At 42.5% G+C, this 288,358-nt stretch overlaps 7 protein-coding genes across 20 annotated transcripts in view; 4 read left to right on the plus strand and 3 right to left on the minus strand.

The window, feature by feature from the left end:
* gnpat (glyceronephosphate O-acyltransferase) overlaps nucleotides 1–11,704 on the minus strand; it is a 36,510-nt gene extending 24,806 nt beyond the window's left edge. The window contains exons 1-6 of the mRNA XM_041187951.1: nucleotides 11,494–11,704; nucleotides 9,751–9,942; nucleotides 7,766–7,942; nucleotides 6,823–6,952; nucleotides 6,553–6,680; nucleotides 3,743–3,818 (exon numbers count right to left, since the gene is read on the minus strand). Of these exons, the coding sequence (XP_041043885.1) occupies nucleotides 3,743–3,818; nucleotides 6,553–6,680; nucleotides 6,823–6,952; nucleotides 7,766–7,942; nucleotides 9,751–9,942; nucleotides 11,494–11,550 (760 nt within the window). The 5' untranslated portion in view covers nucleotides 11,551–11,704. The remainder of the gene's footprint in view (nucleotides 1–3,742; nucleotides 3,819–6,552; nucleotides 6,681–6,822; nucleotides 6,953–7,765; nucleotides 7,943–9,750; nucleotides 9,943–11,493) is intronic.
* Nucleotides 11,705–11,756: 52 nt separating this feature from the next.
* Nucleotides 11,757–21,060, plus strand: c5h1orf131 (chromosome 5 C1orf131 homolog). 2 transcript variants are annotated; one of them, XM_041187954.1, is made up of 7 exons: nucleotides 11,757–11,891; nucleotides 12,887–13,263; nucleotides 14,199–14,255; nucleotides 15,278–15,373; nucleotides 16,302–16,382; nucleotides 16,589–16,629; nucleotides 20,876–21,060. In XM_041187954.1, exons 1-7 carry the CDS (start codon nucleotides 11,876–11,878, stop codon nucleotides 20,997–20,999), a joined length of 792 nt encoding a protein of 263 aa, XP_041043888.1. In that variant the 5' UTR covers nucleotides 11,757–11,875; the 3' UTR covers nucleotides 21,000–21,060. The 2 variants fall into 2 exon arrangements, with proteins under 2 accessions (XP_041043888.1, XP_041043887.1); XM_041187953.1 differs by having other exon boundaries at nucleotides 11,810–11,945.
* Nucleotides 21,061–31,581: 10,521 nt separating this feature from the next.
* Nucleotides 31,582–79,777, minus strand: LOC121278108 (E3 ubiquitin-protein ligase TRIM9). Of its 11 annotated transcripts, XM_041188187.1 has the most exons (12): nucleotides 78,898–79,777; nucleotides 73,606–73,701; nucleotides 69,930–70,052; nucleotides 66,588–66,698; nucleotides 63,343–63,496; nucleotides 52,500–52,657; nucleotides 49,885–50,023; nucleotides 49,677–49,688; nucleotides 40,696–40,707; nucleotides 38,416–38,719; nucleotides 36,945–37,107; nucleotides 31,582–31,680 (listed from the first exon to the last, which is right to left on the minus strand). In XM_041188187.1, the coding sequence occupies exons 1-12, from the start codon at nucleotides 79,711–79,713 to the stop codon at nucleotides 31,588–31,590; spliced, it is 2,181 nt and encodes a 726-aa protein (XP_041044121.1). In that variant the 5' UTR covers nucleotides 79,714–79,777; the 3' UTR covers nucleotides 31,582–31,587. The 11 variants fall into 11 exon arrangements, with proteins under 11 accessions (XP_041044121.1, XP_041044120.1, XP_041044119.1 ...); XM_041188186.1 differs by lacking the exons at nucleotides 40,696–40,707; nucleotides 49,677–49,688 and adding an exon at nucleotides 61,157–61,162 and having other exon boundaries at nucleotides 52,500–52,645; XM_041188185.1 differs by lacking the exons at nucleotides 40,696–40,707; nucleotides 49,677–49,688 and having other exon boundaries at nucleotides 69,930–70,049.
* Nucleotides 79,778–87,561: 7,784 nt separating this feature from the next.
* On the plus strand, nucleotides 87,562–103,680 carry fam89a (family with sequence similarity 89 member A). Its single transcript, XM_041188866.1, has 2 exons — nucleotides 87,562–87,993; nucleotides 100,868–103,680. Exons 1-2 carry the CDS (start codon nucleotides 87,736–87,738, stop codon nucleotides 101,150–101,152), a joined length of 543 nt encoding a protein of 180 aa, XP_041044800.1. The 5' UTR covers nucleotides 87,562–87,735; the 3' UTR covers nucleotides 101,153–103,680.
* A 7,330-nt stretch (nucleotides 103,681–111,010) lies between these two features.
* On the plus strand, nucleotides 111,011–140,797 carry psen2 (presenilin 2). 2 transcript variants are annotated; one of them, XM_041187721.1, is made up of 11 exons: nucleotides 111,011–111,125; nucleotides 118,864–119,051; nucleotides 119,826–120,061; nucleotides 122,172–122,313; nucleotides 129,464–129,531; nucleotides 129,625–129,845; nucleotides 130,676–130,774; nucleotides 131,591–131,668; nucleotides 136,428–136,562; nucleotides 139,877–139,995; nucleotides 140,399–140,797. In XM_041187721.1, the coding sequence occupies exons 2-11, from the start codon at nucleotides 118,920–118,922 to the stop codon at nucleotides 140,552–140,554; spliced, it is 1,386 nt and encodes a 461-aa protein (XP_041043655.1). In that variant the 5' UTR covers nucleotides 111,011–111,125; nucleotides 118,864–118,919; the 3' UTR covers nucleotides 140,555–140,797. The 2 variants fall into 2 exon arrangements, with proteins under 2 accessions (XP_041043655.1, XP_041043654.1); XM_041187720.1 differs by lacking the exon at nucleotides 111,011–111,125 and adding an exon at nucleotides 111,507–111,685.
* Nucleotides 140,798–144,011: 3,214 nt separating this feature from the next.
* On the minus strand, nucleotides 144,012–158,494 carry dpy30 (dpy-30 histone methyltransferase complex regulatory subunit). The gene is made up of 5 exons (XM_041187722.1): nucleotides 158,398–158,494; nucleotides 150,594–150,640; nucleotides 150,440–150,487; nucleotides 148,914–149,056; nucleotides 144,012–144,323 (listed from the first exon to the last, which is right to left on the minus strand). Exons 1-5 carry the CDS (start codon nucleotides 158,405–158,407, stop codon nucleotides 144,251–144,253), a joined length of 321 nt encoding a protein of 106 aa, XP_041043656.1. The 5' UTR covers nucleotides 158,408–158,494; the 3' UTR covers nucleotides 144,012–144,250.
* Nucleotides 158,495–166,826: 8,332 nt separating this feature from the next.
* On the plus strand, nucleotides 166,827–229,017 carry spast (spastin). 2 transcript variants are annotated; one of them, XM_041188383.1, is made up of 17 exons: nucleotides 166,827–167,188; nucleotides 172,300–172,383; nucleotides 185,480–185,563; nucleotides 190,919–191,014; nucleotides 195,752–195,939; nucleotides 198,247–198,386; nucleotides 200,082–200,175; nucleotides 205,169–205,243; nucleotides 214,294–214,365; nucleotides 214,802–214,877; nucleotides 215,029–215,120; nucleotides 217,939–218,018; nucleotides 219,190–219,232; nucleotides 220,042–220,121; nucleotides 223,062–223,132; nucleotides 225,841–225,881; nucleotides 226,180–229,017. In XM_041188383.1, the coding sequence occupies exons 1-17, from the start codon at nucleotides 166,867–166,869 to the stop codon at nucleotides 226,306–226,308; spliced, it is 1,767 nt and encodes a 588-aa protein (XP_041044317.1). In that variant the 5' UTR covers nucleotides 166,827–166,866; the 3' UTR covers nucleotides 226,309–229,017. The 2 variants fall into 2 exon arrangements, with proteins under 2 accessions (XP_041044317.1, XP_041044318.1); XM_041188384.1 differs by lacking the exon at nucleotides 190,919–191,014.
* Nucleotides 229,018–288,358: the final 59,341 nt, after the last annotated feature.

The raw sequence follows: 288,358 nt of genomic DNA on the forward strand, positions 1-288,358 counted from the left end.
TGGATAATGGGGATCCTGTAGATGTAGTATGTTGGACTTTCAGAAGGCCTTTAATAAGGTGCCGCACAAAAGATTAATACACAAGATAAGACCACATGGAGTTAGGGGTAATATATTAGCTTGGATAGAGGATAGGCTAACCAACAGAAAGCAGAGAGTTGGGATAAATGGGTCTTTTTCTGGATGGCAAGCTGTAACTAGTGGGGTACCACAGTGTTCAGTCCTTGGGCCCCAACTATTTACAATCTACATTAATGACTTGGATTCAGGGGTAGAAGGTACTATAGCTAAATTTGCCGATGACACCAAAATAGATGAGAAGATAAGTTGCAATAAAGAAATAAGAAATTTACAAATGAATATGGAGAGGTTAGGTAAATAGGCCAAAATTTGACAGATGGAGTTTAACATAGATAAGTGAGAGGTTATCCGTTTTGGTCGGAAGAATAAAAAGGCGACTTATTATTTAAATGGAGAGAAACTTCAGAACGCTTCAGTGCAGAGGGATCTGGGTGTCCTCATGCATGAATCGCTGAAAGCTAGTATGCAGGTACAGCAGGTAATAAGGAAGGCAAATGAAATTTTGGCATTTATTGCTGTAAAGGAATAGAGTATAAAAATAGGGAAGTGTTGTTGCAACTGTACAAGGCATAGGTGAGACTGCACCTGGAGTACTGGGCACAGTTTTGGTCCCCTTGAGGAAGGATGTAGTTGCATTGGAGGTGGTTCAGAGGAGGTTCACTAGATTGATTCCAGAGCTGCGGGGCTTGTCTTATGAGGAGAGATTGAGCAGTTTAGGCCTATACTCACTAGAGTTTAGAAGGATGAGACGAGATCGAATTGACGTATATAAGATGCTAAAGGGGATAGACAAAGTAGACATGGAACGGATGTTTCCCCTTGTGGGGCATTCTAGAATGAGAGGCCATAGTTTTAGGCTAAGCTGTGGTTGATTTAAATCAGAGATGAGGAGGACTTAATTTTCTCAAAGGGTCGTGAATCTGTGGAATTCACTACCTCAGAGTGCAGTGGATGCCGGGACACTGAATAAATTTAAGGAGGAGATAGACAGATTTTTAATTAAGAACGGGTTGAAAGGTTATGGGGAGAGGGTGGGAAATTGGGGGAGAGGGTGGGAAATTGGAGTTGAGGCCTAAATGAGATCAGCCATGATCGTATTGAATGGCGGGACAGGCTGAAGGGGCTGAATTGCCTGCTCCTGCTCCTAGTTCTTATCACTGAGTTCTGCATGCATGCAAGCAATTGCAATAGAAAACATTCACCTCCTGACCATGTATGTGAAATTAAAAGAAATTCTGTAGCTAGAGGGATTCAAAGAGCTTATGCGTGAGCAGACTCAGCCAGCACACACATGACACAGATATTAAGAAAATGATTCCTCAGGGCATTAAGGGCTGGGTAGTCAGAGTTTGTGGGTACACAGATCTAAAGGTTGTAGTTGACACACCCCAGTTGCAGAGTATCTAATTCTATTGGTTAAATTAAGTCACAGGACTTGAAGATCCTCAAATCCAGAGACGTAGGCCGGGATTTTCCGGCCCTGAATGGCAGGATCTGCCACGGATCCATTGACTTCCTGCGGGACCAGACAATCCTAACGGCAGGCAGGGCCGGAAAATCCTGCCCACAGCCTCAATTTACACCTCAACAGTAATACATAAAGCACTTTGACTGTGTAATTGTAGACAACATATTACATCATTCACTACTGGTACAAATACCAGTAATAACTGATTTAAATACCCTTGCCAAATTGAATGCTGCTAATATTCTCAACAAAATTGTTAAGATTTGTGATTTTCAACAGCTGTAAATGCGGTGACTGTTTTTGAAAACGAGTAATTTTCTCTCTTTGAACAAATGGGAGGTTATATGTCTTTTACATTACAATTTCAATTTGAAAATTATATACCATTAGCTTTTAATAGAGCAGAATTTTCAAACGTTCATTCTGTAACGCTACTTTTCGTATCAAAATGGCATTAGCAGAACTAACTGAATATCACTGTTGGTTCATAAGGAATGAGCTATTGCGTTAACTTCACTTGTGGAGAGAGTAGTAATTTATCATTGGTGATCCTGTTCCATCTTCAACTTAATTTTATGCATTTTGTGTTCCATCAATATTGTTATTTAGGTTCTTCATGCAGTTGTATACATTTTTAAACAGGGTGCTCAGCCTTTTGCTCTGCAGTTTGTAAATGATTGAGTTTATTGTACAGTCCAGATTTACAGTGCAAGTTTAGCAGTTTCCACTTTCATCAATTATAGATTTTGCAAATCTGGAGTAAAGTGAAGCCAGACTCTCTGGGGAACACAATAACACATGCTTTAGTTTGACTCTGCCAGGAATATAAATCCAATGTCAAACTTCATCTACCTAGGCAAGTACCTGGGATTCTCGTGTAAACCTAGCTGACAATTTATATATTTACAGAGTGGATATTGTTCTCCAAATATTTAGCTTTGTTAGTTGGTATATTCAAGAACAGTTGGCAAAGAAAATTCAAATTGGGCAGACAGCAGTAGCTTAAACAGGGCTTTGAAGCTGGAATCCAAAGTGCAACCATTAGCCTCAAACTAGCAGCTGCAGTACAACTGTACTCGAGTGCTACATTGGAGATTACCAGCTCTCCCTATATTTGGATGATGTGAATATAGGTTTATTATCTGTTTGCAGCAGATAGTTTGATACTTTAAATTTCAGATTATATTTCTGGTTGCTGGCAGTGCAATATTTAGGATAGTAGCAACTGAATTTACTTATTGGTTCTTGTTTCAATCCTTTTACCTAATTGGGCTACAGAGAATGAAGAGTCTGCAATCTGTGATTTCTGCACATACTGGAGTGGTCTCTGGCAGAATTCTGTGCTGTAACGTGGAGCTTAAAGCAAAGTACATACATTTTGCTTCTCTTTCCTCTTCCTGGTCTGTTTTTCATTTCTCATTACACTAGTTATATATGAATAAATTGTCCATATATTTATGACTACTTAACATTCTACATCGAACAACAGCTCTACTCCAATATAATTTTAAAATAGAACTTTAAAATCTCTTTCCACTAAATAACTTGGAGACAACTTAAAAATATGGGAAATGTAAGAAATTTTAGCAACCGGGATGCACAGCCAGGATTGTGACTGGCTGATGACCTGTTGTGTGAAACAAGAATCTTATTCGATAGATCATAAAACAGGAAGTATCTGTTAGCCATAACTCAGGGTGAGTTTTTGTTTATCCCCATAAAAGTTTCAGTGTTGTGCCTGAGGGTCTGCTAGCAACATTTGTTTTGCCTCGCCATCTCAAACATATAGCTTTTATAAAGATACATTAGAACATTAGAAGAGTGGTTCTAGCTTAGGACTAGTAACCCAGAGGTCATGAATTCAAAGACAACCATAGCATGTTGTTAAATTGAATTCAATAGTTTTTGGTCTTGGTTTCACATCAATTTATAACTCATCTGTTGTGGGTGACTAGCCATCTCTGCAATGCTGGATTGTAATGGTGGCTGGCACGCACACTGTAGCAGGGCTCTTGGGGAACATGGAAGAGGGCTGCACATGGTCCTAGGCCTTTCTTGTTTGTACCATGAAGACAACAGATTAAAATAACTGCGAAGGTCACATTTTGAACCTGTATGGTTTAGGACTGCATGATCAGAGACTTTGTGACACAGGAGCCCCTCAACCCAACAAAAACATACCCTCAAGCTCACCTAATTTGGGAATCAGAGATTTTCCAGTACGACTTCTAGTACCCTCCAAAAAAAATTCAACAGGAGCGTCACCATTCTGAAAAATGAGTTTACAGTTAACACATATGTTTTCACTGATACATAAAAATGCAGCCCACTTAGCAGCAAATAGTTAATTTCCCTGCAGAAAAAAGACTCCATAGAACTTTCCTCTCCAATGCAGTAAGCAGAGGATAATAAGGCAGTTTGAACCAGATGTTTATTTCAGCTGGACTTTTCACACTGTAAACCAAGCAATGTACACCACAGGGATGTTTCAGTGATTCTGCACTTCCAGAAGAACCAAAACACTCTTGTGATGATTCGAAGCCAGTGTTCCCATTGAGCAAGGCTTTATGATGATAGTGCAGGATTGCTGAATATTGGCTTTAATGAATAAAAATGCTATATTGCCTCAGTTCCATAACCATTATGCCTTTCTGTCACAGGGGAAAGGACCAGCTGAGACTTATAGGGCAGAGGTAAACAGACATATACAAGTAAAGTGAAGAGTTTTCTATTGGTAGTGAGAAAGAGCTCAGAAACACAGATGAACAGATTACTCACCCAACTTTAATTATCACTTCTATTTAAATTCATTTTTAAAAGCAGTTCGATTGTTACTTAATCTGACTTGCATTGAACCTGTGATAGGCAGCTGACTATGGTACATGGTTAGAAAGATTGTACTTTAAATTCCATCAAAATAATGTCACTGATAAAATTATTTAATTCCATCTGCTGTTCATAAACTCTTTCTGTAGCCAAGTTCTCGTACTGCTCTGAGAATGTTAGAGAAGGAAAAGCTCCAAACTCGCTTTGCCACGACAAATTGTCTTTCCTCCCAATGCACTCTCCATCTTCACTTCAGACATCAAATGTGAGAAGCCTAACGTTTTACTGCCTCTGCCTCCTCCAGGCACCTGACCCTCCTTAATACATAGTTTCTCCTCCACCTCCCCCAGTATCCTTAATCAATCTCTGTCCATGACCACTTCCTGTCCTAGTTCCTGACCAGTCACCTTCCCCTTCTCAGTGGTCTAATCACTGGCATCAATTACCTGTCCATATTCATCAGCTCCGTCACTATAACTTTAAAAACTGCTAAACCCCCATCCTCAAATGGCCTGCTCTGAACATTCCCAGCTACACTCCATCCTCAACACTCCAAATCTTTCTGAAGTTCAGGAATGCATCATTCCTTCAATTACTCACCCACCGCTTCATGTATAAAACATTGCAATCAGGCTTCTGCCCTGCCCTACCCATACCACTGGGACTCCACAAACACCACCCTATTGGACTGCAGCCAGTGACTTTAATCTACATCTCTATCACTTACTGACCACACTCCTCCAACATTCTCACTTCTGGCCTCCCCAGTCTATCCTCTATAAATTACAACTCATCCAAAATGCTGTGGCTTGTGCCCCCCCCCCCCCACCCTGCACTTCTAATCTTGTCTTTGACAAGCTCCAATGTCTGTATTTGTACAGGGAATCAAATTCAAGATTCTCACAACACATTCAAATCTCTCCACGAATCCCTCCCCCCACCTACTCTTTACATGTACCCCCATACCTCTAACAAAACTCAGGCCCTAGGCTCTGGAATACCCTCCCTATACCACTCTGCCTTCTCACCTCGCTTTCTTCCTTTAAGACAATCCTTAAAATGTACCTCTTTGACCAAGCTTTTGGTCATCTGATCTAATATCTCATGTGGCTCAATGTCACACGTTGTTTTATAATGCTCCTGTGAAATGCCTTGGGACATCCCATTACATTAAAGGTGCTAGATAAGTTGTTGCTATTTCTCATTCTCTGCTCACCATTTGGCAGCCAGATCTTCATGTACCTTAGTCCCAGCCTCTACAACCTCCTTCATAAGCATTTCCATCTTACCATTTGTCTCACTGTCATTGAAAGACTCTTTTCTTCAACCATGATCTTGACCCCCACCTTGCCCCTCTTCCTTTTCTCCCTTCTCTATCTATTGCCTGTAACACAACCAGAGACATCTGTATTTAATGTAAGCTGTAGCTGAAATAATTTCCTCAACTATTACTGTTGCTAGTGAGAACACTTCTAATATGTTACAACAGTTGTTTCTGTGCTGGTTAGTGGTGGACAAATGCAAATGAACTTGCATTTACAATCACTGATGCATGCAGAAATGGCACGTTAAACAAAGCAATGCTCTGTTCATTCTGTGGAATAAGCAGAGTACTGCACTGTTTAGGGTGCTATTTAAATAATTCAATTAAATTTAAGTAATATAATATCGATTTTTTTTTAAATTCCAAAGGGTTTTGATGTGGTGAATAAGGAAATGATTTGCTCAGGTTGGAGGCTCATTGAAGAGCAATAATCGGTTGAAACTGCTGAATTGGTTAGGGAAAAATGTATTTGCATAGAGGGTTTATGGAGCATGGAATGCTTTACTATAGTGAGGAGTTGAAACTGAGGCTATTGCATCTTTTAAGGAAAAAAATGGTTAAAATTTGAAGCTGAAGCAAGGTACAAGATTATGTGAAGTCAACAGACAGTGGGATTAATTTTAGATTGCTCTAGCAAAGATCTAGCACAGACACAGCGGGCGAAATGGCTTCCTACTGTGCTGCAATCAATGCTTTAAGTTAACACAGGAGGTTAAGATCACTGAACAGCCTCAACAGTGTTACAATTACATGGAAACTTCAGGACCGTATTGACAAGGTGGTAACCTGTCAGTAATTCCAATGGAATACCAATTCATCTCTTTAGTGCATCAGTAGTAAACAGAACACTGACCCGCAGAATTGTTTTCACATACTCAGAGAAAACCGCCCAATATAGCTTGTCTCCTCCAAAGGAACGCCGAATGAAAAAAGCACCTGACATTCGCAGCATCTCTCCCACTATTTTCATTCCCAGAAAATCTGTGGATGAAGCAAAATTATAGTTCATGTAAAAGTTAAGATCAGAAAGAAAACAGATTTTGTTATTAAGCTGAGCCAGATTCCAGTGTATACAGTAATTAAACTAATTATGCCTAGCTTCTGCATTAAAACTGATACTTGCCCATTCCAGCAGCAATGACTGGCAAGCAAAGGTCATAGGTGTACATAATATATGATAACATGAGGAAGTCTATGTAGCTGCGATGGCTTGGCAGCAGAACAACTGGGTATTCTTGAATAGCCTGATGTAGCTGAAATAAGAAAACACATTCACAGATCCTTATTTAATACAGATTCCATTTTAAAAAAAAATATCTGTCCTTGCAAAAGCTGTGCACCATTTAACGAAATGTAACAAGCTTAACAAACTTTGTAAGCAAGTGTTGTTTTTATTAGCTACTCTATAGGATTTACTATTAAAGCTGTATTGGTGGATCTCTTGCATCAGGGAACACAGCACAGGAGGGGAGATCTTCAGGTCAGAGACTTTTGTCTATGGAGCAGTAGTGGGGAAGCTGACCATTACTTTCAGGATCAGAGGCTATTGCATTTTTAAGGAAAAAATGGTTAAAATTTGAAGCTGAGGCAAGAGACTTGTCCAGCAAGCCAAAGAAAGGAGGTAACATTCAGAGGAGAGGGGAGGAGCGAGATGATTTTTCATCACCAGCATTTATATAGTCCTATTAAGATTGAAAATAGGAAAAAAAATGGAAACTGAGCCAAGCACAGACAGATTAAAAATGGGTGACCAAAGTTCTGTCAAAGGTGAGTTTTAGGGAGCAATGAGGAGGATGGATTTAGGGAGTGAATTCTAGAGGGTAGGGCCTGGGCAGCAGAAGGTATGCCACCCATAAAAATATACCCAGCACATGATCATCTTCAGCAGAAAAGCAGAGGGAATAGAAACATAGGTGTGTTCAGGGAATTTTAAAACTAAAGCTTATTTCCAAAGTGCAGCACCACACTTAGTGCATTTGTACAGTGATACATATCATCCAAATTATTTTTCAGTAGTGTGAACAAAACATTAGTACAAGGCAAGATCATAAAAGATAGAAACTAACCTTGTGAATTCCTTCTTCGTTTACACGCACTTTCTGGAATAGGGCTTTAAAGATTTTGCTTAGGGTAAATGCAAAGAATCGGACTACACTTAACCGAAGACCATGTCCCATCTTCTCCAAAATGTCAGCTGCTTCATCGCTAATGATATCTGGAGATTCGCCAGTTTCTTTTGACAACTGATAAAATACAACATTAAAGTGCAATTACAGAGCTTAATGCAAGTAATTTTCCACAGTCCCTTTAAACAGTGTTGCTTGAAACAAGCAACAAACCATTTAGCATAGCAAGTTCTAAGGACCAAGCTTCAAAGTCACAAAACATATGGCTTTGTATCTGATAAAACAATGCTGCTGATGCTTTCATGTATGCAGATATCTTTCTAATTGATTTGAGGACCAGTATATTCACAGTAGTTGTTCCAGAAAGATTGATATATCAACTCTACCACATTCAGTGGAAGATCTACTGCCCTAGAGTCAGTTTTACACATATACACACTGTTCCTGATTCTTAACTACTCTCTCCAATGAATGAAAGCAAAAGGATGGTGTGGTGGCAGGAATATCCCAACTTCTACTGCAGCATTGACAGTTCTTTCTGGGTGTAATGAACTATGACTGCAGCATTAATCCAAAAAGTGGCTTTACTTTACACTAATGCCACAGTTTTAGTATAAATACAACCCAAATCCAGAGATAGGGCCAAAGTCCAACAATGGAGGAAGTTTTGTGAGAAAGTTCAGTGCATAGCTAATTCACAAATTGAAAATTTGTGTAAAAATGCACACTGTAAATACCATGCGAGAAATTAAAGAAAAGTGTAAAAAGAGAGGATAAAAACGAGGAGGAAAAATATCTGTTCATGTCATATTTATATTGCACTGAAGGGTGCAGCACTGGAAATTGTAAAATTTGTCAAAATGGGACACTTGCATGCTGAGGCACAACTCCACACAAGTGCACACTCTCAGACACAACCTCCACATACACACGCACTGACTCCCAACTGTCAGTGTGATTTTTATTTAATTCCAGAAAGAAAGGGATTATTTTGGATAGGTGAACAGATGGAAATGCTGTTTTTTAAAGACCATAGTTTTTAAAAAAAATGATCACTGGGGATTTGAGTGCCACTGGCAAAGGCTGTATTATTGCCCATTTCTAGATACCCTTGAGGTGGTGGTGAGTCATCTTTTGAACCGCTGTAGTCAGTGTGGTGAAGGTACTTCAACAGTACCATTTGATAGGAAGTTCCAGGATTTTGACCCTAATCAGGATGGTGTTTGACTTGGAAGGAAACTTGAAAGTGTTATTGTTCCCATGTTAAAGATATTAAGATGTGAGAAGAACATGCGGACTTGAATTGAAACAGACAAAGGTCATTCCATGACCCAGCTAATGAGTGCAACTTTCTGCTTTTAACCAGACTGATAACTTGAAGTGGCTGACTCATTGCTAAAATGTCACATCAAGGGTTTGCCCAGTGTTGGTAGCCTCGCAAATCACTGATAACGAATTTCAAACAGTAGGATGGCATTTAACGATACAGCTTATCATATCTGTGGAATTAAAATTGTTCAATCTATGTTTCCACTTAACAGGTCTCAGCCAAACTGTTGCCAAGCCTCTTTTCACCTTCTTTGTAGAGAAGATGGTAGTTCTAATTAGATAGTACTTTTGGAGAGCTGGCAAAGGCATAATGGGCCGAATGACATCCTTCTGTGCTGTAAGATTTTATGATGTAAAATTGCTTGGGGTGACTTATGATTTTTCCCTGCTCCTCTCTGTGGAAGCATCATTGCTTCTCTCACCACCTCCAGAGGAGCCCAGAACCTAAGCTGGGAATTCTCAGCACAAATCTACATAATATCAATCAAAACAGCTGGATTTTGGAAAACCAAACAGAAATGCTGCTGCAATCTTATTTAATATTCTACATTTTTAAATGCAAGTAGACCCATTCAAATTCTAACATGGACCCTTACCTGTTTGATGACATATTGCACTTGGTCAGATTTCAGTACAATGCTCCTGAGAGCACTAGGGGTACGGGGCACAAGATCCTTGTAAACTACTGGAGTGTAGCATCGCATGGCATATCTCAGATCGCTGCTGTGTCTGCGCTCTTCCATCAAGTCTTCAAATCCATCTCTTTTATTCAGTGTCATATCCTTCTGCTATCATGCAAGAAATATGATTTTGAATTAAAAAGGTAAAATAAACATGTGGATCCAGTCAATGATTTAAGTTCTAACTAGACTGAAGTAGTTAGCACTGTTTTCCTTGGAGAAGAGAAGGTCAAGGGAGATTTGTTTAAGGTATTTAAAATGATGAGGAGTCTGGACAGAGTAGACAGGGAGAAACTTTTCCCGCTCTTGAGGACAAGAGGGCACAGATATAAAGTAATTCGCAAAAGAAGCAAAAGCAATATTAGAAATACCTTTCTCATGCAGTAAATGTTTGAAGAGGAAAAATGCAGAATTATAGGAAGAAGATGGGAGAATTGCACTAAGTGAATGGCTTATTCAAACAGTCGGTGCAGACATGATGGGCCAAATGGCCTCCTTCTGCACTGTAACAATTCTGAGATTCCATGAATTAAGAGTTCAGACAATCATATATTCGTAGAACAAATATTCTGTAATTGTTGCACTGTATGGTTCTAAAAAATGAAGGGTAAAATTACAGAAGAGCACTCTACTGCACTATTAGTTCATTCTGGACTGGTGATCTAAAGGAGGTAAATTTCTTAAATAAATAGAAATCACAGAGTCCCATGATGCTGTCAGACTACACTGATGCAGCCTGTTCTCATATCCTTCTTGTAAATTACACTTCACACAAGTACACACCACAAAACTGTTGGCATCTTGCTAATGGTAAAGAAACACTGCACAGTAGTGTCTCAAACACAATGTCTTGGGATGTTTTACATCCACCTAAGAGAGTGATGGGTTCTCGGTTTAACGTCTCATCCAAAGGACAGCACAGCACTCCTCTGTAGAGTGCCAGCCCAGATTTTGTGCTCATGTCTTTAGAGTGGGGTTTGAATCTACAACCTTCTAACTCAGAGGAGACAGTATTATCACTGAGGGGTAACTGACTTAAGTTATAATATCGCAAAGACAATCTTGAAATTCAATTCTGAAAACAGATTCCATATTTAGCCTCATTATTGATCCAAGACTAATAGGTATATCATTTCCAAGATTAGGTTTGTCACTACTGAACCAGATTAGCTGGTTCCCAATCTAGCAGAACTTCAGTGACTCTCTCATGATGACAGTCAGCACTAAACAAATCTAAGTAGTTGTCTTTTTAGTACCTTGGGATAAGTACTTCTTGTCCCTCTGGGGGATGTTTGTTCTCAGCCCTTTAAAGACAGTGCAGATTCTCCAGCTCTTATGTTAAAGTTTGAAATCTCCCACCCCCTCCCTCTTCTCAACTCCCCCATCTCCTTTCTCCCCTTCACTGTGGGAAAGGCGTTTATCATCTCCTGTCACAAGCTCCCTCCTAACCTCTGCCTCCCTGAAGTCAGAGCCCAGGAGTTACTTCACCGACCAATGCACTCACACACCCCGGTGCAATCCTCTCTTCACACCATACAAGGTGCAGAGAGTGGGCCTGACACCATCCAGGGGTATAAATAAACCCCACTCTCAGTCAGCCCGGAACCCCACCATCGCCATGACTGGTGTCAACACCACCCGGAAACGATCAGCACTCACCGGGTACAGAGACTCCACAGCCGGGCTCGCCATGCTGACTGTGGCCAAGTGAGACATCGGCGTCTCATAATAGCTGCCCTTGCCTGAGGTCTCGACTAGGAAGAGAGGCTGAAGTGGCCGGCACCCCACCAGGGCCCGACACAACTCAGCACCTCCATGCGACACCAGGCCCAAGCAGGCGAACAAGAGAGCACCTCACCCACCACTCAACCGGCGCTGAGGGAGCACCGCCCACCCGGGAGCCCCGCCTACCCGCCACTGAGGGAGCCCAACCTCTCCGGGAGCCCCGCCCATTCGACTTTTGGGGAGCCCCGCCCATCCAACGCCCTGCGATCAAGCTCCCGACGTCTGACGCAAAGACGTGGTGGTGTGAGTCTGGCCTATGGCTGCCGCAATGGGTGAGAGTGAGCGGATGATGTTGGATGACTTTTTCAACCGGCTTTACCAGTGCGGTATGTGTGACCTGTTGCTGCGTATGAGGGAGCGCAGAGGGGGAATAGGGGGAAAAAATTCCCCCACTTCAGGTTCCGTCACCCCTCCCCCACCCATTCCACTGATCCCCACGCTTTAGGAAGGAGGTGAGGCTCCTGGAGAAGGTGCAGAGGAGATTTAGCATCTTGCAGGGATGGGGGGTTTAGTTAGGATGGAGAAAGCCGGCTTTGTACCCTTAGAGTAAAGAAGATTGAGGGGAGATTTGATAGTAGTGTACCAGAATTTGACAGGTTTGGAGAAAAGCTACAGATGGTACAAGGACCAGATTTATGGTTCGGTGCAGAGAGATAAAGAACCTTTTTTACTCAAAGAGTGGTAATGAGCTGGAACTCACTGCCTGTGAGAGTGAGGCAGAGATGATGAATGATTTCAAAAGGAAATTGGTTGGGTGCTTGGGGGAAATAAGCTTACAGAGCTACTGGAATAGAGTGGGGGAATGGGACTGATTGGATTGATTTACAGAGAGGCCAACATGGATTGGATTTGATGGGCCAAATGGTTGTACCATGGTGGCTCTGTGACCCATTGCCAGGGCTCTTGGCTCCATCAACAGGTTGCCATTAAGATCTTTTACATCCACTGGTGAAGACAGAAGAGGCCTCATCTGAAAGACACCACCTCTGATGGTGCAACATTCCCTCAGTATGTGTACTGCACTCGAAGTGTTAGCCTGGAATATGTGATTTGGTGTCTGGAGTGAGACTTGAACTCATGGCCTTTGACCAAAGGGGAGGGGCAGGTTGGGAGGAGAGAGCTGCTGCTGATCCACGACCAAGTAGCAAAGTGCTTCACTGCCAATGGGTGACTTTGTGAAGCTTTGCCCCTATGTGCATGTGGGGAACTGCACAGCTGTTTTGCTTCATGCCTCTTTGAATGGTATATTCCAAATTGACTATTACAGGAGAAGCTGCAGTGAGTGAAACGAAGAACAAGAGAGGAAAAGCAAAGCTGAAAGGGAGAAAATGCAAGCAACACAAAACTGAAGAGCAAACACTCTGCTCAGAGGCCCAGTCTGTGCCTTGCAGCACTGCACTACCCAGAACAAGTGACTCGCTTGTAAAGAAAGCAGCAGGCTCACCACGCAGGGCTCCAAAGTGCCTTGTCAAGCTGCGTGCCGAGCTTCTCGATTCTGTGGGTGACTCTGCAGTGCAGGTAAAAGCAAAGGGAGACATGGTCCCCAACAATGAGATTGTCACTGTCGGCGAAAAGAAGCCAGTAGAAGTCATAACCTTTACTGGTTCTCACAAGAAAAGGAAGCTGGTTACGGATGAAGACAAAGTAAGCTTCTGAATTTATTTAATTCCAATAACATATCCCTTAAAAAATACTGGGCAAACCTATTGTCCTCTGATCTAACTTAGTAATTACACTGGAAGCTTTCATAGCCACGTTACACAGGTTGTCTTGTACTGTTAACCTGTTCTTGTTTTTTCTTTCTCTGTGTCTTGAGTGCCAATTGTTTCCTGTCTGTCTTTTGCTATTTCTGTCTGCTTTAAATAGTAAATCTTCACCAGTACAGAAGAGATTCCTAACCTGCATTCTTGTTTACAGAAGGGGATTTGAAGGAGTGTGAGATCTCTCTCATATTTTCTGGACAAGTCCACTTGTTAACACATGTCTTGTCTAATCTTAGCCACTGCTTCCTGGCGTTGTGGATTTCCAGGTTGTGTTGCTGATTGCAGCATGATACAGACCATTACTGTATGGCACCAGGTGCCAAAAAAGCTAGGCCTGGATCCATAAAATTCCTTTTGGTTTGTGTTTTAAAGGATTCTTATGCTGACAGAAATGAGAGAATGAATAGAAATGACACCTGGCAGGCCATCTCTCCCACCAGCAAGGAACGACCCCTTGGATCATGTTGGTGCTTCTCTAAGTCAACCTTCTTCAGTTACTTATTCAACAACCTTGTTAGTGGCTGGTTCCTCTTGAGGGTAGAATGATTGACATTGACAAAGTTTCTGGGACCCAGTAAATACCTTATCTAACTTTCACTCACCATCCTGCCACCCCTCACTCTGTTGTTTCCCCCCAACATCCCCTCACTCTCCTCCCTTCTCTTACTGTCTCTGTCACTTGTTTTTGTTTACAGGTTTTGAGGGGGAGAAGGTTTACTCTACTTTCAAAGCTGATGTGATTACTATTGTAATGATGGATTTCTGCTTTGGTGCACTTCAATTTTGAATTAATTAGTTAAATTTTCATATGTTCAGGTGGAAGAAACTGTTGAGCAGAACAAGGTGAAAGAAAAAGTATTTAATTTGGAGAGGGTAAGTCTTGTATCAGCTCCTTTATTCTAGAATACAGACTATTAGAAATATGTTCTCTGCAGAAACACCGTGAAACCTCGCAGACGTACCCTAGTTGTTGTGTGCCCCCTGATGGTCCACAGGCATGGGATGATAGTACCAACATTGCTGGCCTTTGGGTGGGCTGAGTGGTCTAAATGAAATGCCCTCCATGATGAGCAGCTCTGTGTTCTGACCCATGTGCTGTATTAAACTTAATAATTGGCAAAAAGAACAAAGGTGAAATGAGAATTTATTTTTACACAATGAGTTTTTATGATCTGGAATTCACTACTTGAAAGGGTGTTGGAAGCAGATTCAATTACTTCAAAAGGGACTTTGAAAAAGAAAAAACTTGCAGAACTATGGGAAAGAGCAGAGGAGTGGGACTACACTGGTATGGTGGGCTTAACAGCATCCCTTTGTGCTGTATGATTCTATAATGGCTAGCTGGCAAAGGGATGGAAGAAACTGTACAGCTTTCTGAAGACTGGTTTAGTAAAGGCATGTACATAATTGTACCAGGGTGTCAGGTTCAGTTTTAGGCCTGTGATGGATTTGCTGCTCTCAACCATAGAGAGTTGCTGCAATTTACTTCTTAGTTTGGTGGTGTACATATGGTTGTTGTGGAGGAGTAATTTTGGACATGCACCCACTCCTAATCACTCCCAGTTACTTTGGTTGCAAAACTTGCTTGTATTGTGCTCTCATATGGATGGCATTGTGCTTGCTTGGTTTTGCACCCCATGGTTGATTAGTTCACCCAGGCTCGCATGAGAATGATGACCATTTGGGTAAAAGTATGCCCAAATTCTAAGTTGTGCATGATCAAGAATGAATATCAAGGTGTCTGTCAAGTAAAAAAGACAACTATCGTTTATGACATACTACTCAACATTATCAGAGATCATCATCCCAGTGGGAGTCGCTGTCTCTCAGCAGGGAAGACAACGTTCAAAATAAGCAAACCAGAGGCTCATTGTTTGTGCCTTTTTTCTTTACAGGCCCGCCTGGAAGTGCACAGATTTGGCATCACAGGATACAGAAAAGAACAGCAAAGAGTGTTTGAACAACAGCGAGCTGTTATGCTTGGTGCTAGGGTATGTCACGTTGATTACACTTTCTGAACAAATATTTGTAAATAATCTGCTGCAGTTCCCAAAATGACTCTTTCTTCCTATATACAGTTTGCCTCAGAGATAAATGTATTTAATATGTTCAATAATATTCAATAAAACAGTAGAATAGAGCATATGTGCCCTTTACGCTGGCACTCTGGTCTGTCAAGCTCAGGCAGCTCTTTCCATTTATATTTCCTATTTGCTGCTTTGTCCTCTTTCAATTTCATGGAGGTTTGGAAAGAGCTGTGGCCTCATTAGCAGATGAATCACAAATTAAAGAGTCATATATTTTAGCAACGACAACTTAGAATATGGGCAAATGAGGACATGGATTTGAACTCTTTGTCACTACCTCCAGCCCTAAGGTTCTATAGTGGTGGCCCATAGAGTCAGAAAGCTTGCACAGCCCCTTGCCTCCACCACCCCACCCCCCCATTAGCCCTAGGAGTTGTTTATGTATGCAGGCCTTGTGTCAGCTTATTCTGTTCGCTATGTTCAAGCCCCATGACAGACAGTTGAACACACAATCCAGGCTGACACTCCAGTGCAATGCTGAGGGAATGCTGCACTGTCAGTGGTGTCATATTTTGGAAACATTAAACAGACGCCCCATCTGCTCTCTGATGGATCCCACAATATTATTCAGAGAAGGGGAGGAAAGTTCTCCCCGCTGTCCTGTATAAAATTATCCTTGATATAATGTACTCACTGTTATTCATGCATATAGAACCTTCACATAGTACCCGTATGTAAGAAATTTACAAGTGGGGGACATGTAAATGACACATTAAAATTTGCGCATTGTACTTGTATATAGGGAGTTCATACATTACAACTGTAGTAACTGTTTGAATTTGAAAATCACAGCCTAATGTTTCCATTCTTTTACCATTTGTTTCTTTTTCAGCCCCCAAAACGTGAATATGTAAATTACAAAAGTTACCAGGAAATAATGAAAAATAAAACCCCAGTGAAACCTATGGCAACGGTTAGTGCTGTTTTATCTAGCAACATGTTTTCAGCTGAGTGTTTTTATGTTGAGCATTTGTCAGACATTGCTCTACACAAGCTTCTGAGTATGGTTAAATAACAGCCCTTAGGGTCTTGCTGATTTGTGCTGATTATTGGTTAAGAGACGTCTTGCAACACATTTATTCACTCCTGTGTTTCTAAATCTTTCCTTTTTCACTTTAGAACTCAAAATCCACACTTCCAAAGAGAAAGAAAGAAGAAAGGTCAGTTAGTTATATTAGCAGCGGGGTATGGGAGAGAATGAATCTTCAGTGCTCTTATATAAAACTGTCTACTTCGGTCTCATGGTTTTTTTCCAAAATTTAATGTTTGTTGTCTGTGTCTCTTTCATTTTCTCCCATGCTGTCACACACCCTCTCAATGTTAATCTCGTCTCATCCAAGAGATTCATTTCATGTTGCCTCAATTCCCATTTAACTTTTGACCACTCAACTTTTCTCCCTCATTTGAATGCTAGCTGATATTGTAAATGGCTCACTGTCCTCAGGCAGTATTGCTTCTCTTTCATAACCACCATTATCGACATGCTAACACAGATGCACTGATAACAGCCAGCTCTGCCTCTACATTATTAAACTCCAATTTCTTCCAGCTAAATGTTTGGATGACCGAAATTCTTGTAAAATTGCCACCGATTCCATTCCTCTTCCCGACTAGCAGCAGGTGAACTAGATTGTTTGCAGACTCAGCATCCAGTTCAACCCTTACCTGAGCTGTAAATCCCATGCCGTCTTCATGTGTTGCCTTTTTTAAAAAAATTATTTGTGGGATGTAAGCGACGCTGGCAAGGCCAGCATTTGTTGCCCATTCCTAATTCCCCTTAAGATGGTTGTGAGCTGCCACCTTGAACCACTGCAGTTCATTAGGGTGTAGGTACACCCACAGTGCTATTGGGGAGTTCCAGGATTTTGACCCAGTGATAGTGAAGGAGAGGCGATTATAGCTTCAAGTCGGAATGGTGTATGACTCAGAGGGGAACTTGCAAGGGGAACTTCTTCTTCTAGGTGGTAAAGGTTGTGGGTTTGTAAGGTAATGTGGCAGGACCCTTGGTGAATGGTTGAAGTACATCTTGTAGATGGTACACACTGCTACCCTGTGGACTGGTTGTAAGGGGAGTAAATGTTTAAATTGGTGAATGGAGTGTTGATCAAGCAGGCTGCTTTGCCCTGGATGGTTTCAACCTTCTTGAGTTCAATCACACTCCTGACTTGTGCCTTGTAGGTGGACAGACTTTGGGAAGTCAGGAAGTGAATGATTCGTCCCAGCCTCTGACCTCTTGTGGATACAATGTTTAAATGTTTTTTACTCGTTCATGGGATGTGGGCATCGCTGGCAGTATTTATTGCCCATCCCTAATTGCTCTTGTTTTTCATTTGGCCTTTTTAAGGGTCAACCACATTGCTATGGGTCTGGATTTACATGTAGGCCAGACCAGGTGAGGATGGCAGATATCCTTCCCTAAAGGGCATTAGTGAACCAGATGGGTTTTTATGACAATCGATAATGGTTTCATGGTCATCATTAGACTTTTTAATTCCAGATATTTATTGAATTCAAATTCCACCATATGTTGTAGTAGGATTTGAACCTGGGTCCCCAGAGCAACCCTGGGTCTCTGGAACTCTAGTCCAGTGACAATACCACTACCCCATCACCTCCCCAGTTCAGTTTCTTATCGATGACCCCAGCATGTTAATAGCAGGTGTTTCACAATAGTAATGCTGTTATTTGTTAGGGAGAGATGGTAATTGCATGCATGTTACCTGTCGCTTATCAGCCTAAGCCTAAATGTTGTCCAAGTCTTGCTGCATGCGGATAGCTTTGGTATCTGAGGAGTAGCGAATTGTACTGAATACTCTGAAATCATCAGTGAACACCCCTATTTCTGACCTTATAATGAAGAAAAGGTCTTTAATGAAGTAGCTGAAGATGGTTGGGCCTAGGACACTATCCTGAGGAACTCCTGCGGTGATATCCTGGGATTGAGATGATTGACCTCTAACAACCACAACCATCTTCCTTTTGTGTTAGGTATGGCACCAACCAGTGGAGTGCTTTCCCTCTGATTCCCATTGATTTCAGTTTTGCTAGGGCTCCTTGATGCCTGCTCCTACTCCTGCTCCTAATTCGTATGTTCATATGCCAAACCTAGTCAAATGCTGCCTTAATGTCAAGGGCAGTCATTCTTATCTCATTTCTAAAATTCAGCTCATCCATGTTTAGACCAAAGTTGTAATGAGGACAGGAGCTGAGTGGTCCTGGCAGAACTCAGACTGAGCATCAGTGACAGGTTATTTCTGTGTAAGTGCTTCTTGATAGTACTATCAACAACTCCGGCCATTACTTTGCTGAAGATAGGGAGAGACAACTGATGGGTGGCAGTTGGCCGGGTTGGATTTGTCCTGCTTTTTTTGGCAGAACGCATCTGGGCAATTTTTCATTTTGTTGGGTAAATGCCAGTGTTATAGATGTACTGGAACAGCTTGGCTAGGAGTGTGGCTAGTTCTGAAGCACAAATCTTCAATACTACAGCCAGGATGCTGCCTGGGCTCTGTAGCCTTTGCAGGATCCAGTGCCTTAGGTCATGTTTTGATTTGAATTGGAATTGATCAAATTGGCTGAAGACTGGCATCTGTGATGCTGAGGACATGAGGAGGCTGAGATAGATCATCCACTCAGCACTCCTGGCTGAAGGTGGTTGAAAATGCCTCAGCTTTCTCTTTTGTACTGATGCGCTGAGCTCCGCCGTAATTGAGGATCGGGAGATTTGTGGAACACCCTCTTCCAGTAGATAGTTTTACTGTCCATCACTATGAAGGACTTAAGAGTTTTGATTGGATCTGTTGGTTGTGGGATCATTTAGCGCTCTCTGTAGCACACTGTTTCCACTGTTTAGCATGCATGTAATTCTGTGTCATAGGTTTTTGGGTATGCTTGATGCTGCTCCTGGCATGTTCTCCTACACTCCTGTTTGAAACATGGTTGATCACCTAATAATGGTAGAATGAAGGACATGCCAAGCTATGAGGTTAGATTGTGGTTGAATTCAATTCTGCTGCTGATGGCCTGCAGTGTCTCATGGATACCCAGTTTCAAGTTGCTAGGCCCGTTCTGAATCTATCCCATTTAGTATGTGGCAATGCCACACAAAATAATGGTATGTGTCCTCAGTTTGAAGATGGAACTTTGTTTCCAGAAAGTCTGTAGTGGTCATTCCAATACTGTTATGGACAGAGGCATCTGCCAGGTAGGTTCATGAGGATGAGGTCAAGTAGTTTTTTCCCTCCTGTTGGTTCTCTCACTAGCTGCTGCAGGCTCAGTTCAGTAGATATGTCCTTTAGGACTCAGCTCCCTTAAAATGTCACCCTTGGTTCAGTGGGTAGCACTCTTGCTTCTTAATCAGAAGCCCCACTCCAGAATCTTGAGCACATAATCACGATTGAGACTGCAATGCAATACTGAGGGATACTGCACAGGTAGAGGTGCTGCCTTTTGGATGAGACATTAAATCAATGACTGGTCTGCTCTGAGGAGCAGTGGAATGCTTTCTCATGTCCTGGCCGATACTTACCCCTCCGTCAATCAAGAAAACAGATAATCTGGTCACTTATAACATTGCTATTAAGTGGGATCTTGCTGTGCACAAAATGGCTGCCATGTTTCCTACATTATAATAGTGATTACATATAATGGATTGTAAAGCATTTTGGGATGTCCTGAGGCCATGAAAAGGCATTATATAAGTGCAAATTATTTCATATGCTGAATGCCTACTTCTGCGTCGCTAACTTTTCTCAGCTCAGCCCATTTAAAACTTTCATCAGTATGTTCATGGGCTCCAACCCCATTGCTGTTCTGACCAGCATCCCATTTTCTACCTTCCTAAGTATAAGAACACAAGAATTAGGAGCAGGAAGATGCTCACCCAAAGCTCTGCTGCACCAAGTCTTGCTCATCCATCATTTTTGTCTTCTTTGACATACATTGGCTCCTAATCTCCCAAGGCCTCATATCTCATCCTTGTGTCTGCCCTTTTGACCTTTCTCTGAAACGTGCTTTATCCCTACTGCCCCTTGAAACCTTTATTCCTCACCATTGGTGACTATGCCTTCAACTTTCTCAGCCGCATAACCTGGAATTTTCTTCCAAAAACACAGTCTCCCCACCTCACTGTCCTCAAAAAAACCAACACGTCGACCAAGTTGATGGCCACCTTTCTGATCTCTCCTCCTTTGGCAGATTTTATTTTCCTCTTGCACCTTCATGAAGTGCCTTGGGGATGCTCTTCTACATTAAAGTCACTCTAGAAATCAAGTTGCTCTTAATTCAAGATAATTAATCTGAGTTGATGAGACAATTCACAAATATCCTTTGCTGCATAGGAGTGTCAAGTTGTGTGAAGAATTGACTTTAACCTCTCCAAAATTAACTGGGATTTGGTTTCTACAGGAGGAACAAGAAGTCTGAAATAGTCCCTACTGGACAAGTGGGACGATTTAAAAATGGAGCGCTGATTCTCAGTGACAGTGACATCAAGAGAATCAAAACCAGAGCCAAGTCAAAACATATGTAAATTTTGTACAACTTTCAAAAATAAGTTTGATTTTAGTCACAAAATAAATGTTTTATTTTCAGAATGCAGCTTTCAGATGTGCTTAATTGTGTCTGTTTTTGTTGCACTGTTTGGTTGTGGGGATACCTCAACTAATTTTGGTGATTTAAGTATCAAAGTTGCTACATTTATGATTTAATTTTTGTTTCAGCTCTGTAGTAAACGTGATCAAACTGCACAATGCAGGTTCATCCGATCATCCAAATGGAATGTAATTGCCAGGAACTGTAAGCTTAAAATCTGCCCATTCTTTCATTACTGGAGGGAATGTAGACTTCAATACCTCAAAATAACCCCCTGGAGTAAGTTGAGAGTTTAGGCCCTTTCTGCTAAGAGTTTCAAGTGAAGGACATTGAAGTGCAGAAAAGAACAACCAAACCTAAGGCACTGAGCTAGGAGGAGAGGTTGAAGAATCTAGGATTGTTTAATGTGGAACTAGTTTGCCTTTAACTGCTTTTCAGAGGATGGTGACTACCCAAGAAGACAGAAAACAACTGAATTGCAGGGGGTGGAGGGCAGTTGAGAATTATTAATCTTTGGGATAAGACAATGATCTTTTTACTACTGTTTTCCTAGGTTTCCCTCTCCCTGATATATTGCATCACTGGAAATGTCCTACTTTGTAAATCTGACGGCAAGTTTATTGTAAAATCTCAGATTAATTTTATAATGAAACTTGAGTCAATGTAAATTGTAACAATAAAGATTTATTCAATTAACATTTATACAGAATACACAACACACTATTTTTGGCACATCACAATTTATGAACATGCAACTATAAGTGTACAGGACAGATATTCACTGTGTTTATGCAATACGTAGTTTGAGCGCATTGAGTAGACAGTAACAGAATATTATGTATAAAAACAAAAAAACCCAAACTATCCAGCATAGATAAAAAAGTTTGAGTTCTGAGGAAATACCTGCTAGTCATAACAAAAAGAATCAGCGGACCAGCCGCTAAAGTTCCTGATGACTGGATTCTCATTTAAAGAGATTTTGATACAATAGATGGAACCCTTAGTGGAGAGAGCTCATCAGTTTCTAACCTCAGTGTGACCTGGACCATTCCCAAGTCAATGAAGGTAAAATACAAAACACAGTACTGAATTGTACTTTCTTACAAAAACGTATTGTGCTCTCACAGTTTTAGGAATTTCCATCTATGTACAGGAGGTTATTTCATGAACTTCCTAGCTGTCTCAGACGTTATTTGTGCATGAGGCTTTTTACTCCATATGGGAGCACCTCTAAACCCCTAGTTTCTATGGCGCAGAGTTGAAATTTAAAGTTGCGCAAAACAATATATTTTCATGAATATTTTGTTTAATAAAAGCACATTCCAGTTAAGAAATGGCAAAAAATATATTGAATTTGATTGTGCTTAACTTACTGACCATTTCAATGAAAAAAAGCAAAAATGGTACATCCAGATAGTTAAGTTGATTGAGAGAAGCATGGGTCCATGTTGGTATATGACCCTCACACAGGTACTAAGCTTAACCAGCTCCCAAGTTGAGAGCAATGTGTACAGTTTCACTTTGTCAAGATGAGCATAGTCAAATCAACAAGTAAATATTATTCTGAAAAGTAAATATGCAGGAAGTAGCTTCACTGTACAGGGGCACATGATTACAGAAAACAAACATCAAATATTCGAGTTAACACGGTCCAGTACTTTTAATTGGGAACAAGATATGCACTTTTTAAGAACAGTCTTCTCTATCATTGCATTTAACTGTTAACAAAGAGGATCATTTGTCGTTACACTCTATCTAAGTTATTTCATTAGGAATATTGGGACTTCTCCAAAAGGAAGCATATGGTCAGAGTTTCAGCAAAGTGCCTGTGTGAGTTCAGCATCCAACAGATAAACTGCTGATTTCATTTGGGGGAAATTCTGAGTGGCGACTTTATTGCATCCAATCTAATTTTCCAGACTGGAGCAATTTTGAGCTCTTTAATCAACATTTCTAAATGTAAAACAAATTGTGTCTTGTAGTTTTAACAGCTAATTGAGACAGGTTCTCTTACACTCAAGGCCAATAAGCAAGGGCAGGGAAACAAGTTGCCAAAATTTCCACTCTATCTGAAACCTAGTATTGTTAAGCCTGCCAGTGAATAGATACTTTCCTACTCCACAAGTCTGCTATCAAACCTAGTTTTAAAATTGTAACATTTAAACAACCATACATTAATAACCAGCACAGGTATCAGATGCAATATTTTTGTAATAATTAACAGTTAACATGTTGACAAAATAAATTAAACATGTACCTTACTAAAATCTGACATTTTAAACAAGTACCAATAACCAACCAGCTCTAAGCATTTCATTATAGGCATTTAAGGTGCACATCACAAGAAAAGGAAAAGGACAAATGATGAGTGAAAGTTCTGAGTCAGTTACAGTTACTAAATTTTCACAAATGAGAATGAATAAGATTGTTGAATTATCTTCCGCTCATTTGAGCTGTACCCAGAACTGGGTGACTGAAAAAAATCAACAACAATAATAACTAAAAGCTTAAGAAATCCACAAAGATTCCAGATGTATTTGTTTAATACTGTTTCATTAACATATTGTACTATTATATAAAACTTTGTATTACAATCTTTATAATTTGTGTTTAGCAAACTCCATTATTTAGTAAACATATTCAGAGAAGAATATTCGTCACCATAATAAAGGTTGGCAGTGGTTCAGCTGGTAAACAATGCCACTGTACCTGTTAGTGCTGTCTATCCTGCTGCATAGTGAGCCTATTTTCTTTAAAACCATTAATACTGATTACAAATAGTTTGTAAATGCATAAAATGATCTGCTCAATTTATGATAATACATTCAAAACAGACTTTGTTACAAAATAACTTGTGATATTAAAAAATTGACAATTTTACTGGTTTAAAAAATCGAAGTTTATATACTCATCAATAAAGAGTTTAGCAGCCCTGCTTTAAGGAAATTGCATTTAAAATAGATTCACAGAAAATGAACTCACTTCATGAATAATTAAATTTAAAAACCTACCATATTGTTATTTGAGCATTAATCTGCATTCAGAGTTTGTCAGAGATTTATTTTGTGTAAGTGGGAAGGGTTTCTTGTGAGGAGCTAGTATCAAATGCTTTGGATTGCTAGCCCATCACAACACTTCTCAGGTAACTAATACTTAACCAGTTTGAAAATCGCAGTTTAACCACACCAAAATTTTTTTAAAAGCTGAGGGGAAAAAAATTTTCCAAAAAAATGATTAAAATAACCAATTGGGGAGAATTATCCTGGTGTTTAACTGATGCATTTTACATCAATTAATCATTGTCTACTTTATTCACACAATATCCACTGATGTTGAACACATTCTCAAGGTATGGCCAAAATGGTTGGAGAAAATATAACATAAAGGGTTCTGAACATCACAGGAACTTCATTTTTCAAATTATGGAATTGTACAATAAAATGTTATAGCACAGGAGGCTATTCTGCCCATCGTGCATATGCTGATTCTCTGAAAGAGCTCTCCACTTAGTATTGTTCTCCTCACCTTTCAAATTTTATTTTTAAAATTTTATCCATTTTGTTTTTAAAAACTTTCATGGATTCTGCTTCAGATAGGGTATTCCTTGTTCTAACAATTTACTGCATAGAGAAATTAATCCTACCCTTTGTTCTATCAGTCAAATATTTTACTTTTTTATTCATTCATGGGATGTGGGCTTTGCTGGCTGGACCAGCATTTATTGCCCATCTTTAGTTGCCCTTGAGTTGGTGGTGGTGAGCTGCCTTCTTGAACCGCTGCACTCCATGTGGTGTAGGTACACCCACAGCATTGTCAGGAAGGGAGTTCCAGAATTTTGACCTAGTGACAGTGAAGGAACGGCGATATATTTCCAAGTCAGGATGGTGAGTGACTTGAAGGGGAACTTCCAGGTGGTGACCTTCCTTCCCATATATTTGCAGCCCTTGTCCTTCTAGATGATAGTGGTCATGGGGTTGCAAAGTGCTGTCAAAGGAGCCTTGGTGAATTCCTGCAGTGTATGGTGTAGATGGTACACACTGCTGCTACTGTGTGTTGGTATTGGAGGGAGTGAATGTTTGTAGATGTGGTGCCAATCAAACAGGCTGCTTTGTCCTGGATGGTGTTGAGACTTTTGAGTGTTGTAGGAGCTGCACTCAAGTGGGGGTTATTCCATCACACTCCTGACTTGTGCTTTGTAGATTGTGGACAGGCTTTGGGGAATCAGGAGGTGGGTTACTCATCGCAGGATTCCTAGCCTCTAACCTGCTCTTGTAGTCACAGTATTTATATGGCTAGTCCAGTTTAGTTTCTGGTCAATGGTAACCCCCAGGATGTTGATAGTGGGGGATTCAGTGATGGTAAAGCCATTGAACATCAAGGGGTGGTTGGATTCTCTCTTGTTGGAGGTGGTCATTGCCTGACATTTGTGTGGCGTGAATGTTACTTGCCATTTGTCAGTTCAAGCCTGGATATTGTTCAGGTCTTGCTGCATTTGGACATGGACTGCTTCAGAATCTGAGGAGTTGCGAATGATGCTGAACATTGTGCAATCATCAGTGAACATCCTCACTTCTGACATTATGATGGAAGGAAGGTTATTGATGAAGCAGCTCTTCCTTTGTTCTATCACTCAACCTTTTATCCTCTAGTTGCCTACATGGGATTGGGGGTAGTGCATTGAGATGGATAGAAAACTAGTTGGCAGACAGGAAACAGAGAGTAGGAATAAACAGGTCTTTTTCCGAATGGCAGGCAGTGACTAATGGAGTACCGCAGGGATCATTGCTGGACCCCAGCCATTCACAATATGTATTAATGATTTAGATGAGGGAACTAAATGTAATATCTCCAAATTTGCAGATGACACAAAGCTTCAGTTGGGAGGGTGAGCTGTGAGGAGGATGCAGAGATGCTTCAGTTGATTTGGACAAGCTGAGTGGGCAAATGCATGGCAGATGCAGTATAATGTGGATAAATGTAAGGTTATCCATTTTGGTATCAAAAACAGGAAGGCAGATTATTATTTGAATGGCTATAAATTGAGAGAGGGGAATGTGCAATGAGACCTGGGTGTCCTTGTACACCAGTCGCTGAAGGTAAACATGCAGGTGCAACAGGTGGTAAAGGCGGCAAATAGTTTGTTGGCCTTCATAGTGAGAGGATTCGAGTTCAGGAACAGGGCTGTCTTGCTGCAATTATACAGGGCCTTGGTGAGACCACACCTGGAATATTGGGTGCATTTTTGGTCTCCTTATCTGAGGAAGGATGTTCTTGCTATAGAGCGAGTGCAGCGAAAGTTTACCAGACTGATTCCTGGGATGGTGGGACTGACATATGAGGAGACATTGAGTTGATTAGGATAATATTCACTGGAGTTCAGGAGAATGAGGTGGTGGTGGGGGGGGGGGGGGGGCGGTCTCATAGAAACATATAAAATTCTAACAGGACTTGACAGGGTAGATGCAGGAAGGATGTTCCCAATGGTAGGGGAGTCCAGAACCAGGGGTCACAGTCTGAGGATATGGGGTAGACCATTTAGGACTGAGATGAGGAGAAATTTCTTCACCCAGAGAGTGGTGAGCCTGTGGAATTCACTACCACAGAAAGTAGTTGAGGCCAAAACAATGTATGTTTTCAAAAAGGAGTTAGATATAGCTCTTGGGGCGAAAGGGATCAAAGGATATGGGGAGAAAGCGGGAGCAGGTTATTGAGTTGGATGATCAGCCATGATCATAATGAATGGCAGAGCAGGCTCGAAGGGCCGAATGGCCTACTCCTGCTCCTATTTTCTATGATTCTACTCACAGACCATTGGAATAGCTTTTCCTATTAACTTAGCCTTTCCTAATTTTAAACTCCTCCCAGATCTCGTCTTAACTTCTTTTGTTCTAATGAAACAGAAACCTCTTGCATTCCTCCCACCCAATGCCTATAATCCCTGGTAAGATTCCAATGAATCTTTAAGGCACGAAAATTGGACACAATGTTCCAGCTGTGGCCTAAGCAATGATTTGTATAGGTTTAGTGCTACACCTTTTATTTTTAATACTCTATAATCCCTATTTATAAAAACTAGGATCCTGTATACTACGTTTTCAGTTTTATCCTAGTCAACATTTATACTTCAACTGACACCTAAAACACATGATCTGGTCATTTAGGTCGTGGGAACTTGCTGTGCACAAATTGACTATTAAGAGAAAGGGGAATATCTGACTGCAGCTGATGGGATTTGTCTGCTAAAGTGTCTGTGGCTGCTAGGTCCAAACACATGCAGCCACACTTATAAAATCACAGTGTCTAGTGCAGGCAGGGAGGTGTTTGTCACTACCCAGGTTCATGCTATTATTTAATTGATATTGGGCAGTAAAGGAATACTCCAGATTGCAGGAGCTATGTGGTTCACTTGTGAGACTGACCAGTGAATTTGAGGGAAACTCTGGAGCAGACATGTGAAATTGTAATTTAAGATAGCAGATACATCAAAGAGTGGGGCAGGAGGAGTGGGGGTGGAGGAGGGGGGGGTGGAGGTAGTCGAACATGCTGTGAAAACCATCGCTGTTCGGATATTCTCCATTTCACGTTATAGGACTAATCAGTGGAATGCTCGTGAAATGCCCAGTGGACATTCATCAAATTTGGGGGAAGATCCTGATCTAAGAATATTTAATAATTAGTTCAATAATTAGGTTATCAGAAATCTGGCTGGGTTGAAGTAGAGCAACTGACCCAATAATCAATCCCCTTCCTTCAGGGAGGCAAGATTAAATGGATATTACTCAATTCTAGAATGCATGTGAGCTTCCACTTCCGGAGCCATGTGATCTTTGCTCTTTCTGTCTGATCCTACAAGGTATCCTGGAGATCAGAGGAATAATTTGTTCCTGATGAAAGAAACAAAAATGACCCCTTCTGCTAATTTGTCTCCTGAATTGTTGAGCATGTGAAACAACAAAAAAAGATTATTGTAATCAGACAAAAAACAGAAAAATGATACAAAAGGTGATACATGGCTTTGAGGTCATTCCTAAAAGCAATTCTATATTATAAGACCACCATTAGTGAACTGAAATAAGATGAGATGATTGATGCTTTGTAGCAAGTCTAAGCTCAGCTTCATGATGAATCATAGCATTCTACATTCTATGTGAAATGCCACTGAGATTACAGCTCAGGACACTCTTTGGAATCAATTTTCTTTCTGACAAACAAGGAGACTTGCATTTTTGTAACATTTTATCACATATCAAAACACTTCAAAATCATCGAATTACAGTGGTGGGTGAACAGCCGCCTTGCACAGCAAGATCCCACAAACAGCAATGAAACCAATGACTGACCAGTCATTCTGTTCTTATAGTGGTATTGGGTTAAGTGAGGAGTGTTGACCTTTCTGCAATGGGTTCATCATCTCATCCATGGCACCTCCAAGTACTGGACTGAAATGTTAGCCTGGGTTGTCCCCTCAACATGGAGATTGAACTCACCACTTACTAACTCACAGATAAAGCTGTAGCTCACTGTGCAAGCTAACACACATACACAATAGCTCTTCATTAACTTATAAGCAGAATTACTCCAATAAGAAGAATGTACACTTCAAACTTTTAGCACAAAGCTATTCATAAATTGATTTACAAGTGCAGTCAGTTGGCAGAAAAAGTAAACCATAAAGAATAAAGTGCAGTAAACATTTCCACTTTTTTTTGCACATCTCCAAGAAACCAGTTTTAAAATAGTCAATCAACTCATATCGACAGAATTTTGCAGGTTAACCTTAAAGCGATTAGAATTTGCACTGTCCGCCAAAGGTATGAAATTTCCCACACTCAAAGAAGGTCTTCCAAGTATAGGGTTCACTAAGCACATACAAAATTTCAAGGTTAAGGCAGTTGACTAGCTGCCATTCCCAAGGACTTGAAAATTCACCACGTTGGGGAAATCCAAGTTTTGGCTGCATCACTTGGCAAAGGGATGGTAGGCAAACCTTTTGGTTGGGGTGGGAGAATGGGTTGTGGAGTGAATGTTGCTTCTTGGAAGCTGACTAAGGATTAGAATACGCCACAGAGGTTTCCTGATCTCCTGCCTCAACCTTGGCATAAGTGACTGTCTCTGCTCTTTTTCCAGGATGTCCATTGATGCAGGAGATGGCAAGAACTCCTGTGGAAAATCTGCCCCTTGGATGCAGACCTATTGCAGAAGTAAGAGTTGGCAGTGCCAATACTGTAATGTGATCGGCCGTCATCAGTATTATTATTTACACAAAGGTCTGATCATCTTGGTGAATGTTAACATTTTTAAATTTAAAATTTAATGTAATTCTATCTGAAACTTTTTTTCTAAATTTTGAACATCACTAACTTAAATAATGCCAGCAAAGTGCATAATCAAGGAAATACCCACAAACATTGGCAAATTCTGTTCAACTACACATGCAAAGCAGCAATCTTCCACAGCACTTTAAACACTTCTGGTGTCCGCCACTGACACCACTTTACCTTTGAAACCAAACCAAGTTTTACATTAGCAAAATGGACACTAGGACTATCACAGAACATATCTATTAAATTTACAACCTTCAACATTTAGTTTGTATCATACAGATTTGCAAGAGTTTTCTTGCATATTGTTTTCCATAAACTCTCTTCCCATATTGTAAATATTTTATATATCAAACTGAAAAAGAAACAAATGCATTGATTTTGGTGCTAAAATGTTTCTATATGAATTTTTAATTTTATAAAGGTCCTTCAGATCACTTGCAGACCAAGATTGGGCAGTCAGGTGTTTGGTCACCCTGTTGTGCACCAGTCACTAGAAGATGATCAGCAGCAGCAACACAGGTCAATTTGCCCTTTCACATGTCTCTTCCCCTCTGCTCCGGGAGAACCTGAACCAAGTTTGGGACTTTTCCCATTCAGCTGCATTAGCACAAATGTCCCCCATCAATGAGAATACTTATATTGGCAAAGGCAAACAAGAGGTTACCACCAGAAAAATGAATTAAGATTACATAGGTCAATAATTGTAGAGATATCAGTACAGACTAGCATAAAGCTAGGTCATTAATTTAATAACCAGGTACCTCTTTGCATTGGAAAATGTCGAACTAACTATGTCATAGTTTGCACTGGAGAAGTGAAGGCTGCTTATCTTTAGAAACAATAATCCTGGTGCTGCAAACTGAATCAACTTTTTAAATATTTGCTTTGTATTAAAGAGATAATGAGAACACAATATTATTTGATTATTTATAGTTCTTAATCATCAAAGGAAAATTGGGAGCAGCACATCACAGGCTGCCTGCTGAAATTGAATTTTACCCCAAACATGTTTGGAAAAAATAATTTCCCCTCTTATTTGCTCCACCACTGTCCCCATCCTCCTATCCCATGCACCTGTTAACCTGTCTATACATGTACTTCACACTGGTCTCTGGCAGACATCTCCCCAACTCCTCTCCTTGGGTCAGCTGCTTGGAGGCTAAGTTATGAGAGTCAGGAAGGGATGTGTACACTGACAGTTCTCCCTTTCTTTTCTAGACTGACTGTTTGCTCTATTTCTCCTATATAGACCTTTGCTGTAGGACTCTTATCCTTTTTTCCACAACTCCATTCTAAAATAAGTGATTTTTCTGTCTGGTTTTTACTGAAGGAAGAGGGCAGGGGCAGAAGGAGGGCAGGTTGGCAATCACTTGCTGAGAAAGCACCACTGGCCTGACATATATTTGTCAGGAAGTGATTCCAAGTAATCACTGGGGATATCACTAGTTGTCAATCAGATGCATTCAGCAAGTCCCAGATGCACTGGTTGCTATGGCAAACTGGTTAATCACCTGCTTCATGCATAACATGCAGCATGCTATTTTGCAGAATGGCGGGACTCCCCAAAGTACACAGAATCTCTCCATTCCTAACCAGTTTAAATACTAGTGTCCCAGGTCTGTCCATCAACCTATAACTTGATTCATTTGGTTGACATTTGTCAATTGTCAGTGAGGAAAGCAGGAAGCAGATGAATTGACCAAGGAATGGGGATAGCTTTCCATTCAAATAATGTCTCTTGCTGCTAAAAGGAAGCTAATTCCCTTTTGGATATGAAAACTTTATCCAAATATATCCAAATTGTTTTTATGCTGCACACCAGAAAAATATTATGGTCTCACAATCTGAGATACATTTTTCAAAAAGGTAACAGTGAGCGATTGCTGCACAACTGCTACTTACAAAGTTTTTTGCTATGAAACTGGAGTTCCTGTTTGGCTATAACTCCTTCAGCTTTTCTAACACATCAGTTAGAATACCCATCATTAAAAACTGTTAGTAGTGAAAACAGTTCTGAATGTTATATTACTGAAAGATGTTCTTGGGTGTCATGTCTCAATAGTGTGATGTAACTGAGGTTTAGTTGCAACTACAGGAATTATAGTTTTTATTTTATGGTTTTCTGGTCTATTTTCTGTTTATGGGGTTGGGAGTTTTGGAACAAATATTTCATATGTGTATAGACAGCCAGTTTGTTGGTAGTCAATACTTAGACTTGCTGCTGGGACTACAGGATAATGAGGATTTTCCTTGTTTGATATGATTTGGAACTTCCAGTCCTGTATGAAGAGTCACCTGTTGGAAGAAGTACACATGTTAAAACATGACTCCAGTAAATGCAAATTACAATACACTTTAGTTTGAATGAAGCAGCACCTCAGTTAGGAGCTTGTTTGGGATGTTCAGTCAGGTCTCGAACTATGAAACCAAACTTCCCTATTCATTACTGGAATAAAAGTGATGAAAGTGCATGTGCAGCACAGATCGGGGTGCAGGCAGGCATGCGAGAGCATGGCCGCGAGAGACGGAACGCGGGCAGGGGCGAGAGATGGAGCGTGGGCGGGGGCGAGAGAGAGAGAGAGAGAGAGACAGACAGAGTGCATGAGAAATCATGTTTAACCAATTTATTGGAGTTCTTTGAAGCAGTAACATGTGCTGTGGATAAAGGGGAGCCTGTACTTTATTTGGATTTCCAGAAGGCATTTGATAAGGTGCCATATTAAAGGTTATTGTGGAAAATAAAAGCACATGGTGTAGGGAGTAACATATTAGCATGGATAGAAGATTGGTTGGCTGGCAGAAAACAGAGAGTCTGCATAAATGGGTCTTTGTCTGATTGGCAGGATGTGACTAGTGGAGTCTCACAGGGGTTTGTGCTGGTGCCTCAACTTTTTCCAATTTATATCAATGACTTAGACGAGGGGAGTGAAGGCATGGTAGCTAAATTTGATGGCACAAAAATAGGTATATTGTGAAGAGGACAAAAGGAGGTTGTAGACGGATACGGATAGATTGAGTGAGCAGTCAAAAATCTGGCAGATGGTGTATAATGTGGGAAAATGTGAAGTTGTTGACTTTGGCAGAAAGAATAAAGAAGCAGAGTATTACTTAAACTAAGAAGGACTACAGGATTCTGAAGTGCAGAGGGATCTAGGTGTTCTAGTTACAAGTCACAAAACGTTAGTATGCAGGTACAGCAAGTAATTAAGAAGGCTAATGGAATGCTATTCTTTATTATGAGAGGAACTGAATATAAAATTAAGGATGTTATGCTTCAGTTATGCAGGGCATTAGTGAGGCCACATCACGAATACTGTGTGCAGTTTTGGTCTCCTTATTTAAGAAAGGATGTAAATGCATTGAAGGCAGTTCAGAAGAGGTTTACTACATTGATACCTGGAATGAGTGGGTTGTCTTATGAGGAAAAGTTGGACAGACAGAGCTTGTTTCTGGAGTTTAGAAGAGTGAGGGGTGACTTGAAGTATACGAGATCCTGAACGGCCTTGACAAGGTGGACGTGGAAAGGATGTTTCCTCTTTTGGGTGAGTCCAGAACTAGGGGCCACTGTTATAAAATTAGGGGCCACCGTTATAGGGCAGAGATGGGGAGAATTTTTTTCTCTGAGGGTTGTGTGACTTTGGAACTTTCTGCTTCAGAAGACAGTGGAGGTGGGGTCACTGAATATTTTTAAGGCCAAGGTAGATTCTTTTTAGGCATGGAAATCAAAGGTTATCGGGATAGATGGGAATGTGGAATTTTAAACACAAACAGATCAACCATGATCTTATCGAATGGTGGAGCAGGCTCAATGGGCCGAAAGGCCTACTCTGGTCCTATTTCATGTGTTTGTATGATTTGTATGAGAGACAGGCAGACAGATAAACAGAGCATGCATTAGAGACAGATAGACAGGGCATGTGTGCGCGAGAGAGAGACAGTCAGAGCGAGCGCGCGAGAGGGAGAAACAGGTGGACAGCGTGCGCGAGAGAGGGGGAGAGAAACAGGTGGACAGCGCGCGCGAGAGAGGGGGAGAGAAACAGGCGGACAGCCCGCACGAGAGAGGGGGAGAGAAACAGGCGGACAGCGCGCGCGAGAGAGGGGGAGAGAAACAGGCGGACAGCACGCGAGAGAGAGGGGGAGAGAAACAGGCGGACAGCGCGAGAGAGAGAGGGGGAGAGAAACAGGCGGACAACGCACATGAGAGAGAGGGAGAGAAACAGCCGGAAAGCGCGCAAGACGGAGGGCGAGACAGAGCCCGAGAGAGGGAGGGCGAGACAGAGCCCGAGAGAGGGAGAGCGAGACAGGGCCCGAGAGAGGGAGGGCGAGACAGAGCCCGAGAGAGGGAGGGCGAGACAGAGCCCGAGAGAGGGTGGGCGAGACAGAGCCCGAGAGAGGGAGAGACCGAGCATGCGTGAGAGAGGGCAAGACAGAGCATGCGTAAGAGACAGAGGGCAAGACAGAGCCTGGGAGAGAGAGAGAGACTGAGCCCGAGACAGAAGGAGAGACAGAGCCCGAGAGAGAGAGAAACAGGGTGTGTGAGAGAGAGAAACAGTGTGCAAGAGAATGAAAGAGTGCGAAGGAGAGTACAAGAGACAGAGCACAAGAGAGAGAAAAACAGACAGTGAGATCATGAAAAAGAGAGGCAGACAGACAGACCACAGCAGGATCTCTCAAAAGACAAAGTTGTTTTTACTTGCTAAGCAAAAATGTCTATCATAATAGTAAGATTGCCCCGGAGAGGGGGACACACTTGTTGACAATGAATACAATGCAGGATTTGTGATGGGACCTAAAAGAAATTGTAAAGAAAGCAGCAGTAATGAAAACATTAATTTTACTACCATCATGGATACCCTTCAGGTTGGTCTCCCTTCTGTTAAGCTGATTTGGTAACATTTGTGCGTGTCTGAGTGAGCCCAGAGGAAACAATAGGCTGTGCCTTCAGACTGACTGAAGAACTGCCTGAACCTCTGCTTCCCTGTTAGCAGGTAAAGGTGCATATTTCCCAGCCAATGATGTAGTTACCTAGGGTCCAGTGTACCTGGAACACATCTCGTCAACAAGTCCATGGAAGGGTCTTGTTGTGAGAGTCTTCATGTTAATAAGAAAACTGACATCAATAAAATTTCTTCCCAGTCCAAGATTTTTCCTTTATAAAATGAGTGGGTTCTTTAAATAAAAAGTATTTACCTGCATTTCCACAAAATTTTCATATATGATTTGCTAAGCTAGAATCAAGTGAACTAATTGTAACTCTGAGCCTGTTTTCAATGGTTACTAACAAATTATTGGGTAATTGATCCTATTCATATATAGTACTGAAGACTTGTGTTCCAGAACTTGCCACGTACCTAGCCAAACTGTTCCAGTACAGCTACAACACTGGCATCTACCTGACAATGTGGGAAATTGCCCAGGTATGTCCTGTACACAAAATGCAGGACAAATCCAAGCCGGCCAATTAGCGCCCCATCAGTCTACTCTCCATCATCAGTAAAGTGATGGAAGGGGTCATCAACGGTGCTATCAAGCAATAACCTGTTCACTGATGCTCAGTTTGGGCTCTGCCATCATCACTCATCTCCTGACCTCATTATAGCCTTGGCTCAAACATGGGCAAAAGAGCATGGGAGCAGAAGTAGGCCATTTGGCCCATCGAGTCTGCTCTGCCATTCATTAAGATCATGGCTGATCTGATAATCCTCAACTCCACTTTCCTGCCTTGTCCCTATAGCCCTTGATTCCCTTACTGATTAAAAATCTGTCTGTATCAGTCTTGAATATAGTTAACGACCCGGCTTCTACCACTCTCTGTGGTAAAGAATTCCACAGATTGCCTACCCTCTGAGAGAAGAAATTCCTCCTCGTTTCTGTTTTAAATGGGCACCCCTTACTCAGATTATGCCCTCTGGTACTAGACTCTCCCACAAGGGGAAACAACCTCTCAGCATCTACTCTGTCAAGCCTCCTAAGAATGTTTCAATAAGGTCGCCTCTCATTCTTCTAAACTCCAATGAGTGCAGGCCTAGCCTACTCAACCCTCTTCTCATAAGAAAATCCCTCCATACCTGGGATCAACCTAAGAGGTGAGGTGGGAATGACTGCCCTTAACATCAAGGCAGCATTTGACTGAGTATGGCAATAAGGAGCCCTAGCAAAACTGGAGTCAACGGGAATCAGGGGGTAAACTCTCTACTGGTTGAAAAATGGTTGTGGTTGTTGGAGGTCAATCATCTCAGTCCCAAGCCATCACTGCAGGAGTTCCTCAGGATAGTGTCCTAGACCCAACCATCTTCAGCTGCTTCATCAATGACCTTCCTTCCATAATAAGGCCAGAAGTGGGGATGTTCACTGGTGATTGCACAAACTTCAGCACCATTTGCGACTCCTTAGATACTGAAGCAGTCCATGTCCAAATGCAGCAAGACCTGGACAATATCTAAGCTTGAGCTGACAAGTGGCAAGTAACATTCACGCCACACAAGTGTCAGGCAATGACCATCACCAACAAGAGAAAATCTAACCATCGTCCCTTGACATTCATTGGCATTATCATCGCTGAATCCCCCACTATCAACATCCTGGGGGTTATAATTCACCAGAAACTGAACTGGACTAACCTTATAAATAGTGTGGTTACAAGACCGGGTAAGAGGCTAGGAATCCTCCCATGAGTAACTCACCTCCTGACTCCCCAAAGCTTGTCCACCATCTACAAGGCACAAGTCAGGAGTGTGACGGAATACTCCCCACTTTCCTGGATGAGTGCAGCTCCCACAACACTTGAGAAGCTTGACACCATCCAGGAGAAGCAGCCCACTTGATTGGCATCACATTCACAAACATTCACTCTCTCCACCACCGACGCACAGTAGCAGCAGTGTGTACCACCTATAAGATGCACTGCAGGAATTCACCAAGGCTTCTGAGACAGCACCTTCCAAGCACATAATTCGCCACAGTCCCAGCACCACTAATCCAAGACCAATTCTGAGTTTCAAAGTTCCTTCTCGCACTCATTAGCTACTTCAACAAAAGGTCAGTAACAGGGTCACTATGGAAACTTGAAATCCTGTTTCAGTTCCTGTACATTTGGCTGGCTGTAAAACTTCTGACCTTCATGGGTTCTTAGTTGGTATGTATAAAATATAAATCTATACTGATATTAATCTGCATACATACCAAATCCCAGTACTGGCACATCTTGGTATTAGATTTGGGATTCAATCACCAAAGAGGCAACCACACTAAGAACCTCCCATTCCTAAGACCCAGGTTCACAGAATTCAAACAGGACAGAGCAGCGAGTAAGAAATTGAAGCTATAATCAGATTGAGTTACTTGGGTATTGTGGCCTGGATTTCCAGGGTTTGACAACCACATACCATCCAAGAATTGCAGTCAGGGCAGCCCAAGAGTTATTTACCAAGACTTGGGTGCCAGATGTGGCCCAAGGATCACTGGTTGGGCACAGTAGGTAATAAGGTATTATGGGTATTTTCCTTCCTGTTTGAAAAGAGTCCAATAAAGACACATCTTGTACTGTGGTCCAATCTTACCTGGACATTCCTATTAATGCTGATAGCAGGAACAAAGATGCCTTCCAAATTGTCAAAGGCTACAGGGCCTTGCTGCATGTTGTTGATGTAAAATGACAGCATATGCTTGCTTAAGTCCAGGAGAACTCCAATTGTTGTACCTTTACAAATCCCACCTTCTGTCCTAGAGTATATAAAAACAATAATCTATTCAAGCCAACATCACTGTTTTGATTGAATTAAACAACTTTCTTGTCTGATATTTCCATTGCTACACCATATTGAGATTATAGTGTCATTCAATTGAAAGAGAAAAATGTGTTTTAAATGTGCCAATTATAAAAAGGACAAACATTGTACAAGCAGGGATTCTCAATCTACTGTCCGTGAAGGGGTTTCAAAGGGTCTACCAAAAATAAGAGACTTTTTGATACTGCCCTCCTCCCAGTACCACCTCTTATCATTAACTGGCAGCGATGCCCTTTGCGACATTGGCAGGAAAGCAGCTCAATGCAACCAACAAGGATTAAAAAGCGCACAGACTATCAGAAATTAGGAATATGTCAACCTGTTACAGTGTGGATCATGTGCAAACCCGCACAGCCTGAGCTCAGGTTTCTCTCAATGTCCACAGACATGCACAGAGCATTCGGGACCCCCCGCCCTGACCGAGGTGGACGAGAAGCCAGTGCAGCCCAACCATGTTAAATATGACAATGTGGATTTAGATGTGCTGGGTAAAGTGCTGATCTAGCCCAAGATACTCACTGGAGCTAAGATTCTGATTAAAGGCTATGGTCATGTAGTGATTATGGCACTGGACTAGCAATTCAGAAGTTTTGACTTCAAGTCCCACCATAGCAAGCTGTGAAATTGAATTCAATAAAGCTGGTCATAAGAGCATAAGAAATAGGAACAAGAGTAGACCATTCGGCCCCTCGAACCTGCTTCACCATTCAATAAGATCTTGGCTGATCCTCTTGTGTTTCAATTTCCACATTCCCTTCTAACCCCGATAACCTTTGACTCCTTTGCCTAACAAGAATTTATCTACCTCTGCCTTGAAACTATTCAATGACCCCGCCTCCGCCACCTTCTGAGGCAGGGAATTCCAAAGTCGTACAACCCTCTGAGAAAAAAAATTTTGCGTTGTCTCATCAGGAATAGAAAATGACAATAAAACTTCAAAATTGTTGAAAAAAAAACACTAACTAGTTCATTAGTGACCTTCAAGGAAGGAATCCTGCCAGCATTACTCAATTTAGTCTACATACATAGTCCACCATGTGGTTGGGCAACAACAGCTGAGCATATCCCAAAAATAAATAATTTAAAACTTCCAAAAAATGCCGTTTGCCATTTTTCTTAAGTAATTTAGTTATTAAACCACAGTTGAAAATTTTCTTTAGCCCAGCTGAAAGGGGTAATTACCAGGGGTAATTTGGTTACTGAAGGTTTGGGAAATATTGTAGTCATAAAATGAACCACTTACCTGTTTGTGTGGGAATTGCTGTGCATAAACCAACTACGGTTATTGTCAACATACATGGCCCAGGCCTTATCATCCTTGCCTAACATCATATCTTTTACTAAATTAATTCTTGCCACTCCAAAAGCAGGGTCAGGGTGGTTATCATAGCGATCAACAGACAGTTCCCAGTAATGGACTCCTTTGGAAAGCGCGACGGATCCCAGCACAACACGATCATCGTAGCTATTACATGTAACCGTCAGGTTATCATTGGACAAAAGGATATCCGGATGGGCAGAAGTGGGATCGAAGGTGAACCAAGCCACTGAAATGGAATAATAGAACAGCAATTTCAAAACAATGAGCAGCATATTCTGACAGAATCTCCTCCATCCCAGTCCCTTCTCTCCTGAAGAATTGTGCAAGGTTGTGAAAGTTCTTCAGTATCTTGACAAGATGGCCACTATTCATCTGAACCTAACTAGTGAGCATGGCAAGCTAGCCTGGAGGGCTAGGGATGGAATTGGGGGTCAGCATAGCCAAGCTCTAAACTGACCTTCAGGCACCCAGACTTTCCAGCAAGGTGTCACTGGATAGAGCGCAGGAGTGGAAAGCCTGACTGATTATATTCTTCCCCAGCACAGGGATGCCAAGGTCAACTGTAACCCCCAAATAAAACAGTTAAAAAAATACAAATTCTAACCTTCTGACAGGTAAGGCTAGTTCTACGCTGGGTGGTGTTTTACTCACTATGCAATGAGGGAACTAGCAGAAAATTGCTTTAGTCATCCTTTAAGGATGTCACTGCTCCAGTAATCAATTATAAAGCAACATCGGCAGTGTCCTGTGATTAGGCTAAGATGAACAGAGGGGAGCAAAGAAATAAAGGTATATAAAGCTTAATTGTGAGAGGTTGAAAGGAGTAAGAGGGAAGTCTATGCACTCAAAGTGTAGCAATCTTTGTTCTTCACATGATCCTCTATGAGAAGAAACTGATGTGAATTGGTGTCCATAGTTGGTCACGTTCAAAGCAAACTTTCAAATTTGAAATAAAAGATCCAAAATGTACACAAATCTATTCCTCTAAAACTTTACTTTATGAAAATTCTGCTTCATTATATCTCTGCTCTTTCACATTGGCCTCAAATCATTTGAGCAGTAGGAGGAAGGATGCAATAAAGGATGAAATATATAGAGGAATTACTAGGACAACAAAAGTTACTCTAACTTCAGTAAGCACCTTCTCTTTCTCCTTAACCTCATCTTTGCACAAATTTCAAGGACAGTAATTAGCTAACTCTCTATTTGAACTTCTGAAAGGGCTATAATTCCTCAGGCCAGCTTCCTGTGAAGCTTCATTGCTGCTATTCCAAGATGACTTTTCAGATTCATATTGAATGCTGAGAAGCAGTAACAATAGCATTAACAACTCTTGTAATATTGCGTTGGCCAAGGTCTTTTGAACTACTGATTATCCAAAATTTAGAAGATGGAATCTGGCATGGAGCAAACACTCTTCATTATCTCGATGATCTGCATAGCATTAGACTATACTGACTTTTCAGGGGTAATGAGTTTTCTCTGAATCTTGCCAAACAGGAAAACAATATTCCAGTAGTAGTGTCAGGAAGATGTAATAATTTTCATGTTATTGAAATTTATTGTAAAGTAGACTAACAGTGGGGTCAGTGTCTATGGGTGTGTGTGTGGGGGGGGAGGGGGATACTTAATTGAATTAGAGACAGTTGTTCTGAAGACTTTGATATGTCAAGAAGAGAAGCTAGGTTTAAAATGTTAAATAGGTAAACATGGCCGGAGTTTTATAATGTGAGATGTAAAGGGAGCATTTACATTTTAAGATAAATTAGAGTAGTGAATTTCAACAGAGGCTAGCCAAACAGTGTGTTTATTTTTCCCAAAGCTTACTGATAAAGTTAGTACTATGATAGATTTTTATTATTAGAAAAGTAGAGTTGAAAAGATGTATCAAAACAATGGGATTTACATTGAAAAGGGAGAAACGTATAAAAGAGATGAAGTTATGTGTAAGGGGCAGGCATCTTAAGACCTAGCACAAGTGTGAAAAGCCTCAAGTTGCTATCTACAAGGAACTGAAGCTGGGGGAAACTCTCTTTGAATTTGTAAAGAATATATCTTTTTATTTTTCTCTACTTCTTTTGGACTGGGGATTTAAAACAACAATGGCTGCAATTTGAAAGACAAGTCTACTGAAACAGGGTGAGAAATATATACAATGTTGGGGTCCTGGAACAGAGTGTGCCATGAAAGACAAGATGGTACCAGAAAGGACTCCTGGACCAAGGGAACTGCCTGACAACAGCATTTTAATTGGCTCCTGACCAGGTGACCAGGATTTGTGTTGTAACAGTGCAGAAGAAAGCTCCTGGCCTGCAAAGAGAAAACATCTAAAATCTCTTTTCCTCATATTTCTATAACTTGCTCTCTCTCTCTCTCAGAAAACCCCTTTAAAAACAAAAAGGGGAAAATCACTGTTAGAGACATTGAAAAGCAAGTGCCCAACCAGTGAGCTAAATACTGAAAGTGCTAGAAGACCACCTCGTGTCATCAACAAAGAACTGAAAGGAATTTGGAACACATCGATCAAAAACAACCCATCAAATCCTGTACTCTGGAATTGGTGTGATTTGAGCTGTTTTATCCCACCCTTAAAATCCATAGGCAGAATCTTCTGGCTGGCATGCGAGTGGCGGAGTCCGCACGTCAGCGCTTAAAATGTCATATGCTGACGTCGCGCAAGCGTCCTGACGTCAGCGCGTGGCATCGCGATATTTCAGTTGGCGGGCGCACTATGCAGCGGGACACACGCCCACCATTAATAAAAGCCTTGTTAAGGCCATTAACTCTCCAATCGACCAGGATTTTGAAGGGCCTGTGCGAACCTCGGGCCCAACGGGCAGGCGGGTAAGTGATTTTTTTACAGCGGCGGAATGAGGTTTGATATCGGGTGTAAAAGCTCTTAATAAAGTGTTTGTGTTCTTCACTAACATGTCGCATCTCATGTTACATTTTCACATGAGGGGGACATGTTAATGATTTTTAAATTTTTCTATTTTTACAGTTTCACAGAGTTTCAGTGATCTCCCTGAGGCAGCACTTTGCCTCAGGGAGATGTGCGCTCTTTTGCACACATGCGCAAAAGAGCACACTCTGGCAGTTGGGGAATCCCCCCCCCAACCCAGGAAGTGCGCTTCCTGTTGGGCGACACGCTGGGCAGGCCTTAATTGGCCTGCCCACTTAAAATGGTGGCAGGGCCCGTTTCGGCAGCGGTGATAGGCTGCGCCCGCCCGCCCATCAAGGGCAAAATTTTGCCCCATGTTTTGTGTGTCTTGTGTGCATGTGTATGAGAATTTAAGAAGGAGGTAGAGTTTAAGTTATAGTGTTAGCAGTTCATATTTCTTTTTTTTGCATCTAGTTAAAGACAATTTGTTCAATAAACAGTTATTTACTTATTAAGTTTACAAACCTTGTGCTCGTATTCTGTTAACCTAAATTAAACAGTGAGGTGGAATTGGGGCAATCTGGTGGTTTGGTCAAACTTTCCACATTGTCATGGCTTGGGGAACAGTGGGGCTTGATATTACAGCATTATCCCCAGTCAGTTGTGACAAATTCAACTGTCCAGGGTGTGTGCTTTGCCTGGGTCTGTTTAAATCTATGGGCAAAATTTTTAGCTTGGCGGGCGGGCATGCGCCTGACCCGCTCGAGCATGAAATGATGCCGAGCATGCCAACATCAACACGCAGTTGTGCAATTAAAGGCCTGTTAAACAATCAATTATCTTAAATTTTTCGCTGCCTGTCCAACCTAACCTTACATTTGGTGGGCAGGCGGAAAGGCCAAGTGGCCTTTGCATTTTTTTGGAAACCTCATCCACGGACGGAATGATGCTTCCAGAAGCAAATAAAAATACAAGTTTTAAAATTTAATTAAATACATTAATGCTCCTGTGACAGACTCACACATGGGGACATGTTTTCTTACATTTTTCAAATCTATTTTTTTATAAAAACACTTCATCTTCCTGGGGCATCTCTGTGCCTCAAGGAGATTTTTTATGCGCTCACTCGTGCTTATGCGCGAAGTTCACACTCGCCCCACTCACCCTCCTCCTACCTCCCGCACAGTCAGCATTGAGCGCTGCCATTCACGTTTCACACTGGGTGGGCCTTAATTGGCCCGCCAGCGTGAAATCGAGGTTCGACCCCGATTGCGAGTGGTGGTCGGCTTTCCCCCCTCCCCCCACCCCACCAAGCCCACCCGCCAAGGGCGGAATTCTGCCCTATTTGTTTTACTGTTGCCTTAATGGAGGTGTAACTGGGAATCAGATTAATTAGCAAATTTAGCAGTTATTATAGTAACAATTCATAGACATATGTATGTGCTTAAAATATTTTTCTTTTATTAATAAATGTTTTATTTAGTGTTGTAAAAAAGCTAAGCCTCGGTGGCTTTCTTTTTACTGAATTCAAAGCCCACATCTCAAAATAAATACAATAGTTGTGGCAGCTGCTTCAAATTTTCCTCTGGGATTTGAGCAGCTTGACATTTACCATCTGCCTGCCATAACAAATAGATAGATGATATAAGCTTTGAAGCTGCCAGCTGTGATGAGTAATTTCTATTCCCATATTTGCCATCTTTTTTGCCTATTTTGTAAACATAGTTCTATTATGATTATCAAACCAACAGACTAAAATCTCAGGGAACCTGCACTAACAGATGAATTCCACAAAATGTAGAACTGCTGGGACCAAGCTTTTAAACTCCAGCCCAGATTGATAGACATCTCCATTCCCTGCTGCCTGTAAAAGCTGTATGTGAAATGAGTTTGGCAGTTTCAATCTACCATTCAACACAAAATTGTTGACAATTTGGTACAAATAAGCAAAATCAGTCATGGAGGTCATTCTTCTAGGATCCCATTGGGTGGTTTCTTGATGTGACGTTTAAGCCATGTTGTTATGGCAGAACAAAGACAGTTTTATTTATTTAATTTTTTATTTCATGTCTAGCTATGTTCTCACTGACTAGCACTCCTTAATCAAGTTGACAATAGGTGACAAAAATAGAAAAAGATTCCAAACCCTTGTCTTGAGATCAGAAAATGCCAGAAAAACTCAGCAGGTCAGGTAGCATCTGCTGGAAAAAGAAACAGACTTAATGACTCAGGTTGATGTCTTTTTATCAGAACTGGAAGAAGTTAGAGATGTAACAGGTTCAAGGAAGTAGAGAGGGTGGAAAAGGGGTTTGCAAGGAAAGAAAGAAAGTGAGGGTCTGTGATAAGGTAAAAGGCAGGTGAGATTAAATGACAAAAGGATGATAGTGCAAGGCAAAAAGAGATATAAAGGGACAAAGAATTAAAGAAACAAAAGATGGGTATAGAGGAAGTGTAAATGAGAATAGCAGAATCATCACAAACAGCTGCTATCCAACAAATAAATGCAGGCAGATGTTATGATCTGAAATTGATTAAATCAATGTTGGTTCCAGGCAGCCTTTTCGAAAGATGAAGTGCTGTTCCTCAAACTTGTTAGAGCTTCATTGGAACAGTATTAGGAGGCCCAGGACAGAGAGATATAAATGGGAGTGGGGTGAAGAATTAACATGTCAGGAAACTGTAAGTGTTTACCCAATCTGTGTTTGCCCTCCCCAAGGTAGAGGAGACCACATCATGAGCAACAAATGCAGCAGACTAAATTGAATGTACAACTAATTTGCTGTTTTACCTGAAAGGAGTATTCAGGACCTTGGATGGTAGGAAGAAAGGAAGCAAAAGAACAGGTGTTGCATCTCTTGCATGAGAAGCCGATCTGGGAAGGGGACAGGATGTTGTCGGTGATGAAAGGAGTGAATCAGCATGTCGCAGATGGAACAGTCCCTTCAGAATGGAAGGGGAAAAGAAGATGTGTTTGGTGATGACATCGTACTGGTAGAAATGGTGGAGGATGATCATTGAACGTGAAGGCTGATGGTGTGGAAAGTGAGGTCAAGGGGAAACATTGTGCTTCTGGATGGAAGGGAAGATGTGAGAGCAAAGTGCAGGAAATGGAACAGGCATAGTCAGGCGCCCTGTCAAAATGGTGGGGGGATCCTCGGTTGAGGAAAAAACAAAGGCATAACAGAAGCATTGGCAGGGAAGATGGCATTGTTATAACAGATACAACAGAGGCAAAGAAACCAGGAGAATGGATTACAGTCCTTACAGGAAGCGTGGCAGGAGGAATCTAGCCAGGTACGTGGGGAACCAGTGAGCTGTTGATGAACATTGGCCCATAGCCTATCCTCAGAAATGGAGACAGAAATCAAGGAAGGGAAGGGAAAAGTTGAAGATGGAGCATGTGAAGGCGAAGAAAGGGTAGAAATTGGAAACAAAGTTAAAAATTTCCAGTTCGGGTGAAAGCAGGAAATGGCACCAATACAGTCATCAGTGTAACAGTAAAATAGGTGAGAGAGGGGGCCTGAATAGACAGGGACAAGGAATGTTCCATGTATCCAACAAAAAGGCAGGTAAAGCGAGGTCCCATATGGGTTCCCATAGCAACACCTTTCACTTGGAAGAATTGCATATAGCCAAAGGCAAAGTTTTTCAACGTGAAAACAAGTTCAGTCTGGAGGAGGAGAATGACGACTAGTTGGACCTCTGTTCAAGGAAGAAATGGACAGCCCTCAGATCATCTTGGTGGGAGATGAAAGTGTAGGGAGATTGGAAGTCCATAGCAAAAAGGCGATGGTTAGGGCTTGGAAACTGTTAAAGCAGCAAAGGGTATCAAAGAGTCATTGATGTAGGAAAAGGTATGACAAGGGGAGAAAAGATAGGTAAGAAGAAATCAGTTCTGTGGGTCAAGAACAAGCTAAAATGATGGATATCCCTCTGCTACTTCAACAGTTTCTAGTTTCTTGGCCCTAGCTGTTTCCTTTTCATCTCTGGCAGCATCTGTGGAGAGGGAAACAGAGTTAACATTTCAGATGATGACCTTTTATCAGAACTTTCTTTGACCACTGGTTTTGCCAGACCTCCTGGAGTGTTTCTAACATTCTCTGTTTTTATTTCAGATTTCCAGCAGTATTTTGCTTCTGTCTCCTTTTCATCATGGGCATCCAATTGGTATTGTTTCACATTCTCCATTTGAACTGGAAAACTTAATTGATTTTGCTTCTAATTTCCACCTTTCTCTTGCCTTCTATGATTCTATAATTCATACGGGCAACGTCCAACTCTTCCATTCCTTTCCTTGACATCTCAATTTCCATTTCTGGGGATTGGCTATCGACCAATATCCACTATAAGTTCACTGGCTCTGAAAACTACTTTGTCTACACTTTCTCCCAACCCACATCCTGCAAAGACTATTCCATTCTCCCAGTTCCTTCAATTCCAATGCATCTGAGGTAACGACGTCACCTTCCATACCAGTGCTTCCAATATGTCTTCCATTTTTGGATGGCAGCTATTGGTGATGATTCTGCTTTTCCCACTTACTATGCTAGATCCATTTTTTGTTTCTTTACTTGTCCCATTACCAACATCATTTTTATTACTTAATCTCTCCTGCCTTCTACCCTGCCACACTTCCCCTTTTGTTCTTTTCACCGTCACCTTGCCACCCTTTCACAGACTCTGTACTTGCTTAAAACCCATTGCATCTCTAACTTTTTCCAGTTCTGATGAAAGGTCAGTGATCTGAATCATTAACTTTGTTTCTCTCTCCACACGTGCTGCCTGACCTGTTGAGTATTTCCATCATTTTCTGTTTTTACTTCAGATTTCCATCATCCACAGTATTTTGCTTTTGTATATGTCTTGACATTCCATAATCTTGATTAGAAAAACATGTTAACTGAGAATAGGGGCCAAATAAGAGTGAAATGCTGTGCCTTAATAATAGTTAAATTCATGCCTTCCTTAGCAGTTACACTTATTCATTTCTTTAACCACCATCCATACGAAATAATCTCAGCCTTTGGTACATAGTCCTGAAAGCCTTCTGAATTGGAATACTTGTAGCAATAAAATGATTCCCTTGGGGTTCTGAGACCGTTCATGTTAACTGGGACACTGGGGCTATTGAACTGTACAAAGAATCTCAAAGTTATAAAGACCATTGATGTAATGATCAAACTATTTGCTAGCATTACTGCACCAGCTTTGGGCAGTTGTGGTTCTGCTTTCAAGTCCATTTGATCCATTTACAATCTCAATATCTTTTATATCCATTCTTTACAGATCTTTAATTCTAACTACCCCATAGTGGAGGTGACTGGTAATATCAAGCACCAGGAGTATAGGGACGGGACTGGTGATCAGGGAGTCTGCTTCACAAATGATGAGTTCACTGTGGAAAGTGTTTGATAAGTAGTTCTTTTTTGTTTATCCTTGGAGTTTTTGAAGCTAAAACACAAACTATTCCTCCAATGGAAATTTCATAATCCTATGAGACAATAATGATCTCAGCCTTCCCAAAGGCTGAAGCAGAACTCTGGCAGAGAGGTTCTTTCCTTGGGTTCAATTCCAGTACTTCCAGCTGTAGAGCTCTGAATCTTCCATCATATGTTCGTCATATTTTCATCATATATTTTTATATCATATTAGCTGCATATATTTCATTATTTACATTTAATTTGCTTGTTTAAAGGCATGAGTAAATTGTCATTTTAGGATCTTTCACTTAATGCTACATCCTCTCTGCTCTTGCTTTACTTCACTAAAATACACTACTTTTTGACCATTTATGAAGTTTTCAACTTATTGTTCAGATTTGACACAACCAGAGATTGTGCACATGAAGAAAATAGTGAACGCTTGCGCAATTTGTGCCAAACTCATTAGATCAGCAAGCATGTTAAAAATAGCACAATCATAGATCTTCATTTTTAAAAATCTGTTAAAATGAATTGGACAAGCATCGTACACTTTAAGAATCTGACTTTAATTTTTGACAATTGGCATCTTAAGGTAAAGAATGAAAGTGATAGCTGTTTATTGCTTTGCTAAGTCATAGAGAGGGGACATACTTTGACCACCACATAATAATTTAATTGGAAAAAATTGATGCACACTTTACAATACATTAGCTTGGTGAGCTAGTAGCAACAAGAAACAAAATTAGGTTGGTACTAAATTCACTTAGCAAATACAATGGGAGACTATGGGAAAGAAAGCCCTAGTTAGTTGGAATAATTGGATAAAAGAGCCAACACAGGCAAGATGAAACAAGTGACCTTCTTCCATACTGTATGATTCTATTTAAGATTATTTTTTTCTTTGACAAATACAAATTGATTTCAAGTACACTCAATCATACTTGTATCTATCTTTTTATTTTATTTTTCATTAACATTAATTTTCCTTTAATTTACTTTGGCAGGCTACTTCAAGGACATAGATGAAAGGGAGATGAAAGAACATTAACACTCGAGAACCAAGATGTAAATTGAGGTAGTTTTTGACTCAAGACATAAAACCAGGCTATCTTCCAACAAAGATAAAACAATTCAGAGATAATACTCAGCAGGTCTGGCAGCATCGGCAGAGAAGAAAAGAGTTGATGTTTCGAGTCCTCATGACCCTTCGACAGAACTTGAGTGAGTCCAAGAAAGGGGTGAAATATAAGCTGGTTTAAGGTGTGTGTGTGTGTATGTGGGGAGGGGGGGAGGAGAGAGAAGTGGAGGGGGTTGGTGTGGTTGTAGGGACAAACAAGCAGTAATAGAAGCAGATCATCAAAAGATGTCACAAACAACAGAACAAAAGAACACATAGGTGTTAAAGTTAGTGATATTATCTAAACGAATGTGCTAATTAAGAATGGATGGTAGGGCACTCAAGGTATAGCTCTAGTGGGGGTGGGGGGAGCATAAAAGATTTAAAAATATTTAAAAATAATGGAAATAGGTGGGAAAAGAAAAATCTAAATAATTTATTGGAAAAAACAAAAGGAAGGGGGAAACAGAAAGGGGGTGGGGATGGAGGAGGGTGCTCAAGACCTAAAGTTGTTGAATTCAATATTCAGTCCGGAAGGCTGTAAAGTGCCTATTCGGAAGATGAGGTGTTGTTCCTCCAGTTTGCGTTGGGCTTCACTGGAACAATGCAGCAAGCCAAGGACAGACATGTGGGCAAGAGAGCAGGGTGGAGTGTTAAAATGGCAAGCGACAGGGAGGTTTGGGTCATTCTTGCGGACAGACCGCAGGTGTTCTGCAAAGCGGTCGCCCTGTTTACATTTGGTCTCTCCAATGTAGAGGAGACCACATTGGGAGCAACGAATGCAGTAGACTAAGTTGGGGGAAATGCAAGTGAAATGCTGCTTCACTTGAAAGGAGTGTTTGGGCCCTTGGACGGTGAGGAGAGAGGAAGTGAAGGGGCAGATGTTGCATCTTTTGCGTGGGCATCCTCAACCCCCTCCTATGGCACCACCCCATGCCCACGCAAAAGATGCAACATCTGCCCCTTCACTTCCTCTCTCCTCACCGTCCAAGGGCCCAAACACTCCTTTCAAGTGAAGCAGCATTTCACTTGCATTTCCCCCAACTTAGTCTACTGCATTCGTTGCTCCCAATGTGGTCTCCTCTACATTGGTGAGACCAAACGTAAACTGGGCGACCGCTTTGCAGAACACCTGTGGTCTGTCCGCAAGAATGACCCAAACCTCCCTGTCGCTTGCCATTTTAACACTCCACCCTGCTCTCTTGCCCACATGTCTGTCCTTGGCTTGCTGCATTGTTCCAGTGAAGCCCAACGCAAACTGGAGGAACAACACCTCATCTTCCGACTCGGCACTTTACAGCTTTCTGGACTGAATATTGAATTCAACAATCTTAGGTCTTGAGCTCCCTCCTCCATCCCCATCCCCTTTCTGTTTCCCCCTTCCTTTTGATTTTTCCAATAAATTATATAGATTTTTCTTTTCCCACCTATTTCCATTATTTTAAAATATTTTTAAACCTTTTATGCTTCCCCCAACCCCATTAGAGCTATACCTAGAGTGCCCTACCATCCATTCTTAATTAGCACATTCGTTTAGATAATATCACCAACTTTAACACCTATGTGTTCTTTTGTTCTGTTGTTTGTGACATCTTTTGATGATCTGCTTCTATTACTGCTTGTTTGTCCCTACAACCACACCAACCCCCTCCACTTCTCTCTCCTCCCCCCCTCCCCACATACACACACACACACCTTAAACCAGCTTATATTTCACCCCTTTCTTGGACTCACTCAAGTTCAGTCGAAGGGTCATGAGGACTCGAAACGTCAACTCTTTTCTTCTCCGCCGATGCTGCCAGACCTGCTGAGTTTTTCCAGGTAATTCTGTTTTTGTTTTGGATTTCCAGCATCCGCAGTTTTTTTGTTTTTATAAGAGATAATACTGCCAATTTTGATAGATGCAACAAACACAATTGCACAGAAGTTGTTAACTTTGTAATATTAAATTGATATTGGCTATCCCTCACCCTCAGATGTCTGCAACACAACTGTTTTACTGTAAGGTCCAACTCCTGCTGAGTTAAAGGCTTTTACTCTTGCATTGTAGGCACTGTTGAACTGAAGTCCATCTACCGTGCACACAGTTTCTTTGCCAACATACACCTCCTGAAATTCCAAGTATATTAGTAGTTAGTTAGGAATGTCAATGCAGGATCAGAACTACAGTACTTCAGGCTTTTAGCTTCCTTGCACAAGTGGCACAGACATACAAATTACAATCATCATATATTAGAGCATCATCCATGTCGCAAGCCAAGAAATTAATTGGAAAATTAGCATTCAAATGCTTAAAGTGTTCATTCATATGATATTTCTATCTACTGGTTTAAAATGGAGGTGTTAGCCAGTTTTCTTTCAGCATTAAGTGGTTATCAATATTGCCTGAGGCTCACCTGGGTCTTGAGCCTTGTTTTAATGAGGAGGCAAGAGACTGCTCCCGATAATGGGCAAGCAGAAATTGGGACTGCTGCTGGCCAGACACGACACTGTTAAATCCTGGGGTAAACGGAAGCATGCAGGGATAGGGAGCAAGCAGGGTCTAACAGCAAAATGATGCCAGGAGGAGGTGCTCCTGATGCTCTCGATGTCAGAGTGGAGAAAACAAACAACTTCCCCTACTGCTGGTTAAGATGCTATATTACAGGAAAAGTTAGTCTGAGAATGGACGACAGATGTTCAACCTCGCTTTTCACACATTTTGCAGAAAGGTTCCGAAACAAGCACGGGGTCCTGTTTTACATATCTAGATTTATCCAATGGTGATTTAATAGCCATCTAGAAACAGCAAGCACCATTAAGGCTGGTTGTACAGATCAAACACAAGTCCCCACACCCAAATATTGGTATACATTGTGCCTGTTTTACACCCAAGAGTCAGAAGAATATTGAATTTTAGCCATTAGCGTTTCTAGTACTCGATTATCTGTTTAATAAGATATTCTCTAGAGGCCCTGTACCTAATTTATCTTTCCATCGGACAGCAGCCAGTTCAAGTTGATAAATCTAAATGCTAATTACAGATTACAGTAACACATCCACGTGGAAGTCCAATACATTACCACGGATTTCAGTGGATTTGCTTTATTTTAAGGGTTTATTTGCAGGTAGTCTGTGCAGTTGCTGACAGTCAATATGCTAAAATCTATCTTGAATGATTAATAATTGTGACATTCATGTCAAGCTTATTGAGTTGGTTACTAGAAATAATTATACGGAAGGGCTAAGTTCCATTCATTCATGGTCATTGGACTAGTATTACACGTAGAACATTATACAGGCTAAAGTGTGTTATTTGGCTGCAACACAGATGTGTTGATATGACAACAAACTGCAAGAGTAATTCATTAACACCTCACCACAGAAGTGTTTCACAGCCTTGAAATGCAACCTAGCTTTTGTTACCAACCTGGAGTTCTAAGGGAAAGTTTAATCTGTTTTTAATAAGTTTTGTTTGCCTATAGTGGGTTTGATAATATGTAGTGACAACCAATTTTGCAATCAAACCATGTAATTAGAATTGAAATGACTAAAGATTTAATTTTGCTGATATTATAGGGGCATGTAACCTTGAATACATTGCTCATAATAAACATTGAAACGAGTGCAATTTTCAAACATTTTCAGCTCATAACCTGAAATATTACTATCCAATTAACAGTAGTATGTATAGAGCTATGATCATTTTATAACTTTGTGGGATAAAGGTAGCAAAATTATATTACGGTCAACATTAACTGGCCTCAAATTTGCTCTGTCTTCTGGTACAGAATATACTGTTGTTTTATAACAGCAAGAGCTCATGGTGAATGGAAATTAATTAATTAGTAATATGAAATAGAAATCAGCCCGGGGCAAGGTCTGAGCTATTGAAAATCCTGTAATTCCGAAAGATTATAATTGGATATTTAAAAGAGAATAAAGTTGATAGCACTATGATCACCATGACTCGGTGAACCTGTCAAACAGGGGAAGGTTTCCTTGGTGCACTGTTTGAGTGAATTCAAATGCGTTTTTAAAGAACACATTTACAATTTCTCTCTAAACTGCAACTAGGGAGAATCTTCCCTTAGGGAGCAGCTGAGCCAGGCGGATTCCAGATTCAATCACCAGTCCATATTCTGATCTGAGCCGACTTGGTGCCCTTGAGTTAGGCATGGGAGAAAAAGCAAAATATCAGACAGGCTTTTCTCTCCCCATAGTTATCCAGTTATTCCGCTTGGGTGAGGACAGGATCAGGCTCAGCTGTGTTGATTCTGTGGCAGATCAGCCAGCTGATACTCTTTCTGTCAAGACTCACACATGGATGATGACCAATAAGAACCAAACTACCCAAGAATATGTCAGCCCATGGAACCATACTCCAACAAGGAGTCAACACCTTCAGGAAAGGAGAGAAAGGAGAAAATTGGTGAGCATAAAAAAAATTCATAGTTTCTTTCAAACATCATTATAAAAAGATGATTTTGCTAACTTTCAAAGGAAGCTTTGCACAAATTTAACATCAATGTTAGCAATTCTGAAAATCAATTTGTTCTTTTCAGTTGCAAATATATTGTGACAATATGAAAGGTGAAATGCTTACCTGAAATTGTCCACCATTTCCATCATCGAGTTCTAAGATGTAGCCTTCGATTTGTGTCTGGTTGAGTGGAGGTGCCTTCCATGCAAGTGTGGCATTGTTGTTGTGAGTTAAACATTTCTCCAGTTGTAGTATTGGCGCAGGTGGCACTGCAGAAGGAACTAAGCAAACCTCAGTCTAATTCTGTCTTTGTACAATAGCATTAATAAACCTAAAATCAGTTCCCCATTCCATACAACCTATGGGCAGAATTTTTCATCCCACAGGCGGGAGCGAAATAGTGGGCGATGATGTCGGGTGAACATCCCAGGGTCATCGTGCACTCATGCGATCTCTTGGTTGTCGGATGTGTGCGAGAAGTAGCAATGCGCCCGCCGACAATTAAGAGGCCTGTTAAGGCCCTTAAGTAATTAATTAAGTAGCATTTTTGCTGCTCACTCAACTGTTCGGTTGGTGGGTGGGCAATTAGGTCAAGCGGCCTTTGCATTTTTAACGAAACCTTATTCGCAGGTGGGATGAGATTTCCAACAGTTACTAAAAAAAAGTTTTTTAACATCCTTTTTTACATGTCCCTCTTCATGTGACTGAATCACATGTGGGGACATGTTTATATAATATGTAAAAAGTTTCCTTTTCATGTTAAAATCTTTCAGCTCCCTGAGGCAGCTCTGTGCCTTCAGAGAGTTTGTAGTGCGCACTCCCCTGCACATGCACACACTTCAATTGCTCATGCTCCTCCCACTCCCACCCCAGTGGCACTAAGGCTCTTAGCGTACTTCTCACACTGGCTGGCCAGCCAGTGTGAAATCATGGTCAGGGCCCAATCGCTGTCTTGCAGCCATTCCTAGGCCTGCCCACTGAGCCTGCCCAATAAGGGGAAAATCCTGCCCTATATTTTCAGGAATGGAGATTCAAAATTAAATGAAGGAGATAGTGGTTCAAATAATTTACACTGAGTTTCAACTTTATCCATCTATTAACCATATTAACAAGATGGATAAAGCAAAAACTATACCCTAATTCTTTTAGAAACTAAATCTCCCAAGGCCTCAGACAAGTAACTTAGCTATTTTTATACCTTATATCTATAAGCATGAGAAAGCTGGTAATAATGATAACATGAAGATGAATGCATTAAAGCTTAAACAGTTTGCGTTCTGTAAAGCATCACTATGATAAAATCACAATAAATCAATTGGATAATATGTGTTTCTTTGCTGAAGTAATAGGAATTCAGCCAAGAAATTCAAATGTTTCTTTCTCTGCAAGGATTAAATGGTTCAGTAACTTTCAGAAGGCTAAGCAACAGTCGGAAGAGTTGAGGGACAATCGGTGCATTAGATTAAGCACTCTGCTCTTTTCCTTCTGATTTGAGCATCACATTTATACAAAATCCTGGAACTCCCTCCCTAATAGCACTGTGAGTGTACCTTCAACACAGGGACTGGAGCAGACCAAGAAGGCAGCTCACCACCACTTTTTCAAGCATAGTTAGATCTGAACAATAATTGCTGGCTTTGCCAGTGATACTCACATCCCATGAACCAATATATAAAAAACAAAAAAAAAGTGTTGTCACATCTCAAGAAATGTCTAAAAGCATTCACCATTTTGTAAGGAAAGAAGGCACCCAACTTGTAACAGCAAGATTCCTCAAGCAGTACTGAAATTCACAACAGGTTAATTTCCCAAATTGTAGTGCTTGAGGGATGAATGTTAGTAAAGGCATTCCCTGTTCTTCTTTCAATAGAGTGATGGAATCTAGCCCAACAGGCAGACAGAGGCTCAGCTGAAAGACCGCAGCTCCAACAACGCAGCATATCCTCAATCTATTGCACTAAATTGTCAGCCTAGATCATGTGCTCAAATCCTGGAGGGGATTTTCAACAAAACAACCTTCTGGCACAGAGGAGAGGGTAACACCAAATAAGCCCCAATGACACCCGAATGATCAGACAATCAATCAAACGTCTGACATGCGAAAACCCCATCACCATGCATAAGTCTCCAAAACAAGCTACTGAGAAACCCATACATATGCAGTATACTCTCTCTCAATAGAGACTTTAATCATCTACCCGAGTCTAGGCTTAGATTAGCAAGAGTCAAAGTTCAGGGGCCCCAAAAGCGCATAGAGATATTGCTGGACTTTAAACGACTGAAATCCTGCAGCTTACTAGCAAAGATCTATTCAATTCTGCCTGATTTTCCAAGAATGATCTGGCTTGAAGAATTACTGGAGTCAAGTCATATAACTCTCAGGTCCCAATAATGGCCAAACTGGTTGGTCAATGATCAGCAGTGTGCTGGAGAACTGAGAATCTAACTAGTCCAGGTATCAGAACACTGAATCTGTCATTTACAGTTAGCTTGGTTCCAATCTAACATCGCTGGGCATGTCATCATGGAACTAACGAGTCATTGCTCAGTCCTTCTCCAAGGTGGAAAGGCAAGACATGACATGTACAAGAAAGTTGAGCTCCTTCTGAAGTGCTCAAGCCTCAACATTCAATTTGCCCTGATGATGGGACAGACAGTTGAGTATTAAGCTTTAAAGATCTAGCTGCTTCCTGTCTTGCACATTTGCCTCTGCCAATAAGGGTCCTTTCATCCAAAAGAAAAGCAACAAATGTCATACCAATCAGCAAAAAGGAACAGAATTTAGACCACAGCACAAAGGGATTAGAGAGAGGCAGTGGCATAGTGGTAATGTCACTTGGACTCGGATTTTAGAGGCCGAGGCTAATGCTCTGGGGACACAGGTTCAAATCCCACCACGGCAGCTGGTAGAATTTAAATTCAATTAATTAATAAATCTGGAATAAAAGCTAGTCTCAGTAATGGTGACCATAAAACCATTGTCAATTATTGTAAAAACCCATCTGGGTCACTAATGTGGACTAATGGGAAGGAAATCTGCCATCCTTACCTGGTCTGGCCTACATGTGACTCCAAATCCACAGTGATGTTGTTGACTCTTAAATGCCCTCTGAATTGGCAGAGCAAGTCACTCAGTTGTACCAAACCACTACAAAGTCAAAAAAGAAATGAAACCGGACAAACCACCCGGCATTGATCTGGACACCAGAAATGACAATGGCACGTCCACCCCGTCGATCCTGCGAAGTTCTCCTTACTAACATCCGGGGACTGGTGCCAAAATTGGGAGTGACGTCCCACAGACTAGTCAAGCAACATCCTGAGATAGTCATGCTCACCAAATCATTGTTACAAACAATGGTCCAGGCAACACAATCACCATCACCAGATGTGGTGGCACAGTCGGGAGGGAGATGCCCTGGGCTTCAATATTGACTCCAGAGTCAATCAAGTCAAACATAGGCAAGGAAACTGCCTGCTGATTTCTAACTACAGTGCACCCACCCTCCCCCACCACACACATGATGAATCAGTACTCCTCCATGTTGAACACCACTAGGAAGAAGCACTGAGGGTGGCAAGAACACAGAAATCACCAAGAGTGGCTCGGTAGCACCACTACTCACCAAGCTGGCCGAGTCCTGAAGGACATAACTGCTAGACTGGGTCTATGGCAGGCGGTGAGGGAACCAACAAGAGGGAAAAACCTACATGATCTCATCCTCGCCAATCTGCCTGTCACAGATGCTTCTGTCCATGACGGTATTAGTATGAATGACCACCTCATAGTCCTTGTGGAGACAAAATCCTGTCTTCACATTGGGGATACCCTCCATTGTGTTGTGTGACAATACCATCGTGCTGAGATAAGTTTTGAACAGATCCAGCTACTCAAAACTGGACATCAGCAGCAGCAGAATTGTATTCAATCACAATCTGTAACCTCAAGGCCTGACACATCCCACACTCTACCATTACAATCAAACAGGGGATCACCCTGGTTCAATGAAGCGTGCAGGAGACCATGCCAGGCATACCTAAAAATGAGGCATCAACCTGGTGAAGGGACAACACAGGACTAATTGCGTGCCTAACAGCAGAAGCAGCATGCGATAGACAGAGATAAATGTTCCCAGAACCGATGAATCAGATGTAAGCTCTGCAGTCCTGCCACATCCAGTTGTGAATGGTGGTGGACAATTAAACAACTCACTGGAGGAGGAGGCTCCACAAATATCCCCATCGTCAATGATGGGGCCAAGCACATCATGCAAAAGATACAGCTGAAGCATTTACAACCACCTTCTGCCAGAAGTGCCAAGTGGATGATCCATCTTGGCCTCCTTCTGAGGTCTCCAGTATCATAGATGCCAGTTTTCAGAAACTCGGTTCGTTCCATGTGATGTGAAGAAATGATTGAAGATACTGGACCCGTGCAAAGGCTATGGGTGCTAACAACATTCTGGCAGTAGTACTGATGACTTGTGCTCCAGAACTAGCCACACCACTATCCAAGCTGTTCCAATACAACTACACCAATGACATTACCCGACAATGTGGAGATTGCTCAGGTATGTTCTGTCCACAAAAAGGACAAATCCAACCCAGCCAATTACTACCCCATCAGACCACTCTTGATCATCAGCAAAGTGATGGAAGGTGTCATCGACCATGCTATCAAGCAGCACTTACTCAGCAGTAACCTGCTCACTGACACCCAGGTTAGGTTCCACAAGGGCCATTCAGATCCTGACCTCAATAGAACTTTGGTCCAAACATGGACAAAATAGCTGAACTCAAGAAGTGAGTGAGAGTGACTGCCCTTGACACCAAGGGAGCATTTGATCGAGTTTGGCATCAAGGAGCCCTAGCAAAACTGAAGTCAATGGGAATCAGGGGAAAACTCTCCATTGATTGGAGTTAAATGAGCACAAAGAAAGATGGTTGCAGTTATTGGTGATCAACCATCTCAGTCACAGGACATCGAGGCAGGAAGGCATAGAAAAGTTACAGTGCAGGAAGAGGCCATTCAGCCCATCATGTTTGTGCCAGCCAGAAAAAGATGAAAAAGAAACTAGCCGCTCATTTTAATCCCACTTTCCAGCACCGGGTCTATAGTCTTGCAGATTACAGCGTTTCAGGTGTAGTTCCAAGTACTTTTTAAATGAGTTGAGCATTTTAATGTCAACCACCGATCTAAGCAGTGAATTCCAGATGCCCACCACCTTCTGCATGAAAAGATTTTTCCTCATGTCCCCTCTAAAACCTCTATCAATCACCTTAAATCTATGCCCCCTGGTAACTGACCCCTCAGCTAGGGGAAACAAGTCTTTACTGTCTACCCCATCTAGGCCGCTCATAATTTTATACATCTCAATTAGATAACCCCTCAGCCTCCCCTGTTCTAAGGAAAACCCTAGACTATCCAATTTTTCCTCATAGCTGCAATTTTCAAACCCTGGCAGCATCTTGTAAATCTCCTCTTTACTCTCTCCAGGGCAATTATGTCCTTCCTGTAATGTGGTGACCAAAACTGTACACAAAATTCCAGCTGTGGCCTAACCAGCATTTTATTCAGTTCCATCATTACATCCCTGTTTTTGTATTCAATACATCGTCCAATAAAGGAAAGCATTCCACATGCTTTCTTTACCATCTTATCCACCTGTCCTGCTGTGGTGGCCTAGGCAACTGCAGGGAACCCATTTGGTGCTGAAAGGGTTAATGGAGAAGTTGAATCGTATGCCTAGGCCTAAGAGAAAAATACTACAGCCTTAAGAACAATACCATCTTGTCTGACCACAGTTGTAGGATGAGCCCTGAGACATTCCATTTTGTTCCTTCCCAGGCCAAATGTAATCAGGGTTGTGATAAGTATTTGCGTAACCACAACATCTGTTGTGAGGGAAATGGAAATTTACTGGAGCATGAATTGGTCAGTTAACTTATGCAAATAAGCGGACAGGTTTGTGCAAAATTTACTGATTGGCTGTAAAAATGCTTTTAACAGGTCTGTGTGTATTCTGCTACGAGATGGTACAGTAGCTCTCGTTGTATTGTTTCCCTTGTGCACAAGTAATAAATGGGGCTTCTACATACGAAATGATGCCTCGGTGTGATTAATCTCCAACACTGCCACCTTTAAGGACCTGTGGACATGCACTCCAAGGTCTCTCACTTACACAGCCCTCTCAATAACTTCCTGTTTATTGAGTATTCCCTTGCTTTGTTTGACCTCCCCAAATGTATTCCCTCACACTTTTCTGGATTGAATTCCATTTGCCACTTTTCTGCCCACTCAACCAAACCATTGATATCATTCTGGAGACAAGTTATCCTCCTCATTATCAACTACATGGCCAATTTTTGTGTCATCTGCAAATTTCCCAATCATACCTCCCACATTTATGTCCAAATCATTAACATATACAATAAACAGCAGGGCCCAATACTGAGCCCTGTGGAACACCACTGAAAATTGCTTTCCATCTGCAAAAATAACATCAGCCATTACCCTTTGTTTCCTGTCACTGAGCCAGTTTTGGATACAACTTGCCACCTTCCCCGTATCCCATGGGATCTCAATTTTCTGACCAGTCTGCCACGTGGGACCTTGTCAAATGCCTTACTGAAATCCATGTAGACAACATCCACTGCACTACCATCATCAATCCTGCTTGTTACTTCCTCAAAAAATTCTATTAAGTTAGTAAGACACGATCTTCCCCTAACAAAACCGTGCTGACTGTCCCTGATCAACCCATCCCTTTCTGATTGACAGTTTATCCTGTCTCTCAGAATTGATTCCAATAATATGCCCATCACTGAAGTCAGACTGACCTATAATTTTCTGGCTTATCCCTTGCACCCTTTTTAAATAATAGTACAACATTTGCAGACCTCCAATCCTCTGGGATCTTGCCTGTATCTAGTGAGGATTGGAAAATTATCCTCAAAGCATCTGCTATTTCCTCCCTGGCTTCCTTTAACAGCCTGGGATACAATCCATCCGGCCCTGGTGACTTAATCCACCTTCAAGGATGTCAGTCACTCCAGTGCTTCCTCTCTCACTATGCTTATTGTACCTAATGTTTCACACTCTTCCTCATTAACCAGGATGTCTGCATCATCCCTCTCCTTAGTGAAGACAGAGACAAAGTACTCATTGAGAACCCTGCCCACATCTTCAGCATCAACACACAAGTTACCATGCACATCTCTGATAGGCCCTAGCCTTTCCTTAGTTATTCTCTTGCTCTTAATATACTGGTAAAACATCTTTGGGTTTTCTTTGATTTTACCTGCCAATATTTTTTTGTATCCTCTCTTTACTTTCCATTTTTACTTCACCCCTGTACTTTCTATATTCCTCTAGGCTTTCTACAGTATTAAGTATTTTGTGACTGTCATAAGCTTTCTTTTTCTGCTTTATTTTGCCTGTATGCTTCTGGATAACCAGGGGGTTCTAGCTTTAGCAGTACCACCCTTTTTTTGTGGGGACATGTCTACATTGTGCCCGTAGAGCCCCCCACTAATTTGACACTGTTTTCCTTTCTAATAGCTGTATCCAGTCCGCTCTCGCCAGCTCAGCTCTGAGCTTTGTAAAATTTGTCTTCCCCCAATTTAGATCTTTCACTCCTGTTCTATCTCTGTCCCTTTTCATAATTATGCTAAATCTAACCGCATTATGGTCACTATCTCCAAAGTGGTCCCCCACTGCTACTTCATCCACTTGCCCAGCTTCATTTCCTAAGACTAAATCTAGAATTGCAACCCTTCTCGCTGGGCTTGTTACGTGTTAGCTAACAAAGTTCTTTTGAATGAAATTCAAGAATTTTGTGCCCACTGTGCCCTTCACACTGTTTGCATCCCAACTGATTTTGGGGTAGTTGAAGTCCCCAACTATTGCTGCTCTATTGTTTTTGCACTCAGTAATCTGCCTACATATTTGCTCTTCTAACTTTCTTCCACTATCTGGAGGTCTATAGTACCCTCCTAGCAGCGTGGCTGCCCCTATTTTATTTCTGAGCTGAACCCATATGACCTCTTTTGATTCCTCATTTAGCATATCATCCAACCTCACAGCTGTAATTGATTCTTTAACCAATAATGTTACACCCCCGCCTTTTTTTTATCCCTCCCACCCACAACCCTGTCTGAAAACTCCATATCCAGGGATGTTGACCTGCCACTTTTGCCCCTCTTTAAGCCAAATTTCCATTATAGTGATGATATCATGTTGCCATGAGTCTATGTGTGCCCTCCGTTAATCGGCTTTATTTGCTATACTCCTTGCGTTTACATATATACCTTTTAACATTGCCAGATTCCTGTGCTGTACACTTTTTAACCTGTGCTTTTTCTGTCTTTCAGAGTCACTCACTAATTCTCCATTTCCCATTCCCTACTCTGACTTTGGCCTCACGTTCCCATCCCCCTGCCAATCTAGTTTAAACCCCCCAAACAGCACGAGCAAATCTTGTGAGGATACTCATCCCAGTCCTGTTCATGTGTAGACTGTCCAGCTTGTACAGGTCCCACCTTTCCCAGAACTGGTCCCAATGCCCCAGAAATCTGATGCCCTCCCTCGTATAACAGCTTTCCAGCCAGATGTTTAATCGCTCAATTCTCCTATTTTTATACTCACTTGCAGGTGGGACTGGGAGTAATTCTGAGATTACTGCTTAAGAGGTCCTGCTTTTCAATCTCATTCCTAGCTCCCTAAAGGGGACCTCATCCTCTTTCCTACATAAGTCATTGGCACCAGCATGGACCACGACCTCTGGCTGATCACCCTCCCCCAGAAGGATGTCCTGCAGCCGCTCTGTGACATCCTTGATCCTGGCACCAGGGAGGCAACGTACCATCCTGGAGTCATGTCTACAGCCACAGAAACACCTGTCTGTTCCCCTAACTAACAAATCGACTATCACAATAGCTCTTCCTTTCTTCTTCCTCCCCTCCTGTACAGTTAAGCCACTCGTGGTACCAGGGAAGTGTCCTAGGCCCAACCATCTTCAGCTGCTTCATCAATTCCCTTCCCTCCATCAGAAGGTCCCAGAAGTGGGGATGTTCACTGATGATTGCACAATGTTCAACACCATTTGCGACTCCTCTGATACTGAAGCAGTCTATGTCCATATGCAGCAAGACCTGGACAATATTCAGGCTTGGGCCAATAAGTGGCAAGGAACATACATGCCACACAAGTGCCAGGCAATCACCATCTCCAACAAGAGAGAATCTAACCATCTCCCCTTGACATTCAATGGCATTACCATTGCTGAATCCACCACTATCAACATCCTGGGGGTTACCATTGACCAGAAACTGAACTAGACCAGCCAAATATATACTGTGGCTATGGGAGCAGGTCACTAGCTGGGAATTCTGAGGCGAGTAACTCAAAAGTTCAACACCATCCAGGACAAAGGAGCCCACTTGATTGGCACCCCATCCACTAATTTCAACATTCATTCTCTTCACCACCAACGCACAGTGGCAGATCTGTGTACCATCTACAAGATGGCACTGCAGAAATTCAGCAAGGCTCCTTTGACAGAACCTTCCAAACCCACGTCCTCTACCGCCTAGAAGGAGAAGAGCAGCAGATGCATGGGAACACCACCACCAGCAAATTCACCTCCGAACTACACACTATCCTGACTTGGCACTATATTCCTGTTCCTTCACTATTGCTGGATCAAAATCCTGGAACTCCCTTCCTAACAGCACTTTGGGTGTACCTATACCACATGGACTTCAGTAGTTCAAGAAGACAGCTCACCACCACTTTCTCAAGGGCAGTTAGGGATGGGCAACAAATGCTGGCCTAGCCAGCAATACCCACATCCTGTGTAATAAGAAAAAAAGTATTCCTATTGACAATTAAGACATTGCAAATGGCTATCAACAGTTTCAGAGAAAATGATTTAATATGGGATATTGCTCATGTGATTGTTCTGTAATAGAATCTCTTTAATGGCTTGCACAAAACCAAAGCTGTAGCTCCATATTACTAGTGCTTTCAATAGGTCCCTGACATAGACCTCTCAACATAGGCTCTTGTGCCTTCCTCCACCACCCCACTCCATAGTCAGTGCGAGATGCACGGAGAATACTTCAGGTACATAGGAACCTGAAACTGTCAGTATTTACAGGTTTGGTTCATTACCATGATCCCTAATGTTTCTTCCAAGCAGGACACCACAACCCCATCCCTGGAACATCATTGGAATGATCTTGAAGCTTGCAGCCAAACGGGGTTGCAGGAGTAACTCCTGCTTCAGACAGACTGGGCAAGGTTCCTTGCACTCCCTGTCTGGAAGCAGCAAAAGGTGTTTACAGCCTACTGGCTTCAGTCTGTCTATCAGGCAGAAACCTAGAAAAATTAGGAAAGGGGCATATCAACATCACTCCTACCTTATTGCCACACCTCTCCATGGTTTGGCCCCACCCTTCAGTAACATCCAAAAGTGGACATGAAGCATGTAAATGGGACATACCTAGTATCTGCCCCTTTCTCCTCTGCTTTGAGATGTGTGTAGAGGAATAATGGCCCTTATTAGTCTGTGTAATATCACAACCAAAGCACCACAAGTATCCCTGGCCCTTCACATTCTAAATCATTCCAAAAGCTTTACATTAAACACCAGGGAAATGCTTCTTCCGTTGCTTTTTTTTTCATGATTTTCTTCAATTTGTGCCCTCTTGCTACCATTATTACAGGACACATTGACTGGAGGAACCATAAAACTCCAACTTTATCTTTAATAGAAATACTTCAGAAAAAGTATTTGAATCAGGCATGATGTGATAACTCAAACCTGGTGTGTAACAAAACTTCTTACAGCCACAACAGCTTGTGAATTTGAGTGTATGTAAAGTTCTTTACATAAACTAGAAGACCCCCTTGCAAATTTTAATCTAAAGCCATAATACATTGTTGCTTCACACATTTACTTACTTTTCATTTGAATAAAATCAAGTTGGTGAATTGACTGCAGTAATGGGCCATTGTCAAGCGTCAGATCAAATTCAGGATTTATTTTGGGTTCCAAAGCTCCTTTAACCCACTGCTCCTGAGACACTTGTACACGCTTGATTAAAGCATCTGAAATCTAGAACCACAACACTTAATATAATGCATTGTCAACTTTTACAGTGAATTTCTTAATTCAAATTTGTTTCAGATAAATGCTCAAATATGGAATTTGTACAACATGCAGCAATTCAGATAATAGTTAAAGAATAATTGGTTTATAAACAGAATAATGGTGTTAATGGGAGGGTGCCATTTAGCCCATCATGCATGTTGCAGCTCTTTGAAAGAGCCATCCGGTCATGGTTAGGGTTTCCCATAGCCCTATAATTTTTTCCATCAAATATTTATCCAATTTTCTTTGAATGTTACTACTGAACCTGCTTTTTCTACCCTTTCAGGCAGTGTATTGCAGATCATAACAACTCACGGTATAAAAATATGTTTCCTCATGTCATCTCTGGCTCTTTTACCAATCACCTTAAATCTGTGTCCTCTGGTTACCTAGCCTTGGACCATTCAAAACAATTTCTCTATTTACTCTATCAAAACCATTCATGCTTTTGAACACCTCTATCAAATCTGTTCAACCTTCTGTGCTCTAAGAATGACACCAATCTCTCAGTCTGGCCACATAAGTGAAGCTCCTCATTCCTGGCAGCATTCTCATAAATCTCTTCTGCACACTCTGCAACACGTTGGCATCCATCCTAAAGTGCAGTGTCCAGAACTGAACGCAGTACTCCAACTCAGACCTAACCAGAGTTTTTTTTTAAAAAGAGGTTTAGCATAACTTCCTTTTTTGTTTTCCTCTATTCCTCCAGTAATAAAGGCAAGGATCCCACATGCAATTTTAAACAGCCTCTCAAATTGTTCTGCCCCCCTTCAAAGATCTCTACGTATATCCCTAGTTCTCTCTATTCACGCACCCACTTTAAACTTCCATCACTTAGATCACATTGCCTCTCATATTTACCATTCAAGTGCACAATGTCTCTTAACATTAAACAATTGAATAACAGTACAAACATTGTACAAGCACGTCATGCATTCTGACTAGTAACAAGGGTTTGAAACCCGAACATAACCAGTGAATGCTGCAAAAGCAAAAATAATGCAGATGTTAGAAATCTGAAATGAAAATAGAAAATGCTGGAAATATTGAGCAGGTCTGGCAGCATCTTTGCAGAGAGAAACAGAATTAATGTTTCAGATCGATGATTTTCAATAAAACTAGAAAGTGTCAGCAATGTAATAGTTTTTAAGCACCTCATTCCAGTGACTATTACAGTTTGGTGACCATGAAAATGCATTGAAAAATAAGTCCATCTTCAGGGCATTGACGGGAGTTGATCGAATTTGCTTAAAAATCTATGGGAGAATAAAAGCAAAAATAATCAATGTGGAATTAGATAGCCAGAAGAAACTGGCAAGAGGAAGGATCACAAGTCCAAAAATAATTTAAAATTTTCAAATTGGCATCTCCCCAGATGACACATCTGAGACTGGGAATGCACCAAGCGATTAAAAAGTAACTGTGGACATATAAGCTTTCCGTCTTAATCAGTATTTATATCACAGAAAGGGGCCATTAAACTTTGGATATAATTGCTTTAGAAGCAGTTCAGAGAAGGTTCACTCAACTCATTACTGGGATGAGGGCTTATCTTATGAAAAAAGGGTGAACAGGTTAGGCCTAGACCCACAGGAGTTTAGATGAATGAGAGGTTATCTTATTTGCTCTTGTGGGAGAAACTACAACTCGGAAACATAATCTAAGAATAAGAGGAATCCCTTTTAAGACAGGAATGGGGAGAAATTTTTTCTCTTGGAGGGTCATTAGTGTGTGGAATTCTCTTCCCCAGAAGGGAATGCCGGCTGGGTCTTTAAATTTATTCAAGGCTGAGTTAGACAGATTTTTGTTAGACAAGGGAGTCAAGAGTTATGGGGGGTAGACAGGAAAGTTTGGTTGAGACCACAACCAGATCAGCCATGATCTTATTGAATGGTGGAGCAGGCACAAAGGGCCAAATGGTGAACTCCCGTTCCTATGTTCCTATGGACAATGTTGTAGAATGGGCAATATCGAACTGACTGTCCATTATACACTCTGCTCGATTTTTTCTCCCAGTGACTTTATCACAAAGTAATATGGACATGGTATTCAACGGACAGTTAATTTGTTATCACTTATTTCACATCATTGCACAAAGTTAAACTGACCCCCATTGTGTCTGCCAGCTCATTGCAAGAGAGATGCAAAATGAACCCCATTGCTTCTGCTCCCTCCCTTTAGCCTCACTCTCCCTGCTTCAAATATTTACCGAACTTGATGAAATGGCCTTTGCTTCAACACACCATGTTCAGAAAGAAATTTCCCTAACCCATATCATTCTTTCAATGGCAATTTTAAATTGATTACCCTTCACTGACCACTCAAAAACTGAGGCAACTCTCAGTTTACTGTACCAAAGTGCTTCATAAAGTTTCAAAATTATTAAAATCTCTGCGCTTTCTCTGCTCCTGTAAGAAATAGTCTGAAGGTTATCAACCTCACTTCATAGATAATATCTGATCCCTAACATCATCCTGGTGAATCCACATGATACACTCTGTGCCATTAACATTCTCTCCAAACAGAGCACCAAATCCACACAGTAGTCCTGTGGCCCAACCAATGCTTTGTACAAATTCAGCATTTTTTTTACTATTGTTCTTTATGCCATTTTTACAAGACTCATTCATACACTGCAAAACCATGCTGTTTCTCCTTTGTGATTCAAGTGGAGGATTAGTGCTACAAGCTATGTTCAATTAAAAATCCCTTTTGAGCTGCAAATAGATTAAGCTTTAAAATAAGGTACTAATTTATTAGATGTGAACAAATACCAAAGTACTGGAAGAGTGCACCTGCGAGAAATATATTATGCTCTTTCTTATTGTTTTCCAATGGAGAAAGATACTTTGAGATTGCTGCTACATAGAAATTGAAATCATTTGTCTTGCACTGAAATATGTTTCTACTTTCTCCATGTGTGACTTTAAAATAAATGTTAATGTTGGTAATTTGTTCTTGTTAACATATTTCTAATAGGCCGCTCCACTTAAATATTGATTGCTGAAAGCAGGATTTTCTACCATATAATTATAAACAGATGCACACTACACACCTGTAGGAATCCACTGGGATCGTTGTCTTTTAATACCTCTAGACAATATTCCATGAGACCCGTTGTCTGGCGAAGTTTCAATGTACAGTGGCTTATCTGTTCCCGAACGACCTGAAAAGCATAGGTACAACGTTTATAGTCTAAGTCAACACATTAGAAGTACACATGATTGGAAAAAGAGAAATTTGCACATCATAATGTTTTCTTGTTCTAAAATGAGCCTTGTGCAGACAGATCCATTTCTCAGTATTTACTTGGGGAGTGAAAGAACAAAAGCATGTGCATGAAACCATGTCAGCTGTGTGAACACCTCTGTCATATAGATCTCGTTTGCAACATTTAGTATTCACTCAGGTCTATGGGAGAATTTTTTTTTTGATCATTCATGGGATGTGGACTTTGCTGGCTAGGACAGCATTTATTGCCCATCCCTAGTTGCCATGAGAAGATTGTGGTGAACTGCCTTCTTCAACCACTGCAGTCCATGTGGTGTGTGTACACCCCACTGTGCTGTTAGGAAGGAGTTCCAGGATTTTGACTCAGCGCCAGTGAACGAACAGCAATATACTTCAAAGTCAGGATGATGAGTGACTTGGAGGGGAACTTCCAGGTGGCAGTGTTCCCAGCTATCTGCTGCCCTTGTCCTTCTAGATAGTGGTGGTCGTGGGTTTGGAAGGTGCTGTCGAAAGAGCCTTGGTGAATTCTTGCAATGCATTTTGTAGATGGTACACACTGCTGCTACTGTGCGTCGATGGTGGAGGGAGTGAATGTTGTGGATGTGTTGCCAATCAAGCGGGCTACTTTGTCCTGGACCATTTCAAGCTCCTTGTATGTTGTGGGAGCTGCACTCATCCAGGCAAGTTGGCAGTATTCCATCACACTCCTGACTTGTGCCTTGTAGATGTGGACAGGTTTTGGGGAGTCAGGAGGAGGTTTACTCATCGCAGGATTCCTAGCTTCTGACCTGCTCCTGTAGCCACAGTATTTATATGACTAGTTCAGTTCAGTTTATGGTCAATGGTAACCCCCAGGATGTTAATAGTGGGGGATCCAGTGATGGTAATGTTATAAACGTAAAAGCAAAATAAAAGCAAAATACTGCAGATGCTGGAAATCTGAAACAAAAAGAAAAGTTGCTGGAAAGACTCAGGTCTGACAGCATCTGTGGAAAGGAAGACAGAGTTAACGTTTCAAGTCCATATGACTCTTCATCAGAACTAAAGAGGAATAAGAAATGTGGTGAAATATGGGCTGTTTAAGGGGGGTGGGACAGGTGGAGCTGGATAGATGGAGCTGGCCCTCTATCCAGCTCCACCTATCCATCCCCCTTAAACAGCTTATATTTCACCATATTTCTTATTCCTTTTTAGTTCTAACATTATAAATGTGTTGGACACACTCCCTGCAGAACCAAGACTGCAATGCTGCTCACAGTGAAGCAATGGGATGTAGTGCGCTGTACGAAAAAAAGGATCTTGCTTTTGTGTCTTGTTTCCCCTTAACATTCACACAAACATATGTTTGTATGGATGTATAAAACTAGGAATACGTATTGCAGTGGCTGTGTTACTGCACTGGTAATCCGGAGGTCTGGGCTAACAATCCAGAGACTGAAAGGTCAAGTTCCACCATAACAGCATTATAATTTGAACTCAGTTTTAAAACATGTGGAATAAAGAGCTGGTATCAGTAAATTAATCATGAAGTTGTTGGATTGTCATAAAAACCCAACTGGTATGTAGAGAAACATAGAAGACTGTATTACGAAGTATTTACAGTACAGAAACAGACCATTTGGCCAACAGGTCCATGCCAATGCTTATCCTTCATATGAACCTCCACCCACCTTTCTTCATCTAATTTGTTCTTGTTAACATATTTCTAAAAGGCCGCTCCACTTAAATATTGATTGCTGAAAGGAGGATTTTCTGCCATATAATTATAAACAGATGCACACTACATACCTGTAGGAATCCACTGGGATCGTTGTCTTTTAATACCTCTAGACAATATTCCATGAGACAGGAGGAGCTCTGAAGAAGAGTCATACAGATTCAAAACGATAACTCTGTCTTTCTCTCCACAGAGGCTGTTAGACCTACTGGGTTTTTCTAGCATTTTACTGTTTTTGTTTCAGATTTCTAGCACCCACAGTATTTTGCTTTTATCCATCAACATATCCCTCAATTTCATTCTCCCTGATGTGTTTATCTACCCCCTCTTAAATCCATTTATGTTATTTGCCTCAACTCCTCCTCATGACAGTGAGTCCCACATTCTCACTACTCTCTGGGTAAAGATGTTTCTTTGGAATTCCTTACTGGATTTATAGCAACCATCTTATAATTATTTTGTTTAATTTGACCATTAATTTAAATTAATGGTTGGTCTTTTCTATCTTCTTTTGGAATTGATGCAATACTTGGCTATAAGGAACAGAAGAATGTACATCCAGTTTGTGGCCTTGCTCACAGTATCTCGCTCTGGTGTGCCACAGAAGGGTTTCTACACCTGTCAAGAGCATGCTGTTTAGTTCTCCTCAGCTCTCTCAAGACCATAGCTTTTTAATCAGTGCCCCTTAAATAGTTACAATCTTTACAATTATTCTGCCTCACATTCAATACATAAATGGAATATCACATGTTTAGTTCTATATTTTCTATAATTTTGATTGAAATGATTTCTATTTGACCATATCACCCAAATTAATATTCAAATATTTAACTCGTAAAGCACAATATAATGTAAACTTTGAACATTTTCAAGTAAACCCCACGTTATTCTTCATTTTATAACTACAACTATTGCAAATGAAATTCAAGGTTTTAATGCCAAACATTGAAGGAGGAAGAGATTTACTAGACTGATACCAGGAATGAGAGACTTCAGTTACGTGGAGGGAGAAGCTGGGATTGTTCTCCCAGAGCAGAGAACGTTAAGGGGAGATTGAATATATATTTTCAAATTATGAAGGATTTTGATGGAGGAAATTGAGAGAAACTGACAGGAGGGTCAGTAACCGGAGGAATAGATTTAATATAATTGACAAAATAACCAGGAGCGAGATGAGGAGAAGTTTTTTTGAATGCAACAAAGCGTTATGACCTGGAAGGGTGGTGAACAGATTCATCAGTAACTTTCAAAAGAGAATTGAATAATTATTTGGAAAGGAAAAATTTGCAGTGCTGTGGGGAAAAAGCAGCAAAACGTGTCTAACTGGATACCTTTTTCAAAGAGCAAACAGGCATGATGGGTTGAATGGCTTCTTTTTGTGCTGTATATATCTATTATTTCACAACAAGTGGCATCAATGCTACAATCACCATTTTATCCAGAACTCACCTTTAATTTAAATTCACGCTCCTTGGTAACTCTAGTAAGCAATTTTGCTTTTTGGCGATTTAATGCATCAACAAGTGCATCACATTGTGCCACAAGGCAAGCTTCAACCTCCACACCATTCTCCTACAAAAGAACAAATAGAACTACAGTGAGGGTTAGAAATATCATGGCCCAGATTTTAGCTACGATACAGGGCTTCTCACATAATCGTAAGTCCCTGAACACAGCACTTCCCATTTTCGCAGGAATGGGAATAAGCAGCAGAGCACATTTCACGCATGCCATTTAAGTCATCAGTTGCCTCCACTGAAATGGAATTTTGGTAGCCTTGGAGTGTGAAAACCAAAGTGTGCATATTAGACCTGGTAAGAGCAGGTATAAACTTATAAACTTTGTGGATTCATTTGGATAGCCAGGGTACTCCCTTGGAGAGGTAGGTTACCCCTTTGGAGCTGGTCCTGGGACACCTTTGGGTTGGGGTGGGGGGAATCAGGTGCCCTTTAAGGTAGGGCAGGTGCCCTTTGGAATTGTTAAAAAAAGTAGGTATAATTTCACTTTCACATATTTTACATTATTTACTTACTCAATTAACCTATCTAGATACCTTTGTAGCCCCCTTGTGCCCTCTTCATATCTTACTATCCTACCTATCTTTGTGTCATCAGCAAATTTAGCAACTGTACCTTCAGTACCTTCATCCAAGTAAATTATCTCAATTATAAAAAAATTGAGACCCCAGCACTGATCCCTGTGGTACACCGCTCATTACATCTTGCCAACCAGAAAAAGACCCATTTATGGCTACCCTCTGTTTCCTGCTAACCAGGCAATCTTCTATCCGCTCCCATATGTTACCCCCTACACCATGAGCTTTTATTTTTCACAGCAACCTTTGATGTGGCACCTTATCAAATGCTTTTTGGAAATCTAAATACAGTACATCCACCCGTTATCCACAGCATATATTACTTCTTCAAAGAACTCCAATAAATTGGTTAAACATGATTGTAAATGCCTGTTGTCATAAGGGGTTGTGCACTTGAATGAAATGTTTGTTGTAAAAAGGCTTTATTTAGCTGAGGGACTGTAAATGTAGTGATTTTCTTTATGATTGAAAATGTTTTTTTCAATATAGTGAAGTTTGCAACAGTCACCTAGAACTTTAATTTATAAAACTTTATTTTATCTCATTTTGATGGGGGGGGATATGAGGGGCCATAGATGAGGGCATGAGGCAGCATGGGTTGGTATGGTTGGGGCATAAGGAGTGTGTGGGGGTGGGGGGGGTTTGAAGGGTGACGGCTGGAGTGTTGTTTCATGTTTTATTATTTATTTTAAAACTGCACCCCATGACCAAAAATCCAATGTCCGGGCAGCCATTTTGAAACTTAGGTTTCACAGAGCCAGAATTCCCCCGTCTCTGCCCATCTGACTCAGGAACAAAAATCTAGGCCCATGTGTCAAACAAAAACAGCCTGATTTCTACCATTGATTGTATTGGAAAACTATTAGTAAGTACAACACAAAATATTTTAGTTTTGCAAACAACTCCATTAACAAATTACAATCAAAATTGCATCATTTAAGATTTTACTATAAATATGGTTTAGAAACTTTTTTAAATCCACTGTTTGAATTGCGTATTATTTAGATTAAAAAAAACTTTTAAATTAGGGTTAGTGAAATATTTCCAACACTAGAATACAATTCAACATTTAATGCTGCAGATAGCGATGGAAGAAGGTATAAGTCCTCTACATAAGTCATGACCTCTGCACAGGTCCCATTGAAGGGTGGGATTTTCTGCACCCGCCCGCCGCTGGGATCTTCTGGTCCCACCACAGGTCAATGGACTTCTGGCTGGAGCACCATCTTGCCCGCGGCAGGTCCCGCCCGCAACGGGGCTGGAAAATCCCGGCCTTAGGGTCTAATCTGAGCAGAATTGAAGGTAGAAGTGCTCAGCAAAGAAGGGAAAATCACAAAGGCCCCTTGTACAGCAAACTAAAAAGACATTGGCAGTGGGGTAGGCAATATAGCTGGGCAGACAAGGGAGCTAAAATTATGTTTAAAAAAAAAACAAATTTACTGAAGAATTACATTAATGGAAACGTAAGTTAGATACCTACAGTTTAAGATACAGCTGATGATCTTAGGAGAGTGCCTCGTTCCCTGTGCGCATCCCTCCCCGCCACCCCCCACCTCTGCCCCCCCCTCCCCCCAGCCCCATCCTCCCCCAACCACCCCATCCCACTCCACCCAAGACCCCCAAACCCCGCCCCCCACACCTGCCGCCTCCCCAACCCACGCCCCCCCTCTCCCCAACCCCCGCGCCCTCTCCCCTCACCCTCGCTCCCCCCAACCCCCACACCCCCCTCCCCACACCACCCCTCCCCTCACCCCCCACCCTCCCCTCCCCTGCCCCCCAACACCTACCCCACCTCCTTTCAACCCCTGCCCCACCCTCCCCCCACCTTCCACCTGCTCTCTCTCTCCCCCCAACTCTTCCCCCTCCCTCCAATTTGCTACCCCTACCCCCCCACACCCTGCTCCCCACTAATCCCCACTGCCCCCACCGTCCTCAACTCCCCATCTTTTCTTCCCCCCAGCCACCTCCCCACATCCCACCACCCCCTCTCCCCAACCCCCTGCCCCACCCGGGGGAAGGGATGAGTGCTCCCGTTGGGTACTGGGGGCCCACAAAGGGGGATTCCCCACCCCCCAACTTTGCCCGACACCAGCTTGCTTAGTAAAAGTTACCGGGCTACCTATGCAGTGTGGTCCTTCCCTGCCATGGGTAAAATAGCACTAAGGCTGCATGGACCACCTGATACCCCCATTGTTCCCAGTAAATGGGTGACAGGTAAGGGGCAGGCGGGAAGGCCACACGTTGAATTTTACGAGCCCTCAGCTACAAACACACCAGCGGGGAAGGGTAAAATCCAGTCCAATATAACTGATATGGTAAGAAAAAAAATAAAAGTGGTTCTACTTAAAGAATTTGAATTAAAAGATTGCAGATCCAGCAATAAATGAAGTTACACTGTAAAATAATTTTCAGTACTTTATTGTGGTTGAAAGTGTGTTTCTGTCCAGGTTCATTTCACCAGTGGCTCACGGTTACAGTACCTTTGCCTACAAATCTGGATTGTTTTATTTTAATAAAACGCTTTAAACTTTTATTTTTGCTATCCTACTTGACTCTTCATAGCACTCCTTTCTCCAACTATACCTCTACTACTACCAACCCATCAAAGAAAGAAATAGATCCGCTGCCCCTTTTGACTTTACTGCAGCTCCTTGAATCAAATTAACACTGTTCAGAAACAGCTTCTTAGTCTACACCACTGTAGATCTGGTATTTATCTAGGCCAATTAGCATTAGGGAGTCCATATAGAGATACTGCCAGAATCAGAAATTACATACTAATGGCAACAGACAGGAACTGTAATTCAGTGATGTGAGCATTTCATTCATTACCCATCCCTGTTATCCAACCTGTTTATTTGCAGCCACATCTTCCCTGAAAGGAAGCAGCAATTTTCAAGATTGTGGAAAGTGGGCAATCAAAACTCAGTGAATGAAAACACAAGTATTTCACCACTTTCTTCCTACAAAAAATTCTAGTTTCACAAAGAGACCATGCATGGGATGCCACAAATCTTACAGCCAACTTACCTGAATTAGTTGTACCATGTTTTTCAAATGCACTAAAAACTCTTTGGCCTCCTTCGCTTTGTCAGACACACCATTTAATGCTTGAGACAGCTGGGCCTACAGATGAGGAACATAAAGATTTGCATTAAGTTAACAGATTCCCATTTACACCTTTCACAGTCACAAGTCTTCACTTTTTAATCTCACCTTCAAGTTATAGATGGAAGCGTCAGGCTGCCTCTGCTAATAAGACTCTCCTCCTGAATCCGAAGCCTACAGTTTCAGCACCCCGCACGTCCCCGCCAGTGCTTAAGAACACAATGTGTGGCTCACACTTCACTGAAAAACCAGGAGAGTACTGCATTGTCAGGGGTGTCAACTTTTGGATGAGACATCAAACACCTCATATGTTCAGCTAGACTAAAGAAGCCCATGGCCGTGTTCAAAGAAGAACAGGCTGTTCTCCTGTTTACTTGCCAGCATTCCTAAACTAAAGTCAAAAACAGATTAAATGGCCATTCATCTCATTTACTGTTTATGCAAGCTTGGAGACAGGCCTAGAGGGAGTGATGTGAAAATTTGCAGATGGTAACAAAATAGATGGTATCGTTATTTGGTTAGAAAACCAAAGGAAACTTGGAGCAATATCAGGTAGTGTGAGGGGATGTATTCTGGTAACAAGAAACAGGAGAAATAATCATCTATATGGGAGTAGGCAGGATGCCATGGAAGAGCACAGAGACTTGGGGTGCAGGTGCACAGAATATTAAAGAAAGACATGAAGTTGATAAGGTAGCTAAGAAAAAACAGAATTCTATGTTTTATCTCAACAGGTAGTGATGGGCCTATATAAAACTTTAAGACATCAATTAGAATGCTGTGTGCAGTATTGAGCTTCACATTACAAGAAGGATTTTGAGGCTTTAGAGAAGGTGCAACACTGATTCACCAGGATGCTGCCTAGTATGAGGAAAAACAATTATGAAGAAACACATGAAAAGTTGGGGCTTTCTTCATTAGAATATCTCAAATTACAGAACAATATAATAGGTGCTAATACAAACATATGAATCAGGAGCAGGAGTAGATCATTTAGCCCGTTCAGCCTGCTCCGCCATTCACTAAGACCATGGTTGATCTGATTGTGGTTTCCTTCCTTGTCATTCAAGAATCTATCCAACTTAGCCTTACATATATTCAATGACCCTGCCTCCACTGCTCTCTGAGGAAGAGTTCCGCAGACTCAAGTCTCTGAGAGAAATAATTTCTCCTCACCTCTGTCTTAAATGGGAGGCCCCTTAATTTTAATCTGTGCCTCCTAGTTCTAGTCTCTCCCACAAGAGGAAACATCCTTTCAGCATTCACCCTGTCAAGTTCCCTCAGGAGCTTATATGTTTCATAGATCACCTCTCATTCTTCTAAACTCCAGTGGATACAGGGCCAACCCGTCCAACCTTTCCTTGTAAGATAACCCCCTCACCATGCCTTCCATAGTAAAATTAGGCAGGATGTGACAAGATAGAAAGAAGCAAACTGTTTTCAGTAGTCAAAAGGTCAATGAGGCCTCAGAGATACACGATTAAATGCAAGAGATTTAGAAATAAAAATTTCTTCACAAATGGGTTGAATGTATATAGGAACAGAAAGTAGAATTGTGATTAGAACAATTTGCTTAGGTGGAGGATAAATCTCAACATGGACGAAGTTAGACCAAATGGCAAGTTTCTGAGTTGTAATGTTGTGTGTATCGTACACAAATTGGCTGCTGAATTTATCTAGATAACAGTGACTGCATTTCAAATATAATTCAACAACTGTGAAGTGGATTATGCTACCCTGAGGATATGATGAGGCACCATATAGATGCTAATTTCACTTCCTCTCATAATTTAAGTGCAACAGATTCCTGCTTTAATATGCTAATTAAAATAAAACCATTAATCCTTTATATTAAGTACCCAGTATAGCAAAAATCTGTTAAAAGCTGGATTTCTGATTTGCTTAGTTTCTAAGCAGTGTAAGGTTCTGTGACTTCGTATTAGATCAAATGATCAGACTAACAATAAACCACCTCAACCATTTTACCAGTTGAGCTGCAGTGCATGGTGACAGATATGTAGGTGGTTGGCGAAAATAACTTGAAAGCCTTGCAGCTAAATAGCTTGTCTATTGAGTCACATCTTTTGAAAGATGATGTGCAATTGGAGAAAACATGTATGAGCAATGCTGTTTTCATTACATTGCTGCTCTTCTCCTCCTTGGCGGTAGAGTTTAAGGTGCTGACAGACGCTGTCAACTCAAAGAGTTGCTGCAGGGCATGTGGAAGATGGTACATATTGCGGCCACAATGCACCAGTGGAGGAGAGGGTGGATACTGACTACAATGATAGGGTGCCAATTGAACAAACAGCTCTGTCCTTGATTATGTTGAACTTTTCAAGTGCTGTTGTGCCTGCACCCATCCAGCTGACTGGTGAGTATTCCATCTTAAAAACGTTTAAAAGGTACTGAGAATAGACAAGGAATTGGGAATAAATCAATATCTCTTTCAGTGAAATGGTGGACTGCAATAAGCCTCCTTTCTGCACTGAAGAATTCTATACTTCTATCTTAAGCAAATACTACAAATCCATTGGGGGCAGTTCAGGATAAATATCTTAATGATGTCAATAACTGGGATTAAGAGCTTTCAGAGGCTATTACAAATTTTGGTTCTGCATTACATATTCTTTCAGAATCAGCATCACTAATCATTCCTTTCACTGGATCCTGTGTCCCGTCCCTTCCTATCTGGAGATCACCTTTGGCGTTCAATACCTGGTCAAATGACAGTGTGGTCCAGGGACTGAAACAATAAACACTCATTACGTTTAGTGGATCCTGTCATCTCACACTTGCCACCATATGCTTTCCACTACTTTTTACAGAAAGTGACTGAAAAACACTGGTTTGACATGGCCAATTCGACACCAACAAACTTGTTGATTAAGTATATGAATAAACTGATAGCAATTTTCTAGTGAAATGTGTCTACTTTTCATCGTTGCTTCTAACATTGGCAATAACAAAAAAAGCCACTGTAGCCCATTAATAAACAGACTGATATTAACCTTAGATTGCAAGATGCCATCATGTCTCATTATGCCTATGCTAGACATAAAATGTAAGTTCCTTTATCCTAGAAAAATCAAAAGAGAAGAAAGCTAGACTACTGACCCCTCCCACAGCTCTCTGTGCATTCTCATCTCTGAGTCAGAGGGTGAAGGGTTCAAACACTATTCCAAACAGCCCTGGTAGGTGGAAATGAGAATGTGGTCCCCAAATATTGAGATGACATCCAGCTGGGTAGTCACGTTAGAACAAGTGCCAATTGGCACAGTGTAATATTCCCACCTCTGAGTCAGAAGGTGAAATGTCCGGGTTCCGCACCCGACAGCTCCATGTCAAGAACCACCAAAGTTACCAACTTGAATATACAATTCCTAACTTTATTGTGGGAGCAACGACAACGGCATTGTCTGTTTAGCTACACCTCCTCCTGATCACAATGAATGAAAAGCATTCCAATACTAAGGTGTGGGCCATCTGGGAATATGGACTCCCCATCATCTCAAAACTATTGTGCAACAGTTTTAATAGCTAATTTATTTCCCCTCAGGGCAGAACATCAATATTCTTAACCAGCTTTTGCTCAGCATCTCCAGGCTTTTATTGTTATCAATCCAGAAAACTATGCTGGAACAAATCAAATTCCACAAAAACAGACATTGTCTGTTTAGCTACAACTAAACCAAGATCTAGATCAAAAGGGGTAAAAACCTCAAATGCAAAGTTATTTGTGTCAGGGCTGGACCAGACATATTTTGTTTGAGATGATTCAAGGAAAATAACATTTTAAAGGAATTTTCATTAGTCACCTCTTGGACTAACCTACCTACGTCCTCAAAAGTCATTGAAAGTTAACCACACCTCTTTTATATTGTGTTTCAATTTATTATTTCCCTCTCGCCCCAAACCTTCCCCAGTGTGGATGGAAACCTATTCAGGATGAATGGGCAAAGGACAAGTGAACTACTGTTAAGTACACCTGATAAATCAGCTGGCTTGAGAACGGGCAGCATGATTGGCTCAGGGACACTGTCAAGCCTCAGTGCAAAGCAAGTAAACGATCCGCTGGACAGACGGGACAACTATCGAGTAGCTGAATATGGATTCACTCTTGATCTTTCTGCAGGCGTTATTCATTTTACCGAATGATCCTAAACTACAGGGACTGAGCCTTTGGATTCATGGTAATATTTCCACTCGAAGTTAGGAGATAAAGCGTCCCACTTCTGACAGCCCGAGAATATGGCCCCTAAACACTGGGTTGACATCCAGTCACGTACTCATATCTAGACAAATGACCATTGGCACAGTGAGAATATTCCCACGGTTGAGTTAGAAGGTGACGGGTTTGGGCTCCCCTCCAGCCAGCCCTAGTGAGTGAAGACCTGAGTGTTGACTCTAAATTTGGATTAATTCCAACAGAGGGTACTTGCGTTGATAGGTGCTAGTCCCCTCCTCATAAAGAGTAGCTGAGGCTCTTTAGCCATGATTGCAATCCACCTAGAAGGTGATCTGAGGAAAGCAATGGCAATTTCTTCCCTAGTAGGTGGCTTGAGAATCTTGTGTCAGACAAGAATTGATTTCCATCCTAGGGCAGAATACAAGAAATCCATCTGAACTACATCTTGACGCTGTCAGCGTAACGTGATCCAATGTTCTCAACAAGTCGATTGACAGATTAATTACAGAAGTGGAAGATGGCTTGCTAAATCCACCAGAGCCAAGGATATTGTTGATTGAACAGTGTAAAATTGTACAGTTACATTGATTCTAATCAAGAATTGGGCAGGGAGGTAATAAGTCAGCACTTCTTCATGTATGGAAAGATGCTTCTGAATATATTTTCTTCATTTCCCATTGAGCTACTGATAAAGAAATGCCGGTTCTGATAGAAGGAGTCCACTTTCAAACTTGGCTTATGGGCTTTAGGATATCCAACAGTTTCCAAGCTAGATACCGCTTCCAAAAGCGGCTACATTCGGCCCTAAATCCTGGCTGCTGTCAGGGAATGATAAATGGACTCTGGTTAACAACAGTCTGATTCCATGAATCACTTTATTAACTACATCCTAAACATCTTTTGGGTGTAAATATGTTTGTAACCTCCTCAGTGGAAATGGTCTTTTGCTGTTCACCCTTCCTTATGTTGAAGCCGAGGCTCATCCCTCAGCATCTCTCCCCTCCAAGTGAGTAGAAGCTCCTTACCTTGTGTTGTTTCCACATGGCTCCCAATGCCTTGACTTCGTGCTTGCCGTGTTTCCCTTCCTCCAGGCACTGGTAACACACGGGGATCTTACAGCTGGCGCAGTACATGCTGTGGTTCTCCAGTTCGTGCTCGGTGCAGGTGGAGATCTTGCGAGGCGGCAGCTGTTTCTTGGCGGCGGCGGGGGCTGCGGGGGCGGCGGCCCCGCGGGCCTGACTGGGCGGGACAAGCCGGTGTTTGGCCAGGGGTCCGCGGGCCGGGTGGCACCGCCGCTGGCACGGCTCGCAGTAGAAGACGTCGCACTGCTCGCACAGGACGGCCGCCTCCTGCGGGCCCCGCTCACACAGCTGGCACTTGGCAGCCTCAGTGCGGCTCTGCTGGTAGCGGCCCACGATGGCCTCCAGCAGGCGGTTCCGGGCGAAGCCGCGGAGCCCCCGCTCCTCCAGCAGCGCGCTGCGGTGACACTGAGGGCAGGTCAGGCTGGAGTGGCGGAGCGGGGCCGGGAGCGGGGCCGGCGGGAACACCCGCACGCCGTTGGGCGACTTCTGGCTGAGGGTGGCCGGCGCGAAGCCCGTGTACGAGCCATAGCCGCTGTCCGCCTCGCTGTACACGCTCATCTTGTCCAACTCCAGGTAGTCGTAGTCCGAGGCCGAGGTCCGGGCCCGGGCCTGGGGCGATGGTGGCTCGGCCTCGGGGGTCTGCACCAGGATGGTGCGGGCACAGGGCAGACAAACATTGTGCGAGCACGGCAGGATGATAGGGTCTCGGTAGAATGAGCCACAGACCGGGCACTTGAGCTCCTCTTCCATGTCAGCCATGCAGAGGCGGGGGACGGTGTGAAGGCAAACGGGCGGGACGCGCGGCTCGGAGCCGCCGGTCAGCACCAAGCGAGGGACAGCGCCGCCGCTCACTGCGCATGTGCACGCCCGCCCCCGGAGGGCGGGACTGCGCCGCCGCTCACTGAGCATATGCACTCCTTCCGGGGGGGCGGGGAGAGAGAGAAAAACAGCGCCGCCGCTCACTGCGCATGTGTACTCTCTTCCCGAGGGGGTTGAGGGTCATGAGGACTCGAAACGTCAACTCTTTTCTTCTCCGCCGATGCTGCCAGACCTGCTGAGTTTTTCCAGGTAATTCTGTTTTTGTTTTGGGTTGACAGTGCCGCGGCCCACTGCTCATGTACAACCCCCTACCCTACACCACCCCCCTACCCCCCTAACAAGCTTCGCCGTTCACTGCACATGCGCACACTTCCTTCATCGCTCCCCCCCTCCCCTCCCTACGGAGGGACCGTACCGCCGCGCACAACGCGCATGTGTAGGCGATGGGGCCGACGAGGTGCTATTTGGGACATGTAGTCCCACTGGCCCTGGCGAGGATTCATTGTACCAGAATAAACACATTCCAATAATACATTTTTTTGTACTAATTCTTTCTGTTTGCAATTCTCGTTTATCATGAATACCAAAGCGGTTTATTTTGCTGCTGCAGCCAAAGTGTCGGAATCGGATTAAAAGTTCGATGTCTGTGTCAATCCCGGTGTAAATGCAACCTGAATCTGGAGTCGGGGCTGCAGTCCAAATGGCTGGAAGAGGTGAGCTTGTGCCGCTTCGCTCCGAAGTCTCACCAAGTTTTAACAATGAATTCACAAGTTAACATTGTTACAAAGCTAAAATCGTACAGAAAATAATCAAGAATTAAACCTAACAGTCTAAGACATTTACAATCTACAGCCTTTGGAGTTCCTGATATTGCTGCAGCACTTCAGTCATTGGAAATGGGGTTTGCACTGGCCGGACCAGGGTAAGCACTCTGGAATGTGATAGGTGGCCGTAGTGGGGGGCCCCCCATTATCACATTTTGCTTTCTTAATGTCACCATTATCATCTCATTTAGCCAGGAGCACCACCATTAACTGCTCTTTGACCTGTTGCTTATGACATCTTTTGCCATCTCTCCTTTGCCTCCAACTATCGCTGGCCTTCTATCCAGCTTCACTGGTTCCACCCCCTTAATCAGTATATATTTCATCACATCTCTACCTCCCTTTAGATCCGAAGAAGAGCCATATGGACTCGAAATGTTATCTCTCTCTCCACAGATGCTGTCAAACCTGCTGAGTTTTTCCAGCACTTTTTATTCCCGTTTCAGATTTCCAGCATCCGCAGTATTTTGCCTTTATCTCTATATCATAATGTGGACGGTACTGTTTCTCCAGTCTCTTATTAACCTTTACTGTCCCAAACACCCTGATACTACTCCTCCCCCAATTCTTTAGCCAAATATATTTACAATAATATTTACATACTACCCCTTCTTCCACACCCCCCCCCCCTGCCCCCACCCCCACACCAAGTCTCTGACTTTACAGATTCAGATCATTTGGAGGCTTTATGACTTTTTCAGATTTGGTTCTTTTCCAGTCTGGATGAGTGGTTCTCTCAACTGCTTTGGGCTGACTTTGTTGGTCTGGAGTTAAAGTTGTAGTACTTGGTTTTTTAAAAATTTATTCACAGGATGTGGGCTTCGCTGGCTGGGCAAATTATTTGAGTGTGAACATATGCTTTGCTTTTGCACTCCTTAGAGTTGTATTTTTCTTTGTTGACAATCTGTCTTCCTTGGTCGGATACCACGAGTTTATCCTTCTCCTTCCGGAGGGAACGTTCATTCATAGAGTGGATTCAGATTTTCTAATTTCTGTGGCGTCCGCCATGTTCTTCCTGGAAGTTGAAGGTTTATCTCCCTTATGTTCCTCAACTTGCAGTTTGGTTTCTAATGCTGCAGTCTGTTTCTTTATGTGCATTTGTGGCTCCCTGAGTTTTGCTTTGGTGAGTTGGTGGTTGTTATCCTGCCCCAGGATTGACTTCATGTTGTGCGTTTGAGTTTGAAGCTCCAGCTTTATTGCTGTAGTTTTTCCTGGTTCTGTGATAGCAGCTGTTTGATTCTGAAGTTTGGGCTCAAGCTTCAGCCGCTGCCCTTTCTCCTCTGTATCTTCTATTTTAAGTTGTTTGTGCTCATCTCGAGGTTTGGCTAGTCTGACCAAAGAAAACTATTTTCTGCCTCCGCAAAGAGTGAGGATAGTTCTGAACTGAAGTCCCAGCCAAGATCATCAGCACTGGTGGATCTCTCAGGAGTCTCCAATTCAGTGTAGTTGACTACAGTGCTTCTAGCATTTTGTGAAGGTTGAAGGCAACACAGGCATGCATCTCTGCTCAGGATAGAAAATGGTTTATTGCGGATGACATTCGGAATTTTAATTATATGCTTGTTACCATACTGGAGCAGCTCTTAAATCATGCCTATGACCGGTAGTTGGATTCCTCCGGGACCATATAGTGCTGTGCCTGTCATCCGTGGCCAGAAGTCTTTTAGCTATGATTCCTGATCCGACAGGACTGTCACACTGGCTCCTGTATCTAACTTGAAATTTCTGAGGTGACCATTTACAGATATGTCAGCATTCCAAAATGTGAATTTGGGATCCTCAGCTTCTCCCAAGAAGCATTGTTGGATGATTGCTTTGTGTGGACTCATTTGGGATCTTCTGCACATGTCAAGGTTTTGGAATTACACATCTTTCCAAAGTGTCACAGACGGTTGCAGTGAAAGCACTGCACAGTGATAGCTGGACACTGCTCACACCTTTGAGGCCTTTTGATGCCACAGCACTGATATGGTCTGTCACCACCTTGTGTTTTGCTTTGGTATTGCTTTCCTTGCCCTGGAGTCTCTTTGCCCTTGTGTTGCTTTATGAGCTGGACTGTGGGGTTGCTGTGTACCATGATTTAACTTGGCCATGCTAAATGGATTGATTTTGCTGGCAGACTTCTGATTGTCTGATGATTTGGATGGCTTTTTCCAAAGTCAGATATTCTTTAGGTTGGAGTATATCTGAAAGAATATCATCAGCCACTCCCACTACTATTTGACCTCTTAAGAGCTCTGACTTAAGGTCTCTCATTAAATTTTGCTCACTTAAAAATTTTATTGCTTCTTAGGTTAAATTAGGTGTCAAAGAATGTCATCACCTATTCAAAGATATTGGAGGATTCAATTATTCCCTGTCTGGCAGTTATGTCATTGGCTGTTGGACTGACTGAATAAAGTAGTGTATTCACTTGTTCAGCCTCTGTTTTCTTAAGTCTCATGTTATCAAGCATCTTAAAAATCCTTTGCTCCATAATGGCTAATTTTGCGCCTGGTCAGGCCCTTCCATTTGCCCTAATTGTTCCGGCAGGGTCGATTTGCCAGCCATGGCTGTTTTCAGCATGGGGAATACATTTTTTAAAAAATGACACGGCAGTAATTGTTTCTTTTTCTTCCAATGCTTGTTGATATTTGGTGAGCTCCCACCGCAGTTACAGAGCCTTTTTAAACTTCAACAATTCTGCAGAATATCATTTTGGACAGTTAGCTGGTTTCTAAAGCTTGGAGAATTGAATTGAAGTTAATTTTTTGTTCTGACTTCTCTTTCATTTAACTTTTTGTTTGCATGTGATTGCCACATATTATGGCACCGACTCTGGATTCAGGCTGCAGCATTCTTCATGGTTGTTAAAGCAATCAGTCTGTCAGTACTGCCTGATTACTGCACCAAATTTAAAAGCTTATTTCAGCCTTTTTTTTGGAGTGTGCTCATCCTTTTGTGATCTGGCTTGGTCTTTTGTCTCTGCTTTCTAACAGAGCTCGCAATGGACCTTCACGTGCTCTGGTGGAATCCCCTTACGCTGCAGAGTGCATCTTTCTTCTGCCCCTTGGCCTCAATGCCTGTAATGGAGCTTCTTAGGCAATCTTTAATTGTGTATTTGAGGTCTTCAAGTTAGGTGCACTTCTCTCAGGTCAGGCTGCAGTTTTTTTTTACTTCTTCACTCTTAATGATTTTGGGCATTCACCTGTTGCCACCTGTTGTACGGTTGTATGTTGGCTCATGAAGAGATCTAGAGGCTTGTATGGTTGAACAATAACTGATTATTAATAAAACATAACTATATACATATATACAGGATACAGTCCTGACTAGGTGCTATCTTCATTCCTACCAGTTTCACTACTACACTCTACTACTCCCTTGAGACTCTTTACATCATAATGTGGGCGGTACTGTTTCCCCAGTCCCACACTAACCCTTACAGCCCTGAACACCCAGATACTACAATTACAACTGCATGACAGCTTCAGGACAGGATCAGCCCATTAGCAACTAAGACAGAAAGGAAGGCAACTAAAATGCGACAAGCAAACATGAAGTGAAATGAAACTCAAATGCTAGATGAGTCTACAGGCAATTGTCAAATTCCCTTGCCCTGTGTGATGGCTACTAAAGAAGGGGTCATGTTGCATGAGGTGGTTAAGTGTCAGGACAACCTTTGTGGCACTCCAATATTAGCATTACAGCTTCCCTGCTAGGTGATGCAACCTAGCTTCAGGCAACTGTCACTGTGCTATATGTTAGCTGCAAATATTGTTAAAGCAGATGACACAGTTCTGCATATAACATTTTAAAAACCAATCCATTTGCACATACAGTGCAAAGGCAGTTCCCCTGATCATTGCCAGGAAGGTGTCCCAGTTATGGTAAGGGTCAGCTTTATAAAACTGGGTATTCAGGGTCCACTGACTGTTGACCACCCTGGCACACCTCGTTTCATGCAACGCCCCTGAAAATCTGACATACTGTGATTGGACATGCTGTTTCAACATGCATTAATCATTTGCCAAAGTGTTACATTGCACTTTTGTTGCTGGTGCAGAAATGCAATATGAACAGTTTGGCACAAGAATCTATTGTGCAGCCTAAACTGCTTGACATCCTTGGGTTGGCCATCATCTTCTTTTGAACACCTCAGATAGGGGGTGTCCTTACAGGAAATCAGTTGAAAAAGGACTCTAAAAAGACGAACCTTGGAAAACTAAATGAGATAATGCTAAGGATCCTGGTTAATTCCACACAGAATTGTGCACTGTCAGCAAAAGAATCTTTCCCAGTCAGCATCTCGTTCTGATTAGTGACTAAAACGATGCGCATTCAGGTTTGTCAAAAATTAATGCTTGTTTGCTGACATGACAAAAATGCCTTCAGTGATGGTCCTTTAGCTTGTCCTGTCCCCATTGTTATTAAAGCCAGACTAAGTGAAGGGATCTTCATAAATAGAGTTGGGGACCCCAAAGCTTCTCTGGATCATCTTACTACAGGTCTTTATGGCATGGCAAAGTAAACAGTTTTGTAGTTTATGAGCAAATCTGTCTTTCTTAAGTAGTTAAGAATTTACCAATTATACGGGTTTCACAATTTGCCCATGATATTTGTTGCCAAATAAGGGAATTCCTTCTCAATGTATATTACTCTAGTTGGCCAATATATATAAAAAGATTTTATGTTGAGAGGTATAAAAGATAACATTTTGACACATAAATGAGTCAAAAATTCAAGGAATGAAAAGATCAGGAAAGACCAGTTGAGTAGCAGAAGACTGAGAAGTCGAGAGGAATTCAGAGGGATCCATAGTAGCTCTTGCAAAGGCATAGTACTTTTTTTTCTATGGCTCCAAGGGCTCTCTTAGCATATCAGGATGATGAACTCAATCAGTGGATCCCAACCCCTACCGGAGATGACCACTTTCTTATCCATGACATTAACACTGGTATTTATTGCAAGGGGTATGGAATATAAAAGTAGGGAAGTTTCACTGCAGTTGAACAGGGCCTTGGTAAGACCACTTATGGAATACTATGTGCAGTTTTGATCTCCTTGTTTGAAAAAAAGATATAATTGCTTCACATGCAGTACAGAAAAGGTTCACTTGACTCGTTCCTGCGATGAGGGGCTTATCTTGGGGAGAAATATTGAACAGGTTGGGCTTATACCCATTGAAGTTTAGAAGAATGAAAGGTGACCTTATCGAAATATGTAAGATCTTGAGGGGATTTGATAGGGTCGATACCGAAAGGATCTTTCCACTTGTGGGAGAGACTAGAACCAGGGGACACAGTTTAAGAATAAGAAGCCTACTGTTTAAGATGGAGATGAGTATTTTTTTCTCTCAAAGGATCCTTAGTATGTGTAATTCTGTTCCCCAAAAACCAGTGGAGACTGGGTCACTGAATTTATTCATGGCAGAGTTAGACAGGTTTTTGATAAACAATTAAGTCAAGGGCCATGGGAGTGCAGATGGCCAAGTGGAGTTGAGACCATAGCCAGATCAGCCATGATCTTATTGAAGGGCTGAATGGCCTACTCCTGCTCCTAAGTCCTATGTTCCTAAGTCAGGAGTGTGATGAAATACTCTCCACTAGCCTGGATGAGTGCAGCTCCAATAACACTCAAGAATTTCAACGCCATCCAGGACAAAACAGCCATCTTGATTGGCATCCCATCCACCATTCAATCCCCCTGCCATCGATACACAGTGGCAAGTGTATACCATCTACAAGATACATTGCAGCAACACACCAAGACCTCTTTAGACAGCACCTTCCAAATCTACGACCTCGACCATCTAGAAGGACAAGGGCAGCAGATACATGGGAACACCACCACCCGCAAGTTCCCCTCCAAGCCACACTCCTCCTGACTTGGAACTATATTGCTGTTCCTTCACTGTCGTTGGATCAAAATCCTGGAACTCCCTCCCTAACAGCACTGTGGGTGTACCTACACCATATGGACTGCAGCGGTTCAAGAACACAGCTCACCACCACCTTCTCAAGGGCAATTAGGGATGGGCAACAAATGTGGCCTAGCCAGCAACCCCCACATCCCATTATAAAGCACTCCAACTGAGGTGCCATCTTTTAGATGTGACTTTAAAACAAGGCCCTATCTGCCCTCTTATGTGGGCATAAATGATTCCATGCCACTATTATATGAGCAAGGATCAAAAGTAGGCCATTCAGCCCCTCGAGCCTGCTCTGCCATTTCATAAGATCACGGCTGCTCTGATAGTAGCCTGAAATCTGCATCCCACCTACCACCAATAACCTATCACCCTCTCTGCCTTAAAAATATTCAAAGACTCTGGTTCCAACACCTTTTCAGGAAGAGTTCCAAAGATTCATGACCCACTGAGTGAAAAAGTTTCATCTCATCTGTTCTACAGTACCAGCGTGTCCTTCAATGGATTTGTAAAGTGCTTTGAGACATCCTAATGTTGTGCAAGGCGCTATATAAATGCAAGTCTTTTTGTTGCCATCACCCTCAGTCTGTGTCGCTCTATGAACAACGCACGGTTGAACATCGGGGTTAAAGATAAAACTGAATATTGATAACACCGCTAAATCTGCCCTTTAAAAAGTAGTCGATCACCACGGTTAGTGGTTATATATGAATTAATTTTAATGGCCGGAAAATGGCACAGCTGATCTTGGCGCCCTTTGCTTTGAGATCTGAGCCCGGGGTGAGTGCATTGAATCGCCTATATTTTGCATCGGCGACCAGTAGGAATGTTGAAACGACCATTCCAGCAAGACAAGGACAGCCGCCACCCTTCACCTAACATCGCAAAGAACCCGCCCCTCTGACAGTGCGCGGCGGCGTTGTGACATCGCCTGTTCGATTGGCAACCACTGGGACCAATCATAATGGCGATCCGAAAGCCTGGCGGTGTAAAAGTGTCCAACCAGGGAAGGGAGTAGGAGGGATTTCTGGCTGAAACGGAACGGCTGACGTGACGCTTGGAAGGGGAGGCGGTTAATTGCGCGAGCCGTTTGAATGCGGGTTTAACGGCTGCTGCTCAGGCCGCGCGTGCGCAGGGTGTGAGCGCCGCCCCGTTCCCCTGTTAGAGGGAGTGGGACCATCCCTTCCCTGACCCCTCTCCCATCCGTAGCCGCCTCGGCGAGCAGTTGACATGGCTGGGAAGCTGGTGAATGGCGGCTCGGTGCCGAACACGACGTGCCTAGAGGGCCTGCCGCCGCTGCCCAAGAGCCTGAGCGGGCTGCTGAACTCGAGCGGCGGCTCGTGGCGCGACATGGAGCGGGTGTACGCCAAGCGGTGCATGATCCAGGAGGACCTGAGCCGGGCCCGCACCGCCAGCAGCCGCCACAGCAACCGGCCCAACAAACCGGCTAACCTGGATGCTGCGTTGGCCCTGCTCCGGAAAGAGATGGTGAGTGTGCAACTGTGGGAGGGTAACGGCACATCATCAGACACTGGGGGCGGGGGGAGGTGCAATATTGGGGTCTCCTGTCTAACTGGGGAGTGGGCACAATATTGGGGTCTGCTGTCCAACTGGGGAGTGGGCACAATATTGGGGTCTGCTGTCCAACTGGGAAGTGGGCACAATATTGGGGTCTGCTGTCCAGTTGGGGTGTGGGCACAATATTGGGGTCTGCTGTCCAACTGGGGTGTGGGCACAATATTGGGGGCTGTTGTCATACTGGGGTGTGGGCACATTATTGGGATCTGCTGTCTAACTGGGGAGTGGGCACAATATTGGGGTCTGCTGTCTAACTGGGGAGTGGGCACAATATTGGGGTCTGCTGTCTAACTGGGGAGTGGGCACAATATTGGGGTCTGCTGTCTAACGGGTGTGGGCACAATATTGGGCTCTGCTGTCTAACTGGGGTGTGGGCACAATATTGGGGTCTGCTGTCATACTGGGGTGTGGGCACAATATTGGGGTCTGCTGTCTAACTGGGGTGTGGGCACAATATTGGGGTCTGCTGTCTAACGGGTGTGGGCACAATATTGGGGTCTGCTGTCATACTGGGGTGTGGGCACAATATTGGGGTCTGCTGTCATACTGGGGAGTGGGCACAATATTGGGGTCTGCTGTCATACTGGGGAGTGGACACAATATTGGGGTCTGCTGTCATACTGGGGAGTGGGCACAATATTGGGGTCTGCTGTCATACTGGGGTGTGGGCACAATATTCTGCTGTCAGAAACTGAGGGAGGGAGGCACAATATTGGCATGTAATACTGCGTATTGGGCACAATATTGGGGTCTGCTGTCTAACGGGTGTGGGCACAATATTGGGGTCTGCTGTCATACTGGGGTGTGGGCACAATATTGGGGTCTGCTGTCATACTGGGGAGTGGGCACAATATTGGGGTCTGCTGTCATACTGGGGAGTGGGCACAATATTGGGGTCTGCTGTCATACTGGGGAGTGGACACAATATTGGGGTCTGCTGTCATACTGGGGAGAGGGCACAATATTGGGGTCTGCTGTCATACTGGGGAGTGGGCACAATATTGGGGTCTGCTGTCGAACTGGGGAGTGGGCACAATTGGGGTCTGCTGTCCAACTGGGGAGTGGGCACAATATTGGGGTCTGCTGTCCAACTGGGGAGTGGGCACAATATTGGGGTCTGCTGTCCAACTGGGGAGTGGGCACAATATTGGGGTCTGCTGTCAGAAACTCAGGGAGGGAGGCACAATATTGGCATCTGTCATACTGCGTATTGGGCACAATATTGGGGTCTGCTGTCAAACTAGGGAGTGGGCACAATTGGGGTCTGCTGTCAAACTGGGGAGTGGGCACAATATTGGAGTCTTGTCAAATGGGAGTGGGCACAACATTGGGGTACACACTGAGGGAAGGGCACAATATCTGGGTGCACTATCAGATAATGGGGAGCGGCACAATGCATTGTCAGACACTGGAGAGGGCACATTATTGGGATGCCCTGTTGCACTAGGGATGAGCAAAATATCTAAGTATCCTGTCAGATGCTAGGGAGGGAGGAGTGCATGACATCTGCATGCCTGACACATTGGGAGGGGAGCTGTTTATTGGGTGATCTTCCAGGCAACACTGGGGCCTCTAATTAATATGCTGGTGAATTGGGTGTGTGTTACAAATTGAAACAGCTGTTACCTAAACTGAGTTGTTAGTTGGATATGTGAGCTTAGGTGGTGGTGGAACTGTAGTGTCTAAGGGCATACAAAAAACTTGCACAGAGAAAAGTTCATGTCCAAGTAGCCTGTTTGATATGGTTGTGATTCCTTTGCCATTATTCCCCCCCACCCCCCCCAACCCCGCTCCAACCCCCGGTCATGTAGTTTAATGGAAGAGGCATAATACCAGTTTAGCAATTTGAGGCCTTTTTACAAAAAAAAGGAAAATCTGATGTACATTTCCCTATCCCTTTAGGTAATCGAAATTCTCTATCACGTTGACCATGACATATTATTTAGGGTGTTTATTTTGTATAGAAGAAAATACAAATAATGCTGGAAATATGAAATTAAAACGCATTGCTGGAAAATACTCAGGTCAAGCAGCATCTGTGGTGAGAGAAAAATAATTAATATTTCTTGTATGGTGTGATTTCCGGTCCAGTTCTTTATCGAAGGGATACAGTAAATTGGCACTTGCCATGCAAGCGGCCAATTGGTTCCATAGGTCTGCTGTCTGCTGGGAAAAGAATTGCCTAACGTCTAACCTAATTCTTACCTTGTAATTTATTTAATCATTAATACTAAATTTTTTTAAAAGATTTTCATTTGTTGATGGGGTTCCTTTTAGGGTAAATTTCATTCATTGTTGTCACTTTGGGGAAAGTATTCTACTGACATTGACCAATGCCAAATTGTTTGCACCTGTGAAAATGCAAATATATTCTAAGATTGTTACTTGTTTTTTTCTTCTTCACCCCACCCCAACCTTTCCCAAAGAGATATTGCTTGACATCATCTCAAGTCATTCCCGCTGTCTCTGACATAGAAACAAGGACGAACCGCTGGTCCCTGGTGCCTTTCAGGCTCTTCGCCAGATGCATTTCTCATAAGCAGCGAACAGTTAGTTCCCTTGGGCTCTAAGCCAAAGCATGACCTAATGCATAAAATGATATGGAATAATATTCCCTTAGCAAACAGTAACCTGTTTGTCCAGAGAGCCATGATACATTGGTATTACATTGTTGCCCCCACATTTGTGTTTATGTTTGTGATTTCCACTATGTAATAAATATAAAGTTCTTGTCTACAAGTCCCTCCACAGCCTTGTCACAGCTTTTCCCTGCAATCCACTCCAGCTTTGTATCCCCTCCTGAATGTTCCATTTCTTTAATCTTCTATACCTTGGCTCCACATTTCATTGCACTGCCTTGAGTTGCTTCAGTGCTACTATCTGGAGCTCAGCCTCTTAATCTCACCAGTTTTATTGTAAACCTCCTCAAAAATCCCCCTCTTTGACCAAGCTTTTGGACTCTGCTCCCCTTTCCTACTTTGCCATCTGTTTCCTTGCACCTAATTGTGAAGTGTCTTGTTAAAGCCATCATTATAAGTGCACGTTTTTGATATGTTACATTGATTCATGCCAGACGCTCATACTACACTGAATTATTAAACCAGTAAATACAACCAGTTTTTCTACATCTGTTTTAAGAACCAGTTTATGGAAGGATTAAACAGGCAAAGCAAACATTTTTATTTTGACTACTTATTCAATACAGACTTCTCATGTAATAGACAGTAGGCTCCTCTTGGTAGATTAGCACCCTAATCCCTACTGATTGCAGTCTTACTGGGAATTGGGTTATTGCTTCTGTCAGTAGAATCTTTCATTTCCGTTTGTCTCTTTCTCCCTATTCTCCTTCATTGGTTTCCATTTCCCTCCTGGTTTTTAACAAGGTGTTTACCAAAACTCACTTTCACAGCCATATTTCCTTACTCATCGACTGTCTTCGACTTAACCCATGTCGATTCCAACTACAGTTCCATCCCTCATGTTTTGAATCCACCCAGGATTACAGGTATCTCTGGGACATACAATGTTCCTCGGACTGCTGTTCTCGCTACATCCTGAGATCCACTCTCAGTGCCATGTGTCACCATATGTACACACTCGACCTCTCTCTCTCTCTCTAGCAGCAATGACTCATCCTATCTCAAAGCTGTCCTTGTCCCCAGTTTCATTTTATTCTTCGTCTCACCCAACGCCTTAACAAGAAACTTTTTCTCTTCCTTTCAGGTGTTAAGGAATGCGAGCTCCAACAACTTACAGATAACAAGGCCCATCCAGGACTCTCCACCCTTTCTGGTCCCTCTGACCCCATCCCTTCTTCTAATCCCACCCCTTACTGTGTACTCACCATACCCTCCGACCTGCCCCTCTCTGATTCTGAACATTCTGTACTCATCCATTTCATCTCCTTATGTCCTCACATCAATGAATCTTGGGCTTGGCACGATGTTGAACTCCTTTTCCGTTGCTTTTGTCTCCGTGCTTACTTATTTGGGCAGGAACCCTTCAACGGATCCTTTCACCCACCTTCAGTATTCTCCCTCTGCCTGGACCCCTCCCTCTGGCCTCTTACCTGCTCTTGATCTTTTCATTGAGAACTGTCGGTGTGACATCGGCTGTCTTAATTTCTCTGCTTCTCTTGCCCCTCCAACCTGTCTCCTTCTGAACTTGCTGCACTCTGTTCCCACAGGTCAAACCCTGACTTTGTTATCAAAGCTGTCGACAAGACCTCTACCTTGCAGAGGTTGAGTGCCAACTCTCAGACACTTCTTCCCACCTTCCCCTGGACCATGGCCCCACCACTGAACATCAAGCCATTGTTTCCAGGGCTGTCACTGACCTCCTTTGGAGATCTTCCCTCCACAGCTTCCAATGTCATTGTCTCCCAACCCCGCACAGCCCACTTCTACCTCCTCCCCAAAATTCACAAACAGGACAATCCTGGTAGACCCATCATCTCAGCCTATTGCAATCCCACAAATTTCTTTCTATCTTGACATTCGTGATTCCTCTGATGCCCGATATCATATCAACAATTTCCAGTTTCTTGGCCCTAACCACCGCCTCTTCACCATGTACCCTCTTTACCTCCATCCCCACCAGGATAGTCTGAGGGCTTTCTGCTTCTTCCTTGAACAGAGGCCTGAACAATCCCCATCCACCACCATTCCTCCGCCTGGCTGAACTTGTCCTCTCACTGAACAATTTCTCCTTTAACTTGCCCACTTCCCCCAAATAAAAGTTGTGTCAATGGGCACCCGCATGGGCCCCAGTTATGCCCTTTTTTTTGTGTGGGATATGTGGAACATTCCTTGTTCCAGTCCTACTCGGGTGCCCTCCCACATCAGTGCCTCTTCACGCTCTTGTCTGGACCTGGAAAAATGAATTGATTTTTGCTTCCAATTTCCACCTTCACATGGACCATCTCTGAACACTTCCCTTCCCTTCCTTGACCTCTCTGTCTCTAATTCTGGTGATAGACTGTCCACCATATTCATTACAAGCCCACTGACTCCCACAGCTAGCTACCTCGACTACAGCTTCTCACACCCTGCTTACTGTGAGGACTCCGTCCCATTCTCTCAGCTCCTCCACCTCCGTCACATCTGTTCTGATGATGCCACCTTCCAAAACAGTGCCTCTGACATGTCTTCCTTTTTCCTTAACCAAGGTTTCCCCGCCACTGTGGTTGACGGGACCCTCAACTGTATCCGACCCATCTCCCACACTTCTGCCCTCACCCCTTCCCCTCCCTCCCGGAACCATAATAGGGTCCCCCTTGTCCTCACTTTTCACCCCACCAGCCTCCGCATCCAAAGGATCATCCTCCGCCATTTCCACCAACTCAAGCATGATGCTAGCATCAAACATATCCCGCCCCCCCCCCCCCCCAACCACCACCACCACCACCACCACCACCACCACCACAAAATAGGGACTGTTCCTTCCATGACACCCTGGTCCATTCCTCCACCATCCCCAACTCCTCATCCCTATCTCATGCAATCGCAGAAGGTGCAACATCTGCCCCTTTACCTCCTCCGTCCTCATCATCCAAGGCCCCAAACACTCCTCTCAGGTGAAGCAGTGCTTCACTTGCACCTCCTTCAATTTGGTCTACTGTATTCACTGCTCTCACTGTGGCCTCCTCTACATTGGGGAGACTAAACACAGACTGGGTGACCGCTTTGTGGAACATCTTCACTCAGTCCACAAGCAGGACCCAGACCTTCCTGTTGCTTGCCATTTCTACACACCATCTGCTCTCACGTCCACGTGTATATCCTTGGCCTGCTGCAATGTTCCAGTGAAGCCCAACAAAAACTGGAGGAACAGCACCTCATCTTCTGATTAGCCACCTTACAGCCTTCCAGTCTTAACATTGAGTTCAACAACTTAAGACAATGAACTCTCTCCTCCCTCTTGATCCCCCCTTTTTAATCTAACTTTTTAAAAAATAAATTTTGTTTTATTCTTTTATTGATTTTTTTTTATCCTTTCCCCCCCAAAACCCTTCCCCCCACAGGGCCATCTTGTCACTTGTTTTTGTTTTGCTTTTACAGAGTACTGACCCTTCTGCTATTAACACCTTCTGTTATCTTACCTTTATGCTCCTATCAGCACCTTCTTTATTCTTCACCACTACCATTAACACTCCCTTTGTCTTGTGTCCATGACAAAACTTTATCAATCTTTGCTTAGCTTTCACCTATCCCTCACCTTCTATCTTGTTCCACCTGCTCCAGCCCCTCTTAAATAGTATAAAATCCATCATATTTCTATTTTAGCTCTGAAGAAGTCATACAAACTCAATGTTAACTGTTTCTTTCTCCAGAGATGTTACCAGACCTGCTGAGCTTTTCCAGCATTTTCTGTTAACTGCTAAAACACAAGTTTCCCCGACTGACTTTCTGACTTGTTATGCCTGTGATAATTATGCCACTTTTGGAAAGGTTTGTTAATGGGTATGGATAAACACTCTTCTGAAAGCATAGGATGTTATTATTTTTGCATTACATAAAGCTGTATTAATTGTAATTTTCCTGGTGCTCTCTATGTTCATGTGCTTTGAAATAAAGCAGCTCAATTTTGATACTGGGCTCATTTTAGTGTTTTCTCAGCCAGCTTTAAAAACAATTGAAAAGTCAAGTAGAGATTTGTGAAAAACATGAGTATCCAATTCAGATCACCAATGGATATTAATGTTAAATCCCCAAGTTAGCCCACCTTGGACATATGACATTAGTGTGGCGGTGCTGGTCACTCCAGTAAAACAATGTGTAAAGTTTGTAACCTTTTCTTTCCTGATTGGCTACACTTCAGTGCTCTTGCATTTTGTATTTACAAGGAAGATTAATAAATTATGATCAAGAGACTGTATCTCCTTTTTAACTGATTTCTCTCAGCAGCCCAAGGTGCACCTTGTCAGGCCCTAACGACTTCTCCATCTCGAGTTCCACTAACTTATTTTTAGAACTAACACTTCCTACAATTTCCTGTGCCAATTGTTCCATATCTTCCTCTAGTAGACCTATGTTTTAACTTGTACCATCATGTAAAATCTGATGCCAGGTATTTAATACACTATTCCTTAATTCTTGAGTGATCCTAAAATACCCTGAACAATATTTACGTTGTATACTTCTTGTATTGAAACTGTTACTATTTGCTTTTGTGTTCTCTATTAGCTTGTACCTCTGTCTGGCCCAAATTAATTGACCAGAAAAGTTCAACAGCAAATCAGCATAGGAGGAATTTTTAAATGTGAGATGGCTAGAGTACAAAGCTTTATTTCCAGAGGGTGTTCCATTTTAGCCCTTCTAATGTCTTCACCTCCCCACTAGATTTTCCATGTTACTCTTAATTATTTTTGTATTGCTGGTCCTAGTTTTATCATTTTCCCTTAAGTTTTAATTTTTAACTTTCTTTGTCCACAGAGCTCTAAAGTTTACACCTTCTAGAAATAAAGCTTTTGTACTCTAGTTATCTCACATCTAAAAATTCCTCATATACTGATTTGCTTTTTTTGCTTAAATTTTCTGCTCTGTTAATTTGGGCCAGGCAAAGCTACAGTTTGCATTCATATAGGGCCTTTAGTTTAGAAAAATAACCATGGTTATTTCACAGACCATGAAGAAATCCGATGCTGAGCGAAGGAAGAGACATTAGGTGAGGTGATTGAAAGCTTGGTTGTGGATTTGAATTTTAAGGTAGAAAATAAGGTGGAGTCACTTTACGAGGGAATTCTAGGGAGTCAGTTCTGGCCAGGAGAAGGCCCCTGGGAAAAGATTGGAGAATGCACAGGAGTCGAGTAAGGAACATGAGTTCTGTTTTAGGGTGATTGTAAGGCTGGAAGAAGTTGGATGAGGAAAGGCAAGGTGAAGAAGTCACCCACTTCCTACTGAACACCCACTGAACACTTCCCACTTACCTTTGACTCTTCAATTTCTGTTTTTACAACAAGCCTAACAACAGCAACTGATATTTACGCTACATCTTTAATGTAATGAAATATAGTCATTTGGTGGTACAGAACTTGAGTATTGCTGAAAAAGAAATTTTTTTGTTGAAGCTTTTCATTTTCATTTATTCATTCAAAGGATGCGGGTGGGTTTCGCTGGCTAGGTCAGCGATTTATTGACCATCCCAGTTTCCCTTGAGAAGGTGGTGATAAGCTGTTGTCTTGAACCACTGTAGTCCATGTGGCGTAGGTGCTGTTAGGGAGGGAGTTCCAGGATTTTGACCCAGCGACAGTGAAGGAATGGTGATATATTTCCAAGTCAGGATGATGAATGACTTGGAGGGGAACTTCCAGGTGATGGTGTTCCCATCTATCTGCTGCCCTTGTCCATCTATATGGTAGTGGTCGTGGGTTTGGAAGGTGCTTTCTAAGGAGCCTTGGTGTGTTTCTGCAGTGCATCTTGTAGATGGTAGACACTGCTGCCTCTGTGCGTCAATGGTGGAGGGAGTAAATGTTTGTGGATGGGGTGCTGATCAAGTGTGCTTCTTTGTCCTGGATGGTGTTGAGCTTCTTGAGTGTTGTTGGAGCTGCACTCATCCAGGCAAGTGGGGAGTATTCCATCACACTCCTGACTTGTGCCTTGTAAATGGTGCACAGGCTTTGGTGAGCCAGGAGGTGACTTATTCACTGCAGGATTGCTAGCCTCTGACCTGCTCTTGTAGCCACCATATTTATATGGCTAGTCCAGTTCAGTTTCTGGTAAATGGTAACCTCCAGGATGTTGATAGTGGTGGACTCAGCAATGGTAATGTCTTTGAAAGTCAAGGGGTGATGGTTGGATACTCTCTTGTTGGAGATGGTCATTGTCTGGCACTTGTCAGTCCAAGCCTGGATGTTGTCCAGGTCTTGCTGCATTTGGACATGGACTCTTTCAATATCTGAGGAGTTGCAAATGGTGCTGAACATTGTGCAATCATCAGCAAACATCACCACGTCTGACCTTCTGATGGAAGGAAGGTCATTGATTAAGCAGCTGAAGATGGTTGGGCCTAGGACACTACCCTGAGGAACCCCTGTAGCAATGTCCTGGAGCTGAGATGACTGACCTCCAACAAGCACAACCATCTTCCTTTGTGCTAGGTATGACTCCAACCAGTGGAGGGTTTTCCCCCGATTGCCATTGACCCCAGTTTTGCTAGCACTCCTTGATGCCACACTTGGTCAAATGGTGCCTTGATGTCAGGGGTCACCCTTATCTCACCTCTGGATCTCAGCTCTTTGTCCATGTTTGAACCAAGGCTACAATGAGGTCAGAAGCTGAGTTGCCCTGGCGGAACCCAAACTGAGCGTCAGTGAGCAGGTTATTGCTAAGCAAGTGCCGTTTGATAGTACTGTTGATGACTCCTTTCATCACTTTACTGATGATCGAAAGTAGACTGATGGGGCGGTAATTGGCCGGGTTGGATTTGTCCTGTTTTTTTGGTACAGGACAAACCTGAACAATTCTCCACATTGCCGTGTAGATGCCAGTGTTGTAGCTTTACTGGAACTGCTTGGCTAGGGGCGTGGCAAGTTCTGGAACACAAGTCTTCAGTACTGTTGCTAAAATATTGTCAACCTTTGCAGTATCCAGTGCCTTCAGCTCTTTTTTGATATCATGTTGAGTGAATTAAATTGGCTAAAGACTGGTATCTGTGATGCTGGGGACCTCTGGTGGAGGCTGAGATGGATTATCCACTAGGCATTTCTGGCTGAAAATTGTAGCAAATGCTTCAGCCTTATCTTTTGCACTGACGTGCTGGGCTCCCCCATCATCAAGGATGGGTGGCCATTAACAGGTCCAGGCAGCGGGCGATCGACGGGGGAGTCCCGCCCTATTGTTTGTCCCTCTTCCGTGGCTACGTTCGCTGCCGGATGTCCCTGGAGAAGGAGCACGCGGTGTCTGCTGGCACTCTCGAGGCCTTCCGTGCTCGGTGGACACCGTGGGGACTGGGGTGTTTTGTTGACCCCTTTAATCACATTTTGATTTAAAGTTTGTAAGTTTCCTTTAAACTTTGTTCTTGGTTTTACAGCTGACCTTAATTAGGGGCTGTGCCTGATTTATCCCAATTTTGTTGATTTGGTTTTCATTTAAAAGATTATCATCAAGGATGGGGTTATTTATGGTCCGCCACCTCCAGTGATTTGTTTAATCGTCCACCACCATTCATGGCTGGGTATGGCAGGGCTGCAGAGCTTAGATCTAATCCGTTGGTTGTGAAATTGCTTAGCTCTGTCGATCACTTGCTACTTCTGCTGTTTGGCACGGAAGCAGTCCTGTGTTGTAGCTTCACCAGGTTGACCACTCACACTTAGTTATGCGTGGTGTTGCTCCTGGCATGCCCCCCTCCACTGGTATCTGTGATGCTGGGGACCTCTGGTGGAGGCTGAGTTGGATTATCCACTAGGCATTTCCGGCTGAAAATTGTAGCAAATGCTTCGGCCTTATCTTTTGCACTGGCGTGCTGGGCTCCCCCATCATCGAGGATGGGGTTATTTATGGTCTGCCACCTCCAGTGATTTGTTTAATTGTCCACCACCATTCATGGCTGGGTATGGCAGGGCTGCAGAGCTTAGATCTAATCCATTGGTTGTGAAATTGCTTAGCTCTGTCGATCACTTGCTACTTCTGCTGTTTGGCACGGAAGTAGTCCTGTGTTGTAGCTTCACCAGGTTGACCACTCACACTTAGTTATGCGTGGTGCTGCTCCCGGCATGCCCCCCTCCAATCTTCATTGAACCAGGGTTGATCCCCTTGCTTGGTGGTAATGATAGAGTGGGAGAGATGCTCGGCCATGAGGTTACAGATTGTAGTTGAGTACAATTCTGCTGCTGACAGCCCACAGCGTCTCATGGATGCCCAGTCTTGAGTTGCTAGATCTGTTCAAAATCTATCCCATTTAGCACGGTAATAGTGCCACAGAACACGATGGAGGATATTTTCAATGTGAAGGTGGGACTTCGTCTCCACAAGGTCTGTGCAGTGGTCACTCCTACTGATACTGCCATGGACAGATGCATCTGCAGCAGGCAGGATGGTGAGGACGAGGTGAAGTGTGTTCTTTCTTCTTGTTCGTTCTCTCACCACCTGCATCCAGGTGACCCAGTCTAGCAGCTATATCCTTTGGGATTCGACCAGTTCAGTCAGTAGTGGTGCCACCAAGCCACTCTTGGTGATTGAAATTGAAGTCCCCCACCCAGAGTGCATTCTGCGGCCTTGCCACCCTCGGTGCTTCTTCAAGTGGTGTTCAGCATAGAGCAGTACTGATTCATCCACTGTGGGTGAGTGGTATGTGGTAATCAGCAGGAGGTTTTCTTGCCGATGTTTGACCTGATGCCATGAGACTTCCTGGGGTCCGGAGTTGATGTTGAGGACCCCCAGGGCAACTGCCTCCAACTGTGTACCACTGAGCCACCAACTCTGCTGGGCCTGCATTGCCAATGGGACAGGACATACCCAGGGATGGTGATGGTGCTGTCTGCACTCATCAGGAAGGACAATTTGCAAGAATACCAAATGTAAAGGGAACAACAATTTATACTGCATGAAAAGAGAGTGCTCATTGGTTGGCAAGTGGACTCTGATTGGTAGAGGCATTGTCATGGAGAATGCACCAATTGATGGTGACTGACAGTTAACTGTCAAGCATTTATAGAAACAGAAAATGCTGGAAAAATTCAGCAGATCTGGCAGAATCTGTGGAGAGAGAAACAATTAACATTTCGAGTCCATATGACTCTTCTTCAAAAACTTCAGAAACTCTGTTTGTCTCTCCACGGATGCTGCCAGACTTGCTGAGTTTTTCCAGCATTTTGTTTTTATTTCAGATTTCCAGCATCCACAGTATTTTGCCTTCAACTGTCAAGTATTGTTTGAAATTTAAACTAGATAGCTTGACTCTGGTCAAGGCATTGCCCTGAGGAATGAACCAGAGAATGGCGGTCACTTATTTTGTTGAGCTGAAACAGGCGCAATGTGTGTACATGTTCTTTCTGTTTGTAAGGAACAGGGCCCTGTATATTAATATAAGTACATGCAAATGCAGCATACTGCAAGCTCGACTGACGATCTTAAATTGGTTGTCAGCGTAATTCTTGGCACACTGAGGATTGTTTAACAAATGTTGTCCAATTGCGGAATCACATCTAATGTTGGACACTCTTTTGAATTTTGCAAACACAGGCTGGTTGGGTATGGTCTGTACCTTGCCCTTTGCCAACAGCAGAAGGGTCATGCTGTTTGTTACGATATCTCAGTCTTTGGGACATGTGGCTTACATAGGTAGCATCACACTGGCACTGAAATTCAATTACTATATTGCTCATTTGTGTGCTAGGCATTTAGAGATCTGCAGAAACTGATGTGAATGTCAGTGATCCAGTCTCATTCTTGGCCTTTCCTTCACGCTCTTTCCACACTTAGGGTGGGAGTGTGTTGGAACGGCGGTGAATTTTTGGCCCCTAATCGTTTAGAAAAGTGATGATTTATTTAGGTTGGTAATGCTGTTGACCAAACAGTCTGGATCTGCCCTAACTATGTCCCAGTAGTTTTCTGCCAAATAATGCACCTCTCAAACTTTAGCTTCACTTCACTTAAAATTGAAACTATGCCTCGGTAGATATAAATTTCTTGTGGACAAATCACACACTGCATGCATGCATCCACTATTTTTTGAATTTCCTTTTTAGCTGGTATGGAATTTTAGTGGTTGTGATACATCAATGAATGCAAGTTGTAGTGTCGCTGGTTTAAAGGTTCTGCCTTTTATTCCCTTCAAACAAAAACAGGTTGGCCTGCGCCAGTTGGATATGTCATTGCTGTGTCAGCTGTGGTCTCTCTATGAATCCATTCAGGAATATAAAGGAACATGCCAGGACTTGTCAGCTGCAGCTAATTCGGATTGCTCCTATGGATTGGAAAATGGATACTTTGACGAAGAAGAGGAATATTTCCAGGAACAAAGTGTTGTCGAAAATGGGAAGGCTGACAAATTGGAAACAAATCTTGCAGTGCCTAAAACTCTCAATTCCCGAGACCAGTGGATGCAGGATTCCTTTCATATCACTATATAGTAGATGTTCTACAGCTTTGACCTTCACACTGTTTCTGACATTGTGCTGTTGTAGATTTTAAAACTGATTCGATCGAGGGTCAGCTTTGGGGAGAAAGGTGGTGGGGTGGATAGGAAGAGAGACAGTAATGTTTTAGTAACCAGATTTCATTAAGCTAATTAACTTATAAGTTGTCATTTGGGGTTTTAAACACCCCAAGTTGAAGAATCCTTTAATCAGCTTGGTACTTAAAAATGCAATTTTTTTGAAAGAGTCAGTTTTTTTTCAGCCAGGCATTAATTAATTTTTTTGCAGACTCCATAGCAGGTATTTAAAATTTCTGTAGGACTGGGTCATGTCCAAACTTTTTATATGCTTAAACTAGTGTTTGTCGGGCCACGCTGGTATACTCAGCAATCAAAGAAACAATGGTGAACTTGGTCTTGAAGTTGGTAAACAAATGAGAATTCTGTAGGCATCATCCAAGTAAAACACTGTGACTACCATGTTAAGGGCTGAGGACTTTTTAAGCGATTTTATAAAATTGACTTCAATAAACTGAATGTAACCTACATTTTTGCCCTATTTACAATTCCATTTGTGGGATGAGCAAAATCACAGTGAAGGATAGAATTGAACCTTCTAACGTTACACCAGAGTGAAAGACCAACACCAGCCAAGTGTAAATACTTTGTGCTGACTATAAAATGCTATTGGCTAAGAGTTTGATGCAAGTCCGCATGTTAGACATTCCTATGCTCCCTGTTCAAACAGCTGTCCAGCAATCTCGACTCAAATAAACTGAAAAATGGTTAAGTTGTTATGAAAATATAGTGTATTTAATTAGGCAAATGGCTTGAAGTAAAAGCTTCTTTGACTGTTATTAAATTGAGAATTTCATATTAATGGCTGATAGCTCTGGTCTGCCTGCCTTGCTCCAGAAAAGTTGATTTTTACATTACCTGATCTAATGTAAATGATGTGTGGACTAGAAGAGGTCTAGGAGGTATACATCTCCTGTAGAAATATTCTTGGGAACTAGCAAATATAGTTTGGAATGGTATCTCAGTACCACAAAAATCTAATTGATTTAAAACATTACTCTGCTATCAGCAAATAATTTAAAGATGATTGGATTGACCCTGAGGTAATTATGAGATGAATAAAGGAGTGTGATTTGAATTTATTATCTTAACAACAGTATTTTATTGCAGAATAAATTGCATCAATTTTGAGCCTCTTTAGTGTGTTAAATGGGAGAGAACCAAATCCCTTCATCTAAATGTAACACTCTACTTGAATTGTTGGCAGGAACTAATCCCCCAGTCATATGTAGCATTCATTATGAATTTTATTTATTTATTTTTATAAACTCTTCTTGCTGAGGTTTTGTGAAAAAGGAAAATGATTCACAATTAAAACCCAGCAGAAGTAAATGAGCTTCACTGGGGAGATCAATTGCTTTTATAATCTCTGAATTAAATTGGTTTTATGATACTGTACATGAAAGATAAATGTGCAGCTAGCACTTTCAAAATAAAAGTGCAATTTCTTAACTGTACAGAACTCTTATGAGAATGCATTTGATTTAATTTTTCCATGGTTTAATAATCTCTTTGTAATTACTGATTTTTGTATCTGAGGTTCGCAATCTTGAACTGTCAATACAGCTGTATTTTTTTGAACATTATTTCTAATTTATAAAAGTTTTTGGTGCAAAATTCTAATTGAACACTTGTATTTAAATGTTTTGGTCACTTTTATAAGAGTATAGAAATACAGTTTGAGATCTTTTGCACAGGCCTTTTTCTGGCTTTGCACCTACATTTCAAGCTCTGTGATTGTCCTGTACCAGGTGTTCAGACTGGGTATCAGTGCACCATCCCAGTGGGAGTAACTAGGATTTTAGAGCATTGCAGGGAAATGTAACATCATTTGATCACAGAACTGAACATTAGAATGTGTTAAAAGGATGTTAACACTTGTACGCTGTCTGGTCTAGCCATCTGTCCAATCAGCTAGTTGATTTAGATATTGTGGCATAATTTTAAAACTTTAGCTAACACATATTTTATATTGTAATCAAAAGACTGCAAAATCAACAAGTCTTCCAATTTGCCATTGCTGAAAAATATAACCAGAGAAAGTAGCTGAGACATTTAATATAAAACTTTTAATATAAAACTGTTTTTTGTCCTTTTGCACATGTATTTCTAAATGTCAGCTCTTAAAACATTAGTTTCTTTTGCTGCAATTGTAGATTATATGTGAGACACAGATCTGCATGCAGTGTAAGGTGCTCCAGTTTATAATGGTTCAAACGTACCTGGGAAGAACCATATATCATTACATCTGTTAGTGAAGAAACAAAGTATTTTTAGATGCCCAGCTTGAAGGTTCCATACACACTTTTAAATGCATTTCATTCATTTTTTGAAGTTTTGGTGTGAATTTTATTTTAAATTCTTTATTTTCTAGTGTGTAGTGACCAAATGCGAAAAAAGCATGTTTTCCTAAGGGATAATAAAGCTAAATAACTGCTAACAGAATATTTGCTCTTGGCTCTGATACTTTTTGGATGTGATTATGTGTGTGCGCATTCCTTGGACTGCTTGGACAATTTGATGGGTGTGTTCTGGTTCTGCAGAATCAGTAAACACCTCCACCCCTTCAACAGTTGCCGCTTGTGTCATAAGGTACAGGATCATTGCACATAATTCAGTGCATGCCATATCTCATCTCTATGGAATAATATTGTCCATAGTTCTGTCATCAATAGGTCAAATTGAGGACATTTTGTGACAATTGCCCAGTGCTCATTAGAGAGTCCTTGGAAATGAATGGTTTGATTAAACATTGAGTACCTGTATTCTCTAATGAGATGCTCAAAACGTCATACAGTGGCTTAACCAATTTTTTTGTGTAATTTTACCAATGCTATTTTTCTTCTGCACACTTTATCTAAATCCCCAAACTCTGTTGGCATTTTTAATGATTTTATATATTTGCACTTTCGAGGAATTGCATTTAGAAATTTATGCCCCTTGTTTATCTGCACTGTTCAGGAAGTGTATCTTCCCAACCCATGTGTTTCCTCCCAAAATTTATCTTGCACTCCTCTGCAATAAGTTTAAGAGTTATAGATAGGTTAAGTGAGTGGCAAAAATTTGGCAGTTGGAGTAAAGTGTGAAATTGACCACTTTGGCAGGAAGAATAGAAAAGCAGTATATTAAATTGAAGCGAGATGACAGAATGCTGCGGTACAGAGGGATCTGGATGACCAGGTACATGAATCTCTCAGCATGCAAGTACAGCAAGTAATTAAGAAGACAAGTGGAATGTTGACCTTTATTGGCGGGAATGGAGTATTAAAGTAGGGAAGTGTTGCTATGACTGTATAGGACCTTAGCGAGACCGCATCTGGAGTACCATGTACAGTTTTGGTCTCCTTAGGATATAATAGCATTAGAAGCAACTTGGAGAAAGTTCTCTTGACTGATTCTTGGCATGAAGGGAAAGGATGGGTCCGTACCCATTGAAGTTTAGAAGAATGAGAGATGAATCTTAGTGAAACAAATAAGGTTCTGAGGGGACATGCCAGGTGAATGCTGAGAGGATGTTTCCCATCATACGGAGTCTAGAACTAGGGGACACAGTTCAAAAATTAGGGTGCTCTCATTTAAAACAGTTGCGGAGTAAGCCTTTCTCTCAAAGGTTCATTAGCGAGTGGAATTCTGTTCCCCAGAGAGCAGTGAAAGTTGGGTTACTTAATATATTCAAAGCTGAATTAGATTTTTGATCAATAAGGGAGCCTAGGGTTATGGGGGCAGAAAGGAAAGTGGAGTTAAGGTCACAATCAGATCAGCCATGTTCTTGTCAAATGGCAGAGCTGGCTCGAGGAGCTGAATGGCCTACTCCTAGTTCTTTTGTTCATGTCTGCTCATTCTGCTGACCTTTCTTCCTGAAGCCTTTTACAATTCTTCTTGTTACACCAACTTTTGTGTCACCAACAATGTTTTGAGATGGTGTTCTTTACACCCAAGTTCAAAACAGCTCTGTATATTGAGAAGCAAAGTGTTCGATGAATTGAGCGCTCCTGAAGCAGGCCAAGAATTTGAGGATGAAAATCATTGATACTCGCCAATATGCTACCTAACAAATTTACAAAACTAGGAATAAACTAACTGTATGTTACTGGTGTATTTTCTAAATGCTGAAATTCAATTTCCTGTTTGTTTAAATCCCCACTGTCTTTCTCAATCTAAACTGATAAATTGACAGATTATCTGAGAGCTGGAACCAGAGATTGAGGCTGAAACCCCATTGCATTAAAACAAAATAAATCCGGTTTAATCCCAGGATTATCCTTTATCGAGGAGAAAATGATGGAGAGGGAAGCTGATGTTTTTATTGATTTTTAGTATCAGAAATCGAGCAGTATAGCTCTGCAAATGTTCAGAGTACAAAGACAGTTTAATTGTCTGCAAGGGTTTCCTCCGGACGCCCTGGTTTCCTTCCATTGTCCAAAAACATGCTGGTTAGGTGGATTGGCTATGGTAAATTGCCCCTCAATATGTGTGTCTGTGAGTGTGTGCCCTGTGATGGACTGGCATCCTAGGTGTACCCCGCCTAGCCCATTGCCTGTCAGCATGCGCTCTGATTCCCTGCGACCCTGAATTGGATGAAGCATTTCTGGAAAGTGAGTGAGGGAACATATTCCAAATCCCTTTACAGCCAATGAAGCATAATCATGTTAATGTAGTGTTCAGTGTTTGATTGTGTTTTTGTTAACTGTTCTGTGTGCTGTTAGCTGACCCTGGGTATGGCGATTGAGAAAAAGAAACAAAGCTTGTGGCTGCAGAGACATTTTAAAGCATTGAATAAAACTTCTGTTCAGATGTAGAAATTGGTGCATCATCTCTGCATATCTCCAAGGCACAAAACACAACAGGAAACATTCTCGCTCCTGCAGAATTTAAGTCTGGAGTCTCCCAAGGATCGATCTTTGGACCCCTCCTATTTTTCATCTACAAACTGCCCCTCTTGTTCTGTCTTCCTTTTCTTCTGCAGCCTTGTCTGTGCCCAGGTGTCTCTGAAAAAGCAGTATGCTTGAGGTCTTCCACAGGATACTGGGCCTGCCTGGGGGGTGTGGTAAATATGGGTAGAAAAATTATTTCATTTGTTAAGTTTCCAATTATTTGAGTTTCTATTGTTTTTGTGCTCTAAAAAGTGGCCACTTTTGTTAGATCTTTGGTTTGCCCAAATATCAGCCCAATCTCCTAATGGGTTTTAATCAAAAGAAGCATATTGCCTTTTCAATACGTTGTCCAAAAACATGACATCAGGTTTTCTGATGTCAACCCATCCCTCAAATTTGCTACACTGCTTATCAAACATCTAGTAATGGAAATTTCCTCCAACTAAATATCGGGAAGGCCAAACCTGTCTTTGGGTTCCTGCCACAAACTCTTCCCTTGGTCACTATCTGAAGCTGAACCAGATCACTCACAAACTTGGTGTCCCATTTGAGCATAAGATGAGCTTCTGACTTTTTAACTGCTTCATCATCAAGATTGTCTACTTCCATCTCTATAACATGGTCCATCTCCAACTTTGCCTCAGTTCATTTGCTGCTGAAATCCTCATGTATGTGTTTGTTACGTCTAATGCACCCTTGGCCAGCCTCCTATCTTGCACCCTCTGTAAACTTGAGCTCACCCAAAATTCTGTTGCCCTAATTTGCACAAAGACCTGTTCACTCGTCAACCCTGTAGTCATTGACCGACACTGGCTTCTGTTTAAACAACACCTTGATTTTAAAATTCTCACCTTGTGTTGAAATCCCTCCACCCTTTGCACCTCCCAATCTCTGCAACTGCCTCCAACCTTTGAATCCTCAAAGATTTTTTAAAAATTCATTCATGGGAGGTGGGCGTCACTGGCTAGGTCAGCATTTATTGCCCATCCCTAATTGTCCTTGAGAAGGTGGTGTGGAGCTGTCTTGAAACAGTGCAGACCCTGTGGTGTAGGTACCCCCACAATGCTTTTAGGGAGTTCCAGGATTTTGACCCAGTGACAGTGAAGGAAGGACAATATATTTCCAAGTCAAGATGGTAGGTGGCTTGGAGGGGAACTTCCAGGTGGTGGTGTTTCATGTGTTTGCTGCCCTTATCCTTCTAGATAGTAGCAATCATGGGTATGGAAGGTGCTGTCTAAGGAGCCTTGGTGAGTTCCTGCAGTGCATCTTGTAGATAGTACACACTGCTGCCACTGTGTATCCGTGGTGGAGGGAGTAAATGTTTGTTGACAGGGGTGCCAATCAAGTAGGCTGCTTTGTCCCAGATGATATCAAGCTTCTTGAGTGTTGTTGGAGCTGCACTCATCGAGGCAAGTGGAGAGTATTCCATCACACTCCAGACTTGTGACTTGTAGAAGGTGGGCAAGATTTAAGGAGTCATTAGGTGAGTTATTCGCTGCAGAATTCCTAGCCTTGGACCTGCTTTTGTAGCCACAGTATTTATATGGTTAGTTCAGTTCGGTTTCTGGGATGTTGACAGTGGGGGATTCAGTGATGCTAATGCCATTGAATATCAAGAGGTAATGGTTAGATTCTCTCTTGTTGGGAATGGACATTGCCTGGCACTTGTGTGGCACAAATGTTACTTGCCACTTGTCAACCCAAGCCTGGATATTGTCTAGGTCTTGCTTTCTTTGGACATGGACTGCTTCAGTATCTGAGGAGTCGCGAATGGTGCTGAACATTGTGCAACCATCAGCGAACATCCCTAGGTCATTGATGAAGCAACTAAATATGGTTGAGCCTAGGACACTACCCTGAGGAGCTCCTGCAGTGATGTCCTGGAACTGAGATGATTGTCCTCCGACCACCACAACATCTTCCTTTGTGCGAGGTATGACTCCCACCAGCAGAGAGCTTTCTCCTGATTCGCGTTGACTCCAGTCTTGCTAGGGCTCCTTGATGCTACACTCAGTCAAATGCTGCCTTGATGTTAAGGGCATTCACTCTCACCTCACCTCTGGATTTCAGCTCATTTGTCCAAGTTTGAACCAAGGCTGTATTGAGGTCAGAAGCTGAGCGACCCTTGTGGACCCCAAATTGAGTGTCAGTGAGCAGGTTATTGCTAAGCAAGTGCTACTTGGTAGCATTGTTGATGACCTCTTCTATCACTTGCTGATGATCGAGAGTAGACCGATAGGGCGGTAATTGGTCAAGTTGGATTTGTCCTGCTTTTTGTGTACAGGAAGTACCTAGGCAATTTTCCAAATTGCTGGGTAGATGCCTGTATTGTAGCTGTACTAGAACAGCTTGGTTAGTGGCACAGCAAATTCTGGAGCACGAGTCTTCAGTACTATTGCAGGAATATTGTCAGGACCCATAGCTTTTGCAGTATCTAGTGCGTGCAGCCATTTCTTGACGTCACGTGGAGTGAATCGAATTGGCTGAAGATTGGCATCTGTGATGCTGGAGAGCTCAAAAGAGGCCGCGATGGATCATCCACTTGGCACTTCTGGCCAATGATTGTAGCAAATGTTTCAGCCTTATCTTTTGCATTGATGTGCTCAGTTCCCCCATCATTGAGGATGGGGATATTTGTGGAGCCTACTCCTCCTCCAGTGTGTTGTTTAATTGTTCACCACCATTCACAACAGGACTACAGAGCTTAGATCTGATCTGTTGGTTGTGGAATTGCGTAGCTCTGTCTATTGCTTGCTGCTTATGTTGTTTGGCACACAAATGGTCTTGCGTTGTAGCTTCACCAGGTTGATGTCTCATTTTAGGGTATGCCTGATGCTGCTCCTGGCATGCCCTCTGTACTTTTCTTTGAAGCAGGGTTGGCCCCCTTGGCTTGATGGTAGAGTGGGGGATATGCGGGGCCATGAGGTTACAGGTTGTGGTTGAGTACAATTCTGTTGCTGCTGATGGCCCACAGCCCCTCATGGTTGCCCAGTCTTAAGCTGCTGGATCTGTTCGAAATCTATCCCATTTAGCACAGTGGTAGTGCCAAACAACACAATGGAGGGTATCCTCATTGTGAAGATGGGACTTCATCTCCACGAGGTGGTCACTCCTACTGATATTGTTAATGACAGGTGCATCTGCAACAGGAATGTTGGTGAGGATGAGATAAAGTATGTTTTTCCCTCTCGTTGATTCCCTCATCACTTGCCACAGACCCAGACTAGCAGCTATGTCCTTTAGGATCAGGCTAACTCGGTCTGTAGTGGTGCTGCTGAGCCACTCTTGGTGATAGACATTGAAGTCCCTCACCCAGAGTACATTCTGCGCCCTGGCTACCCTCAGTGCTTTCTCCAAGTGGTGGTCAACTTGGAGGAGTACTGATTCACTGGGTGGGGGGAGCGTGGAGCATGGTAATCAGCAGGAGGTTTTCTTGCCCGCGTTTGACCTGATACAATGAGACTTCATGGGGTCCAGAGTCGATATTGAGGACTCTCAGGGCAACTCCCAACCGTACAGCACTGTGCAGCCACCTCTGCTGAGTCAGCACATATCCAGGCTCGTGATGGTGGTTTCTGGTACATCAAATGTAAGTTACGATTCCATGAGTACTTTTGACTATTTCAGTCTGTTGTTTGACTAGTCTGTGAGACAGCTCTCCCAATTTTGGCACAAGCCCCAGATTTTAGTAAGGAAGACTTTGCACAGTCGACAGGGCTGAGTTTGCCATTGTCATCTCCAGTGCCTAGGTTGGTTCAGTCTCATTCTTTATTAACTTTCGAGAGGCTTGATACAACTGAGCAGCATTTAAGAGTCAACCACATTGCAGTGGATCTGGAGTCATATGTAGCCCAGGACCAGGTAAGGACAGCAGATTTCCTTCCCTAAAGGGGCATTAGTGAACCAGATGGGTTTTTACAGCAAACAACAATGGTTTCTCTTTTAATTCTAGATTTTTATCTGCTGTGGTGGGGTTCGAACCCAAGTCCCCAAAGCATTTCCCAGGGTTATTAGATTGCTAATCTGGTGACAATACCACTACATCGCTGCCTCCCCAGGTTTATGCACTCGTCCAATTATGGCCTCTTGCGCATCCTCTATTTTAATCATTCCACTATTGGCAACTGTAACTTCAGCTGATTAATCTCTAGAATTTGCTCCCTATACCTCCTTCTCTTTCTTTAAGTGGCTTTAAAACATATTTCTGATCTATAATTTGATATCTCATGTGACTTGGTGTCCTAGTGGCAAATTTTATTTAATAATGCTCCTGTGAGGTGCCTTGGGATGTTTTGCTATGTTAAAGGTGCTGTAAAAATGCTGTTATTGAAACTTGGCAGCCAGTTTGTGCACATTGAAGTCTCATAACAGCAACAGCAAGACTAGACAGACTGAAGGAAAGCAGGATAATGGGAACCGGGCAAGTATATAGGAATTAGGATACTGGTAGTTGGGGGGGGGTGTTGGCAAACGCCAACATGGACTGGTTAGGACGAACAACTGGGTTCTTGTTATTTTGACAGAATTCCTAGCATATGCTTCACGGAATTGTTACAGTGCAGAAGGAGGCCATTCAGCCCACTGTGTCTGCATCAGTTCTCCAAATGATCAATTCACTTAGTCCCATTACCCTGCCTTCTTGTAAGCATGAACATTCTTGCTTTTCAGATAACAGTCTAATTCCCTTCTGAATGGTGATTGAACCTGTCTCCACCATTCCAGACCTCAACTTTATGCCATGTGAAAAAGTATTTTCCCCTCTATCGCTTTTATTTCTTTTGTCTGTTACTTTAAACCTGTGCCCTCTTGTTCTGGATCCTTTCATGACTGAGAACAAATTCTCCCTATCTGCCCTGTCTAGGCCCCTCATGATTTTGGATACCTCTATCAAATCTCCTCTCAGCCTTCTCTTCTCCAAAGAAAACTTCTCCAATCTATATTCATAACTGAAGCTCTTCATCCCTGGAACCATTGTCTGGGATTATTCTGCAAACTGGAATGAAGAAAAGCTCCAAGGTGAACATTTTTTTTAAATTAAAGAGGGAAGTGAAGGTACTGTAGACACACGCTGGAAAGTAACTGAAATTAGTGTTAAAAAAATCTCAATATGGTATTGTGGAGAACAAAGTGAATCATTTCTGTCGGCAAAACTTATTTGGGGTTCTGCACAACAGCTGATCTTGTTCGTTTTTGCTGGTTTTTTTTTTAAATAAAATTGAAGATCCTTCGAGGATTAAAAAAGAACGGAAATTTGCAAGTTGCCTTAGCCTGATGTGAGACGATTTAAAATGCAGCTGGTGCGTGAAAGCTGAGTTGCTGTGCGGGGCTGCAGCGTTTGCACAATTGCTGCACACAGCCAGCTGATGGGGTTAGTCACACACTCACAGCTAAGTAACGTCTAAGTCTCATGAGATGTAGGGCTTGTGGGAAGGAGCTGTTCCTCCCGTGTTTTGATCGGATCAGCTGGCTTCCTGCCTTATTTTTTTCTACTGCCTCCTCCCCCCACCCCCTGGCAGAATGGCTGCCTGTCTGACAGATATTTCCTGAGCTTCACAAACCTTCGGCTCCCCCACCAGGCAAGTTACAAAAGGGGAAGGCGAGGCGGGTTGGGGTTGGGGATGGGGGTGGTGGGAGGGTGGAATGTGGCCTCTGCCTGTGTTTATTGTCGACACTTTAATCGAGTGTTTGCTGCTTTGATTTGATTTATTTTTCATCCACTTCCTCAGCTCCTATGTGCGTTGGGGGAGACAGAGCCACAGGAACTATAGGAGCCTGTGCAACTGGGCCAGAGTTTGTAGGGAGGCCTTATCTTGTTATATATAACCCAGTATTTACCATTGGAAACTACAGGCTGTGGTTCCTTTTGTGTGTCACTGATTTTCTGCTGCTTTCGTAGAATGACACAGTACAGATGTTAATTTCAGCATTTGTTAAATGATTCAAATAGCTATACAAGGGTAAATATTTGACCAGCAGGTTGGAGGTCCAATTCCAAGGAGGGCTGTAATGACCTTTTTGAAAATAAGTTTCTTTGCACTACAGACCCCTAAGATTGAGGTGGAGGAAATCAAACATTAATGAGGAAGTGCCGTTACTGTAGTTTCATTTTTGGTTGCCAATCCTTCCACAGGATTACCCTGCAGAGTCCAGGAAGTAAAGATTAAACTCCTGGACACATTGCTGTGAGCAAACCCAGGAGAAAAGTCATGGGATGTTTCGAGAAAAAAAGTTCATATCTTTTACATTGGTTGTAAAATGATTGGAAATGGGGGAATAAAAAGCGGTTTGGCTGACCATCAAACATTATTCAGTTAGGTAATAAAGAGTTTTTTTGATTTCCAATTGGCTATGGGGAGGGCAGGGGCACAGTGCATGATGATGGACATGTTGGGAACTCAGTGCTGGGGATGGCAAATCACATGTTGAAACTTTCAGGAATATGCCCAACAATGGTATGGTTGGCAACCCCTTTAGGCTAGATTCAAGAATCCATTGCTCGATAGTCCCCACTACCGTGAATCAGTCTGTGCTTCAATACATGGTCATGCTCTATGTTTAAACTGGAGGGGAGCAAGTTGAGGTTCCCTTTTATCGTAATGGGCTTAGCCAAAATAAACTGTAATAGATTTAACATTATTCTGATTTGGAGAAACTGGAATTGGTGTCCTCAGAGGAGAGAAGGTGTAGGGGACTTTTTAATACAGGTATTCAAAATAACAAAGGGCTTTGATACAGTAGATAAGGAGAAAAATTTCCCACTGGCAAGATGGTCAGAACACAGAGGAATCAGATTTACAATAATTGGCAAAACAACTAGTGAGGGAGAGGGAGATGAGAATTTTTTTAATGTGGCGAGTTGTTGTGATCTGGAATGCGCTGCCTGAGAGGGTGGTGGAAGCAGATTCAATAGTAAATTTCAAAAGAGAATTGGATAGATACTAATTTGCAGTGTTATGAGGAAAGAGCATGGGGTTAGGCCTAATTGTGTAGCTCTTTCAAAAAGTTGGCACAGGTATGATGGACCAAATGACCTCCTCCTGTGCTGTGACATGTAATTATTCCACAACAAAACGGAATGGCCTGAAACTCTGAGTGAGGCTGAAAAGATTTAACCACAGAGCATGGTGAATGTGGGGACTGGAAAGCAAGTGAGGCAGTGATGGGTGATTGCATAAGTGGATTCAAGAGAGAGTTGGATAAGTACCCGGAGCAATATTTGCTAGAATTATCATACCTCTCTGTGTTATCACACTGCTGGTCCTGTAACCATTCATGGATGAAAAGTCACTTCCTCCAACTAAACATTGGGAACATTGGCTCTCCACAGTTACAACACTGTCACCAGTTTTCTGCATTTCCATTACCAACACTGGCTCCCCAGGGTTACCTTAGTGACACTGGTTCACTGTGGTTACATTACTGACACCAACTCCTGCGATTACATTAGTGATGCCAACTCCCCACGGTTACATTACCGACACCGACTCCCGCGATTATGTTAGGTGACACTGACTCCCCACAGTTACATTATAGACACAAACTCCCAGCTGTTATATTACCGACATTGACTCCCAGCTGTTATATTACTGACTCCCAGTTGTTACATTATCGACTCCCTGTGGTTTCAGTACCGATACCAGCACCCCGTGGTTACATTAGTGGCATCAGCTCCCTGCGGTTCCGTTACTGACACCGACTCCCCGCGATTACATTAGTGACACCGGCTCCTGCGATTACATTAGTGACACCGGCTCCCTGCGATTGCGTTACCGACACCAGCTCCCTATGGTTAAATTACCGACACCGACTCCCTGTGATTACATTACCAATATATACTCCCAGCGGTTACATTACTGACACTGGCAGCCTGTGGTCACATTACCAACACCGGCTCCTCATGGTTATGTTAGTGACACTGGCTCCCTGCGGTTACATTACTGACACTGGCTCTGCGTGGTTACATTACTGACACGGACTCCCCATGATTACATTACCAACACTGACTCCCAGTGGTTACATTACTGACACCGGCTCCCTGTAGTTACGGAAGTGATATCGGCTCCCTGTGGGTAAATTACCGACACTGACTCCCCGTGGGTAAATTACCGACGCTGGCTCCCCGTGGGTAAATTACCGACACTGGCTCCCTGTGAGTAAATTACCGACACTGGCTCCCTGTGGGTAAATTACCGACACTGACTCCCAGTGGGTAAATTACCGACACTGACTCCCAGTGGGTAAATTACTGACACTGGCTCCCTGTGAGTAAATTACTGACACTGACTCCCCGTGGGTAAATTACCGACACTGGCTCCCCGTGGGTAAATTACCGACGCTGGCTCCCCGTGGGTAAGTTACCGACGCTGGTTCCCTGTGGGTAAATTACCGACGCTGGCTCCCCATGGGTAAATTACCGACGCTGGCTCCCCATGGGTAAATTACCGACGCTGGCTTCCCGTGGGTAAATTACCGACGCTGACTCCCTGTGGGTAAATTACCGACGCTGACTCCCCGTGGGTAAATTACCGACGCTGACTCCCCGAGGGTAAATTACCGACGCTGACTCCCCGTGGGTAAATTACCGACGCTGACTCCCCGTGGGTAAATTACTGACACTGACTCCCCGTGGGTAAACAACTGACACTGACTCCCTGTGAGTAAATTACTGACACTGACTCCCCGTGGATAAATTACCGACACTGACTGCCCGTGGGTAAATTACTGACACTGGCTCCCTGTGAGTAAATTACCAACACTGACTCCCCGTCGGTAAATTACCGACACTGGCTCACCGTGGGTAAATTACCGACACTGGCTCCCTGTGAGTAAATTACCGACACCGGCTCCCTGTGGGTAAATTACCGACACTGGCTCCCTGTGAGTAAATTACCGACACTGGCTCCCTGTGGGTAAATTACCGACACTGACTCCCAGTGGGTAAATTACTGACACTGGCTCCCTGTGAGTAAATTACCGACACTGGCTCCCCGTGGGTAAATTACCGACACTGACTCCACGTGGGTAAGTTACTGACACTGACTCCCTGTGAGTAAATTACCGACACTGACTCCCCGTGGGTAAATTATTGACACTGGCTCCCTGTGGGTAAATTACCGACACTGGCTCCCTGTGGGTAAATTACCGACACTGGCTCCCAGTGAGTAAATTACCGACACTGACTCCCTGTGAGTAAATTACCGACACTGACTCCCTGTGAGTAAATTGCCAACATTGGCTCCCTGTGAGTAAATTACTGACACTGACTCCCCGTGGGTAAATTACCGACACTGGCTCCCCGTGGGTAAATTACCGACGCTGGCTCCCCGTGGGTAAATTACCGACGCTGGCTCCCCGTGGGTAAATTACCGACGCTGGCTCCCCGTGGGTAAATTACCGACGCTGGCTCCCCGTGGGTAAATTACCGACGCTGGCTCCCCGTGGGTAAATTACCGACGCTGGCTCCCCGTGGGTAAATTACCGACGCTGGCTCCCCGTGGATAAATTACCGACGCTGGCTCCCCGTGGATAAATTACCGACGCTGGCTCCCCGTGGGTAAATTACCGACGCTGGCTCCCCGTGGGTAAATTACCGACACTGACTCCCCGTGGGTAAATTACTGACACTGGCTCCCTGTGAGTAAATTACCGACACTGGCTCCCTGTGAGTAAATTACCGACACTGACTCCCTGTGGGTAAATTACCGACACTGACTCCCCATGGATATCTTAGTGACACTGACTCCCTGTGGGTAAATTACCAACACTGACTCCCCATGGTTACATTACCAACACCGACTCCCCGTGGTTACATTACCAACACTGACTCCCCATGGCTAAATTACCGACACTGACTCCCCGTGGCTAAATTACCGACACTGACTCCCCGTGGGTAAATTTCCGACACTGACTCCGCATGGTTATCTTAGTGACACTGACTCCCTGTGGGTAAATTACCAACACTGACTCCCCATGGTTACATTACCGACACCGACTCCCCGTGGTTACATTACCAACACCGACTCCCAACAGTTATATTAGTGACACTAACCCCCAACAGTTACATCACTGACACTGGCTCCCTGTCATTACATTATTGACACTGACTCCCCGCAGTTACATAACAGATGCTGCCTCCCCACAGTTACATTACCGACTCCCTGCGGTTACATACTGACACCTGCTGCCCGCAGTTACATTACCGTAGGCAGCTCCCCGCAGTTATGTTACTGACTCCGATTCCTCATGGTTACAGTAGTAGCGCTGGCTCCCCATAGTTATGTGAATGACACCAACTCCTTCCAGTTATATTCCCGATGCTGGCCCCCCATGGTTACATAACCAACGCCGGCATCTTCCAGTTACACATTAATGCCAGAATACATGGTTATGTTATCAATGCCAGCTCCCCATGGTTACATTACTGATGCTGGTTCCTCACAGTTACATTAGCAACTCCGGCTCCCTGTATTTACATTAGTGATGTTGGTTCCTCACAGTTACATTAGCAACTCTGGCTCCCTGTATTTACATTAGTGATGCTGGTTCCTCACAGTTACAGTACCGACGCTGGTCATTTGTGGGTTTTTTTTATATTCGTTCGTGGGATGTGGGTATCGCTGGCTGCGCCAGCATTTATTGTCCATCCTTAATTGCCCTTGAGAAGGTGGTGGTGAGCTGCCTTCTTGAACCACTGTAGTCAATGTGGTGTAGGTATACCCACAGTGCTGTTAGGGAGGGAGTTCCAGGATTTTGACTCAGCGACAGTGAAGGAAGCTTTCAAGTCAGGATGGTGAGTGGCTTGGAGAGAAACCTCCAGGTAATAGTGTTCCCATGTGTCTGCTGCCCTTGTCCTTCTAGGTGGTAGAGGTCACAGGTTTGGAAGGTGCTGTCAAAGGAGCCTTCGTGAGTTTCTGCAGTACATCTTGTAGATGGTACACACTGCTGCTACTTTGTGTCGCTGGTGGAGTGAATGAATGTTGAAGGTTCATGGGGTGCCAGTCAAGTGGTCTACTTTGTCCTTGATGGTGTTGAGCTTCTTGAGTGTTGTTGGAGCTGCACTCATCCAGGCAAGTGGAGAGTACTTCATCACACTCCTGACTTGTGCCTTGTAGATGGTGGACAGGCTTTGGGGAGTCAGGAGGTGGGTTATTCACCACAGAATTCCCAGTCCCTGACCTGCCCTTGTAGCCACAGTATTTATATGGCTAGTCCAGTTCAGTTTCTGGTCAACGGTATCCTCCCCGGGATGTTGATACTGACACTGGTTTCTTCTGGTTACATTACTGACGCTGGATCATTCGTGACACTGGCTCCTCCCGGTTACATGACTGTTCCGGCTCCCCCCGGCTGCGTGGCTGGCGCCGGCTCCCCCCGGCTGCGTGGCTGGCGCCGGCTCCCCCCGGCTGCGTGGCTGGCGCCGGCTCCCCCCGGCTGCGTGGCTGGCGCCGGCCCCCCCCCGGCTGCGTGGCTGGCGCCGGCTCCCCCCGGCTGCGTGGCTGGCGCCGGCTCCCCCCGGCTGCGTGGCTGGCGCCGGCTCCCCCCGGCTGCGTGGCTGGCGCCGGCTCCCCCCGGCTGCGTGGCTGGCGCCGGCTCCCCCCGGCTGCGTGGCTGGCGCCGGCTCCCCCCGGCTGCGTGGCTGGCGCCGGCTCCCCCCGGCTGCGTGGCTGGCGCCGGCTCCCCCCGGCTGCGTGGCTGGCGCCGGCTCCCCCCGGCTGCGTGGCTGGCGCCGGCTCCCCCCGGCTGCGTGGCTGGCGCCGGCCCCCCCCCGGCTGCGTGGCTGGCGCCGGCTCCCCCCGGCTGCGTGGCTGGCGCCGGCTCCCCCCCGGCTGCGTGGCTGGCGCCGGCTCCCCCCGGCTGCGTGGCTGGCGCCGGCTCCCCCCGGCTGCGTGGCTGGCGCCGGCTCCCCCCGGCTGCGTGGCTGGCGCCGGCTCCCCCCGGCTGCGTGGCTGGCGCCGGCTCCCCCCGGCTGCGTGGCTGGCGCCGGCTCCCCCCGGGCTGCGTGGCTGGCGCCGGCTCCCCCCGGCTGCGTGGCTGGCGCCGGCTCCCCCCGGCTGCGTGGCTGGCGCCGGCCCCCCCCCGGCTGCGTGGCTGGCGCCGGCCCCCCCCCGGCTGCGTGGCTGGCGCCGGCTCCCCCCGGCTGCGTGGCTGGCGCCGGCTGCGTGGCTGGCGCCGGCTCCCCCCGGCTGCGTGGCTGGCGCCGGCTCCCCCCGGCTGCGTGGCTGGCGCCGGCTCCCCCCGGCTGCGTGGCTGGCGCCGGCTCCCCCCGGCTGCGTGGCTGGCGCCGGCTCCCCCCGGCTGCGTGGCTGGCGCCGGCTCCCCCCGGCTGCGTGGCTGGCGCCGGCTCCCCCCGGCTGCGTGGCTGGCGCCGGCTCCCCCCGGCTGCGTGGCTGGCGCCGGCTCCCCCCGGCTGCGTGGCTGGCGCCGGCTCCCCCCGGCTGCGTGGCTGGCGCCGGCTCCCCCCGTGTACGTGGCTGACGCCGGCTCCTCCGTGTACGTGGCTGACGCCAGCTGCTTCGTGTACGTGACTGACACCGGCTTTCCATGACCAAGTTTCCAATGTCCAGTCTCCATAGTTGCATTATAGAATCCATCTTCTCACTGTTATATTACTGAAAACATGTCCTTCCACCGAGTGACAACGGGTAGCCTGTACCACGGTTGAAGGGAGTTACAGATCGATGAGCAAAACTACCTGCTGGAGATAATATTTGAATGCAGTGTTCTCCACCTGTTCACTTGCCTTTGTGTTTTTCAGAGATACCCAGCTATCGTCTGTGAGATTATCCACTCGTGCTCACTGAAAGCTCGTTCATGATTTCATCAGACAGTGAAGACGAACTGTACACCGAGAGGACGGCTCTGATGTCAGCCAACGCCTCTGCAATGCCCTCCTACCAGGATAAGGATGGGGCGCCTGGCTCCGCCAACATACAGGCTAACCGGGTAAGCATGCCAACAGATCAGAATGAGCCACCCACTGCAGGGCTGTTGCCAGCCTATGTGCAAGTTAAGATCCGATAGCATGGTGTATTTACGTGGAATGGCATAGAATTACACATATTTCATAGAATTACATACATGACAGAACTACATGCATTACATGGACTAACAGACATCACAATGAATTGCTAACTAGTCCATGTTATTGTTATACTCCATTGGAACCTTATGTACCCCTCTTAGCATATCTTGTCAGCATATCTTCCGATACCTTTCTCCCTTGTGTGTTTATCTAACTTCTCCTTAAATGTATCTCTGTTATTTGCTACAACCACTCCCTGTAGTTGTGAGTTCCACATTCTCATCACTCTCTGGGTAAAGAAGTTTATCCTGAATTCCATATTAGATTTATTAGTAACTATTTTATATTTATGGCCCCTTGTTTGGTTTTACCCACAAGTGGAAATATCTTCTCTATATCTACTCTATCAAACCCCTTCATAATTTTAAAGACCTCCATCAGGTGACCTCTCAGACACCTCTTTTCTAGAGGAAAGGGCCTCAGCCTATTCAGTCCTTTCCTGGTAGGTCTAACCTTTCAGTTTTTGGTATCATTCTTATACATTTTTTTTGCAGCTCTGTCAATGGCTGTATTAAGATTTTTAGTACTGTGAAGAATAGATCTATGCAGGGTACTTTATAAGTGTAGTCTAAACAATGTTCTGTACAGGTTTAACATAACTGTTAATGACGCCTTGTATTGTTTTGCCTGCACAGCGCCGATCAGCAGCCACTCAGCCCACAAATCCTGTGGAGGGGAGCAGCAGTGCAGAGGGTGGGCCTACAAGCAGAGATACAGTTGGAGAGGCCGAGGAGGAGGAGGAGGAGGAACTGATCCTGAAGTACGGGGCAAAGCATGTCATCATGCTTTTTGTGCCCGTCACGCTGTGTATGGCGGTGGTGGTGGTGACGATCAAGTCAGTCAGCTTCTACACAGAGAAGGATGGGCAGTTGTAAGTGTCCCACAGAATGATTCCTGATTTGAAAATTTGAGGATCCCTCTGGCAAATCTTGCACATGTTCATTGAATTTATAGCCCAGGAACAGGCCGCTCAGCCCAACAGCTCCATGCTGTTGTTTATGCTCCACACAATCTTCCCCTATCCTTTTCATTTAAATCTAGTGGCATGTCCTCCTATCCCTTACATCCTCACATGTTCCCTTAAACGCATCTATTCCACATTTTCACCACTCTCTGGGTAAAGAAGTTTCTTCTGAATGTTAATTGGATCCAAGCCAGTTGGTAAAGCTGAAACCAAGACAGGGAGCTATTCTTTTAATGAGAGACTTTATTGACTTAATTCAGCCTCACAGATCTCCTCCCACTCAGCCCAGTGTCCTAGCTATCCCCTATTTATATGTGCTCAAAGACAATTAATATCCACCACTTGTTTCTCTTAATCTCAACAATGTATTTGACATTAACAAATCTTGATAATGTAGTTGACAAGACATTCCTACTGAATTCCTGAATAGATTTATTAATGACTATCTTATATTTCAGGCCCTTAGTTTTGGATTCCCCCAATTGTGATAACATCGTCTTTTTGTCTACCCTATCAAACCCCTTCATGATCTGAAAGACTTCATCAGGTCACTCCCCAGTCTTCTTTCTAGAGAAAAAAAGTCTCATCCTAGTTAGTCTTTCCTGACATGTATAACCTCTCAGTTCTGGTATCACACCCGATTTTTTTGGACCTTCTGCAGTACTTCCATGTCTTTCTTTATAATATGAAAACAAGAACTGAGCACGAATGCTCTAAGTGTGAGTCTAGTTAAGTTTAATACAAGTTTTTTTCTCTTTAATGACACTGGGACAATGTAATCCTTGTGAATTTGTTAGAAAAGGAAGACTCATTTCTCATTAATAGTGATTAAAAGATATTGTATGATTCCCAGTTCCCCCACCTGATCATACAGGTTTCATCTGAGCAAAAGAATCATTATAAAGATTTAAAAATGTTACTCAGGATGCAGGTTCCTCTGAAGATCCCAGCATGGGGCAAGCCAGTGTAATCCTGTCGACTTAGAAATCCGTTATCCTCGTAGCTCATTGTGTTCTGGTGCCTAATCTGGGAGGGGATAGAGGGAGCTATCAGAATTACAATAATTAGTCTCTGCCAAGAATCTAATCCACTTGCCCCAGCTTCAGTTGAAGGTTGGAGTTGCGACTTGATGGGCAGAGAAAGCAGAAGAATTTTAGATACCTTGGTGACCCCAGAACAGGTTCTCAAGCTCTGGTAGCGCAGATGGAGTCTGGAAGAAACAGAGCCCAGGGCATATACAGATGTTCATTTCAAATGGTATCCTTTCTCAGAGATGGAAAGGGGCTCTCCAAGGCCCTGTCAATCTGAACCTACTCAGTAACTGCTCCAGTTATAGCCTCTCGCAGTCCAGTAAACCCAGATGATCTTCGCTGCGGATGTTGAGTTCCACAAAATGTTGAGACTCCAAAAAGACAGTCCCTGTTTCAGAGTTTTTAATGGGCAACTTATCAAGATATTGTGCTTGGTATCCCAAGAGTGCCATGTATAAGGAGATTGTTCACACGTTTATTACACAGGTTAACCTTTTCATTACACTTCACCTAGAGGAAGTCTCCCTCAACCTTCAGCTGATTAATCTGCTGTTGTTAGTAGAAACCAAAAGTTTCCGTAGTTTAGATCCTTCATTACAACAACAAGATACATTTATATAGCTCCTTTAACACAATAAAATGTCCATGAATCTGCAGGTTTATCCATTGTTCTGACACTACTGGCTGGACCCAAGCTTTGGAATTCTCTCCCTAAATCTCTCCTCCTCTCTTCCTTAAGCTGCTTCTGAAAACCTACCCTTTTGACCATAATTTTGGGTCACCTGGCCTAATATCATCTTGTGTGGTTTGGTGCCATGTTTTGTTTGGAACACTCATGTGAAGTGCCTTCAGACGTTTTATGTTAAAGGCGCTATATCAATGCAAATTGTTTTTGTTATTGCTGCCCAGGGAAACCTGACACCAATTGTAATTGTTGGGGATGAATTAAACTCCATTAACTTCTATTCCCACTCTTTCCTCAACAGAATCTACACCCCATTTACCGAGGATACTGATTCCATTGGACAGCGTATCCTCAACTCCATCCTGAACACATTAATAATGATCAGTGTTATAGTCGTAATGACTATAATTCTTGTTCTTCTTTACAAGTATCGGTGTTACAAGGTAGGAATTTTAAATTTGAATTTATTATATAATTAAACATTTGACAAGAGGAAATAGGTTTGTAGCTTTCACTTATTAAGCTTAATTTTAAGACACTAGACCATGTAAAGGCTACACTGTATCAGAGGGAGAAAGGAGCTGGGCTGCTACTGCTGCTGTTCCTCTTGCTGGACCTAGGCAGTCCTGCCCTTCCTCTCTCACGCTGTCGAGTCCTCTTCTGCCTTCCCCCACCCTAGAATGTGCAGGCTGCATTAAGTCTTCCAATTGAATTGGCATCCCATCCACCACCTTCAACATTCACACTCTTCACCACCGATGCACACTGATGGCAGTGTGTACCATCTACAAGATGCACTGCTGCAGCTCACCAAGGCTGCTTCAACAGCACCTCCCAAACCTGCAACTTCTACCTCTAAAAGGACAAGGGCAGCAGACGCATGGAAACACCACCACCTGCACGTTTCCTTCCAAGCCACACACCATCCTGACTTGGAAATATAACGCCGCTCTTTCACTATCACTGGGTCAAAATGCTGGAACTTCTTATTTAATAGTATTGTCTGTGTACCCACGCCACATGGACTGCAAGTTTCCAAGAAGGCAATTCACTATCACCTTCTCAAGGACAATTAGGGTATTAAATACTGGCCTAGCCAGCAATGGCCACATCCTATGAAGGAATCCAAAAATAAACACATTGTAGGGCAAATCTAATGTGTCCACATCCGCGGAGTGCAGTCTCGCTAACTGTGGGCAGGAGTTGGAGAGAGGGCTCGAATAGTATTGGGCAGGGGTTCTCAACTGGGGATCTGTGGTCCCCTAGGGGTCAATGAGAAAGTGTTTTAGGGATCTGCCAAAGTCTCTAGCAGCCGAACAGGAACAAGCTCACAGAGAAACTCCTTGGCCAAGTAGAACCTCTCTGCTGCTGGGTCATTCTCATGTCCACGGATTCAATATGTCCACTTCATGGTCTCAGAATTGGAAGACTCAATGCAGCCTGCACATTCTAGGGTGGGGGAAGGCAGAAGAGGACTCGGCAGCGTGAGAGAGGAAGGGCAGGACTGCCCAGGTCCAGCAAGAGGAACAGCAGCAGTAGCAGCCCAGCTCCTTTCTCCCTCTGATACAGTGTAGCCTTTACATGGTTAAATATACGCGCCTGGAGTAACATCTCCAACAATAAGTGAAAGATTGGTGTTGGGAGCTAGCAGTAACTGAAACAGGACCGGACTGGGTGGATTGTGAGAGGATTCATAATTGTATTGGAAACTAAAGGGCTTCTTTCCTTTACTTACCTGCTGCAAAAGGTGAAGTAAATACTTGTGTTCCTCATATGCGCACCAGTCTCTGCCCCTGGCTTCCCCCAGCTCCCACACAAGAGGACCCGGCACCAGTGGGTAGAAAGCTATATGGACATGAGGAACCAGTCTGATTATGGAGTTGGGGTCGGGAGGGGTTAACCTTGTTTCGACATTCAAATGAGCAAAATGTGCAAGCCAGTGAAGAGTTTTCAGTGACTAGTTGATTTATTGTTCAATGAACCAAATCACTAGGGGAAGCAGGATGAGGAAGTGATAACATAGCAAAAAAAAGCAGCAAAATGACGTGAGATAGTTGCTAACCTGAATAATACATTAAAAAAATTCAAGACTACAATAATTTTCTTCTGTTGCATGAATTAAAATAGTATTTAGAGAGTCATAGAGTTATTCACAGCACAGAAAGAGGCTATTCAGCCCATTGATTCCATGCTAGCTCTCCTTGGAGCAGTCCAGAATAACTCATTACTTCGCTTGATCCCTCGTAGCCCTGCAAGTTTACTTCCTTCAAGTGCCCATCCACAATCCTTTTGAAAGCATTGATTGTTTCAACTTCCCCTACCCTCAAGGGCAGTGAATGCTGGGTCATTACCACTCAATGCGTTAAAATGTTCTTCCTCATTCTCTTCCTGCATCTCTTGCCTAAGACATTAAATCTGTGTCCCCTGGTCCTTGTACCATCAGCTGATGGGAACAGGTTTTCCTTGTCCCTTATCTAAGTCTCTCATAATCTTGTACACCTCTATCAAATCTCCCCTCAATCTCCTTTGCTCTAAGGAGAACAACCCCAGCTTCTCCAACCTAACCTTGTGACTAAAATCCCCCATCCCTGGAACCATTCTGGTAAATCTCCTCTGCACCCTCTCAAGGAGCCTCACATCCTTCCTAAAGTATGGTGACCAGAACTGGATGCATTATTCTAGTTGGAACCTAACCAGAGTTTTATACAGGTTTAGTGTAACTTCCCTGCTTTTGTACTCAATACTCTATGAAGTCCAAGATCGTTTATCCTTTTTAACCACTCTCTTAATATGTCCTGCCACCTTCAAAGATTGATGCAAATGCACCCTCAGGTCCCTCTGTCCCCGCTCACTCTTTAGAACTGTATCATTCAGTCTTCATTGCCTCTCCCTAACCCTTCTGCCAAAATCACCTCACACTTCTCTGTATTAAATTCCATCTGCCACTTATTTGCCCATTCTGCTAGCCTACCTATGTCCTGTTGCAGTCTATTGGTAGCATCCTCACTGTCAGTGACACCTCCAAGTTTGTTATCATCGGAAAATTTTGAAATTTTGCTCTGTATTCCAAGATCCAAGACATGTATGTATAACAAAAGGAATAGTGGTCCCAGCACTGACCCTTGGGGAACACCTTGTCCACCATCCTCCAGTCTGAAAAATAACCATTTACCACGACTCACTGATTTCTATTCTTAAGTCAATTTTTTAAATCCATTTTTGGCTTGAAGGGCTAAATGGCTTCTCTTGCTCTTAAGTCCTATGTTTGGACAATGACTTTGCTATTCTATGAGCCTCAATTTTGTTAACCAGCCTTCTATGTGGTACCTTGTCACTTTCTTGAAATCCATATAAACAACATTCCCTTCATCAACCTTCTCTTCAAAAAGTTGAATTAGATTGGTCAAGCACAATCTATCTTTTATAAATCTGTGCTGGCTCTCCTTAATTAATTCAAACCTCTCCAAGTACCTGATAATTTTTTCCTTGATTATTCTTTCTAAAACCTTATCCAATATGGATGTTAAACCAACTGGACAGTCTATACACCTTTTCTTGAATAAGGATGTCACATTCGCCACTCTCCAATCCTCTGGTACCACCATATATAAGAAAGATTGGTGGTTTGTGGTAAGTACTTCTGCTATCTCCATCCCCATTTCCTTTAGCAACCTGGGATGCAAGCCATCTGGACCAGGTGACTTATCCACTCTTAGCATAACCAGCCTTTCCAGTACCTCCTCTCTCAATTTTCACCCCATCTGTTGCTTCCGCTATTTCTACTTCTACCAATATTTTGCCAGATTCCTCTTCCTTTGTAAACACCGAATCAAAGTACTCATTAAGTATTCTTGTCTTGCCCTGCGTCCCTAAGCATAGATCACCCTCTTTGTCCCTAATAGGACCCACTCTTACTACCTGTTTACTATTTACATGTCGGTAGAAGATTTTTAGCAGTCCCCTGACATGGGACTGCCGTTCTATTCTCATATTCTCTCTTTGCCAATCTTATTTTTCTCTTCACCTTCCCTCTCAACCTGTTGTAATTGACCTTGTTCTCACTTGAAGAATTCACCTGATATGCATCATACCTCCTTGCCATCCAAGGAGTCTGTTTTTGGTTCTCCTATCTTTCAACCTTGTTGGAATGTACCTAGCATGTACCTGAAGCATCTCTTCCTTAAAGATTGCCCATTATTACATTACAGTTTTTCCTATCAGTATTTGGTTCCATTTTAACCTGGCTAGATCCCTTATCATTTTGAAATTAGCGTTCTTCCTGTTTAGATATTCTATTTTAGATTGTCCCTTGCTCTTCTGCATTGCTAGTCTAAACTGGGGAAATGGTGACAAGTGGAATTTAAATTCAATGAACTCTGGAATTGAAAACTATTCTCAGTAATGGTGAAGCTACCCAGGAAACTATCATTGTCATAAAAACCCATCTGGTTCACTAATGCCCTTTAGGGAAGGAAATTTCCATCCTTACCTGGTCTGGCCTATATGTCACTCCAGACCCAGTGGTTGACTCTTAACTGCCCTGTGAAATGGCCCAGCAAGCCACAAAGTTCAGGGGCAATTAGGGATGGGCAACAAATGCTGACCTTTCCAGGGATGCCCGCATCCCACGAAAGAATAAAAAAAACCTTATGATACTGTGATCACTTTTACCCACAGATAGTTGGCTCACTTGGCCCACAGCATTTCCCAGCAACAGGTCCAGCAATGCCTCTTTTCTAGTTACGCCGAGAACATACTGATCAAGGAAGTTCTCCTGAACACCGTTCAGAAATTTCTTCCCTTCTCACCCTTTACTGCAACATTATCCCAATTGATACTTGGCTAATTAAAGTCCACAATACCACCATTTTATAGCTCTTGCACATCTGTGATTCCCTGCAGATTTGTTCCTCTATCTCACACTCATTATTTGGAGGCCTTTGGGCTACCCCCTAGAGTGTGCTCTTACCCTTTTTATTTCTCAACTCTATCCAAATGGATTCAGTCCTTGCCTCCTCTCTCGAACACGACAATGTCTTCCCTAGTCGGTGTTGCCACCTCATCAATCTTTCTTCCATTGCTATCTTGTCTGAACACTTCATATCCTTGCTTTTTAAGCATGCAGTCCTCACCATTTTTGAGCCACATTCCCATTACTGCTATTACATTATATTTTTGACTATAAACCATTGACTCCATCATACTTAAACCCATCTCCCCGACCCCACTCTCACCTCAACAACAAGTGCAAGAAGCTCACGGACTTTCTTGTCACTCATCTAGGCCATCCTTTGCTTCCCTCCATTTGTTTAGTAGCTACGAAAATACTTGTGGTATGAGGGTTTCGTGGAATTTTTATAAGGTAGGAGAGGGGGCCTCAGAAACAAAAAGTTTGAAAACCCCTCCTTTTGGGCAAATTCAACTTCCCCGCACACCTTGAGTGGAGTCTTGTTAACTGGGAATGGGAGTCAGAGACAGGGCTAAAACACTATAGCACTATGGGTGTACCTACAGCACATGGACTGCAGCGGTTCAAGAAGGCAGCTCACCACCACCTTCTCAAGGACAATTAGGGATTCGCAATAAGTGCTGGCCTAGACAGCGATGCCCACATCCCATGAATGAATTTTTAAAAAAATCTAATTGGCCTGCACCCCTGGTGTGGGATATCACTAGCTGGGAGTAGGAGTTTGTGTATCCTGTGCTTTATCTGTGTGATAATATGGGCTGTGTTTAAACTATGATGTCATGTGCTATGGCTCAGTGGATAGCACTCTTGCCTCTGAGTCATAAGGCTGTGGGAACAAGTCCCACTTGAACATGTAACAAGATCAGAAAATGCTGGAAATATTCAGCAGGTCAGACAGCATGTGTGGAGAGAAAGAGAATTAACATTTCAGGTCATTGATGACCCTTTATCATTCAGAAGGATTATCATCATTAACCTGAAACATTAACCCTGTTTCTCTCTCCTCAGATGCTGCCAGACCTGTTAATAATTTCCAGCATTTTCTGTTATTTCATATTTCCAGCGTCTGCAATGTTTTACACTTGGACACACACGTAAGCTCATGCTCCCAGTGCAGTACTGAAGGATGCTGTGCTGTTGGAGGTGCCGTCTTTTAGATCAGACATTAAGTCGTGTCCCTGTCTACCCTCTCAGATGCTCAGGTGCATGTAAAATAACCCATGGTATATTTCGCTGAAGAACAGGGGAGTTTTCATCTGTGTCCTGGTAAATTTTTATCTTTCAGTCAACATTACTAAAAAACAGATTATCTGAGCATTAGTTTATTGCTGACTGTGGGAGTTTGCTGTATACAACTTGACTACCGTGTTTCCTACATTACCACAGTCACTGTACTTCAAAAAGTACCTCATTGACTGTAAAGCACTTTAGGACAAACTAAGGTTGTAAAAGGCACTATATAATTCAAATTCTTTCTTCTTTCTATGTTTAATCAGTGTGATATTGCGTGCTGAGCTGTGTTTAAATTGTGATATAACAGGCTGTGTGAAGTTGTGGGCCATCTTCAGTAATGTGTTGGAGATTGTGGAGGCAGTGTAAAGGGGTTGATGCAAAACTCCGTGAAATGTTGCAGTTATTGTTGGTATGTTGTGAGGGCTCCACTCCTAGTAATGTGGCCAGTGAGTGATTTATGTTACTTAACCTCACCAAAATGATGGAACCACCTTCGGCTTCAGTCACTGCCTCTCTGCAGGGCTAATGATGGCAGATGCAGCTCAGTGCTGTACACTGGAAAGATGGTCAGTCTGTGGTGCTACTTCGGTCAGAACCTGACTTGTGTCATTTACCCTCTGTTGGTCACATAGCAATTGGGGATCTTCTTCACCATAAAGCAAATACACCAAGGGAGGATTAATACCTCAGTGCTAACTCCATGGGTTCATTTAAATATCACACGCAAGGCTCTAAACAACAAGGCTTTTATATCACTGTGTGAGAACAAAACTCACATTCAACCTGCTGTTCACTAGCGTGACATCAGATACTAACTTCACTAAAGTCTTATGACAAATCACAGACATCCAGCACCACCAACAATAGCAAGGAAGAAGTAAGAATTTGCATTTACATAAAAAGAAAGAAAAACTTGCCTTTACAGGATGTCTCAAAGTGACTCCATTGGTCACACTCTCGCCTGAGTCAGGAGGTCAGGGTCCGATCTAGGGAGAAGGGGAGTTCTCCCCAGTCTCCTCGTAGATATTTGTCACTCAACCATCTTAAAATAGATGATCACATTGCTATTTGTAGGATCTTGCCGTGTGCAAATTGGCTGCTGCATTTCCTATATTATAACAGTAGATGCATTTCACAGATACTTCACTATGGTTAATGTGGTTTAGGGCATTGTAAGGCTGTGAAAGGTGCTATAAAATGCAAGTTCTTTCTAACCTATTATTACTGTGCTCCTTACACTGAATATGCCACAAGACTTAATGCAGTTGGAATCTGATGGCATGCTAGGGTTGAAAAAGGTGGTTTTTCCTCACTGATTTGCTCCTCGTGCAGTAGTAGATAGAACAAACGTCCTAAAACTGTTGCCTAACCAGTGTGCTCATGTTTTCCAGTTTATCCATGGATGGCTAATTCTCTCCTCTCTCCTGTTGCTTTTCCTCTTCACATACATCTACCTGGGGTATGTATTTGCACTTTTGCTCCCAATTCTACTCCAGCTTTTTCCACTTGCTGCACCTTTCTGTGATTACAACTCAGTTTTTCTCCTTTCTAGTGAAGTGTTTAAGACGTACAATGTGGCCATGGACTACCCCACCCTGATCCTAATCATTTGGAACTTTGGAGCAGTAGGAATGGTTTGCATCCACTGGAAAGGACCTCTGCAGCTCCAGCAGGCTTACCTCATTATGATCAGCGCACTGATGGCCCTGGTCTTCATTAAGTACCTACCTGAATGGTCAGCCTGGGTCATTCTTGGCGCAATATCCGTTTACGGTACGTGTAAAGCTTGCAAAATAGATAATCAGGTTGGATAAACACAAAGTGTTTAATGTTCAAGTTATCGCTTGATCAAGTACAGGATAGTCTCGGGGCAGGGTCCTTTTACCAAAAGCAAATGATGGACAGACAGCATGTATAGTAAGGGGCAACATATACCTAAAAACATTGGAACTTGAGAAGTTATCACAGCTGTGATAACACCATACCTTTTTTGGTGTCTACCATGGTTCAGTGGGTAGCGCTTTCACCTCTGCATCAGAAGTTCTGAGTTCAAGTGCCACTCCAGAGACTGAGCACATAATCCAGACTGACACTCCCAGTCAAGTACTAAGGGAGTGCTGCACTGTCAGAAGTGCTGTCTTTCATAGGAGACATTTGAGCAGTGTCATTGTCTGCCCTCTCAGTAAAAGATCCTATGGTATTATCTCAAAGCAGAGCGGGAGATTTCCCTCTGGTGTCCTGGGGAATATTTATCCCTCTGCTAATACCCAAAAATAAGAACATCGATGTTTGTGGGAGCTTGCTGCATGCAAATAAACTGCTGCATCTCCTATATTACAACGGTGACTACACTTCAAAATACTTCTTTGGCTGTGAACACTTTGGGATCCTGTGGTCTGTCCATAGAGATTTAAACATTTCTTTATTGGTCACTGATGTCTAGAGCAAAGAAATAAAACAGCATTGTAGTTAATATCACCATTAAATTAACAACTCCAAGAGATATCACATGAGCATGATACATATTTTATTATTGCCTATGTCAATTTTGATTGAGTTGAATGCGATTGTTTTGTTGCTTCTTTATATTTGTTTTTCTGCAGATCTTATAGCAGTGCTGTGTCCTAAAGGTCCCCTAAGGATGCTTGTCGAAACAGCACAGGAAAGGAACGAACCAATATTCCCTGCCTTAATATACTCCTGTAAATGCATTTTTAATTTCAACTTCATACTTGATGATTTTTAAACCTAACATCGCGTTTGATTGTAAAGGAATGAAACATCTTTAAATACAAGAGAACACAACAAAGACAAGTGGAGTTTAGTGTAATAGAGATGGAGTTGGGGGATGTTGGGGTTCAGTAGAGATGGAGTTGGCACATTGGGGTTCAGTGTAATAAAGATGGAATTAGGATGTTGGCGTGCAGTGTAATAGAGATGGAGTTGGGGTGTAGTGTAATAGAGATGGAGTTGGCACTTTGGGGTTTAGTGTGATAGAGGTGGATGTTGGGGTTCAGTATAGTAGAGATGGAGTTGGCACGTTGAGGTTCAGTGTAATAAAGATGAAGTTGGAATATTGGGGTTCAGTGTAATAGAGATGAAGGGATCTTGAGGTGCAGTGTAATAGAGAGAGAGTTGGGGGATGTTGGGTTTCAGTATAGTAGAGATGGAGTTGGGTAATTTTGGGGTTCAGTAAAATAACTAGGGCTGCTGCACAGAAAGTAACAGGAGTGCTTGTTAGGAATTTCAATAACTGATGTTGTCACCACCAAAACATTGGTCTGTTTGGCTGGATCTATTGGCTTAAGAGTTGGTTGCATTTCTAAGGTTGATTCTGTAATTCAGGCACCAGTGAGGTGTAACATGTCAGAGATTTCTCAGATACTCTGTTCAGGAGAGCCAGATCACAGACCCATCCTATAGAGTTTCGAATATGATTAGAAAATGCAATCAAGTCAAACTTGCCTTGACCTGAACAAGTGGACACTATGCTGTAACCAGCTTCCTTTTCTCTGCAGCCACCATGGTTTGGTTGGTGACGATGGCAAAGCGAGATGTGGGCACTGAGGAACCTCTGAACAACACTTGTATTGCAGGTAGGTGTTAGAATGGTGTTGAAGGAATCACAATAAATTACTTTAACATCTTAGAACTCAACAGGCTGGACTACTTGTTGAATGCAGCTACCAGACTCTTGTTGTACAAGGTTATCTCAATCACCACATCCTAATCGTGGGTTATTATAGGATCCTGGCAGCATAGAGGGAAACCATTCAGCCCACATTGCTTGTGCTGGCTTCTTGAAATAGCTGTCTCTAATTATTCCTGAGAACTTGGTGGTGGTGATCCATCTTGAATCACTGTAGTCTGGGTGGTGAAGATGCTCACATGGTGTTTCAGTAAGTGGAGGCCATACAGTCCTTCAAGCCGATATGACATTCCATTAGATAATGGGCTGATTTGTATCTGCACTTTATTTAACCACCTTTGTTCCCTGACCCTTAATACCTTACCCAACAATCTGTTTGAATTTTTCATTGGACCCCCAGCCTCATCAGCTATTTGTAGGGGAGAGAATTCCAGATTTCTACTACCCTTTGTGTGAAGATGTACTTCCTGACATCGCCCCTGAATGGCCTGGCTCTAATGTGAGGTTACATCCCCTTGTTCTGGCTCCTGCCCCCAGAGGAAATAGTTTCTCTTTATCTACCCTATCAAAAATTTTAATCATCTTAAAACACATCAGTTGAGTCACCCTTAATCTTATAAATTTGGGGAAAATACAAGCCTAGTCTTTGTAACCCTTTATTATTTAAGTTTTTAATCCTGATATTGGTCTGGTGAATCAGCGCTGTACCCTCTCCAAGGCCAGTGTATCCTTCTGAGATGCAGTGCTCTTGAGTGAAGGTCTAACAGAGGTCCCTGTAAAGCTGTCATATAACTTTCTTCCCTTTGTATTTTAGCCCCTTGAGATAAGAATCACTCACCCACTCTTTCGTTATAAATAATCAGCCATTCCTTCATTTTCATTGGGCTAAAAGGAAAGCCCGAAAAATATCCGTTGATCATTTCTCTCTGCTTCCTATTTTTCAGCCAATTTTGTATCCATGTTGCTACTGTCCCTTTTATTCCATGAGCAATAATTTTTCTCATCAGTTGTGTATTAGTATCAAATGTTTTTTTCAGTCTATATACACCACATCAACAGCATTACCCTCATTGGCCTTTTCTGTTACCTCTTCAAAAAAACTCCAGCCAGTTAGTTAAACATAATATTCCCTTTAGAAATCCATGCTGGCTCTTCCTTATCAACCCATATTTTTCCATGTGACATCAATTCTATCCTGAATACTTGTTTCTAGAATCTTGCCCACCACTGAAGTTAAACTCTAAGATAAAAGCAAAATACTGCGGATGCTGGAAATCTGAAACAAAAACAAAAATAGCTGGAAAAACTCAGCAGGTCTGACAGCACCTGCAGAGAGGAACACAGTTCCTAGTTCACAGTTAACTGTGTTCCACTCTGCAGATGCTGTCAGACCTGCTGAGTTTTTCCAGCTATTTTTGTTTTTATCACTGAAGTTAAACTGACTGGTCTGTAATTGCTAGGCTTATTCTTGCAACCTTTTTTGAACAAGGGTGTAATGTTTGTAATTCTCCAGTCCTCTGGGATCACCCAAGTCTAGGGAAGACTGAGATTATGGCCCGTGCCCCTGCAATTTTTACTCTTTCTTCCTCCAATATCCTTGCATGTATCTCATCTGGTCCTGGTGCCTTGTCAGTCTCTTCAACACTTCCTCTATATCAATTTTGAACCCTTCTAGTGACAGTTTCCTCGTCTGTCACCATTGCCTGGGGAACATCTACCTCCTTGGTAAAGATGGATGCAAAGTATTAATTTAATACCTCAGCCATGGCCCCTTCATCCATGTGTAAATTCCCTTTTAGGTCCCTAATCAGCCCTATTCCTCCTTTTACCATCCTTTTACTACTTATATGCCTATAGAAGACTTTGGGATTGCCCTTTATGTTAGTCTTTTCTCATAATCCCTCTTCGCTTCTCTAATATGCTTTCTCACTTCCCTCTGGAACTTCTGTATTCCTCTTGGTTCTCAAGTGTATTTTCTACCTGACACCTGTCATAAGCACATTTTTTCTTTTTTATCTTAATTTCAATCTCCTTTTTCATCCAGGGAACTCTGGATTTGTTTGCCCTACCTTTCCCTTTCGATGGAAGATATGTTGACTGTGTCCGAACCATTTTTTTTTTAAGGTAGCCCATTGTTCAGCTACAGTTTTTCCTGCCAATCTTTCGTTCAAGTCTATTTGGCCCAGCTCTGTTCTTGCGCCATTGAAGTCGGCTCTGTCCGGTTAATTATTTTTACTCTGGATTGCCCATCATCCTTTCTATCATCATCCTAAAATGTACAATAAAATGATTACTGTCTCCTAAATGCTCCCCACTGACACACGATCTACTTGGCCCACCTCATTTCCAAGAACCAGGTCCAACAGTGGATCTTTTCTTGTTAGATTGGACACACTGCTGTAGAAAATTCTCCTGAACACAATCTAGGAACTTTTTGCCTCTCTCCGCCCTTTACGCTACCATGTCCCAGTCTACATTCGGATAATTAAAGTCCCCCATTATAACTATTCTATAATGCCTGCATCTCTCTGTAATTTCCATGCAGATTTGTTCTTCTACATCCTTCTCACTATTTGGCGGTCTATAGACTATACCGAGCAATGTAATTGCACTCTTTTTGTTCCTTAGCTCTAGTCAAACTGATCCTGTCCTTGAACCCTCTGGACATCCTTTCTCCAGAACTGCAATGCTCTCCTTAACCAATATCGCCACCCCTCCCCCTTTCCTAACTTCTCTGAACACCTTCTTCCGGGGAATAATAAGACCATAAGATGTAGGAGCAGAAGCAGACCATTCGGCCTATCGAGTCTGCTCTGCCATTCAATGAGATCATGGCTGATCTGATAATCCTCAACTCCACTTTCCTGTCTTTTCCCCATAACCCTGGATTCCCTTGCTGATTAAAACACTGTCTATCTCAGCCTTGAATATATTTAATGACCAAGCCTCTACAACCCTCTGTGGTAAAGAATTCCACAGATTCACTACCCTCTGAGAGAAGAAATTCTTCCTCATCTCTGTCTTAAATGAGCACCCCCTTACTCTGAGATTGTGCCCACTGGTCCTAGACTTTCCCACAAGGAGAAACAACCTCTCAGCATCTAAATAAAAACAAAAAAACTGCGGATGCTGGAAATCCAAAACAAAAACAGAATTACCTGGAAAAACTCAGCAGGTCTGGCAGCATCGGCGGAGAAGAAAAGAGTTGACGTTTCGAGTCCTCATGACCCTTCGACAGAACTTGAGTTCGAGTCCAGGATAGAGCTGAAATAACTATTTCAGCTCCTATTTCAGCTCTATCCTGGACTCGAACTCAAGTTCTCTCAGCATCTACCCTGTCAAGCCCCCTAAGAATTTTATATATTTCAACATCCAGTGTTGAATACTTAACACCCAGTTCTGTCCTTCCTTGAGCCAGGTCTGTGTCATCGCCACAACATCATATTTCCACATGGCAATCTGCGCCTATAACTCCCCAATCTTATTTACTATACTCCGTGCATTCGCATACATGCATAGTAAAATCTGGTGGCAATCTGCCATAAGGATAGTTACAAGACTGAATATTTAGTAGCATGGAAGAGCTAAAGCCAGAATATTACTTTAAATTATGAGTCAGGCAACAGGTTCACACTAGTAAAAGGAAAATTTAGGACAGAAATTCTTCCTCCACACACACACACACACGCAGTGATCAACATCATCAGCAGTGAGGAACAGACCCAGAGAGATAGGGCAAGTGAGAAAATAAACTGGAATCATTTGGCAAATTGGATGATGCAATGAAGAAGTAGCAGATGGAATGTTCAGCTTTGTGCTATTACAATAATGAAAATTAGGGTACAGTTTACTGTCTTACAGACAAGGGGTAATTTTACAACACCCCTCGGTGTTGCTGAGCTTCACGAGGAGCAGTATAGCCCAGATCCTCAAAACTGCATTTACTGTCAGTGAGATGGGTTCAGAACATTTATTTTTTAATTTATTCATAGGGATGTGGGTGTTGCTGGCTAGGCCAACCTTTATTGCCCATCCCTAATTGCTCTTGAGAAGGTGGTGGTGAGCTGCCTTCTCTAACCACTGCGGTCCAATAAGCTTTTCTTATAGGTGGCTCCCAGAAATCTGCCTTTTAAAAAAAAATAGTGGAAAGTTGAAGGGAAGGAAATCATGGCCTTGGGAACAGGGGAGGAGTGTATTCAGAATCTGTACATGTGAGGGGGTTGCTGCTCCAGAGTTTGAAATCCAGACTCTTAAACTGGTCTGCCAGTAGCAGCAGTGGGTTAGAATTTGCCAATGCTCCAGGATTGCTCTGGAGGCTCCAGGAGCTGAGGACTAATTTACAGGACACTGCTGCCAGAAATATTTGGAAGTATATTTTTGGACATCTGTTTAGAAGTTATGAAAATATTGGAATGGGGGAGAAAATCTGTTTGACTGACAGTCAAGAATAGTCCTACAAGGTATGCAGAGTCCATCCACTTTCTGATTAGCTGTGGGAAATCGGGGCATTGCACGTTTGGACCAATGGGTGACCACTAGCCATGGAAGCTGGGCGATTGGAGGCAAGTGGATCATATGAAACCTCCAGGGAAACGTCTAGCCAAAGTTAGTAACTCGACCGCACATGCGGAATTCTTTATTTTTATTGGAGTTTTTAGCTGGCATTCGTGTGTTAGGTGCTGACTTCTTCCTGCTTTTCTGTCTAGCCAATTATCCCGATGTGGAGATTGAGGCAAATCACTATGCTGCCCAAGGATCGGATGATGTTTCTGATATGCCTCAGACGCAAATCCAAGGAGTGCGCCATTCAGCTGCTGTGGGAGAGGAACTAGAGGAAGAAAGTATGTGACCTGTTGCTCATTTATCCATCATCCCCACCAACACCCCTGCTACCCAAGCCCCCAAACCCCTTTCATCCCCAACTTCATACGACCATTGGCGGCTCTGCCTCCAACCATCGAGGCACCACCTTCTAGAATTCCCTCGCCAAAATCTCTCCACCTCCCTCTCTTCTTTAAGACCCTCTATAAACCTCTTTAACCAAGCTCTTGGTCACCCATCTAATATTTCAGATAAAATCAAAATACTGCAGATGCTGAAAATCTGAAATAAAACCAGAAAATGCTGAAAAAGCTCAGCTGGTCTGACAGCATCTGTGGAGAGATAAAAAGTTAACATTTTGAGTCCCTATGATCCTTCTTCAGGGCTATAGATAAGTAGAAATGTGATTAAATTTATATGGTTTCCCGGGGAGGGGCGTGAAGCAGGTGAAGCAGGCTAGAAGGCCAGCGATAGGTGGGGGCTAAGGAGAGATTGACAAAGATGTCATGGACAAAAAGACAAAGGGGGTGTTAATATGGTAAGGACTAAAGGAGGTACTGATAGTGGCATGAAGGTAAGAAAACAGAATATGTTAATAGCAGAACAAGAGTAAGCACTCTGTGAAAGAACAACATGGAACAAGTAACAGATGGCCCTTTTGGAGGTGTGTGGGGGGGTGCAGTGATTGGGGAAAAAGGATGGATAAAAAGGGGATAAAACAATAAATGAATAAAAATGAAAATAAGTGGATACATTTTAAAAGGGGATTAAAAAAGGGGTTAAGATAGAGGAGAGAATTCATTGTCTGAAGTTGTTAAACTCAAATGTTAAGTCCAGAAGTGCATTAATGCAAAGTGCCTAATCGGGAGATTGTTACTTGTTCCATTTGTTCTTTCTACTTCTCTTTAGTTCTAAAGAAGAGTCATATGGACTTGAAATGTTAACTGTTTCTCTCTCCACAGATGCTGTCAGACCTAAGTTTTTACAGTATTTTGTGTTTTTATTCCACCTAATATTTTCTTGTTTGGTGCCAGTTATTGCCTTATTACGCTCCTGTAAAGCACCAAGACATTTTCTTGCATTAAAGGTGCTGTAGGAATGTAAGTTGTTGTCTAGCAAAGTCTCCACCTGGCTCAGTTGGTGGCACTATTCAGAAGGTTGTCTTCCAGGTGAGACCTTAAAGTGAAGATCTCCCTGCCTCCCACTGGCATTATTAGACAAAAAGGCACAGGAATTATCCTGATATTCTAACTAATGTTCCTCCATCAACAGATGTTAAAGCTAGAACTGACTCCAAAGCATCACTTTTCTAGCTAACAGTCTGGACTCTGACTGTAGATTCAAACTGCATTTACACTAACATCCGATTCAGCAAAACCACTTCACATTGGCACTGCAGTTGCAGTGTGTTTGCAGCCCCCACTCATATCCCGTAAAGGCTGTGGGCCCTGACAACATTTGGCAATAGTACTGAAGACTTGTGCTCCTGAAGTAGGCATGCCCCTAACCAAGCTGTTCCAGTGCAGCTACAACACAGCCATCTACCGGGCAATATGGAAAATTGCCCAGGTATGTCTTGTCCACAAAAAGCAGGACAAATGCAACCCGGCTAATTACCACTCCATCAGTCTACACTTCATCATCAGCAAAGTGATGGAAGACAAAAATACCTGGAAAAACTCAGCAGGTCTGGCAGCATCAGTGGAGAAGAGCACAGTTGACGTTTTGAGTCCTCATGACCTTTCAACAGAACTAAGTAAAAATAGGGAAGGGGTGAAAGATGTCATTGATAGTGCTATCAAGTAGCACTGCTCAGTTTGGATCCCCGCCAGCTCCTGACCTCATTACATCCTTGGTTCAAACATGGACAAAAGAGCTGAACTCTAGAGGTGAGGTGAGAGTGACTGCCCTTGGCATCAAGGCAGCATTTGACTGAGCGTGGCATCAAGGAGCCCTAGCAAAACTGGAGTCAATGGGAATCGGGGGAAAACTCTCTACTGGTTGGAGTCATACTTAGCATAAACAAAGATGGTTGTGGTTGTTGGAGCTGAATCATCTCAGCCCCAGGACATCACTGCAGGAGTTCCTCCAGCTGCTTCATCAATGACCTTCCCTCCATCATAAGATCAGAAGTGGGGATGTTTGCTGAAGTTTGCACAATGTTCAGCACCATTTGCGATTCCTCAGATACTGGAGCAGTCCATGTCCAAATACAACAAGACCTGAGCAATGTCCAGGCTTGGGCTGAGAAGTGGCAAGTAACATTTGTGCCATACAAGTACACAAGTAGCGGGAAATGACCATCTCCAACAAGAAGAGAATCTAACCATCTCCCCTTGACATTCAATTGCATTACCATTGCTGAATTCCCAACTATCAACATCCTGGGGATTACCATTGCCCAGAAACTGAACTGAACCAGCCATATAAATACCATGACCAGAAGCACAATTTGGAGACTGGGAACTCTGCAATGTGTAACTAACCTTCTGACTCCCCTAAACCCATCCACCATCTAGAAGGAATGCTCTCCATTTGCCTGGATGAATGCAGCTCCAACAGCACTCAAGAAGCTTGCAGCCCACTTGATTGGCACGCCATTCACCACCTTATACACTCATTCCCTCTGCCACTGACAAACAGTGGCAGCTGTGTACACCATCTACAAGATGCACTGCAGCAACTCACCAAGGGTCCTTTGAGAGCACCTTCCAAATCTGTAATGTCCACCACTGAGAAGGACAAAGGCAGCAGATGCACAGGAACACCACCACCTTCCAAGCCACACCCAATGCTGACTTTGAACTATAATGCTGTTCCTTCACTGTAATGGATCAAAATTATGGAACTCCCTTCCTAACAGCATTGTGGGTGTACCAAACCACATAGACAGTTCAAGGCAGTGGCTTACCACCACCTTCTCAAAGACAAGGATGGGCAATTGTGTGTATAGCCAACGAGGCTGACATCCCATGAAAGAATAAAAAAAAACATTCTCATCCTTTCTCCCTTTTGTTTATTTAGCTTTCCTTTAAATGCACTTAGCAATTTGCCTCAACTACTCCATGCTGTAGCATGTTCCACATTCTTATCGCTCTCTGGGCAAAGGAGCTTTTCCTGAGTGGGTTTATTAGGGTCCATCTTATATTCATGGCCCCTGGTTTTGGACTCCCCCAGACATAGAACGTCTACCCTATCAAATCTCTTCATAATTTTAAAGACCTCTATCAAGTCACCCCTCAGCCTTTTTTATGGAAAAAAAGGCCTAACCTGTTCAACCTTTCCTGATAGTTATGACCTCTTAATTCTGGTATTCTTGTAAATCTATTCGCAGAGGGTGTGAAGCTCGGCTTGGGGGACTTCATCTTCTACAGTGTCCTAGTTGGCAAGGCCGCAGCGGGTGCCAGCGGAGATTGGAACACAACCTTGGCCTGCTTCATTGCCATTCTGATCGTAAGTTAAAGGGATTAGTCTGATGTTTCAATAGGGGTTGCCACCTTTCCTGGAACTAAAGATTAATATCCCGGGGAGAGGGCTGTGAGCAAAAAGCATCAAAGTAAAATTAAAGGAACTGTTTAAAAAGTTTAAAAAATGTTTTTAACCTTTGAACACTTTGTTAAATATTAAAGTATTGGGGTTGTGGGGGGCTGGGGGGGGGGGAAAGAAGAGAAGAAAGGAAGTGGGGAAAAATCTCTGAAAAGAGTCAAGAATCATCCAATTGGGCAATTGTCTGTTCAGATTCTAATAGGTGGTTTGACATGAGAATGAACAACTCCAGAGTTGGCAATTGTACCTTTGTCCCATTTAGGTGCATTGGTAGCAGCAAACTCATACCCTCTCTCTTTGCTTTCAACAGGGATTGTGCCTCACCCTCTTGCTGCTGGCCGTGTTTAAGAAAGCCTTGCCTGCGCTCCCCATCTCAATCACCTTTGGCCTGGTGTTCTACTTCTCCACTGACAACCTGGTGCGACCTTTCATGGACACACTTGCTTTCCACCAGTTTTATATTTAGGAAGCAAGGGGCCCCTCAGTTAAAACCCCATCGCGTTCAAGCTGATGATGGCCACATGCAGGGCTGGGGGAAACGTGAGCACTGATGTTACATTGCAGAGCTTCAAAAGAAGAAAAAAAGAGAGGAATTATCATTTATATATTCATCATAATGCAAATGTTCTAGCCATGTTGAGAGACAAGCAAATTGCTCAAGATTGAATTTTACAAAATGTCTTTATAGAAATAAAAGGTTTAGAAGTAACTTAAAAACCCACATTTAGTTATGTTACCCCACTCCACCTCACCCTACCCCCACATCAAGGGTTTAGTTTTTATGATGTAAAGAGTCAGAGAAGTGGTCATAGATGGGGATGGAAAATGTGGTGTAACGCACAGTGGGGGGTGGTTTCAGACTGAAAAATACAAAAATGACTTTTCTATTTTGTGTCAATGAGGAATTTTGTCTTTTCATCACCAAGTGGAGGGAAGAGTTTGGTGGAGCAAGGAGTTGGAAGTGAAGTGAGTTTCTTATCTCAGTATTGATTTATCACTTTTTGATAATGAATTATGTAGGTAAAAGATGTACTTTCAGTTTATGTAAATTATATAATGTTGCAGAACCAGTGTCCCTCAGGTCAATGAAGGAAGAGTCACCTCCATGTTATGTTGAGTGATGAATGTTTCTCTACAAGGATCATTCGTTTGTCTGGTCATTTTAAAGACCTATAAAACAAACATTTAACGTCAAAAGAACTATGATAATGTGATCACCGACTGGACTATTTGCACCAAATTGCAAACACTGTGTAAGGAAGTGATTTGTACCCAACAATCTCACCAAAACATTACCTCAGGTTTTTGTACAGTTTGAGTAAAATAGAATTTCACAAATATCTCAGTTAGTACAGTCATTTGGGGAATATCCTATAAAATGTTTTACTAAATGCATTGTACAAAGTGCAGACTTTTTAAAAAAGAGAATGAGGGGTAAACTTTGCAATATCCTGTTCACTGGGTGGCGCCTCACCCAACAGAAACACAAGTCTCAGGTAGGGCTATAAGATTACTCAGCCAATACTGTGACTCGGGCTCCTGTCCAGCAATGCCTCGCACTAGGACTAAAGCTTCGCAAAATTAATCTTGGATGTCTAGGGTTCAAGAGAGAGAAAACCTATAAATCGGTAATTCATGTAAAAGTATCCCAATAACTGCAACATTCTGGAGCTTAAAAAAAACTCTCCAAATCTCTATAAAAGAATGAGGAAAAGGGCAGAAACTGGTTGCAGTGGAATAAGGATCATTAACCAAAGTACACAAATTTATGATTGGCCAAAGAGCCTTTTTTTTGAGGGCAAGTTATGATGATCTGTAATACGCTAGCTGTAAGGGTGGTGGAAGTAGTTCATTAATAACTTACAAAAGGAAATTGGATAAATACTTGAAGGCAAAAGATTTGTAGGATATTGGGGAAAGAACAAGGGAGAGGGACTAAATGGATAATTCCACCAAAGAGCAGGCACAGTGGCCCTAGTGAGTGTTTTCTACACTGTCATTCTAAGATTCATAGAATATATTTGCAGAAAATGTAGTGCAGCTAAAGTTGTTTATTAGTGACCTTCTGAAATTGCCCTTCTCCCGACACCACAATGGCTCAGCACTTCAGGCTGTGGATTCAAATTTGACCCTGGAACATCTACCTGATCTGTCCATTCCCCTCCCTGCGTGTGCGGTAGTTGGATCTGATCACTCATTTCTCTGGTGTACAGAATTGACTTTCTATTCATCTAATGCTGGTATTTTGGACCTATAAATGCAGAATGAGGGTCAGGCTTTTAAACAGCAGGCTGCTTATGTCCTGCCTCAGGTTAGGATGCAGCAGAGTAAATTATAAGTGACCTCAGGTGAAGCAAAATTATCCAGTGTTTTAAGGAAAATTAGCATACTCATTTTATATTGTTAAATGAATGCAAGTTGTACTAACTGAATTAAGTGAATCCAATCACAATTGCTGCTCTACATGATTGCTTGCTGCCTGAGAAATAATGTTGGGTTCTGGTCTCGTCTCACCAAAGTACAAACAGTCCACTTACTTAAAGACCATGTATGAAGGACATAATATCCAACTTACGTGTCAAGAGGGCTGCATAGATACATCCTGTTGGATATACTTAAGAGATTATGCACTGAGTCAACTCTAGAACATATGGGATGTGGGATCCGCTAATAGGAGATGCTGATTGCAGCAAAGCTGAAAAGGTATCAATGTAAGACTTGTAACACCTGTCTATTTTGTACTTCTGATACAGCTTTCCTCACTGTTACCCCAAATTCCTTACTTTTATATGAATTTCAATATTATGTTCCTAATTCAAAATATATTTGACGAAGAGCCGGCTTTAAGGCCTTGTTCTCCAAACTGAGAAATACCTATCAACACGAACCTGTGTTTACTGGCAACCAACTTTCTATTCATATGACTACACTTCCTTACATCATATGTCTCACTTTTTGCAAAAATTTCTTAAGGCGCTTTATTCATTACCTTTTGAAAATTCATTCCACATCTGCTGCATTCCTTTGATTTATCCAATTTCTCATTTGTTAAAACAACATGTTTTCCTTTTTAATAAAAGCTGACCATGATTCTGCCATGCATTTTTAAATGCTCACCAACTTCATCTCTAGGTTTGTCCACAACAAATGTATGTGTAACGGATTATGGTTACAGTTTCTCTTTTCCCTTGAACAGAGGTTTTGCATTATCTACCTACCAGTTCGCAGGCACAATTTTGCATTTCAGAAGATTGAAAACTTGTGTTCAGAGCCTCTAAGTCCACTTGCTTTGTTCAACAGCTAAGGGATGCAATCCATTAAGGTTCAATTACATCCATTTTGAATGTTGTTAATTTTTTCATAATTAATGCCTTTTCTGTTATCTCTGACATTTATACCCCTATACCTATATGATTATTTTCATCACCATTTGTAAGAACCGAAACTTACACATTTTTGCCATATCTACATCCTCTGCGACTTGATTTTCCTTCATCTTAGTGGTCTTAGCTGCTCTCCAATTATTTTTAATGTCCTTAATTATTTTCCTTTTATGCTACCTGCTGGCTTTTTTCACATCCCCACTTAATCTCCTTTTTCACCACTTCACTTTCTTAATTATCCCTCCACCCACAGAATTCTATCATTCCTCACTTTAGGAATACACCTCATTCGAAGATTCCCCATTGCTAGTCTATTATCCTTTTTGGTTTTCTGCCCAGTGTAGATAATTTGGGCCACATTTTGTTTCATCGCCACCTCTCTGCCATATTACTTTAACCTTAATCCTTTAACCTCCGCTCCCCCCACCACACCCCAAATGCTGCTGCCACATTCATTAAATTCCTTGCAAAAGAAAACAACAAGGCCATGTCTTCTGAAGTCCAATATTGAATGAAGTAGTATACATTATTGAACCAATGTAAAAACACAACTGGTTTATTTAAAATCATAATGTTTACATAAATAACAGAAAATGGTGAATATCTGTGCAGTTACCATACTTAATATAAGATAATGGGCCACTTCATGCATATTCTGGTCTTCTGCATTTGCTCTTTTTTCCTTTACCATACAAACCATGATATTCTAAGAGTCAACCTCTTCCTTCTCAATTGTGGGGGACTGGTGAAATCTTCAATTCTGTGTAGTTCTGTCCAAGCTAATTTCTCTCTTCAAATTGTGACTTGTTCTTCAGAAGGTAAGCTGCCAAGAATTCAATAGGATTGGGAGGTCTGGAAAACAAAATTTACTGAATGAACAGTCATGTTGTTTTATAGTAAATTAACTTTTTGTAACTTGCAGAATTCATGTTGTGAAACATCTAACGTGCAATCTTATCGCACGTGCATAAGTTAGTCTACGTAGCTTAAAAAAAGCAAAGCATGCAAGTACACATTTTAAAAACAAGGGCAATATAAAATGAATACACATCAAGACATGCATCGTAGGGTTACCGACAATACATGTCCTTTTAGAGTCCGTTAAGTGTTCCAAAGGTTTTGTACCTCTTCTTCATGTTTCGTTTGTGGGTTGTTAAGAGTTGCATAAAATTGGATTGATCTCAAACCATAACCTGTTGATAGGAACTATTTTCTAGTCACACTTGCTAAGAGATTAATTTGCCTTTAGCCACAGTTAGTTATGTGAAGGAAAGGCTCCTTTGGAATCTTTAAGTTCAGAATTCTTTAAAACGAGTAACCAGAAGTTGGGTACAGTGCTGCCCACAATGAGTTCGAATAAAGCTTCATTTTAAGTTCAAGCTAAAGACAATTGGTGGGAACTGAGGATTTCCCTACTACTCTTGGCATTTATTTTCTGAAAATTAAACTGGAGATTTGGAAAAATCCTGAAGTTTGAGAAGTTTTGGGTACCCGCTTCCAATTGTCACCACATCAGCTCTATTAGCCTATTTATAAGAATTTTTCAATTGTGGATACGCATGTCCTTACAGGCTATACACAGGCCACAAAAAGGATTAGATAATGGGATGAAAATAACTGATGAAATTATGAGATTACAATTGACGTTGGTGAGATTCAAAACAAAAACAGAATTACCTGGAAAAACTCAGCAGGTCTGGCAGCATCGGCGGAGAAGAAAAGAGTTGAAGTTTCGAGTCCTCATGACCCTTCATGAGGACTCGAAACGTCAACTCTTTTCTTCTCCGCCGATGCTGCCAGAGCTGCTGAGTTTTTCCAGGTAATTCTGTTTTTGTTTTGGATTTCCAGCATCCGCAGTTTTTTGTTTTTATGTCAGTGAGAATCAGTTATTTTATAAGGTAGCACAGTAACTTCATAATTACCTGCAATTTCAGTTAAGTAACAACTAAGTTATTTAGCATAATTGAAAACTGCAGCACAGGAGGCCATTTCTCCCATTGGGTCTGTGCCAGCTCTTTCGCAGAGCAATCCTGTTGGTCCTTCTACTCCACATCCCTGCAATGTTTTCTCCTTAAAGTATTTATCCAATTCCCTGATGAAAGCTCCAATTGTATTTCTGTTCATCACATCCAAACCCTAACCACTTGTTGCATGAAAATGATTTTCCTCAAATCGGTTCTGATTCTCTTGTCAATCTGTGCCCTCTAGTTATTTTTAGCCATTGGAAACAGTTTCTCTTTACTATATCTAAACCATTCATGATTTTAAGCACCAATATCTCAAATTTCCACAGCCTTCTCTGCTCCAAGGAGATCACCACCAACTTCTACAGTCTATTCATATAATGGTAATCCCTCATCCCTGGAACCTTTACAGTAGATCTCTTCTATACCTTCTCAAAAGCCTTCATCTCCTTCCTAAAGTGTGGTGCCTGGAATTTGACATAATACGCCAGATGGAGTCAAACAATGCCACCACCAAACACATCCTCCCTTCACCCCCCCAGTGATCGTTCCCTCCATCACCCCCTACACCTCAACCCCTTTCCCATGCAACCGCAGAAGGTGCAACACCTGCCCCTTTACGTCCCCTCTCCTCACTGTCCAAGGGCCCAAACACTCCTTTCAAGTGAAGTAGCATTTCACTCAATTTAGTCTACTGCATTCGCTGCTTCCAATGCGGTTTCCTCTACATTGGAGGGACCAAATGCAGATTGGGTGTCCGCAAGTATGATCCAGACCTCCCTGTCACTTGCCATTTCAACACTCCACCCTGCTGTCATGCCCACATGTCCATCCTTGGCCTGCTGCAATGTTCCAGTGAAGCTCAATGCAAACTGGAGGAACAGCACCTCATCTTCCGACTAGGCACTTTATAGCTTTCCGGACTGAATATTGAGTTTAACAATTTTAGATCATGAATTCTCTCCTCCATCCCCACCCCCTCTTTTCTAATAATTTATATAGATTTTTCTTTTCCCACTTATTTCCATTATTTTTAAATATATTTCCATCCGTTGTTTTATCTCTACCTTTTAGCCTATTTCGATCCCTTCCCCCCACCCCACCCCCACTAGGGCTATCTGTACCTTGCTCGTCCAACTTTCTACCCTTAACATCACCTATTAGCACATTTCTTAGCTAATATCACCACCGTCAATACCTCTTTGTCCTTTTGTCCATCACTGGCCCTTTATCCAGCTCTACTTGTCCCGTCCCCCCCTTTAAACCAGCTTATATTTCACCTCTCTTCTATTTTTCATTAATTCTGTTGAAGAGTCATATGGACTCGAAACGTTAACTGTGTTCCTCTCCGCAGATGCTGTCAGACCTGCTGAGTTTTTCCAGGTATTTTTATTTGTTTTTGTTTTGGATTTCCAGCATTTGCAGTTTTTTGCTTTTACGTGGATTTAGCAAAACTTCATGGGTTTTGTACTCTTATGTTTCTATTTATAAAGTCCAGGATCCTATACACTTTGTGAATTGTTTTGTTAACCTGTACTGCCAACTTCAAACAATCCATGCACAAGCAGCCTTTTTAAAATTGCACCATTTAGCCTGTATTATCTCTCATTCTTCCTACTAAAATGACTCATCTCACAATTTGCTGTGTTGAATTTCATCTGCAATGTGTCCTCCCATTTCGCCAGCCTATTTCATCTTGAAGTCTATTACTATCTACCTCAGTGTTCACTACAATTCCAAGTTGTCTCTGGAAATTTTGAAATTGTGCCCTACATCCCCAGTCCAAGCCATTAATCTGTAACAAAAATAGCAGTAGTCCTCGTACTAAACCTTGGAGAATATACCTCCCTTCAGTCTGAAAAACAGCCATTCACCAAAACTGTTTTCTATCCCTTAATCAATTTTGTATCCATGCTGTTACTGCCCCTTTTAACCCATGAACTTCATTTTTGCTAACAAGCTTTAAAGGCTTTTATGGTGTCCTAGTGGGGAGTTCACAGGAGCATATTAGATATAGAAAGGATATCCATTTAAAGAATGGGAGTGCTACAACCTTGAGACAAGATCCAGTCTTAGGTAATTTTGACCTGACTCTGCTCAGGAGCAAGAGATCACTCAGCCTTGGATGCTGAAACAATCCATTCCCTGCTGCCTGAAACCAGCAACATAGTTTTGATCTTGATTTACACTGGTAGAAAATAAAGTGCCTTATATCTCTGGGGCAAGGTAATGAAGGAGTACCTGACCTAGAGATGTGTGCTACCAGGACCAGGTATCACCCAGCATGTGACCTTGACCTCACTGTAATGCTCAATCTTGGAGGAGCTTTAGCAAACGTACAGATAAAAACTGTCCAATTCCACACTGGTCACCATCATGGTCTCTCAGCAGGTGGTAAATCATTGGCAGTTGTGCACTTTGGATCCATGAAATCAAGATTGTCTCCACTCATTTTACCAATAACCCTTCCAATTAACAGGATTGCATTAAGTCTAGAATGGACCAAGAGGAATGCATCAACCTTCTGTATCGTTATCCGCGCCACCACCAAAGCCTATTACTGAGAATAAAACTGCTGCTCCATACGGGCCTCAACATTGAATTTTATTGATTATATATCCTACTCAAAAGAATTTAGCTACATTATGGGATTTTACTCCAAAACCTCCAGACTGACTAGTGCTTGTATACATATTCTGGTACAGATAACACTGCATTACATGTCACAGCTACTGAATCCATTTTGAAATTAGGAATGTAATTACTTCGGCTAAGATTACAAAAGTATAGTGTGAATCCTGGACTGATAGCAATCAAGTCAAACCCAACAATATATAAATTATTAAAGAACATGTACATACATTTTGTTTAGCTGAAATGAGTGCAGTAAGTGACAACCATTCACTGGCTCATTCCCCATGGCAATGTCTTGGCCAGAGTTAAGCTGCCTGGTTTAAATTTCAAAAAATGTTCAGCAGTTAACAGTCAGTGACCACCAACTGATGCATTCTCCATGGCAACGCCTCTACTAGAGTCCACTTGCCAACTAATCAGCACTCTTCTCATACAGTACAAATATGTTGTTTCCCCTGACTTTGGTATTTTCTTGCGAATTGTCCTGATGAGTACAAATTAAAAGCTTTGACCAAAAAAAGTCTTTTTTCATCAGTACTCAAATTATTAAATTGCTAAATATCACGATGAAAACACTCTGGCCATTGCCATTTGACCTAGATCAGGAGTGACGATCACAACATTAGCAAGATTCAGAGATACTTACTATTTCTTTACATTAATAGTTTTCTTCATGTTACAAGAAACACAGAGAATGCTTTGAAATATAAGCTCCCAGTCATCCCATAAGTTATGAAGGAGTTCTCTCACCCTCTTGACAATGTACACAATGGATGATTTCATTCAACATAACCATCCCATGGCCCTAGGAGCAGTATATACTCACTTTCTATGAACATCTTACCTTTCTTTTGCCAGAACTGAAAGGCCTTGCAAAAGAATGGGTACCACCGTTTGATCCAGATACGCTCGAGTTGGGAGGGACTGCAGATCCACTTTCTGTTTAGATGTTTTCTCCGCATTCAGTTTTTCATTCTCAACTATCCTCTGTCCCATTCAGAGAAAAAATGTACAGCTTTAACTTTAATCCTCACCATGCATCTTCAATCAAAGTATACCTATGCAGTTTGTAATCCAAATAGGATTACTACCAATGATCAGTAAGAAAGTTCAATACAAATGAAGTTTCTTTCGTAGAACACTTTTTGACAGTAGGATTTGTGATTATCCTATCTTACCCTTCTACTCATCTCCCCAAGCAAGAAGACAGCCATTGCTCCCAGACGAATACTATCCAGACCTGGCTTCATTTAGTGACCAAGATTCAGGGCAACTATTGCGGGGAACATCTTCAACTGCAGTATAATGGAGATCAAAACAAAGAGAACTTGTGGGATGGGGAGCAAATTAAATCTGTGGCATAATGCTGTACAACCCAAAACCTGCCCTCTACATGATATTCTTAATGATCCACCTTTGTCTCACTCAAGTATCCATTACTCGTGTGTGAGCACAAACAGCAAATTTAACCGGCTGTTTGACTGCAAGGGCTTCACAACAGAGTATCGTCCTGCCCAAATGTACTTTACAACAGGAGAGTCGCTTAATAAGCATCAGGAAAGGATGACCAAGAGAGCAGTCAGAATAGCCAAGAACCTTAGACAGAAGAGCATTAAATAATTAATATACGATCGCCACAGAAGCACTTTTAAAATCCCAAGCCATAGCAGCTCTATATGATTCTCACTGTGGACTCACTGGACACTACCTGGAATGGTAACACACCCACACAGCCCTAAAAAGGAGATTAGGAAAGGTTTAGTGAAAAGTAAAAACCAGGAGGTGCTATATGATTTATAGAAGTCCATAGCTCAGTCATATGTGCAAACTCACTACGGAGTTTTAAGCATCGAGTTTTATTTAATGGTGTCTATAAATCTGTCAATGTAATGCCACTTCTTGTAAATAGTTGCACAGTCAAACCTATTTACATATGGAATCTGACAAAGGTTCATGGACAGTAGATAGCCAAAGAAAATAAATGCTACTTGCAAACGGAGGAGCTAAGCAACATTTAGAAAGAAGCAACCAAGGCCAGAAGAGAGCATAAAAGAGTTAATATACTTCCTCCAAGTATTCACTGTGAACAGTATTTTAAAGCCCCAAGCCATATTAGCTCCAAATCACAATCACTGTTAACTCAAGAGTGCTGCCTCATGAGAATGGCCACAAACACAGCCGAGAGATTAGGAAAGCTTTAATGAAGGTTAAGAAAACTTTACGAAGGCACACTTGGTTATAAAAGGCATTGTAAATATGTATTGAAGATAATTATGCAATTTACTTGCACAGAAAAAATTGCATGCACATAGGTTTGACTGTGCGTGAACCCGTCCCTCGAGTAAACTGCCACATGGCTCAGTTCCGTACCTGTACGTTCTCAGTGAGACCATATTCCGCATGAGGATTTTCTGATATCTGAAAAAAAAAACACTTCATCTGAGAAAGTACTACTTTTATCCTACCTAAGCAAAAGCTAAGAAACATATGTTCTTGTGTCTCACTTATTCCAAACTGGTATTACCTGCATCTGTCCTTCCAGGTTTGGTTCTGCAAGTGTATCACCGTGCTCTAAGGAAGTAAAGACACTGGTATTAAAATCATAATCTGGAACATCTCAGAAAGGTTCTTCATCCATATACTAATTGGGGGGACAGATGGAGTTCCTGTGTGCTAAAACATCCATCAATTCTGAATTATATGAATTATGCGTCAAGTAAATTCTGACAAACTGTCATTTCCTGATAACTGGAAATGCTCCACTTACATAAGTATATACTCATGTTATGGGCTGTGGCTGATGGTGTTCATGAATTGAATCTCGAGGCTGCCAAAGGGGAAGGAAGAAAATAGAAATATGGTAGTTATAGGGGATTCAATAATTTTGGGTATTGATGGCATCCTTTGCAGCCATAATTGAGAATCTCAATGTGTGTTGCCAGGGTAAGGAATATCTCAATGATGATGGAAAGACTCAGTTGCTGTGGTTCATGTCAGGACTAATAACTTAAGGCAGAAATCGGAGGAAATCCTGCTGAGCAAGTACCAGGAATTAGGAGCTAAATTAAAACAGGATTTCAAGGATGGTAACCTGTTATTACTCGAACTACATGCTGATTAGCATTGGAACAAATAGGACGGTGAACATGTGGCAAAAAAATTGTTTTGGGAAAGAAGGGTTCCACTTCATGGGACACTGGCGCAAGTACTGGGTAACGAGGTAGTTGTACAAATGGAACGTGCTGTACAGATAACAGGAATACTAAATTAACTTAAGTAGTTACTGCGAAAGTGACAAATAAGAAACGTGTTAAGGTAAACAATGAGGAAGACAGCATAAGGTCAGATGGACATGTATTGGTCTTTTGCTCAATTTATATATGAGCACAGTATGAAAAATAAACAGTGAATTAGAGGGTATGACATGGTGGCCAACACAGAGACATGACAGCAAGCTAATCATGATTGGAAGTTAAATATTCCAGGTATAAGATATTCAGAAAGAATATGGAAACTGGAAGATGAGGAGAGTAGCTTTATTGATTCAAGATACTATTATAACATTTATAAGAAAGGGTATAGATAAATGAAAACAATCAATGGAGACTGATTAGAACTAAGATAAAAGAGAGGACTTAAAACTGTATAGGGAGTTGTCTACAGGTCTCCTGTTAGCAGCAATGAAGTGACAACATATGTTAGTTCAGAGATTAGAGAGGTTTGTAGTAAAAGCAGAATTGTTTGAATGGAAAACTTTTATTTTCGTATAGTTTGGGAAGCCAAGTCAGGAAGGTAGCAAATTTTGAGTGTATTCATAATATTTTCTGGAGCAACATGTTTCTAGAACCAACAAAAGCGCAGGCAATACTAGACTTAATAGTCAGTAATACGCCCCTTGTTTAATTATCTAACAGTGATCATATTATCGAATTCAAAGCTAGGTTTGAAAAAAAAACTTAACTGTTACTAAGATTCTAGATTTTGGTATGGCTAGCTTAAACAGGATGAAACAGACTGACAATAGCACACTGCTCAACACTATTATTGAGCAAAATATACAGATGAACAGTTGGAACTAAAAATTGAGAAGACCTAAGCCATTGTCTTTGGTCCCTGTTACAAATTCTGTTTCCTAGCTACTGACTCCATCCCTCTCCGTGACAACTGTCTGAAGTTGAACTAAACGGTTTGCAAACTTGGTGTCATACTTGACCTTGAGATGAGCTTCCTACCATATATCTGCCCAATCACTAATACTTATTTCCAACTCCATAACATCACAACTCTGCCCTTGTCTCAGCTCATCCGCTATTGAAACTCTCATCCACGCCCTTACCTCTAGACTTTAGAAAAAGGGTGGTCAAGGGTAATGAGGGCTCATAGATGGGGGTAATATTGTAAGTGAAAATAAGGAAATGACATTTGTTGTCTCTTGTTAATTTTATGCTTCCATCTACACTACTTATTTCCATAATCTCTACTCTGTCCTCTACCATCTGTTCAATCGTCTAACCAGGTCAATGCAGGACATTGTGAAGGGGAAGGGCAAACAGTCAGAGGTCGTGGTTCACATTGGTACCAACGACATAGGTAGAAAGAGGAATGAGATCCTGCAACAAGAATTTAGGGAGCTAGGTAGCAGATTAAAAAGCAGGACCTCAAAGGTTGTAATTTCTGGATTACTCCCTATGCCATGTGCTAGTGAGAATAGGAATAGGAGGAAAGAGAGGATGAATGCATGGCTGAAGAGATGGTGCAGGAGGGAGGGCTTTAGTTTCCTGGATCACTGGGTCTGTTTCTGGTGAAGGTGGGCCTATACAAGTTGGACAGGTTACACCTGAACCAGAACGGAACCAACATCCTTGCAGGGAGGTTTGCTAGTGCTGTCGGGCGGTGGGGGGGTGGGGGGAGCTATTTTGGCAGGGGCTTGGGATACAGAGTGGAGGTACAGTAGGCAGTGATACACAGCCAAATATAGAAGAGAAATTAAGGCAGTCTGGAAGGCAGAGCAAATATAGACCTGTTAAGGCCCAAGGGAATAATGCAAGGCTGGATTGCATCTATTTTAACACAAGGAGTCTTACAGGTAAGAGAGATGAATTGAGGGCATTGATGATACATGGAAATATGATATTGTTGTTCTCACAGAGACATGGTTGAGGGAAGGGCAGGACTGGCAGCTCATTATTCCAGGGTATATAATCTTCAGGCAAAACAGTGGTGGTGGGGGGGGGGGGGGGGGGGGGGGGGGGGGGGGGGGGGCGCGGCATGTAAAAGAGAAGGTGGCATTGCAGTATTGATCAAGGAGTCAACTACTGCAGTAAGGAGGGATGGTATCTTAAAAGGTTCCTCAAATGAGGCTATATGGGTAGAACTTAAAAACAAAAAGCAGGCAATCACTTTGCTGGGAGTGTACTAAAGGCCTCCAAACAGTTAGGGGGTGAGATAGAGGAGCAGATATGTAGGCAAATCTCAGAAGTGTAACAATAATTGAGTAATAATGGTAGGGGATTTCAACTTCCCCAATATTAATAGATAGTCTTAGTGTGAAAGGTTTAGATGGGGAGGAATTCTTAAAGTACAATCAGGAGAGCTTTTTGAGCCAGCACGTAGAAAGTCCTACAAGAGAAGGGGCAACACTGGACCTAATCTTAGGGAATGAAACCAGGCAAGTGGTAGAAGTGTCAGTGGGGGAGCATTTTGGAGATAGTGACCTCTAAGATTTAAGGTAATTATGGAAAATAACAAAGATGGACTGGAAATAAAGGCCCTGAATCGGGGGGAAGGCCGATTTCAATGTGATAAGACAGGATCTGGCCAAATGGACTGGGAGCAGCTACTATTAGGAAAGTCTGCATCAGACCAGTGGGAGTCATTCAAAAAGAAAATAGTGAGAGTTCAGGGCCAACATGTTCCGTAAAGGTGAGTGGTAGGACCAACAAGTCCAGGGAATCCTGGATGTCAAGGGATATAGAGGATTGGATAAGGGAAAAAATATGGAGGCTTATGGCAGATACAGAGGGCTGAAAACAGCAGAAGCCCTAGAGGAGTATAGAAAGTGCGGGGGGGGGCGGGACCTAAAAAGTAATTAAGAGTCTGAAGAGGACACACTAAAAGAACACTGGCAGGCAACATATAGGAAAATCCCCAGGCATTTTATAAATATATTACGGGCAACAGGATAACCAGGGAAAGATTAGGGACCAAAATGGCAATGTGTGTATGGAGCTGGAGGACAAAGGTGAGGTATTAAATGATTACATTTCATCTGTGTTCACTATGGAGAAGGACAATCTAGGTGTAGAAACCAGGGTGGGGGACTGTGATATACTTGAACAAATTAGCATTGAAAGGGAGGAAGTAATAGTGATTTTAAAATGCTTAAAAGTGGATAAATCCACAGGCCCAGATGAGATGTATCCCAGGCTGCTATATGAGGCAAGAGATGATTGCAGGGGTTCTGACACTAATTTTCATATCCTCTCTGGCCACAGGAGAGGTGCCAGAGGACTGGAGGACAGCTAAGGGTGGTACCATTATTCAAGAAGGGTGGTAGGGATAAACCAGGTAATTACAGGCCAGTGAGTCCAACATCAGTGGTAAGGAAACAATTGGAAAAATTCTGAGGGACAGGATTAATCTCCGCTTGGAGAGACAGTGATTAATCAGGGATAATCAGCATGGCTTTGTCAGGGGAGAGATCATGTCTAACAAATTTGATTCAATTTTTCGAGGTGGCGGCTAATCGTGGTGATGAGAGAGTAGTGCAGTTGATGTAGTCTACATGGACTTCAGTAAGGCTTTCTCCGGCATGGGAGAACGGTCAAGAAGGTAAGAGCCCATAGGATCCAGGGCAATTTGATGAATTGGATGCAAAATTGGCTTAGTGGCAGGAGGCAGAGGGTGATGGTTGAAGGCTGTTTTTGCAATTGGAAGCCTGTGACAAGTAGTTTACCGCAGGGATCAGTGCTGTGACCCTTGCTGCTTGTAGTGTACATTAATGATTTAGACGTGAATATAGGAGGTATAATCATAAGTTGACAGATGACACAAAAATTGGTGGTGACGTAAATAGTGAGGAGGAATGCTTAGATTACTGGACAATATAGATGGGCTGGTTAGATGGGCAGAGCAATGGCAAATGAAATTTAATCCTGAGAAGTGTGAGGTGATGCATTTTGGGAGGATTAACATGGCAAGGATATACACAATGAATGGTAGGACTCTAGGAAGTACAGAGGATCGGAGGGACCTTGGTGTACATGTCCATAGATCCCTGAAGGCAGCAGCACAGGTAGATAAGGTGGTTAAGGTATAGAGTTAGAGTTATATAGCACAGAAACAGGCTCTTTGGCCCATTGTGTCCATGCCGGCCATCAAGCACCTATCTATTCTCCATTTTCCTGCAATTGGCCCATAGCCCTGTATGCTTTGGCATTTCAGGTGCTCATCTAAATATTTAAGGGATACTTGCCTTTATTAGCTGAGGCATAGAATATAAGAGCAGGGAGGTTATGTTGGAGCTGTATAAAACGCTACAGCTGGAGTACTGTGCAGTTCTGGTTGCCACATTATAGGAAGAATATGATTGCACTGGAGATGGTGCAGAGGGGATTCACCAGGATGTTGCCTGGGCTGGAGCGTTTCGGCTATGAAGAGAGACTGCATAGGCTACGGTTGTTTTCTTTAGAGCAGAGAAGGCTGAGGGGCGGGGGGGGAACCTGATTGAGGTAAACAAAATCATGAAGGGCATAGATAGGGTAGATAGGAAGAAGCTTTTCCCCTTAGCAGAGGTGTCAATAACCAGGGGGCATAGATTTAAAGTGAGGGGCAGGAAGTTGAGGAGATTTGAGGAAAATATTTTTCACCCAGAGGGTGGTTGGAATCTGGAACACACCCTCTGAGGGGGTGGTAGAGGCAGGAACCCTCAACATTTAAGAAGTATTTAGATGAGCACTTGAAACGCCACAGCTACGGGCCAAATGCTGGAAAATGAGATTAGAAAAGATAGGTGCTTGATGGCCGGCATGAATATGATGGGCCAAAGGGCCTATTCCTGTGCTGTATAACTCTGACAATAACTTGCCTTTAATTCAGTGAGCTTCAATTTCAGCTAACAGTCTTTTATGTAGAATCTTCTCGAAAGCCTTCTGATAGTCCATATAAACTATATCTGTTGACATTTACCTGTCTACCTTTAGTTACTTGCTCAAAAAAAAAATAAAGTTTCTTATACAGAACCTACACTATCCAAATCAACATTGGTTTTCTCTAATCAGCTCAAATGAAGTGCTCAGTCACTTTGTTCTTAATCATACACTCCAATAACAGACCAATAGGTTTATAACTTCCTGACTACTCTTTCACCTTCCTTAAAAAACATTTGTAATGTTTTTCCAATATAAGAGGATAATTCCAGAATCAACAGCTTTGGAAGATAATTGCTAAAGGGTCTGCAATTGCCTAGCTGCCTCCAAAACCTTGGGGTGGAAATCATCAGATCCTCCAAGGCTGTTTATTTGCTTGCATTAACTTCATTGAGTTCCAGTCCTTGACTCATTAATTTCCCTAGAATGTCATGTATATTATCACCCTCCTTTACTGTGAAAACTGACACAAAGTAATTAATTATTGAGTTGGAGTTTGATTCAAGGGAAAACCAACATGAATTCAGAAATAAGTGAAAGTCACAGGGCTTCACATCACACCAGCTGTGGCTCAATGACAGGTGATCACAGGGTGTGTGCAGAAAGGTGGAGCTGAATGATGGTGCAGGCTCAAAGGGCCAAATGGCTTAGCCCTGCCCCAAGCCTTATGTTCTTATTTCACAGGTTCAAGTATGTCTTCAGAAACCTGAACACAATGTAGGCTGATGGTGTAGTAATGACAGAGAGCTGCACTGAGAGGTGACATCACTTGAAAAAGATGTCATAAAATGCACTACATAAATGCAAGTTCTTTCTTTTACATACCATTAATGCCCATTCCTTTTGGCATGAGATAACCTCTTTCACAATATTTCAGGTACATGAATGTCTTAAGTTGCTTTTATATTTTGCCAGTTAGGATCCACAGGCAAACAAAGGTTAAAAACATTTGAATTTCTATTAAACTATTTTTGCTCCTACTGTTTTAAAACTTCTACCAGTCTAACTGTTCCCAGTAAACATGCTGTACCGGCACCAGTGTGACCGTTGCTTTGTATAGGCAAAATTTGACAACATCATAAATGTGTCCCAGTCCTGTAAACACATGTCACGGCACAAGTACAAGTGCCCAAAAGGGAGTGGTCAGACTCAGTGTTTCTACACATACAGTTCCCCTTTGCCTCCAGGTTAGAGGGAGACTGGCATCATGATTTAAAGCTATCTTCAGGAGAACTCCACTCCAGGACTACAACTTCAAGACCTCTAAAATAACGTCTTCAAAGGAGAAGTTGTGTTCAGTTGATTACTCACATTGAGTATCAGTGACTCTGAAGTCATAATAGTAAAATAGGGCAAAGCTTGGTTAAAAACAAGTACTTTTCCACTAATGACAAGGATGTCTGTTTTTGATCACTGTACCACGGCACCTCAGGGATTGCATGTAAGTATTAAACAAATGCTCCAATTAAATGACATTTCAATAACTATATAACACCTTCAATGTCCGAAAACATCTGAGGCAGTTCACAGAAGGGAAAAAAAGATGATGAGCCACAGGATTGATTAGGGGTTGTGTCCAAAGGTTTGGTCAAAGAAATGGGTTTAACGCTGGTCTTAAAAAGAGAGACAGAGCAAAATTCCTGACTGGAACTTAAAGCAGGTTGCTGATAGTGGGGATACACAAGAGACATGAGAGGGTGGAGTAAATCAGAGAGATGGGAAAAGAGAGTTCATGAGGGGATACACAAGACACGGATAAGAAGTTGAATTGTAAGGCGCTGAGGGAAACTAGGAACCGATGTGGGTCAAAGTTGGTGTTAACAACAAATCGTCGTGCTGATTTTTGCATTTATACTACCCTCGCGAACCTCCACACCCACAGACTAACAGTACCAACAAGTCAGTAAGAAATACCGAATTACAAATAGGGCCAGGGTCACCGAGGAGGAGGGTCGGAGCCGCCTAAACTGGCGGCGCCGAGAAACTTATCGTCGCGGGGCGGCTTTGCGGCCTGGCCACACAGGTTGGCAACTAGGCGAGGCCAGCTTCAGCTCCTTCTTCTCAGGCAGCACTTCGGCCGTTACCGCAGATCGAAATGCCCGCCGCTACAGTCATTACTAGTAAGCGGCCGAACGGTTTTTTTTTAAAAAAGGCCGACTAGTTCCAAATCACCAAACTCACCTTCCGCCATGTTTGTTGTCCGTTTCTATGCACTGCCCCGCATCCCCGGTGAGACGAGCTCGGCGATTGGTCTCCGCCGAAGGTACCATTGATTGCGAACTCCGATTGGCCCGACCAATGACGTTTTGAGGAGAAGAGGGTGATTGGTTGATCGGAGGGTGGGCGGAGCTAATCGTGCGGACTGCGACAAATTTATAGTCGGTTAGTGAGGCGAAGCGGTTGGTGACGTCTGAGCCCGCCAGGCGCATGCTCAGTGCTGGCAATGAGGAGGTAGTCGTGTAAGTGTCACAGTGTTTCAGTCAATCAGTGTTAACTCGATCTAAAAAGGCCCTTAGAACAATTTTAATTTAATATCATGAATTACAATCAATGAAGGTAGATATATAAATTATTCCTAACCATCTTAGTCCAGTTCCAAGTCAACAAGGTTTTGAATGCAAAACAACAACATCTTGGATTTATACAGCGCCTTAAACATCCTAAAACGGTCCAAGACACTTCACAGGAGAGTCATAGAGCAAAATTTGACATCCAGCCACGTAAGAATTAGGTCAAATGACCAAAAGCTTGGTCAAAAAGGTAGGTTTAAAGGAGCATATTAAAGAAGGAAAATGTGTTAGGGAGGTTTAGGGCAGGAATTCCAGAGTTTGGGGCCTAGCAAATTGAAGGCATGGCCACCAGTGGTGGACCAAATAAAATTAGGGATGCTTAAGAGGGCAGGAATGGAGGAGTGTAGATTTCTCAGAGGGTTATAGGTAATGTTTCCTCTAGGTTGCGCCCGGGCAGCTATCGGGAATGTGTGCTTCTCTGGGGAGAAAGAGGCCATGCGCAAGCTGTATTCGCTTTGAGATAGACCTTTAATTTTAAAGTGACTGCGCATTCCAACTAATGGGCACACAGTGAAGGAAAATTAAGAGGGCGTATTTGAGGGCTAACGTAGATTACAGAAATAGGGAAGAGTGAGGCCCTGGAGAGTTGAAAACAAAAATGAGAATTTTAAAATCTAGGTATTGTTAAAGTGGGAACCATTGTAGGTATGCAAGCTCAGAAGTGATAGCTGAATAGGATTTGGTGTGAATTAGGTCACAGGCAGCACAAGTTTATGGAGGATTTAACATGGGAGGTTGGCCAGAATCATGTTGGCAGGGTCAAGTCTAAAGGTGACAAAGGCATGCATGAGAATAAAAGCAGCAGATGAGCTGAAGCAGGGGTGGAATCAGAAGATGTTACAAGAGGTGGAATTAGGCAATCTTAGCAATGGCATGAATATGTGATTGGTACCTCATCGGAGGGTCAAATATGAGGCCAGGGTTGCGAACAGCCCTATTCAGATACTTGGGAGAGAAATGGAGCCTGTGGTCAGGGACTGGAGACAATGACTTTGGCATTCCCAATATTTAGTTGTAAAACACTTCTGCTCATCTTACTGACCTTGGAGAAGTAGTCCAACAATTTAGAGACAGTGAAGGGGTTGAAAGAGATGGTGGTGAGGTAGATCTGGATGTCATCAGCATACATGTGGAAAGTGGCTGCTTTCAGGTGATGTTGCTGAGGTAAGCATGTAGATGAGAAATAGAGGGACCAAGGATTGATCATTGAGGAACACCAGAGGTAATGGTGTGAGATCAGGAAGAGAAACCATTGCAGGAGATTGTCTTTTTTTTATTCATTCACAGGATGTGGGTGTCACTGGCTGAGCCAGCATTTATTGTTCATCCCTAGTTGCCCTTGAGAAGGTGGTAGTGAGCTGCCTTCTTGAACCGCTGCACTCTATGTGGCATAGGTACACCCACCATGCTGTTAGGAATGGAGTTCCAGGATTTTAACCCAGCGACAGTGAAGGAACGGCAATGTATTTCCAAGTCATGATGGTGAGTGACTTGGAGGGGAACTTCCAGGTGGATGGTGTCGATAGTGGGGGATTCAGTGATGGTAATGCCATTGAACATCAAAGGGCAATGGTTGGATCCTCTGTTGTTGGAGATGGTCATTGCCTGACACTAGTGTGGCACAAATGTTACTTGCCACTTGTCAGCCCAAGCCTGGATATTGTCCAGGTCTTGCTGCATTTGGACATGGACTACTTCAGTATCTGAGGAGTTGCGAATGGTGCTAAACATTGTGCAATTGTCAGCGAACATCCCCACTTCTGACTTATGATGGAAAGTAGGTCATTGATGAAACAGGTGAAGATGGCTGAGCCAAGGAAAATAACCTGAGAAACTCCTGCACTGATGTCCTGGAGCTGAGATGACTGACCTCCAACAACCACAGCCATCTTCCTTTGCGCTAAGTATGACTCAAACCAGCGGAGAGTTTTCCCCCTGATTCGCATTGACTCCAGTTTTGATAGGGCTCCTTGATGCCACACTTGGTCAAAGGGCAATCACTGTCATCTCACATCTGGAGTTCAGCTTTTTTGTCCACATTTGAACCAAGGCTGTAATGAAGTCAGGAACTGAGTGGCCCTGGTGGAATCCAAACTGGGCATCAGTGAGCAGGTTATTGCTTGATAGCACTGTTGATGACCCCTTCTATTATTTTACTGATGATGGAGAGTAGACTGATGGGGCAGTAATTGGCCGGGTTGGATTTGTCCTGCTTTTGGTGTACAGGACATACCTGGGCAAATTTCCACATAATTGGGTAGATGCCAGTGTTGTAGTTACACTGGAACAGCTTGGCTAGCGGTGCGGCAAGTACTGGAGACTTGAGGTCTTCAGTACTATTGCTGGAATGTTGTCAGGGCCCATAGCCTTTCCAGTATCTAGTGCCTTCAGCTGTTTCTTGATATCATGTGGAGTGACTTGAATTGGCTGAAGACTGGCTTCTGTGATGCTGGGGACCTCTGGAGGAGGTGGATCATCCATTCACCACTTCTGTCTGAAGATTGTTGCAAATGCTTCAGCCTTATCTTTTGCACTGATGTGCTGGGCTCCTCCCATTGAGGATGGGGTTATTTGTGGAGCCTTCCTCTAGTGAGTTGCTTAATTGTTCACAATCATTCACAACTGGATGTGGCAGGACTGCAAAGCTTAGACCTGATCCGTTGGTTGTGGGATCGCTAAGCTCTGTCTATCACTTGCTGCTTATACTGTTTGGTATGCAAGTAGTCCTGTTTTATAGCTTCACCAGGTTGATACCTCATTTTTTGGTATGCCTGGTGCTGCTCCTGGCATGCCTTGCTGCATTCTTCATTGAACCATGGTTGATCCTCTGGCTTGATTGTAATGGTAGAGTGGGGGATATGCTGGGCCGTGAGGTTACAGATTGTGTTTGAGTACAGTTCTGCTGCTGCTGCTGACCCACAGCACCTAATGGATGCCCAGCCTTGAAATTTATCCCACAACACGATGGATGGTATCCAGGATGTGAAGGTGGGACTTCATCTTCACAAGGACTGTGCGCTGGTCACTTCTACTGATGCTGTCATGGACAGGTGCATCTGTGGCAGGCAGGTTGGTGAGGTCAAGTATATTTTTCCCTCTTGTTGGTTCCCTCACCACCTGCCGCAGACCCAGTCTGGCAGCTATGTCCTTTAGGACTCGGCCAGCTCTGTCAGTAGTGGTGCTACCTCAGATGCTGATGGTAGCCCCCATATGTTAGTAAGGAGGACCTTGCAGGGTCAACAGGGCTGAGAATGCCATTGTTGCTTCTGGTGCCTAGGTTGATGTCGGGTCGATTCCTTTTTTGTGTAGTCTTTGATACATGGAAGGGCATTTAAGAGTCAACCATATTGCTGACTCCCATTCCTCTCCAAAGTCTTGCAACATGGTGCCATCTCCAAATCTGTGCCCACTTTTCCTGAAATTCCATGTTTAATTACCTCCAACCAGGTTTTACCCTTGCTATAGTACTGAAACAGCTCCTTTCAAAGTCAGAAATGACATCCTCCTTGACTATAACAAAAATAAACTATTCCTCGTCCCTCTTGACCTCTCTACAGCCTTTAACAAGGTTGGCCACACCATTGTCCTCCAACACCTTTTCAACATATTCCAGCTGGTACTGCACTTGTTATATACATTGCTATATACATACATATTGTTAGAGTCACATGTAGGCCAGACCAGGTAAGGGTAAGGATGACAGATTTCCCTCTCTAAAGAACCAGATAGGTTCAACAATTGACAATAGTTTCATGGTCATCATTAATTCCAGATTTTTATTGAATTTGAACCTGGGTCCCCAGAGCGTTACCCTGGGTCTCTGGATTACTAGTCCAGCGACAATACCACTCCACCATCTCTTCCCTTGGCTAAGACTGGATATATAGCTCACCCGACGTCACCGCGTGTCATTTTACACGCTGACGTACGGGGCCTGCCCCTCACACGTCAAGCGGAAAATTCTGCCCTAGAGTCCTTCTGCTGGGTTTAATCATTTGATGATATGTTGGTGTAATTAGAGAATCGTAATTCTGGCTACGTGTAAATTAATTACTTTGCTTAGTTAATGGTATGACAAGGTAGGTTAGCTCAGTTGGCTAGAGCATGGTTCTTAATAACAGATTCAGTTCCTGTACTAGCTGAGGTCATTCTTCAGGCCTGCCCCTTCTACTAGCCCTATTGTGATATCATAGAAATACAGTAGAGACAGTTAGAGAGCCTTTGGACAATTGAGATTGTTACATGAAAGGAGAGAATGATACAATTGGACAATAAAACTTTAATTAACATGTAGGCGTAACTGAAGAATAGTAAATCTGAAAAGTTTATTGTAATTAGAGAATGGCCGAGTTTTGTTGTGACAAAAATTAAGCAATTTTAACTGTGATTATTTATTGATTTAATTTCTCTATTGCTGGCCACTGTACAATGGCTGTTTCTGCAGGCAGTGGGAATATACATTTTGTTCTAGCAGTCAAAATCAATTAATATGAGATGAATTGAGATTTGATTTGAGGTTCGATTCCTGTGAAAGAAAAGTTTAATATATTAATTGTTTAAATGACGCAAGCTATTAATTTTGACCTTACTGAGGCAGAGTTGTTGCACTAGCACAGAACAAAGAACCAAGCAAACTTGGGACTGTGGTTTTAATTGATAACAAAAACAGAATTACCTGGACAAACTCAGCAGGTCTGGCAGCATCGACTGAGAAGAAAAGAGTTGACGTTTCGAGTCCTCATGACCCTTCAACAGAACTGATCTTTCTTTACAAGGAGAGGGAAATATAAGCTGGTTTAAGGTGGGGTGGGGGGGAGAAGTGGAGGGGGGGGTTGTTAGGATAGGAGCAGATCATCAAAAGATGTCACAGACAAAAGAACACAGAGGTGTTGAAGTTGGTGATATTATCCAAATGAATATGCTAATTAAGAATGGATGGTAGGGCACTCCAGGTATAGCTCTAGTGGGGGTGGGAGAGCATAAAAGATTTAAAAATGATGGGAATAGGTGGGAAAAGAAAAATCCACACAAATTATTGGGAAAAAAACAAAAGGAAGGGGGAAGAAACAGAAAAGGGGTGGGGATGGAAGAGGGAGCTCAAGACCTAAAGTTGTTGAATTCAATATTCAGTCCGGAAGGCTGTAAAGTGCCTAGTCAGAAGATGAGGTGCTGTTCCTCCAGTTTGTGTTGGGCTTCACTGGAACAATGCAGCAGGCCAAGGACAGACATGTGGGCAAGAGAGCAGGGTGGAGTGTTAAAATAGCAAGTAACAGGGAGGTTTGGGTCATTCTTGCGGACAGACCGCAGGTGTTCTGCAAAGCGGTTGCCCAGTTTACGTTTGGTCTCTCCAATGTAGAGGAGACCGCATTGGGAGCAACGAATGCAGTAGACTAAGTTGGGGGAAATGCAAGTGAAATGCTGCTTCACTTGAAAGGAGTGTTTGGGCCCTTGGACGGTGAGGAGAGAGGAAGTGAAGGGGCAGGTGTTACATCTTTTGTGTGGGCATGGGGAGGTGCCATAGGTGGGGGTTGAGGAGTAGGGGGTGATGGAGGAGTGGACCAGGGTGTCACGGAGGGAACGATCCCTACGGAATGCCAACAGGGGTCGGTGAAGGGAAGATGTGTTTGGTGGTGGCATCATGCTGGAGTTGGCGGAAATGGCGGAGGATGATCCTTTGAATGTGGAGGCTGGTGGGGTGATAAGTGAGGACAAGGGGGACCCTATCATGTTTCTGGGAGGGAGGAGAAGGCGTGAGAGCGGATGCGCGGGAGATGGGCCAGACACGGGTGAGGGCCCTGTCAATGACCTTTCAAGTGAAGCAGCATTTCACTTGCATTTCCCCCAACTTAGTCTACTGTATTCGTTGCTCCCAATGCGGTCTCCTCTACATTGGAGAGACCAAACGTAAACTGGGCAACCGCTTTGCAGAACACCTGCGGTCTGTCCGCAAGAATGACCCAAACCTCCCTGTCGCTTGCCATTTTAACACTCCACCCTGCTCTCTTGCCCACATGTCTGTCCTTGGCCTGCTGCATTGTTCCAGTGAAGCCCAACGCAAACTGGAGGAACAGCACCTCATCTTCTGACTAGGCACTTTACAGCCGTCCAGACTGAATATTGAATTCAACAACTTTAGGTCTTGAGCTCCCTCTTCCATCCCCACCCCTTTTCTGTTTCTTCCCCCTTCCTTTTGTTTTTTTTCCAATAATTTGTGTTGATTTTTCTTTTCCCACCTATTCCCATCATTTTTAAATCTTTTATGCTCTCCCACCCCCACTAGAGCTATACCTGGAGTGCCCTACCATCCATTCTTAATTAGCATATTTGTTTAGATAATATCACCAACTTCAACACCTCTGTGTTCTTTTGTCTGTGACATCTTTTGATGATCTGCTCCTATCCTAACACCCCTCACCTCCACTTCTCCCCCCGACCCCACCTTAAACCAGCTTATATTTCCCTCTCCTTGTAAAGAAAGATCAGTTCTGTTGATGGGTCATGAGGACTCGAAACGTCAACTCTTTTCTTCTCAGTCGATGCTGCCAGACCTGCTGAGTTTGTCCAGGTAATTCTGTTTTAATTCTGTTTTTGTTTTGGATTTCCAGCATCCGCAGTTTTTTGTTTTTATCTCTGGTTTTAATTGATAGTTGAGTCTCAGCCCCAGGAACAACAGTCTGATCAATGACAAAAACAGAATTACCTGGAAATGATTGACTGTAGGCCTTGATTGACAGCTCTGTGGCTAGAAGTCTAGTGATCGTTGCCCTGCGTAAAATGATACTCTAATCAGTTTGAAGCCAGCAGAGATACCATGCTAACTTAATGACTCCATGCAGGATTTTTTTCATGTATGAAATGAACAAGTTGATGTTTGCAAATAACTCAAGGAGAAATATCCTTGCTGTTTTAATATATCAATGACAAAACTGTATGTGGTTCCTGTACATATTCTATTTGCATTAAATATTGATCTACCAGACCTTTATTAAGTTGGTTTTTAGCCTGAGTCCAGGACTGATAGAACCCGTATATTGAATCTGTTTATTGAACAGAAAGGAATTTAATGGTCGGATATCATACTTTGCAGTAAGCTAGCATCAGGGAAGGGGTTTACAGTTTCACATCAAAGCTGGAAATGTCAGACGTGCAATCGGTCTGGAATGGCTGACTGATTCCAGAGCCTCATTTACTTGAGTAATAGGCAGGAAAGGCTACACTCTGGTTCATAGACAGCGCAAGGTCTGATTTTGGGAATGAGCAGTGACATAAGAACATAAGAAATAGGAACAGGAGTGGACCATTTGGCCCCTTGAGCCTGCTCTGCCATTCAATAAGATCATGGCTGATCTGCTTGTTATTCGAATTCCACATTCTCATCTAGACCTGGTGATGCTGAATGCAAGTAGAAAACTTTCTGCAGAATAACAGCTTGTGTGTACATAGCACCTTAAATGAACTAAAATGTTCAAAGAACGTGGTTATTGGTGTAATTGGAAAAAAAACTGCTATATAAATGCAAGTCTTTATTTTCTTTTACCTATTCCTTTTTAGGTATTCACACATTCTGCTTCATATTTATTTCTCTTCATTCTGCTTCATGCTAATAATACATCTGCTATTTAATCATCACTGCTCTTCACTCAAGCACTCCAGCTCCTTCTGTTTCTTTTCCTGCATGTTTGATCTTTTTTCTGTACTCATTTTTAACAATTTGCTGGTCTGTAATCTCTCACTCCTGAGGCAGGGTCTTTGCCCGTCTGTTTCTCCACAGATGCTACCTCAGTATTTCCAGTTCTGGCCAATGGTTTGTTTTTATTTCATAAGAGGAGACAGAAAGTGCTTTGATTGGACTAGGAGCTTTCCGCGCAGCGTTTCCGGAATCCGATTGGTTAATTCCCACACCTGGAACAGTGGAGTACAGAGCTTCTATAGGACGACGCGGAAGCTAGTTGGAGTATGCACATTCTGATTGGATGAAGCCTTTGCACCTCGCCTATCTGATTGGTGGGTGGCTGGACAATGCGGGAGTGGGGTATCGGCGCATGCGCGGTGTGTGTGATGGCGGAGAGAGGGCGGGTGGATGAATTCTCCGGGTGGACGAGGCAGAAAGAAGAAGGCACCGGCCCGAGCTCCGCCCGACGGCAGCAGCGACAGACTCTCGCTCCACAAGCGGAATCTTTACTACTTCGCCTACCCTCTGGTCGCTGTCTTCAGCTTCCTGCGCTTCCTGGCCTTCCACCTCTGGCTCTTCTTCGCCTACGTCTGCCAGCGCCTGGCCGAGATGGCATCGCGCAAGACAACCCCGTCCGTGGCCACGGCCGAGCCCGAGCAGATCCGCCAGTCGCACAAATTGGCCTTCGATTATATCTCTACCGCCCTCAAGATCGACGAGGACGACAAAGGTGAGCGAGGCTCCGCCTCACTAAAACGGGTCGGGTCTGAAGGGAGGGAGGCTTTTGTTGGACGATTGCAAGGGCTGTTGGGTCAGTGCCCTGCCCCTCTAATCCAGGTAAGGAACTGACAGGACAATGTTGTTTTATTCGCAGTGTAAGTGCATTGTAACAGCCTAGCATGGTAATGTAGCTATATTGTTTTCTAATGTATTCTATTAGAATGTTGAATTTGTATGATTCACGATGCCTTATAATGTAGTACAAGCATTATACTTATGCATCACATTGCAATGTAGTTGTGTTACTACATTTCATAATGCAGAACATGCATTAAAATGTTACATTGTAGTGCGTGTGTTACCATATTACTTACCGTGTCACAATGTTGCACTGTAGTGCATGTATTAATATATCATTGCATAGTGGCATTGCACTGTAATGTGTGCACATTACTGTGTTACATTGTCATGTGGCATTGCACTGGCCCAGCTTTTGCGATCAGCGGTGAAGTGGTGGTGTTTGCCACTGACCTCAAAGAAAGTGGCCCACAAAGATCTGGTGAATTCTGTGATGCTGATATCCCCTATTACAACATTGGTTTCATTCTGGGGCCAGCTGTAGTGGATCTCTGACACCCAGTAATAGCAGGCTGAGTCGGCAACCAGATTGAAGAATTTTCAAAGCAAAAAGCATTGATTCACTTTTTAATAATTTTACAGTGAGTAAAATAAAGAGGTGGACATATGCACAGGATTAAGGTAGAAGTTGAAATATTATAATTTTTAAAGCTTATTTTAAAATCTACGGAATGGAGCAAATGACACTTCAGACTTCTAAAATAGTTTGTCAGGGACAGGGAGGTTGTTCAACAATAAGTATGACACAGTTACACTTGCTGCAACAAGATTCTATGATTTAACATTTTCAGTGGTTTTATAGCAAGAATAATGCATAAAAAAGTGAAGTTCTTGTGAAATCAATGATTTCTGTGTTAATTGTGCCTGAGAAGGCTGTGCAGAAGCAGGATATCCCTGACAGCAGCATCTGTGTTTCACTGTGCATGTGTGGATGCCAGAAGTTGCTGTCATTTTCAGAGTAATGACAGTGAATCCTGATAGTCATTTAAATTGCAAATCCAGGATTTACTATATTGTTGGGTTGCAATAATGTGTATGTAGTACTGTGTAATGGCAAGGCATTTTAATGTAGTGTATGCTTTACTATGTCACTGGCACTGTAATGTATGTGTTACGTTCTCACTGCATGGCACAATAATGCAGTACATCTATCTGTGGCTTGCATTGTAATGCAGTATATGCATTACTGTGTCACACTGCATCATAGTGTGCTGCATGCATTACCATATTGGTGTTACTTCATAATGTACATGCATTGCTATGTCAGACTTGTATTGCAATATATGCATGCATTTCTATGTCGCTGCATTGCATTTAAATGTACCACGCTCATTACTATGCTGCTGTGGTACATAGTAGTGTATACTTCTACATTACAATGTTGCTGCATTGAGCTGTAATGTGCATGTGTTGGTTAGTGTTGTATGCCATTGTAATTTGTTACTGTGCTACTGTGTTGTGTAGTGCATGCATCACTGTTACTGTGTTGTGGTGTGGTGCATTTATCACTTGTAGGGCAGGAATCTACTTGATGCGATGTTATGCAAGTTGCACCAGATAATTAAATAGTATGTTGTGATAAAACAATATGGTCTGCAGCTCTAGTGTACCAAATCTCACAATGCACTGAATTAAATTCAAGTCATCTCAGTGGCCCCTTTCCTCCAGTTCTCAATGCCTCATTGCAGGCCACAGCAGATCAAAAGTGTCCAAACATTTGGCACACAAATGCCTATTCTCTCAAAGTTTACAGAGGAAAATGAGGTGAGGTGCTGAAAACTGGAGTTTAATTTGCTGGACTGTGCGATCATGTACACTAGAGCTGTAATTCTATATTGTTTTAAAGCAAACTATTTAGATATCTGGTGCAACTTGCATAACATCACATTACAACAGTGACTAAATGTTGAAGTACTTAAAGACTTTCTTGGTTGTAAAGTGTTTTAGAATGTCCTGAGTTTTTGAAAAACTATTGCTGCTAACGTGTCGACGCATGTTTTAACCGTGAAAGTAGATAGCGCAGGATGCTGACTTTCTGTGCCTCAGCTTTGTGCCTTCTACGTTGTCTCCCAGTGCAATGGTATGTTTCCTAAATGGCTCCACCTAGTAAGCAGGGCAAGACCTGATAAAAGCTGACAAGGTTTAGTTTAATTTTTTTTGTGTGTGGCAGCTCACTATACTATGCAACTGGACAAGCATTGTATTGTAATTATTGGACAGTACTTAATCCCTCAGCTAATGCCAGAAACAGATGACCTGCTCATTTATCTCATTGCTGTTTGCAGGATCCTGCTGCGCGCAACTTGTCTACTGCATTTCCCTACATTACAATAGTGACTATGCTTCAAAAGTACTTGATTGGCCTTAGACCGATTTAAGCTGAGGTTGTGCAAGAGGCTATAGTGATGGAAGTCCTTTCCATTACCCATGTTTTGTGGTAACTAAATACCTCATTGCTGTAATTGGTAAGTTGAAGAACAGGACAAGGTGATGATGATGATAGAGGAGCTGATAGTCATTGATCTCTACTGTCCCACAGGTATAGAATCAGGGTAATTACACCAGATCTTAGACCACACTACAATCTAGTTATGTATTAAATTATCCACATGCGCTTCCTGTCGAGATTTTCTGTTATATGTTCTTATCCTACGTTTATTATGGAAACAGCTTGAGTAAACTTTGAATGTTATAACATATCCTCCGTTGGTGCCACAACAGGTCGGAAGATGCAATTAAAGAACAAGACGTTTACAGAAGTATTTTCTATTATCAGTGTTGACATAGGAATTTATAATAGAAGTAGGAAAACATTTTAGATGGAAATAAGGAAGGCTATTGAGGTAACAGTACAGATTCAATAGGATGTTGTCTGCTTTGAGAATATAAATACAAAGAAATATTTTAACAATTGATTTAATATTTTGTTGGAACATTGCAGATGGAAGTGTTTGAAATTGAGGATGGACAGGGTAGATAGAATCATTATTTCCTGTAGTTGAGGGGATCAGAGATTTAGAAGAGGTAAGAAACAACCTCTTCACTCAGATTTCTGAGGCTCTGGAATTGACTTTGAGGGTGTGTGGTTGAGACAGAGACAGAATCTATGTCAACATTCAATGTTAGGTTGGATAGGTAAATTACGGAACAAGAATTTGGAGGCATATGGGGATTAGGGTGTAGAAATGTGCTTGGAGCTATTTGCTTTTGAAGGGTAATGCTGAGATGGAACGCCTGGGCCAAAAGATGAGTTTCCCAGTTGGAACTGTGTAAATGGAAGGACCACATTAAATCTGAATAAACTGTTTGAGCTATCCCCTGTCGTCTAATCCTACTTCAGTTTGGATTCTGCCAACACCGTTCTGTTCCAGACTCCCAAGAACCTACAAGACATGGGCAGAAGTGTGTTGGAATACTTTTCACTTGCAACTCCAACAACGGTTGAAGCTGGACGCCACCCAGGATAAAGCAACCTGCATGATTGGTACCCCATCCACCACATTAAACATTCACTTCCTCCACCACCAGCTGCACAGTAGCTACTGGGCATTGTCTACAAGATGCACTGCAACAACTCGCCAATGCTCCATCGATAGCCCCTTCCAAACCCACTCACCTTCCAAGTCGTACATCATCCTAATTTAGAAATATATCATTCCTTCACTGTCCTGGATCCTCCCAAATCCTGGAACTTCCACTTAATAGCACTGCATGAGTATTTTTGTCACATGGATTGCAGTGATTCAAGAAGGCAGTTCACCACCAACTTCTGGAGGGCAATTAGGGATAGGAAATAAATGGTGGCCTTGCCAGTGATGTGCCCGTTCCATGAGCGAATTTAAAAAACTTAACCTGAAGATTGCACTTTGTCTTGACTTTGGCTGCAACTCCTTCGGAGATTGACCAGCATGTTGTCTAATTCATTGAAGCTGACTCCCTTGGGACTTCCGTGTTCAGAGCTGTAATCAGAGTACAAGCTGGAGCATTTAGAGGCTCAGCCTCCTTAAACCACATCATTTATATTGACATTAGTTGCATCTAAATAGATTTTGTTTTAAACGCTGCCCATGTTGCAACACTGCAAAATTGTATGGCTGGGGGAGGAATATAGATTGAAATTTTTTTTTAAGTTCACATGAACATGTAGAATTTTAAAGTAGCTTGAAGTGCCTTCTTCTTTCCCCTTCCCTCCAGTTTGTTTGCATCTTGATATTTTACACTTGCTCGGCAGTCAATTGTTGGGCATGTATTTTTCTTGGACATACCATGGAGTGATATGGGCCGCCTGCAACATTGTGTTCCCATTGTTTTATGTACATCTGAACCAGCAGATATTAAGGGACCTTATGTGTTTTAATGTATCCATCATTGAGGCAATAGTACTTTTCAAATCTCAAGGCCTATGAAATTTGAATAAGATGCAGGTGCCTGGACTTCATAGGCTGATTTGAGAGGATTGTGGGAATTGTAGTTTGGATAGCATGTCTACTTGTGTGCACTCTTTCATTAAAAGTACATAAAGATTGACACAATTGATGATGATTGCATCAGGTCTCTGTTGCTTTTAGCAGCTTCTTGGCACCAGTTGGGTAATGTGTGCATCTACTCATGTGTTTTTTTGTGAGCGATGCCTCAATTTCTCCTTTTCCATCACTTTTGCACCAACAGTACTTGGCCTTAGTTTGTGTAGCCCTGAGTGCATGCTGCAGGCGGAACCTTAGTTTGACTAGGCAATGCAAGTAACTGCACAAATGGTTTACTTTTCACTGTTCAAATAGAACAAGGCACAGAAATGTTGCATGCCCACTGTTACACTTCACTGAAATGCTGATGATAGTACTGGTTGGAAGATGCAAAAAGCAGCAGATTGCCTTCAATCCTTAAAGGGCTAAGGTAAATTTAACACTATTTTGGGTCACGTTGGGCACTGTACTGTCTCAGTTTGTGGGCGATGATTGTAATTCTGTTCTTCTGTTTGAACAGGACAGAAGGAAAAAGCTGTGGAGTGGTACAAGAAGGGGATTGCAGAACTGGAGCATGGTATTGCAATCCAGATCTCTGGATCAGGTAAGGCATGTGCATTAACAAATGCTAATTTGTTGCTGTGAAGAATGAGGCTGCAGAGAAAATGGAAATGTTTTGCATCCTCCACCCGGGTAGCTAGGGAGGAGGTCAGGAAGGATTCACAGGAGCAGGGAAGTAAAAATTGGAGGGGGAATAGATAGTTTGTGAATGACAGGCTGTGGGGAAGAGTTTGTCACAAGAGGTCTGACTTGAAGATTTATCAAACAGAATTTTCCTTTCATAAAAATGTAATGATTTTACCCAATCATATAATTTTCCATGTGCCCTATTAAAGCACCCCTAATAATTTGTTTTTAGTATTTTGTCTACCAGTGATGTTAGGAAGGCTGGTCTATAGTTTCCTGTATGTGTGTTCCCTCCCTCATTTCTTGAACAGTGGGGCTTCGTTTGCTACCTTCCAATCTGCAGAAACAATTCTAATTCTAGGCAATTCTGGAAGATAAAACTGATCCATTATTTCTGTAGCAACCTCTTTAAAACCCTTAGGACGTAGGTCATCAGGCCCAGGGGACTTTTAGACCCATTAGTTTCTCCAGCATTATTTCTTTGCTAAATACTAAATTCTTAAGTTCCTCAATTTGCCTAGACCCTTGGCCCCCCATTAATTCTGGAATGTTTTATATGTCTTCCACCATGAAGACAAAAGTAAGCTGTTTATTTAATGTTGCTGCCGTTTTCCTTATGTCCCATTATAGTTTCAGCTGCCACTACCTGTAAGAGACTCAAGTTTACTCTTGCTAATCTCTTTCTTTTTACTTTTGAAGCTTTTACATACTATTTTTATGTCTCTAACTGGTGGACTCACATACCCTATTTTCATTTTCTTTATCAATTTCTTGGCCATCCTTTGCTGAATTCTAAAATCCTCCTAATCCTCAGGATTACTATTTTTTTGACAACATTATAAGCCTCTTCCTTTGATTTAATGCTTATTTTAACTTATTAGCCATGGTTGGACCATTCCCATGGGATTTTTATTCCTTAAGAGAATGTATAATCATGGAATGAATATTCATTGAAAATTACAAATTGTTTAAGTGCTAGCCATTGTTTATCTACCAGCACTTGTTTTAATCTTGTTTCCCAATCTGTCTTTCCCAACTCAGCCCTCATGCTCATGTTGTTGGCTTTGTTTGGATTTAAGACCCTAGTTTTGGCCTTAACTAAATCCTTTTCAAAATCAGCATAAAATCCATGATATAATGATCATTCTCACCTGGAGTCTCCCTTACTACAAAGTTATTCATTAACTCTTCTCACTGCACAATAGAGTAAATCCTCATTTAATGCTGTAGTTGAGTTCATGGAAAGTACAGCTTTAAATGAAACAACGTTAAGTGAATCAGATTTTCCCATTTTAACCAACGTAAAAGTTGTAGCTAGATTCTGAAGGACTTTTCCTGTTGGGAAAAACCGTTAAAGCTTTATATCCTGTAAGTTAAAATACCTTACATTGCTAAATTCCTATACTCATAAATGAGATTTAACTTTTAGAAATAAAATAAATTTAAAAATATAAAAGAAATACACTGACTCTTTCTGCTTGCCCCTGGCTTGCCATCTCTCCCAATCCTAACCCTCTAGCTTGCCGCTGGAGAAGTGGCAAGGGGAAGGGTTGACAGTGAAAGAGAAGGTCAGCAGCTTGTATTCCTTTGAGTATAGAAGATTAAGAGGTGATCTAACTGAGGTGTTTAAGACAATATAAGGAGTTGATAGTTTCTACCTACCCTATTCCCTTTGTTGGGGGTAGTACAGAAAAGGGGGCTTAATGTTAAAATTAGAACAAGGTTGTGGAAAGCTGGAATTCTCCCCAAAATATTCTCCTCAAAAAAGCAGGGGATCAATTGAAAATTTCAAACTAAACTGGTTAGATTTTTATTGGGTAAGGATAACTAAGGGTTGCAGAACCAAATCAGGGAGAGGTAGAGGAAGATGCAGGTAAATAATCAAAAAATGGAATGGTGGAACATGGTCGAGGGTGGTTGAGGGACCACCCCCGTTCCTATGATTGTAAATTAACTTGAGAAGTGATTGAGCCATCTGACCTATTCTCTCTTTCTGATTATCTGGTTATGGCAAAGATGCATTCCAGAGCAGTCATTCCTTGCAGAACTACTCTCTGCTGTAGTTATTCACTGCTGTGGATATGGGAACACAGTAACTGAAGTAGGTCATCCAACCCCTCGAGCCTATTATATTCCATTCAATCAGACCATTGCTGATCTGTATTCTAGCTCTGCTTTAGATCCATATTTTTTGATGACCTTATTTAATAAAAATCTATCCTGCTCAGGGTTGAAAGCTTTAATTGACCTGTCATTAAAGTTTTGGGGGAAAGAATTCCATATTTCCACTTACTTTTGAGGAAAAAATGGCCCTTGATAGCTCCATGATATTTACTAATCACAAAGGGCTGCAGTCACGGCGGAATACTGCAAACTGTAAGTTTTGCTAAAATATACTTCTCACAAACTATATTTTTGCCAGCATGGACTTTAAAGGCAAGAATACAAAGTATATAGTGTCTAGTGTTCATGGTTTTTAGAGTTTGTTTCGAGGATTTGCTGTTTTCATTGAGTAAGTAATGAAATATTTGCCCCTAAGGAACTGTCAAAGATAAAGAAGGAAAGAACTTGCATTTGTACAGCGCCTATCACAATGTTAGGATACCCTAAAGCACTCTGAAACCTTTGAAGCACTTCTGAAGCGTAATCACTGTTGTTCTCTTCCACTCCAGCACCATTACCACTGGTATGATCCACTTTGAGGTTCTTCTTCAATCCTCTCCCATTTCTGATCAACATGTTCCCCCTCAGCAACATCATCCAAAAATACAAAATCAGACACCATATGTATGCTGATGACACCCAGATTTACTTTCTCAATCCCTCCACTGTCTCTGATTTGCTATGCTGCTTGCCTGACATTCAATCCTGAGGTTTTCTTAAATTCATTCATGGGATGTGGGTGTTGCTGGCTAGGCCAGCATTTATTGCCCATCCCTAATTGCCCTTGAGAAAGTGGTGGTGAGCTGCCCCTTGAACTGCTGCAGTCCATGTGGTGTAGGTACACTCACAGTGCTAGTAGGGAGAGCTATCCAGGATTTTGACCTAGCGACAGTGAAGGAACAGCGATATATTTCCAATTCAGGATGGTGAGTGACATGGAGGGGAACTTGCAGGCAGTGGCGTTCCCATGTATCTGCTGCCCTTGTCCTTCTGGATGATAGTGGTTGCAGGTTTGGAAGTTGCTATCTAAGGAACTTCGATGTGTTTCTGCCTGATGATATACAATGCTGCCTCTGTGCATCAGTGTGGAGGGAGTGAATGTTTGTGGATGGGGTGCCGGTCAAGCAGGCTGCTTTGTCCTGGGTGGCGTCAAGCTTGAATGTTGTTGGAGCTGCACTCATTCAGACAAGTGGGGAATATTCCATCATGCTTAACCTGTGCCTTGTAGATGGTGAACAGGCTTTGGGCAGTTGGGAGTGAGCAGATATTTCCTCCAACTAAATATTGGGAAGACAAAAGACATTGTCTTCAACCTCACCAAAAACTCGGGTTTCTTGCCACTCATTTCACTCCTTCCTCAGGCCAATGCCTCAGGTTGAATCAGATTGTTCACAATATTGTCATCCCATTTGACATTGAACTGAGCTTCTGACCTCTTTTCCTCTTCATCACTAAGACTGTCTACTTTTATCTCTCTCATATGCCTGTCTTTGCCCTACCTCAGCTCATTGGCTGTTAAAACCTCATCCATGTCTTTGTTATCTCTGGACTGCTAGACTGCTCCAATGTTCTCCTGGCTGATCTTCTGTAAACTTGAGCTCATCCAAAGCTGTCCTACCTGTATCCTAACTTGCACAGCCTGGTTCACCCAGCATCCTTGTGCTTGCTGACCTACATTGAGTATTGGTCCAGCAATATTTTAATTTTAAAATTCTCATTCTTGTGTCAAATGCCTCCATGGCTTCGTCGCCACCCCCAAACCCATCACTGACCAGCCAAGGCCATACAACCCTCTGCATTCCTATAATGCAGGTCTCGTGCATACCCCAATTTTCATTACTCCAATATTGGTGGTCATCCCTTCAGCTGTCTGAGTCCTAAGCTCTGGAATCCCCCCCCGCCAGCTGTCTCTCTCTGTGTCTGCACCTCTCTCCCCTCCCTCTCCCCTTGTTGCCGCCTTTTAGGATATTTCTTAACACCTACTTCTTCCTATTGTCTTGTGTGGCTCAGTGTTAAATTAAAACCATTCCCTTTCACCCTGCTCATTTCCCTGGTATGACCCTCACCTCCGCTCCCTGTGCCCAGGCACAGACTTAAATGGGCATCTGACTTGGATGTTCGCCACTAGATCTGCCTGGACCACATAAAGCCTTATTGGGTCCTCTCAAAACCACTCATTATTCCAGGATCACCCTGGACTGGAAGTATAACTGAAATAAAACCAAAATATGTTGGAAAAACTCAGCAGGTTAGGCAGCATCTGTGGAGAAGACCAGAGTTAACATTTCAGGTTGATGACTTTTCATCAGAACTGAAGAAAGATATAAAGCCAATGGAAGGAGGGCAGGGGAGACTTAAGAAGATTTAATGACACAACAGCTGAAGAGAATTGTAATGGATGTGGTAAAGAAACAAAGGTGGTGTCCAAATGAGGTGTGAATAGCTACATAAAAACCACCTGAATGTAACATGGAGGGATAAAGAAAGAAACAAAACAAGACCAACCCAGCAAAACAAGGAGAAAAATACACATTGAATGTGGAGGCAGAGGTTATGATCTAAAGTTGTTGAATTCGATGTTTAGTCCAGAAGGCTAGAGAGTCTTGAGTTGGAAGATAAGCTGCTATTTCTCGAGTTTATGTTGACCTTCACTGGAGCACTGTAGCAGGCGATGGACAGAAAGGGAAGCAAGGTGGAGTATTAAAATGGCAAGCAACCAGAAGTTCAGGGTCATGCTTGAGGACTGAACGGAGGTGTTCCACAAAGTGGTCACCCCCAGTGTCCAGGAGACCACTTTGTGAGCAGTGAATACAGTATACTAAATTGAAAGCACAAATAAATCATTGTTTCACTTAGAAGGAGTGTTTGGGGCCTTGGATGGTGAAAAGGGAGGAAGTGAAAGTTTTGCATCTCCCATGCTTGCACAGAAAGGTGACGTGGGGAAGGGAAGGGGTGCTAGGGATGACTGAGGAGTGGACTAGGATGTCGTGGAGTGATGGGTTCCTACAGGATGCTGAAAGGGAGGGCAGGGGAAGACATGTTTGGTGATCCCTGTTTCTTTTCTCTAATACAAGCTGCTCTCCCCATGTGCTCCACTCTTGCCTCTGACAACAAGTACGAGGAACTCGACCTTCGGATGGTTTCATTCTTACAATCAGCTGCCTCTCCTGCTTCCCTTCTTTCTTCTAGCCCATGGGACCAAACTTCCTCTAAGTTCCCCTCCTGCCTCAGCCCTGAATTTGCATCTTTCTATAGTTTCTTTGCTCTTTCCCCTCATGCCTTCTCTGAGCTCATCTTATCCCAACTCCTTATGAAATCCACCTCCTACTCCCTCAACCACATTCCCAATGAACAGCTGACCACCCAACTTCCCCTCCTGGCTCCGGTGTTAGCTGATATATTCCAACATGTTTCTGGCTGAGCTCTGTAAACTTGTCATGTCTGTGCCCTAACTTCCACCCCTGAACTTGTTGACCGATATTGGTTAAGCAAAGCCTCTGTTTTAAAATTCTCATCCTTGTTTTTAAATCTCTCTGTGGCACTGCTTCTCCCTTTCATTGTAGGCTCCTTCAACCAAAGATCCTTCAAGATACCTGTCCTTCTCCAGTTGCCCTTGAGCATCCCCAATTTTAGCCTTTGTGCCGTTGGCAGCAGTGCCTTAAGTTGACAAGCCTGTAGGCTCTAGAGTTTCCTCCATCTGCCTTTCTACCCCTTTCTCCTTTTTAAGGTGCTCCTATCTCTTTGATTAATCTTTTGATCATCCATCTTGGTATCTCCTTATGTGACTTGGTGTAAACCTTTATTTGATAGTGTTCCTGTGAAGTGACTTGATCATTTTACTGCGTTGGAGAGCCTATATAAATACAAGTTATTGTTGCAGACCCTGCTTAAATTTATGGCCCTCCCTTTCTCTGCACCAGTGTGATTGGAAGGCTTATGCTCCTAAGGCTTGAGAGCTGGGCTGACAGGTGTGTGACTTCTGGTGGGGACACCCAAAGCCAGACAGGTTGAAAACTGGAGCCAAACTAAAAGCCAGTCCTCCTGGTAGAGAGGGTGCGTATTGGGCTCATTACTGTCCATGTAAAATGCCTTTTGATATGAAAACACCTTGGACAAGATAGGCCTATTGGAGACTTCCCAATATAAACATTAATGCCTGGAATTACTGCTTAGAATGCAATCTGTTAATTGCACCAGACACTACACTAGTCTTTGCTAAGGTGAAGTTATGGGATGCTTGAGGATGAAGTGTTTGTAGGTCCTACCTTTAACATTTAAATTTCCACAACCTTTTGTGATAATTGAATTGATTCTGCCCAGTTTAAGCTGTTGTCTGGGTGGAAGCCCACCAGCTGCTGGATTTAAGGCAATTGAATCCTCTGGCATCAGATATCTTGGTCTAGGCAGACAACAGTGGACAAAAATGATTACCTGCTGCTACTAAGCAAAGAAAACTCTTGCCCATCTCTGCAACCTTCTTGGATCCTGTACCTCAGCCTCACCATCTCTGGGTTAAGCACAGCAGAGCAGATAAGCAATCTCTCTGTCCAACCATTGGTGACAGAGCATTTAGCTATCATGGCCTCTACAGCCTGGAATTTTTTGCCTCACTAGACCTCTCCCTATTTTCACAAGTCTCCTCAATCTGAACTCTTCCTCTCTGCCTTTAGTCACCCCGCCACTGACTAAATCTCTTCAAACCTGTGTTTCTTTTTTGCTTTTTTATGGACTGTTGCAAGAGCCAGCTACTTTAAAGATGCTTTCTCAATTTTGTGGTTCATTAGGGGATTGTGTGGCGAACCTGTTATACTTGCTGTATGCAAGCTCTGTCAGTTTGGGTAGTTTAGTTCTTCATGAGTTAGTGTACCCTCTGTTTGAGCTATTCAGAATTAGGAAGCTTCTGGAATGATACTGTTAACGATAAAAAGAAAGTGTGTGAACATTCTACATACACTAAGTAAAAATAAAGAGTTAGGTATACTAATTCACGTGAGAGAAAGAGTTAATGGTATAATGCCCAATCAATAACTTTTTAAAATTAAAAGTACTGATAAGGGGTTAAAAGAAAAGCAGTGTTGTGCAAGGCTCAGTTCAGATTCTATAAAGATATTGGAATGGCAGCTCCAAAGTGAAGGGGTACAAAGTGAAAGGTGGATAGGTGAAATGGCTGCGATTATTATGGGGAGCAGCTAGGTTTGAAGATGGTAATTGCTCAGACCAGGAAACTATGGTGCCCAGAATAAAGATGTTCCTGAAATTTGTGGTGAAATTAGTTAGAGGCCAAAGATTCATGGGAGGAACGTGGAATGGTAAATGAGGGCTCATGGTCAAGTTGTAGATAGAGGTTGGGTAAAGTGATCGCCTAACATGCATTAGACATCATAACATGGAACATATTTCATCAAAGAATAACTAATGCGAGGTCAATCTATTATTTTGTGATTTGCATGACTTTCTGTTTAGTTATTTGAACCCCAAGGGTATGCCTACAGTTTGGAATAGAGTCCCAGCTGTTTTTATTTGAAAGTATTGCTACCTTTTCCCCGAGCATTCTCCATTGGGGTTTATCTTCAGTTTTTCCTGCCATTCTACCCAAGAAATTCAACTTTATGACATGTGACCAAAAGCATTGCATCATACCATGTTATGGAGTTGGGTTGTTTACTAAGCAATTGTACTGTTTTGGAGAAATCGAACATTGAGCCTAAATTCTCTGGAGTTTAGAACAGTGAGTGGTGATCTCTTTGAAACGTATAACATTTCTAAAGGCTTTGACTGACTCTTGGAGTGGGAGCTTAGAACTAGGGATCTGAGTTTTAGAACAAGTAGCTTAGTACTGAGATGGGAAAATTTTTCACTCAAAGGTTTGTGAATTCTTGAATTCTCACCCCAGAGCTCTGGAAGCTCACTCAATAAGTATACTCAAGTCAAAGATTGAAGCTTTTTTGAGCACTTTTGGCGGAGCAGGCTTGATTTGTCTTATTTCTTACTTGTGTTCTAACTCTATATTCATCACTTCCGTTAATGTGCCTATGGAGCAGATAATGGGCAGGATTTTACGCCCCGTGTGCAGATGCGTGCTTGACTCGATCGTGTGTAAAATTGCATACGATGACCTTGGATGAGTATCACAACGTCATGGTATTTCAGTTGGTGGGTGTACGCGGGTGCCGGAGCTGCGTACACCATTAATTAACAGGCCACTTAAGGCCTTTAACAGTCCAATTGACGGCAATTTTTCCTTGCCTGTGCGAAGTCCGCACTCGTCGCATGGGCAGAACGGGCAGGCGGCTAACCACATTTTCAAAAACCTCATCCATGGACAGAATAAAGAGCATTGCCAGTGTGAGTAGTGAGTAGTTTTGGAAATAGTTTGCTGCTGATTGCTTATTGGTACTTGGGAGCCTCATCTCTGTTTGGGGCTTCATTCTAAGCATTTCCAGGTATCATTTCAGGACTTACTGGTGTCTGCAAGGCCCCTGGAGGATTCAGACTGTGTGGATCCTTCCAGGTGTCAGACAGCCTTTTGTTATCCTGGTAATGGGGTTTGTGATCTCTGCTGGAGGCACCCCCTCTGAAGGGGAAGAGAGAGGCAGAAGGGAGAGGAGGCCAGGTGTCCCGATGCTGATTCCAGGGGAGGGACCTGTGGGAGGAGAGGTGCAGGCACAAGGGGTGCAGGGCCAGTAGGAAATCAATGGAGAGTCAGTGTGCTTAGCCATGACGATCAACGCAATGCTGACGCTCCGCATGGACTCCTCCATCACGGAGACCATGAAATGCATACCCTCATGGATCTCTGCCAAATCCTCCCGCACATCTCACTAGATATCCAGCATCTGCCACCTAATGGACGACTCCAGAGGCTCATCATCAGTCTTTCACTGAGCATCGTCCTGGTCCCTAGCAGTCCTCTGACTGCCGGCGTCCTGCGCGCACTCTGCCTCCGCCTGCACCTCAAGCGAGTGTGAAGTACCCTCACCAACATGCACCGAGGTACTAGCCACTGACCTAATGCCCACCGAGGCACTGGTGCCCGCTTTAGAGAGCGAGTGTGACGCTGGTGCAACAGAAGTTTGGTGGCCCTCAGGTGTCACGGGTGCCCTTCGAGGTCCACAGCACGCCTGCTGGTGAACCTAATAGGGAGAACTAGGAAATGTCATTAGTTAAAGTCATCACACTGTCATTGTGCATGCAAGGTACCCTGCATGCTAGAGAACATGGAGATAAGCATCACAATGCCCTCGTCTTCCAGTGATCAATGAGGACTTCAGGCTTGAGGTTCACATCAATGAAGAGACTACACTAGAATGGTTGCACAAACTCAAAGTTTCACCTCTGTGTACTGCACCTTCTTCTGGCACCCCTGCCTCCCCTCGCCCAGTTGCACAGGGCGCGTGCCATTTCTTAAGCTCCAGGGCATATTGCTTGTATTTGGAAAGGATTAGAAGGCTAGTGGAGTCTCTGCCGGTCTGCAATCTTTCAGTATTGTTGAGGGCCATCTTCTCCTGAAAGGTCAGAGGAGCATTGATTAGTCCACTCTGTACGAGCAGCGCCATTGCAGCCTCGTCATCCCCAGCTGAGGATCACCTCGTAGGGCAATTCCAAGTTGTGGGCTTCGAGCCGCAAGGTATTCAGTCCAAGCAGCCAGGGCTAACCCCCTTGGCCAACTCTGGCATCATTGACAGTTGGCATTCAGACTCTAGCACCCCTGAGGTCCATGGGGGAGACGGCCACACCTTAAAACACTTCTGCACACTGACCCATTCCAACATGGGTTATTCTTGAAGAACAATGGCAGACGTTTAAGAAAGTAGTTTATGACTCACAACAAAGATATATCCCAGTGAGGAAGAAGGATTCTAGGGAGGGGATAAACCAACCATTGTTAACCAAGGAAGTTAAGGATAGTATCAAATTGAAAAAAAAAACATACAATGTGGCAAAGATTAGTGGTAAAGCAGAGGATTGGGAAAGTTCTTTAAAAAAAAATGACCAAAAAAAGAATCGGGGGAGAAAATAAACTTTGAGGGTAAACTAGCAAGTAATATAAAAACGGGCAGTAAGAGCTCCTTTAAATATATAAAAAGGAAGGGTGAGGCCAAAGTGAACATAAGCCCCTTAGAGAATGAGGCTGTGGAAAGAATGAGGAACCAGGAAATGGCAGAGGAGTTGAATAAATACTTTGCATCAGTCTTCACGGTAGAAGACACCAAGAGCATTCCAAAAATACTAAATAATCAAGAGGCAAAAGAGTAGGTGGAGGAAATAAATACGATAACTATCACTAGAGAAAAAGTACTGGGGAAGCTAATGGGCCTAAAGGCCGATAAGCCCCCTGGATCTGGTGGGTTGCATCCTAGGATATTAAAGGAAGTAGCTACACAAATAGTGAAGATTGGTAGTAATCTTCCAAGAATCTTTAGATCCTGGAGAAGTCCCAGAAGATTCGAAAATTACCAATGTAACTACAATGCCCTTATTCAAAAAGAGAGGGAGACAAAATCTATAGGCCAGTTAGCTTAACATCCATCATTGGGAAAGTGTTAGTCTATTATAAAGAATGTAATAGCAGAGCATTTAGAAATGCATAATATAATCAAGCAGAGTCAGCATGGCTTCATGAAGGAGAAATCATGCCTGACAAATTTATTAGAATTTTTTGAGAAGGTAATGAGCCGGATCGATAAAGGGGAACCAGTAGATATAATACATTTGGATTTCCAAAGGGCGTTCGATAAAGCTACTTAATGAGATAAGAGCCCATGGCATTGGGGTTAGTATATTAGCACAGATAGAGGACTGGCTAACTAATAGAAGACAGAGTTAGGATATGGGGGACTTTTTCAGGATGACAACCTGTAACTAGTGGAGTGCCACAGGGATCAGTGCTGGTGCCACAATTATTTACAATATATATTAATGACTTAGATGAGGGAAGTGAATGTACTATCGCCAAGCTTGCGGATGACACAAACATAGGTGGGAAGGCAAGTGGTGAGGATGACACTAATAGTTAAGGTTAAGTGAGTGGGCAAAAACTTGGCAGAAAGAATATAATATTGCAAAATGAGAGGTTATGCACTTTGGCAGGAAGAATAGAGGCGCTGAATATTATTTAAATGGAGAAAGAGTGCAGAAGGCTGCAGCACAGAGGGATTTGGGGGTCCTCATGCATGAATCCTAAAAAGCTAACATACAAGTTCAGCTGGTAATAGGGAATGCAAATGGAATGTTGGCCTTTATTTTAAAGGGAATGGAGTATAAAAATAGGGAAGTCTTGCTAAAACTATGCAAGGCACTAGTTAGACCACATTTAGAATACTGTGAACAGCTTTGGTCCCCTTATTAATTCTGGCATTGGAGGCAGTCCAGAGAAGGTTCACCAGGTTGATCCCGGGTACAGAAGGATTTTCTTATGAGGTTGGGCCTGTACTCCATGCAGCCTTCCAGGGGCTGCCTGGACCATCATTGAACCTGGTGGCTGACAGGCCCCCGCCCCTGCTTGGCCCTTCCTGACCAGTGTGGAGCTGTGTTTCACGCTTAGCATGAAATTGTAGTGGCAGACAGTTTCCCAGCTGCTTCCGGGCCTGTCTGCCACGCCTGCCTAATGACCTCAAAATCCTGCCCAATAAAAAGTAGGTCCACTATAAAAGATATAAAAAGTTAACAAAAGGGCCATTATCTTATCAACTCCTGCACATGGATGTTAGCTGTAAAAGAATAGTCAGGGTAGGGTGGCTAAGAGATGAAGAACCCTAGCTTGTGGTGGAGGAACGCCTGTTGCTAAACTGTACATTCAAGAGGTAGATGTAAACCAGCGAGAGGAAGTAACTGTTCAGAGAAGTGGTACTAAAGAAGCTACTTAAACTTGAGATCAACATAAAACTGGGACCTGATTGTTTTATATCCAGGAAATTCTGATTGTAGAAATAATGGGGGTTTTATCCTTTTTCCCAAAATTATACGGAAAGGCAAATTGTGCCAGAAAACTAGAAAGTAACAAATGTCTCTCACCTCTTCAAAATAAATAGGACTTGGATAATGATAGGCCCCTTAGTCTTTCTTCAGATATTGATAAACTATTTGACTTGATGATATAGGATGAAATTACTAAAAATTTGGAGAGACGAAACCTAATCAAGGTTAATCTTCATGGATTTCTAAGACACAAGTCCATCTTTAATCAACCTTATAGAATTCTTTGAAGAACTAAGAAGGGTGAATGAAGGATAGGCATTGGGTGTGGCTTATGTATTTTCAAATAGCAATTGATAAGGAGCCATGCGGAATTAAGATGAATGCAGCCAACACAGATAGAGATGGTTGGAGGACAGAATATAAAGGATAAGGGATAAAGGAAGTTTCTTTGACATGATATATTATGCAAGTGCATAGATTATTAAAGGTGGAAATGCAAGTAGGCGAGATAAAAGAAAACTGTATCATTTGGTTTTCTGTTCATAGACACAGTATGCGAAAGTAAGGTGGGCATTTTGAACTAATACACAACTTTAATTAGGTTGCAGTTGGAGTAATGCATGGTGTTCTGGCCCCCCTGTTATAGGAAGGAGATAAAAATAATGGAAAGTAATGATTGGATTCTGTAGGATGCAGTGGTGGCTAGTATTGAGCAGTTTATTTTTTCTTAATGTCCTTTCAGAGTTAGCCAATTACTCAGTTACAAATATTGTTTCCTAATTGCCTAAATTTGCAGATAACTTTGATGCTTGAGCAGAATGAGTATATTCTATATTAGTTACATACTCAGCAACTGAGTTGCATGACAGCATTTCTTAACATGTTTTTATTTTGTTTTTAAATATCCACTGGTGATCTTTCCTACCTTCCAGGTGAGCAGATTGAACGAGCCAGACGTCTACAGAGCAAGATGACAACCAATTTGATTATGGCCAAGGATCGTCTGGAGTTGCTGGGTGTGTACTTCTTGTGTACTTAAAAGTAAAAAAAAATGTTGATTTATGCGTCAGTGACTGGAAATGTATAAATAGGATTATTTTATAGATGAGCCTAATTGAGTTTGTAGGTTGTATAAACTAGACTTGTATACCACTGAATATCGAAGTTTGAGGTGTATAATTGAGATGATTAAAAGATTTGATAAGGTAGATAGAGAGAAATTATTTCCACCAGTATAAAATATATGCATTTGGCCTTTTTGTGACTCTAGTCCCAGACCAACGTGGTTAATCCTCAACCACCATCAAAGTGACCGAGCAAGACAGTCGCACTAATGTTCAGCTGTTAACCAACTTCCTTTCTCCTATGCTTCACAATGATGTGCTTCAAGTAAGCATTTGAAGGTTGATGCTTTATTCATATACATCATATGTAATCAACCTGTCCTGTACACAGGGAGTGATTTTCAATTTCTAGTTCTATCTTTCGAGCCCTTAGAAGAAGTGTTGAAAGCCATGCTCCTTTATACACCATATGTCTCAGATAAGACCATAGCGGCATATCTGTTCCTGAATCCTTCAAAAACAGTCTATCTGCATAAATAGTTGTAGTTGTTTACTCCAAAGCTACTTCCCTCACACTAAACTTCCTGATTTGACTGTTCTTGAATCCTTTGAAAGTTGGTTTTCTTAACCATTGTTTCTACGTTATAGTTGATAGATTCCTCTACGTATGTTGATTACTTTAGCCCCCAAATTACACCTTAATCATTTGTAGCTGACTTCATTACTGTTCCTTATTTCCTTGTACAAGCAATTGTTGTAGATAACATTTGCATTGAAAGCAAAAGATAAGCCACACTTTCTTCCCATGACACTTTAAAACCACCCTGTTTATCTTGTATCTTGAAGCAACAGGCTTGCCAAAGATATAATTAACCCTTAATTCCACAAGATATGCAGCATTAACCCTCCAGGATATCCCAAAACTCGCATCCCAAAATGGTTATGAAATGTAAAAAGACATGAACCAGAAAAGTTGGCTCCTGGTTCAGTGCAACAAGCTGTGACCAGCAGCTTGCCCAAATTTGTTAGTCAATTCATGAGCTTTAAATCAACAGTTGTCTGAAACAAGAGCAAAAATGATAGGAGGAAGTTGTTTATTAAAGGGAACATTGATCTGTGGATTGAATTTACTTACAGTAGTAGGAAGGGAAACAAACTGAATGAGCATGTGTTGGAATACACTATTATTTTTGCTGAACACTTCATTTCCCACCAGTTAGCAGCCCAATAATTCAGTTTCACTGCCTTCAGAATTGTTTACGTAAAAACACCGGTACAAAAGTAGTAAATTAATCGTGTGTGTGTGATGAAGTGTCAGAACTGGAGAGGTTTGTGCTAAATTATTTGTCTTAATGATGTCAATGATACACAGCATGCAACACTGAAATATTGCATTGCAAAGTATGACAACTGGTGCTTTCAAGACTGAAACTGACATTTTTGTTAGAAACATAGGAACAGGAATAGGTCATTCAGCCTGTCGAGCCTGCTCCACCATTTAATTAGACCGTGCCTCATCTGAATTGTAAATCCATCTACCTGCCTTGGTCCTGTAACCTTTAAATCTCTTGCCTAAGAAAAATCTGTTGATTTCGGTTTTGAAATTCTCAATTGATCCACTGTTTTTGGGGGAGTGGGGCAAGGGCAGAGAGTTCCAGATTACCACTACTCCATGTTTGAAGAAGTGCTTCCTGACATCATTCCTGAATGGCCTAGCTCTACTTTTAAGTTCATATATTCTCTTTTTCTGGACTTTCTCACCAGAGGGAATAGTTTTTACCTTATCTATCCTGTCAATTTCTTAAATGCCTCAACTATATTGCACCTTAATTTTCAATACTTTTGCCCCTTCTGAAGAATGAAATACTTGTCAAACAATTTTTTCACTTCACTCCCCCTCCCACCCTTTACTAGTTTGTTCCTAGACTTCTTACCTGTCTAACTTAACATTTGCAGATAATGCTTCTATATTTTTGGGGTGTATTCGGCAGAAAGTTTGTTTTTATTTTAGTGATACCTCCACCTCAATGTTTTCAATATTTTTTAAATATTCTATTTATATTTTAAAAAAGCACTTAAAAAATATGACATTGAGCTGCAAAAGTAAATATTGGGGCAGTTGGTCAATAGCTTGACTAAAGAAGTAGACTTTAAGGACTGTCTTAGAGGAGGAAAGCAAAGTAGAGAGATGGAGAGCTTAGAGAGGGAATTCTAGAGCTTAGGGCTCAGACAACTGAAGGCATCAGTGGTGGAGATATTAAAATCAGGGATGCTCAAGAGGTCGGAATTAAGGGATTGCAAAGATATCGGATGGTAATATGACAGAAGGATAGTGCAAAGAAAGGGAGGGGTCAATGTACAGGGATTTGCAAATGAGGAGAATTTTTAAATTGTGGCATTGCTTGATCAAGAGCCAGTGTAAGTCAGCAGGCATGGGGATGATGGGTAAAAAGGATTGGTGTGAGTAGGGCAGCAGAATGTTGGATGACTTCAAGTTTACAGAGGGTAGTATCTGGGAGGCTGGCCATGAGTACAATAAAAGAGGCAAGGCTGGAGGTATCAAGGCATGGATGAAGGCTTCAGCGACACATGAGCTGAGAGGGGTGGAGTTGGGCAATGATAAGAAGGTGTAAGTATGGGTCTTGGTGATAGCACGGTTGTGATTGAAAGCTCGTCTCGGGCTCAAGTATGACATACAGGTTGCGAGCAGTTGGTTCCACCTCACCCAGTTGTTAGAGAGAGGGCTTGGAGTCAGTGACGAGAGAGTGGAGTTGTGGTGGGGCCTGAAAACAATGGATTTGGTCTTCCCAATATTTAATTGAAGGACATTTCTGCTGATCAGTACTGGATGTCAGATTAGCAGTTTAGAGACAGTGGAGGGGGTTGAAAGAGCTAGTGAGATAACATTGAATGTCATCAGCATACACGTGGAAATGGATGTGTTTTTGAATGATCAAAGCACATACCTCTGGGCTAATTATGGTATCTAGGTGCTGAGCATCAATTAAAAAGATGGATCGTCGGTAATCAAAATGGTGTCAGTTGATAGCAATTGGTTTACAGTTTGTTAATCCTGACTAGTATTTGTTAGTCCTAGCTAGTATTTATCCCTCAATCAAAATCACCAAAATAGATTATCTGGGCACAAACCAGAATGTGATGGAGCTTTTGTGCACTGCGTTTCCTACATTACAACTGTGACTCCACTTCAGAAGTACTTCATTGGCAGTAAAGCAGTTTGGGATGTACTGAGTCTTGCATTTATGTAGTGCCTTTCATGACCTCAGGACATCCCAAAGTGCTTTGCAACCAATGTTGGGGACATTTGCAAGACAGAAGAATAGCTAAACTCTACAAGTGTTCCTGATTTGGGTCTGTATCGCAAGTTGTCGAGTGTGAAAACATTGGCCTCCTTCCTTACCCCAGCACTGCTGATATTCTTGTCTCCTAACATTTATCTTATCAACTTGTGTGTTGCAGTTGAAGAGATGTCAATATTTCAGTCGTAGAACCTGTTGTCAATAGACTTTTAAAAAAAAAATTACAAGTCGTTTCTGTTTGTGGGCAGATTTTCAATTTAACGCAAGTGGCTAACCAGGCTTCTTAAAGTTTCTTCACCTTTGTTTTCCTGGTTTGTTAAAGGAGAGCTTGGGGTGGGGTGGTGGGAGTAAACAAGCGAAATGCCTCAGGAAATTTCAGACAAGGATGATTGAAGTCACAAGTGGGTAGAAAATTTTCATTAATGGCAAGTCTTTTTTTAAAAGCCAAATTCCCCATCCCCATTTAACAAGGCACTAGGAAACTTCAATTTAGGTTAGTACATCAAAAAGTGCACTCCATTCAAGTAATAATTCCTGATATATATGCCCCTGTGCAGTGTTTTGAAGAGGAACAATTTCTGCAGGCTGGTTTATGTATCCATTATCTGCAATTAAACTTCATCAGTGATCCAGTGGCTGTTTCCATATTCTACCAAATGACTCTCTAACACATTTCAGGATTTTTTGACCATCCTCAATGGATTTGGTGGGGGGGGAGGAAATAAGAGTTGCATTTAATTCCTGAGGTTTTCAAAGCTAAATACATTCACACAAGTTTTTTTTTAACAAGTCAATGAAGCTGAAAGGTGATTAAAGTGGTAATAGCTAAGCATTGAAGAATGCACTGAAGCTAAACCTGCAGCTTGGTGTTGCTTTTACTTTTTAAAAAAATCCAATCCTGAGCAGTTTTGTTAAAATTGGTTGTAACTCAGTCAATTATAGTGAGTGTAAAGAAGACTGCGAAGGTATTAAATGTTCTTTTTGTGGTCGAATTCTGCTCTTCTGCTAAATTGCAATGTGAGATTTTGTTTCCCGGCACTATATTTCTAATTTGGATTTCTGAAGCACCTTCCTCAAAAATTAAAAGAAAACTTTCAGCCATTTTCTTTCTGAACTGCACTGCTCCACTAGTGTGGAACTTTTCACTCCAATTTTTTCCACTCTGCCTTTGACTGAAAATTAAGTGCTGCACAGCTATTTCTCCACATGCATTAAGTTTTGACCCCCTGAAAGTGCTCTGATTTCCTGCTGTCACAAAATCCAAGAGACCATTCTTGGGATGTGGGTGACACTGGCAAGGACAGCATTTATTATCCTTGAAAGTGGTAGTGGGCCTCCTTGAACTGCTGCAGTCCAAGTGTTGAAAGTACCATCCCGTTGGGTAGTGAGTTCAGGTTTTAGACTGAACAAATGATTAAATCACATCCAATCTGCTTAGAATTGTAGAAGATGGTGCAGGGAATGAAATTACTCAACCCAAGGAAGAGTGGGACTAGTTGGTCTCCAATTGAACAGAGGTGTTTTCATACAAACTTTGAGAGGCGATGGTGATAAACTTTCGGCATTCATTAGCCCTGGAACTGGGGTTAAAAATCCTTTTTTGCGGTGTGATTTAGGGAGCCTATGTGGAATTGACTATCAGGACATAATGAGGGTTGGGAAATGAAAATCTATTGTGTCTTGCTCTGATTTTCTTACTGTAATTCGATTTGTTCCAAAACTCTTCCCAGCACCTTGTTCAAAATCCGGATGAATGATATTCTTCAGAAGAAAATGCAGGTCATTGGTCAACTGATACCATTAAGCACTTCAAATCCTGATTGACAAGAATTGAGTGAAAGCACACACCCAAATTTATTCTTTAATTTAGTATAATATCCACGCAGTTCAAAATTCTGTAGCACAATCTATTTAAAACTTGTTTGCTCTGTCTGTACTTATTTTGTTTTTTTTTTTGTTGTTTGTGCCCACTTATTGTGTTGTATAGAGCAGATGCTAGCATGTGCGAGGTTTTCCAAGCCCGAGAGGGAGGTGTGTAGAGACAGCCCAGGCCCGCCGTGCCCTAGTGCACGGATCCAGTCAGGTGGGTTTCCTCTGCTCAACAAAACAATGGCTTTATTAGATGGCAAACCATTTGATTTAATAAAGAATATATACATATATATTTTCCTAGAATAATGCAGTTGCCTTGTGAATAGATTGTTTGCAAAGTGCTCCATGGGTTAAGGGATAACTCCCTTGGGTCAACCTGCCAACGTCGTGCTCAGAAGGAGTGATGTCACTTCCAAGGTGAATGATAATGGTGGTGCAGTGCTAGTGCCAATTTTCTTCTAGCTGCAATCCCTTCGCCTGTGGCGCACCATGCTGGGCAAATAGGATCAACGAATTAAGCTTCATAGTTCAAGTCTCATTATAGTGTGAGGATGGAGATTCACTGCAGAGATTCAAATCATGGAGGGTTTTTATTGAATAAATGAGGAGAAATTGTTTCCAATGGCAGAAGGGTTGGTAACCTGAGGACCCAGATTGAAGGTAAGGAGGATTATTTTTACATAGTGAGTCATGATATGGAATGCACTGCCTGAAAGGGTGGTGGAAGCAAATTTAAGAGTAAATTTCAAAAGGGAATGGTAGTATTGTGGTTATGTTATTGGACTAGTAACCCAGAAGCCTGAACAAATGATCTTGAGAGATGACTTCAGATTCCACCATAGCAACTGGCGAATTTAAATTCAGTTAATAAATCTGGAATAAAAATTAATTGTGACCACAACTACTAGATTGTCATAAAACCCCATCAGGTTCACTAATGTCCTTTATGGAAAGAAATTTGCTGTCTTTAACTGGTCTGACCTTGTGGTTGACTCTTAACTGACCCCTGGAATGGCCTAAGAAGCTACTCCGTTAAGACAATTAGGGATTTGCAATAAATACTGGCCTTGCTACCAGTAGTTGGATATATGCTTAAAGGAAACAAAATTGTAGGGTTATGGGAAAAGAGCAAGGTGGTTTGACTAATTGGATATCTCTTTCAAAGAGCTTGCACAATAGTCCATGTGGCCTCCTTCTGTGCTATAAATTTTAATGATTCTATATTTCAGTATTTAGGAGAATGGAATAAGCTTATGTAGGTTATAGTTATCCAAGAAATACAAATATTTTGTATTTGACCATTTTGCATTCCATTCCATATACTTTCAATTTAGGCAAAGCATTTTCTGTTTTCCAGGAATTACATGTGGATATACATTTTGGGCATGTGTATACAAGATGAAATGTGTGTTGACAATTACTGAGAAAAGCGCCATAGACTGACCAAAAACTGCATGAGTAGCTAAAGCTTCTCTTTTTGTTTTATAAGCCACACTTAGCTAAACTTTTCACTAAATCAGCCTGTATTGTTTACAAGTGGTAAATATCTTGTGTATTCTATAATTTAGAGAAACTCTTTACTTCTAACCAAGGTAGTTTGTGATTTGCAGAGTAATTGCAAGTAAGGGGTTCCAGGGGTATACTGCAGAGCTAGATTATACTATTGGAACAAAATTGTTGCTGTTAAATTGCCAGGAAAGGTTATTAAAGTGGAAATGGGTTCAAAAGACTGTTGGCTAGCTGTCAGGAAAGGGAAAGGATTTAAGAATGTGCTGAAACAGCAGATGTTACTGAACTCATCCAGCAATATAAGAAAGGGTACATAACTGATGGATGATGTCCATTGGCAGTGTTGAAAGAGGGGAGGCAAGACCTGTTATAGGTGTTCACTGGAAATATCCAGACAATTCAGCGCTATTGCAGGCAAAATGATAATCCTGGACACCAGAGTTTGAATAATGTAGATTTGAAAGTTGGACTGCTATGCAATGATTTTTAAAAAAATGTATAATTGATCCCCAGGCTGGCTTGCATCCACCATTATCCTGATCTTATCCCCGCTGTTGCTGAAATTTTGAGTCACCATTTTCCTCCCCAATCTCATACTTGACAGCCTGCTGCCATAAACTCCAAATTCCCACCATCCATATCCTACTCTGTGCTATGTCTAGCTCACCCATTACCACCATGCTAGCTGAGATTTATTGACTCCCCTCCCTCCCTGATCAAATTTATAATTCTTGTTGCCATTTACGGATCCTAACATGGTCTTACCCAACTCTGCCTGTGCAGCCTCTACCTCCTCTACTGATTGCTGACTCCATTCTTCTGTGCAGGCTTCCTCATGTCAGCATCAGTGAATCACCTCAACCTTACTGTCTCATTCTCTTTTACTGAACTCTTTTTCTGCCTTTGCCTTTAACGCTTCAGAGATCTGCATCTTTGGCCATGCTTTAGTTCCCTCTCTTAACCCTCAGGAAAAGACTATGCACCATTTCCCTTTCTCCTCTGAAGCACCCAGGGAAGAATACATGAAGTGAGCTGCTGCTGCCTTCACTCAGTTGCTATTGTGATAAGAGTTTCTTCATTGAGGTAATGACAATAGAAGTTGTACACTGAACGATGGAGGCAGCAGCACTCACCGGTTAAATGATCCTTTCTTTTTAAACCAGATTCAGAAAAGGACAGGTATTGGAAATGATGTGGAAATATGAGAGTGATTTAACCAGTCTGTATGTTTGTATTCTATCATACCTTTCCCCTTGGTATGCAAAGTAATGCAAGTCCAATTTTAACTAAAACAAAATTTATCTAGTACCTTTCATGAATTAAGGATATTTCAAATCAATTTACAGCCTGTGAAGTACTTTTGAAGTTTTATTCCTTTCTCCCTCATGAAGTTGTGTAGCTTCCCATCATTTGACCTTGTATAGGACATTGATTTCTTGTTAGTTTATGGCTGGACAGTGCACATCTATCAGCAAACAAGGAGGGTGTGGGACTGAATCTCATGGCTTTTTGCATATTGCAGTAACCATATGCAGTCATTGTCATTAGAGCACAGAAGAAGACTATTTGGCCCATTGAGTCCATGCTGGCTCTTTATAGAGCAGTCCAAACAGCCCCACTTCCCTGGTCAATTCCTGTAGCTGTATAAATTTATTTTCCCCAGTTGCCCATCCAATCTCCTTTTGAAATCGTTCATTGTCTCTGCTTCACAACCCTCATGGGCGTTGAGTTCCAGGTCATTACCACTCACTGCATAACAGTGTTCACCATCTCATTCCCCTGCGTCCCTTGCCAAAGCCTTAAATCTGTGCCCCCTAGCCCTTGTGAAATCAGCTAGTGGGAACAGCCTTTCTTTGCCTGATTTATCTAAACCTGTCAAATTCATTTATCAAATCTCCCCTCAATCTCCTTTGTTCCAAGGAGAACAACCACGATTTCTCCAACCTAACCCTGTAGCTAAAATCCATCATCCCTGGGAGCATTCTGGGAAAACTCCTCTGCATCCTTTTGAGGTCCATCACATCCTTCCTAAAGTGTGGTGACCAGAAATAGTTGTAATGCTGTAGCCTAACCAGAGCTTTGTAAAGGTTTAGCTTAACTTCCCTGCTTTTGTATTCAAAATCTCTATTTATGAAGCCCAGGATTCCATATACTTTGTTAACTAATTTCTCAATATGTCCTGTCACCTTCAAATATCTATGTGCATAAACCTTCAGGTGTCACTGTCCCTGCACGCTCTTTGAAACTATTGCCTCTCCCCATTTCTTCTGCCAAAATGTATCATTTCACACTTCTCTGTATTAAATTCCATCTGCCACTTGTCTGCCCACTCGGGAAGCCCTTCTAAGCCCTGATTTAAATGGCCATGTCTTTCCTAATCACTACTGTGGTGTCCCCCCCCCCCCCCACTTTTTTTTTTGTCCTTTAGTCTTTGAAGATTAGCTTGCTAGCACCAGCTTTAGATTCCAGTGCTAGTGGACTGCAGACCTTCTCTGTATTACACCTTCATTTGATTTGGCATGAAGATAGTGTCAATCTTGGGACTTGCCCTGGTTTTGATTTTTCTGCTCATGGTTTTTCCTAGTTTGGTTTAAACAAGGAGCATTTCTCTTTTATTTATTCCACTGTCATATCATTCAGGGAGTCAGGCCATTAAGTTCCTGTAGAGTTCTCAGGATGCTCACTAAACACAGGCATGTGCCCTAATATAAGAGGATACAGATCAACCATGATCTAATTGATTGTTGAAACTTGCTAAAGGGGCTGAATGGCCTATTCTTGTTACTGTGACCTTAGGCAACAGAATAATTGAGCAGCGGTTAGTCAAATGGCTGGTTGTACTTTATTTTTCATTGCTACCATTCAGATGGTAGGTGTACTGTAAGTTCAATATAGGTATTGTACCCAAGACCTTTTCTAGATATCCCTTCATCAGGTTTCTGCCTACCAAACATTGTTAGTAACTGTGTGGAGTGCTCATTTACTAAACATTGCAATTTAAATTTGACTAATGTTTTTGGTGGACTTGATTTGATTGTAGGGTGGAGTTACTTAGCTACTTATTTGGTTGGTAGTACTCTTCAGGTGTGTGTGCAGAGTCAGATTTTTAAATATGTTTTAATTTTTTTAAAATTCTGGCGTATTTGACTGCCTTGGCTATTTTAAAAAGGGTTAAGTGGAAATCTGCCATTTGTGGGAATGAATACTGCATTTTTCACCTAAGAAGCAAGAGATCCAACATCACCATCTGCTGCTACAAAATTGTACTGCAACATTTTTCAATATTTTAAGAACACCCTTAAAGTGATGAGTATTAATGTCACTTCCTCATACTGTAACACTTACCAGCAAATCTGGGTAACTGTAGGTTTCTATTTAGTGAGTCATTGGTCACAAGGTCTCTTGTCTTGACTCCAATTCTGTTTTTATTTGACTCTAGAAAGCGGAGCTGTCCCAAAGAAAAAGAATCCTTTGACCCACACAAGCAATTCCCTTCCTCGTTCTAAGTACACAGCGAAAATCACTTCCCCAGGACAGCGGGGTCATCAGAGGACTCAGAGCCACAGTGGAATCTCGAATGGCGCTGGAACTTCTCGCACACCTCAACCCAGTACCTCAACTGCCAAGGTAACAAAATAGGGCACTGTCTTGCCTTGTCATCGCTTGGTCATACACATCCACAATATCTGTACTGTTGATTGACCAGCCAGCTTGATTCATTAATAAGATCTTGAGGGGTAGCAGAGGACTGGAACTGGAACTCTTTTCTGTTTGGCTCTATAATCTGCCGGGTGGCCTTGGCTGAATTACTGGCAGACAGCTTAACAGTATTCTGTGTAGGTAAGCCTAATAGTTTAGTTGTGAAAAGAAGTGGAATAGGTTATAGAACTATACTTTAGGAATTACCAGTTTAGACCAAACATAGCCTTATGATTTGCAGGCGATGCAACAATAAGATTGAATAGCTGAACTAAAACCATTTGATTGCAGTGCGTGGACTTCTGATGATAGGCTGAATCAGTAGACTTAATTGAGTAAAGTGATGATAGAATGAACACAGTGGAACTGCTTCCTGTGAAGCGGTGGACAGGCACATGACATGTCTGGAAGGAAACAGGCTATAAACTGGGAGAAAGAGTGGTAACAGATAGAAGGAAGGGCACCTAGAAACGGCAGGTGTTATGACTTTATCCAGAGGAGCGGATAATACAAAGCTTGTTTATTCCTCTGTACTGTGTCTTATTGATTTTAATTGCTTTATTTCATACAAATAAATTTAACACTGCCAAAGTGCAGCCCATTCCATCCTTTTTCCCTTCCCGACCCACCCACCCCAAAAGGGCCACCTGTTACTTGTTCCATGTTCTTTCACAGAGTGCTTACCCTTGTTCTGCTATTAACACATTCTGTTTTCTTACCTTTATGCCACTATCAACATCTCCTTTAGCCCTTACCACTACCATTAACTCTCCTTTTGTCTTTTTGTCCATGACACCTTTGTCAATATCCCCTTAGCCCCCACCTGTAGCTGGCCTTCTATCCAGCTTCACCTGCTCCACCCCCCTGAAACAGTATAAATTTCATCACAATTCTACTTCTCTTTAGCTCTGAAGAAGGGTCATACAGACTCAAAATGTTAGCTGTTTCTCTCTCCATATATGCTGTCAGGCCTTCCGAGTTTTTCCAGTATTTTTTGTTTTTATAAGCCATAATCTTAACTCCACTTTCCTGACTTGTTGATCAAAAATAGGTCTTACCCTTGAATAGCCTCCACTGCTGTCGGTGGAAAAGAACTCCAAAGTCTAATGACCTATGAGAGAAGAAATTTCTTCTCATCTCCATCTTAACTGGGAGACACCTTACTTTTAAACTGTGCCCACTAGTTCTAGATTTCCCGCTTGAGAGGAAATATCCTCTCAGCATCTACCCTCTCAAGGCCCCTCAGAATCTTGATGTTTCAATAAGATCCCCTCTCATTCTTCTAATCTCCTATAAATATAGGCCCAACCTGTTCAGTCTGTCCTTGTAAAACAATCCCTTCATCCCAAGACTCAGATTAGTGAGCCTTCTCTGGACCGTTTCCAGTGAAAGTATATCCCTCAAGTCAGGAGACCAAAACTGGACCCAGTACTCCAAGTATGGTCTCCCCAATGTCCTATACAGCTGTAGCAAGAATTCCCTATATTTACACTCTATTCCCCTTGCAGCAAAGGACATCATTCCATTTGCCTTCTTAACTACTTGCTGGACCTGCATGTTAATGTTTTGTGATTCGTGCACAAGGATACCCAGATCCCTCTATATTACAGGATTCTGCAGCCTTTCTCCACTAAATAATCTGCTTTTCTCCTCTTCCCACTCGTTTAACCTATCTATATCCCTTTGCAGATTCTTTGTAACCTCCTCACAACTTGCTTTCCTAACTACCTTTGTATCATCAGCAAATTTGGCTGCAATACAGTCTGTCCCTTCATCCAAGTCATTAATATAGATTGTAAATAGTTGAGGTCCCAGCACTGATCTTTGCGGTACTCTTGTAGTTACAGTGTGCCAACCTGAAAATATCCCAGTTAGCCAATCCTCTATCCATTCTAATATATCACCCCCAACACCATGAGCAGCAACTTTTTATGTGGCACCTTGTTGAATGTCTTTTGGAAATCCTACATCTACTGATTCCTCTTTATCCATCCTGCATGTTACATCCTCTAAGAACTAATACATTTGTCAAACACTTTCCCTTTCACAAAATTGTGCTGACTCTTCTTGGTTTTATTAGGGTTGGAGGGCTGGGGGAAGTTACAGAAATGGGGGGTGCGGGGCAGGGCCATGGAGGGATTTGTGATTAGGAACCTGACTCTTTCAGCTTTGAGTTTCACCATGGTTTTGCTTTGAAGAATTATTTGATGTGCTGAAAGAATCCACTTTTTACAGGCTACAAGTACGAAAAACACCATCAGACCAAACAAACCTACCACTCCTGTTGCAACTCCTCAGAAGAAGAAGGATTTGAAAAATTTTCGAAATGTCGATAGTAAGCTGGCAAACCTAATCCTGAATGAAGTGGTGGACAGGTAACTGTGTCATATGTCAACAATTTAAGCTTTATTGTGGATGAAGTTTGAAAAGAAAAACTGCATTTGCGTCAGAGAAACTTTGATGCTACTTCTCAAAGTTTAGAAAAATATCCAGCTCTTTATCCTGCTCCTATATCCATTGAAAGGTAGAGTTTTGGCCATGCCTGGTAATTTATACAGTGCACCACTCCAGAGACTTGGCCACATCATCTAGGCTGGCACTTAAGTGCAGTGCTGAAGGAATGCTGCACTGCCAGAGATGCCATCTTTCAGATGAGAAGTTAAACCAAGGCCCTGTTTAGCCTCTGAAGTAGTTATAATGATGTTATGGTACTAATAGAAGAAGAGCAAGAGTAAAAATAGAAGAGAGGTGAAATATAAGCCTCTCTTCTATTTTTACTTAGCTCTGTTGAAGGGTCATTCAGTTAAAAATAGAAGAGAGGTGAAATATAAGCCTCTCTTCTATTTTTACTTAGTTCTGTTGAAGGGACATTCGGACTCAAAATGTTAACTGTGTTCCTCTCCGCAGATGCTGCCAGACTTGCTGAGTTTTTCCAGGTATTTTTGTTTTTGTTTTGGATTTCCAGCATCCGCAGTTTTTTGCTTTTAGCTTCTTCCGGATGATGGTGATGCCAGGTATTTTATATTTTTAAAAATAATTAGTTCTTTGGATGAAGCTATGGCAGGCAAGGCCAATGTTACTTTCCATTCTTAGATGCTGAATTGAAATGCCTAGATTGGATTTGAATTCACATTCTCTAGGTTACTAGTCCAGTAACGTACCCTTCAAAAGCATTTCTCCCCAAAATAATCAGTTCATAATGTTTACTCCAGTTTAAGCGCCCAGTGATTTGAAAAGTACCATTTGACAAACCAGTCATTGGAAAATATTTTTACAAGTTCTACAAAGTGGTCTCCATGCTGCTTTCCACCATAACTGGGCTGCAGTCCAACTATAAACTTTTGTTCCTGGAACTTTTCCTCAAACTGTACCTGCAGATGCTCTGTGAGCTTGGTGGATGAATTTATCTGCTCCAAATCTCTAACCTTTTATCATGGAAGCATTACCTTCCTGTCTTCACCTAAGCGTCTGTGCACTCGTGTTTTCTCAGAGTCATAAAATTTGTGACCAGGAGCAGATGTGTTTTCCCCCAACCTTCCCTAGCCTGGGGACATGGAAACCTGCTGAAGGACCCCATCATGGGTTGATTTTAGAATCAGTCCTTGATCATGGGATCTTGCTTATTTGCACATCTGTGATGTGCCACTTGGTGCATTGACCCTTCGACCAATGGCATCCCTGCAGATTTTAACCAGTATTTTACTGATATAAACAGGCTATCAGAAGGTTTACTGCTGTGAGCTTAGTTTAGCAAGTTGCATATACTGTATCATGAAGCAGTGTGACAAATAGAGGAAACCATTAGAGGATTTATTTTACTATGAAATCTTGCAGCATATGCTTTGTATGTTTGGTTTATGCAGAATTAAATCACTTATTCCCTCATCGTGTGGGTGGTAATATTCCAGTGGGTGTATTGGGAGTGAGTGAATCGGTGGTTGGAAGGAGCGGATTGTGCCTGCATTTCAGAGGCATAGGTTACTGCACCAAACAATAATTGCAAAAGTGTCAGTAGGGTCCCAGCTGAGACTAGATGAATTGATGAAAAATATAACATCTCTTTTAATTAGTGCGCCATCTGTCCGTTTCGAAGACATTGCTGGGCAAGAGCTGGCAAAGCAAGCTTTGCAGGAGATAGTCATTCTTCCATCTCTCAGGCCTGAGGTAAGCAAAATCCACCTACCTGAGAATCTTTGTGGTGCTTGCTGCTCTTTGTCTTGTTTTGAGTTTGTTTTGTACTTTGGTGAAATTTTGCATGCTTCAAGACAGTCCATCTTGAAGTTTCCTTGAGCCATCTGTTAGGAAGAATTTGTAGCAAGTGCTAAGTGAGACTCCTTTCCTATTAGCTGAACCTTAGAAGTGCCACCTTTGCTGTGCTTTTCTTTTTGTATATTTCCATGCCAGTGGCCCCAGAGTCTTTGTGGTAGAATGACGGAAGTGATTTCATGCTCATTCCCACTCAAAACTGAGCTGAATCTGTACAAAATCATCTCGCTGTGACTCTCATAGGCCATTAGCCATGTGGGGATTTTTACAGTGTTACGAACCTTTGATCGTTAATGTTTAAAGAAGAAATCCGAACTCCCAGTAATTAATTGACAGAACTACGCTGCAAGATTTCGTGTTTTTCAAAAAAATAGATTTATTGTATATCAAAAAAGATTAAACAAAGTAAGCACTATTAAGATAACCCTATAGCATATAAAAACTTATGCTATAAACTCAGTTCTACTTTTTATTTCCTGCAAGAGTTCCCTTATCTTACAAAATCCTGAAGGTTCATTCACTATTCTGGGACCAACCCAAAAAGTATGCCACAGCCCTTCGGAATTTACTTTAATTCTTCTTAGTCCTCCAGCTGTTCCTCCAAGATAAACTTCAATGGGGGTCCTTACATTTGATATTTGGCTGCATGGCCCTCCAATTTTTACTTTACTGATCTCATGACTGTGGATGACTCAGCTTCTTGTTTGGGCTGCCTGCAAATTTAACTGCCACCCCACAGCCTCCAAGCTAACTCTGCTGACTTGCTTTATACCACAAGGCTTTGTGAGGAGTACTGTAGATTTATTCCACTAGCTGCAAGCTCGAGCCAATCTTTCAGCTACTTTTCTCCTCATGAAATTCAAACTGAGATATAGCTCCACCCACATTCCATGTGGTGAATGATGAAGTTAGTATTTTCCTTGTTGTGTACTTTGGTGAAATTTTGCGTGCTTCAAGACAGTCCAACTCTCTCTCACCACCTGTCGGTGCACTCAATCTGGTGAGATGCAGCTTTCACCAAAGCAAAGCTACAACTGCCCCCATCTGTTCCCAACTGAAACGCCTGCTTCTCAGCAAACACATGCGGATAAATTAAACAAAGGAACCTTCTAATCAAAGCTCCACCCTAAATCATTATCTCTATGTAATGTGGCATGCTTTTGAATGATTCAACCAGAAATGCAAACTAGTGATTTTTCCCTTCAACTAACTCTTTGATTCTGCAACCCAAATGAATAATTTCTCTTTCTAATGGAGTTTTATGACCCCTTTCCACAGTCCACCGCATGGACTGCAGTAGTTCAAGAAGGCAGCTCCCCACCACCTTCTTGAGGGTAGTTAGGCATAGGCAATAAATGCTAGCCCAGCCAATGATGCCCACATCCCGTGAATGAATAAAAAACCATTGCTAGCTTTTAGGCCCTCTTTTGGAGATAACGATAGAGACTCTGGCTCTACCAAGAGGTCCAGAAATGGGCCATTGATTCTTCAAGTGTTTACACTTTCTAAATAAGCCTGAAGGTAAATGTAGGTTAGCTCTTAACTGTAATTAACTCAAAAGCTTTGTTGAATTACATTTACTTCAGGGTCGCTGATCAGTTGTTCCAGTATAGCTGCAACACTGGCATTCACCTGATAATGTGGAAAATTACCCAGTTATGTCTTGTTCACAAAAAACAGGACAAATGCAACCCGGCCAATTACTGCCCCATCAGTCTAATCTTGATCATCAGCAAAGTGATGGAAGGTGTCATCGACAGTGCTATCGAATGGCATTTACTCAGCAATTGGTACACTGGCGCCCAATTTTGGTTCCGCCAAGGCCACTCAGCTCCTGACCTCATTACAGCCTTGGTTCAAACATGGGCAAAAGAGCTGAACTCCAGAGGTGGGGCGTGAGTGACTGCACTTGACATCATGTCACCATTTGACAGAGCGTGGCATCAAGGAGCCCTAGCAAAACGGGAGTCAATGGGAATCAGGGGAAAACTCTCCACTGGTTGGAGTCATACCTAGCACAAAGGAAGTTGGTTGTGTTTGTTGGAGGTCAATCATCTCAGTCCCAGGACATCACTGCAGGATTTCTTCAGGGTAATGTCCTAGGCCACCTTCAGCTGCTTCATCAATGACCTTCCTTCCATCATAGTGTCAGAAGTGGGGATGTTCGCTGATGATTGATTGCACAATGTTCACCAATCACGACTCCTTAAATACTGAAGCAGTCCATGTCCATGTGCAGCAAGACTTGGGCAACATTCAGGCTTGAGCTGATAAGTGGCAAGTTATATTCGTGTCACACAAGTGCCAGACAATGACCATCTCCAACAGGAAAGAATGCAACCATCTTCCCTTGACATTCAATGGCATTACCATCAATGAATCACCCACTATGAGGGTTATCATTGACCAGAAATTGAACTGGACCAGCCATATAAATACTGTGGCTACAAGAGCAGGTCAGGGACCAGGAATCCTGCAGTGAGTAACTTGCCTTCTGACCCCCCCAAAGTCTGTCCACCATCTACAAAGCATAAGTCAGGAGTGTGATGGAATATTCTCCCCTTTTTTAGATGAATGCAGCTCCAAAAACTCTCAAGAAGCTTGACACCATCCAGGACAAAGCAGCCCACTTGATTGGCACAATATACACCACCTTAAAACATTCACTCCATCCTCCATTGATGCACAGTGGCAACAGTGTGCACCATGCAAAATGCACTATGGGAACTCACCAAGGCTCCTTCGACAGCACCTTCCAAACTCATGACCTCTACCACCTAGAAGGACAAGGACAGCAGATGCATGGGAACACCACCACTTGGAAATTTCCCTCCAAGTCACTCACCATCCTGACTTGGAAATATATCGCCATTCCTTCACTGTCGCTGAGTCAAAATCCTGGAACTGTCTCCCAAACAGCATTGCGGGTGTACTTACATCACAGGGACTGGAGCTGAACAGCTTACCACCACCACTTCGAGGGCAATTGGAGATAGGCAGTAAATACTGGCCTAGCCAGTGATACTGACATCCCATGAAAGAATAAAAAAAAAAGTAATTAGATGTCCCCATTTATCCTCAGTTAAAACTTGAATTCCTAAAACCAGATTTTCACAAAAACAGTTAAGGGCTGAATGCAAATCTAGGTTACAAATATACTGCTGAGTTTATCATAAGTAATGGATTATCATGTAGGGACGAGAAAAGATGGCAATGTCTCCAGGAAAGGAGATGGAAGAAAATGTAAGCATTGCTTTATATAGTGTTACGTTGCGTAAAGGGGAAGGAGAGTACTGTCCTCTATTATATGGAAAGAATTCTCAAAAGATTAGCTTTTTTTTTGAAAGAGTTGCTGTTTTACATATAATTACAGTGAATTTACAGCACTGAAACAGGCCATTTGGCCCAGCTGGTCTTTGCCATTGTTTATGCTCCACATGTACCCCCCTCCCACCCCTTATCATACAACCCTATAAGCATATCTTTCTATTCCTTTCTCCCTCATGTACTTATCTAGCTTCCCCTTAAATGCAAATATGCTCTTTGCTTCAACTGCTGCATGTGGCAGCACATTCCACATTCTCAGCATTCTCTGGGTAAAGAAGTTCCTCCTGGATTCTCTGGATTTATTAGTGATTACTGTGTGTTTATATTATTATGACGCAGCAGTTCTAAAGGCTGAGTTGTTTAAATCCCAGAAGGAAACTTAAACAACTGACCTAACCTAAATTTTCAATTGGTATGTTTGAGATGAAGCTCTGAATTCAGAAATAAAACCACCAAGCCTCAAGAGGCTTTTTTTATATAAAACTAAATTAAACATTTTTTAATTTAACAATAAATTAAACACACAGACATGCCTACAAATTACTACCATAATAACATTTAAACAAATTCCCAAATTAATCACTCCCAGGTAACTCTTCACCAAGTCAACAATAACCCATAGACTTTAAACAGACAGCAGGCAAAGCACATTTGACCGTGCAAATTCAAAATGAGGTTGCTGTGCAGATACCATCCTAGGCTTACAGGCTGGTTGGACCTTGAATGCTTTTGACCTGCACACACATAACTCCTTTCTGTCTATACCTTGCTTTCCCTTTGAATATAAATTTTCCATTGTATTACTAGGTTTTGTAATTTTACCTATTAACAATAGTCCTTTCATTCCACCAATTTTATTAGTAATATAAACACATTGCTCGGTGTCTCCCAGCTAGGTGCAAGATTTTACCCATTCTTTTGAATAATTTATTCAACAAATGCAAATGCACCTTCTATCCTTATGTTTATCTAATTAACATCTCAAACTATTATACATCAAAGCACCCGGACTGGGCTGGCTTTAATCCAACTAAAACACGCTCGGAGACACACATAGACACAGACCCTGCTACAAGTCCAATTTAAAAATAATTCCCAATAACATTATACACATTAACATCTCTTCATGACAATGTATTAAATGTCGTTAGAGCTCCTGTAAAGTGAAGTTTTTCTTCATATTAGGCTGTTGATTTACTGGGTCCTTTCTCTGTTCCTGGGATAGTTCTAATGTCTATATGTGGGAAGGGCCTCACCTTGAGAGCCAGTCCGGACTTTGAGAAATTGTGCTGGTTGTTGGGGGAATGAAGTGTTTTGCTCTGTAAGCATACAGCATGGTGTGCACAAAATGTTTTCCAAAAGCAAAATGGTGACTGCAGTTCAAAAATAATTAATTAGCTGCAGGGTCCTAAGGATGCCATTTTTGTGTCACATGAAAGACTTTTTCCAAATGCAAGTTCTTCCATTAATGACCTTCTGTCTGTCTTTGGAGGTTTCTGATGTAAGAAATGGTACAGTTTGCAGTCAGCTTTCTGTTAATTTTTCCTCTTTCTTTTTCTGTAAGTTGTTCACTGGACTGAGAGCTCCTGCTCGGGGATTGCTGCTATTTGGCCCTCCAGGGAATGGGAAGACCATGCTGGTACGTATGTTTTAAATGTACATTAATATATAAACACAGCATTGATGTGTCCATAATATCATTACTGTACAACCTGTTGCACTATCCTTTTCCTGATTTGATTTAACTTATATGAATTAACTAAGTTATGATGTTGGCCATGGCTCAGTGGGCCACACTTTACTCTATTGAGTTAAAAGATTGTGCTCTCCAGAAATGCAAGTGTATAATCTAGGCTGGCACAACAATGAGGGAGAGAATAAAGTGGTGCTTAGGATGAGATGTTAAACCGGGGCTCCCTAAGGTGGATGTAAAATGGCACAAATTCAAAGAAGAGCATGTGATTTCTTCTCTGATTCCCAGCCAATATTTATCCCTCAACCAACACCTAAAGACAAATTATCTGGTCATAAGCGTATGGTGGTTTGTGCAGCCTTACTGCACACAAATTGACTGATGCATCTCCTACATTACAACAGTGACTGCACTTCAAAAAGCACTTCATTATCAGTTTGGGACATCCTGAGGTCATGAGAGATGCTACACACACTTCCCTGTGCAGCAAAGGGTGCTACACCTAATATGAGTTGTTGAAATGAGCTGTTATAAGGAATGACCTATTTTAAGTTTAATTCCAGCCTTTGTCTAAGGATTAATGATTAGTTTCCCCTCTCCTTCTGCCTTTCACCAGCTTGAGCAGATGTTACAATCATCCATGGCTTCCTTACTTTTTGTAAACTTTCAGCTTTAGAGTGTAGACTTGTGTTTGATCCTGTTTGGAGCTTGTATGTACAGCAGCTGGTCACTGCTGATCATGCAGGCAATAGATGAATTTGCTGACTTATACTCAACAGTCTTGAGTGGATTCCAATGATCTGCGTTCAGAAATGCTGTTTGAGACTGCAGAAAATACAGCCTGACTGTCCCTTGCATTGGTTCTAGTCACACCACAGTATTCCTTTAAAATTATAATCATGAAAGTCAACGCACAAAGTGGCTTTTGCTCGTTATTGACCTAGCTGTGACTGCAAGTTATGAACTCCCTTGGTGACTGTTATAAATGTGAAATATGTAAGGTTATGTTTTGGGGCTGACTCTTTAATTTAGGGTAAAATGGAGAAATGAAAGAGGTTTGTGGCCAGTTCTGAATTCTGCCCGACAACAAGCTTGGGTGGCTTGGTGGTTAAAAGAGAGCCCAGGTTGTCTTACTGAGAAAATGGTGAGAGATATTCACACCTGTAAATAATGACCAGCATGGGTAGACTGTTAGGCTCTCGGTCTCCCAGGGAGGTATTAGAATTGTCAGGTTTTGCTTACGGTTATAGTTTAAACTGTCTATTTAATTCCAAGATAGAGTGGAGTTGTGGGTCTTCAGCATAGCTAATTAGCATTTCTACCTGATACAATTCCCATATGATTCATATTGCCATGGAGATGGGCTTTGAGATGGAAAGAGTCCAAAACAAGCCATTATAGTATCAGCTTATAGATTTCTTAAGATATCCCTGAACTTCAGATAAGTGAGTCTGCAAGAATCTGAGAGAGAGGCAGCTACTCTCTATTGTTCACCACACAGAATGCAAGTGGGAACTTGCGCTCCGATTGAAGAAAGCAAGTTCATGAGTATTTAAATTAGACAGGAAGTTTCACCTAGCTTTGGCTAGAGGAAGGGATCTCCAAGGTAACCCTCATCTTGAAAAGCAGATTGGGGATTAGAAATTATCCGGCTGGAAAAGGGAAAAAGGAAGCAGGCCATTGGGAGTTGAGAATAGTTTTGGGTTAGTTCCTGAAGAATTAAGTGTGCGCATAAGGGACAAAGAATATCCATGTAGGGGGTAGAGGTTATTTTCAGTCACTTATAAGTTAAATGTGTAAAATCTTCTGTAGTTTAGAGTATAAGTTGCCTATTGAAATAGTGCTTACTCAATGTTGATTTTAGTTTGTTATGTTAAAAACCTTAAAACTTGAAATCTTGTTGTGCGATACTTCTAGTCGGTAACTGGAATTTGAATATCTTTTTAAAAGTTATTGGTCTCTGTGGAGATTGTAACATCTGGAAAATGTGGGGCACCATGGGAAGGCTCATGTCATTATGTAGTGTCAATGTGGCTCTGCGGTGCTACTGAATTGGCACACCAGCCTGTTGTCAGCGTGATCGGTGGTGACCAACTGCTGTATGTACAAACCACAACAAACACTAAAGTTTTCGTTCTATGTCTGAAAGTCCACAAAAAGTAAATAACATGCAAAATAGGAGCAGACGTAGGCCATTTAGCCCCTCAAGCCTGCTTCACCATTCAATGAGATCGTGGCTGACCTGTTTGTGTTTTGAGTTCTACATTCCCATCCACCCCCGATTTTAACCTCAGATTCTTGTTAGGCAAAGGATTCAATACATCTCTGCCTTAAAAAATATTCAATGGCATGCTTCTACTGCCTTCTGAGAGAAAATAATTCTCCTCGTCTCTGTCCTATAAGGGCGACCCCTAATTTTAAAATGGTGCCCCCTGGTTCTGGACTACCCACCTGGAAATCCAAGTACAGCATGTCTCCAGCCTCCCCTTTATCCACTGCACATATTACTCCTTCAAATAACTCCAATAAATTAGTTAAGCATGTCATGGGAGTATAATAATTTTCATAATATTTTTCTGGTTTATTGTAAAGTAGGTTTATGGGGTAAATAGTTGGGTCTGTCTGTGTGTGATTTAATTACATTTGGAGTCAAATAGACTGCAAGCTTTGACTCATCAAAACAAGCTAGGTGCGCTAATGTGTAAACAGGAATACTGGCTTAGTATGTGAGGTGTGAAGGGAATTTATATTTTTAGACAGATGAAGGGGAATTTGGATTTCAAAGGGATTTTAGGTTGTTTACAAATAGCCAGATAAGCAAGGCTAAGGAATTTGTTTATTTTTCCCCAAAGGTTACTGACAATATATAGTGGCAGCATGAAAGTTTTTATATTGTGGGGAAGATGCAGTTACAAAGACTTATGAAACAATAGAATTTACATATTAAAAGAGATAAAAATATATAAAGGAGGATGAGGCTATATGGAGAAGGCATTGTGAGATCTAACAGAAGTGTGTGAAATAGCTTTAATGAAGCCTCCAGTATTTGTGCATAAGCCCTCTATCGAAATCAAAGCTGGGGGAGAAAGCCATTTGGAATTCCACTGTCCAGGGCATTGTGTTAGTTTGCTGGATCTGTTTAAAATCTAAGATCTGTTTTTGGACCATTGCCTTAAAGGGGGTGTAACAGAGTCAGCTTAAGGATTTTAGAAGTTATTATAGTAGTAATTTGTAGTTCTATGTATGTGCTTGAAATCTTCTCTTTTGTTATTATTTTAATTTAGTTTTTAAAAAAATCTCTATGTATCTTGGTGTACTTATTACTTCTGAATTATGTGCATGCATCTCAAAATAAATACAAATTGCAAAACCGTTGTGATAGCGCAATCAAGTTTCCCTCATGGATTTGATAAGCCTGGTACACCATCTGCCACCTCATAACAAGCATGATTTCCCTTTCACAAAACTGTGCTGTCTCTTCCCGATTACCTTATGTTTTTCTAAGTGTTCAGCTATAACCGCTTTAATGATCAACTCTTAACACCTTCCCCTCTACAGACGTCAAACTAACTGGCCTATAGTTTCCTGTTTTCTGCCTCCCTCCCTCCCTTGAATAGAGAGTTTATATTTGCTACTTTCTGTCTGATGGAACCTTTCCAGAATCTAGGGAATTTTGGAAAATTAATACTAATGCACCTACTACCTCATTAGCCACCTCTTTTAAGACCCTAGGATGAAGTCCATCTGGACCCGAAGACTTGTCAGCCTGCAGCTCCATCAATTTGCTCAGTGACCACTTCCCTAGTGATGGTAATTTCGCAAAGTTCCTCTCTTCCCTCCATCTCCTGATTCATAGATATTACTGGAATGTTTTTATATCCTCTATAGTGAAGACAAAAGCAAAATATTTGTTTATTTTATCTGCCATTTCCTTATTATCTACTACTAACTCCCCATTCTCACTCTGTAGAGGACCAACACTCACTTTACTTACTTTTTTCCTGTTTAAGTACCTAAAGAAACTCTTGCTTTCCGTTCTTACGTTTCTAGCTAGCTTCCTCTCATACACTAATTTCTTTCCCCTGATTAACCTTTCGGTCATTATCTGCTGTCTTTTATAATCTGACCAATCACCTGACCTGCCACTCATCGTTGCGCAGTTATATGCTTTTTCCTGAAGCTTGATGCTTTCCCTAACTTCTTTAGTTAACCATGGATGGTGGGTCCTCACTTTAGAATTTTTCTTAACATAGGAATATACTTATTCTGAGTATTCTGAAAAATCCTCTTAAATGTCTGTCGCTACTTTTCTATTGACCTATCCCCTAGACTAGTATCTAAGTTAACTTCAGCTAGCTGAGTTTTCATGCCTACATAGTTGCTATGATTTAAATTTAAAATACTAGTCTTAGATCCACTCTTCTCCCTTTCATACTGGATGTAAAATTCAATCATATTGTGGTCACTGCTACTTTGGGGTGCCTCTACCATGAGATCATTAATTAATCCTGTAACATTACACAATACCAAGCTTAATATAACCTGCTCTCTGGTTGGTTCCAGAACCTGCTCTATGGTTGGTTCCAGAACATGCTGCTGTAAGAAACTATCTTGAAAGCATTCTATGAACTCCTCATCCAGGATATTATTGTCAGTCTGATTTTTCCAGTTTTTATGTGGATTAATTCACCTATGATTATTGCCGTCCCTTTATCACATGCACCCAATATTTCTTTTATACTTTGTCCTACATTGTGGTTACTGTCAGGAGGTTTGTAGACCACTCCCACTAGTGACTTCTTTCTCCTATATTCCTTATCTCCACCCAAACCGATTCTGCATCCTGATCTCCTAAAGTAAGACCATCTCTAACTATTGCACCAATGCCATCCTTGATTAACAATGCTACCCCTCCACCTTTATCTAGCTTCCTATTCTTCTTGAAGGTCATATACCCCTCAATATTCAGGAACCAATCCTTGTCATCCTGCAGCCAAGTCTCCATAATGGCTATCAGATCATATTTATTTACTTCAACATGTGCTATCAATTCGTTTACTTTGTTGTGAATGCTACGTGCATTCTGATACAGAGCCTTTAGTTTTGTCTGTTATCTTTGTGACATCTAGTCTTGATCCTTGGTGCATTCTTAGGTTTTTTTCTCTTTGTCCCTTCCTGCCATTTGCTGACCCTCATTTCCCATTTAACTATTTTCCTCTCTTACCTTGTCTCTACTCTTTGAAATACCACATCTTCCCACATTTGATCCCTTGCCTCTATCATTTAGTTTAAAACCCTCTCTACTTACCTAGTTTGGTGTTTCGCAAGAACACTCCTCCCAGCATGGTACAGGTGTAGACCGTCCAATAGTGGAACCCCCACTTTCCCCAGTACGGGAGCCAATGCCCTACAAACTGGAACCCACTTCTCCCACACCACTCCTTGAGCCATGTGTTCATCTCTCATTTTATATACCCCATGCCAATTTGCACGCGGCTCAAGTAATAATCCAGAGATTATGACCTTTGAGGTTCTGCTTTTCAATTTAGTACCTAGCTCCTCATACTCTCTATGCAGAACCTCTTTCCTAGTTCTACCTATGCTGTAGAACCACGACAACTGGATCCTCCTCCTCCCATTGCAAGTTCCTCTCCAACTCTGAGCAGATGTCCCGAACCCTGGCTCCAGGCAGGCAACACAGCAGTCTGGATTCTTGCTCTTTGCTACAGAGAACAGTGTCAATCCCTCTCACTGTACTGTCCCCTACTACCACTACATTTGTTTTTGCTCCCCAACTTAGATGACTTCCTGTACCACAGTGCCATGGTCAGATTGCTCACCAGCCCTTGCTCTCATCCAAACCAGCTGAGAGAACCTGAAACCTATTAGACAATTGCAGAGGTTCACACTCCAGTACTCCTGCCCTCTGGTTCCCCTTACCTGACTCACTCGCAGTCGCACCCTCCTGTCCCTGACCACTGACCAAATTAGAAGACCCTATCCTAAATGGTGTGGCTGTCTCCTGGTATAAAGCATCCAAGTAACTTTCCCTCTACCTGATGTGTCTGAGTCTGCGGCTCAGCCTCCAGCTCAATGACTCTGAACCGAAGTTCCTCGAGCTGCAAACACAACTGCAGATATGTTTGCGCTGTATCAAAACGTTAACCAGGAGCTCCCACTGCTGCAGCCTTGACACATCACCTATGCTGCCAACCTTAATGTATTTTAAATAATTACTTAATTATTCTATTCACTTATGTTGCTTTTTTATATATTTTAATGACTTTGTCACCAATTTGCATACTATTTTAAACCTTAGGAATAGAATAGACCTTAACGACTCACCAGATATTTATCAAACACCTAGCTCCTTTCCCTGTAGTAGAGCAAGAACCAGCTTCTACAGGGTGTGAAAGATAGAAAAAGGAAACAAACACCTCCTTCCCCCCCCGGCCTTCACCAAACTCTCTTACCCACCAAACTCCAAGTCTGCACTTAGTTTCCTCAGCTGCACTCATTTTGAGGAAAACGTAGGCGATTGTGACACCTGCAAAATTAATAGGAAGGGCAAAACTATTCATTAATTCTTAAACATAGACTGGAATTAAACTTAAAAAAAGTCATCCTTTACAACAGTTCACTTCTGTAATGCTTGTTAAGTGTGCTTGTTAAGTATCATGACCACGTAAAAGGCATTCATTCAAAGTGGCTTGTGAGCTAAGGATTTGTGTGTGTTTATGTAGCCCCCTTTAAATGAGTGGTTCCATTTAAAATAACACAGCAGTCAAGCTTTGTTCTTAAATAACATAAAGGATAGTTTATTATAAAACCACTACTACTCAAAGTTAATAAGTAAAAGTGATAAAATTATTGTCTAAAATACAGATACAGAGATTAAAATGCAAACAAAGAAAAGAACCCACGGCCCCTGACCACCTTCATCTTTCTTGGTGATTGGATATTTCAGACAGACTAGAATTACAGTTCAAACTCTTGCATGAAGGCCCCACTCTTGTTAAAAGGATATCCCAGCTCATCCTAGTTCTCATACCTAATAGAATGCCATCCTTTATGTTGCTGTACAGAATGCAGTATTGACAGAAGTGCTTCCTTGAAAGATGTGTGTACACTATTGATGTTAGTGACTAATGATGTTACAGGGTCATCGAAGCAGCTATATTTCAAGTAGCTTATCTCACATCTGAAGCTAGGTAAGGTGAGTTGTGTTGGACATGTAGTCTTGTGGAGGGTCTTTGCTAGGAGCACGGAAAGGACCTTAGTGGAAATGGAAAATGTCTGCCAATTCATCATTAACCTATTTCGCATTGCTAGCACAGACCAATATCAACCCCATGACCTGTTTGTTGTTGTATAAAGATTTAACAGGTTAATTACATGCATGGTGCTGACCTGAAGTAAAGAGTTTTACCTGTGCAATGTTTTCAGTTTGGCTTTGGCTTAGTGGGTAGCCCTCTTCTATGTCAGGTTGTGGGTCCAAGTCCCACTCCAGTGACTTGAGGATAGATACTACTCGACTGACACTTGCTTGATGGTGTCAGCTGTGGCTCAGAAGATAGCATGCTTATCCCTGAATCACAAGGTTGTGGGTTGAAGTCCTGCTCCAGGGCTTCAGCACAGAAATTGAGGCTGACACTCCAGTGCTGTACTGAGGGAGTAATACACTGTTGGAAGTGCTGTCTTTCAGATGAGAGGTTAAATCGAGGTTCTACCTGCTTGCTTGAGTAGATGTGACAGAAACAAAAATTGGCATGATTTCAAAGAAGAGCAGGGGAGTTATCTCCGGTGCTCTGGCCAGTATTTATCCCTCAATCAGTATCCCAAAAAACATTATTTAATCATTATCAATTGCTGTTTGTGGGAGTTGGCTGAATGCAGATTAGCTGCTGCATTTCCTACAATCTAACAGTGACAACGCTTCACAGAGTACTTTGTTGGCTGTAAAGCACTTTGAGATGCTGGGTGTTTGTGAAAATCACTATATAATTGCAAGACTTCTTTCCCCCTTCCCTTTATTATGTCCATCCCTCCCTCCTGCTGTCTGTCTGTCCGTCCATCCCTCCTTTCCTCCCAGTGCAACTTCTTTCAGATGAATCCCATAACACTGTTAGTAATTATTTTTTTCTGATTATGCTCCTGTGAAGTGCCTTAAGACTTCTTGCTGTGTTAAAGGTTTGATATAAATGCAAATTGTTGAAGATCAGAAGCTTCCTGGCTTTCTGCCTCAATGCTTCTCTATTAAGCAGTATCAGCTAAGTGTCAGTCGTGCAGTATTTATGCCCATGTCACTGGAGTAAGACTTGAACCCATAACCTGACTTAGAAGAGGGCTACCCACTGAGCCAAACCAAAACTGAAAACATTGCACAGGTAAAACTCTTTACTTAGGTCACCACCATGCATGCAACCTGTTAAATCTGTGTACAACAACAAAAAAACCATGGGGTTGAAATTAGTCTGTGCTAGCAATGTGAAACAAGTTCATGACTAATCAGGCACTTGCCATTTCCACTAATGTCCTTTCTGTGCTCCTGGCATAGACCCTCCACAAGGCTGTATATCAGATTAACTGGTTATTCATCATATTGTAGTTTGGGAGATCTTGTTGTGTGCACATGTTACCACATTTGTTTTTGCAAGTCATAAACCTTAAAGATAGCTGGAGTATGTAAACCATCTTGAGACACAAGGTAAATCCAAGTCATTGTTCACACTTAGTTACTGGCAGTGCTCTGATGTTCAGCTCGCTTAATGTACCACATGGTAAGTACTGACCCATTCATAAGAACAAGAAGGTTTCAAGATCATTGTTATTGATCTCTCTTACGTTGACAGTAAAAGTGTCACAATTGGCCTGGCTCTTAGAGGTCATAAGGTTTGGTCTGAGATCTCAATAAAGGGAATTGGTGCGCATCCTAAATGATGTATTATGCATTAAGCATTTATTGTTTCTCAGTTACCTCTACTGTTTTAATTTAGGCTAAGGCTGTGGCCTCCGAATCCAATGCAACATTCTTCAATATCAGTGCTGCAAGCCTTACCTCCAAATATGTGAGTAACCATGACAACCTCCAAATGAGAGCAGGCTTTAGAAAAGTTTATTTTGCTTTTGGTTATTGATTCCATTTTTGACCTTTTGTAAAGTGAAGAGGGGGCAGGGATGAAACTCCTCACCTGGGGATTGTACATGATGTGGAGACTGAAACAGTGGCAGTGAGAGGAAAATGCCTCAGTTTTACTTTTAAAACAAAATATCCTTACTGTTCACTTATGGCAATTTATATTTCTCTGGAGACTAAAATACTATGAGAAATTACTATAATAAAAGAAACCAATTTTACTGTAGCTAATTAAGCACTGAAACACTCTAATTGTAGTTTGTGTTAAGCACAGCTTTTGATGTTGGTGATATTTTGGGAATTTACAATTATTTCGACAGGAGTGTTGAACTGTTTGATCACTTTCTAAGGAACCATTTCTGTTTTAGGTTGGAGAGGGAGAAAAATTAGTGAGAGCTCTCTTTTCAGCAGCTAGAGAGCTTCAGCCATCCATCATTTTCATTGGTGAGTGCAGTACCAAAATCAGTGAGTCGTTGCTATTAGTATTACTTGTTCTTTTCTGGAAGCATTATACACTTGTAGTGCTGGCACTTTAAGTTCTGTCTGTTGACCTGAGATTTTGTCTTATTTACAAATGTGTTGATGATTCTTGCAGATGAAATAGACAGCCTCCTTTGTGAGAGGAGAGAAGGAGAGCATGATGCAAGCCGACGCTTAAAAACAGAGTTTTTAATAGAATTTGATGGGGTGAGTATAGGTGGTCACAATGTGTAATATGTTGACTTGTAGGGGCAGGATGGCACAATGGGAGCTATAATATTGATTTCACCCAAGAACTAGATTTGAACCTGACCTATGTTAGACCACAGAGGGAGATAGTCAAGGAGTGGTTGGCTTTGTCAAATATTGAGGAGCGCAAGGAGGGATAACATTGCAAATTGCAATCACAATGGATGTCACTGGTGTATGTTTTTAGTGTACTTTCAGCATCACTGAACTCTCCTGTAAATGGACTTTGTAGTTTGCCCTTACTCACTGTCCAGTGAAATGATTGTGTGACCTTGAGGCTGTGACAATGAGAGCCCCTCATTGTGTGTACAACTTACTACAAGCTTGGATATGCATTTCAAGTAGGCAGTCTGATTTTAAAACTCTAGTGAGTTGAAATCAATTGTTAATCAAGATGCTGGTTTATTTCACGCACACACTACAGAATATAATTTTCGGTAAACTTCAGTCTATTTAACACTACTGCTGACCACACAAGAAATAACAAAGGATGCCACTCTGACCCTATTAATGGACTGAATTCATTTTCCAGGCCAGCAATCTTTTTCTTATAAGAAATAGTTGTTCTCATGGAACTTTCTCTGCCAAGACTTATCTGCCTCCTTGACTTGTGGTTCCAACTGTGACTTACTGCAGTCTACTTTTGTTCCAGATGGGAGGAAGCCAATGTCTTGACTTTGAACCTTCCCTTGCTTTGTATTTGAGATTGGGATTTCCAATCGCACCTGCAACCTTGAATTTCTCCTGTTTATAGTGGCATCTCTGTGTCCTGTTCAGCTGAGACACTCTGGCTTCAATGAAAGGAAAACATTTGAACACTACATTCAGTTTCTTCTCTGGAATGTGTGAACAAACTCCATTTCTGCAAATAGAAACTGTATGCGATTAGCATAATTTTGTTGGCCACTGCGTCTAGTGTTGGATCAAATCTGCACTTCCAAATAGCTTGTGTGGTGTGGCATTAACTCCTTGGGCCTGATTTTTGACTTGGGGTGACCGTGGACCAGCAGCCCATTTTACAATTTTTATTTCCGTTGAAGTCCAGGTGGTAGGGATGATGTAACTAATTGCAGAGGAAGGGCTTGGTCCACTCAAACTTCTGAACCAAATTAAGAAAAATCATATTACAACTGTAAATTTGGAGCAAATTAGAGCAAAATAAACCACTAAAAATAATCCAATGAACTATCTATCTCATTTTGTTTGAATCAATCAGTACTGTCTGCTTTGACTATCTTCCGTGGGGAACCTATTCCACAATTGACCAGTCGCTCACTGAAATGATGTTTCTACAGATTTCTTTTGAATTTAAGTACAAGGCATGTCCTCTGGATCTATTCCTCACAATATTCAACCAGAAGCCTTTAAAACTCCTCTTCGTGACACGGTTATTCTCAGAGATAGTCCACGTTACACTGCTAAAACTTCAAAAGGGTTGGCATCCAAGCCTGTAATGATTTCATCCTCATGGAGAGTTGCCCATCACCTGCATGGCTGTCAGGCAAAACATACCTCATATCGGTGCCACTCACTGTTCCAGGTTCATTCCTCTGAAGGAACTTATGAGTAGGATTGTGTAGTGGTAATGTTACTGAATTAGTAATCCAGAAGATGAAAATCAGATCTCAGCAGTTTGTGAATTTGAATTTAACTTTAAAAATCTGGTAATAAAAAGCCAGCATCAGTAAAAATTACCAGGAAGCTGTTGGATTGTCATAATCACCTAACTGGCTCACTAATATCCCTTAAGAAGGAAACCTATCTGGCCCGGGTCTAAAGGTGATTCCTGTTCTGCACCAACATGGTTGACTCTTAACTGCTTTGCAAAGTGAACTAACAAGTCCCTCAGTTCTATTAAATTGCTGCCAATAGTTTGAAAAGAAGCCCCACCACCACCACCACCTATCTATTTATTTATTTCATGGGATGTGGGCGTCACTGGCATTTGTTGCCCACCCCTCATTGCCCTTGAACTGAGTGCTTGCTAGGCCATTTTCAAAGGGCAGTTAAGAGTCAGCCACATTGCTGTGGGTCTGGAGTCACATGTGGGCCAGATCAGGCAAGGATGGCAGACTTCCTTCCCTGAAGGACATTAGTGAACCAGATGGGTTTTTATGACAATTGGCAATAGTTGTCATAGCCACTGTTACTTTTTAATAAAAACATTTTTTAATAATTGAATTTAAATTCCAATATCTGCTGCGATGGGATTTGAACCTGTGTCCCCAGAGCATTAATCTGGGCCTCTGGATTACTAGTCCAGTGACATTAGCGCCATGCCTCCATCTCCCACTGATATGACCCCACCCCATCCCGGGATGGGTAATAAATATTGACTTTGCCAACAACACCACATCCCGAGACAGAATTTTAAAAAATTTGCAATGAAATTTATTATTTAAAAGAAAGAGATCCATTAGCCCATGATCTGTACCTGACCAATAGGAAATGCATTTGTCAATATCCTTCCCCTCCCCTGAACTTCCCAGCAGTGGAGCACTTGGCATCTTTCAATGAAGGAATGGCGGAAATAGTGGGCACTAACTTGTTTCACTGCTGTAAGACTTGAATTTCAAATAACCCATTCAACTTTTTATGGTGTTATTGAGTGGTTAAAAATGGAAATATAAGCCTTTTTTGAACACTTAATAAGATTCACTTTTTTTACTAGCGTATCACTTGTCACATCACCGTGAACATTAATGTCCCTTTAAAAAAGCAACCTAAGTGATGTTTGGTATAATATGCATTGACAAGATCTCTCACTTGTTTTTAGGTACAGTCTAGTGGGGATGACAGAGTTTTAGTAATGGGAGCAACAAATAGGCCACAGGAGCTGGATGAGGCTGTCCTTAGGTGAGTAGCCTGTGTCTCTGTAGCTCTGAGGCTAGGAATGCCATGTTTGGCACACTACAGTGCTCTGTTTTAGATGTACAGTTCACCAGTCTGGATGGAAATTTGATGCAGCCAAGGAATCCCTTTTCGTAATGAGATCTTCTTTGAACTGGGCAAAATGTAAGCATTAGGAATTTGCTGGCTCAATATTACTGAATGATGCTTGAACTGGGGGAGAAATGTGCACTTTAACCAGACTGCCTATGTATCAGCAGATGTTTGAGCATCTATGACCTTTTATTCTGCCGAACAAAACTTTTTTGTTAGAAGGCTCTGTTGCAGCAGCTTAGCTAGCAAGGCTGCATGTTCGACATTAATTCAAAAACTGTCTAAACTAAAGAATGTGCTGCATTTTCTACTTCTGTGTATTCTGATGTTAAAGCAGACTATGCAACAATAGCATTCCATTTCCTGAATTATGCTTGAACTTGCTAGTCCAGTGACATTAGAACTTTTGTTTCACTTAGTGGGTAACACACTTGCCTGAGTCACGCACTCGTGTTCCAGTCTCACTCAAAGATTTCAGCCCACAATCCAAGCTGACACTTCCAGTGCAGCACTGAGGGAGTGCTGCACTGTCAGAAATGCCATCTTTCCGATGAGATATTAAACCAAGGCCAAGTTTACCCTCTCAAGATGCCAAAAAGGGCACTGTTTGAAGATGAGCAAGATGTCTCAGCTTGATTGCCCAATTCTGCATTGTCACCAATGCCTGGATAACCTTGTTGTAAAATAGTGTCAGAATGGTACAAAGTACTCCAGAGATATGGCCACACCATGGTTAATGTCCCTTCCCCAATCATACCTTTCAAAAAGGGACCTGGATAAACACTTGAAGGGAAATATTTGCTGGCCCATGGGAAATGAGCAGGGGAGTGGGTCTAATTGAATAGCTCTGTCAAAGAGCTAGCACAAGCACAATGGGCCAAATTGCCACCACCTGTGCTATATCATTCTATGATCTTAAGTTATGAATGCTCGGATTTATAAAGATAATTTAGGTGAGTTAACCTGTGTCTAATATCAGGCACACCTACCAGGATTGCATCAAACCGTTCTGAAAACACTTGGTGTACTTAATAGAAGAGTAATTGTTTGAACAATCTTCAATTTCTATTCTTCTCCCCTACAGACGTTTTACAAAGAGGGTGTTTGTGTCACTACCAAATGAAAAGGTATGTGAACTACTTTGGAAATTTTTCAAAATGAAAAATGATTTATTTATCAGTGTACACTAGTATTATCTTGTCAACTCCCCTCATATACGCTGCAGAATTTCCAGGCTCCCTAGACTGGACATTTTTATAAATTTGGCTCACACTGTGACCAACCCTAATATTGTAATACAAAAACAGAATTACCTGGAAAAACTCAGCAGGTCTGGCAGCATCGGCGGAGAAGAAAAGAGTTGACGTTTCGAGTCCTCATGACCCTTCGACAGAACTTGAGTTTGAGTCCAAGAAAGAGTTGAAATATAAGCTGGTTTAAGGTGTGTGGGGGGGGGACGGAGAGATAATATTGTAATGTTATATGTCAGGATGAGCTTTAACTATTGGACGATAAACAAACATGTGCTTGCACTCGTCTGGTTAGCTCATTTCACTCTCCTATTTAGTACATTTTATTTCTAGCGAATATGAGCTTACAGAATTGTTTACACACTTGGGTGGCTGCTGGGGTGGACTGTGAACCTCGGGTCATTTGGATGACTGTGAAGAGAAGGTTGTTCTAGTCCTGGAGCATTGGGTTGGAGTAAAAGCACTTAAGCTATGTTCTTAACTATGGGGAAGCCAATAAGTGTCAATGAATATAGAAGAACTCTCTCTTTTAGTCCTCTCCCCCTGGGTTCTCTATGTAGATTCTCCAACTAAATCTTCCACCAGAAGAAGCACAGCAGTGGTTCATATTGTGACATGTGTTTAAGTTTCTGAAGAATTTTGCAGTATAACTTTCATCTTCTTTCTCCTGTCATCCTCTTCCCCAGACACGGTTGTTGCTGATTACAAATCTTTTGGCCAAACACGGGAATCCGCTGAACCGAAAGGACCTTGAACACCTGGCCAAGTAAGTCGTTTGTAATCCCTTTTGAAGTGTTGAAGTGGACAGCCTGGATGAGCTGTTTCTGGGGTATTTTTGTTCCGTTTCACAGATTTGGTTTTTTTTTTGGTTGGGGGGTGGGGTGGGGGGGGAGGTGGGGGTGTTGCAACCCCGTAACTGAGCTGCACCATGTATGAGGATCAAAATCAAGCTATCCTAAATTCACTCCTAAATGGTCTGGCTTTAATGTGGCGCCTTGTTCTAGGTTTTCCCACTAGAGGAATACCCTTTGATCTTGATTTGGTGAACCATTTCAACTTGAGGCAAGTGCATGCAACCTTTTCTCATAATCTAATTTTTAAGCATTTGGCCTAAACCGGTTATTGGAATCATTCTTGTGAATCTGCACTATATCCCCTCCCAGGCTAATACATAGTGTCATCTACACACTTAATATATGTCTCTATCCTTCACTCAAGAAAGCTGAGGCCAGAGAACAGTTTCCTAGAGAATACTGGTTGCCAGTGTCAGCAAACGATCCTATTATCCTTGTTCTCTTGTCTCCTCCCTCCCAACTAATTATCTATCCATGTCGCAAGGTTACCTCTATTAGCGTGCAGCCCCATTATTGCAGCTAATATTTTGTGCAGAAGCTTATTGAATGCTATTATCTACCATGCTAGTGACCTTCTCAAAAAAAATGTAACTAGATTAGTGAAACATATAATGTACTTGTCACAAATCTATGATTACTAGCAGTTGACCCAAGTGCTCAGTTACTCAGTTACTAATAAATTCCAGTAACTTCCCCATAATTGATATCGAACTGAGGGGCCTGTCATTTCCTGAATCCCTGTTATATATAGTGTCATTTGGAGGTTTCCAAGCCAAAGATGCAATTCCCAAATCTAGAGAGTTTTGGAAAATTATTACTGGCATCTTTATGGTCTAGGCATCCAAGTCCAATGCCATGTACCAGGCTTTCTCATGAGCTGCTCAATCCACGCTCCTGAGTGGAGATGTTGCCGTGCTGTGCTCATAGTGAGGTTGATTCCTCCTCTAGGACACTCAGCAATGGGTCAGTGTAGACCAGTGTGTGTGTCCTTGTAGTCACATCTCCTTCTTGCCACATTCCACCCCCACAGCTTGTTCCTGGATCAGGCATTTAAGCCAGAGAAAACCCTTCCATTGCAAACCCAGGAGTTCTGAGCCATCAAGGAGAACTATCAGGCTTAACCTGTACTTGGTATTGTCTGACAATTTAATGCTCTCAGGGACCAAAGTCAACCAGCAATTGAGACAGATGCCCCTTGTATCAGGTAGATGGAGTTAAGGCACAGGTTAACCATGATCTAACTGAATGGTGAAACAGGATCGAGGAGTTGAATGGCCTCCTGTTCTTGTGTTCTCCTATCTTACACACAATATCTTTAAAGGTCATCTAGTCAGCAAAGTAAGACCATCATATTGCTCATAAGGGCATTGTTAGCCCATTGATCAAAATGATGATGAGAATGCAATAGATGAAGCAGCCCATAAAAAAGGAGGGATGTGGTTTTGTAACAGACACTCTGAAGTTATTCCTTATGGTCATTGATAAACGCAATATATAGAATAGACAACCTTGCTTTACCCTTCTTTTGAAAGAGAGATAGTTTAATGAATCTATCACCTCCCCTAAAACAAAGCTTGCACTTCCACCTAAATTTGGCTTATAGCTTTCAGTTCCTTCAGCTTGTTGTCTGAAGGCAGCTGGGTTGAAATTGATGACAGCAGTGTAAATGGGGTGTCATTAAATCTTGTGATGTTCCGCAATAACATTTGTAGCCAAAAGCTATTCCATACATTCTTTGTTTGTAAAATTTTGTCAATCCCTTGCTTTCTAAGATACCCAGGCTCTGGCCCTGGCCTTCAAAGACCAGATAGTTCAGACCCCTTTCAGTCCCCCTTGTATTGTCGCTTAGTCCAGATTGAATTCTGAGAGCCTGGAAGTCTGGAAAGGGCTGCGTTAGGATCATAGGAGCAGGAGTAGGCCATTCGGCCCTCGAGCCTGCTCTGCCATTCAATGAGATCATGGCTGATCATGTACCTCAATGCTATTTTCTTGCACTTTCTCCATATGCCTTGATATCTTTAATATCTAAAATCTATCAATCTCTGTCTGGAACATACTCCGTGACAATTTCCACAGCCCTTGGTGGGGGAGTAGAGAATTCCAAAGAATTCACCATCCCCTGAGTGAAGAGATTTCTCCCCACCTCAGTCCTAATGGCCTGCCCCTTATTCTGAGACCGTTTCCCATGGTTCTAGACACACACACACACACACACACACACCCCCCCCCCCCCCCCCCCCCCCCCCCCCCCCCCCCCCCGCCGCGCCCCCCGTGTTTAACAATGTTGCCTCATTCAGTGGATGTGCTCCTGTGTAAGTTTGGACACTACTGCTCCAAAGCTGGCTGAGATCACTGGAAAAAAATCACCTTAATAAGACACTGTTTACAGCATTCCCTATGAATCACTGAGGATTCCTATTTAGTGTGTAGAATTACCGATCGAACCTCCCCCCCACACCCTTTGGTCCTCTCGATCTTGTCAGCATGTTCCCTGAACTTTCAGCAGCCTGTGCCTTCTCTCTAATTCCCTCCCCTCTCCTTTAAAACCTTATTCAGCACTCATCTCTCTCATCCAATCTATTGATTCCCATCTTCTAAACACAGTTGACATTCCATTTGGTTGAAATTTTATTGAGGTTTTGTATTGTTGGGATAGCTTGACACCTGGTAGTTTGGGCTGGTAACATAGTTCTGTATTATTCCTTTGAAGTCCTTCCATGAGACTCTTTATTCAGGAGCATCTTTACGGGTCGCTTTTTCATCCAAAAGACCTTGAATATTTTCAGTAAATGTTCCATCTTATTGTCTGTGTGTGCAGGTACTATTTTTCATCTTTCCACTCCTTCTTACAGACAGACAGAAGGGTATTCAGGGAGTGACCTGACTGCACTGGCGAAAGATGCAGCTTTAGGTCCAATTCGAGGTAGGTGGTGTGATAGAGGCATTGAAAGATACAACATGGAAAATGGCCATTTTACCCTTTGTGTCAGTGCTGGCTCTTTTCAAAGAGCTGTCTAATTAATCCCACAGCCCTGCAAGTTTTCCCCTCAAGTTTTTTATCACCAGTTGCCTTTGGAAATTTATTATTGAATCTGTGTCCATCACCGTGAAATTTCAGGCAGTGCATTCCAGATCATCATGATTCATAGCATATAAAAGCAAATCTCATTGTCTCCCTCTTGGTTCTTTTGTCAATGTCATTAATCTGAGTCCTGTGGCAACTGACCCTTCTGCCATTGGAAACAGTTTCTTCTTGTCTACTGTATCAAAACTTTTCATAATTTACACTCAATTTACCTTGCTCTGGTCTAGGGAGACAGCCTCTGCTTCTCCAGCCTCTCTCCACATAACTGAAGCCCTTTATCACTGGTACCATTCTGGTAAATTTCCTCTGCATCCTCTCAAAGGCAACTCCCTAAAGCTAGGGCAGGGAACCTTTTTCTTATCAAGGGCCACTCACACATAGAAGAAATCAGTCACGGGCCCAACACACATTAAAAACCAACTTAATTTACTCTTTTTTATAGAGAGAATATCAAAAATGTTCAACTCATCCTCTGCTTTAATGTGATGGCTGAGTTTGCTTTTCCTTAATGAGTGGCACAGCTTCTGAGTCTCAATTGCAGCACTCCTGAAATTAAGCTCAACTTTTTGCTTGCTTTCCTTTCCCGCCCTACCAAACAAGGGCAGTGACTCAACAACCGGAGGCTCTGGCCAACTCCCAGTCCGAGGCTGCATCTGGGCCTCTTCCTCAGTATGCAAGAGCTGAGCCCTGAACTAGGACACCAATGGAGGGGGGGGTGAGTTGGCAATGGAGCAGGTGTCCTGCTCCCTTTCTCCCCTGCCTAGTTTACTCACTATGAAGTTTATAGTGTGGAACTTCTAATTTCTGTGCTGTCTCAAGGTTCCTCTATCCTGGAAAGGATTGTATCTCTGTTGTCAGATCTATCTGGGAAATTAAGTTCTGAGTTAAGAGATCTGAGCATTTAGTACAATGACTATCCTGTTGAAAGTAGATGGCATAATAGGAAGCTATTAGAAATGGATAAAGAATACTAAAGTACTTGTTTGTCTATTTTCTGTTCCAAGATATAAAAGTATTTTTTCCTGTCCTCCTTTATTCTCCACTTCCCCGACAGCGCACATCATTCTGACCAGCCTAGTCATGGTTGACCTGGAGATCTGATCTCAGATTTTTCATATTACAGCTCTTGAGTGAGCCACCCACTGTGGATGTCTGGGTTACTCACACTTCACCACCCGATTGGCAGCCGGTAGCTCCCTATCCCTGCTCTGCGCTCTTGCTCTTGGATCTCGGGCCTCACTCTCACTCCACCGCCTGGGCCTTTGGCATCTGTGGCCGAGGCTTAGTCATCAGAACATGGCGGCAGCTGGTCCTGAGTGCAACGTGGGGTGGGGCCAAATTTTGAAATCTCCTCGCGGGACAGATCCGGCCCCCAGGCCAGGGTTTCCCCACCCCTGTCCTAAAGCATAATGCTCAGAATTGGACACACACATTCTTCAACTTGATCCACTTCTGCCTTTTTAAATAGCCCCCTATTCTACCATTCTGATAGCTGAAGATGTATTGAATGGGATTCTAACTGAAAAGAGATTAGAGAAGCTGTTATAAGTGACTGGGATAGATTTTACCCATTCTGAGTTATGTAACCATCTCCCACTCATGATAGGTTCTCCAGCAAAATACAAAGCTGTAGAAGGAAAACTCTGCTATAGTTTTCACCATGACCTTGAAGACTTTAGTCCAGCCCCACCTGCAATTCACTGGTTGATGCAGTGGTGTAAATATTTATTTTTTAAAAATTCATTTTCTGAATTATGGGCATCAATGACAAAGCTAGCATTTATTGCCCACCCTTGAGAAGGTAGTGCTAATAGTTGAAAACAGGCTTGTCTAATCTTTTTAGACAAAAAAAGGGGGCGGGGTGGGGGGTCGGCACATTTGCATTTTTTTCTCTCTTGGGGGCGGGGGAGTAAATTTCAGAAAGATGAGGTTTAGCACAACAGTAAACTGAATTTCAAAAAATAGTTGAGCTATTAAGAAAAGAAACAATTACTGAGCAAAAGTAATGTCATAGCAATGAATTCTTAAGATAAAGAGTTTTTAATAAAAATGACCAGAGTGTGAGAGGGTCTGTGTGTGTGTGTGTGTGTCTGGCTCGCTCCAAGACTCCGGGTGCTCACTCACTCATCTTCACCCACTGAGAGTGTGTGTGTGTGTTATGTATTGATATGTGGTGGTGAGAGTGAATGAAAAACCTGAAACTGAGTAAGCCACACACTTTCTCTTTCGCGCGCACACTCTCTCTCTCTCCCCTCTCCACACTCACTCTCTACCACACACTCACACTCACTCACTCTTGCCACGCACATGTATAGACATTCACCTCCCCTGCCACATGCGCACTCTCTAATACACACTCCTCCTCCCCCCAAACCCTCACTTGCTCTCTTGGCCCCCCCCCACACCCACTTTGATACCGGTGTGTGCCCCCTCCAGCCCCCCCCTCCAGCCTAGTCTCAGAGTGCTGAGGTGTTCATGTATGTTGTTTCAACCTCTGGTTTGAAGTTTTTGAATTGTTAAAATTTCATGTTTTTATTTTTGCTCAGAGCTCAAGCCAGAGGAAGTGAGGAATATGGCTGCTAGTGAGGTAAGGTTCACTGCTACCTGTTTGTTTAAAATGCACTTGTGTGGAATTTCTGGTGTTAAAGCAGATTGCTTTATTATAACAGCATTTTAAAGACAGAGATTTTGATCATTTTGTTGCTTTACTAGTAAACCATGTGTGGTGATACTCGTGGTACATTTATAAGGAGACAAAGTGAAGGATAAGATTGGGGTGAATTGAGGAATGGTGTTGGTGAGGAGCAAGGGAGTGTTGTGTGTGAGAGTGATTAAATGCTGCCTAACCAGACCTGACTGCACCTTGTATTCTTCTGCCTGACCAGGTGAGAAAGATCAGACTGACTGACTTCGAAGATTCACGGAGGAAGATCAAACGCAGCGTGGGCCCTCAGACTCTGGATGGGTACAAGCGCTGGAATGAGGAATATGGAGACACTGCTGTTAATTCATGAGGTGTCAGACCAGCACGGGCTCTGATCACTGCTGTAAGGGACTCTCCTTGATCAGAGTGCATCATCGGTTGTCAGCACCAACTGGCCTGCACCTCCTCTGGCCTTCAGCAGGATACCAGAGTTGTTTCATCACAGATTCTTATGCAGAATCAGGAGCACTAAAACTGACGGGGCAAGTTTACAAAACTGAATCCTTTCTATGACGTGCTATATCCTTTTTAAAATTGAGTTTCAGGAATCTTTGTGCCTCTGGATCTGGGACCATGTAGCTGGCTGTCAGTGAAAGTGGAGTTTAGGGTCTAGCAATGGTTAAAAATATTTCATGATTTGTATATTTTGTTCCTGGTGTAAACAAGTCGGTCCCTGTTCAGAGTATACACAGTAGAAGCACAACCGTAAGAAGATTTGTGCCTTAAGTTTGCAGTACATTTGCTTGCCCTAGTGTGTTTGGTCCCTTTGCTCCCCATGCCTAATCTACTTTAAAAGGTGCACCAGCATTATTCATTCCTAACAGATTATCAGACCTGTTCAGCAGTGCCAAATAAGTTGCTGGTTGCGCACTTGGAAATGTCTTCTTTGAAAGAAGACCATTTGCAATGCGTGCCAGGTGCTGAAAGTGTTTCTCCCCTAATATCAAGTAGCTGGTCTCTTGATTTCCTAACAAGTCCACTGATAAATAATTTTGCATCAGTTGTTCAATATTTCAGTGCGGCTTTTCTCTGGTAGACTTGGTACAAAACCCCTACAGGTGTTGGAGGAATAGCGAAACATGATTGCATTCGAGCCTCCAGTTCAGTGCATGGCTTTCCTACCATTACATGATAAACAGCTCTTATTACAAAATTCAGCATTATCAAAACTAATACTTCAGTTAATTTTCTAAATAAATAATTTCTTCACATAACTGAACCTATTGAAAATATTTTACCAGGGTAGCATGGGTTAAGTGTTCCTCACAGGCATTTGACAATATTAAGGCAAAGACAGCCCTTCAAAATGTCTACCTTTAATATAAACACGATGCTTGGTATAATTCTCCTCCTCTTGTAATTCATTCTGAGCAATTTGACGGAAGATTTGCCAGCCGTTTTTTAAAGAAACACATCTGGTGTGTATTTCATGCCCATCACACTTCCATGTTACATAACTTTCTGCTGGAACTCAGGAAAAAAGTATTTATAAAAAGAACTCCAGAAACAGTCTGTCCATTTCCTTTAACCAGCCTTTACATGAAATCACCCAGTGTCTTTTTTAAATGGCCGCTTTATTGATCTCTGTATGAAGACTGCATTTACTTGTGAGCAATTCCGTTATTTAGCCAAGAAAGTTATTTAACTTAGTGCAATGCCCCTGAGCAAACAACAGCCCTCATGTTCAGTCTTAACTGTGAGCAATGTCACAGGAGGTTCATCAGTAGTATCAAAATTTCTAGTCTCATTCCAGCCATCACACTTTAATGTTATAAAGGAAATTATTTTATACTAACAGTGACTATACTTCAAAAAGTAATTAATTGACTGCAAAGTGCTTTGGGACATCCTGAGATGATGAAAGGCACATTATAAATGCAAGGCTTTCTTTCCTAGAGAAAGGCATTACCCTGAAGCCTAAAATGTACAAACAAAATGCAACTGTTCCCTGACCTTAGACTGGTTACAGTTGCCTGAATTTGACCGTTTAAAGAAATGGGGACAGGTTATCTGCTTCATTTTTGCGAACATTCCTAGTGATCCTGTAGTAAAGCATTAGTGTCACCTTGCCAGAAGCCACTGCCATCTTCCCTTTAATTTCCAAGTGGAAGAGCCTTCATTCCGAAAAGTTTTCAATTGCACTTGAATGGGTGGGGATTCTCATCAGGATGAAGTGTGAACTGAGCTGGAAGGTTCAGGCAATTTCCTGGAGTAGGTTTGCAGGTTTTAATTGACCTTTGTACCAACTCTACCTCTCAAAATGGCTGTAATTTCCTAAACCATGCAGCTACCCACTTGTATATTACTTTATGTAGTGAAAGGTTGGTCCCTTTCCTGTGAAACTCCAGACCAAACAATTCCAAGGGGCCTTTTTTTTTTCTGGTTTGTAACTATTGAAAGCTCTTGTGCTGCAGACTGTCTGAAAGCAGGACCCGTGGCCAAAGGCAGTGAGAGCGAATGCAGAGCTGGAGTGAAAAATGTCCTAGAATTCAGAGAGCACTGAAATATTAAACAGCCTGAAGGTAAATACCATGTACCTTTGCTATTGGATTTGATCTGTGCTTTGAAACTGTAACTCTCTTCCATTGCAAACTTTCCAGCAGTAAGCTTGCAGACTGCAAACCCACGCTGCCGAAATTCTTGTGAACATGACCATTAACTAGCAGAAAGCAATTAACTGATATGTGTGGACTCTTTTTAACTTTGATAATTTTTTGATGACAGTTTAACAGATTTGTGCATCATTGCATTGGATTTGACGTGAGTAGGAAGTTTAAACATGAGCATGGTGTTCAGGAGTAGGCAGCGATTCTGTTTGTTTTATTTTAGCACTGTTGTCGTTCCAGTGCCCTGGTACTGCTGAAACCGGTTTAGGGAAAGGTAAAATGTTCCAATTAGTAAATATTGTATTTTTGGCACTTTTATTTTTATTTTTTTGTATCCACGTGCATGAGCAATTTATTTTGATCCATTTGTTTTTTCGTGTCTAATATATTGATAAATAAAAGTTTTAATTCGATGTTTGGATGTTGTGAGGTTTGTGATTTTTTTATGTTGCAGAGCTGCAGAGGCCTGTCTGGCAAGGGAACTACTATAGGTTGTGAGGATGTCTGCACCAGTTAGGTTGATAATGCAAGTAGCATTGCACCCTTGGTAAACAGCAGAGGAAATGGCCCATGTTACATTGACATCAACATCTTGCATTTATATAGTGCTAAAAGCCTCTTAAATCCCACTGGAGAGCTGTCAAAAAGAAAATTTGACACCAAGCCGTATAAAGAAACATATAAAGAGATATTAGGGGCAAGTAATCAAAAGCCTGGTCAAAGAGATCAGTTTAAATCAATGTCTTAAAAGAGGAGAGAGAGTTAGAGAGGGAATTCCAGAGCTTAGGGTCTTAGCAGTTGAAAGTACGGCTGCCAGTGTCAAAGCAATTTAAAATCACAGGAGCCAGAATTGAAGGAGCATGAAGATCTCTGAGGATTGTAGGGCTGGAGGAGATTACAGAGCTAGGGAAGTGTCAAGGTCATGGAGCGATTTTAAAACGACGGTAATTTAGGGTGATGGGTGAACAGGATTTTGTACAAGTTAAGATACTAAGAGCAGAGTTTTGGATTATACAGAAGGTGGAAGTTGAGAGACTAGCAAGGAAACCATTGGAATTGTCCAAGTCTAGAGGGTGAAAAAGGCATGAACGACAGTTTCAGCAACAGATGAGTTTAAGGCAGAGACAGATATAAGCAATATTACCAAGGTGGAACTGGACGGTCTTGGTGATGGAAAGAATATGGGTAAATTTAATACTGAATTGCTTGCTGACCCTCCAGTGACATAAGCTGCAAGGTTCAGACTTTACAAGTGTGCGGTTAAAGTTGCCATTCTTTTTTAAATGATCTGCACTACCACAAATTCCCCTGCAGGTGTCATCATTCCTTTATTATCAAAGTGAGGAAAGGCATTATGTTGAATGTAGTGAAATAATCTGAGTTGTTTTAATATCTTTCCCCGGCACTCTACCTCCTCTCATTCATTGATCTCATGATGGCTTGTAGTTTGAGGATTATCACAATAAGCATAACAGGGATAGTTGGAAGAAATGTTGCTCGTAGGTCATTAGAACACCTAATTCTTTGTCACAAAGATGGAGGCAGATACATAATTTAGAAGTGAATTGGATAAGCAGTCTGAAAAAGGAAGAATACAAAAGAGGGGAAAGGGCAGGGAAAGTGAGGTGAAAGCAAGCGGCTTCATTTGAAGAGCTAGCATGGTATGAATAGGTGCAGGAGGCAATGTCAGTGACTGGGAGAAGGTAGGGAAAACAGCATTCATACTATAATAAAAACAAAAAAACTGCAGATGCTGGAAATCCAAAACAAAAACAGAATTACCTGGAAAAACTCAGCAGGTCTGGCAGCATCGGCGGAGAAGAAAAGAGTTGACGTTTCGAGTCCTCATGAGGACTCGAAACGTCAACTCTTTTCTTCTCCGCCGATGCTGCCAGACCTGCTGAGTTTTTCCAGGTAATTCTGTTTTTGTTTAGCATTCATACTATGTTGTGTAAACAGCAATTTCCACCTAACCATCTCCAACCTGATTCATCAGGTTTGCAAACTTCAGAGGGAAAGCAGTTTTTTGTATTTCTTTTAGAGCTGGTGCATTTTGAAGTCATCCACAGCTTGCAGAAGTTAGTTGTCCTTTTTACTGGATGATGGAATTTTAATCCTAACCTTTTTATGTTCTATCATTGTGTATTGCTGAAGTAGGGCTGTCGACCTGGTTAGGTGCATTCAGAGGTTTCATCACATGACCTCTCACCTCCGACCTTTCTATCCATTCAAAAGCGATTCCCACCTCTCCATTTCTAAAAATCCTATACTTATAAGTAAAAGTGTTTAAAGAAAATGGGGGAAGAAAAACATTATTAATGTCCATCTGATTTTTTTTCCCCCTGGGATTTTGCTGGTAGCAGTGACCAGGTGATTAATCTTCAATTCCTGGAGACTCCACGGCTATCCTGAAGAGTTGACAGTGCTGTGCCAGGGATGGGGTTCTGCATTGTCGGGTGAGCTGCATGTTCAGGTGATCCTATGGCACTACTTAAGCAGGAGACTCTGACAGGAACTTCTGGATTTCCATGTTTAACTGCAGACACTATAAGCTGTAGTCAGTTTGACTCTGTAATAATAGCAAGCAATTATAGCCTCGCCATTGTTAACGCAAGGCCTTGGCCAATGGCTTCAGTTTCTCCCCTTCAAGTACTAAATGTCAGACAAACAGACTGACAATTTATTGACAGTGGAGCTCATTGAATCTGTCCAGTGTGCACTTACCAGCTAGAATCAGACTTGAACCATGTCAGCAGCTTTACCCATTCGTTTACCTATTCTACTCATTCGTTTACCTATTCTACTCATTCGTTTACCTATTCTACTCATTCGTTTACCTATTCTACTCATTCGTTTACCTATTCTACTCATTCGTTTACCTATTCTCATTCGTTTAATTATTCTATTCATTTGTTTACTGATTCTACTCATGCTCTGTTCCCTGATGTCATTGAGACAAACATGAAAGGATGTACATGGTGTCTAGTGAATTATATGTGCTTACTCTGTGCGCTAAAGGCATTTGATGGTTTTGGCTTAACTGGATCATCAGCTGTTTTCAGTGGGCAGCACTTACGCCTCTTAGAAGGTTATGGGTTCAAGACCCACTCCAGTGACTTGAGCACAGAATGAAAATTGACACTCCAGTGTGGTATTGAAGGAGTGCTGCATTGTCAGAGGCACTGCCTTTCGGATTAAACATTAAACCAAGACTCTTCCTGGTATTTCGAATGGTACCTCAGAAGAGCAGCGAAATGCTCCTTGATCTCCTGGCCAGTACTTATCCTTCAACCAACGCCTAACACCCACCCACCCACCTCCAAATTACCTGGTTATAATGTGGATCTTGCTGTGTGGAAATTATCTGCTGCATTTTGTACATTACAACAATGAGTACACTTCAAAAAGTGTGCAGCACCTTGGGGCACGAAACTTGTGAAAGGCTATAGAAATGCAAGTTTTTGTTTTTCACTATCGTTATTAGAGAGCAGCCTGAGGAAGGCCAGGGCTTCAGGGAAGAGATATAGCAGCAGCTGGACAAAAAGACAAATGAGATGAGTATTATAATTTTTATCAAATATTTTAAGTTTTAAAGTGTTTGTACGCCATTTGTTCAGTTGAATGGCTGAGGGGGAAAAGGAGATTGAATGAAACATTCAAGATAGTTTGATTAAAGCTTGCCATCTTTCTGGGAATTTGCACTCAATTATTATATCAGAATTGCTGTTAATAAATTTGCACATCAATCAATCAGCTAGAACTGGCTTTTGAGCCAGATTACATTTGCATCGATGAAGCACTGTCTCCTGGGCACCATTAACTTTCATTTCATCCAGAGGCGGAAGGGTAGGTCCAAGCAGTTACTATGTTACAGTAACTGCAGGGCCAACTCTTGCTCCAGATGGAGCAAAGAGTCTCTTGTATCTTAGGAGCTGCTCAGTGACATTTGGCAGCCAACCACTAGAATACACAGTAGAGTGCTGCCATTGTATACACAGTCACAGAAGAAGTGGAGAGGATGAGGGGACTAATTCACAGCAAATCAATGATTTACTTACTTGAGCTGCAATTTTTTTGGTTTGAGATGTTCATTTATACTGGGTAGATTTCTGCAATAGGCAATGGGTGGAAGGGCATACATGACATGAGATCAAATAGAGAATAATGGTGAATGTGGCCTCTGGGGAGTCATTTAATATTGAAGTTAATTCCGCAATATGGAGAAGTAAGTATAGATTTGAGAGGATGTGCGATTGAGGGCTTTAATATACGGGAACCGCCAGTTAGACTGCAGAATATTCTGTTATTTCCTGTTCCTTTCTCTGAGCTTCCAGTTGCACTGAGCCTAAACTGAGCAACATAGCCGCCTTGAAAACTTCAATCTGGATCTGAAATGGTCCTGCTCTCTTCCTTGATTTATACTCTGCTCCCCTCACTCCACTTCACCCTGAATCTTGTCTCCCTATGCTGCGGCGCTCAACTACCAGCAAGGCCACCTCTGATCAATTGCTTATTTCCTTCCTTAATTACGTGAGGTTTACTTTGAGGCTTGGTATGCCTCAAACTTCCTGCGGATGTAAACAAAACTAAAGGTAATAAATACACTTCATTCCCTCAAGTGTTCTTTGCTGTACCTGGCCCTCGTTTTTTGCTCACCACCTGCTCAGACAACAGCACTTCCCTTGAGCTCTTTACAAGCCTCAGCTCCACCTTTTCATGCCTTCCAAGAGGTCTTAAATGGTGTCACTCCTTTGCCACTCCCTTGTACCTTAAATGTTGGAAAACTGTTGTCAGCCTCTGTGGTCCCTTCTTTCACTTGCATGAATCCCTGAGATTACTACTTTGGGCTCACTGTACCTCCTCAGTCTCTCCTGATAGAGCTGCATGAAATCAGAACGTATGTGAAAACTCATCCAGAACTTGGGAATGGGAAAAGGCATTCGGCCCCTCGAGCCTGCATTGCCATTCAGTTAAATCAATGGGTGACCTGTTCCTCAACTCCATTTCCCTACCTTTGCTCTACATCCCTTGATACTCTTACCCAACATAAATTTATCAATCTCAGTCTCAAAAGCTCCAATCAACCCACTCCGCCAACAACTACATTTTTTACCTGGTTTTTTTCAGGGTGCAAGCTCCTGGTTTCCATTAACCTATGTATGGAAAAGATGCTTCCTGATTTCATTCCTGAGCGCCTTATGAGTAAACTTCTTAATGAATTGTTTTGCTTAATATTTTGAAGATTTTAAAATACATAGAATTTCCCTGTAACAACAGAAAGATGATGATTCACTAAAGATGGATCCTAAAAATTAATTATTTCATTTTTATATTAAAAAGAACACTCATCACTATGTACATTGCTGCCCCTTTGGAGACCTTGCCTTTGGACCTATGTGTAAGATTGAACACATAACTTGCATTCCTCCCAGATAGTAATAGCAATTCCAAGTACAGTGTTAACTCATTTTTAGAGCTTTGTGACTGGGATTAGTAGCTCTGCAGGCTGTACAGGAATGCTAACTGTCCAGATCTGTCCCTCCCCGCCCCCGCTCAAATGGAATAATGACAATCAATGTACACACGTATATTCTCAAATGAAAAAGTGGGGTTGTCTTTTAAAGAAAACCAGAACCTGGGTGACTGCTGGGAATTTGAAACAGAAAACAGATGATAGTTGCATACAGGAGCATAGGAACAGCTGCAGACCATTCAGCCCATCAATCAAATCATGGCTAATCTGTAGCACAACCTATTTACCTGCCTTTGCTCCATATCTTTTGATACCCTTAGGCAACAAAAATCTATTAATCCAAGTCTTGAAGCTTTGATTGACCCCCAGTATCTGCAGCCTTTTTGAGGTGGTGAATTCCATGTTTCCATATTTCTTGGTGTGAAAAAGTGCTTCCTGATTTCCTTCCTATCGCTAATTGTAAGATTATGTCCCTTTGAGGAAATGGAAGGATAGATTAATAGCCAAGGTAGTGAAGGTGGAGGAGAAGAAATATAAATATTTGTGTTCATTATACAAGGTTTAGGAGGCCACATTTTTGTAATTTATTGCACAAAATAATATTGTATCTGACCACAGTACTGAAACAATTCTAAGTCACAAATGTCATCCTCTGATTGTGACCTCTTATCATGCTTGTCTTCTTTGAAGCCTTTGGCATGGTCAACCACATTATATTCTTAAATTTTCTTGCCTAGTAGGACTGCCCTCAATTGTTTTCGCCCTTGCCTTTCAGATTGTGACAGAGAATCTCCAGTAATGACTCCTTCCATCCTGGCACCATTACATTTGGAGTCCACTGCGGATCTATTCTTTGCCACCTCTTCCTTATCTATATGCTGCCCGTTGGTGATATCCAATGGTACACATACACAGACCACATCCAACTCTACCTTACAGGCATTTTTCTACCTTTCCACTACTTGTATGCTATGAAATGCTTTTTTGATCTCTAGTATTGGATGAGCTGTAATTTGTTCAGTTAAACATTGGAAAATGCAAAGCCATTGTCTTCTATCTGCGCCATCATCCCCACACTCACTGTTGATTTCATCCCCTTTACTGGCCACTGTCTTAGGCTGAATCAGCCTTTTCATAACCGTGGCATCCTATTTGACCCTGAGCTTGGCTTACGAATCTATATCCTGTCAAGGCCAAGACTGTCTACTTCACCTCCATGATGTCGCCCGTCTTATCCCATCTGCTATGAAATGCTCATCCATGTCTTTGCTATATCCAGAATTAACCATTCCAAAGCTCTGGGGCTGGCTTCCCATCCTCCATGCTTTGTAAATTTGAACTCATCTAAGAATGCTGCTGCTGCTTCCATATCCTATGCTGCACAAAGTTTCACTCATCCATCACTCTTGTCCTTGCTGATCTAGTTTAGCTCTCAGCCCTCCAACACCTCTATTTTAAAGTTTTCACCCTTGCATTTAGTTCCTTCATGGCCTATATTTCTACACTTACAAACTACCCCAATGTCTGCACTCAGGAATCCTCTATTCCTCCAACTCTGGAACCTCCCTTCTACCATTATTCGTGGCCAGGCCTTCAGCCACTTAGGCCACAAAATATTACATTCCCTCCCTAAACAAGTCCATTCCTCACCTAAAATCAATCTTTTGGTCAGCTACCCAATATCTCTTCCTTTGGCTCAGTGTCTATTTTTGTCTGACTACTCTTTTGTGAAGTGCCTTTGGGTGTTTTTCTATGTTAAAAGCAATGTTTCCTCTAAGCTGTGCAGGCCACGCACAAGTCGGCTCCTTTAAATTACCTTGCAGCACCGCCATGCAAAAGAAAATGTTAATTAAAGGTACCACATAAATGTGAGTTGCTGTTGTCTAAGTTGTGCTGTTTTTTGGATTTGATCGGTCAATTCATTATTGTGGCCTGATTACAGCCGGTGACTAATTTTGATCGACCTGGTAGCACCTTGCATCTAGAAACTAGGGGGTAAAGAGGAACGTCATTCCAGGCTTGGCCACTGGCATTCAGGCCTTCAAGCTGCTGTTTGAAGAGTCCTGAGCCTGAAGGCCCAGTGGGCTGTGGTTCACTGTGTAATGTCCTCACCTCGGAGTAAGGAATTTATGGCTTCCAGACCAATCCAGAGAATTGAACGCACAATCCAGATTGGCGCGCACAGTGCAGTATTGAAGGAGTGCTGCACTGTTGGAGATGCTGTTTTTCAGATGAGACGTTAAACCAAGGCCTCATCTGCCATCTTGAGAACATAAAATATCCAACTACCCTATTTCTAAGGACAGGGGAGTTCTTCCTGGGGTCCCATCCACTATTTATCCTTCAGCCGCCATCACTAAAGTAGATGATTTGATCATTATCAAATTGCTACTTCTGGGAGTTTGCTGCGTACAAATTGGCTGTGACATAACAACAGTGATTACACACTGGAAAGCATTATATTGGGTAAAGTGCTTTGAGATATGCTGAGGTCATAAAAGAAGCTATATAAATACAAAATATTTTACTCGGGTAAACATTTGAGTCTAACTTTACCTTTACCTGAAGGAGAAGCACTTGGACCCTCTGATCTGAGGGAGAGGTGCTGGTCTTGGGGGAATCTCTCCGACAAGACCTCCTTGTGACGTCATTGAGACATGAGGATAGAGAATGTCGTCTGCTTCATTCATTGCAGTAAGCTGTGTGCATGGCCATTGCTGGAATAGACAAAACCCTGCCCCTGAGGGCAGCCCAGAAATTCCAGGACAATGAAGAGGAGGCAGAATGTGTAATGAAGTTTTGATTCCAATATTCCATGCTCGCAGCAGGGAGCCAAGTTGAAATTTGTGCATAGGTCAAGAGAGGTCCTAATTCACCTGGTACCCTGGGGATTGGTGAATCCACCTGTGTGTGTGCCTCACATTCACACATCCATTAACTGTTCTCGGGTACACTTGGAACAATCACGCACTCTCTTGATCCGTGTAACAAAACAACAACTTTGTATATACAAAAGCCAAATACTGCGGATGCTGGAAATCTCGAAAAAAAACAGAAAATGCTGGAAGTACTGAGCGGATCAGGCAACATCTCTGAAGAGAGAAAAACATTTAACCTTTCAGGTTGATGAAACATCATCTGATAGAAGGTCATGTATCTGAAATGTTAACTCTGGTTCTCTCTCCACAGATGCTGCCAGGTCTGTTGAGTATTTCCAGCATTTTCTGTTTTTCTAATAACTTGTAAGTGCTCACCGGTTTCCCTTACTTCTGACTGGAAATCTTACAATTAATTCCATTTGTGTTTACTAGAATGCCATTCGCACTTGAATCTTATGCCTGGGTCATGTACTGTCAGAACATGCCCAATTTTCCACACTTGCAAACGGGAGCCTCTAACAGGCTAGGAGAACTGTCTGGGGATTACTTTGATTATCTTCATTGAACTCTTCTTCAGTTGTAATGGGGTTCACCTGGAGCTACCTGAAATATTAAAACAATGAAGGTACTAAAGGTTGGGCATGAAGAATCTATTTGTATTCGCTGGCTGAGTTCAGAACAAGGAGAATGTAAATATAAGTTAGTTACTAACAGAACCAATAAAGAATGCAAGAGGAATTCCTTTAACTTGAGTGCTGAGAATCTGGAACTCAGTTGATCAGCTGTTGTGATAAATCCTACTGCTGTTGGAAGATTGCATGAATGGCAGTCCATTCTGGCGAAGCTGGAATCTGTCATTGGCAGCCCACCAACTCGTGCACTTTCAGAGCTGCACCAACCTGCCTCTTTCCTGCCCTGTATCGTGAATGCTCACTACTTTTTCCACTTGAATGAATGTCATCCAGTGGTGTTCATGTGTGGGATTATGAGTCAATTTGCATATAACAAGATCTCAGAAACATCAAGATAAATGGCCAGATATTCTGTGTAAGGTGTTGGTTAAAGTATAAATGTTGGGCCAGGACACCGAAACAAACCAACAATTTGTAAAGTGCTTTTAAGGTAGTAAAACCTCCCAAGGTACTTCACACGAGAGTTATCAAACAAAATCTGATGCCAAGCCACGTAAGATGTTGGGACAAGTGACCAAAAGCTTTGTCGAAGAGGTAGGTTTAAAGAAGTGTCTTAAAAGAGGACAGGGCAAAGTGTGAGATTTAAAGGGGGAATTTAGGGCCTAGGTAACTAAAGGCGTAGCTGCCAAGGGTGATGGGATGACAATTTTCCAAAGTATCATATGTGATCTTTTATGTCTATAAAGGGCAAATGGCGATTCAGGAGAGAGCACTCAAGATTTCCACCACACTTTGGAGGAAAATGTGCTTAAACAGCCTAGCTCGAATTTTAAGGTTATGTCCCCTTGTTCTGGATTCAACCATCAGAGGAAATAGCTTCTCAGCATCCCCCCTATCAAATCTCAAGCATTTTAAACACATTGATTAAATCACCTATCTAAACACAAGGAAATGCAAATCAGGTTTATGGAATCTTTCCTTGTAATTTAATTCTTCAAGCCTTGGTATCATTCTGATGCATCTGTGCTGTAAACCCCTCCAGTGATAGTATACCCTTCCTAAGTGCGCTGCCCAAAACTGAATGAATTATTTCAGATAGGGCCTGACCAAGACTCTGTGCAACTGAAGTGTAACTTCCTCCTCTTTGCATTACAGCTGCTTTGATATAAATGCCAACATTATAGAGCCTTTTTGGCTACTTTTAGTTGCTGTATTTGCTTCTGCACTGATGCTGACAGCATTTAAAATGGCAAGTCACTGGTTGTGAAGCATTTTGGGATGTTCTGGGATAGGTAGGTCTGTCTTTAATGCTGTGTGGGGACATCTGCAGCATGATCTGTTTCTATAGTAGAGCTTGGTCCAAGGACAGAGCTGATGGTGTTCAACCCAGCCAGAAGGAGCCCAATGTTCCATAAGCTAATTCTACTCTTGATACTGGTTGCTTCTATGATTTGTAGTATTCTTGCCTCTAAGTCATAAGGTTGTGGGTTTGGGTCCCACTCCAGAGACTTGAGCACAAAATCCAACTGATATGTCCAATGCAGGACCATGGGAGGGCTGTGCCGTTGAAGATGTCAGCTTTTGGATGAGGTGTTGAACCAAAACTGCTGCTTAGCTCTCAGATGGATGTAAAGGGCCCCATAGCACTATTTGAAGAAGAACAAAGGGCATTTGCCCTGATATCTGGCCATTATTATTCACCCCTCAGCTAACATCACAAAAAGCTGATCATCTGATTATAATCTCATTGCTGTTTGTGGGAGCTTGCTGTGCACAACTTGCTGCCACATTTCCTACATTACTATAGTGACTACGCTTCAATAAGTACTTCACTAGCTGTAATGAACTGAAGTTGTGAAAAGCACTAAATAAGTTATTTTCTTTAAGCTTTGTATGACGTCAAAGCAGCCTCGTCGCTGGGAATCCCCCATCAAGTGGACGCCTGTGCATGCTCATACCAGACACCCATCTCCAGTTTAAACCACTCCACTTCTATCCTAGACAGCAGTGGGAGGGTATAGCCTGACATTCCAGCTGTCAGGCTCAGGGTCATTCAGCCTGGTGAGTCATTCAGCCTCGCGGGTAAACCGGGAAATTTTCGACCTGCTTTGATATGAAGCAGGTGTACACACAGGCTGAAGCTAGGGTAAACTGGCTGCCCTGCCTCCTACATTACAAGACACTACACTTCAAAAAATATTTCATTGGCTGTAAAGCATTCTGGGGCTTCCTGAGATGGTAGTTGCTATAGAAATGCAAGTTCTTTTTTAATCTCCTGGGAGAGGCAAAAAAAATTAAAAACCCAGGACAGTTGGGGAAGGAAAGTTGGGAAATTTCCTCTCCAATCCCTTAGACGATCAAAACTAGTCTAAGGTATCACTGTGGTCCTAATTTATGTCATACAATACCTGCATCTTTTTGTTCACGTTTCAAGTTTGATTTACCAGAAAATTAATATTTTATCCACTACCGACTTGGCCTGTGATCCTTAGGTCTACACACACCCTGGTCTCCTCCACACCCCAGGGTTAAATACACTGTGTGAAATGGCTTTGGTTCCCAGTTAGGACTGTCAGCCCTCCAGGATAAGCCTGGAATCTCCAGGAATTGAAGATTAATCACCACTGCACACTGCTCCAAGCAAAAAATAAATGGAGAAAAATTATAGCATTAAAAAAGCTCAAGTTATTTTTCTCCCAATTTCTTTGAACACTTTCATTTATTAGTTCTAAATAATTGGAGATGGGGAGGAAAGATATTCAGTTTGATTGGTCAGAACAGCTGGGATGGGAGGTCAGGTGATTTAACCTCCAGGAACAGATGAAACCAAAGTTGACGATCTTATTGCCAGATTTTTATGAGCTGGGTTTTTTATTCTCTCTCTCCTCTCTCTTCACTCACTCACTCACACTCTCTGTCCTTCTCTGTTCCCCTTCCCCACCCCCAGCACCCCAGGTGAACATACACTGAGAGTTGCACTGGCTTGAACTCGAGGAAAGGTTAGCTGACCTCAGACATTAATTAATGAAGGCTTTGTGGTCTTGTGTGGGCCATGTGATAAGAGTACAGTAAACCAACATTAAGAACCTGGGTCTGTATTACTTCAGGTTTCTTTTCACGCCACAGGTTGTTAACAGAATATTCAATGAGTTAGCAATTGCTGCTATTATTGCAGCATTTTAAGATTAGAGAGTGAATTCTTGAGCAATTACTTGTTAAGCCCTCAATGATAATCACAGGCATGTTCTGACTTAGTCCTAATGAAAGCCACACCAGCAGCCCATGCATAAGGCCAGATGATTTATGAGACTCTAAAGGATGTGATATCTCAGTTTTCAAACCTGTTTGAACTCCTAGCAGAGCAAAACCGTAACAGATTTTTTTTCTTTTCAGTTCTTTCAGAGATGATGTATGGCTCCAAGATTTGAAATTAAATAAGTTAACAGGATCCCAATATGTGAAAGGTTATCCATACGCTCTGCTAAACAGCATAAAGTCAACAGCAAAAATTTGATAATTACAACAGGCTTTGTAGAACCACTGCAATGCAGACTGGCTGAAAGGAAAGTATTTACATTTTTATAGCGCTCATCGTGACCTCAGGATGTCCCAAAGTACTTCACAAATAATGGAGTCTTTTGGAGTGCAGTCACTGTTGTGGGCAACTAATTTGCACACAGCAAGATCATACAAATGGTAATCAGGTAAGTGACCTGATTAGTAATGTTGGTTGAGGGATAAATATTTGCCAGGGCACTTCCCTATCCTCCTTTGAATAGTGTCATGGGACGTTTTACAACTACCTGAGAAACAGAGCCTCATTTTAACAACTCATCCAAAAAGACCTCTGACGATACAGCACTCCCTCAGTATTGCACAGGGAGAGTCAGTTTAGAACATACACCCAGTTCTCTGGAGTGGGGCTTGAACTCTCAATTTTCTGACTGCGAGGCCAGCGTGTTACCCACTGAGCCAAGATACTCTGTGTTTAGTTTCTTGCGAATCCCTGATTTCAATCGCTCCACCATTGGTAGCCATGCCTTCAGCTATCTAGGCCCTAAATTCTGGAATTCTCTTCCTAAACCTCTCCACCTCTTCACTCCTCCTTTAGCACCTTTTTCAAAATCCACCTCTTTGGCAAAGCCTTCTTGTTACCTCCTTTGGCTTGTTCATTTTTGCCTGATTCCTCCTCTGAAGTGTCTTGGGACGTTTCCAAGTTTTAAAGGCCCTATATAAATGCAAGCTGTAACATACAAATTAAGAGCAGGAGTAGATCACTTGGCCTCTCAAGCCTGTACTGCCATTCAACAAGATCATGGTTGATCTGATTGTAACCTCAACTCCACATTCCCACCTACCCCCAAGAACCTTTCACTGTCTTGTTAATCACGAATCTATGTACCTCTGCCTTAAAATATTCAAAGACTCTGCTTCCACCGCCTTTTGAGGAAGAGTGTTCCAAAGACTCACGACCCTCAGAGAAAAAATTTCTCTTCTTCTTTGTCTTAAGTGAGTGACCCCTAATCCTAGTTGTTGAAATATCTAGCAACACAAAGGAGGCCTTGTTTTTTCCATCTCCTTGGGACATTATTCATGACATTCAGCTGGTCAGATATGTCGCCATTCATGAACAGTGAGGTGTCCCACTCCATGACTGGCCAGGATCATGGAGATAACAGCGTGGAAGGTGGCCACTTGGCTGTTGACTGGAATTGTTTGATGCCATTGTGCTGGCCCTTGCCCCATTATCCTTTTTACAGTCTTCCTTTGCAAATACTGATCCAATTCCCTTTTAAATTATGCCACGGGCTCTGCTTCAAAAACTGCTGGTTCATCGGGACTCTCCGCAGGCAGTCACAGGCTGCTTCCTTCCAAAGATTATAACTGGGCAAGACCTGAAGAGTGCTATGACAAGACACTGTTCTGCAACCAGGGCAATGCAACAGGCAGGGGGAGACAGACAGTCATCACTAGTACCAACAGAGAGTCCTCATGGTGGTCATTGTCTGTCCAATGAACCAGTCATTTGCCAAGTGCCTTAAGGTAAGTGTAACAGGCAATGTATTCACTTACATATTTACATTGACTCCCAAGCTAACACCACTGCCTTGCTCTCTACTTGTAGCCCTGAATCAATCTGAAGCTAATCCCACTGCTCACGCTCTCCTATAGCCATGAGTCCGACATTAATCCCACTATTACAATCACTAGGGAAGTGGTACTGAGCAAACTGATGGAGCTGTGGGCTGACAGTTCTCTAGGTCCAGATGGACTTCATCATAGGGTCTTAAAATAGTTGGTTAATTTTCCAAAATTCCCTAGATTCTGGAAAGGTTCCATCAGACTGGAAAGTAGCCAATATAACTCCTCTATTCAAGAAGGGAGGGAGGCAGAAAACAGAAAACTATAGGCCAGTTAACTTGACATCAGTCTTGGGGAAGGTGTTAGAATTAATCATTAAAGAGACTATAGCTGGACGCTTAGAAAAGCTGAAGGTAATCGGGAAGAGTCAGCATGGTTTTGTGAAAGGGAAATCATGTTTAACCGATTTATTGGAGTTCTTTGAAGGAGTAACATGTGCTGTGGATAAAGAGGAGCCTGTAGTACTGTACTTGGATTTCCAGAAGGCATTTGATGAGGTGCCACATCAAAGGTTATTGCAGAAAATAAAAGCTCATGGTGTGCAGGATAACATGTTAGTCTGGATAGAAGATTGGCTGGCTTTCAAAAAACAGAGTATGCATAAATGGGCCTTTGATTGGCAGGATGTGACTAGTGGAGACCCACTGGGGCCTCAGCTTTTTTACAATTTACATCAATGACTTAGTTGAGGGGAGTAAAGGCATGGTAGCTAAATTTGCAAATGACACAAAGATATGTAGGTAAATATGTAGTGAAAAGGACAAGGAGTTTGCAGATGTATATAGATAGGTTGAGTGAGTGGGCAAAAATCTGGCAGATGGAGTATAATGTGGGAAAATGTGAAGTTCATTTTGGTAGGAAGAATAAAAAAGCAGAGTATTACTTAAATGGAGAACAGTTACAGAATTTCAAGGTGCAGAGGGATCTAGGTGTTCTAGCGCATGAGTCACAAAAAGTATGCAGGTACAGCAAGTAATTAAGAAGGCTAATGGAATGCTATCCTTTATTATGAGAGAAATTTGAACATAAAAGTAAGGGTGTTATGCTTCAGTTACACAGCACAGTTGCGAGACCACATCTTGAATACTGTGTGCAGTTTTGGTCTCTTTATTTAAGGAAGGATATAAATATGTTGGAGGCGGTTCAGAGGAGGTTTACTTGGGCCAGGGTTTTACAGCCCCCTGCAGCATGTCTCCTCCCAGTGGATGTGGCAAGCCATTTAAATCTCCATTCAGTTTGGTGGGACTGTGATATCCTGCCGGGCAGGAGGGGCCATAAAATCTAGCCTAGATTGATACCTGGAATGAATGGGTTGTCTTATGAGGATAGGTTGGACAGGCTGGGCTTGTTTCCACTGGAGTTGCACAACCCTCTGAGAGAAAAAATTCTCCTCATAAGAGCAACCCCTAATTTTAAAACAGTGCCCCCTAATTCTGCAGTCACGCACAGGAGGAAACATCCTTTAGAAGAGTGAGGTGTGACTTGATTGAAGTATATAAGATCCTGAATGGTCTTGACAGGCTCACGCTCTTGTGCGTGAGTCCAGAATTAGGGGGTACTGTTTTAAAATTAGGGGTCGCCCTTATGAGGAGAATTTTTTCTCTGAGTGTTGTGCAACTCTGGAACTCTCTGCCTCAGAAGGCGGTGGAGGCAGGATCACTGAATATTTTTAAGGTGGAGGTAGATAGATTCTTATTAGGTAAGAGAATCAAAGTTATCAGGGGTAGATGGGAATGTGGAACTTGAAACAAACAGATCACCCATTGGATGATGGAACAGGCTCGAGGGGCTGAATGGCCTACTGCTCTTATTTTGTATGTTCATATGTTGCACTCTCCATATGGCCCTGTATCAAGCCAGAACTAATCCCACTCTTCTTGTAGACCTGTATCGATTCCAAACTAATACCACTGGCCCACTCTCTCACCTTTAGGACTGCATCAATGCCATCACAGAATGCAGAAGAGGCCCTTCAGCCCATCAAGTCTGCACCGACAAGTGAGAAACATCTGACCTACCTACCTAATCCCATTTACCAGCACTTGGCCTATAGCCTTGAATGTTATGACGTGCCACATATAAGGGCCACATTATAGGAAGGATGTGATTGCATTGGTGGGGGTGCAGAGGAGATTCACCAAGATGTTGCCTGCGATGAAAGCAAAGACAAACACAGATAAATTAAACCATAGGAACTCCTTAACCCCTACAGCCCATCTCCATGGTAATGTGGTATACTTAGGATGTTCCAAACAGAAATGTAAATTAACTATCTTTTACCTTCAAAACAGCCCCTTTGATTTTGTGACCCACGTGATCAATTTATATCTCTAATGGATATAATTGCACTCTCCAGAATCCCTGGTTCCACAAAGGAGCTATCATATTTACAAACTGCTTTTAGCTTCTTTTCATCTGGGAACTACATAAATAACCTAAATCATTTATTGAAATACCAATAGACACCATGGCTGCAGCAGGAGGTCCAGAGATGGGTCATCCATTGTTTAGGTTTTCTCACTTCTCATAAGTTTTCTCATTATGACCTAAGTTAAACGCAGGTTACCTTTTAAATGTAATTAACCTAGACTTGTTTGATTTGCATTTACATTAGGGTTGTTTACTAGATTCTTAATCAGGTTGTTTCATTTATCTACATTAAAAAATTCCAATTCCTAACACCAAAAGTTATATTCTAAAACATATGAATTATGAAATTAGATATTCAAAACAAGTAAAAAATGTTATTGATGCCAATTTATTTTGCCATTCTTTTATTGCTGGCACAAATATTTTCTTTCTTGGAAAATCTTTGGAAGGAAATATAATTTAAATTACTTCCATCAGCAATGTACATTCTACATTTCTAAGCATCATGAAAGCATAAAGCAAAATATTAAGTTTGGAGCCATGCCTAAGAAACACAGTTGAACCTGAGAATTATAAAATGATGCACAGGCTCTAATAATGTAATGCATGTCAGATACATGTAGATTTTTATATTTCATCTGTGATTTTTGTTTTGGCTTCCTGAAAGAATTGCCTATCTTGCCCCATGTGGGCAAGTACAAAGGATTCTGAATCATGAGGATTACTAAGCATGACAGGAGAGCATGATGTGAATAGCATAACATCTGCCTGTCTGATGATCTCATTGGTAGTGTGATCTTGCCCTCAACCTGTGCAGCTGAATAAATTGACTATTTCAACCCACACCCAGTGCCTGTATACACACAGAGAGGGAGGAAGATAAAAGATGTGCTCCTTGACTTAATTCTATGATTTTTCTTAATGTTCAGCTCAGAACCAGGTTTTGCTGATACATTATTATGATAAGAGCTGCCTATTACATAGAACCTACAGCACAGAAACAGGCTATTCAGCCCATTTGGCCTATGCTGGTGTTTATCTCCAGGCGAACCTCCTCCCATCTAATCAAATGGTCCTTCTATTCCTTTCTCGCTCGGATGGCTATCTAGCTTCCCTTTAGCAGCATCCACGCCCTCAACCACTACTATATGGTAGTGAGTTCCACATTCTAACCACTCTCTAGGTCAGTGGTTTCCAACCTTTAGTGTGTCACAGCACACCTTTATACAATAAAAACATTTGAGGCACACCACTATTTCCTCCAACTCTAACAAAAGCCTTTTATCTCTAAAACCTCCCAAAAACATGTCAAGCCACCATCTAATACAATTTTCATTGGTTGAAGCAGTTTACAATAAAAACCCTATTACCATTTGCCTGTCAAATACAATATTTTTTTGAAAATGTACAGTTTAGAAGTGTTTTCCACTAACGATTTCAATTGTTTTCAGTTTAAGTCTGCATTTCTCAATGTGAAAGTTCATATTCATAACACAGTAAAAACAGTTCAGTTTCTTCTTATTCATTAAAAAAAAACCTATTGAAATTAAAAGCATAAGAATCAGAGCAAAACACAAATGTAGGAAACGCTGTGAACAGCATCTTACCAGTAATGTAAGTGTGACACCTGGGCCTGCCTCTATGAGCAGAGTCTCTTGATCCGGGGAGGAACTGATGACAGGGAAACTCGCAGGTCTTGCTCCACTGACAGGTGCTGCCTCCTTTTGTTTTTTTTTACATAAGCCAGTATTGAGAATGCCAACTCACGCAGGTAGATTGTGGGAAACAGTTAAGAGTACTGCTATAGTGCGATCTGAAATAGATGGATATTCCTGTCCTGCAAGCAACCAAAATGTGTCCAGTGGCATCTCTGCAAACTTCAGTTTCAGTGTACGATCCATCCTCAGCTCTGCAAATTCCTCTTGTTCTTTTAGTGACAACTTTTTGACGATTCAAAAAAAAAGTGAACTAAGCAGATCATGGACCCAGCCGAAGTCTTCAGAATTGTGGAGGGGAAGTAGCATTTGAAATTCTGTCGTGTTTTAAGATGTGTGGAGATGAGGCTGAGAATGGTTTTGCCAGCAGACTCGCTGATCAATCAACCCACTTGCCACTTTTTCCTGCCAAAAGGCCAGTTTTGATCTGAAGCCTTGAAGTTTATTTGTGACAGTCAGAATGTTCTCGTTTTTCCACTGCATTTTAACATTCAGCTCATTCAGATGGCTGAACATATCTGAAAATACCAAGAATCATCAGAAACTCTTTCAGTTAGTATGGAGCTCACAAAAAACAGGGGAGAGGACCTTCCCTTGAGACAGCCACTGCACTTCTGTGTGCATGAGTAAACCCTGGTACTAGGCTCCCATCTCTTCACACAGAGTAGTAAACAAGTACAATTTCAAAGGACATGATTTTACATAATACACAATTTTCAGTTGTCTCAGGTGACATTGTTTTGGCAACAGGGGCTTCCTAGTGCAGGATACAGTGGCTGAAGACGTCAGGATTTTGTTCTTTCAACTTACTTCACAAATCCTTTCACTTTACCCATCATGGAAGCTGCTCTGTCAGTGCAGATGCTATTATACTTGGTCCAGTTAAGATGGTTTTCCTCCAGATAAGCAGTTGCGACGTGAAAGATTTCCTCTCCAGTCGCGTGATTGAACAATCCTTTGCAAAAGAAGAAATACCCTTTGATAGAATCCCCGTCAACGTACCTGACATTAGCTAAGAGCTGGCAGTGTCCGCTCGTGTCTGTGGAGTCATCAATCTGCGGGGCACATTTTCCACTCATTTCTAATTTCTCTTTGAGCACCTGTTCAATATCAACTGAAATGTTTCACTACGCCGTTTGATTGTCTGTTCAGAGAGGGAACTTTGTCGATTTCTTTGGCACCGTCAGCTCCCAACATTACTCTCACAATACTTCTACATGGCTGCAGAACTAAGGTTTCAGCAATGGCGCACAGCTTTTTCAATTTCGCCACAAGCTCAGCCACCAGGTAACTCACCTCCTGTGCATTATCTGACACCTGCACGCACTCCGTCATATGTTGGTTTTGCTTTATGTTTTGTTTTCTCAGGTAATTGAAGTACTGTATATCCTTGCTGGAGAGGAAACTGTGTTTTGTATTTAAATTGTACTTCAACTTACATAGTTCCATTGCAGCGTTTGGGAGCTTCCCCTGCAAATTAGGCATTCTGGGACAGGGCAAGAGGCATCACCAGTCCATGAAAATCCAAAGGCCAAGTAGCTGTCACTGTACTGGCTGTGTGCAAACCTTGTTTTTTTTCACCTCAGGTTTTGTTTATTTGGCCACGTCTGAATCTGAGTGAGATTATTTACTTCTCTTCTTCAAGAACTTATCCACGGCTGTGTATATCATATAGTATACGCGAATCTTGATCCGGCAGTGTGTCCTTTATATCTTTTCGTGCTTTGCATTGTCTTCTTTTAAGTGGCAAGAGAGAGCGAGAGCTCAGGGCTGTAAAGGTGGTGATACCGAGCAAGAGTTCAGGATTCTCCCTGATTAACCTCTGATTTCACAGCATACTTGGGCAACCTCCAGGGCACTCCATTGTGCCTCAGCACACCAGTTGGGAACTGCAGCTCTAGATAAAGACGTTTCTCCTGAATTCCCAATTGTGTTTATTAACGACTATCTTAGAATTATGGTTCCTAATTTTGGACTCCCCCACAATTGGAAACATCTCCTCTACATCCACCGCTGTTAAATCTTTAAATAATTTTAAAGACTTCTAGCTGGTCACCCGTCAGACTTCTGTTTAAATCATGACATAATGCATACAAGAATAAGTAATCACCCTTGTGCAATCCTTAGTCGCTGCCTCCTGTGTGTCTTTGCCTCCTTTAGTGCTCCTTCAAGTTGTTTCCCCAGTGGCTGCTGTGGAAGCCTGTCAACCTACATAAGGACATAAGGCCCTCAAGCCTCCTCTGCCATTCAATAAAATCACGACTGATCTGATCATGGTCTCAACTCCACTTTCCTGCCTGATCCCCAGAACCTTTGATTCCCTTGTTGATCATGGTACATCTACATCTTGTCCATTTACCTGCCTTAGCTCCATATCCATGCTATTTGCGCTAGTCTCCTCTGAGACTTTGCTAACCTGTGGGTGACACCACTGACTACCTTCCCCTGGAACTTGCCCAGCTTGTTGCTATCCAAGTCGTGAGCAGTTAGAAGTTTACATTTAAGCCTTTTTTATGTCACATTTCATCACTTTTTATGCTGCTGAGGTAGATGTAACCCATCCCTGTGGTCCCACCCTAAACACTATGACCCACCCACAATCCTGCCTGCCCTATGCTGCTTCTGTCCATTGCTGCCATGCCTCACCTATTCCTGTCACTGCACCATCGTTTCTCTCTCACCTTGGGTCAGAGTGGGGGTGGGGAGATGGAAGAGAGAGAATGGTGAGGTTTAGGGAGAGGGAGGAGGGAAGGGGAGTGGTCAGAATGGGAGGAGGGGAGGGCAGTGAGGGACTGGATAGAGAGAGGAGAGAGTGAGGGACAGCTCAGAATGGGAGGATGGGAGTGAGGGACTGGTCAGAGTGGGAGGGGGAGTGAAGGCCTGCTTAGAGAGGTAGGGGGAGTGAGGGACTGTTCAGAGAGGGAGGGGGAGTGAGGAACTGTTCAGAGATGGAGGGGTATGAGGGACTGTTCAGAGTGGGAGGAGGGGAGGGGTATGAGGGACTGTTCAGAGATGGGGGAGTGAGGGACTGTTCAGAGAGGGAGGGGGAGTGAGGGACTGTTCAGAGAGGGAGGAGGAGTGAGGGACTTCAGAGGGGAGGGGAAGTGAGGGACTTCAGAGTGGGAGTGGGGGGGGGTAAGGAAGAGTGGGTGAAGGAAGAGGGGAGTGGATGAGCTAGATATTTTTTATTAAATTAGTGTTCCCTTTGTCCTGGTTTGACCTGGTAAAAAATGTTCCCACAGGAACCTCTATGCACGGTGTTAAATAACAGGACACATTGTAAAAAACGCTCAAGTTTCACTTTTATGTTGATTGTGTACGAGCAGGCTCCTGTGAAATGCGTGTGGAAAAGAGAGACATTTGAAGCCATTGTTAGGATGGTGAATATTCCACTGTTCCTGATCTTGGTGTGTTATTCATTCAGTTTGGTTCCTCACGCTAAAGAGGTGTGAGGTCGAATGAGAGTTGTAACATACCTTTCCTCCTAGCTCCTTATACTTTGTTATTCTGACAGTTAGTATTTTGACAAATGTTAAATTTAGATCCTATAATTTACTGTATTTAGTGGAGCTGTTGGAACTTGCTGCAATGATGATTGACATCCCTCCCAGCTCCCAGCCACTTACACTGTAATTGCATCTCCAGTCAGAGATTCTGTTGTAACCCTATCCAACAGTGCACCACAGATAGTAATGGGGACTAGTCTGAGTGGTAGTGAGGGATTGGTGTGGGAGTGAGGGATGAGGGGAATGAAGAACTGGTCAGAATGAGAGAGGAAGGAGTAGAGTGAGGGTCTGGGTAAAGTGGGAAGAGGGGATTGGGGGACTGGATAGAGTGGGAGGAGGGGAGTGAGGGACTGGCTAGAGTGGGAGGAGGGGAGTGAGGGACTGGCTAGAGTGGGAGGAGGGGAATCCTCGCTCCCTGCATCCTAACTTGCTTCTGTTTTAAAATTATTATCCTTGTTTTCAAGTCCCATCCAATGCCTCACGCACCCTATCTCTGTAATCACCACACCCTATCACTGTAAACATTTTGTTATCACCTCAACCTATCTCTGTAATCACCGCACCGTGTCTCTGTAATCACTCTCGAATCACCATACCCCATCTCTCTAATCAGCACACCCTATCTCTATAATCACTCTGTATTCACCACACCTTATCTCTGTTATCACCGCACCGTGTCTCTGTAATCACTCTCGAATCACCATACCCTATCTCTCTAATCAGCACACCCTATCTCTGTAATCACTCTGTAATCACCACGCCCTATCTCTGTAATCACCACACCCTATCTTTCTAATCACCACACCCTATCACGGTAATCATTCTATAATCACCACACCCTATCCGTGTAATCACCGGACCCTATCTCTCTAGTCGCCACACCCTATCTCCAATTACTCTGTAATCGCCACATCCTATCATGGTAATCATTCTATAATTATCACACCCTATCTCTCTAATCACCACACCCTAACTCTGTAATTACACTGTAATCACCACACCCTATCACGGTAGTTATTCTATAATCACTACACCCTATCTCTGTAATCACCGAACCCTAAAACTGTAATCACTCTGTAATCACCACACCCTATCTCTCTAATTACCACACCTTAGCTTTGTAGTCACTCTGTAATCACCACACCCTATCACAGTAATCACTCTATAATCACCACACCCTATCTCTGTAATCACTGCACCCTATCTCTCGAATCACCACGCCCTATCACGGTAATCATTCTATAATCACACCTTATTTCTGTAATCATCACACCCTATCACGGTAATCATTCTATAATCACCACACCCTATCTCTGTAATCACCGCACCCTATCTCTTTAGTCATCACACCCTATCGCTGTAATTACTCTGTAATCATCACACCCTATCACGGTAATCATTCTATAATCACCACACCCTATCTCTCTAATCACCGCACCCTAAAACTGTAATCACTCTGTAATCACCACACCTTATCTCTGTAATCACCACACCTTATCTCTGTAATCACCACACCCTATCTCAGTAATCACCACACCCTATCTCTCGAGTCACCACACCATATCACGGTAATCATTCTATAATCACCACACCCTATCGCTGTAATCACTGCACCTATTTCTCTAATCACCACACCCTATCTCTGTAATTATTCTATAATTACCACACCCTATCACTGTAATTGCCTCACCCTTTCTCTCTAATCACCTCACCCTATCTCTGTAATCACCTCACGCTATCTCTGTAATAACTCTGTAACCTCCATACCCTATCTCTGTAACCACTCTGTAATTACCTCACCCTATCTCTGTAATCACCTCACCCTACCTCTATAATCACTCCTTAATTACTTCAGGCTATCTCTGTAATCATTCCAAAATCACCTCACCCTATCTCTGTAATAACTCTGTAATCACCTCACTACAATCTCTGTAATCACTCTTTAATCAACTCACCCTATCTCTGTGATCACCACACCCTATCTCTGTAATCGCCACACCCTATCTTTGTAATCTTCACACCCTATCTCTGTAATCATTCCAAAATCACCTCACGCTATCTCTGTAATCACTCTGTAATCACCTCACTATAATCTCTGTAATCACTCTTTAATCACCTCACCATACCTCTATAATCACTCCTTAATCACTTCAGGCTATCTCTGTAATCATTCCAAAATCACCTCACCCTATCTCTGTAATCACCACACCCTATCTCTGTAGTCGCCGCACCCTATCTCTGTAATCGCCGCACCCTATCTTTGTAATCTTCACACCCTATCTCTGTAATCATTCCATAATCACCTCACCCTATCACTGTAATCACTCTGTAATCACCACACCCTATCTCTGTAATGACCTCATCCTATCTCTGTAATCACCTCCCACTATCTCTGTAATCACTCTGTAATCACCTCACCCTATCTCTGTAATCACCACACTCTATCTCTGTAATCAGCTCACCCTATTTCTGTAATCACCTCACCCTATCTCTGTAATCACCATACCCTATCTCTGTAATCGCCGCACCCTATCTCTTGAATCGCCACACCCTATCTCTCTAATCCCCATACCTTAGCTCTGTAATTACTCTGTAATCACCACATCCTATCAAGGTAATCATTCTATAATCACCACACCCTATCTCTCTAATCACCACACCCTAGCTCTGTAATTACTCTGTAATCACCACACCCTATCAGGGTAGTCATTCTATAATCACCACACCGTATCTCGGTAATCACCGCAACCTAAAACTGTAATCACTCTGTAATCACCGCACCCTATCTCTGTAATCACCGCACCATAAAACTGTAATCATTCTATAATCACCACACCCTATCTCTGTAATCACCGCACCATAAGACTGTAATCATTCTATAATCACCACACCTTATCTCTGTAATCACCACACCCTATCTCTGTAATCAGCTCACCCTATTTCTGTAATCACCTCACCCTATCTCTGTAATCACCATATCCTATCTCTGTAATCGCCGCACCCTATCTCTTGAATCACCACACCCTATCTCTCTAATCCCCATACCCTAGCTCTGTAATTACTCTGTAATCACCACGTCCTATCAAGGTAATCATTCTATAATCACCATACCCTATCTCTCTAATCACCACACCCTACCTCTGTAATTACTCTGTAATCACCACACCCTATCAGGGTAGTCATTCTATTATCACCACACCGTATCTCGGTAATCACCGCAACCTAAAACTGTAATCACTCTGTAATCACCGCACCCTATCTCTGTAATCACCGCACCATAAAACTGTAATCATTCTATAATCACCACACCCTATCTCTGTAATCACCGCACCATAAAACTGTAATCATTCTATAATCACCACACCTTATCTCTGTAATCACCACACCCTATCACGGTAATCATTCTATAATCACCACACCCTATCTCTGTAATCACCGCACCATAAAACTGTAATCACTCTGTAATCACCACACCTTAGCTCTGTAATCATCACACCCTATCTCTGTAGTCACCGCACTCTATCTCTCTAGTCACCACCCTATCTCTGTAATTACTCTGTAATCGCCACATCCTATCTCGGTAATCATTCTAAAATCATCGCACCATATCTCTCTAATCACCGCACCCTATCTCTCTAATCACCACACCCTATCTTTGTAATCACCGCACCCTAAAACTGTAATCACTCTGTAATCACCACACCTTATCTCTGTAATCACCACACCCTATCTCTTGAATCACCACACCATATCACGGTAATCATTCTATAATCACCACACCCTATCTCTGTAATCACTGCACCTATTTCTCTAATGACCACACCCTATCTCTGTAATTATTCTATAATTACCACACCCTATCACTGTAATCACCTCACCCTTTCTAATCACCTCACCCTTTCTCTCTAATCACCTCACTCTATCTCTGTAATCACTTCACCCTATCTCTGTAATAGCTCTGTAATCTCCATACCCTATCTCTGTAACCACTCTGTAATCACCTCACCCTATCTCTGTTAGCACCTCACCCTGCTCTATAATCACTCTGTAATCACCTCACCCTATCTCTGTAATCACCTCACCCTATCTCTATAATTGCTCTGTAATCACACCCTATCTCTGTAATAACTCGGTAATCAACACACTACTATTTCTGTAATCACTCTGTAATCACCTCACCCTATCTCTGTAACACCACACCCTATCTCTGTAATCGCTCTGTGATCACCTCACGCTATCTCTGTAATAACTCTAAGCTCCATACCCTATCTCTGTAACTACTCTGTAATCACCTCACCCTATCTCTGTAATCACCTCACCCTACCTCTATAATCACTCCTTAATCACTTCAGGCTATCGCTGTAATCATTCTGAAATCACCTCACCCTATCTCTGTAATAACTCTGTAATCACCTCACTACAATCTCTGTAATCACTCTTTAATCACCTCACCCTATCTCTGTAATCACCACACCCTATCTCTGTAATTGCCGCAACCTATCCCTGTAATCTTCACACCCTATCTTTGTAATCATTCCGTAATCACCTCACCCTTTCTCTGTAATCACTGCAAAATCACCTCAGCCTACCCCTGTAATCACTCTGTAATCACCACACCCTGTCTCTGTAATGACCTCATCCTATCTCTGTAATCACCTCCCACTATCTCTGTAATCACTCTGTAATCACCTCACCCTATCTCTGTAATCACCACACCCTATCTCTGTAATATCTCTGTAATCACCTCACCCTATCTCTGTAATCGCCGCACCCTATCTCTTGAATCGCCACACCCTATCTCTCTAATCCCCATACCCTAGCTCTGTAATTACTCTGCAATCGCCACATCCTATCAAGGTAATCATTCTATAATCACCACACCCTATCTCTCTAATCACCACACCCTAGCTCTGTAATTACTCTGTAATCACTACACCCTATCAGGGTAGTCATTCTATAATCACCACACCGTATCTCTGTAATCACCGCACCCTAAAACTGTAATCACCACGCCTTGGCCCTGTAATCACTCTGTAATCACCACACCCTATCATGATAATCATTCTATAATCACCACACCTTATCTCTGTAATCACCGCACCCTAAAACTGTAATCACTCTGTAATCACCACACCCTTTCTCTCTAATTACCACACCTTAGCTCTGTATTCACTCTAATCACCACACCCTATCACGGTAATCATTCTATAGTCACCACACCCTATCTCTGTAATCACTGCACCCTAAAACTGTAATCACTCTGTAATCACCACACTTTATCTCTGTAATCACCACACTTTATCTCTGTAATCACCACACTTTATCTCTGTAATCACCACACCCTATCACTGCAATTACTGCACCCTATCTCTGTAATCACTCTGTAATCACTTCAGTCGATCTCTGTATTCACTCTATAATCACCTCACCCTAACTCTGTAATCACTCCATAATCACCTCATACTATCTCTGTAATCACCTCACTATATCTCTATAATGGCCTCACTGTATCTCTATAATCACACCCTACCTCTGTAATCACCTCGCCCTCGCTCTGTAATCACTCTGTAATCACCTCACCCTATCTCTGTAATCACCACACCCTATCTCTGTAATGACTCCATAATCACCTCACACTATATCTATAATGACCTCACCCTACCTCTGTAAGCACCTCACCCTCACTCTGTAATCACCTCACCCTAATCTGTAATCAATCTGTAATCGCCTCAACCTATCTCTGTAATCACCACACCCTATCTCTGTAATCCCTCTGCAATCACCTCATCATATCTCTGCAATCACTGCACCCTATCTCTGAAATCACTCTATAATCACCTCACCCTATCTCTGTAATCACCACTCCCCGTTGCCGTAATCACCTCACCCTATCTCTGTAATCACTCTGTAATCACCTCACCCTACCTCTGTAATCACCTCACCCTATCTCTATAATGACTCCATAATCACCTCATGCTATCTGTGTAATCACTCTGTAATGACCTCACTCTATCTCTATAACGACCTTACCCTTTCTCTGTAATCACTCTGTAATCACCTCACCCTATCTCTGTAATGACTCCATAATCACCTCATGCTATCTGTGTAATCACTCTGTATTGACTTCACTCTATCTCTATAATGACCTCACCCTTTCTCTGTAATCACTCTGTAATCACCTCACCCTATCTCTGTAATCTCCCCCTATCTCTGTAATCACCTCACCCTCGCTCCGTAATGTCTGTAATCACCTCAACTTATCTCTGCAATCACTGCACCTTATCTCTGTAATCACTCCATAATCACTTCAGCCTATCTCTGTAATCACCACACCCTATCTTTGTAATCATCCCACCCTAGTCTGTAATCAATTTGTAATCACCTCACCCTACCTCTGTAATCACCACCCACTATCTCTGTAATCACCTCACCCTATCTCTGTAATCACTCTGTAATCACCTCACCCTATCTCTGTAATGACTCCATAATCACCTCATGCTATCTCAGTAATCACTCTGTAATAACCTCACCCTAAATCTATAATGACCTCACCCTGTCTCTGTAATCACTCCCTACCTCTGTAATCACCTCACCCTATCTCTGGAATCACTCTGTAATCACCTCACCTTACCTTACCTCTACAATCACTCCACAATCACTTCAGCCTATCTCTGTATTCACTCTATAATCACCTCACCCTAACTCTGTAATCACTCCATATTCACTTCACACTATCTCTGTAATCACTCCATATTCACCTCACACTATCTCTGTAATCACTCTGTAATCACCTCGCCCTATCTCTGTAATCACTGCACCCTATCTCTTTAATCACTCTGTAATCACTTCAGCCTATCTCTGTAATCACCACACCCTATCTTTGTAATCACCCCACCCTAGTCTGTAATCAATCTGTAATCGCCTCACCCTGCCTCTGTAATCACCACCCACTATCTCTGTAATCACCTCACCCTACCTCTGTAATCACCTCACCCTATCTCTTAATGACTCCATAATCACCTCATGCTATCTCTGTAATCACTCTGTTATAACCTCACCCTATCTCTATAATGACCTCACCCTGTCTCTGTAATCACTCCCTACCTCTGTAATCACCTCACCCTATCTCTGTAATCACCGCACCCTATCTCTGTAACTACTCCGTAATCACCTCACCCTATCTCTGTAATCACTCTGTAATCACCTCACCTTACCTCTGCAATCACTCCGCAATCACTTCAGCCTATCTCTGTATTCACTCTATAATCACCTCACCCTAACTCTGTAATTACTCCATATTCACCTCACACTATCTCTGTAATCACTCTGTAATCACCTCGCCCTACTCTGTAATCACTGCACCCTATCTCTTTAATCACTCCGTAATCACCTCACCCTATCTCTGTATTCACTCTATATTCACCTCACCCTAACTCTGTAATCACTCCATAATCACCTCATCATATCTCTGTAATAACACTGTAATCACATCACCCTATCTCTATAATCACCACACCCTATCTCCGTAATCACCTCACCCTATCTCTGTAATCTCTACACCCTATTTCTGTAATCACTCTGTAATCAACTCATCCTATCTCCGTAATCACCTCACACTATCTCTGTAATAACTCTGTAATCTCCACACTCTATCTCTGTAATCACTCTGTAATCACATCACCCTATCTCTGTAATCATTCTGTAATCACCTCACCTTAAGTCTGTAATTATTCTACAATCACCACACGCTATTACTGTAATCGCCGCACCCTATCTCTTTAATCACCTCACCCTATCCCTGTAACCACCACATCCTATCTTTGTAATCTCCACACCCTGTCTCTGTAATCAGTCTGTAATTACCTCACCCTATCTCTGTAATCACCTCATCCTATCTCTGTAATAACTCTGTAATCACCTCACTCTATCTCTGTAATAACTCGGTAATCAACTCACTACTATTTCTGTAACCACTCTGTAATCACCACACCCTAAATCTGTAATCGCTCTATAATCACCTCGCCCTATCTCTGTAATAACTCTGTAACCTCCATGCCCTATCTCTGTAACCACTCTGTAATCACCTCACCCTACCTCTGTAATCACCTCACCCTACCTCTCTAATCACTTCAGGCTATCTCTGTAATCACTCTGAAATCACCTCAACCTATCTCTATAATCACTTTGTAATCACCTCTCTTAATCTCTGTAATAACTCTGTAACCACCTCACCCTATCTATGTATTCAATCTGTAATCACTGCACCCTATCCCTGTCATCTCCACAAAATTACCTCTGTAATCACCACACCTTATCTCTGTAATCACCACACCCTATCCCTGTAATCACCATACCCTGTCCCTGTAATCACCATACCCTGTCCCTGTAATCACCATACCCTATATCTATCATCTCCTGCAGCCCTCTTAACCTCCTAGATACCTTCCAGATATCTGCACTCCTCTAATTTGGGTTCCACCAGGAGCACTCAGCTCCTGACCTCATTACACCCTTGGTTCAAACATGGGCAAAAGAACTGAACTCCTGAGGTGAGAATGACTGCCTTCGACATCAAGGCCGCATTTGACCAAGTGTGGCATCAAGGGGCCCTAGCAAGACTGGAGAAAAGGGGAATTAGGGAGAAAGCTCTCCACTGGTAGGAGTCACACCTAGCACAAAGGAAGATGGCTGTGGTTGTTGGAGGTCAGCCTTCTCAGCTCCAGAACATCACTGCAGGAGTTCCTCAGGGTAGTGTCCTCAGCCCAACCATCTTCAGCTGCTTCATCAATGACTTTCCTTCCATCATAATGTCAGAAGTGGGGATGTTCGCTGATGATAGCACAATGTTCAGTATCATTCACAACTCCGCAGATATTGAAGCAGTCCATGTCCAAATGCAGCAATATCTGCACAATATCCAGGCTTGGGCTGACAAGTGGCAAGTAACATTCATGTCACACAAGTGCCAGGCAATGAAATCTCCAACATGAGAGAATCTAACCATCACCCCTTGACATTCAATGGCATTACCATCGCTGATTCTCCACTATCAACATCCTGGGGGTTACCATTGACCAGAAACTGAACTGGCCTAGCTATATAAATACTGTGGCTACAAAAGCAGGTCAGAGGCTAGGAATTCTGCAGTGAGTAACTCACCCCCTGACAACCTAAACCTGTCCACAATCTACAAGGCACAAGTCAGGAGTGTGATGGAATACTCCCCACTTGCCTGGATGAGTGCAGCTCCAACAATACTCAAGAAGCTTGACATCATCCAGGACAAGCAGTCCACTTCATTGGCACCACATCCACAAACATTTGCTCCCTCCACCACCAACTCACAGTGACAGCAGTGTGTACCATCTGCAAGGTGCACTGAAGAATACACCAAGCCTCCTTAGACAGCACCTTCCAAACCCACAACCACTACCATCTAGAAGGACAAGGGCAGCAGGTAGATGGGAACACCACCACCTGGAAATTCCCGTCCAAGCCACTCACCATCCTGACTTGGAAATATATCACCGTTCCTTCACTGTCGTTGGGTCAAAATCCTGGAACATGCTCCCTAACAGCACTGTGGGTGTACCTACACCATGTGGACTGCAGCAGTTCAAGAAGGCAGCTCACCACTACCTTCTCAAGGACAATTAGGGATGGGCAATAAATGCTGGCCTAGTGAGCGACGCCCACATTCCATGAATGAATATAAAAAAAGTTTTGGTCTTGTGAGCATCCCCATTTTAATCGCTGCAGCACTGGTGGCTGCACCTTCAGCTGCCTGGAGCCTAAACTCTGGAATTCTCTCCCTAGACCTCTCTACTTCTCTCCTCCTTTAAGAGGCTCTTGGAAGCTTACCTCTTTGACCAAAACTTGGGTCACCTGTACAAATATTTCTTCCTTGGTGTGAAAATTTGCCACATAACACTTGTGTGATGCACCTTGGCCTCTGCATTGCGTTAAAGGCACATTATTAATACAAGTAGTTTAGGAAGGGGCCCTCACTCCTTCCCTGCTCCCATGTTGGACATGCTGGGCAGGGTTCTTGAATTGCTCACAGGAGTCACCATGAGCGTGGCCACGAACAGAAAAAAATCCATGGTGGACAAAGGCGATTGTTAACTTTCAGCATTAACGGAGGGAGATTAAGCGGAGTGTAAAAAAATCGGGTGGAGTGTTCAGCCCAAGATGGCTGCAAAACTCTAAGCGATGTTTAACATAAATAACAGCACGGGTGTAGCGGAGGTGATCTAACATCAAATAAATAAAATGACCGTAGATGAGAGAAATTGAGTAAATGAAACTAGAGATGCGGGGGTGAAGGGGAGCAAAAAACCTCACGGCTGCCAGAACATGTTCACATCCTCTGGTTAAGTGGAGATGAACACGGGAGGGGCAGTCAGCGGGAGTTCAGGGGCATTGGTCGGGCTTGTCCTTCCCGCTGTCTGTCATAGCTGAATTATGGCCACATTTCTGCTGTGGATCCTTATTCGCTTCGCACTGTCAATTCATAACAGCTCCCTGCACGAATGAAAGTTATAATTCACTTTGGGGCCGTTTAATAGTTCAACCTCCGCCCGCAAGGAATGCCTGACATTACTCGCAGGAGTTTTAACAAGTCGATATGTATCTCCCCCTTTCCCCACCTCCTTACCTGGGAGTTAAATAAAAGCAGAGTTGGTTAATTTTGTGACCACTTGACAGTTCATTCGTACTAACCATGTTTGTATTGTAATGTGTTCTTTATCTTAAAGTGCTTCTGTTTTCAGATTTAGACAATTTCCCTTTGCTTCCACTCCCCGCACCCCCCCCCCCCCCCCCAAGTGGGATTTATGATACTAAAGTACAGTTTCAGGGCATTCGTTCCAAACCAGACAGGAACGCGGCCCAGTTAACGGGTGGGATCATTGATGACAGGCAATTTAAAACAACACTAATATTTTCCAGGCATATGGGGCTGGAGTGGGCGGGGGTGGGGGGGTCAAAGGCAGGGGCTAACATTTTTCACTCCGACAGGTTTCTGCTGTCCTAGATTGAACGAGATAAGGGGATAAAATAATCAAATCTTGAAAGATTTACAGGCAGCAGCAGTGTCGAGGCAGTGTGGAGGTATGTTGGGGCTGTGGCTATTCAAGAAGCGTGTGAAACCGATTGTTCCTGTCCATAATTCTCACCAGTGGCAGTACCTTTCTGACTGGCTTTATCATGGTGTGGATTTATAAAGGCCCCCATTAATCTCTCTGCTGTCACTTTCCTCAGTGTTCACCTCCTCCTGATACCGCCTCCCTTTCTGGGTAAATGCACTGATCAGCTGCAGCTGTCAGTCACCTGCTTCACTGAACTCCGCTCAGTTAGAGCCTCATGTCTCCTGGTGCCTCAAGGCACAGTTCATCATCGCTGAGCTTCTTCTACCTGTCACAACCCAGACCATAGAGCTAACCCTGGCAATGGAACTATCTCTGTATAGTGTTGCTCTCCCATCATATCAAGTTACATCAGTCTGCATTCGATGTGATAAGTAGTGTGTGTGTGTATAGAATATCGTGCATGTATGGCGCACATGTATATACATCATATACATATATATACATAATGCACCCATGTGTAAATATAATAGTATAAGATATATAGAGAGGCCAAATAAGTGTTCCAGAAATAATCACCAGCCCACACCTTTCTTACCGGACCAAGGATCCTATTCTGTTTTCATTTTCTTTACACTAACTAAATCCGCCCCATGCACCCTGGCAATGCTCTACAATCAACTTAGACGGGCATGGGTTCCTTCTGTGCATGAGGTGCCTCACCTGCTTCCTCAGGTGGGCTGAATGAGCTTGGGGACTCACCCTTGCAGGAAATAGATTATTACACCGAAAGAGTTGACAATTGAACTACCTTATTACCCATTAACACAAACTTATTTTGGTAGATCTACCAAAATAAAGAAAAGTTCTTGCTTTGCTCCACAGAGGTGAATGGAAATCCCAACTAAGAATTGGAATTGGATAAATACCTGAAGGGGAGAAATTTCCTGACTTATTGGGAAAGAGCGGGGGTGGGGACTAATTGGATAACTCTTTCAAAGAGCTTGCACAGACACAATGGGCTGAATGACCTCTTCCTGTGCTGTTTGGTTTAATAAAAAAGTTCAATTATTACTCCAGAAAAATTCCACTCGAAGTTATTGAAAAATAAGTTCCCATTTTCACTTATTTCCCTCCTGTTTTGTCATTGTTTTATTTTTTGGCATCATGGAAACCCTACACCAACAGCTGCTTGGGGGAGTAATTGTCCAAACGTTTCTCAAGATGTGGGTGTTGCTGGCAAGGCTGGATGAACCCCCCATCCATAGACTGTGTGGCTTTCTAGGTTGTTTCAGAGGGGAGCTAAGTGTCAACCATGTTAGTGAGGAACTAGAGTCACATATATAGGCCCAGAACAGTTGACGACATGTTTCCTCCCCTAAAGGGCATAGTAAATCAGACAGAATCGTACTCATTTTTACTGAGACAAGTTTTTAAATTCCAGACTTTTAAAAATCCAAATTTAATTCTGAAACTGCAGTTGTGGGACTCGAACTTCTGCCTGCTAGATTATAAACCAGGGCCCCTGTGCCATCGAGGGCTGGATGGCACAGTCCCTGTGAACAGGTTGCTTGTAACAGTAGATAGGTGCACATCTAACCACTCGATAGATGTCACTGCCAAGGGTTTCACACACCTTAAAGACAGGCTGTTGGCATGAGTGCCACCTTTCTACTACCGCAATACAACCAAATATAACTGCCACAACAACAACTTGTATTTTTATAGCACTTCTAGCATTGCAATATGTCCCAACGCACTTCTAGGCAGCATTATCAAATAACATTTGACAGCATGCCACATAAGGATATATTAAGAGATGTGGCCAAAAGCTTGAATAAAGAGATGAGTTTAAAGAGGACCGAGAGATCAATAGGTTTAGGGAAGGACCTCCAGGGATTAGGGCCCAGGCAGCTGGACGGCCAGCAGGAGTGAAGCACTGGAAATTGGGAATGCACAACAACTCAGGATTGGAGGTCTGCTTTTGGTTTTCACAGAATAAGCTGGATTCCAGAACAGAAATATATCACAAGTCCACATACACACCAACGCTACTCCAGCACAAAGATACCGGCAAAGAAACTCCCACAATCTCGTAACAGAGCTTGGAGGAGGGAGAGCCTCCAACAGCTCACAGAAGAGGCTGAGACAATGCTAATGGAGAGATCAAACCAGAGAAAGTGAAAGGTACAGAGATCAGTTGGCCTCTCAGCATGTTCAATGTTATGTCCACTAAGCAGGTTATGGTGGAAAGAGAACTTGTATTTCTGTAGCAGCTTTCACAATCTCAGGATACCCCTAGGTGTTTCACAGCCAATGAAATATCTTTTGAAGTGTAGTCACTGTCACAATGTAGGAAATCTGGCAGTCAACTTGTGCACAGCAAAGTCCCACTAACAGCAACGTGATAATTGGGGGTTATAATTTCCCCTGTTTTTCTTCAAAATAGTTCTAAGAGACCTTATATGTTCCCTTAAGAAGGCAGACAGGGCCTTGGTTTAATGTCCAATCCAAAAGATGGGATTCCTGACAGCGCAGCACTCTCGGCACTGAACTGAAATGTTAGCCTGGATTATGTGTTCAAGTCTGTGGAGCAGGACTTGAACCCAGGCCCTTCTGATTTAGAAAAAAGAGAGCCAACTCTGAGCCACCAGATTGAATGAAGGGATAGTGACATCCACCTACAAGACCTTTAATTCTGAGTCCAATACTCAGTAATGAATATTTCATTGTTGACTTCAGTAATGATAATGTCATTGATGCAGGAATGAAACAACAAAACATTGCTCTACAATGCTCTTATTTCTCAATGCTCTGTACTCTGTGTCTGACATTCCATCTATTTAACAAGAATTGGTTTGGGCCAGATAACCTTTGAGAGAGGTGACAATTAGCCACCCATAAAGAAATCGTTTGGTCATATTTTAGCACAGAACACATTGCTTTGTTCTCATTTCCACATCCCAATTCTGACATTCAATCCTGGTACACTAAAGACAAAGCTAGATAAACAAAAGGAATAGAAGGACATGCTGATAGAATGGGATGAAGAGGGCTGGGAGGAGGTTCATGTGGAGAATAAACACCAGCAGAACAGTTCTTTGAACACTTTCATTTGTTGGTTAATAGAAATATTAGAAATGGAATAAAAAGATTCTTTGACTGGGTCTCTACCTCTCTAAAACCAACCTCTTTGTCCTAACTTTTGGCCACCTGTCCTAATATGTCCTGTGGCCTGGTGTCAAATTTTGTTTTGGTAAAATTCCTATGAATCGTCTTGCTACATCTTGATGTTAAAGATATTATTCAAGTACGAGGGGAAGTTACATCCTGTATTATTTGATAGCAGTGATGCATTCTAGCCTGGAGGTTAGTTCCTTTCATTGATGCTGAGGGTGAAGGTGTGGTGGTCTGTTCAATCTTGCACGATTCCTGACATAAGCATTCTTGGCAAGACAGCAGAAACTGGTTGGTTATGAAGATTGCACAGGCTTGAATCTTGCATCAGGCAAATCAAACTCAGCAAGCTCACTTCAGACAGACTGAAAACCACACTGCTGCTTTCATTGTGAAGAACTGTAAACATAAGAAGAGGAGGAGATTGCTCATTCCCTCAAGCTTGCCCCATTATTCAATTAGTTCATGGTTGATCTGTATCTTAATTCCACCTACCCCCTGCCCAACCAACCAACACTTGGTTCTATAACCCTTAATACCTCTACCTAACAAAAATCTAGCAATCTTTGTTTGACCTGTAGCCTCAACAGCTTGCTGGGGAATGGAGTTCTAGATTTCCACTACCCCCTGTAAGAGTGTCAAAGTACTTCTCGGCATCATCCTTGACTGGCCTAGCTATAATTTTAAGGTTATGACCCCTTGTTCTGGACTCCTTCAACAGAAGTTTCTATCTACTGTGGAAAATCCACTAATTTTCTTAAAGACCTCAATTAGATCACCCCTTAATCTTCTACACTCAAGGGAATAAAAGCCTAGTCTAAGCATAACTTATAACTTAACTCCTTTCATCCCAGTATCGTTCTGGAGAATCTGCGCTGCACCCTCTTCGAGGCCAATATATCCTTCCTGAGGTGCAGTGACCGGAGCTGAAAGCAGTACACTGGCTGGGGTCTAACCAGAGCTCTGTACAGCTGTAACAAACATCCAGCTGTTTGTATCCCAGCCCTCTGAGATAAAGGCCAACATTCCATTAGCCTTTTTAATTATTGTTTGTACCTGCTCATCTATCAACGGCCCTTTGCAACTTTCTGCTCCCATCCATACTATTGATGAGCAAAGGGAGGCAGAACAAAGGCAAAGCTATTACTGTCTTCCTTTGCTTTGGATGCTGTAGTGTAATGCCAAATAGTGGCGGAGCCATTAGGGAAGGTTTGGGGGAAGGGGGTTCCTCCCCTCAAATCATTTTGAGTTGGGTCAATATCAATTTGAAAAACTCACCTCCACTCCCAGAATCCTCTATTAATCAGGTTGCCAACACTGATTAGACGGATTCCTGGAGATTTCATCACATGACCTTCCATCTCCAACTGCCTCAGCCAACCAAAGCTATTTTGCTTTCCTCCCCACTCATGGTTTTATCACACGATGTTCAAAGAAATGCACCATTCATTTAATACCCTTATGGAGTTTTTCCTGGGTGTGCTTGAAGCAGCACCCAGGGTATCAGTCTTTAATTCCTGGAGACTTTGGTTTGACAACTGTCAGTTTCATTTGTCTTTGTTTCAGGTTTGACCTGAGAGCCTGTGCATTTCCCAGCCTGGCTTTCAGCTCCCCTTCCTGCCAAGTAGACCAGATGTTGAGCTCGATCCCTCCTCTCCACCATCGCCGCAACCCCCCTGCCCCCCACCCAGTTAACCAACCCAAGTTCCACCACCAATATTAACTCTTATTCCCAGATAAGGTGCTCAAATCCACACATCAGCTTTTCAGAGAAGTATGCAGACTATTGCAGATCAGCCATGATCTAATTGAATGATGGAAAAGGCTCGATGGACTGAGCAGCCTACTCCCATTCCTATGTTTCTAGAAGGCAGCTGGAGTCCCATATACGAGATAGAAGGCAATGCTCTTGAGAAATTTGGAAACTGTTGAAGGGTTTTGATAGAGTAAATAAAGAGAAACTATTTCCAGTGTCAGAAGGGTCACTACCCCAAGGACACAAATTTAAGATAATTGGCATCAGAACCAGAGGAGAGATAAGGAGAAATTTTTCTGTGCAGCAAGTTATTCTGATCCAGAATGCACTGTTTGAAAGGATGGAGGAAGCAGGTAGTAACTTTTAAAAATAAAGTGGTAAGCACTTGAAAAGTAAAATTGTTGCAGGGCTATGGGCAAAGAATGGGGGAGTGGGGCGAATGCCTCTTTCAAAAAGCCAGCCCAGATATTGTTCGAAGAAGGGTAGGGAGTTCTCCCTGTGTCCTGGCCAATATTTATCTTCCAACTAACATCACTAAAACACAGATTTTAAAAATAATTTTTAGTTCTTTTCTTGGATGTGAGGGTCACTGGCAAGGCCAGCATTTGTTGCCCATCCCTAGCTGCCCAAGGAGATGGTGGTGTGCCACTTTCTTGACCCACTGCAGTCTGTATGCTGTTAGGAAAGGAGTTCCAGGTGTTTGACCCAGTGATGATGAAGGAACAGCAATATAGTTTGGATGGTGTAAGACTTGGAGGAGAACTTGGTGGTGTTCCCATGCATCTGCTTTTCTTGTCCTTCTAGGTGATTGAGGTTGTAGGTTTATGAGCCTTGATAAGTTGTAGCAATATATTTTGCAGATGGTACACATTGCTGTCACTGTGTCTGGTGGTGGAGGGAGTGAATGTTTAAGGTGGTGGATGCAGTCCCAATCAAGCATGCATGATACTGAATTTCATAAGTGTTGTTGTCATCTAGTCAAGGGGGTTAGTATTCCACCACACTTCTGACTTGTGCCTTGTGAACAGGCTTTGGGGAGTTCAGAAGAGAGTCAATCTCTGCAGGATATCCAGCCTCGGATTTGCTCTTGTAGCCACAGTATTTATGTAGCTGATCCAGTTAAGTCACAGGATATTGATGTTGAGGATTTGGCAATGATAATGCCTTTGAGGTTCAAAGGGGGATGTTTAGATTCTCTTGTTGGGGATGGTCATTGCCTGGCACTTGTGTGACTTGAATGTTACTTGCCACTTGTCAGCCCAAGCCTGGATATTGACCAGGTCTTGCAGTATTTGGACATGGACTGCTTCAGTATCTGAGGATTTGCGAACTTTATGCAATCATCAGTGAACATCCCCATTTCTGACCTTATGATGGAAGGAAGGTCATTGATGAAGCAGCTGAAGATGGTTGGCCCAAGGACACTACCCTGAGGAACTCCTGAAGTGATGTCCTGGTGTCCTATTTCAATTAATCATACTCTTTGCTCCGCGTTCACTGCCTTCCTATTCTCCATTATTCTCTCCCTTCATGTAAACTCCCCAACCCATATTCACGGCCAACACATTGACTCCATCTCATGTGGCCTTGCTGTTCCCCTCACTTCAATCACAAATAAGGCCATCTGTGACCGCTCTCTACCCATATCCTGTTTCCCTTCCAAAATGTAAATCATCCTGTGTTTGCTTGTGGAGAAACCTATCCCTCAATTCACCTGCAACTGCACTTTCAAATTTCCAACTATCTAGCTTATAACCCTCCATTCACCATGACATTTCTGCAGTTACCAATTTGCTCAATCAGACACTCACCTCCACCTTTGCTGCCTTACATCCTCATTAAACCATTACTCTCTCTCACTCTGGCCATTCCCCCTATCTGAGCTCCCTTAAGTCCAAGGGACATAGACTTAAACAGATATGGGAGGACAACTGGCAATTGTCTCACAAACTGCTTGGGGAACTGTTCCGAATCAGATTTATTTTCTAGTGGGAAGAGAAAAAAGTTGCTGATAGAGGTTGGAGAAATCTTTTCTGATGACTACAAAGCTTCCCCTTTATCTTGCAAAGGTAAAGTCATTGAGAGAAAAGAAAATTAAATTCTTTATCTCTACTTTCTTTGCTCAGTATGGAAGCCAGCTTTAACGTTCCTGGAGAGGCAGCTAAATTATTTAAAGTAGGAATCCTCTCGATAAACATTTCCTGGGATAGTATGTTGGAGAACCAACAATGAAATTTGTTAAGTTGCAATTCTGAAGTGCAAAATAGAGAAACTAGACAGAAGAGCAGATGTCTCTCACTCTCTCTCGGTCTCTCTCTATGTCTCTCACATGGTCTCTGAGTCTCCATCAAGCCTGTGTCAGGATCATGAGTAGACAATCCCTGCCCTACCCCCACACTCCCTACCCTCCCTCCACCCTCCTTGCCCTCCACCCACACTCCCTACCCTTCCCCCACAGCCATGCAGTTTCCTGGGAAACACAAAAAAAAGGAACCAAGGGCCAAAATAGACAAAACAAATCTGGGAAATTCTCTTCAACTCCCCTTAAGTGGTCGAAACTGCTCCAGGAGATCATATTGCATATCTTATCTGTTAATCCAGTTACCTTCTCTATGATGGGATTTCTGCCTTTGATAAACTGATCCAGCTCCCTTTTGAAGGCTTGTTCTAGCCTCTTGATTAATCAACCAACATCACTAAAACTGATTCCGATCACGTTGCTGTTTGTGGGATTTTGTTGGTGCGTAAATTGGCAGCTGCATTTCCTACTTACAACAGTGACTGCACTTCAGAAAGTATTTGGCTGTAAAGCACTTTGGGATGTCCTTAGGTCATGAAATGTGTCACAGAAATGAAAGTTTCTATCTTGTCTCCCCTTCTTTCCCTTTCACTTATTTCTTTCTTTCTTGGTCTCTCTCATGGATTAATATAGGATGGGGCTAGTGATAGTCACCTCAGAACTAAGCCCCTTGACTGACACCCCACATTCCTTCCCCATCCACACTCACAAACCACAGTTGACATGCACAACCTATTGCTTTCCACCCACTGCTCACGATTCACCACCCTCACCTTAGTGCCATACAATATTGTAATGTCAGAACATTACAAATGCCCATATACAAATGATTCTCAGTGGTGTACGCCAGGTGTGGGGTGAGTGAGATCACTGTCAGAGATGAATGAGACATAACAAGATGTAGAAATGTAAACAAATGCTTAACTGAGAAAAATTTTGTATACTATAGCTGGAATTCAACTTCCGTTCGTTTTTATCTAAAACATTATGCAGATTTAACTCTTTGGAGATAGCTTCTACATGAAACTCAGGGCTATTTGGAAATCTAGTATGTTTTTTCCTTTTTTTTCAGTCTTGAGCTGTTATCATCAGTGGCAAGATCAGCATTTATTGCCCAACCCTGGTGCCCATTGAGAAGGTGGTGGTGAGCCATCTTCTTGAATCGCTGCAGTCAGTGTGGTGTCTGTATTCCCTCAGTGCTGTTAGGGAAGGAGTCCCAGCACTTTGACCCAGAGATGATGAAGGATCGACAATATATGTCTAAGTTGGGATAATATGTCACTTGGAGAGCACCTTGCAGATGGTGGTGTTCCCATGCATCTGCTGTCCTTGTCCATCTAGGTGGTGGAGATCATGGGTTTGGAAGGTGATGTCAGAGGAGCCTTGGTGAGCTGCTGCAGCACATCGGTGGTGGAGAGAGTGAATGTTTAAGGTGGTGGATGGGGTGTCAATCAAGTGAGCTGCTTTGTCCTGGATGGTGTTAAGCTTCTTGAGTGTTGTTGGAGCAGCGCTCATCCAGGCAAGTTGAGAGTATTTCATTATGGGGGCCATGGTGGTAATGTCACTGGCCTAATAATCCAAAGGCCCAGTCTAGTGCTATGGGGCCATCGGTTCAAATCCCACTATGCCTAGCTGGTGACTCCCATGCACAAATTTTTTAAAAAGGCAGCTGATGGAATTTAAATTCAATTAATTAATCTGGAATATAAAGCTAGTCTAAGTAATGGTGACCATGACAACTATCATCGATTGTTGTAAGAACCCATCTGGTTTACTAATGCCCTTCAGGGAAGGAAATCTGCTGTCCTTCCTTGGTCTGGCCTAGCCTACATGTAACTCCAGACCCACAGAAATGTGGTTGACTCAACTACCCTCTGCAATGCCACTCAGTTCAAGGACAATTTGGGATAGGCAACAAACTTCCCAGCGATGCCCACATCCCGTGAAAGAATGAAAAAAAAAATCACACTCCCGACTTGTGCCTTGTAGTTGGTGGACAGATTTTGGCGAGTCAGGGGATGGGTTACTCATCGCAGAATTCCCAGCCTCTGACCTGCTTTTGTAACCATAGCATTCATGTGGGATGGTTCAGGTGAGTTCGGGTCAATGTTGACCCCCTATCCCCACCATCACCCTCCCTGCCCACCCCCCCAAATCCAAAGATATTGATGGTGGGGGATTCAGTGATGGTAATGTCATTGAATATCAAGCAGAGATAGTTAGATTCTCTCTTGTTGGTGATGGCCGTTGCCTGGCACTTGTGTAACTTGCCACTTATCAGCCCCAAGACTAAATATTGCTGCATGAGGTCACAGGCTGTTTCATTATCTGAGGAATTGTGAATGGAGAGAACAATGCAAATAATCAGCGAACATCCCCACTTCTGATCAGTGATGATAGTTAAGTTCTATCTGGCACTTGCCTTCCCATTCGACTAATCTTCTAGGTCTCCCTGAAGCCTTTTATAGTCTCCCTTACCCTTTAATTAAGGAAAACCATCATGGATTTATTAAAGGCAAATCATGTTTAACTAACTTGATTCTTTGACTTGAATTATTGGATGAGCTATCAGGGAGGTTTGGTGAGGTTATAGTAGTTGATGTGGTGTAACTGTTTCAAGTACAAACCTGTTTCAGATGAAGTTACATTGTTTCATCGTTTGCCATTGTGAGATTTGAATTCTTTATCTTGGGGTTACAAGCCCAGTACCATGACCACTTGGCTATTTAGGCCAAGTGTTGATGTGGTGTACATGGACTTCTAACAGACTTTTGATAAAGTGTCACACATCAAGCTTGTTAGTAAATTCAAAGCCAATGGAATAAAAGGGACAGTGGCACTATGGATACAAAGTTGGGTGAGTGAAAGGAAACAAACCAGCTGTTTTCCACACTGGAACAAGTGTGAGATTCCCCAGCGGATGGTACTAGCACCTCTGCTTTTCTCGATCTTTATTAATGACCCAAGCTTGTCTGTACAGGACACAATTTCAAAATTTGCAGATGATATAACACTTGGAAATATTGTGAAGTGTGAGGAGGATAATGATAGACTTCAAAAGGACATAGACAGGCTGGTGCAACGGGTCAACACGTGGCAGATGAGGACTTGAATGCGTGCAGTTGTGAGTTAAGAAAGTCTAATTTTTTATTTTGTACAAACCTAATTTAGTTTATAGTTGGCATTAAACTGAAATCTACAGTTTAAATTCTGTAGTTAAACCCCTTAAGTGGGATTTTTTCAAGGGTTCCAGTGAAAGAGCAGCTTAATTAAGAACCAGCTGAAACTGGATCCTCATTAAGTAATTCAGATAGGCCTTTTGTGTTAGGAGAATATATAAGCAGCCAATTTAGTGTGACTTTCAATGGAGGGCCAGAGTTGAGGAGGAGGAAGGGAACGAGGTGTTTGGTTGCTTTTGCCTTGACTTAATCAGCCTCCAGGAATTGATTCTTGCTCTGTTACAGGAAAAGCTGGTTAATTGGTGAGTATCTGGTAAGTGATTAAGGCTCATTCTATTCCTAAGGCTCAAAATAGTATATTTTGAGCGAGAGGTGAGTGGGAGAGGATAAAAGGTGCGGATCGAGAGACCTACCTGCAGTGAGACCAGCGGCAGAATGACATCACGAACCACAATGTGATGTGAGTGCAAGGAAAGCAGCTGATTGGTGAGTAAAGAAAGGTCTTTAGTTTGTGTTTAGGTCTCTAGTATTTTTTTCCTCTCTTTCTAAAAATAGCTTGTTAAGTATCAGATCGAAACTGGTGTAAAAAAAATTAATTACAATGAAGTGTAAAGGGTGGAGACCCTTCAAGTGTAAAGAGCAGGGATACTAGATTAATTAATTAATTTAATTAAATACGATAGTGATGGCAGGGTGATGTGTTTTGCTGCAGCATGTGGGTACTGCTGGACACCAAGGTGATCCAGAGTGAACACATCTATAATAAGTGTTTGCAGCTCGTGGAACTTTGGATCCGAGTTGAGGAGCTGGATTCCGAGCTGCAGACATTGCACCACATAAGGGAGGGGGGAAAGTTACCTGGACACTTTGCTCCAGGAGGTGGCCATTGATTAGGTAATTCAAGTTTGATCTGTGATCAGGGACAGGAGGGTGTGACTGCAGGCGAGGCAGGTATGGGGACCCAGGAGGTAGTATTTGAGGAGCCTCGGTCCCTGCAATTGTCCAACAGTTACAAGGTTCTTGCAAGCTGTGTGGACAAGAGTGGGGACTACTGGGGAGGATGAGCGAACTGATCATGGTACAGGCAGCCATTCAAATGGGGGGAGGAAACAGGAACTTAGCATTGGCAGGGGACAGTATAATTAGGGGCACAGATACTGTTCTGTGCAGCCATGAAATTGAGTCCTGAAGGCTGTGTTGCCTGCCCGGTGCCAGGATTAAGGACATCTCCTCAGGGCTGGAGAAGAACTTGGAGTGGGAGGGGAGGGATCCAGTTGTAGTCATTCACGTTGGTACCAAAGGCATTGATAGGACTAGAAAGGAGGTTTCGCTGAAAGAATTTGAACAGTTAGGAGCTAAATTAAAAAGCAGAATCTCCAAGGTAATAATCTCAGGATTACTACCTGAGCCACAGGTAAGCTGACATAGGTTAAATAAAGTCAAGGAGTTAAATATGTGGCTCAGGGATTGGTGTGGGCGGAATGGGTTTCAGTTCATGGGGCACTGGCACCAGAACTGGGGTAGAAGGGAGATGTTTGGGTGGGACACGCTTCACTTGAACCGTGCTGGGACCAATGTCCTGGCGAATCGAATAAATAGGGCAGCAGAGAGGGCTTTAAACTAAATAGAGGGGGGTGGGGGGAGTTCTGGAAAGAGGATACATAGGCTTACAAAGCAAAAGGATATGGCAGCATTGCAGGGCAGCTATTTAGGCAATGATACCCAGAGTGTGACAGGAAGGGAAAATGTACAAACATTAAAAAAAACATCAGCAAATAGGGTCAAAGGGGGAAAAATGGTAAAAAGGCAAAAATTAATGGCCCTTTACTTAAATGCACAAAGTATTCAGAGAAAAATAAACAAATTAATAGCACAAATAGACATTAATGGGTATGATCTTATAGCTATTGTGAAGACATGGTTACAAGGAGATCAAAGCTGGGAACTAAATATTCAGGGTTTTGTGACTTTTCAAAAGGACAGACAGCAAGGAAAGGATGGTGGGGTAGCTTTGATAGTAGAAGATGGAATAGCTAGGATAGCAAGAAATGATCTTGGATTGGAAGATGTAGAATCCGTATGGGTGGAGGTGAGAAATAACAAAGGGAAGAAGACACTGGTGATAGTAGCCTTTAGGCCCCCCAACAGTAGCTATTCTGTAGGAGAGAAAATACATCAGGAGATAATGAGGGCATGTAAAAAAGGCAGTACATTAATCATGGATTACTTTAATTTTCATGTAGATTGGGAAAATCAAATTGGCAGAAGTAGCCACGTGCAAGAATTCATAGTGTATTCAGGACAGTTTCTTAGAACAATATGTTGTGGATCCAAGCAAGGACCAGGCTACTTTGGATCTGGTCATGTGTAATGAGGCAGGTTTAATAAATGATCTCAGAGTAAAGGATCCCCTTGAAATAGTGACCATAATATGGTAGAATTTAGCATTCAGTTTGAGAGTGAGAAACTTGGGTCAGAAACAACTGTGCTAAACTTAAATAAGGATAATTACAAAGGATTGAGGGCAGAGTTGGCTGGAGTGGACTGGGAAAGGAGTTTAGAAGAAAAGACGGTTGATGAACAATGGCAGACGTTTAAGAAAATAGTTCATGACTCACAACAAAGATATATCCCAGTGAGGAAGAAGGATTCAAGGAAGGGGATAAACCAACCACGGTTAACCAAGGAAGTTAAGGATAGTATCAAATTGAAAGAAAAAACATAAAATGTGGCAAAGATTAGTGGTAAGTCAGAGGATTGGGAAAGTTTTAAAAACCAACAAAAGATGACCAAAACAATCATAAAGAGGGAGAAAATAAACTTCCAGGGTAAACTAGCAAGTAATATAAAAACAGACAGTAAGAGCTTCTTTAAATATATAAAAAAGGAAGAGAGAGGCCAAAATGAACATAGGCCCAATAGAGAATGAGGCTGGGGAAATAATAATGAGGAACCAGGAAATGGCAGAAGAGTTGAATAAATACCTTGCTTCAGTCTTCACAGTAGGAGTCGCTAATAGCATTCCAAAAGTGCTAAATCAAGGGGCAAAAGAGGGGGAGGAAATAAATACAATAACTACCACTAGAGATAAAGTACTGGGGAAACTAATGGGAATAAAGGCCGATAAGTCCCCTGGACTTGATGGGCTGTATCCTAGGATATTAAAGGAAGTAGCTACACAGATAGTGGATGCAGTAGTAGTAATCTTCCAAGAATCCTTAGATTCCGGAAAAGTACCAGAAGATTGGAAAACTGCCAATGTAACACCTTTATTCAAAAATGGAGACAAAAAAACATTAGGCCAGTTAGCTTAACATCTGTCATTGGGAAAATATTAGAGTCTATTATAAAGGATATAATAGCAGAGCATTTAAAATACATAATATAATCAAGCAGAGTCAGCATGGCTTTATGAAGGGGAAATCATGCCTGACAAATTTATTAGAATTCTTTAAGGAGGTAACAAGTAGGATAGATAAAGGGGAACTAGTAGATGTAATATATTTGAATTTCCAAAAGGCATCCAATAAGGTACTGCACATAAGGCTACTTAATAAGATAAGAGCCCATGGTATTGGGGCTAGAATATTAGTATGGATAGAGGATTGGCTAACTAATTGAAGACAGAGTTGGGATAAGAGGGGGGGGGGGCGGTATTTTCAGGATGGTAACCTGTAACTAGTGGAATGCCACAGGGGCCACAATTATTTACAATATACATTAATAACTTAGATGAGGGAAGTGAATGTACTATTGCCAAGTTTGCAGACGATACAAAAATAAGTGGGAAGGCAAGTGGTGAGGATGACACAGAGTCTACAGAGGGATAAAGACAGGTTAAGTAAGTGGGTAAAAACTTGGCAGATGGAATGTAATGTGGGAAAATGTGAGGTTATGCACTTTGGCAGGAAGAATAGAGGAGCTGAATATTATTTAAATGGAGGAAGACTGCAGAAAGCTGCAGCACAGAGGGATTTGGGGGTCCCCCTGCATGAATCCCGAAAAGCTAGCATACCAAGTTAGTAGGTAAATAGGGAAGACAAATAGAATGTTGGCCTTTATTTCAAAGGGAATGGAGTATAAAAATAGGGAAGTTTTGCTAAACTATAAAAGGCACTAGTTAGACCATAACTAGAACCTGTGAACAGTTTTGGTTCCCTTATCTAGGGGAAGATATACAGGCATTGGAAGCAGTCCAGAGAAGGTTCACTAGATTGACCCCGGGTGCGGAGGGGTTTTCTTACGAGGAGATGTTGAGTAGGTTGGGCCTGTACTCACTGGAGTTTAGAAGGATGAGAGGCGACCTTATTGAGACATGTAAGATTCTTAGGGGGCTTGACAGGGTAGATGCTGAGAGGTTGTATCCCCTTGTGGGAGAGTCTGGGACTGGAGGGCATAATCTCAGAGTAAGGGATCATCCATTTAAGACATGAGATCAGGAGGAATGTCTTCTCTCAAAGGGTAGTGAATCAATGGAATTCTTTACCACAGAGGGCTGTAGAGGCTGGGCCGTTAAGTATATTTATTCAAGGCTGAGATAGACAGATTTTTAGTCAGCAAGGGAATCAAGGGTTATGGGGAAAAGTGGAATTGAGGATTATCAGATCAGCCATGATCTCACTGAATGGTGTAGCAGACTCAATGGGCCGAATGGCCTACTTCTGCTCCTATGTCTCATGGTCTTAATGATGCAATTTATTGCAGGGAAGTGTGAAATGATACAGAGATAAAAACAAAAAACTGCGGATGCTGGAAATCCAAAACAAAAACAGAAACAGAAATACCTGGAAAAACTCAGCAGGACTGGCAGCATTGGTGGAGAAGAAAAGAGTTGACATTTCGAGTCCTCATGACCCTTCAACACAACTGAGTGAATATTAGGAGAGGGGTGAAATATAAGCTGGTTTAAGGTGGGGGTGGGTGGGTGGGGGGAGAGAAGTTGGGGGTGGGGGGTGGTGTGGTTGTAGGGACAAGCAAGCAGTGATAGGAGCAGATAATCAAAATATGTCACAGACAAAAGAACAAAAGAACACAGAGGTGTTGAAGGTGGTGATATTATCTAAACTAATGTGCTAATTAAGAATGGATGGCAGGGCACTCAAAGTACAGCTCTAGTGGGGGTGGGGTGGAAAGACTAGCAGGGCATACAAGATTTAAAAATAATGGAAATAGGTGGGAAAAGTAAAATCTATATAAATTATTAGAATAAACAAAAGGAAGGGGGAAGAAACGGAAAGGGGGTGGGGATGGAGGAGGGAGTTCAAGATCTAAAGATGTTGAAATCAATATTCAGTCCGGAAGGCTGTAAAGTGCCTAGTCAGAAGATGAGGTGCTGTTCCTCCAGTTTGCATTGGGCTTCACTGGAACAATGCAGCAAGCCAAGGACAGACATGTGGGCAAGAGAGCAGGGTGGAGTGTTAAAATGGCAAGCGACAAGGAGGTTTGGGTCTTTCTTGCGGACAGACCGCAGGTGTTCTGCAAAGCGGTCGCCCAGTTTATGTTTGGTCTCTCCAATGTAGAGGAGACCGCATTGGGAGCAATGAATGCAGTTGACTAAGTTGGGGGAAATACAAGTGAAATGCTGCTTCACTTGAAAGGAGTATTTGGGCCCTTGGATGGAGAGGAGAGAGGAAGTGAAGGGGCAGGTGTTGCATCTTTTGCGTGGGCATAGGGAGGTGCCATAGGTAGGGGTTGAGGAGTAGGGGGTGATGGAGGAGTGGACCAGGGTGTCCCAGAGGGAACGATCCCTACGGAATGGCACCGGGGGGATGGAGGGAAGATGTGTTTGGTGGTGGCATCATGCTGGAGTTGGCAGAAATGGAGGAGGATGATCCTTTGAATGCGGAGGCTGGTGGGGTGATAAATGAGGACAAGGGGGACCCTATCATGTTTCTGGGAGGGAGGAGAAGGCGTAAGGGCGGATGCGTGGGAGATGGGTCGGACATGGTTGAGGGCCCTGTCAACGACCATGGGTGGAAAACCTCGCTTAAGGAAGAAGGAGGACATGTCAGAGGAACTGTTTTTGAAGGTAGCATCATCAGAACAGAAGCAACGGAGGCGAAGGAACTGAGAGAATGGGATGGAGTCCTTACAGGAAGCGGGGTGTGAGGAGCTGTAGTCGAGGTAGCTGTGAGAATTGGTAGGCTTGTAATGGATATTGGTGGACAGTCTATCACCAGAAATTGAGACAGAGAGGTCAAGAAAGGGAAGGGAAGTGTCAGAGATGGACCATATGAAAATGATAGAGGGGTGGAGATTGGAAGCAAAATTAATACATTTTTCCAAGTCCCGACGAGAGCATGAAGCAGCACCAAAGCAATCATCGATGTACCAGAGAAAGAGTTGTGGGAGGGGGCCGGAGTAGGATTGGAACAAGGAATGTTCCACATATCCCATAAAGAGACAGGCATAGCTGAGGCCCATACGGGTACCCATAGCCACACCTTTTATTTGAAGTGAGAGGAGTTAAAGGAGAAATTGTTCAGTGTGAGAACAAGTTCAGCCAGACAGAGAAGAGTAGTGGTGGATGGGGATTTTTCGGGCTTCTGTTCGAGGAAGAAGCTAAGGGCCCTCAGACCATCCTGATGGGGGATGGAGGTGTAGAGGGATTGGACGTCCATGGTGAAGAGGAAGCGGTTGGGGCCAGGGAACTGGAAATTATTGATGTGACGTAAGGTGTCAGAGGAATCACGGATGTAGGTGGGAAGGGACTTGACAAGGGGAGAGAGAAGGGAGTCAAGAGAACGAGAAATGAGTTCCGTGGGGCAGGAACAGGCTGACATGATCGGTCTACCGGGACAGTTCTGTTTATGGATTTTGGGTAGGAGGTAGAAGCAGGCCGTCCGAGGTTGGGCGACAATCAGGTTGGAAGCTGTGGGAGGGAGATCCCCAGAGGAGATGAGGTCAGTGACAGTCCTGGAAACAATGGCTTGATGTTCAGTGGTGGGGTCATGGTCCAGGGAGAGGTAGGAGGAAGTGTCTACGAGTTGCCGCTCAGCCTCCGCGAGGTAGAGGTCAGTGCACCAGACAACAACAGCACCACACTTGTCAGTGGGTTTGATGACAATGTTGGGGTTGGACCTGAGAGAACGGAGTGCAGTGAGTTCAGAGAGAGATAGATTAGAATGGGTGAGAGGAGCAGAGAAATTGAGATGACTAATGTCACGTCAACAGTTCTCAATGAAAGGTTCAAGAGAAGGTAAGAATCCAGAGGGAGGGGTCCAGGTGGAGGGAGAATATTGGAGGTGGGTAAAAGGATCCATTGAATGGGGAGAGGACTCCTGCACAAAGAAGTGAGCCCGGAGACGAAGATGGCGGAAGAAGAGTTCAGCATCGTACTGAGCCCGAAATTCATTGAGTTGAGGGCGTAAGGGTATGAAACTAAATCCTTTGCTGAGCACTGAACATTCAGCATCGAAGAGGGGAAGGTCAGGGTGTATAGTGAATACACGGCCGGGGCTGGGATTGGAAGATGGGGTAGGGACGGAGGGACAGGCCAGGGTGGAGGGTCCTAGATGGGTGTTGGTGTCGATGAGTTGTTGGAGCTTGCGTTCCTTAGCACTTGAGAGAAAGAGAAAACGTTTCTTGTTGAGGTGTCGGATTAGACAAAGATTAAAATGAAACTGGGGGCACGCGCAGCTTTGAAAAAGGGTACGGCGGTGCTGCTGGAGGGAGAGGTCAAGTGTGTTCATATGGTGGCGCATGGCACTAAGTGTGGATCTCAGAATGTGACGGGATGATCAAGCATGATGCCACCACCAAACACATCTTCCCTTCACCCACCCCCCCCCCCCCCCCCCCCCCCCCCCCCCCCCGGTGGCATTCCATAGGGATTATTCCCTCCGGGACACCTTGGTCCATTCCTCCATCACCCCCTACTCCTCAACCCCTACCTATGGCACCTCCCCATGTCCATGCAAAAGATACAACACCTGCCCCTTCACTTCCTCTCTCCTCACCGTCCAAGGGCCCAAACACTCCTTTCAAGTGAAGCAGCATTTTACTTGTATTTCCCCCAACTTAGTCTACTGCATTCGTTGCTCCCAATGCGGTCTCCTCTACATTGGAGAGGCCAAACGTAAACTGGGCGACCGCTTTGCAGAACACCTGCGGTCTGTCTGCAAGAAAGACCCAAACCTCCTTGTCGCTTGCCATTTTAACACTCCACCCTGCTCTCTTGCCCACATGTCTGTCCTTGGCTTGCTGCATTGTTCCAGTGAAGCCCAATGCAAACTGGAGGAACAGCACCCCATCTTCTGACTAGGCACTTTACAGCCTTCCGGACTGAATATTGAATTCAACAACTTTAGATCTTGAACTCCCTCCTCCATCCCCACCCCCTTTCCGTTTCTTCCCCCTTCCTTTTGTTTTTTCCAATAATTTATATAGATTTTACTTTTCCCATCTATTTCCATTATTTTTAAATCATGTATGCCCTGCTAGTCTTTCCACCCCACCCCCACTAGAGCTGTACCTTGAGTGCCCTGTCATCCATTCTTAATTAGCACATTAGTTTAGATAATATCACCACCTTCAACACCTCTGTGTTCTTTTGTTCTTTTGTCTGTGACATATTTTGATTATCTGCTCCTATCACTGCTTGCTTGTCCCTACAACCACACCACCCCCCCCCCCCCCCCCCACTTCTCTCCCCCCACCCCCCACCTAAAACCAGCTTATATTTCATCCCTCTCCTAATATTCACTCAGTTCTATTGAAGGGTCATGAGGACTCGAAACGCCAACTCTTTTCTTCTCCGCTGATGCTGCCAGACCTGCTGAGTTTTTCCAGATAATTCTGTTTTTGTTGTGAAATGATACAGCTCAGTAGGAAGCACAAGGAGAGGCAATAGAAAATAAAGGCTACAATTCTAAAAGGGGTGCCGAATTAGATGGAGCTTGGGGTATATTGGAGGTAGCAGACCAGGTTGAGAAATTGTGGCATACAGGATCCTGGGCTTTATAAGTAGAGGCAGAGTACAAAAGCAATAAATTATACGACACTAGTTCAGCCTAAACTGGAGTATTGCTCCCGGTTCTGGGCACCACGTTTTAGGAAGGATGTGCAGGCACTGGAAAGGGTATAGAAAAGATTCATGAGAATGGTTGCAGGGATGAAGAACTTCTGTAATGTAGATAGATTGGAGAGTTGGGGGCTGTTCTCCTTAGAGAAGAGAAAGTTGAGATGAGATTTGATAGAGGTGTTCAAAATCATGAGGGATCTGGACAAAGCAGATAGGGAGAAACTGTTCCTATTGGCGGAAAGGTTGAGTACCACATGGCACCAATTTAAGATGATTGGTAAAAGAACCAATGGCAACGTAAGGAAAAACTCTTTAGGTAGAGGGTGGTTAGGATTCAGAATGCACTGCCTGAGACTGAGGTAGAAGCAGATTCAATCATGGCTTTCAGAAGGGAATTGGATCATTTATCTGAAGAGAGAAAATAACTTACAGGATTGTAGGGAAAAGGCGGGACTGTGGGACTAGCTGAGTTTCTCCCACCGTGAAACGGCACACACACTGGGCCAAATGGCCGCCTTTTGTGCTGCAACCATTCTACGATTCAATAATTTGCCGAAGCAAGTATCTTTGTGTCATCTGCAGACTGAGATTGTCATCCGTTTGCTCAAATTAAGTACAAAAGGGGATCCACAAGTGACCCTAAGGTACAAAATTTTCAACTACAATTACCTAATTATATGTTTTCTGTCTGTCTACCAATTTTCTATCTGTGCATCCACATTTCCTCTCATACTATTTGTCTGAATGTTTCTGAAAAGTCTGTTGTTAGTCACTTTGTCTAATGCCTTCTAGAAATCCATTACCCACATCCACTGCATTCCCTTGACCTAATGCAGCCAGTTACTGGCTCAGTGAGAACTGGTACAGCACAAGAACAACTGGCACACACTTATGGCAGGAAACCTCACACAAGTTCCAAATTAATGGTAGGTCTGAATAAAGTACAGCATTGATGCGGAGAAGATGTTTCCACTTGTGGGAGGAATCCAAAACCAGGGTCCATAAATAAAGTCACTGTTAAATCCAATAAGAAATTCTTTAGCCAGATAGAGGTTGGAATTTGGAAATTGCTACCATAGGCAGTAGTCAAGAAGACTAGCACAGAGGCATTTAAGGAGAAGCTAGAGGGAGAAGGGAATATAAGGTTATGCTGATAGGTTGAGGAATGAAGCTCATGAGAAGTATTTTATTTTCACATCTTCAGAATGAAGAATAGTGAGAAGTAATGGAGGATTTACAGGCTGATTAACAGTGTGAGAAGCCATGACTTGAACACTCCTTCCATAGCTCCAACTAATTTAACCCATCAATAGGGATGTTTAGTCCTATACAGCAGGAGGGTTATATAGGCTCCAACATCCACCAGACACATGTATCCTATTGGGTGTCAAAAGTTAGATCCAATCTGTACTTACCAGGAATAGGGATGGAATCCAACACTTTCTGACTGAGATCGAGCTGCAGTCTCTGCTTACAGGGATTGCTCAGAGTGCAGATTGAGACCTGCACCTTCTGATTGAGAAGCAGGGATTCAAACCATTAAGCTAAAGACCAGCTCAAATAAAAATAGTGACAGAGCATCACTGTGTTGTTACTCCTTCCCATCGCTTTAAGCAAATCTTACTTTTTATAGCTAAACCTACCTTATGCTGTGGAGGTTAAGTCTGAATATAGTCCTGTATGGCATGTGGCCACATCACCACAGTATGATGACTGGGTATCTGTGCGGGGCTGGCTGTTGGCAGAGGGTGTATACTTTGTGGTGCCATTTGTTTAGTGCCAGTGGCCATTAGTGCTTAGAATAAGACTCTCACCCTGGTGCTGTGCTGCACAGTCACTAAAAACAGAGTCACTAATTACGGATCCCATCTGTTTCTGTCTCGGTTTTACTAAACTGTATTTCCCAACTTACTCAGGCAGTAAAGAGATTTTGAACTGTTGAATTGATTGGAAAATTCCATGTTTGTTGGCTCCCTGGCCCAAAGAGCGGGCTGCAGACAGAGAGAGTGACCCCTGCAGCACCAGTGATCTCCCAGGAGGGGTTTTCACTGCTGACGCTCTGTCCTCTGAATTTTTTTTATTGTTTTGAACTTTTTCTCCTGCTTGCTGAGGTTTCAGAGCTGTTGGCCCTCTGACTGTGCTGGCAGCATCAGGACGCCCACCTGCCTTCCTGGACAACAGGCCCACATGCAGCCAATTAGGATGCCGCCTGTGGTAAAACTCTGAGCCGGTCCCGTTGCCAGAAAGCGTGGGCTTGCAACCCACTTTCTGCCCCAACGCTGCCAGCAAAATTGAGACTTGAATTTCAGGAGTGAGATTCAAGCACACAACCTGCTAACTCAGAGACAAGAGTGCTACCCACCAAGCCACAGCTGACAGCTATTAGGGAGCGCATTGCTGGCGAAAGCAGGCACCACCATTTTGAGGCTCATTGATGACAAGTTCCATTTATGAGACAGGAAGTGCAGGAGTATTTTTGGCTCGTGACTAAAGTTTGCACTTTCTTAACACACTGAACTCAGCCAGTAGCTCTGCAGGAGATCAGGAGCGTATGATGTTGTGAGAACATGTGCTAAACCCATGCATCTCAGTAAATTATATTCAGCACTGTAACTGCACCACACAGTGTTAAGCTTAGCTAGGTATCTCTCTTAAAAAATATTTAAAGCATGGAGACAGACCACTTTACACACCTGGTCTACACCAGTCTTTATGTTCCACATGAGCCACCTCCCATCCTTGCTTCCATCACATGCTCTCCACATACACTATTCCTTTCTCCCTTACATGCTTAACTAGCATTCCCTTAAATACATCTATGCTATTCACCGCAACTACTCCAAGTGGTAACACGTTCCACATTGTCTACGCACTATAGATAAAGAAATTTCTCCTAAATTGTCTATTGTATTTCTTTAGGATTATGAATAACAGGCAAAGTCCTGATTGGGAACTCATTCTGATTGCTGATGTGACATGTGGTATTCCCCACTAATCTGTTCTTGGATCTCTGCTTTTCACCATATGTATCAGTGGCTGGGATGAAGGAACAGAGAGTTTGCAGTTGACATCACGTTAGGAGGGCAGTATGTTGTGTGGATGCTTTTCTCTCATTCAGGTTTTCTTGGCATCGTAAGCACATAATGCCAAGAGTAAAGAATTAAAATGACAAGAAGGTGAACCATATTTGACTTTTCAACAACAATCGGCATTCACTTAGCACCTTTAATGTAGAGAACCATCGCAAAGCACGTGACAGCAGAGTTATCAAACAAACCGAGCCACAAAAGGATATGTGACCATAAGCTTGGTCAATTGCAGGAGGTTTTAAGGGGTGATTTGAAGGAGGGGCGGGAGGGAGTGACACAGCCACCAGTGTTATAGCAAAGGAAACTGGAGATGTGCAGGAGGCCAGAATTACCAGTGTAACAATCTTAGAGCGTTGTTAATTCCTGTGGAAGTGAGACCAAACCCCTTGTGTGTTATACCTCTATTCAAAAAGGAAATAACATCATCAGGAACATTTAGGCGGAAAAGTTTGTTCTTGTTCTGCCACTTTGAGCAGGCTATCCAGACTAATGTAGATTCCCCAGGGACAGATCGTGCTGTCATCAGCTGAACGAATATCCTGCTTGCATTTCCTCATTAATGAAATGAAAGCCACTGTAGTCTCAGAGGACCATAGGCTATTCTCTCATCAGAGAGAGACGACTGGTGGTGAGCTTAACCTGAGGGTCACCACACCTCAGGCGAGGGGCAAGGCTGAGAAGGCAGGGCCTTCATGGATGACCTCAGCCAGTACGGGAATTGAACCCGTGCTGTTGGCATCACTCTGCATCACAAACCGGCCGTCCAGCCAGCTGAGCAGATTGAAAAAACTCGCACAGGCTGTACAGCTAGAGGTCAGTAGCATGGTCTACTCCCTGGGGAACTAACATAACCTGTGTAATCACCCTGTAATGTCCAAACACATTTATCCCCCTTAGTGTTTTATTTGTGTATAAAACTGACTAAATTCTCTGAATCTTTCATTTCCATAGCAACCGCTGTTTAAAATGCATGGACTTTGACCTGTTATGTCTGTATAATTAGTTACTGAGGGTTGAAGCGCTAATCAGAGAATAAGTAAAATTTGGTTCATTTAATTAACCTGTTCACTGATCCAGTAAACTGCACGTGTTCTTACCAGTCAGAGCCTGCCTTGCTCTGTGAATAGCACTATCACCTCTGAATCTGACTGCCATGGATTTGAGCCTGGCTCCATAGACTTTGAGCACCTAATCTAAACTGTTATGTCAGTGTAATTGTGAGGGGTGTCAGCACTGTCATAGGTGTTGTGGTATAAATTCAGATTGAATGATAGTGCATAATGGTTATTAGTAAATCTGCAGACTCTTCTACAGCCTTTCTGTTTCTTGTTTCAGTTGAAGTCAATGAACTAGAAAATGGGTGGAGTGTAAAAGGTGATTCCCTATCATTCGTCCCTTGTTACTGCCCAAGACTTTTATACACTATTAACATTCAAGTGAGGCACCGGGTGCCGTCTGCTCTCATGCCACCACTCAAAGAAGGGAAGGGGAGTTCTCCCCAGTGTCCTAGGCTAATACGTAACCCACAGCTGAATGCACTTGCAAAGAAAACAGGTCATTATTTACTGTTGGTGGGAGCTTACTGTGAGCAAATTGGTTGCTGCGTTTCAAAAAATTACTTCAATTGGTGACTTCACTTCAATTAAGTATCTCAATGGCTGTAAAGTGCTTTGGGGTGCGCTGAGGCCATGAAAGGTGCTATAGAAATGCATACTGCTGGAGAGTTCAGTATGACTCATGATGATTGCCAATACATTAATGCTAAAAGGTTAGTTAAGGAAAAAGTGGGACCTGTCAGAGATTAAGATGGAAACTTTTGTGTAGGTGCAGAGGCTGTGGGAAAGGTTTTGAATGAATATTTTGTCTCGGTGTTTACAAAGGAAAGGGAGGATGTAGATATAGTAGTCCAGGAGGAACAATGCAAGATATTGGATGGGATAGTCATAAAGAGAGAGGAAGTACTCGAAAGGTTGAAATCCTTGAAAGTGGATAAGTCACCAGGGCCAGATGGATTGTTTCCAAGGCTGCTGAAGGAAGTCAGGGAGGAGATAGCAGATGCTCTGAGGATGATTTTCCAATCTTCACTAGATACAGGGGAGGTACTGGAGCACTGGAGAAATGCAAACGTAGTTCCATTGTTTAAAAAGGGATCAAAGGAAATGCCAAACAATTATAGGCCAGTTAGTCTTACATCGGTGGTGAGCAAATTAGTAGAATCAACCCTGAGAGATAGGATCAACTGTCATGTGGGAAGGCATGGACTAGTCAGGGATGGTCAGCATGGATTTGTTAAAGGAAGGTCTTGCCTCACAAATTTGTTTGAATTCTTTGAGGAAGCGACAAGAAGGGTTGACGAAGGTAGTGCAGTGGATGTTGTGTACATGGATTTTAGCAAGGCATTTGACAAGGTCCCACATGGCAGATTGACCAGGAAAGTATAAGCCTATGGGATTCAGGGTAATGTGACAAACTGGATAAAAGGTTGGCTTTGTAACAGGAAACAAAGGGTAATAGTCGATGGATGCCCTTGCGAATGGAAAGTTGTCTCAAGAGGTGTTCCACAGGGCTCAGTGTTGGGACCTTTGCTATTTGTGTTAAATATTAATGATTTGGACGTGAACGCTGGGCGCACAATTGGGAAATTTGCAGATGACACAAAGATTGGTCGAGTAGTGGATAGTGTAGAGGATAGCCATAATCTCCAAAACGATATAGATGGGTTGGTGGAGTGGATGATAGGTGGCAGATGGATTTTAACATAGAGAAGTGTGAGGTCATACATTTAGGGAGGTCAAACAGTTACAGGGATTACAAAATAAATGGGAATATACTAAGAGGGGTGGATGAAGTGAGAGATCTTGGCGTACAAGTACACAGGTCCCTGAAGGCAGCAGTTCAAGCAGACAAGGTTGTAAAGAAGGCATATGGAATGCTGTCCTTCATTGGCAGAGGTATAGAATATAAAAGTAAGGATATAATGTTAGAATTGTATAAAACACTGGTGAGGCCATAACTGGAGTATTGTGTGCAGTTCTGGTCACCACATTACAGGAAGGATGTAATAGTTCTGGAGAGAGTGCAGAGGAGGTTTACAAGAATGTTGCCGAGTTAGAAAATTGGAGAAACGAGGAGAGACTGGATAGATTGGGGTTGTTTTCCTTAGAACAAAGAAGGCTGACAGGTGACTTGATTGAGGTGTACAAAATTCTGAGGGGAATAGATAGAGTGGAGAGGATAAAACTGTTTCCCTTGATGGAGAATTCTAGAACCAGAGGACATAGATTCAAGATAAGTGGCAGAAGGTGTAGGGAGGACATGAGGAAGAACTTTTTTACGCAGAGGGTGGGTGTCTGGAATTCACTGCCCAAGTTGATGGTAGAGGCAGAAACTTTAAAATCTTTTAAAAAGCACCTGGATCTGCACCTAAAGTGCTATAAGCTGCAGGGCTATGGGCTGGGTGCAGGAAGGTGGGATTAGAAAGGGCACCTGGGTGTCCTTGGGCTGGCATGGGCAAGATGGGCCAAATGGCCTCCTTCTGTGCTGTAACTTTTCTATGGTTCTATGGATTCTGTATGAAAGGGGGTGACTTAATCTTCTTAATATTGTGCTTAGAAGTGTTCTCCCCTTAAACGACCAAACTCAAACATCTTTGCTTGTTTTACAGAGGATTACACTGAAACTGCTGAGTTAATGCTTCCACTGCCTCTGCCAGTTGACCCAGCTCATTATGCTGTAATCCAGATTGCGAAGCCTTGGAGATCAGGGACCCCTGTAGTGACATTCCCATCTGTTTTAGCTATTTCTGCCAACATGGCTAAACCCCCCCTCTCGCCCTTCAAAGTGGAATGGTAAAGCGCAAAGGTCAGTTAGGATTGCCCTGGAATCTCCAGCAATTAAAGTCTAATCTCCCAGGCACACTGCTGCGAGCAGAAAATCCAAGAAAAAAATCATGAGGTTGTTTTTAAAAAAAAAAGGTTTTCTCCCCAATTAATGTGAACATTTTTGTTGAATATTTATAAAACAATATTGGAGATGGTAGTGGTTGGGGTGATGATGATGAAGGTGTAGGTGGTGGTGGTGGTGGTGTTTGAGGGTGAAGCCAATTCAGTAATGAAGAAGGCGCGTGTGATGACGAATGTGCTGGGTGGCAATGGCGGGAGTGTGGGGGAGGGCCCGTGAGAGGCAGGAAATCATGTGACATTACGTCCAGGAATATGGACTCCCTAGAGTTGGCAACTCAAATGCCATTCCATGGTTGAGTGCTGGCTGGATTAAAAGATGAGGGAGATTTCCTCAAAGCGGTTCCTTGTCCTGCACTGTAACTTCACCAGAGGGTTAACCCTCCCTTTCCATGTGGCAAATTGGCTGCAGCAGATTGAGAGGGGCTCCGAGGAAGTCTCTGCCTGGGGTCCATTCTGACCCTTTAAC

The sequence above is a fragment of the Carcharodon carcharias genome, chromosome 5 (assembly GCF_017639515.1).
Source record: "Carcharodon carcharias isolate sCarCar2 chromosome 5, sCarCar2.pri, whole genome shotgun sequence".
In the NCBI taxonomy this organism is placed as follows: domain Eukaryota; kingdom Metazoa; phylum Chordata; class Chondrichthyes; order Lamniformes; family Lamnidae; genus Carcharodon; species Carcharodon carcharias.

Coding starts and splice junctions, on each gene's coding strand:
- c5h1orf131 (XM_041187953.1), top strand. CDS start 11,876: ATGGCTGCCGCAATGGGTGAGAGTGAGCGGATGATGTTGGATGACTTT. Junction 15,374..16,301: donor CTGTTATGCTTGGTGCTAGG/GTATGTCACGTT, acceptor TTTCTTTTTCAG/CCCCCAAAACGTGAATATGT. Junction 16,630..20,875: donor AAGAGAAAGAAAGAAGAAAG/GTCAGTTAGTTA, acceptor TGGTTTCTACAG/GAGGAACAAGAAGTCTGAAA.
- LOC121278108 (XM_041188187.1), bottom strand. CDS start 79,713: ATGGCTGACATGGAAGAGGAGCTCAAGTGCCCGGTCTGTGGCTCATTC. Junction 63,497..66,587: donor ATCCCAGTGGATTCCTACAG/GTGTGTAGTGTG, acceptor TTGTGGTTCTAG/ATTTCAGATGCTTTAATCAA. Junction 50,024..52,499: donor GAAATGGTGGACAATTTCAG/GTAAGCATTTCA, acceptor TTGGAATTTCAG/GAGGTGTATGTTGGCAAAGA.
- fam89a (XM_041188866.1), top strand. CDS start 87,736: ATGGCTGGGAAGCTGGTGAATGGCGGCTCGGTGCCGAACACGACGTGC. Junction 87,994..100,867: donor CCCTGCTCCGGAAAGAGATG/GTGAGTGTGCAA, acceptor AAACAAAAACAG/GTTGGCCTGCGCCAGTTGGA.
- psen2 (XM_041187721.1), top strand. CDS start 118,920: ATGATTTCATCAGACAGTGAAGACGAACTGTACACCGAGAGGACGGCT. Junction 122,314..129,463: donor ACAAGTATCGGTGTTACAAG/GTAGGAATTTTA, acceptor CATGTTTTCCAG/TTTATCCATGGATGGCTAAT. Junction 129,846..130,675: donor TGGCGCAATATCCGTTTACG/GTACGTGTAAAG, acceptor GTTTTTCTGCAG/ATCTTATAGCAGTGCTGTGT.
- dpy30 (XM_041187722.1), bottom strand. Junction 149,057..150,439: donor GTCTCACTGAGAACGTACAG/GTACGGAACTGA, acceptor TGAATGGGACAG/AGGATAGTTGAGAATGAAAA. Junction 144,324..148,913: donor TCAGTTCTGGCAAAAGAAAG/GTAAGATGTTCA, acceptor TTTGTTTTCCAG/ACCTCCCAATCCTATTGAAT.
- spast (XM_041188383.1), top strand. CDS start 166,867: ATGAATTCTCCGGGTGGACGAGGCAGAAAGAAGAAGGCACCGGCCCGA. Junction 219,233..220,041: donor TGTCACTACCAAATGAAAAG/GTATGTGAACTA, acceptor CCTCTTCCCCAG/ACACGGTTGTTGCTGATTAC. Junction 220,122..223,061: donor GACCTTGAACACCTGGCCAA/GTAAGTCGTTTG, acceptor TCCTTCTTACAG/ACAGACAGAAGGGTATTCAG.